The 288358-nt window shown below is 42.7% G+C and overlaps 1 pseudogene; it reads left to right on the top strand.

The window, feature by feature from the left end:
* Nucleotides 1–26814: 26814 nt before the first annotated feature.
* LOC126459428 (5S ribosomal RNA) lies at nucleotides 26815–26932 on the top strand (annotated as a pseudogene).
* Nucleotides 26933–288358: the final 261426 nt, after the last annotated feature.

Raw genomic sequence — 288358 nt, 5'->3', positions numbered from 1 at the left:
CCGTGTACGGTACGGAGGCGTATATAAGACTTCGATTAACAGCCTGTCGTTAGATCTCAGCGGGACTCATCAGCAGAAGCAGCATTCTCCTGAGGATGGTTGGATAGCCGAAATACCGAATCAAGTTGATTTTAGGATCCGGCTTCAAACCCGAAGGGCCTTCATCGACAATTTTCATTTTTAACCATTTAAATTAAATTGCCGATCTTATTACCACCTCACGATCTGACTCATCAAATTGTAGGTCTTACTACATCATTCAAGATTGCATCATCTGCGAAAAGTATGAGGTTACTGGAAATATTGCCTCCCAATTAAAGTAAACTCCGTCGGAAAGGTCTCGGGAAACCCAATCGCTACTGAACGACCGCCGTGTTATCCGAAGCCTATAGGCGTCACTGGATGCGAATGTCATGTAGTGAGCACACCGCCCTCCCGGCCGTTGTCAGTTTGGTGACCATAGGTTCTAGATACCGCCTACAGGAAAATTAAAGAGACCTTTGGAGATAAGAGAACGACTTGTATGAATATCAAGAGCTCAGATGGAAACCCAGTGCTAAGCAAAGAAGGGAAAGCAGAAAGGTGGAAGGAGTATATAGAGGGTCTATACAAGGGCGATGTACTTGAGGACAATATTATGGAAATGGAAGAGGATGTAGATGAAGATGAAATGGGAGATACGATACTGCGTGAAGAGTTTGACAGAGCACTGAAAGACCTGAGTCGAAACAAGGCCCCCGGAGTAGACAATATTCCATTGGAACTACTGACGGCCGTGGGAGAGCCAGTCCTGACAAAACTCTACCATCTGGTGAGCAAGATGTATGAAACAGGCGAAATACCCTCAGACTTCAAGAAGAATATAATAATTCCAATCCCAAAGAAAGCAGGTGTTGACAGATGTGAAAATTACCGAACTATCAGCTTAATAAGTCACAGCTGCAAAATACTAACACGAATTCTTTACAGACGAATGGAAAAACTAGTAGAAGCCAACCTCGGGGAAGATCAGTTTGGATTCCGTAGAAACACTGGAACACGTGAGGCAATACTGACCTTACGACTTATCTTAGAAGAAAGATTAAGGAAAGGCAAACCTACGTTTCTAGCATTTGTAGACTTAGAGAAAGCTTTTGACAATGTTGACTGGAATACTCTCTTTCAAATTCTAAAGGTGGCAGGGGTAAAATACAGGGAGCGAAAGGCTATTTACAATTTGTACAGAAACCAGATGGCAGTTATAAGAGTCGAGGGACATGAAAGGGAAGCAGTGGTTGGGAAGGGAGTAAGACAGGGTTGTAGCCTCTCCCCGATGTTGTTCAATCTGTATATTGAGCAAGCAGTAAAGGAAACAAAAGAAAAATTCGGAGTAGGTATTAAAATTCATGGAGAAGAAATAAAAACTTTGAGGTTCGCCGATGACATTGTAATTCTGTCAGAGACAGCAAAGGACTTGGAAGAGCAGTTGAATGGAATGGACAGTGTCTTGAAAGGAGGATATAAGATGAACATCAACAAAAGCAAAACAAGGATAATGGAATGTAGTCTAATTAAGTCGGGTGATGCTGAGGGAATTAGATTAGGAAATGAGGCACTTAAAGTAGTAAAGGAGTTTTGCTATTTGGGGAGCAAAATAACTGATGATGGTCGAAGTAGAGAGGATATAAAATGTAGACTGGCAATGGCAAGGAAAGCGTTTCTGAAGAAGAGAAATTTGTTAACATCCAGTATTGATTTAAGTGTCAGGAAGTCATTTCTGAAAGTATTCGTATGGAGTGTAGCCATGTATGGAAGTGAAACATGGACGATAAATAGTTTAGACAAGAAGAGAATAGAAGCTTTCGAAATGTGGTGCTACAGAAGAATGCTGAAGATTAGATGGGTAGATCATGTAACTAATGAGGAAGTATTGAATAGGATTGGGGAGAAGAGAAGTTTGTGGCACAACTTGACCAGAAGAAGGGATCGGTTGGTAGGGCATGTTCTGAGGCATCAAGGGATCACCAATTTAGTATTGGAGGGCAGCGTGGAGGGTAAAAATCGTAGAGGGAGACCACGAGATGAATACACTAAGCAGATTCAGAAGGATGTAGGTTGCAGTACGTACTGGGAGATGAAAAAGCTTGCACAGGATAGAGTAGCATGGAGAGCTGCATCAAACCAGTCTCAGGACTGAAGACCACAACAACAACAGGTTCTACTTCATAATGAAGCAGCTCCTCCATTTGCCTAACAAGGCTTGAGTGCACCTCTATTGCCGACGACGCTCGGCAGACCGGACGGTCACCCATCCAAGCTTGACGGACGGGAAGCAGTGTTACCACTGCGGCACGGCCGTTGGCAAATATTGCTTCCTTTGTCTTTAATACACAACATGAAGAGCAAGGGTGGTAATGCAATTGCTTGGAATACACCTGACTTTACTGTTTTATCTGTTGATGACTCTCCATCCAAGATAATGTGCTACCAAGAAATCCTCAATCCAGTCACAAATTTCACTTGGTATCCCGTACTTTCGATACTACTGGAGGGAGGCAGTTTAGTGAAAATTTCCTAGCCTATAGAAACAGCATGTGTGGCACCTTGCCGGCTGCTATGGCCGAGCGGTTCTAGGCGCTTCGGTCCGGAACCGCGCGTCTGCTACGGTCGCAGGTTCGAGTCCTGCCTCGGGAATTGCTGCGTGTGATGTCCTTAGGTTAGTTAGGTTTAAGCAGTTCTAAGTTCTAGGGGACTGATGACCTCAGATGTTAAGTCCCATAATGCTCAGAGTCATTTGAACCATTTTCTGTGGTACCTTGCTGTGAAGCAGAAACACCCCAATGGACAGATACTTCCGATGACTTGTGGTGACAGCCCCTCATCCGTCACCTCGTCAAGTGATTTCGATAGTATTCTTTCTGACGGTCAGTCCCTTATGGCGTAATTTGTTAACACTGAGTCAAGGCAGTAAAAAAATTGTTCAAATGGCTCTGAGCACTATGGGACTTAACTTCTAAGGTCATCAGTCCCCTAGAACATAGAACTAATTAAACCTAACTAACCTAAGGACTTCACACACATCCATGCCCGAGGCAGGATTCAAACCTGCGACCGTAGCGGTCGGGCGGTTCCAGACTGTAGCGCCTAGAACCGCTCGGCCACCCCGGCCGGCGTCAAGGCAATCCCAAAATACACTCGGCATTACCTTGTCCAATGAAGGTTGGTCTTTGCCTTTTTCATCAGAATCCACGTGTTTCCACTGCTTTCTTTTCTCCTTTGTCTAGCAGTTATTGTGATAAATATGACAGTCGCCCATGGTGATTTGGTGGCTAAAGAAGTCACCTGGATTGTCGTGGTACAGATGCAACCTTTCTGCTTTTTGAAGCCTAGTCATATTCAGAATGTGGTGCAAGGTGTTGGAAACATCCGTCATCGATTTTTGCCCTTTTTCTATCACCTTGATTGGGAATGCCCCACAAATCGGTATACTACACGATACGACCTTCTGGCCAAATGGAAATACACAATGAGGCCCCTTTCAAAGTCAGGTGCTGATAACGCTGTCTCATACTAGTGTGTGACTTCCCCTTATCCTTCACAGTGATCACGCAACGCCTGACACGCTTATGCCTTTTACATAGGGTGATTCAGCTGCCCCTACCGATGGTTTTTATGCCACGTACTACGCCTTAAAATTATAGGCAAGAGTTTCATGTTCTCTATCTCGAAACGTGCAAACTTTTAGTCTTAAAGATAAAATGAATGGGAACTTTTTGTAGGAAATATAATATAGTGAAAGTTTGCATTGGGAAGCATTTTCGCTGGAGGCTACGGTTTTCGATTTATTCAAGAAAAACACGTTTGATGGTCACTTTTGTACGTTCTTGAATTTCGAATACTACAGCCTCTTGTGAAAATGTATCCCAGTACAAAACCTACCTACTTAAATTTCCTACAAAAAGGTCTTGTTCATTTTTTCTGTAGGAGTGACATAGCGGCCAAGAGAGTATGAAAAACTTGGATGTAGTTTTTGAAGGTATTGCGGGTTCCATAAGACCCATAGGCAGGGACAGCTGGTATGGGCAGCTGCCTCACCATGTATAACATACTAGACATGGTAAGAACACTAAACAAAAACAATGCTAATGCACTCTGACCTCTGTATCTATATGTTTCAGAGAATTCTAGGTCTAATCATTTAAATACCTGTCGATGTTTATACTGACATCCAGTTTCTTCGTCAAGCAATGCGATAGTATGAATAGTTCAGGTACATCTGGTGGATATACCCTACGTCATTTAATTCAGTACATGTACTGCACTATCTGCAGTGGAGTAAAATTTCTTGTGTAATAAAATGAAGTGCAAGTCAGACTTTTGTAAAATATTCCACCTGTCATGGGTGATCAAGCAATTGCGTCGCCCACGTCCCACCAAGTGACCTAGTTTACTAAGCTGTCTACATTACTCTGAAGTATAAAAGGAATCATCGCTTCAGTTAATAATTTGCGAAATTGCTATTATATTGTGGTGTCGGTTCTTTACACCTCTTACAGGAATCATGCGAGATGCTGCGAGCAGTGGGGAAAATGGACAGAGGGACACTACGGAAATCGTTCTCGGATAGCCGAAGCTATTAGGAGACAGCTCGTGTAAAGCTGGAAATCGAGGTTTGAGTCCGTATGCAGCACAGTTTACAATTGTCGCAACTGAATTATTTCAGTGCACTCATGTGGCTGAGGTCGGTGTTCCTCTTTCATCATACATGCGAAACTGTACCAACGTAATGACTCTTTCAGTTCTCAGCCGAGGATGTTGTGTTTTGAATCTTATCGGCAGATTACAACTGTGTACCGGATCGGGTTTCGGATTCAGAACCTAGAGTTTCACAAGCCAGATTGAGCTGCGCAGCCACGGATGAAGACTCTCTCTTGCACTGCCAGTTCTAACAGTACTTTTTCTTTCTTACCAAACTCGACAGAAGCTCTCCTCCGTACCTCACTGGAATAACACTACTGCAAAAATGTATATCACTGAGAAATGAATGGCTTAGCCATAGCCTTAATTTCAGAATACATTTTTAAGATGCTTCAGAAGAGATCAGGACTTAAACTGACAATCACTAGAACGAACACCAGCATGAGAAGAATAAATTTCTAATCAGTAACCTATTGCAATTAAGGCTATACTTCGGTTTTCGACCCGTCGGTGAAGAGGTCATTTGAGACGCAGAACGAGCTCGGATTAACGAAGGATGAGAGTGGAAGTCAGTCACATCCTTCGAAGGAACCATCTCGACTTTTCTAAGTTTAGAAAATTCACGAAAAACCTAAATATCGTTGACCATGCGGCATTTGATCAATTGTCCTATTCCCGTCTGGATCGGTGATTTTCTCCGCTCGAAGACCGGTGTTGTGTTCCCAGAATGAAATTTTCACACTGCAGCGAAGTGTGCGCTGATATAAAACTTTTCTGGCAGATTAAAACTGTGTGCCGGACCGAGACTCGAACTCGGGAACTTTTCCTTTCACGGGCGATTGCTCTACAATTTGAGCTACCCAAGCACGACTTCCGCCAGTACCTCGTCTCCTACCTTCCAAACTTCACAGACGCCGAAAAAAAAAAAAAAAAAAAAGGGAGGTCAGTGTCCCACCACCACACCACTGTGAAAAATCGTGGTCGTGATCTGCTATCGTCTTTGGGTCAATATTCTACTGATGCAAAGATTACAGCGTCTAATCAAACGGTCCATATCCGCTTCTAGTGCTGTATCGCCGCTGTTACGTGACCTCGGCCGCGAAAGCTGATAGACTTTGTTCCGAAACCAGGTGAATAATGTGCAGTAGCACCAGAAACTCCAATAAGGCTATCGTTGGCACCTGCTTGCAGCCATGCGGAGGCAGCCGGCCGCTACCGGCTGGGCAGCTACGTACAGCTAGCGCACCTCCACACGTGGCCGCTGTTGATCCAGCCAGCTATTCGTGGGCCGCGCGCAGTTTAGCACCGATTGGGCGTAAACAGTGTGCTCTCAAATAAATACGCAGATCTGCGGCCGCCAGTCAGCGGGCGAACTTTCGCAGCGACCCGCCGGCTGTGCCCTTGACGCCCCGGCTCCCTTCAGCAGCCTTGTTATGTATCCCAATTCCGCGTCACTGCCAGTAGTTAAAACCGCTATATCAAGAAGACGGTAGCAATAAGCGTCAAATTGGCGTGAAGTGTGCGTAGTGCTTGGACATGCAGATGGTTGACATTTCACAGCAATTGTAAAAAGAAGGAATTAGGAACGCCGTCTACGTCTCTATATAAAAAAGGAAATGTCCTAACATTGCCCAGTCCTAACCCAAAAAGACAGAAAATTGACATTTGTAGGAGGTATTGATCTTATGTTGTAGACATCGTTTCTACATCTACATCTACATACATATTCCGCAATCCACCATACGGTGCGTGGCGGAGGGTACCTCGTACCACAACTAGCATCTTCTCTCCCTGTTCCATTCCCAAACAGAACGAGGGAAAAATGACTGCCTATATGCCTCTGTACGAGCCCTAATCTCTCTTATCTTATCTTTGCGGTCTTTGCGCGAAATGTAAGTTGGCGGCAGTAAAATTGTACTGCAGTCAGCCTCAAATGCTGGTTCTCTAAATTTCCTCAGTAGCGATTCACGATAAGAACGCCACCTTTCCTCTAGAGTACCTGAAGCATTTCCATAACACTCGCGTGATGATCAAACCTACCAGTAACAAATCTAGCAGCCCGCCTCTGAATTGCTTCTACATCCTCCCTCAATCCGACCTGGTAGGGATCCCAAATGCTCGAGCAGTACTCAAGAATAGGTCATACTAATGTTTTATAAGCGGTCTCCTTCACAGATGAACCACATCTTCCCAAAATTCTACCAACGAACCGAAGACGACTATCCGCCTTCCCCATAACTGCCATTACATGCTTGTCCCACTTCATATCGCTGTACAATGTTACGCCAAAATATTTAATCGACGTGACTGTGTCAAGCGCTACACTACTAATGGAGTATTCAAACGTTACAGGATTCTTTTTCCTATTCGTCTGCATTAATTTACATTTATCTATATTTAAAGTTTACTGCCATTCTTTACACCAATCACAAATCCTGTCCAAGTCATCTTGTATCCTTCTACAGTCACTCAACGGCGACACCTTCCCGTACACCACAGCATCATCAGCAAACAGCCGCACGTTGCTATCCACCCTAACCAAAAGATCATTTATCTAGATAGAAAGTAACAGTGGACCTACCACACTTCCCCGGGACACTCCAGATGATACCCTCACCTCCGATGAACACTCACCATCGAGGACAACGTACTGGGTTCTATTACTTAATAAGTTTAAGATGGGACTATTAGAAATTCCATTCCTAAGGAGGTGAAATAAGTGACGAGAGGCTATTTGGATTTACTGGGTGTTTCAGTAAGAACGAGGAAAAATTTAACAGGAACACTGAACAATTTGAGGTACGGAATTTGGGGTCGGAGAAACCAGCTTGAGGAGATAATAAGAATAAATTGACATTAATGTGTACTTTTTTATTTAAGTTAGCTACAGTTAACTGCAGATACCATCACTGACACAATGAACTTACCATTTGTGCTGTTTCTTACAAAATGTGCTGAAACTGACAACCATCAACCTCAAGCATGACATCGGCGAACAAGATTCTTACGCACACTGAAAAACATCCCTGGAGTGATTCGAATCACATCACAGGCAGCTACAGTTCTGGTAACTAATTCAATCTCCGTATCCACTGGGGTCTCGTATACAAGTGACTGTAGATACCCTGATAGGAAATAATTAAGTGGACTCAAGTCAGGTGACCTCGCAGGCCATGGAATAATACTCCCATTCCAACGACCAGGAAACACTGTACTGCTCCATCGTACTGTACTGTACGCTTCTGAACAGCACTGAGTAATGAACTAGTCTGTCGTTGATTCATAGCAAGTAAATACGATACAACAGAGCCACCTTACGAACAAGTAAAGTAACCAAAATCTGCATCACGACTTCCTGGTAAGAGGCTCGTCCTCCTTGTTTCCTCGCAGGAAATACAGTTCACTGTAAATCAGCGGTATAGTACGGGTAAACTTGTACAAATGTTAGTTGTAAATAATCTGGGAAATAGTAAGGCTAGACAAAGTGGTAGACAAGTTTACTTCCATATCTCATTAAGCCTGCTTCTCCGACTACAGGTTCCCTATCCCAAATTGTTCAGTGAAGCATTCTCTATGTCCTGTTACATTTTTGCGCGCTCTTACAGAGACACCCCCTATGCTGCTATTAACGTAATTTTGAAAGTAGAGCCGGCCGGAATGGCCGAGCGGTTCTAGGCGCTACAGTCTGGGACCGCGCGACCGCTACGGTCGCAGGTTGGATTCCTGCCTCGGGCATGGATGTGTGTGATGTCCTTAGGTTAGTTAGGTTTAAGTAGTTCTAAGTTCTAGGGGACCGATGACCACAGCAGTTAAGTCCCATAGTGCTCAGAGCCATTTGAACCATTTTTTTTTTTTGAAAGTAGAACTACAAAAACTAGTATTATTTGGTTTCTCAGTCAGAAGTAAAAAAGCACGTTTTTCAGTACTTTGGGACATTCAACTACCAAATGAGTTTAATAGTGGATGAAAGCCTTTTTTTCAAATAAATCTTTGTCAAAGAACTACTAAAGCATTTTTTAAGCTACACCTATGAAAAGTGGTGTTTATCTTCTCGGTTAGAAGTAAATGAAATATGCGTTTCAGTATTTTTTGGAAATTCAACCACTAAGACAACGAAATAGGGCAAGAAAACAGTTATGAAAATATTTCGTTGTGTTAAAACATTTTTAAGGCTTAATGTATGAAAACAGGTATTTTATTTCTTGGTTAAAAATAAGAAAATGCGTTATGGAATGAAAGTTTCTATGGACATATCAACATGAGAACTCAAATGGCAGCAACCAGAATCGCTTTTTGGTCAGAAGTACCTTCGGAACAGACCATGTTTCTATGGACTTAATTTGCGAGAGTAGTGCAGACCAAACAGTCTATGCGGGTGAAGCAGCGGGCGCTGAGATCCCCTACCGCTGTCGTTTCATGCAAATCGCAATGTTACAGGCCTATCTGGCCTTATAAAACCACGGTCAGTGTTTTCATATTCTCTCGCTCGCTACGTGGAAACTATTAGTCCCACAGAAAAAAATTAACTGGACCTTTTGTAGGAAATTTCATGTGGAATTTTGTACTGGGATGCGTTTTCGCTGGTAGCCACGGCTTTCGAGTTGCTCAAGAACGACGTACAGAAGTGACCGTCAAGCGCACCTGCAGCCTCACACTCATCCCTCACCAGTCATCACGATTTCTAGTATGTTGTTCGTGGTACTCCCTCCAACCACTGTATAAAATTTTCCGACTACACGAATTATTCAGATGTTCGACCTCTTTTGGTCTCTGTTGATTGGACTATTACGCCACCAACACAGTCGACTACTACGGTAACATTATCAATTTAAGCGTGCCAGTGAAGCTAATGAAAGAAAAACGACTTTTGTAAACGTTACACTAAAACTGATTACGTTGTAAATTCGATCAAAAAGTTGTTAGAGACACATTACTTCCGTAGCAGAATGTCTGACGAATACAGCGATGGAATTGTTTATTTTATGGATTTTATGGTGTTAAAATTCACAAAATTGATTGGTAAAATTTACACAAACGTCAATTTTACAATGTGTAAGTGCTCGGTCAAGCCGGTGGCATAATAACATAGCTCAATGAAAACCATAGAAGGTCGAACGTGGGAAATAATTCGTACCGTCACAAAGTTTTGTACAGTGGCAGGACTAACGTGCTATGAAACGCTCGAGGAGTCCTGACCGATGGGGACTTAGTGTGAGATTGGGGATGCATTTGAAGTTCACTTTAGTACGTTTTCCTTGAATAACTCGAAAACTACTGCCTCTATCGCAAACTTATCCTGGTACAAAATTTAACTACATTAAATTTCCTACAAAAAAGTACTGCACTTTTTTTCTTTAGGGCTAACAATTTATGTCTAGCCAGGGAGGGAATATGATAATCTCTCGCGTGGATTTTGAAGGTCGCATATAACATTGCGGGTTGCGTAAAACGACTGTGGTATGGGCAGCTGAATGATCCTGCATAAACAAACATTAGGTATTTGTTTTCTCTTTCAGAAATAGCATTCGAGTGTTGGTGGGAGTGAAATCCTTTTTTTAAACGTATTTTTTATCAGCGATCAGAGCTGGGTGGGCTACAATAGAATTTTCCTCTTTTCAGCCGAATATCCCTCTAGGACGGGAATGGGAACGTGGTGTTCCCATTTGTGAATGGTTAGGGGGAAACCCCCAGTTCCGGCATTCACCTGATAACCAAGGCTGACCTCAGGAAAACCGGGAGGTCGGAACTACTTTAATTTATCTCTGGGGCAATGAAAATTGTGTGTGTGTGTGTGTGTGTGTGTGTGTGTGTGTGTGTGTGTGTGTGTATGTGTATGTGTGGTTATGACCGTTCGTGTTATGACTCGTGTAAGAAGGAGAACTACTGCGTGTACGACATTGGCAGAATCGTGGCTTATAAGTCTGCTGTTTACCGTTCAGCGGTATCGCTGCCTGCATTCATCACGGTCCTATGACTGTTAACGTGAATATGGAATGGAGGTGTTCAGGATCGTCATATCAACGCCTTGGAGAAACAACCCCACACGACTAATTCTTGACAGAGGTAACGTTTGTTCACTAAAAAACTGAAACAGCTTCTTAGGAAACTAAAACTCTAATAGCTACTTTTTCAGATGGATTTACTTTTATCTGGCGAACCGGCTCTTACTTTTCGGATATGTTTCTTATCTCAGTTACGGTTTCTTTTAAGGGGCTTCTTCAGTGGACACACACAAACGCACGCACTCACGTACAAGCGCGCACAGATACATACACACACACGTACACACACAAGCATGCTAGCAAAACGTAACTTGTCTTCTACTGTTTTGCAGTATGTGCTGGGAATGAGCGTCGCTTCATCCCTCTTCACCGCGATGTGGATGTGACGCTGCTTTGATCATTTGCATTCCTCTGTCGCTGTTGGGTATGGTCTCGAATGAGGCTGTTGTCTCTTTGTGAAGGTATCGATCTCTACACTCATCAGTACATTATGTCAAATATAGTATACGTTACTATTGCTGTTATATGTATTGGAAGGAAAGAGAAACGAACCCACAACCTGAATGAACGACTAGATACAGGAGTAATTTCCACACCTCTGGAGGTCTTTCAAGGAAAAAGAAAAAACGTATCAGTTCCACCAACTTGTTTTCGGTCTTTCCGTTTCTCCCGTTTCCAAAGTACCGTTGTGCAGGATTAGTAGCGAGGCCCTTTCACAGAGCCTTTTGTTTTGTTTGGCCCAGCAGGGGGAAAACAACAGCTTTTCTGCTGTGTTTGGCAGCTCCTGCGGGTCGATAGCCAATACTCCTTCCACCGGGAGCCCCGTCCGCCGTACCGTAATTTCCCTCGTTTGCGACCCCGTGCCTCCGAACATAGACAGAATACATCGCGGAGGCTTTGACAATTTCGAGGCTAGTTTAAACCGCTCTCCACAGCTCCCACGCTGGTGCGCGAAACTTTCTTCCCGAACGCTGAATGGACAGCCAATTGCTATTCAGATGTCGCTACTAACTCACAGACAACTCAAGTTTTTCTTTTTTCCGCCATACTGTGCTTCTTCCATTTTTGTCGAAACAAGTTGGGACAGAATTTATATTACATATTTTATAAGGTAGAAGGAGTTAAATTTTCTACGATTTCCTAAAAAAAGGCGAAACTAATTTCTGTTTATTTATTTTGTAACTAAATATTAGTGAAATAGTGTAAATATTGAGGAAGGAATGCAAGATAAACAACTATATAGCAAGAGGCAGTAGCTGTATTGAACGGAGCAGCTTTGATTCTAATTTTTCTCTTCTCTTTTGTTTTGATGGAAACAAGTTATAGCAATTTTGTGGTAAGCTGAAATTAAAGTTCAAACAAGTGAGCCCTCGGTCACAAGTTTTAGTCTTATTAACCAGGTTTCAACACTTCTAAGAGTGCCTTCATCAGAATTTAATTGTTTAAAGTGGCCTATAACATAATTACAAGTTTATGGTAAAAGAAAATTTTTATATAAAGGTGTAAGTAAATGGAAATGCCGTGTGGCTAGGGCCTCCCATCGGGTAGACCGTTCGCCTAGTGCAAGCCTTTCGAGTTGACGCCACGTCGGCGACTTGCGTGTCGATGGGGATAAAAGGATGATGATAAGGACAATACAGCACCCAGTCACTGAGCGGAGATAATCCCCGACCAAACTGGGAATCGAACCCAGGCCGTTAAGTATGACATTCCGTCGCGCCGTCCACTCAGCTACCAGGGGTGGACAAGGTGTAAGTACTGACTAACAATACAAGACAGAGACAGTACTTAGATGTCAAGTATAAAATAAATAACAGGCGAGAAGGGCTTTAGTTACAATTTTTTTTAAAAAACCTGTGGCTTTACAGATATGAGCAGCCCATAGTGGCTCGCCTTCATACATTCTGGCCTGTTATTTATTTTAAACGTGACGTGTTAAGTACTGTCTCTGTCTTGTATTGTTAGTCAGTACTTAAATTTTTGTATAAAAATTTTCTTTTCCCATAAATTTGTAATTATGTTATACGCCACTTTAAACATTTCAATTCTGATGAAGGCACTCTTAGAAGTGTTGAGACCTGGTTAATAAGACTAAAAATAGTGACAGAGGGCTCATTTGTTTCACCTTTAATTTATAAACGGTCAATAAATCAGGCAGCCATGTTTAAAACTTTGCAGTTTTGTGGTAGTTTATTGATATATCCTGTCTACAGAAATAGTCCCTAACAGCTGTTTTTCGTTCATTATTTATACATTGAATCAGTTGACGTGATTTATTATTTTCCATCGGAATGTACTCTACGAATCGCCACGATTTAATCGTTACTCTAAAGGCATAGAAGGCAGTATGTACAGCTTTCTTACACTCTGTATACTTCCTTTGGTTTCCCTTAATATGGAACCTTCCAGGATCCTCGCCTGCTCTTTTGGAGTCTACAGAAAATTTCGTGTGCCAGCCGCGGTGGCCGAGTGGTTCTAGGCGCTTCAGTTCGGAACCGCGCGACTGCTACGGTCGCAGTTTCGAATCCTGCCTCGGCATGGATTTGTGAGATGTCCTTAGGTTGGTTCGGTTTAAGTAGTTCTGAGTTCTAGGGGACTGATGACGTCAGATGTTAAGTCCCATAGTACTCAGAGCCAACTTTCGTGCTATAGGTTTTTTTTTTTACTCATCAATCAGTCTTCTAATTGATTTGATGCGGCCCACCAGAAATTCCTCTCCTGTGCTAACCTCTTCATGTCAGAGCAGCACTTGCAACGTACATCCTCAATTATTTGCTGAATGTATTCTAATCTCTGCCTTCCTCTACAGTTTTTACCTTTTCCAGCTCCCCCTACTACCATGGAAATTATTCCATGATGTCTCAACAAATGTCCTATCACCCTGTCCCTTCTTAAGTTAGTGTTTTCCTTATATTCCTTTCTTCTCCGATTCTGCACAGAACCTCCTTATTCCTTACCTTAACAGTCCACCTAATTTTCAGCATTCTTCTTTAGCACCACACATCAAATGCTTCGGTTCTCTTCTTTTCCGGCTTTCCCACAGTCCATGCCTCACTATCATAAAACGCTCTGTTCCAAACGTAGATTCTCAGAAATTTCTAGCTCTAGTTAAGGCCTAAGTCTTATACTAGTATAGTTCTCTGCGCCTGGAATGCCCTTTTTGCCAGTGCTAGCCTGCTTTTTATGTCCTTTCTCCGTCCTTCAGGAGTCACTTTGCTGTGTAGGTAGCAGAATTCCTTAACTTCATCTGCTTTTTTATCACCAATTATGATGATAAATTTTTCTCTATTCTCATTTATCCTACTCCTCATTACTTTCGTCTTTCTTCGATTTAGTCTCACTCCATATTCTGTACCCGTTAGATCGTTCAGTCTATTTCGAAGATTTTGTAATTTTTCTCTTTAACTGAGGATATCAATGTCATCAGCGAATCTTACGAGTGGTACCCTTTCAAACCGAATTTAATTCCGCTCCTGAACATTTTTTTTTCTTTTGTTTCGTTATTGCTTCATCTTGAACAGCAGGGGCGGAAGACTACTTGCCTGTCTTACAGTCTTTCTAATCTGAGCTCTTCGTTCTTAGTCTTCTACTTTTACTGTTCCCTCTTTTCTCTTGTACATATTGTATAGTACCCGTCTTTACCTATAGCTTACCCGTACTTTTCTCGGGATTTCGAACATCTTGCACCATTTGACACTGTCGAACGCTTTTTGGAGATCGACAAATCCTTTGAAGGTGTCTTGGTTTCCCTTCCGGCTTGCATCCATTATGTATCATAACTAATAGCAAATACTGACTTAGGTGAATGTATGCCACAATAGAAACAAACATTTTCGAGCAGTCGTTGGTGATTGCGAATGTATGGTTACGAGTCTACAATGATTTCACAATGATCTATTGCGTTAGTCAGTGCAGATGTATTTGAAATGTATACTTTTCCATTAATTCAATTTTATCCCTGATCTGTGGTAATAACGAATAAAATACCGTTTCAGCATGTTAGTGTTACAATTTTTGTAACTTCATAACTATTAAAGGTGATGTTCTACGTGTCTTCGCATTTGTGGTAGTTTGTTGTTTAGAATTTACAAAACTATGCCCTAACAGCTGTTTTTCGTTGTTTATTTATCCACCGAATTGTTTGATGTCGCTTACCGTTTTCCTTTGGGATGCACTCTGCCGATCGGCCACGAATTATTCATTACACTAAAGGCACTATAGTGCTTACTACAAAAGCTGTTGAATCACGAAAAAGGAACAAGAAAAATATATGTATAACTATTTCACTGCCTTTTCCGGAGTTAGCTGTGTGCAGAAAGAAATAATTGAGCAGGGAATGTTCCTCGCTTTACAACAAATTTCTATGTTTCTTTTCTGTCTGGGGTCAGCTCGTATGTTTTACGGTTGAGAAACTGGACCACTGAGTTGTGCACTTGTATGCTTTCCACTTGTCAACTTCTACCAGCTGATCCGGTGGAGGGAGTGGCTGACGGAATTCACAACCAGCTGTAAAGAAGGCCGTGTCCTTGACGTCCGTTTACCTGGTACTTTAGGCGTTCTTAACGAATGTATTTTGCCACTTATTTTATATATGATTTCTTATCATTTACGTCTTACGTATTTACGTGTCTGGTTCTCACTTTTGAGCGTAGTATCTCAGGATATGACCACGCCTGGGCATTTATTATGTACGTTTATCATTGTTCTTCCAAACAATCTGATGTCCCACACAGGTGAAATGGTATCGTTTTTGAATCAATAAAGAGAATTGTGCAACGTAGGCTTTTCTTTAATATTAATGAAAATATAATGTTGCTATGATCTAGGGTTAGAATCCCTGATTAATCAAAAAGTTATAGGTCACGGGTCCGAAACCCACCACCGCCTAAATTTTAATTAATAATCAGTATTGTCGGCTGAAGACTTCCGGCACAAGAAGTCACCCTCATTCTGTCAACGACCCTGTATAAGAGAGCGGAGGAGCGCACAGAGTTTCAGGGCACTCCACTGTCCTTGGGGAGGAAAACTACCCTAAGGACGGAAGAATCAGCTATGACCAGCGCTATGAGGATGCAGAGGGTAACGGAAACCATTGCTTTGAAGACACATAACAGGACATGTAGCCTGTAATTGAAAAGTGTCATGATGATCTCTCCACTGGCGAAAGATTCCGGAATAGTCCTCCATTCGGATCTCCGGGAGGAGACTGCCAAGGGGGAGGTGACCATGAGGAAAAGATTGAATAACCAACGAAAGGATAATGTTCTACGAGTCGGGGTGTGAAATTTCAGAAGCTTTAACGTGGTAGGGAAGCTAGAAAATCTGAAAAGGTAAATGCAAAGGCACGCTCTAGATAATATTGCGACTGGTGAAGTGAAATGGAAAGACGACAGTGTTCTCTTTATCTGTACCAGATAAGTAAAAGGTAATATCAACGGCAGCAGCAAAAGGTATAATTGGAGTAGGGTTCGTTATGAATAGGAAGGTAGCCCCCCCATGAACCATGGACGTTGCCGTCAGTGGGGAGGACTGGGGGAGGCTTGCGTGCCTCAGCGACACAGATAGCCGTAACGTAGGGCAACCACAACGGAGGCGTACCTGTTGTGAGGCCCGACAAATATGTGGTTCCTGAAGTGGGGCAGCAGACTATTCAGTAGCTACAGGGGCAACAGTCTGGAAGATTCACGGATCTGGTCTGGTAACATCATTCAAACAGGCTTTGCTGTGCTGATATTGCGAATGGCTGAAAGCAAGAGGAAACTACAGCCGCAATTTTTGTCGAGGGAATGCACCTTTACTGTATGATTAATTGACGAGTGAGACAGGGTAGTAGCCCACCCCCAATGTAATTCAGTCTGTATACTGAGCAAGCGGTAAAGGAATCGAAAGAAAAATTTGGATTGAGAAATGAAATCCAGGGAGAAGAAACCAAAACTTTGCAGTTTGCTGACGACGTTGTAATTCTGCGAGACAGAAAAGGACTTGGAAGAGCAGCTGGACGGAATGGACAATGTCTTGAAAGGAAGACAGAGGATGAATATCAACAAAAGCAAAAAGAGGATAATAAATGTAGTCGAATTAAATCAGGTGATCCTATGGGAATTAGGTTAAGAAATGAGACATTTAAAGTAGTAGATGAGTTTTGCTATTTGGGGAGTAAAATAACTGATAGTGGTCGAAGTCGAGTAGATATAAAATGTAGACTGACTAGGTTCTTAAGAAGAGAAATTTGTTAGCATCAAGTATAGATTTAAGTGCTACGAAGTCTTTTCTGAAAGTATTTGTATGGAGTGTAGCCATGTATGGCAGTGAAACATGGACGATAAACAGTGTAGTCAAGAAGAGAATAGAAACTTTCGGAATGTGATGCTACAGAAGAATGCTGAAGATTAGATAGGTAGATCACGTAACTAATGAAGAAGTACTGAACATAACTGGGGAGAAGAGGAATTTGTGCCACAACTTGACTTGAAGAATGGATCGGTTAGTAGGACACGTTCTGAGACATCAAGGGATCACCAATTTCGTATTGGAGGGAAGCGTAGAGGGAGGCCAGGAGATGAATACACGAAGCAGATTCAGAAGGATGTAGGTTGAAGTAGTTACTCAGAGATGAAGAGGCTTGCACAGGATAGAATAGCTTGGAGAGCTGCATCAAACCAGTCTCTGGACTGAAGGCCACAACAACAACAACAGGAAGGTGTTACTGTGTACAGTTTCTTGATATGGTTGTTCTTATCAGAATCGACAACAAACCAACATCGATAACGGTAGTTCAGGTATACATGTCGACGTCGCAAGCTGAAGATGAAGGAAGAGAGATAAAGAGATAGTATATGAGGGTACTGAAAAGTTAATACAGTACGCACGTACGTAATACAGTACAATACGTAAAGGGAAACGAAAATCTAATAGTCATTGGGGACTGGAATGCAGTTTTAGGGGAAGGACTAGAAGAAAAGCTCACGGAAGAACATGGGCTTGGGACATTCCATGAGAGAGGAGAAAGAATAATTGAATTCTTCAGTAAATTTCAGCTAGTAATAGCTAATACCCTGCGCGATAAAGCAATAGGAATAGCTCAGTAGGCAATATAGCTGAAGAGGAATGGATATCTCTAAAAAGGTATATCACAGAAGATGGAAAGGAAAACGTTGGTTCAGAGAAGGTAACTGTGAAGAAACCATGGGTAACAGAAGAAATATTTCAGCTGGTTCATGAAAGAAGTAAGTAAAAAAGTTCAAGGAAATTCAGGAATACAGAAATAAAAGTCGTTGGGGAATGAAATAAATAGGAAGTGCAGGGAAGTTAAGACGAAATGGCTGTATGAAATATGTGAAGAAATCGAAAAAGAAATGAATGTCGGAGGTTATAGGAAAGTCAAAATAACCTTCGGTGAAAGTAAAAGCAAGGGTGGCAGCATTAAGAGTGGAATGGGAATTCCACTGTTAAATGCAGAGGAGAGAGCATATAAGTGGAAAGAGTACATTGAAGGCCTCTATGACGGTGAAGATTTTGTCTTATATCATAGAAGAAGAAACAGGTGTCGAATTAGAATAAGTCTGGGATTAAGTATTAAATGAGAATTTAAGAGAGCTCTGGAGGACTTAAGATCAAATAAGGCGGAAGGGATAGATAACATTCCTTTAGAATTTCTAAAATCATTGGGGGATATGGCAACGAAACGACTGTTCACGTTGGTGTCCAGGATGTATCACTTTGGCGACATACCATCTGAATTTCGGAAAAATGTCGTTCATACAATTCCGAAGACTACAAGAGATGACAAGTGCGAGAATTATCGCATGATCAGCATAACAATTCATGCATTCAGGTTGCTGACAAGAATAATATACAAAAGAATGGAAAAGAAAATTGCGGATGTTTTAGATGACGATCAGTTTGGCTTTAGGAAAGGTAAAGGCACCAGAGAGGCAACTCTGACGTTTCGGTTGCTAACGGAAGTAAGATCAAGGATTTGTCGACCTGGAAAAAGCATTGGACAATGTAAAATTATGCAGGATGTTTGAAATTCCGGACAAGGAAAAGGTACAGCATTATAGGGCATCTGTTAAGACATCATGGAATGACTTCATTGGTAGTAGAGGGAACTGTACAGGGTAAAAACTGTAGAGGAAGACAAAGACTGGAATACATCCAGAAAATAAGTGAGGACGTTGGTTACAAGTGATACTCTGATATGAGGAGGTTGGCACAGGAGAGGGATTCGTGGCGGGCGCATCATACAAGTCAGCAGGATTTTGTTTCTGTCCTTTTCCAGACGTTCCTTACAACTTACCAGTTTGGACATTGGAAAATGATTCAAATACCTGACTAGTTGGTGCTACTTCCAAATGTTGAAAATTAGCTTTGTGGACTGATAAGATAAAGAAAAAAAAACATCATCCGTTATGTCAAACCTTTAAGCAGGGAACTGCATGGTGAGCAGAAGTTTCACAACCAGTCATCGGTGATGCAAGTGCTCTTAAAAGAAGACATGAATCCTGGATTATGGAATACTAGAAGAAAATCATTTCTTGTTTCACATTGTTTCCAGCTTCCGGCCGAGTTTACGTCCCGTGAGTGAAATATGGCGGAGATTATATGAGATATGGGCAGCAGTAACATCGTATTTCAAGGGCCCTGTGTGTACTGTCCAAGATCTCATTACTGCCAAGCATTCTGTGACCATTTTGGGTGATCAGGTTCATCCCATGGTACAATGTTTGTTCCCTAATAGTGATGATGTTTTCCAAAACGACATCATCCCTATTCACGCAGCTCGCATAGTCCAGGACTGGTTTTGTGAGCACGAGGATGAATTGTAACGTCTCCCTGGCCATCACTGTCACCAGATCTCAATACTTTTGAACTTCCATCGTGTACTTTGGAGAAGGGTGTGCGTTATCGCCATCCACCTCCATCATCGTTGCTTGAAAGTACCATTATTTTGTAGGAAGAACGGTATTAAATTTCTTTGAAAACCAGACAGGAGCAGTATTTATCCATTTTGAGACGACTGGAAGCTGTTTTGAATGTCAACCGTTTTCCTACCTGTATTGGACTTGATACTGCCTTGCGGGTTGCATGTATCCATGTTTTGTCGGACCCCTGTGTATATTACGATTAATATAAAAAGACAAAACTATTTGGAGTTAAAACTAATGTAATTCAAAATAGCGTTTAATTCTAGTATGAAGAAATTGTTACGTACATACGTTGTCCTCGATAGTGAGTGTTCATCGGAGGTGAGGGTATCTGGAGTGCCCCATGGAAGTGTGGTAGGTCCACTGTTGTTTTCTATCTACATAAATGATCTTTTGGATAGGGTGGATAGCAATGTGCGGCTGTTTGCTGATGATGCTGTGGCATATGGGAAGGTGTCGTCGTTGAGTGACTGTAGGAGGATACAAGATGACTTGGACAGGATTTGTGATTGGTGTAAGGAATGGCAGCTAACTCTAAATATAGATAAATGTAAATTAATGCAGATGAATAGGAAAAAGAATCCTGTAATGTTTGAATACTCCATTAGTAGTGTAGCGCTTGACACAGTCACGTCGATTAAATATTTGGGCGTAACATTGAGGAGCGATATGAAGTGGGACAAGCATGTAATGGCAGTTGTGGGGAAGACGGATAGTCCGGTTCATTGGTAGAATTTTGGGAAGATGTGGTTCATCTGTAAAGGAGACCGCTTATAAAACACTAATACGACCTATTTTTGAGTACTGCTCGAGCGTTTGGGATCCCTATCAGGTCGGATTGAGGGAGGACATAGTAGCAATTCAGAGGCGGGCTGCTAGATTTGTTACTGGTAGGTTTTATCATCACGCGAGTGTTACGGAAATGCTTCAGGAACTCAGTTGGGAATCTCTAGAGGAAAGGAGGCGTTCTTTTCATGAATCGCTACAGAGGAAATTTAGAGAACCAGCATTTGAGGCTGACTGCAGTACAATTTTACTGCTGGCAACTTACATGTCGCCGAAAGACTACGAAGATAAGAAAAGAGAGATTAGGGCTCGTACAGAGACATATAGGCAGTCATTTTTCTGTCGTTCTGTTTGGGAGTGGAACAGGGAGAGAAGATGCTAGTTGTGGTACGAGGTACCCTCCGCCACGCACCGTATGGTGGATTCCGGGGTATGTATGTAGATGTAGATATTAACACTAATGGCCAATAAAACTGCGACACCAAGAAGAAATGCAGATGATAAACGGGTATTCATTGGACAAATATATTATACTAGAACTGACATGTGATTACATTTTCACGCAATTTGGGTGCATAAATCCTGAGAAATCAGTACCCAGAACAACCGCCTCTGGCCGTAATAACGGCCTTGATACACCTGGGCAATGAGTCAAACAGAGCTTGGATGGCGTGTACAGGTACAGTTGCCTATGCAGCTTCAACACGATACCACAGTTCATCAAGAGTAGTGACTTTCGTATTGTGACGAGCCAGTTTATCGGCTACCATTGACCAGACTTTTTCAATTTGTGAGAGATTTGGAGAATGTTACAGCTGCCCAGGGCAGCAGTCGAACATTTTCTGTATCTAGAAAGGCCCGTACAGGACCTGCAACTTGCGGTCGTGGATTATCCTGCTGAAATGTAGGGTTTCTCAGGGATCGAATGAAGGGTAGAGCCACGGGTCGTAACACATATAAAATGTACCGTCCACTGTTCAAAGTGCCGTCAATGCGAAGAAGAGGTGACCGATACGTGTAACCAATGGCACTTCATCCCATCGAGCCTGGTGTTACGCCAGTAGGGCGATGAGGAATACACGCTTCCAATGTGCGTTCACCGCCATATCGCCATACGCGGATGCGACCATCATGATGTTGTAAACAGAACCTGGATTCATCCGAAAAAGTGACGTTTTGCATTCGTGCACCCAGGTTCGTCGTTGAGTACACCATCGCAGCCGCTATTGTCTGTGATGCAGCGTCAAGGGTAACCGCAGCCATGGTCTCCGAGCTGATAGTCCATATTGCTGCAAACGTCGTCGAACTGTTCGTGCAGATGGTTGTTGTCTTGCAAACGTCCCCATCTGTTGACTCAGGGATCGAGACGTGGCTGCACGATCCGTCAGAGCCATGCGGATGTGATGCCTGTCATCTCGACTGCTAGTGATACGAGGCCGTTCGGATCCAGCACGGCGTTTCGTGTTACCCTCCTGAACCCACCGATTCCATATTCTGCTAACAGTCATTGGATCTCGACCAACGCGAGCAGCAATGTCGCGATACAATAAACCGCAATCACGATAGGCTACAATCCGACATTTATCAAAGTCGAAAACGTGATGGTACGCATTTCTCCTCCTTCCACGAGGCATCATAACAACGTTTCACCAGGCAACGCCGGTCAACTGCTGTTTGTGTATGAGAAATCGGTTGCAAAACTTTCATCATGTCAGCACGTTGTATGTGTCACCACCGGCGCCAACGTTGTGTGAATGCTCTGAAAAGCTCATCATTTGCATATCACAGCATCTTCTACCTGTCGGTTATATTTAGCATCTGTAGCACGTCATCTTCGTGATGTAGCAATTTTAATGGCCAGTAGTGTATTTCGTTTTTGTGACTTCACATCCGTTAAACTGGAAAGGTATGGAATGCCTATATTGGATGGTCGGGAACAGTCTGTTTGTAATGGTATTGTAGGTTAGGTTATGCCGAGGAAGGATTGTTAAGAAAAAAACGTGTACACGTTGAGCCGTTTTTGAGTTATTAGCAGTGAAGTCAACGAATCTGATCGATGCGCCCAAATTCAAGCAGCGCGCCGCAGGCGGTAACGCCAAACGTGTCCTTTTGGTTTCCTCAAACCGAACAAACGTAGCTTTTGTTCACTTAGCTTACATTTATCAATTCCGCAAAAGTCACATTTTAGCAGATAATGAGCATTTCAAGGGGTGATAACTCTCAAGGACCCACAGTCGTCTCTCCGTTACCGCATTTTTGCCCGTCAGGTACTTGAATTTGTGCGTGCACGACCTGATTGGCGAACTTCACTGCTAAGTAACTCCGAAACGGCGCAAAGTATAGAATTTTTTTCTTAACTGTTATATCTCAGCAGAACCTCCACTGCGTTCTTACTAGTTTGCTTTTCAGATTGTTTCTGACTTTCCTGCATACAGATTTCTAAATTGTGCTAGGAGGCAATTCTTAGTTGATGTTGAGGTGGATCGTTAGGCGCAAGTACTTCGTTTTTGTGATTACCTTCCAAGGATTGGTTGCCAATACCGTAAAAATATGGCCGCTGGTTGTCGTTATTGTGAAATCTGACTGTGAGATGTGTTTACATAATAGATGTAAGCATGTTTCGACTTATGATTTAGTACATGGAACAGAGTGCCTAGAGCAAAGGTAGCCTGCCACCAAACTCACTGCAGCTAGCTTAAGGAGAGTAAAAATGGCGTATGTCACTAATGTTAAATGTGTCAAATTCACTATCCATTTGCTCAAGAACTATTTCGTGCAACGTAATGAAACTTTTGCGAATTGCTTGTACATACTTAGTGTACTTACTCTTCTAGTTTGGTTGTAGTATGTAGCCGGCCAGTGTGGCCGAGCGGTTCTATACGCTTCAGTGTGGAACCGCGCGACCGCAGGTTCGAATCCTGCCTCGGGCATGGATGTGTGTGGTGTCCTTAGGTTAGTTAGGTTGAGTAGTTCTAAGTTCTAGGGGACTGATGACCTCAGATGTTAAGTCCCATAGTGCTCAGAGCCATTTGAATCATTTGTAGTATGTATTTTAGGAGCGACGACAGATTTTTTTCTGTCCTATCTTTCCTTTATATATTTTCCTGTTTTATATGCATTTTACTGGGTGTATACAGGCAATCTCTACCATTCTAGAGGTGTAGTATTACAAGGCTATTATAAATTAACTTGAAGAAATCAAGAGTCTATCTTCTATCGTTCCTTTGAAAACGGGCCTTTTGTCTGAAAAAATTCAGTTTTTCAGAAACTGCAATTACAAATTGATTTAGATCCAGACTCACATTTTAACAGAAACAACAGTTAAGTCGCTGAGGTCTTCATCATCTTCTGCATTATCTGTATGCATCCTCTGCCTCCAAAGATCTTGCCTCTTTAGATATGTTTCGGTCTTGTAGTTTAGCTATGTCGACTCTTTCCTTGTCCAGTTCCTCCAGCATGGTTAATGTATTCCAATAAGTATTCACTCCCAGCTCGAAGGATTTCAGTCTACCATTATTAGCAACATTAAATGTGATGACAGTTTCACACACACCACATCTCAATGAATGTAACCCCACGAGTACATTTTTAAGCACTCGTATTTTTATTGTTCAATGACTCATTCACAGCCGTCCGGAGTGGCCGCGCGGTTTGAGGCGACGTGTCACGGACTGCGCGGCCCCTTCCGCCGAGGTCATGTGTGTGTGTGTGTGTGTGTGTGTGTGTGTGTGTGTGTGTGTGTGTTGTTCTTAGCATAAGTTACTTTAAGTCGTGTGTAAGTCTAGGGACCGATAACGTAAGCAGTTTGGTCCCTTACGAATTCACACACATTTGAAAATTTTTTACTCATTCAAATTTTGTGTTTTCCCTGTCAGACATTTGTTGCATAGATCCAGATTTTCCAAATCTCTGTGAACTGTATCAGCCTCAGGTAAAGAATTCTTGTGGGATTAAGTTTTTTTAAATACTTACACCATTCGCCTGAATGAAGGTTGCGAATCAGCTTGTCATCTACTGATATTTTATGGAAAAATTTGCCGACATCGCCTTTTTTTTACCATATAGGTTATTTTCGTTGCTTCTTTTGGCTTGCCCATAGTATTCTGATAGGTGTTGTTTAGCAGGCGACTCCTAATAGCCTTGTGTCAGCTTCTGCTTACACCAAGAATAACGCATGCACAACGTAATGAAAAATCACAACTGTTATGCCAGTCATACTAACTTATACAGCAAGGTTTCCATTAGACTTTAAATCATACCACAGCCTTCTAGACCTTAGGAGTCTTGAGATATTAATTTTTAAGAGCAATGGTTTAAGATTCTAAAAAGTCCCACATACCTAATTAAATTAAATTAGATCAAATTAACTTACAGTCAAAGAAATTTAATAAATTGTATATCATATTAATCAGCAAATTACAAATAATGTTTCTGCGTAAGACAAGAAAGAAAATTGAACTTTTTCAACAAAAGGACCATTTAATTCGTCAACGATTGTCGACGTAATCCTGAAGATGAATTTTATCGGTTAGAATGAGTCCTCAGAATTTAATTTTTATTGACCTTCTAACAACCCTACCACAACAAAGGTCAAAATTAATTAATGCTTGTGGTATTGCTCACGCTGCTAAATACTGCATTTTCGGGCAACAACAAAGTTATTATGTGGCAGGTGTCATTAGAGCACAGTTAATAAAGTCATTTCATGTAATAATAAATAAACTAGCCACTCATCTTTTCGTGTTTCCCACGCTGGTCTCGTTGTAAAATCGTGGCTCAATCGTCAAAAATCTAGGTGGTGATGATTCCAAGCTCGGATGCAAAGAGGCCTAGGTTTTATTCTGCTATATTCAAAAGTTTTATAGATGTGTTTCACAAATTATTCTTGAAGATTAAACCTTTGAAAGTTAGCACAATGGTGATGTAAAAAATAATCAGCACTCTGAATGTAAGTTACACTACCTTTTTATTGCTTTTGTTGTAATATCGCGTAACACACAAAACATCACTTCACAATACAAAACATACTTGAAAATATCTTCCTCACTGTTAAAGTTCACATTTTATAAGCTGACTTCAGTATGCGTCTTCCCCACATGACGTCCAAGACTTGACCTTCTCAAGGTCCGATTCTCTAACAAAAAAAACTGCTTACGCGCCCAAAAATCAAGAGTTACAAGTACGTCAAAGATGATAGTGACAAAAGAAAGAATACACATAAGAATAATATCATTGCAACATAAACATATCGATGTATCAAAGTACCTCTACATTAATGAAATCAAATCTGAATGTTGTCTCAGAAACATGTTAACTACTTTACAGAAACACAGTAGAATATTGATGGTATCGAGAGGTTCAGGTGAGGTGCCGTAATGGTTGCGTAATTCAAGTACCATTACAACCTCGAGTTTAGAAAACGGTAAACACTGTTTGAAGAGAAAATTTGAGCTAGATATAGTAAGCAGTACCAGTAACAAGAAGAAAAAGAAAACTTAGCTGTAGGCTTTTGCTTCTCACGTTGCATACCAATCAGATGAGGAAGGGAAGAGCTAGTAAGTGCAAGTGGTGAGAGCGTGTACCGGGCGGGCTGAAGCAGCAGTCAGCGGCTGCGAGGCCGGCACAACCTGTTGGCGAGCGCGCCGCGCGGCAAGAGCGTGATCAATAGCCCGGCGGGTCGCAGGCGACGCACGCCCGAGGAGAGACCGCGTGTCGCCGTGTAGGGCGGGCGGCCGACGCCTCCGGCTCAGGGGAAGTCGCAGCAAAGGTGCCGTCACCGAGCCGACTGCTGGTGGCTCGCGTGACCACTGCGTTACCCACTCTACATCTAGTTCAATAAGTAATGCAGTACATTTTTTCCTCGTCTAATTTCAGTTGAAAAAATGCAGAATTTGTTGTGGGGCACCGTGGAATATTCCCGCTTCAGCCTCTACAGTTTCATTAAGTTCCGATAGCTGGCAGCGCTGTACAAAGTAGCGTCTGTAACGGAGGATCGTTCCAATGAGAGATCCGTCATTATATTTTGGGTGAAACCAAAGCATCTTAGATATTCATAAACGCTTGCAGAATGTCTACGGAGACTTGGCAGTAAGAAAAAAGCACGGTGAGTCGTTGGGCAGGGCATCTTCGTTATTGCAACAAGTTAGTTCAGACCCGTCCGATGACCTGCGTGTCGGCCGGCTGCAGACTGCTGTGATTCCTGCATTGTTGGAACGACGTACACACTCATTCGAGGAGGTCGACGGATCATAGACACCCCGCTGCTCACCTGGACAAATCTGTCGGTAATGCTGACCCATTCGTCCACCTGTTGGGGTACTTAAAGGTGTGTACCCGCTTAGTTCTTCTCACCTAAAAGAATATCAGCGAAGAGAACGGAGGATCATCTCTCCGAAATTGCTTTCCCTTTGTGAGACTGATGGGGCAACGGCCTTGCCGCAGTGGATACACCGGTTCCCGTGAGATCACCGAAGTTAAGCGCTGTCGGGCGTGGTCTGCACTTGGATGGGTGACCATCCGGGCCGCCATGCGCTGTTGCCATTTTTCGGGGTGCACTCAGCCTCGTGATGGCAATTGAGGAGCTACTCGACCGAATAGTAGCGGGTTCGGTCAAGAATACTATCGTAACGACCGGGAGAGCAGTGTGCTTACCCCACGCCCCTCCTATCCGCATCCTCCACTGAGGATGACATGGAGGTCGGATGGTCCCGGTAGGCCACTAGTGGCTTGACGACGGAGTCCTTTTTTTGTGTGGCTAATGGTGGCAATTTTTTGTCGAAGATTTTCACAGGCGATGAAACATGGGTTCATTGCTTCTAACGTAAAACAAAACTGCAGCCTGGATCTCGCATCTTTCATGTGTTTGGCCCAATGAAGGATGCATTTGCAGGAAGAGGTTATTGATGATGCAGCAAGACGTTGGCTCCGACGTCGACCAGCAGAGTGGTATCGTGGGGGCACACAGACCCTACCAGCGAGGTGGAATAAGGCCGTCGCATTGAACGGAGATTATTTTGTAAAATAAGGTTTCGTAACCAAAAGAGTGGGACATACTGTGGCGTATTGCACTCCTGAATGAAGCCAACCTGCTTTCAGAAAAAAATTGCTGCATTACTTATTTAACGCACATTATACTTACTCTGTAAAACCACTGCCAACTGCATAGCACAGGGAACTTAGAATCGTACTACGTGTTGCTTCGTTGGCTAGTAGTAGTGTATTCATTATGGGCGCCACACACTGGAACAGTATACTAAGATGGGATGCGCACGTGATAGAGTGGCTGAATTTCCTGGTTACCCTGTCAGCTGCTTTGCCTACGACTGAGCCTATGTGATTATTCCATTTCATATTGTTATAAATCGCTGTATCGAGGTATTTATATGAGTTGACTGATTTCATCTGTGATTCATTGACATAGCAATCGTTAAGATATTACTCTTCTGTGTTTTGTGGATTGTTTTACCTTTTTGTACATTTAAAGCAAGATGCTTGCCTTTAGCACTATTTAGATACTTTATGAAGATCTGCTTGGATATTTGAGCAGCTCTGTTCAGAGATTACATATAATAGTATCACGTGCAGTCTGAGGTCACTATTAATGTCATCTTCGAAAGAACTAATATACAATATGACTGGCAATGGGGTTAGTAAACTTCCCTATATCACGCGTGAAGGTACTTCTACATTTCTCGCTGACTTTACAGCAAATATAATGTGCTGAGTCCACACTACCAAAAATTTTTCAATCCAATCACAAATTTTTTTCGATACCCCATGCACTCGTACTTTTGTTAATTAGTTTCGGTATTGTACCGACGCCAAGCTTACTGCATCCACCCATTTTTTTATGCATAGCTTTCAGTATGTCATGTGAGATAACCGCTGCTGGGTTTCGCATGGCTGACGATTTCATAAATATGCTGACTGACATTACAAGATCATTCTGTTCGAAATACCTAATTATTTTTGACCTGCGAATATGATCTAAGATCTTTGCAACAGAGAGACTTCAGTAAGATTAGACGGTAGCATTGTGCATTTCTCCTGCTAACATTATTGTACACAGATGTAATCCACGCTCTCTTCGAATCATAGGCCTAGCTTCATGTTCAAGGGACCTTTGATGCATTAAATTTTGAAAGGGAGCTAACTCGGATGCAAATTTTGTGTGAAATCTGATAGGGCAACCCTTCCATCGGGTCCTACATCTTTTTATAATTTCTGCGATTTCAGGTGTCACTAATATCTACAGGGTGTGGACAGAAATATAAAGACACGACAAACATAACAGATTGTCGTACCTAATACGGTGTAGGAAACCAATTAGCAATCAATACAGCTCCCAGTCGTCCCAGAGTGGATAAATGCAGGTCCTGCATGGTTTTTAATGAAATCTTATACCATTCTTCATACAAAATAGTGACAGACTGACGAGCGGGGCATTCAGTTCTGCAATAATTTTGTCCTCTCATTTTTCATCACAGTCCTCTTCAATGACCGTTTGTCACGATCACTCAACAGACACTTTCACCCTCGTTGTGACTTAGCGGATGATATTTCTTCGGTTTCCTTGTGTGTGGTATAAAAGTTCGATGCAATGCTCAAGTAACACCAAACCATTTCGGCCACTTTTGTTACGAAAGTACCCTCTATACGGGAACCAACCATTTCCCCGCGTTCGACTTCACTTAGCTCCGACATAAATGTACTCACTACTACACAGAACACTGTTCTGCCGCGACTGACATTTGCAACATACACTCCTGGAAATTGAAATAAGAACACCGTGAATTCATTGTCCGCGGAAGGGGAAACTTTATTGACACATTCCTGGGGTCAGATACATCACATGATCACACTGACAGAACCACAGGCACATAGACACAGGCAACAGAGCATGCACAATGTCGGCACTAGTACAGTGTATATCCACCTTTCGCAGCAATGCAGGCTGCTATTCTCCCATGGAGATGATCGTAGAGATGCTGGATGTAGTCCTGTGGAACGGCTTGCCATGCCATTTCCACCTGGCGCCTCAGTTGGACCAGCGTTCGTGCTGGACGTGCAGACCGCGTGAGACGACGCTTCATCCAGTCCCAAACATGCTCAATGGGGGACAGATCCGGAGATCTTGCTGGCCTGGGTAGTTGACTTACACCTTCTAGAGCACGTTGGGTGGCACGGGATACATGCGGACGTGCATTGTCCTGTTGGAACAGCAAGTTCCCTTGCCGGTCTAGGAATGGTAGAACGATGGGTTCGATGACGGTTTGGATGTACCGTGCACTATTCAGTGTCCCCTCGACGATCACCAGTGGTGTACGGCCAGTGTAGGAGATCGCTCCCCACACCATGATGCCGGGTGTTGGCCCTGTGTGCCTCGGTCGTATGCAGTCCTGATTGTGGCGCTCACCTGCACGGCGCCAAACACGCATACGACCATCATTGGCACCAAGGCAGAAGCGACTCTCATCGCTGAAGACGACACGTCTCCATTCGTCCCTCCATTCACGCCTGTCGCGACACCACTGGAGGCGGGCTGCACGATGTTGGGGCGTGAGCGGAAGACGGCCTAACGGTGTGCGGGACCGTAGCCCAGCTTCATGGAGACAGTTGCGAATGGTCCCCGCCGATACCCCAGGAGCAACAGTGTCCCTAATTTGCTGGGAAGTGGCGGTGCGGTCCCCTACGGCACTGCGTAGGATCCTACGGTCTTGGCGTGCATCCGTGCGTCGCTGCGGTCCGGTCCCAGGTCGACGGGCACGTGCACCTTCCGCCGACCACTGGCGACAACATCGATGTACTGTGGAGACCTCACGCCCCACGTGTTGAGCAATTCGGCGGTACGTCCACCCGGCCTCCCGCATGCCCACTATACGCCCTCGCTCAAAGTCCGTCAACTGCACATACGGTTCACGTCCACGCTGTCGCGGCATGCTACCAATGTTAAAGACTGCGATGGAGCTCCGTATGCCGTAACTGGCTGACACTGACGGCGGCGGTGCACAAATGCTGCGCAGCTAGCGCCATTCGACGGCCAACACCGCGGTTCCTGGTGTGTCCGCTGTGCCGTGCGTGTGATCATTGCTTGTACAGCCCTCTCGCAGTGTCCGGAGCAAGTATGGTGGGTCTGACACACCGGTGTCAATGTGTTCTTTTTTCCATTTCCAGGAGTGTATTTAGAACATAGCACAGTACCGTTTGTAGTAAAATACAGTAGCACATTATGCAGGCTTGGTTGGCATATGCGTTTATGTTCAAGCATGCATTTCTCGGTGTGTTTCCATATATTTGACCAATTTCTGTACATCACCCGTCTATGCATTGTACCTCCCTGTAAGCGAAAATTTTAAGAAAAAGTACATGTGTCTTTTATTTTGGTGCTATTAGCTTCAGTTCGTCTTTCATACATGATTATCTCGATGCTAGTTTTAGTGCCACTGATAGTCTTTACGTCTGACGAGGATTTGGTTTAGTACGGCTCTTTCGATAAGTTTGTGCTACAGTAGTCACTGCTCTTTTTCGCAGTGAAAAGCGTTTCATTCAGTAGGTCTCTACCATGGACCTCTGCTTCCTTGTAACCGTATTAAGCATTACTGATGTTTCTATAGTAGTTCCTCTGCACTGACTGTATACAGTGGACGGTCCTTCCTATTATGAACTTTTCTACTAGGTGTTATTCTATCCAGTGCCTGGCCAACTATTCCTATAACTCTTTAAGGTGTTCTTTTAATTTTGAGCCTCAGTTCCTCTACATGCTCCGGCCGAGAGGTAAATGTTTACTTCCACTTTGAAACGCGACAAAGCTGTCGCTTTATCTAGCTTACTCCAGATGTAAATCGTTCTATTTCTTATTCATTTACTTCACTAGATTCTGGTTTGTTCTTAAGTGTGATGTCTTATGTATAAAATTTTTTCTTCGGACTGAACACACTTGTCACACTTCCACGATCAGAGTGATCTCGGTTTCAGAAACGGCGTTGTCGCACGTGGAGGATCATTTTCCGTTAAATGTTCGGGTGCAATGTGTGTCTATGCCTGTTTTATACAAAATGAGACCGAACTTCAACGACAAAATTACATTAGCTTTTCAGGAAAATTTTCTTAATTTTCATTATAGTGGTCGCTGGTGGTTCGGTACTGACTAATTGCATTTCATTAGGTTTATTATCCCCATTTATCTTCATATCTGTATTTCAATGAAAATATCTGCACGACAGTGCTAATGTTGACGCTATGCGTCGTGTGTGTGTAGCTTGGAAAATATCTTGTTTCATTCAGACACGGTATTTGCTGATGACAACAGTAATGCTCTCTTTACTCTTTCGCCTTCAACCTTGCATTCAATACCGTTAGGATATGTCTCGTGTTTGCTTTTTCCGGCAAAGTTAATTGTACGTTAACGGCAGTACATAGTAATTTGTAGAGTTGGCCGATATGCACTTCGTGTTTGCATTCACTCAATGCATTAGAAAAGCGGCAAGAGGAAGCAAAGCTGTGTTTTGTGTTCTACAGTTTGGTGATTTCATTTCACAGCCTTTTTCACAAGCGTGGATGTTTTCTGTGAAACAGAGGAAATGTGGCTGACAAACCGAATAAATCAGAATTACACTTCTGCTCTGTAAAGAGCTATAGGAGACAACAGATCTCTCACATGCAGCCGGCCATTGTGGCCGAGCGGTTCTAGGCGGTCAGTCCGGAACCGCGCGACTGCTACGGTCGCAGGTTCGAATCCTGCCTCGGGCATGGATGTGTGTGATGTCCTTAGGTTAGTTAGGTTTAAGTACTTCTAAGTTCTAGAGGACTGATGACCACACATGTTAAGTCCCATAGTGCTCAGAGTCTTTATAACCATTTTTTCTTATATGCAAAAATTCAGAAAATATTCCTGAACAACCTTGGAAATTTTGTCGGTGCAGTTCTGCTTCACGGCGTATGTAAAGCAATAACGTATATAGGATTTGAAATAGAATTGTAGATTCTTTGTCTGCCGTCCTTCCGTACTCTGTCGAACAAAACGTTGTTACACGCCAGGAAACCAAAAAACTTAACATGAGGAAACAAGATAAAACTCTGCGTCTCCTAAAATTTCCAATGTACGACTGCGTTATTTCCTTCTATCTCTAAACAACGGGGACACTACAGAAGAAAAAGTAAATCCATGGTATCAACCCTCCTAAAATCAATGAAACGACTGCGTTTAGAAATGCCATGAGTTGGCGTTCAACGTCATCGGTTTCGCAGTTCGTTCTGCTGTGTTTTGTGGGATATATTTTTAGATGGAAGTTAGTAGAGGAATTTAAGGGCCAGAAACAATGCAGAACTCGCGACCTCTCGTGGTGCAAGGGGCGAAGTGCGCTTTCGCCGCCGTCAGACTCGGCGTATCGGCTAAAAGCAACCGCACTTCCACGTAGCTGGCCCAGCCGCCGCTCCTGCAGAAGCTGTCGGATGGGCTGCCGGATCAAAATGCATCCAGCAGTTCCGCCAGTTCCAACCTGCAGCCCATCAATACTGAAGAAATATTTTGCAGTGCGGAGATTTTGTTTTCGCACTGAATGTAGGCTCATTGCAGTCTCGTAACGAGACCCTACTCGTCAAAAAATACTTAGGGTGAAATTAACTTTGGACACAATTAGTTCAGCACAAGTAGCGCAAAACATTACCATACTGCTGGAGGAAAAACTGCTAGAAGTGGTGGTTTTTTACAAACCTATATGAATAAAAATTAAATACTCTTCGTTGGTAAGCGCATCATTTGAGAACGGCTGAATCGACTTCGTTAATTTATTTAATGTTCGTAATAGTCCGACTACGGTTTTCAGGGAATGAAAAAGTGAAAAAATTGGCTGAAAAATTGAAAAATTCTGGAAAAGCTGAAAGTGCATCTTTCTATGGGATTTTTGTGTGAACCCAAGACCATAACTCACGATTCTGTCGATGGATATGTGCAATTCCTTTTTTCCTCGTTTGTTCTGTTCCTGGGAAAGTTTTCAATAAACATTTCGGGACAACTACGAAGGAAAGTTGGAAAATTCGGCAAACTGCAAAAATAATGATTTTTCAATGCACCCTCGACCATATTTGACAATAGGAACGATATAAATGCATGATTTTTTTTTCGTTTTATGCGTTATTCTTCCGGAATAGAAATAAATCAACTGAATGTTTTCAGTTCAGAAAATAAATGCGGAAGATCTGGAGAAAAATCTGAAAAAAAACTCATGCCAGCCTAAATTAAAATAAAATTAAATTTGTTTTTATTTTTATGTTGTTTCGCGAAATTTATTCAGTTTTTTATTTTCAGTTGAACTATGATTATGTTGTAAGTTCATCGCAGTCGTTTCATGAAATTAATTAGGTTCTGTCGTTTCATCTGAAATAAATTTAGAGATTTATCTACGAAATATTGTGTTTTGAAGGGAGTCAAACAGATTTATTTAAATATGGTCAGGACAATGTTATTGTGTCAAATCGAATAAAACATTCTCGGAAAAAAAGTCAAAGATGTGGATAACACGTGGTTTCTACGATTTGTTTTTCTGGTCTCTAGTGCATATTTCTAGCGATTACAGGGCTTGCCATGGTCAACAATGTGAAACAGCGATTTTAATTCTCACTGTAGCCTTTGTTTGTCTATATCGTGAGTATATAAAATTATATGATCAGTTTCGGATGTGCAAGTAAGTATTTTCAGATTTTAAAACATCGTTACAGAGTTTAAAGCGTCACATGTTGTATAATTAAGTACTGAGTTGTTAAAATAATGTTTTATGACCTGAAGATGACTGCTAGCACAATCTAAACCGGTTACTTTACAAATGTGTGATCTTGACAAATAAAGGTTACGTCTACCGATTTCATTGGCTGCAGACGAACGGGGATAGATATTCACCTCACGAAGAAAAGACGTCACGTTTTGTGCGCGATTGCGTCATTCAGCCAGCAATACCATGAAACGTTAATTTACTTTTAGAGCTACTGCTGCGCTTTAAGCACTAAGTGAAGGAACGTTGGAGAAATTAAAGCAAATGTAGCTTAAGAAATTGGAGATAGCAAGACTGTTAGAGAAGATGAGCTCCTGTAGATGCCGAGTGAGTGAGTCTATCAGTGACTCATTTGGTCTATAGCAGTTGGTCTCACATTAATATGACAATTTGTCTCTCTCTCTGTTTCGTTTTTATCCATCCCTAAGGCAGACCTTGTTGCCATTATTTAGCAGTATTATGTCATTTTCATGGCCGGATCCCTTTCTTGTTACCAGAGTTGTCAATTAACTAAGAAAGGCAAGTCGTGTGTGCAATTTGTCTGTGATTCGTGTGAATTTCGCTCTTTGTGTTATATAAAACACTGAAAAAGAAAAGAAAGTTATTCGAATGGGACGTAAATCGGTATATATGATTATATGATGTAGAAGTGCAGAAAAACAGATGATTACAATTTCTGGAAAATTTGAATGATTTATTCTAGAGAAAGTGCTTTACAGACTGAGCAAATCAATAACACGTTGGTTCACCTCTGGCCTCGCGATTTGTAAAGCTTTTTATCTTGAATAAATCATTAAACTTTTATGAAACTGTAATAATTTGTTTGCCTCTACATGTACATCTCATCTATCGTTTTGCGTCAGATTTGGATACTTCCTTCGTCACGCTTCGTCCTTTTTTTATTGTCTTAGAGTGTATGTTAACATTTTGTGTATCGTAATCTTGTGGGGCGCAGATTGTGGACCAGCCCAGCATTTGCGTAAACGGTAGTGGCCAGCTGCCTACAAAAACACTCAGGCTGCCGGTGTATCAGGTACGCGGGTTAGGCGCACCTCCCTGTGTCGTAAGTTAGCGTATGGTGTGTTAAGCTGTACGAGCAGGTTCCGAAATGATTATTGTTTTTTGAGGTAAAAGTAAAAATTGGTCAATCGTTACTAACTCACGAAATAACAATTTTTAAAAAATAAAATGATCATCTTTATTATCACTGTTTTGTTAAATTATTTAGTAAATAAGTAATAAGTTATTACCTACAATTTTCAGATGCGGACGTTACCAACTAACGCGAAGCAGAGGAAATCATGGGTGTAGAAACGAATGTATGAACGACGTTCGCTTGTAGTCAACGATGGCCACTAAACATGCCTCTAAATTTCGTTATTCGGCGAAATTCCCTTGATGCTCGACGTAAACAATGAAACTTACTTAGAAAAGAAAAGATCAGCACTATTCATCAAAAATAAATTCTGTTTTATGAGTCCTGATTTGCCTTCGTGGTCCTTGCTCGACATGTACTTTGCTGGCAGTACAATCGTTCTGCAGTCTGTCACAAATACCACTTCTCTAAACTTCCTCAGTAGTGCGTCGCCACGAGAAGAACGTCTTCTCCCTTCACGGATTCCCATTAGAGGTCGCGAATCGTTTCCGTAACATTCACTAGTTAATAGCCGGTAACAGTGCCTGTGGGAATTGCTTCTAAGTCTTCCTTTAATACGACCTGGTGGTGAACCAAAATACTCGTATATTCGTCAATAAAGGATCGCAGAATTGCTTTGTATAATGTTTATTTCATAGATGAGCTGCCATTTCCTTGAATTCTCTCAACAGACCGAACCGATCGTTCGACTTCCCTACAACCGACATTACGCGCTCATTTCATTTCATATAACTTTGCGGCACATACTTAATCCACATCACTGTGCCAAGAAGCACACCAATAATATTGTATTCGAAAATTACAAGTGTGTTATTTCTACTAATTTTCATTAACTCAAATCTTTTCATAGCATGAACTAACTGCCTTTTGTCACACCATACAAAAATTCTGTCCAAATCATCCTGTTTCCCCTTATAGCCACTCAAGGTCGACACTTTCCCGTAAACTAAAACATTATCAACCAACAGTCGCAGATTGATGCTCACCGTATCCGCCAAATCATTTATGTACGTAGAGAACTAGAACGGTCATTTACACTTTCCTGGGGTACTGCTATCTACGATCATTTGAAATGTAACTCACGGCCTTCACATATGGCTTCCACATAGCCATGGGTAGATGCAATCACGTGGTTTCGGTGTTTCTAGACTACCGATTCAGTAGTGCACGGATTACGAGGTTCACACTTTTTACGTTAAATTATTGAGAGACGAAGTGTTGCAAATTATTCTGAAGAGACAATATCCGCGTACACAAAGACAATTTCAGCCTGTATCAGGAAAGTGTGATAGTTTCACTAGCGTCAGTATATCCACTGCAGTATATACTTACAAGTTTTAAGTTTGAGACAGTTGAAAACAACTTTTGGATGGACATAAATAGAAATAAACAAAAGAATAAAACTATCCTGCAGTGTGTTTTTTAATTGTTATTTGATCCCTATAGATCCCTATGGACGAGGGGTCTAGGCATAGGCACATACGAAAAACAATAAATTAAAAGGTGAGATATTTGCAAATGATTTTAAAATTAATAAATGGATGTATTTAATGAATGGTTTTGTATAAAATAAATTAGACTTCCTTTGGTTTTTAAAATTAAGTCAGGATGATACTAATAGAGAGAATAAAGTTATTTACAATAATTTAAAACACGTCGCAGAGAAGATGATCTGAATAAATGACGCACTACGCTTTGAGTTAAAGTTGAAGGACTTATATTGGCAAAACGTTGTCACTTTATAACTTATCTGATGTCTTCACCACACTTTTTGTTATTTCCAGATCACCTTAGGCGTCTCGACCTTCAGTCATTTTCAAAGGCTATAAAATACAGCACAAAGTTGGTATCAGGAGAAGGAAAATATGTTACATTTTACCATTGATTAGAGACATAGTGTTTTGAGTAGAATATGGCTTTCTAGCTTACCAGTGTTACGTCAATCATATAAAACACTTCATTACATACATTGCAACTCGCCAACACTTTGATTCGCGGGACAAGTGCAAATTGCTTCCAAAGGACAAATTGGAATCCAAGGGAATAAGCCGTTCTTTTCGCGGCAAAGCACTACTGAGGAAGTTTGGAGAAGCAGCACTTTCCACAGACTGCATTTCCGTCGTTATATTGTATAAAACAATTTACATGGAAAACACTTTACAGTTTTTTGCAAAAGGTATTTCTTTACAAAACAGAACTTGTGAGTGGTCGAAAATAATATACGGAAAGAGCACTCTGAGCGGCGCTAGGGCGCAGAAGCCCAACTGTCTGTTAACAAAAAAAAATTTCTGTGACAACTTACAGCGAATAAATTACTGAAATCGGAAAAAGTTCATAAATATTATTTTGTAAATACGAAGTATACAAATATCATCTGAGGAATGTAGCAGTCACTTATGAGGGACAGAAGGCGACCATGCATTGCTATTTAGGCCAATGGAGGCAAATACATGTATACAGAAAATACTATATGGCAACCATCGCAGATTGCCTTATCGACACTCCTTAACCCCCCCTCCCCCCCCAAAGAACATCAGTTTAAATAATGCACCATCCAAAATACTATCATGTAAAAACTAGTACAATATTACAGTTAGTGGTACATTAGCAATTGATGTTAAGAAGAATTCCGATCACATCTGGTAAAACTGTAGTATTCTAAAACACGACCGGTTTCTCGGCTTTAAGCCGCATAATCACGTGAACAACATCATAGGCGTACCCATCGCTCGTAGTCAAAAGTTACTACTCAGAGAATATCGACAATGTGATGGCGAGCGACACATAATGAAGAAGTACCCCATTCATTAAAATTTGCCTGCATCAGTATGGGAGCAGGGCAACTCGGTGCAGGGCAAGGCAAAAGTGGCCCGCATGAATGACAAAGAGAGACATGTGCTGCCTCACATAGCTTGCTGTCTTTTACTTATTGTACAAGTTACAATTTCTGTCCAAGAATATTGTAGCTAATGGTACATCGGCAATTGTGCTATCTTACATAACTTGTTCCTTTTACTTATAAGTTCTCCAGAAATCAAAGCTTTCAGAGGAGAAAAAAGGTATTTAATAAGGTAGGAGGGTGTGGGTACAAATATAGGGGCCTGTAGGTAGAACGGATGTTGTGGAAACGGGACGGGAGTAATGGCTTGGAGTGTGGATGTGACAATAATATGGAAGGAAGAACGGGTAAAGAAAGATAGAGATGGAAGTGGAAAAGACATAGAAAGAGACAGGGAGAGGCAGAACGGCAGGTGGTCTAGGTAGTATGGAATTGTATTTCGTAGGACAGTAAATAATGGGACAGATTTCATTGTATGAGAGAGCGTGATGGCTGAAATTTTGTTGGAAAAGAATTTGGAGTGTGTGTAGGTGTATCGTTGGTTGAATAGGTCCGTATAAGTACTGGAGCTTACCACGATTGGAAATTACTAAGGAGACAATAGGATTCTTGGAGTCAAGGTTGCAAACTGTGTAGGTTGTTCGGACAGGTTCATTGCGAATGAGAGGAGCGAATTTGATGACCTGATAAATGACATATTAAGGAAGTAAACGGACGCTGAAAGCGTGGCGGAGTGCACAGAGTTCAAGGATTTCGAGGCTCTAATAGAACTTAGGTGGAGCAGAAATCCATGTAAGATTTTCTTATGAGTGAGTAGATCAGGTCAAGGTTTTGTAAGTGTAGAGGACAGCAGTGTAATTCGAAAGTTCGGTGGATTAATAATAGTTTTCGTCTACAGAGGACATTCTATTCTATGATTATGAAGTGGGGTTTCTATATTAGTTGCCAGTCGTGTGTTAGTCCCAATTATTTTAGCATGTTTGTAGGTCAGGATCATTATAGATGGTCAGATATAAGTCATACAAGGTGACGAAGGTTTAGTGTGTAATTGTTGCCAGGGCTTTGGAAGGTTTATCTTCAGGAGACATTGGTTACACCAGGATGCAAACCCCTTAGGATAGATTTGAACTGCTCAAGACAGATAAGGAATGCCTGCACTGGTTTTGGGAAATAAAATACGGTTTTAAACAGTAAGAGGAAAGAAAGATTAGAGTTTAATGTAATGCTGACTACGTGCCATCAGAGACAGAGCAGGAACTCGGATCATGGAAGAATAGGAAAACAATTTGATCATGTCCTATTTCAAAGAGACAACCCAGACATTTGCTTTGTGTGCTTTAGAAAAACATGGAAAACCGAAAATCTGGATGGTTTGACAGGGGTTTGAACCGTTGTCCTCAAGAATGCTAGTCCAGGTTGCTAAACCCTGCGACACTGCACTCAGTGCTTGGGAACCACTGACTCAGGGAGAGCACATCCGTGGAAACGTTTGGTGTTTCAGTGCTGGAGTTAGTGAGAACTAAAGTTGAACTACTGGGGCTGTGCTGGCGTCCACAAGTCTCGTGACATGGTGGCGTGACGCAGGCCGGCTGTCGTGTAGCGACCCCTACCGGTGCCGGGTGCTGCTGCCCGCGCGACAGCAACCTGTTGTGGAGCGGGCCACCGCGCTGCCCCTGCCGTATGTCGACCGCTGCGTGACCGGCTCTCCCCGTGCTGCGTGCCGTGTGCGGCGAGCGTGCGCGTTCGTGCGTGGGCGGGCGGGCGCGATCAATAGCGTGACCGCGGAGCGCACAGCCGTGCCGGTGCCGGCAGCTCCGACTGCCGTGTCCGTGTCCGTGTCCTCACCACCGGCCGCGTTGTCCCTACCGGCGGCACGCGAAACGAGCCGATAAGGCCGCAGTTATTATCAATGTTCTGCCCTGCTTTCGTTAATTACCGTCATTCATTCATACTCGCGTCGCGAACATCCGCTACCACTGATGTCGATCTTACTCCGCTCTACAGTGGTAGCCGAGGTGAAACAAATTTTGCAACTGCGAGAAGTGTACAGTGTCCAAGTTCCGTCAGGACTGTGGCTGTGAAAACTAAGTCATTATGTTCACAATATCACTGTATTTATTCGATATAGTGCTGCCCTATCTATAACACTTTACTATCAGAAAGACATTTTATATTACTGGACAAATTATCAAACCCAGTGTGCCATTCAGATACTTGCTGGTCATTTACATTGGCCTAAGCTTTACATTGAAAACTAAGCCAGCAAGTATCCATCCACTGAAACTAATCATGTTTTAATATTTTTTGTGGGATCTGGAATTTAAAAACCTCTCTCACACCGGCCTGATTTAGCTTCACTGATCAGGATAGAAAAAACATGCGTATATTAAGGGAATTTTCATTCACAAAGCAGGCTTATCACATTCACACAGTTCAATACTGTTCTATTCTGATTAAATTGAGCTTAACGTAAATTCCATAAGGCAGTGAAGCAATTTCGAAACTCGGTGCGACGAAAATTGTCAGTCGATCTCCTGAAAACATTTGTAATAATTATTAACTTTCGGTGATCACATGGGGGAAGACCAGAGATCTGCTGAGAAGACCGTGATAGCCCATTTATTGAAAGTAATGAACTGGATATCTTGAGTGTACAAAACGGCAGGTTCGTCCAGTGTAAATCAAACGTTCCCCACTGATCCCGTGCAACACAGCGTAGTAAGCAGACACTGTCAATAATAATCAGTTAAATAATACGCCAACATACTTACTTTAGTTTAGTTCATGTATTAAATTCCTTCTCATACCGAATCTCATCACGATGGCGACTAGCTCAACAATACATACATATACATCTTCCTTCTTTCACAGCTAATCGCAAGATCTGAATCATTCTTTTCATAAGAGAAAACATAGATAGCAGAGAAGCTATTCCATGGAGTAAATGCACGCTCCAAGGAATAATAGGGCTAGGAACTACTTTGCACTGATAATCATCGTACATTAAAGTTTAGAAAGCGGTAAGACAAGAAGAGATATTTCGAGATATGTACTGAGTTATATCATTTATAAAATTTCTGAAAATATCGCGAGAGACCGCTGCAAGAGACATTACAATGTCACGCAAATTGACTCATTCCATATCAGTCCCCTAAAAAAGAATCATTCAAGTGATCTATGGAGCATGTAACTAACTAACTAACTAATTATACGTTGCAGGAATCTATCCATGGTGGTTTTATCTCCGTTACAATACTCCAGCTCATTCTGCACATGACAAAGCCACATGGCGTCTATTCTATAGGCTACAGATATCAAATTTTACCTCCGCCTTGCATTCTCCTGTCATGGCATCACGTGCCTTCTTCTTCTTTGCTCAGATCAAGAATCCGTTAGTGCCAGGCATTTCCTCAGTGAAGACAAATTGATTTTCGAGGTGTAAAGTTTTCTCTGGAGCCAAAATGCAGACTTCAATAACTATGACCGCTGCCAAGTCATCCATCGTTAGGAAAAATGTGTCACGTTACAGAACCAATACGTGGAGAAGGATTAATACCACCATCACGTTTCATGGTTGCAGCTTTGTTTCATTGCGATGATAACTTTATGATTCCACAGGCTGTCTCAGCACTGATTACTTGTTTTACTTAAAACTTATTTCATTAGCGAATACATATATTGTGAACATGTACTTAAAATGCTTAACGTTGTAAAGGTACCTGCAAGGTAACTCAGGTGGGCACCACATTCCATTCCTACGGCCCGCTTTTATGCATCTAATAGAGCTAAGAAATGAGCTACTCCAGAAAATTACTTCAGAAGACAACTATACAAAATTTTTTAGAAGATTGATCCATTTGTTTCCAAGCCTAGCAACTACATGAAGAATAAAAGTAACTGAACATAACTGTTGGCCAGTTCAGAAATATGTTTCTTCCAGTTCCAGTTTTCATCGATATGTACACCCAAAATTTTGACAGTCTACTACGTTCGTCGATTTCCGTTTATGTTCTGCATCGATAGCAGCGGATCGTCATATCATATGCAAGTATCGAAAGCCGAGACATGGCATACGACGATAAAAATGGTCTCGTTCCTTGTGGTAGTGACATTCTCTCTGAGCCAGAATCAAGTAATGTTGTGAGCTTAAGAGGAGATGTGTATAAGACTACGACATAACGAATTGGAACGAGGCATATGGACGTTTGGATTGGGCCAGGAAGCGTGCATGGATAGTAAAAACCTTCAAGGCGTCCACTAGAAACAATTGGGAAATCTGAGCTTGAGTCCTGGTCTGGCACATACTTTCGTATGCCGCAATAAGGTAATTGATCTATACCCATTGCAGCTGATCTTATGAAATTCGCGTTTAGCGAATAATTTGGAAGGAACATAGTTTGTTTCCTCAAAATTGAGAGAGGTGCCATTTTCAGAGACAAATTTAATATTTATTTTGAAAAATGTCAAATGGCTCTGAGCACTATGGGACTTAACATCTCAGGTCATCAGTCTTGAAAAATATCATTAACAATTACTTCTGTTGCTTTTTCTGTAAAGGAATTTATTACAGCTTTAGTAATGTTTGCAAAAAGTATAAATTATGGTTGTTGAATGTTAGGTGGAAGGTAATTCACATATATAAGGCACAGGAGTGGACCCAAAATTGAGCCCTATGGAAATCTCCTCGTGATTTCTTATCATGTGCTAAAATTTAATCTGATTGTAAAATTCAGCACAACTTCTTACTTTCAGCTTGCTAAGTATGATTCAAATCTGTTGTTTCTAAAGCTATCAATTTCGTAAAAGTGTAGCATGATCTATAGAACCAGACACTTTCGATTGATCACAAAAACAGCAACGGGCATCATCTTAACAACCTACTGTAACTTCAAAAGGAGATTTCCAGAATGTTCCTGTGACGGTTAGTCACTTACAAGAATAATCTGTTATCATCCAATCATGACAATTCAGAAGAAAGTTGGTCAGGTTAACTTTCTCCTGTGCTGAGTGGATCTTCATCTCTTTCGGCAGTTGTAAATTACATATTTTCACTGATTGTGCTGCTCTACTGTCCTAGTTCTTCAGTCGTTCAAACCTCTTCCACCAGCTGACAGCGTCTGTGCCACCAAACCATTATGTCGTATGATGTTGCAATGTTGCTATGCACTTCCACCATCTCAGCATGGATCGTTGCAGCGTTGTTGCCCTTCAAACGCAGAAACTTACGTTAATGATTGCCTGCAACCATTATTTTCAACGCGTTCGTCCAATACACAACATTCACGATGTGCTTGATATTTCACATTGACACACTATGTTCTTCATTACTATTATTGCCAGTCGTTGGACTAGAAAACAAATTATTTAATAAAATGGAACTCTTACAGCCGTCCTTACGATGTTATTTATTATGCGGCTACCAGTTTCGGTGCTTCAGTACACCATCTTCAGACCTTAGCTGACGCTGAGGGGACTAGCTTCAATCATATACATAATTCTTCAGTGGCCAATATCTATGAACTGGTTTACGCAAACCACCTGCAACAGTGATGCTGTGTCTGCAGCCATCAACTACCAACTCAATAGCTGATGGTTGGAGAGACAGCATCGTTGTTACAGGTAGTCTGCAAAAACCAGTTTATAGATGTTGGCCATTGATGAATCGTGTATACAAGATTGTAGTTAACCCCTGAGCGTCAGTTGACGCTCGAACATGGCGTATTGAAGCACAGAAACTGGTATCCACATAAAAAATAACATCGTAAGGACGGCTGTAGGCGTTAAATTTTATTTTATTACATAAGTGCATGGCCGAGCCGGCTGCGGTGGTATAGCGGTTCTAGGCGCTCAGTCCGGAACCGCGCGACTGCTACGGTCGCAGGTTCGAATCCTGCCTCGGGCATGGATGTGTGTGATGTCCTTAGGTTGGTTAGGTTTAAGTACTTCTAAGTTCTAGGGGACTGATGACCACAGATGTTAAGTCCCATAGTGCTCAGAGCCATTTGAACCATTTTGTATGGCCGAACTTCCTCAAACCTCCAATCAGAAGTAAGACACAGAAAACAAATTGTCGAGATGCAAGCCGTGTTTCGACTGACTTGTCTTGTACTAGTAGTTACGAGGTATCTGATAAGGAAATATACTGGATCATAAGATATAGCACGTTTATGTCTCTTCAGGATACTGAGGAAGCTGACACTGAGGTTGAAATTGTAGAATAAACATATACGTTGGGCAGAGAGCGAGTGAAAGAGAGAGGGAGAGAGGGAGAGGGGGAGAGAGGGAGAGGGGGAGAGAGGGAGAGAGGGTAGGCGGGATGTTCAAAATGATTTAGGGATTTACAGCAACTTACATTACAAAATAACTGAGAAATAAATGTGATTTGAGAACGTACTGACTAGAGTAAAGGCATATAAAGGGTAGTCAAATGAAAACAAGACAGTTGAAAAAACATTAATTTTTTTATTCTAAAAGTAATCGGCACAATTTTTAATACATTTATCCCACTGTGAGACCAGACAATCAATGCCTTCAGCGGAAAAAAAAAAGTTTGCGCTTGCCTCCGGAGCTATGCCAAAGCGCGCACTTCATCATCCAAAGGAAGTCGACGGACACGGACGCCTTTCTTCACGGCTCCAAAGACAGAAGTCGTATAGAGAGATCGGGGCTGTATGGAGGATGTGTAAAGGTGTTCCAGCGAACTTCTGCACCGTAGTCGATCGACCTTGGCGACATGTGAGCGGGAATTTTGTTGCCAAGTTTCTTTTGACTATGCTGCAGAAGTTTCGCTGGGAAACTCTTAAACATCCTCCATACAGTCCCGATCTCTCCCCAAGCGCTTTCCACATTTTTGGAGACCTGGAGAAAGACCTTGCGGCCCTCGGTTCGCTTCAAACGAAGAGATGCACGCCTGGGTACAATCCGTAGGCCACCGAAAACATTCTTTTCTAAAGCCACTGACCTTGTCTCACAGTAGGGATAAATGTATTGTTATTACATTTTAAACAATGAAGAGTTTACTTAATTTTTTTCCATGTCTCATTTTCAGTTGACTGCCCCTTCTCGATTCAGACCAGCAGCAGTCCTAAAATATATTCTTGTGGAGCACCAGATATTACTTCTTATCTACTGGATGATTTCATGTCTATTACTAGAAACAGTGACCTTTCTAGAAAGAAGTCACGATTCCAGTCGCACAGCTGCTACGATACTGTACATGTACGCAAGTTAATTAGGAGTAGCTTGTGAGGAACTGTGTAAAAAGCCTTCTGGAAATCTAGAAGGGTGGACTCAATTTGAGATTTCCGGTCGATAGCACTCGCTACTTCGCGAGAATAAAGCGCCGGTTACGTTTCACAAGAATGATATTTTCTGAATCCGTACTAGTTATGTCAATAGACCGTATTCTGTAAAGTAATAAACCAGTAAAGATAGCATTACACCAATGCATAGTAAAAATCTGGAATGAAGAGAAATTACCAGAAAATTGGACTACTGCTATAATACATCCATTACATAAGAAAGGAGAAAAATCAAATCCAGACAACTATAGAGGAATTTCCCTTTTGGACTGCACGTATAAGATCATGTCAAGAATACTATACAACCGCTGTAAAGATCAATTAGAACTGGAACTGGGAGAATATCAAGGAGGATTTAGATCCTGGAGAAGCTGCCCAGAACAGATATTCACCTTGAAGTTAGTTATGGATGTCTACAAAAGAAGGCAAAAACAACTAGTCATAACCTTTGCAGATTTCAAAAAGGCGTATGATTGCATCCATAGATCTTCAATGATGAAAATATTAAGAAATTTTGGAATTCATCCTAAATTAATAAAAATGATACAGTTAACCTTAGCAAACACCAAATCCAAAGTAAAATTTAGAGGAGAAATATCTGAACCATTTACGATTAAAACAGGGTTGAGACAGGGAGATTGTTTATCACTATTGCTATTCAATTGTGCTCTTGAATATGTAATGAGAGAATGGTACAAGGAAAATCCTATGAATATTAAAATTGGAACTAAGAAAGATAAAATAAACCTAAATTGCTTGGGATTTGCTGATGACCTAGCATTACTAGCTAATAATATTCAGGAAGCCACGAAACAAATAACAAGCTTACAAAATATAGCACAAAAATTAGGACTCCAGATGGTAACGGATCCACTTGAAATAGATCACATCACAGTGAACAATAGGGAAATTAAAATAGTGAAACAATTTGTTAAATACCTGGGTGAAATTATAACACACAAAATGGACGAGAAACCTGCATGGCGAGCAAGAACTAATAAAATGATAAAAGCTCAAAAACTAACATGTCTACGTACAATAAAAAATGTCTATCAATTAAAACAAAATTAAAACATTACAAGACGGTGGTTCAACCAGAGGTTACATACGGAAGTGAAACTCTTTTTAAAGTCACCCAGAAAAACAGAATTGACAAAATTTTAAAAGTAGAGAGAAGAATTGCTAGAGCATGCATAAATAAGAAATATCAAAAAGCTGGGCAATGGCGGATAGTTCCAAATGAAGTGGTATACAGAGAACTGGAGCCCATCACTGATACTATACGAAAGAAAAGGATCTCTTTTTGTGGTCACATTCTGAGGACACCAGAAACCAGATTATCAAGGAAAATTATTGAGAAACTCTGGAATTTGAAACAACAAGAGGATGACTTAAGGAAATAAGAGAGGATATGGAAGAACTGGAAATAACTCTGGATGATTTGCAGAACAAAACGCCAAATTTAAAGAAGTTGAGGGACACAGAAATAAGATTTAAACCAAAAATTGATAAACGACATACAATGAGAAGGGTATTTACAGATAAGGAACGACGAAAAGCATCGGAACGAATGAAGAGATACTGGGCCACTCGGAAGGGGAAAATACCAAAGAAGAGGACCAGAAATGATTGACTGAAGTGGTCCAATGAGGCCGTAAAAGCAGAAGAAGAAGAAGACCGTATTCTTCGAAGTTTTTTTATGATAGTGGGACACAGTAAATGTTCTTAAATCCTATTAGATGTAAAGGATGCAGATGTAGAAGTACAGCTGGACGTGTGAAACGCCCAGTCTCTTTGCGATTTCGACGCCGCCAACTGTGTCAGGGCGCCGGCGTCGTCCTTCGCCCCTGGCGTCGTAGGGTAGGGGCATTGGCCGGCGGCGGTGGCGGCGGCGGCGGCGCGTCCGGAATGGGTCACTAGCTCGCAGGACACGGCGGCGGCGGTGGTTATCGATTGCAGAGCGGCACGGCCCACGGCTGGCTGACATGCGCCGTGTCCAGCCGGATGTCACGCAACACAAACGCCAGCCGCTGGGTGCCACACTCGCCAGGATGACGGAGGGTCGCTGCAGCCGCGGCACCAGCCGTAATCCACTGCTCGCAAGCTGAGGGGCGACACAGGTGTAAATCAGCAGAAAGTTTGTTGGGAAAAAACGGCGTCTCTCCACATTTTTTAATTTACCATCAGAATAACGGGGCGTTGCTCATGTACTAGACGTATTCGGAAAGTAAGGTCCGATTAGGCGCGAAATGGAAAGCACTGTGAAAATCCGATGGAACTTTGAACAAATGTGTTGGCAGTGCGTGTCGAGTGCTTCACGTCGCTCTTTTCGGTTCAGAGCGCCACGTGATCACACAGAAATGCTTAAAACAACAGCGTCTCCCGTCAGGTATGGTGGATCTGGTGAGCGATTTCGCCTGAAGTTATGCAGCCCACATAACATAAATGTCATGCGTTTTTATCTTCAAGACACTTTTCCGCATTCTGGAGGGGCAATGAAGACGTGCCTGTAGCTTTTTCAAAGGGAAGTGTGTGATCATCCGCAAGAGAACCCTTAACTGGCTCCTTACGTTGTTCATCTCTGCTCCCATGAACCGCTGGGTACGGAGACAACATTTTGGCACAAACATCGAAAGGCAGACCAGCGTAGAATACTGGTGGAAAGCACAGGCGGCTGCTTTCTGTGACGAGGGTACTGGAAAGTTTGTACAACGGCAAGACAAATGTCTAAGTAGGAGTGGCGACTATTTAGAGAGATAGCCGGAAAGTTTGACTAACTGTGACTGTGGGGAATAAAAGATTTTTCATTTTCACTATGGTTTCAATTTCGCAACCGATCGACCTTACTTTCGGAGCAGCCCTCGTATTTATTTACAGCTGTGCGTCCACACATGTACCACACAGCGTCTGACCTTGTGTTTAATATTTACGACGTCATATATCCTGAACTATTTGTCGTTCGAAGATACTGTAGGTACAGTCAGTGGCATTTGTGGATACTGTCTGCGAAATGTATTGTGAACAGAGTTGGTAACAAAGAAGTAATAAACTTAACCGTCATACACGATACGGAAGTTTTTTACGGATCTCTTTGTTTATGACGTGATATCTACTGGCCTACATGTCATATAACGATATAATTTTGCAGTTACATCATGTATTGTATGTGTATACTGTCTACAAAATGTATCGCGAGTGCAGCTAGTAGTAAAGAAGTAATAAATGTTATGCCTCATGTGGCACTTTTACTGCATGAAGACCCGAAAAGTAATAAGCAATAAACTTTTTCCTTTCGTCACTTTATGGGGGCCGTCAGCGACAGAAAATTCTTGATTATTTGAAATTACTTGTAAAATTTCTTACAGGTCGTTAAGAAGTCTCATTCTGAAATAATGGATGATAAAATCTGGGAATTCACGTGACGCGAGCTATGACTCTTTTTCACTTCCACCCCTACCCCTTTGACAGATAGCTGGCTGTTACCGCCATAGTGACTGTAGCCTGAAAGTGAGGTGTACATGGCACAATTTTGATGAAATCTGTCCAATGGCTTAGCAGATGTGGAACATGCAAACACACTCAAACACACATTCACAAATACACGTACACATTAACAAATACACACACACACACACACACACACACACACACACACACACATACATTCCTTTTTGTAGTACGTATGGATTTTTCTTTTACCGCAGTTTTGAAGTAAGTTTGAACTGTAGCGTGCTTTTGAATACGACTCCCAATATCATTGGAATGGCGCTATCATTCGAACATACGTGTAACTTGACAGGGACTGATTTAAAAAAAGTTGTACAGTTAACCCTTCATAGAGCAAAAATTTCATTTTAAAAGGAGCACTGAAATGCAATTTGTTGAATTACTTATCGTACCCAGACAGAAAAAAAAAATTAAGATTTGAAAAATTTGGTAGTACTGGCTATTACATATTTTTTTCCTTGGTAAAATATCAACCACAATCAATTCCGCAGAAGTGCTGTTTTTGAGGTTGACAGATCAACCACTTTGTGGAAATGGTTTTTAATTAAAATAGCAGTAAACAGAAGAAACGAAAGCTTTATTTGTTGTTATCTATCGTTACTCCACTTGCACATCAAATGTTTACAGATTATACACACAGTAAATTACAAATCAAATGTGTTCTGTTACCTTGTTCAGCTACATTTGAACTAGTGCATGCTGTCTTACAACGTTGAGGTTTTCTTCGTGTGTTGCAACACTCACACCTCCTTGATGTACCTGCTATATGTACACATCAAGTCACATTGCTAAACTACATCACTTGGAATCCTGTTGCTCTTTTCGGAAATGTTGACCTATTAATTATTATTTTTAGGCTGGGTGTTGGTTTCATTTTCCATTTTGAGCACAACTCTCGAATTAGCTCTTGACCAGAAATTTCTTAAATTTAAATGTGAAAGAGGCTTAGTATTCCAGGCATGAACGCTGGTCCCCTTATAAAGTACTTATTCATTTATGGTTGCAACATCAATGAAGTATCAGAAATTTTCCATCCAACTAAACCTAGAGAAGAATGCAAATTCACAGGAACTCTAGGACCAAATAGTAGGAAAAATTTTGGAATGTAACATGAACTTGGATTCATTCCCTGTTTATAAAACTTCAGCTGATATGGAATAACTACAGGAATATTAGAAATTTCGAAATCTGATTCTGAACTAGAAATATTTTCAAATACTTCATCACTAAGTGACTGAACTTTATCAGAACCCGTCACTAGAACATCCTTTGCATCTGAGACTCCTCCATACTCACAATTATAGCCGATGTCGTCAAACATATATCCCAAGAGAAGCTGTTTCTTTTCAGAAGGGTTCAAACCTGATTCAACCCACGGCATTATGGCCTAAACTGTAAAAAAGTACTATTTATATTACGATACTGCAACTGTTGTACAAGTACGTAAAAATACGATCCAGAAGCAAGATTGCAAAATTAAACTAATTAATGAGTGTAATACTATAACTTTTAAACTGTCTGCTAAAAAGTCAAGTAAATACTGAGGTACCATAATTACATGCAATAACTTCTGCAGATGTGTTTGTTTGCAACGTAAATACTACAATAAATATGCGGGGAATTAATATTATGTGCGTATTATTGCCAACACGAAACGGAAGATCGCTTTTCACGGTAATTTTCGAAGGTACAGAGAAAGTGCAGGCAGATTATTGTTAACATATCTACATTACACTATAATATCACGATAAATCGATTTAATTCTGTAATGTAAAGACTTATAAGGAAACTTCGACGCAGTCCGTGTACTGAAAATTTCTACTTCGGATTCCTGTGTTTTATGCAGCTAACTACTGATAAAATGTTGACCTTGCTATACTAACGTGCGAGTTAGCTTCTGGAGGACTGCCTATAACATCTGAGTGCACAGCTACATTGTATAAATTATTTGATAAAAGTGTCAAGTAGATGCTAAGGAACCACAATTACACAATATAACTTGTGAGGGAGTATTTTTTACAACCGAAATATTACGTAAACTTGAGGAAAATTGAGACTATTTACGCCTTGCACACGTGAGACAAAAAATTCATTTCGCTGCTGTTTTCACTAGATACAAAAAAACTGTCAACGTATTTATATTACACTATAAAATCATAATAAATTACTAAATTTTGTAAATGTTAAAACTTACAAGCTAAATTACGACGCAATCCGTGCATTGAAAGCTGAGACTGCTTGTGGTTACTTTGTCGACCAGAAAGTACAATGAGTGCTAACATCTGTTGACGAAACAATGTAAGCTTATTGTGGTTTCTTTGTTGACCACAGATTTTTCCTATGCGGTAGCTAAAAGTGACAGGGTCGTTTTCAGGCAACAGATTACGGAAATTTTTAACTTAAAATACCGAGCCCAAACCTATGAAGGGTTAAGAAAACAACTTTTACATATATAATAACATAAAAATATATCAGTGAAGTTAAGTAATTTATACCCTTTTGCAGTGTAAGCTACCTGTGATTACGTATGAAATATGATATTACTGAGATGCCATCCACGACTGCGTGGACACATTCTTTTTCTTTCGATGAAGTTTTTCGTATCGTATCAGCACACTTGCACATTTAGTTCCGAAATGATACCTGAATCTCAGTCTTAAGCATTGGAAGTGATCAAGTTTGTTAGTGTACACACGAGATTTCAAACACCCCCAATAGAAAAAAAATCGCGGGGGACAAATGGCAAGATAAGGGTCCCAATACACGTTAAGAAGGGGACCCCTCTCGTAACAAGCCCATTAGTGTAATCGATGCATGACAGGTCGCTCTATATTGTTGAAACTAAACCTCTCCAGCATTCTCACGATGCAGCTGAAAGCACAGAAACTCTAATATACTCCGGTAGCGGTCACCCTCCCCTGTTAACCTGTTCCCGGTGCCATGTTCGAAAAGGTACGGCCGAGTTACACCCTAAGCCCAAATGCCACAGTCATTCATTGTGGATCTAGTGGCATCTCCGTATTTACTCGAGGGTTTGCTGTGCTCAAATCATGAGGTTCAGCTTATTCACAATCCATTCAATAGAAAATGCTCGTCACCAGTGAAAATTACGTTCCTGATGAAAACTTTGTCTTTTTTAGTTTCGTAAGCACACAATGAACTAAATATCGGCGATTTTCGTGATCGTTTGGTTTCATTTCTCGCCTCACTCGGATTTCATAGGTCCAAGGATGCAGATAGTTTTCCAGAAATAGTTGGATGATTTCTGGAAATATCAAATACTCGTGAAAGTCGGGGAATGGATTTCACCGGAATTATAGCAAAATTATCACTTACGATCGCGATGTTCTCCTCAGAAAGGCTAACCAGAGGAAGCCCCAAGTTTGTGTGTCCACAATGAAAACGGTTTTATCTGTGTGGCAATCAGTCTCATCGCAGACGACTTATTCGGAGCATTATGTAGTCCAAACCTGACATGGAGTTACGGAAATATCTCTGCCCAACATTAACATCAATTGTAATATGTTTTCACGACGATAACAGGCTGTTCCGTCGTGTAATATTCCATTAATAACCACCAAAAAAGCGTTCAGTGCTGTCAGCTTAGTGGAACAAAAATGGCGGAAATTTCAGAATTTGCGTTCCTTATTGAACACTGTTTATTTTTTCTTGGAATCGGGTTCCAATAAGGTGCTTTTCTGTAGTGCAAACACTTGTCAGTCTCGAGCGAAAGCAAACCAAAACTAAGCCGCGATGGAGAGGGAGCGCTGTGGGGGGAACAGACTCCTCAGTGCTGCCACCATACATCAATGTTTTGTGCTCCAGTGAAACTAGAGCTGACAGAGGTAGTGATCGCTTATCCGAGAAAATCGAACTCGAACCCAGTGATGAACCTAGTATAGTCTCTTCGCTCATATGAAAATAAGAAAACATCGAGCAACGCACACAAATGCAGTCAGTTAGTAGCTATGGAAATAGCTTTTTAAGGTTGGCACTGCCGAAAATGAGATGTTACTGTCATGACGACTACCGCATGTCAAAACGCTCCCCACCTAAAGCTGCTACGTTAAAGCACTCGCGCAGTAACGGTACCGTCAACGTACACTATTGGCTATTAAAATTGCTACACCACGAAGATGACGTGCTACAGATGCGAAATTTAACCGACAGGAAGAAGATTCTGTGATAAGGAAATGATTAGCTTTTCAGAGCATTCACACAACTTTGGTGCCGGTGGCGACACCTACAACGTGCTGAATGAGGAAAGTTTCCAACCGATTTCTCATACACAAACAGCAGTTCACCGGCCTTTCCTGGTGAAACGTTATTGTGATGCCTCGTGTAAGGAGGAGAAATGCGTACCATCAAGTTTCCGACTTTGATAAAGGTCAGATTGCAGCCTATCGCGATTGCGGTTTATTGTATCGCGACATTGCTGCTCGCGTTGGTCGAGGTCCAATGACTGCTACCAGAATATGGAAGCGGTGGGTTCAGGAGGGAAATACGGAACGCCGTGCTGGATCCCAACGGTCTCGTATCACTAGTAATCGAGATGACAGGCATCTTATCCGCATGGCTGTAACGGATCATGCAGCCACGTCTCGATCCCTGAGTCGACAGATGGGGACGTTTGCAAGACAACAACCATCCGCACGAACAGTTCGACGACGTTTGCAGCAACATGGACTATCAGCTCGGAGACCGTGGCTGCAGTTACCCTTGACGCTGCATCACAGACAGTAGCGCGTGCTATGGTGTACTCAACGACGAACCTGGGTGCACGAATGGCAAAACGTCATTTTTTCAGATGAATCCAGGTTCTGTTTACAGCATCATGATGGTCGCATCCGTGTTTGGCGACATCGCGGTGAACGCACATTGGAAGCGTGTATTCGTCATCGCCATACTAACGTATCACGCGGCGTGATGGCATGGGGTGCTATTGGTTACAGGCCTCGGTCAGCTCTTGTTCGCATTGACGTCACTTTGAACTGTGGACGTTACATTTCAGATGTGTTACGACCCGTGGCTCTACCCTTCATTCGATCCCTGGGAAACCCTACATTTCAGCAGGATAATACACGACCGCATGTTGCTGGTCCTGTACGGGCCTTTCTGGATACAGAAAATGTTCGAATGCTGCCCTGGCCAGCACATTCTCCAGATCGCTCACCATCTGAAAACGCCTAGTAAATGGTGGCCGAGCAACTGGCTCGTCACAATACGCCAGTCACTATTCTTGGTGAACTGTGGTATCGTGTTGAAGCTGCACGGGTAGCTGTACCTGTACACGGCATCCAAGCTCTGTTTGACTCAATGCCCAGGCCTATCAAGGCCGTTATTACGACCAGAGGTGGTTGTTCTGGGTACTGTTTTCTCAGGATCTATGCACCCAAATTGTGTGAAAATGTAATCACATGTCAGTTCTAGTATAATATATTTGTGCAATGAATACCCGTTTATCATCTGCACTACTTCTTGGTGTAGCTATTTTAATGGCCAATAGTGTAGATAGTATGCCAACAGACTCACCGTTGTGGTCAAAGTTCTGCGACCAACATGACAGCGACCCGATGGTTCTCAGGGTCAATGTGGATACCCAGGCTAGCCTTGGCAGCTCCTCTCTACCCATACATGCCGTAATTACCATTTTAAGAAATACCGCAAAAGATGGGTCTGAGAATGAAATGATTATCTGCTGAATGATGTATCCGAAATTGACAGATAAGATGGTTTGGTCAGTAATCATCTCATAACTGGCACTGTATTGATAGATACAGATTGCAATTACACATACGATCGACTCCTAAATTGTGAGAGTACACGACAGACGTTGATCTCAGCAACCGCCTTGCCGGTATGTCTTAAAGAGACAACACTTGTCTCTTAGATTGTTTCCTTCTCCGTTTAAATGTGGAAAGCAACAAATTCAAAGACTGCCTACCCTCGTCAAGTATTTCAAGCCATATTTTAATTTTCATCACAAAATGTTGTTCAAAATATTTAAGCTGCGTGTCCAAGTCCGAGCTAAAATAACCTCGAACAGTTCTCGACGTTTGGAGATTGTTTTATCATTAAGAGGATCTAAACTACAAACGTAATACGATATAATATTTGTAACTGCTCTCTAACGTAACAAATGGGCACTAGTATATCTATTTCCTGCTGATCCCGTTGGAGTTAGGGCTGTGCCTGAACACGAGTCAAACTGGTGGAACAGTTAACGTCACATTTCAGGAAATCTCGGTTTCTGCTCGGCCTGCAGCCTGCAGCAGTGTTGGTTGTCTTAGCGTTTTTAATGTACAGTCGATTTTAATAATAAAAATAACTGTGAAACACGGACTGAAATTTCTTCTCGGGTGCAAATAATGCCTAACCATCGCAAATATACAAGACTGCAATTGTGATTCGGTTCAGTTGTCGGACTGTTGAGCTTCCCGTGATCTAGTGACGTCTAATGGTACTATCTCCAAAGACGTGTCTTGCTGCTGTAATTCATTCTGTCGATGAAAATTACGATCAGTTTGTCACGATAGATTTCGTTTGCTCGGCTTTCAATTAATGATTAATTGCCTTGATTGTTTCATCCGAACGTGGACGTGATGTTTTCAAACTAATTAAAATCTGGTAACCTTTTTATCTGTTATTGTAATATGTGAACAGAGATTGAATTGCTCCTTTCCTAATTACTTCATAACTCAATAACCCCTCTCATAAACAAACAAAGTATTATACGTTGTTCAATCAAGTATCTGCTAGAGTTTTTTGGAGGACAACATTTTCGTCTTTACCTGTTACCTATCAGCATAAATATTTATGTATCGATATGTACGGGTACTCTAAGAGAACTCGTATTGTAAATTTGTCCAAACATAATTGGAGTGTGGGCAACGGTAGGATTTAAGGCTGTATCCCCTGTGTTTAGCGAAACTTTGAAGAAGCTCGACACTCTATCGAACGCTGCGGCCTTACGGGAAATCTCGGGCGTTTTTGAAAGCAAGAATCATTTACCCAGCCATAGCCGGAGTGCAGCACTCTAGAGGCCAGGTACTCCACATTTCCACATCAACAACACTCTTCCAAATTTGCAAAATATCCTCTATTCCAAGTTTTAGTTACACAAATAATAAAAATTAATAATAGGTCACAATAAAACTACCAATACACTCATAATTTTTTTTAATAAAAGGCAGCACAGGTCTTAGCAATCGATCCCAAGCTATCGAAACAGCTTGGCTTGGCGTCATGTGTTTCAAACTTCAAAAGTACAGTGGAAATTTTTTGCTAATTTTCGGTAAAATTTTTAACAAGGAAAACCATTATGTAGACGCATTGGTTTCTAACATACAGGACATTTAATTCATGAAAACGTTATACACTGTAAAATTCTACGTAACTTTCTTAATACGCTAAATCTGATATAAGTGAAATAGGACATTCGAGAAAAAGTTACATGCAATTCCAATAATTGTGATATTTCGAAGCCGCTACACGTCTTAACACTACGCTGAGAACAGTGACATTGAACTGACGTAGCGTCTCGTATATCAAAGACATACTACACTCCTGGAAATTGAAATAAGAACACCGTGAATTCATTGTCCCAGGAAGGGGAAACTTTATTGACACATTCCTGGGGTCAGATACATCACATGATCACACTGACAGAACCACAGGCACATAGACACAGGCAACAGAGCATGCACAATGTCGGCACTAGTACAGTGTATATCCACCTTTCGCAGCAATGCAGGCTGCTATTCTCCCATGGAGACGATCGTAGAGATGCTGGATGTAGTCCTGTGGAACGGCTTGCCATGCCATTTCCACCTGGCGCCTCAGTTGGACCAGCGTTCGTGCTGGACGTGCAGACCGCGTGAGACGACGCTTCATCCAGTCCCAAACATGCTCAATGGGGGACAGATCCGGAGATCTTGCTGGCCAGGGTAGTTGACGTACACCTTCTAGAGCACGTTGGGTGGCACGGGATACATGCGGACGTGCATTATCCTGTTGGAACAGCAAGTTCCCTTGCCGGTCTAGGAATGGTAGAACGATGGGTTCGATGACGGTTTGGATGTACCGTGCACTATTCAGTGTCCCCTCGACGATCACCAGTGGTGTACGGCCAGTGTAGGAGATCGCTCCCCACACCATGATGCCGGGTGTTGGCCCTGTGTGCCTCGGTCGTATGCAGTCCTGATTGTGGCGCTCACCTGCATGGCGCCAAACACGCATGCGAACATCATTGGCACCAAGGCAGAAGCGACTCTCATCGCTGAAGACGACACGTCTCCATTCGTCCCTCCATTCACGCCTGTCGCGACACCACTGGAGGCGGGCTGCACGATGTTGGGGCGTGAGCGGAAGACGGCCTAACGGTGTGCGGGACCGTAGCCCAGCTTCATGGAGACGGTAGCGAATGGTCCTCGCCGATACCCCAGGAGCAACAGTGTCCCTAATTTGCTGGGAAGTGGCGGTGCGGTCCCCTACGGCACTGCGTAGGATCCTACGGTCTTGGCGTGCATCCGTGCGTCGCTGCGGCCCGGTCCCAGGTCGACGGGCACGTGCACCTTCCGCCGACCACTGGCGACAACATCGATGTACTGTGGAGACCTCACGCCCCACGTGTTGAGCAATTCGGCGGTACGTCCACCCGGCCTCCCGAATGCCCACTATACGCCCTCGCTCAAAGTCCGTCAACTGCACATACGGTTCAGGTCCACGCTGTCGCGGCATGCTACCAGTGTTAAAGACTGCGATGGAGCTCCGTATGCCACGGCAAACTGGCTGACACTGACGGCGGCGGTGCACAAATGCTGCGCAGCTAGCGCCATTCGACGGCCAACACCGCGGTTCCTGGTGTGTCCGCTGTGCCGTGCGTGTGATCATTGCTTGTACAGCCCTCTCGCAGTGTCCGGAGCAAGTATGGTGGGTCTGACACACCGGTGTCAATGTGTTCTTTTTTCCATTTCCAGGAGTGTATTTTCCTTTCGGAGTAGCATGCACCAGAGACTTCTTTACAATATTCTGTTATAGTCAATTTATTCGGTGTCTATAACTTTTTTCGATTTTTGAACATCTTTTTTCATATCCAGTCTACTGTGCAGCGTGGCACACTGAGCGTGGTTACATTGCTGCGAGGTACACGGACTGATGCGGCGCTGCTGGTTACTATGTCTCAGCGATGCGACCATAGAACGTCATTGGGTCCCCGCTGCCCCAGTTACATGTATTTCGAGCTGACTGTTGTTCGAAGTAATCTGGTTGATTATGTCGTCTCCGTTTCTCACCACAGTTACCAGCTAAGGTGTAGACTACAGTAACTGTTCCCTACCTTAATATTCCTTTGGTGGAATTTTGTTTGTGTCCTTGCAGATCTATTTTATAACGTCTGTAATTAAGATGTTGCCCAGTGCATAATGGTATTTTGCACCCATGAAACATTATTAATTTTAAGTTACTTGTTTTAATTTTTATAAAAGTTAAACTCTAAGTTTTGAGTAAGAAGGCTTGTTGGAATCTATGTTTTATTTGTCATTTGTAATATTTGATGTCTAACTAATCGATTCCGAATAACTGTAAAAATGTGTTACAATCGCCTAGTTTTGTGAGCTACCTTCTGCTCGATATGACGTATTTGTGTAGATTATTTAGTTTGGTAGTTACAATTGGAGGGAGAGTTAACGTTAGCTAGAATACAACTGAAACGCAAACAAAAACGTGCAATCCCTAACTGTAACTAACGCACGGGACTTTCCATATTTCCGATAGTGTGTAACATGCGCATAAACTTTCTGCAACAAACTTTTTCTAGCCTGCGTGTTCTGGAAGTATTATCACAACAGAAAACACAATTTAATAATGCGATATTAGGCTATCACCACGTTGGAAAATTAAATATCATCGAGAAACTCGCAAATACGTCAAGTACAGAAATTATTTACCCATACTGTAGTTGCAGCCTCATGATCTACAAATTCGAACTGGTACCTTATTTGGATATACGTGGTGGTAAAATTATGCTATTTCAAAGTACACTGTCTAATCCACATCTTACTCACGCATGCATAAGCATGTAATTGCAATTTTTTATCGCTGCTCGGACACCCGACATATTTGAAGAGAGTGATATTGCAGAACTGGCCAACACCTTGTCATGAAATGACTCTTTATTAACCACCGGCTTAGATCGAATTATATTCAGTTATTGCAAAAAGATGATCAGATGGTCGAAACCACCAGTTGATAAAATTTTATTTTCTCACCAGCTGTTACTGTTTTGAAATACAATTTTTGATTTGAAAAAAAAATGCCAAAAAAGTCTTCATTTGACTCCACATCTGTTTTCAGTCTTTATATTGAAGCTATTTACCAGTAGAACTTATTAATGACTTCGTAAGTACAACGAAACGTTTTACGTAAAGATATAATGAATATTTAAATACCTTGCATAACAGGAATGTAGGAGTTTCGACATGAAAAAACTTGAACTTTACGGACGTACAGTGAAAGAACAGAAAAAAGGAAAAGGTGAAGCAAAGTGAATGAGGAGTCGGTATACTATGGAAGACAGTACTGCCAAAGACGAGCTACTAAACACAGCCTTCCGAAATACCTTCACAAAATAAGACGAAGTAAATATTCCAGAATTCGAGTAACGTAGAAGTAAATATCCTCGGACTAGTGAAGCAACTGAAATCACTTCATAAAAGCAAGTCTTATGGTCCAGACTGTATACCAGTTAGGTTCCTTTCAGAGTATGCCGATGCATTAGCTCCGTATTTAACAGTCATATACAACCGTTCGCTCGACGAAAGATCCATACCCAAAGACTGGAAAGTTGCACAGGTCACACAAATATTCAAGAAAGATGGTAGGAGTAATCCACTTAATTAGAAGCCCATATCATTAACGTCGATATCCAGCAGGATTTTGGAACATATATTATGTTCGAACATTATGAACTACTTCGAAGAAAACGGTCGATTAACACACAGTCAACATGGGTTTAGAAAACACCGTTCTCGTGAAACACAACTAGCTCTTTATTCCTGAAGTGTTGCGTGCTATTCACAAGTGATTTCAGATCGATTCCGTATTTCTGGATTTCCGGAGGGCTTTTCACACTTTACCACACAAGTAAGTGAAATTGCGTGCTAATGGAATATTGTCTCAGTTGTGTGACTGGATTTGTGGCTTCATATCAGAGAGATCACAGTTTCGTAGTAATTGACGGAAAGTCATCGAGTAAATCAGAAGTGATTTCTGGCGCTACCCAATGTAGTGTTTTAGACCCTTTGCTGTTCCTTATCAACACAAACGATTTGGGAGACAATCGGGGCAGCCGTCTTAGGTTGTTTGCAGATGACGCTGTCGTTTATCGACTAATAAAGTCATCAGAAGATCAAACCAAATAGCAAAACGATTGAGAAAAGATATCTGAATGGTTCGAAAATTGGCAGTTGACCCTAAATAACGAAAAGTTTGAGGTCATCCATATGAGTGCTAAAAGGAATTATAGCGAATTATGGGAGAGAGTGTCACAGAATGGCGTTTGTCGTTGCGACGGAACCTTCTCAGGAAATTCCGATCATCGACTTTCTCCTCTGAATGCGAAAATATTTTTTTGACACCGACCTACATAGGGAGGAGTGATCACCACGATAAAATAAGGGAAATCAGAGCTCCTACAGAAAGATATAGGTGTTCGTTCTTTCCGAGATTAAATAATAGAGAACTGTGAAGCTGGTTCGATGAACCCTCTGCCAGGCACTTAAATGTGATTTGCAGAGTACCCATGCTGATGTAGATGTAGATGTTAACGCAACTAAAAATGGAGTAGATTTGAAAGTAATTTGGTCAAAAATTTCGTAGGGAAAATGGGTGTGTCACGATTAAGAAAACTGTCGTTTTGTTACATCAAAAGTATCGGGGTGCTTTAGGGGTAAGAGGAACGTTTTCCTCATTTACGGAAGCAACTCAAACAATATTCATAAAGTATCAACAGGACTCAAAGCCAATAGAGAGACATAATGTGAAACAAAGAATTTTACGAATGAAATGTTTACCAACCGGTAAACTATCACAGGGGTTAACTCAAGCCTATAACACATAGTACAAAGGGCCTGGAGTAAAGCGGATAACTCCGAATAGCAGTCTACATACAAAGGCGCTCACCAAACATGTCCATAAAGCGTACAGCAATCGCACCGTGCCCGTGATTTCCATGCCCGTAATTTCTGTAGATGCCAAATAATAGGCGAAGTGGCATGTCTGTCGCCTATCAAATCGGAGCGACGTGTTTATCGGGCATTTAGGTTACCAGAATAAAACACACACAGTTGCTCAAAACGATATTCAATTTCAGGAGTCGTTCGTAGCGTCCATCTCCCACATAACTGTCGGGACCTGTCCATGGATGGCGACTGTCCAGTTATTGGTGGTCAGCGATTTGAGGGCAAGCTTACTCGCATTGCCATTAAGTCGGTGCGGTAGCGATCCCCATGCCCGCTGGCGGGACACTCAGAAGGTGGGTGGTTGTTTCCGTACGCATGTAAAGAATACATTGCACTTTACATATCATACTAAAGCCGAGTACTTGCCAGTTAGGCTTCCCATTGCATTTTTCACGTTCGAGAGCAGTCAATTAGCAACCAATACAATTTTTTGTGAAAGTAGATCGGTTTTATTCGGGACTGCAATACACCGTATTATTCGCCACTATTTTGGTTACAAAGTATTCAATATAACCTCAGTTCAATGCGACGGTCTTACGCCACCATTCTGGGAGGTTCTGTATGCCCGCATGGTACCACTCTACTGGTCGACATTCTACATCTGCATCTACATTTATACTCCGCAAGCCACCCAACGGTGTGTGGAGGAGGGCACTTTACGTGCCACTGTCATTACCTCCCTTTCCTGTTCCAGTCGCGTATGGTTCCGGGGAAGAACGACTGCCGGAAAGCCTCTGTACGCGCTCGAATCTCTCTATCCTCTGGAGGTATAAGTAGGGGGAAGCAATATATTCGATACCTCATCCAGAAACGCAGCCTTTCGAAACCTGGAGAGCAAGCTACACCGCGATGCAGAGCGCCTCTCTTGCAGAGTCTGCCACTTGAGTTTGCTAAACTCCTCCGTAACTCTATCACGCTTACCAAATACCCCTGTGACGAAAGCGCCGCTCTTCTTTGGATCTTCTCTATCTCCTCTGTCAATCCGACCTGGTACGGATCCCACACTGATGAGCAATACTCAAGTATAGGTCGAACGAGTGTTTTGTAAGCGACCTACTTTGTTGATCGACTACATTTTCTAAGGACTCTCCCAATGAATCGCAACCTGGCACCCGCCTTACCAACAATTAATTTTATATGATCATTCCACTTCAAATCGTTCCGTACTCATACTTTCAGATATTTTACAAAAGTAACTGCTACCACTGTTTGTTTCGCTATCATATAATCATACAATAAAGAATCCTTCTATCTATGTATTCGCAATACATTATATTTGTTTATGTTAAGGGTCAGTTGCCACTCCCTGCACCAAGTGCCCATCTGCTGCAGACCTTCCTGATTTCGCTGCAATTTTCTAATACTGCAACTTCTCTGTATACTACAGCATCATCCGCGAAAAGCCGCATGGAACTTCCGACACTACCCACTAGGTCATTTATATATATTGTGAAAAGCATTGGTCCCATAACTTTCCCCTGTGCACGCCAGAGGTTACTTTAACGTCTGTAGACGTCTCTCCGTTGAGAACAACATGCTGTGTTCTGCTTGCTAAAAACTCTTCAATCCAGCCACACAGCTGGTCTGATACTCCGTAGGCTCTTACATTGTTTATCAATAACCAGTTACTGCTTCCCGTGGAGTGTATCCTTCGTTGGGCCAAACAGATGGAAGTCAGAAGGAGCGAGATCCAGATTTTAGGGCAGATAAGGAAGAACGGTCCAATGAGCTTTCCTTGAACTACTCTCGGGTGCTCAGATTTGCATGATTCCAGTTGTGCAGCGAGGTCTTTGATAGCGATTCGTCATTCACCTCGAGTGAGAGTGTCCGCACGAGTCAGTTGCGTATCAGTTGCGTACAGCTGGCAACCTCGCAGGAGATCGGATAGGTTTGCGTGACCTTTTTGAGATGGTCGCCCAACTACCCACCGAGCTTTTGTTCAGTGCCTGGTCTCTGTAGACATTCTGCAAGCCCCTATGAATACGAGTATCTGCGTTGTTCTTGTTTTTTTCCAAAAGAAACACAATGACAGCTCTCTGCTTAGAGCGCGCCTCCGTTAGAGGCGGCATTTTAGAGGCTGCGTAAAGCATCACCACCTATCGGAACTACTTAAAATCATAGGGCTGAAGAAGAAATATTCCACGATGTTCCACAATAAATTCCACACTTTTTAAGCCGAAATTGGTCAGAAAGAAGATATGTTTATTACTTATTGAACGCACCTTGTACACTACTGGCCATTAAAATTGCTACACCAAGAAGAAAAGCAGATGATAAAAGGGTATTCATTGAACAAATATATTATACTCGAACAGACTTGTGATTACATTTTCACGCATTTTGAGTGCATAGATCCTGAGAAATCAGTACCCAGAACAACCACCTCTTGCCGTAATAACGGCCTTGATACCCCTGGGAATTGAGTCAAACAGAGCTTGGATGGCGTGTACAGCTGCCCATGCAGCTTCAGCACGATACCACACTTCATCAAGAGTAGTGACGGTCGTATTGTGACGAGCCAGTTGCTCTGCCACCATTAACCAGACGTTTTCAATTGGTTAGATATCTGGAGAATGTGCTGGCCAGGGCAGCAGTCGAACATTTTCTGTATCCAGAGAGGCCCGTACAGGACCTGCAACATGCGGAAGTGCATTATATTGGTGAAATGTATGGCTCGCAGGGATGGAATGGAAGGTAGAGCCACGATCGTAACACAGTTGAAATGTAACGTACACTGTACAGAGTGCTGTCGATGCGAACAAGAGGTGACCGAGACCTGTAACCAAAGGCACCCCATACCATCACGCCGGGTGATACGCCAGTATGGCGATGACGAATACACGCTTCCAATGTGCGTTCACCGCGATATCGCCAAACACGTATGCGACCATCATGATGCTGTAAACAGAACCTGGATTCATCCGAAAAAAATGACGTTTTGCCATTAGTGCACCCAGTTTCGTCGTTAAGTAATCCATCGCAGGCGCTCCTGTCTATGATGGTGCGTCAAGGGTAGCCGCAGACATGGTCTCCTAGCTGATAGTCCATGCTGCTGCAAACGTCGTCGAACTGTTGGTGCAGATGGTTGTTGTCTTGCAAACGTCCCCATCTGTTGACTCAGGGATCGAGACGTGGCTGCACGATCCGTTACAGGCATGCGGATAAGATGCCTGTCATCTCGACTGCTTGGGATCCAGAACGGCGTTCCGTATTACCCTCCTGAACCCACCGATTCCATATTCTGCTAAGATTCATTGGATCTCGACCAACGCGAGCAGCAATGTCGCGATACCATAAACCTCAATCGCGATAGGCTACAATCCCACCTTTATCAAAGTTGGAAACGTGATGGTACGCATTTCTCCTCCTTACACGAGGCATCAAAACAACGTTTGACCAGGCAACGCCGGTCAACTCCTGTTTGTGTATGAGAAATCGGTTGGAAACTTTCCTCAAAGCACGTTGTAGGTGTCACCACCGGCGCCAACCTTGTGTGAATGCTCTGAAAAACTAATCGTTTGCATATTACAGCATCTTCTTCCTGTCGGTTACATTTCGCGTCTGTAGCACTTCATCCTCGTGGTGTAGGAATTTTAATGGCCATTAGCGTATTTTTGTTGAACTTAAGATGAACCAACACAGCCAATTCCATGCTACATGGTCGCCTATCCACAAATTGGCAAGTATTTCAAAGCATAAGTTTCACTGACAGTAACCACAACACACAGACAAGTGCAGCGATTTAGAACGCCTCTGTGCCTTAGATGAGAGACGGGCCGGTGTCACTTGGTGGTAGGGAAATGCGTTCCTCTTTAAGAGATGAATACGGCCCGTGATCGATATTTGGCCACAAAAGGCCGTAATCTGGGGACAGGACAGTGCGCCGCGCCGAGCCACGCACTGCACCCTTATCGCCGTGCTAAGAGGATTGCGGCCGGGCCTGCTGGCGAGAGGCGCAGCGTCACGGACGTGCTGCAGGCAGGGGCCAGCTCGCGGGGTCATCTGTCGATGCGGGCAACCGCCGCGACTGTTGATCCGCTGGTGGATCGCCTGCACCGCCTGCACCGCACGGAACAGATTCGGGCAGGCACTCCTTCACAGTCCACAGCGCATCCCGCGGTTGTGCCCGTTCTGTGTTTCAGCAGTACAAAGACTCGTGGTCGTGTAACCCGATATTGCGTCCAGCGTGCCACATAGAGTATGGTCGTCGGTAGAACATATTCAGCATACAGAAAAATGAAATACATTACTGACGATCAAAATTGCTACACCACGAAGATGACGTGCTACAGACGCGTAATTTAATCGACACGAAGAAGATCTTGTGATATACAAAGGATTAGCTTTTCAGATCATTCACACAACGTTGGCGCCGGTGGCGACACCTACAACCTGCTGACATGAGGAAAGTTTCCAACCGATTTCTCATACACAAACAGCAGTTGACTGGTGTTGCCTGGTGAAACGTTGTTGTGATGCCTCGTGTAAGGAGGGGAAATGCGTACCACCATGTTTCCGATTTTGATTGTGGCCTATCGCGATTGCGGCTTACCGTGTCGCGACATTTCTGCTCTCGTTGGTCAGATGCAATGACTGTTAGCAGAATATGGAATTGGTGGATTCAGGAGTGTAATACGAAACGCCGTGCTGGATCCCAACGGCCTCGTATCACTAGCAGTAGAGATGACAGGCATCTTATGGCTGTAATGGATCGTGCAGCCACGTCTCGATCCCTGAGTCAACAGATGGGGACGTTTGGAAGACAACAACCATCTGCACGAACAGTTCGACAACGTTTGCAGCAGCATGGACTATCAGTTCGGAGACCATGGCTGCGGTTACCACTGACGCTGCATCACAGACAGGAGTCCCTGCGATGGTGTACTTAACGACGAACCTGGGTGCACGAATGGCAAAACGGCATTTTTTCGGATGAATCCAGGTTCTGTTTACAGCATCATGTTGGTCGCATCCGTCTTTGGCGAAATCGCGGTTAATGCACATTGGAAGAGTTTATTCGTCATCGCCATACTAGGGTATCACCCGGCGTGATGGTATGGGTTGCCATTGGTTACACGTCTCGGTCACCTCTTGTTCGCATTGACGGCACTTTGAACAGTGGACGTTCATTTCAGATGTGTTACGACCCATGGCTGTACCCTTCATTCGATCCCTGCGAAACCCTACATTTCAGCCGGATAATGCGCAGCCGCATGTTGCAGGTCCTGCACGGGCCTTTCTGGATACAGAAAATGTTCGACTGCTGCCCTGGCCATCACATTCTCCCGATCTCTCACCAACTGAAAACGTCTGGTCAATGGAGGCCAAGCAAATGGCTCGTCACAATACGCCAGTCAGTACTCTTGATGAAGTGTGGTATCATGTTGAAGCTGCATGGACACCTGTACCTTTTTACGCCATCCAAGCTCTGTTTGACTCAATGCCCAGGTGTATCAAGGCCGTTATTACGGCCAGAGGTGGTTATTATGGGTACTGATTTCTCGGGATCTATGCACCCAAATTGCGTGAAAATGTAATCACATGTCAGTTCTAGTATAATATATTTGTCCAATGAATACCCGTTTATCATCTGCATTTCTTCTTGGTGTAGCAATTTTAATGGCCAGTAGAGTAGCTTTCGGAGAAATTAAACGACCCAAGTGCAAAAGGAATTCCACTGTTAGCAGATGGCTGCAAAAAGTATGTACATCTGCAACAGGAAGGAACTGCTTCAACATTTTCATCGCACAATCCTTATCTACATATATATCAGTACCCAACAAGCCACCTGACGGTGTGAGACGGTGGGTACTTGTTGCATCACCAGCTGACCACGTCTTTCCCTGTTCCAGTCGCGAATGACGCCTAGGAAGAATGACTCTCGGTATGTCTCGACATTAGCTCGAATTTATCGAACTTTCTCCCTGTACCCATTTCGCGAGACTATGTGGGAGGGAGTAACATGATGTTCGACATTTCTCGGAAAGTATTATTTTGAAATTTAAATAGTAAATCTTTCCATGATGCACAACGCCCGAGTTGTAGTGTCTGCACTGGAATTTTTTGATCATCTCTGTAACACTCTCGCGCAGAATAACCGACCCCGTGAGAAATAGCCACTATTCGTTGGATCTTTATCTCCTAGTCCTACCTAGCAAGGGTCACAGATTGATGAACATTACTGCAGAATCGGTCGAACAAGAGCCTTGTAAGACACTTCTTTCGTGGATTTTTACATTTCCTTTAGATTCTTCGTTGGAATCTTTGTGTGGCTTTTGATTTTCTGCTGTTTGTTTTATGTGGTCATTCCACTGGAGATCGCCCCAGATAGATTCTCCTAGAACTTCTACGGTACTTACTGTTTCCAACAATAGTGTAATTGTACAGTACTAGATTTCCTTTGCTGTGTGTGCGCAATATGTTACATTTATTTACGCTCTGGATCAACCGCCAATCCCCGCACTATTCATCAATGCTCTGCAAATTGTTAGGCCTATTGTGTTCTGGCGTTGCTGTCTTTTTGTAGACAACCACATCCTCAGCAAACAGCCTTAAGTAACTTCCGACGCATTCTACAACACCACTTATATATGTTGTAAACAGCAATAGCCCTATAATTCTTCTCCGGGGTACTCCCGAAATTACTTTTACATTTTATGTTGCTTTTGTCCCGTTAAGAGTTATGTGTTGAGCTCTGCCTGCAAGGAAGTCTTGAATCCAGTCGTAAATCCGGTCCGATACTCGGTAAGCTCGTTTTTTTTTTTTTTTTTCACTAAATGGCAGCGCGGGACATTGTGGAATACCTTGAAGAAAGTTGAGGGACATGGAGTAACCGTGAGCGTCGGTGTCTATAGCGGTATGCAAAAACAGAAAGAGCTGAGTTTCGGAAAATCTTTGTTTGCGGAATCCATGTAGATTTTTAATTTCAGTAGAAGGCAGCGGATGTGTAGCATTACTGTTACTCATTTTCTTTCTTATTCTATAAATGTAATTCGGGGGGAAAAATGATTGCCTGCATTACTGTTTACCACATTCTCATAACCCCTACGAGACATCTTCGACGGTGGCAGCATAACGGCCCCACAGCTTCTGTGTATCTACCCAACGGGTTTTCGCGAGAACTATGTCGCCTTTATTCCGCTACGATCTTAGCAGCGTCGATCGACATCTGTTGTCGTGTCTACTTCATAAGGATTACAAACACCAGAAGGAAAGATATGGTCACAAATGAATCGCATTTTGCCAAAAGGAACCTAAAAGTTCTTAGGATTCCATTTATCTTATCTACTTCTGATTTATTTCGTGTCAATTCTTAATATTACACCCAAATATTGTACGATGTGCAAATAAGCACAATATTACATTTAACCACATTTACAAGGTTTACCATTCATTACGTCAAGTAAAAATTTTGTTCACGTTATTTCCTGGAATTCCTATACACTTTAACATCGTCACGAATCAGTCTTATAGAGCTGCCGATCATGTGTGATAAATTATTTACGTATATCGAAAACATCAGAGTTCACACTACGTTTTCTGGATGCACACTCAATGTTACTTTTGTTCCTGTGGAATATTCACCTTGCAGAATAAAATATAACTCTATGCTAATATTATAGGAAACTAAATAGGTGTCGATTCAGAAGACATAGTGCATCCAGTATTAGAGCCGAAGTTTGACATTTAGAAGACTTGCGATCAATAAAAGGAGAAAGGACACATAACATTCACGATTATTCAGGTTAATGTGTAGTATCCGTGAGACTGGAGACACGCTTTAGGACATTCGGAGGGGTGTAAGCTAAACAATCTCGAACACAGAAAGAACAGATGAACCCTAAAACTATCGTACAGTCAGCATGTCAGGTCATACTACTACGTTGCAAACGACAATAATATACACAGAAATGGAAAACAAACCGAGGGTGAGGATCAGTTCGGCTTCAGGAAAGGTATACGTAGCAGAGCGGTTGCTCAGATGTTACACTTGATAATTAAGAAGTTTTCGTAAGTTTTATCGAACTTCAGAAAGGGGTTTTCTCACTCTCATTCTGTGTCGTCGATGGAAATATTTATCTAGTATTGAGAATGTACTAAACGTTACTCCTCAGACAACGACACTCATACCCGCCTGGAATATTTCAAATTTGTGAATTTCACTGATAGTCATACAACTGGATGCCGTTTGGATTGTGGGAACAAAGCATAACGCCAAGCATAAATTTGTACTTAGACTGTCAGTTCACGTCTACTTTTGTCTCACAGTTTCACAACTATCGTAGCTATAAACTAATGCGGATAATCAGTGATCCACAAGGATTCAAAAGAAAGTTGTTGGTGTATGTCTTTCACCTACAGTCAAAGCTTTTGATGTTGTGTTAGTGTTTTAGGCTATTCATCAATAAGTTCACATACACGTGCGATTGTCCACGAGTACAGGGTTTTACACTGGTAGTTAAACGTGGGTCAACTGAAAATGCAGCAGCCGATCTTGTGTGGAGTATCACACAGACGTATATTCTGTGTGTGTGTGTGTGTGTGTGTGTGTGTGTGTGTGTGTGTGTGTGTGTGTGTGTGTGTGTGTGTGAGAGAGAGAGAGAGAGAGAGAGAGAGAGACTCCCAAACGTCTTTCTTGCGTCTGTTAGCGTATATCTTATTCTCAACCCCAGCTTTCATAAACTGTATTTTCTTCGATATTAATTTTCTCGTCTACTACACGTGTTACCTCGTATAATAAGGTTCGGGGTGCTGCTAGCGGTATCAGCACGCTTTGTCAGTTGTGTCTCCAGAAGTCTTTACTGCGACCGTGTGTGACAGAGAGCGGAAACTGTAATTGCAGGCCCCAGTTAGGGTCTGTGTCTTTATTTTGTATTGTCAATAGAGATTGGAATACTTAGCTCTTCACCGGCTAGCTGTTGATCAGATTTTTAACTAAAGGAAAAGTGACAAGATAAATTATTTTGCATCAATAGAGATTTTTAGATGGATCAAAGCACATCACCAGATGGTCCTCTCAGACGAGTGAGATATTGTTCGCCGCAGCCTTGTTGGATTTTCGCAGGCGATAAACTTTGATTGGGTGCTGGCCAACGATATTTCTGATCGAAAAACATTGCCGAGATCGATGGCCTCGTACACAGGGTGCCAAGCTATACGCACAACCGAACGAAAGCAAATATTGAACTACAAGGCCTACTTTCCACAAATAAAGGATTTAAACTTCTGGCAGGGGAACATCAGACTATTTCTATAAGTTTATGTGACTCAGTATTGAAAGCTAATTCGTCTGTCTGTAGTGAGCACGTAACTTTTGTAAATTAAATGTACTGAAGATCTCCTTTACATCTGCGTTCTACTTGACCTGCATGGTGAAAAATGGCGCAGGAGTTTTACCTAACACCAGTACCGTAAATTCTAGTCAGGTGTGCAGTTTCTTTCAAATACATCTATTTCTGAAAGCCGTTTAGTGATATCAAACTAACATCAACAGAGCTCAATGTAAAATTATTTCAGACCAGTAATTGAAACGAGTACTAAATATTAAATGAGTTAAGTAACAAAGTTTCTATACCAGCTTCGTATTTCCATGCGTCGGACAACTCGTTCGGAGAATTTATTCCCATTTTCGGGTGGTATGGGAGATAACAAAATTTTTTCACAGACTGTTTGTGGGTGTTTTGTTCTGCTTCTCTTTCTTTGTAGTCGTCTTTTTATGCTGTCATGAATTATTTAACGTAAGTAAACACTGTGAATAATGTGGTGCCGGTATGTGAATTTCCGCGCGGTAAAGTAGACGCAATACCTTGAAAACATGCCGACTGCATGGAAAGAGAGGCACGACAACAAATGCACTCAGGTATTATGTTCCCACTGCACTCAAAAATGCGAATTAATTCATTACCTCTAAACATCTTGTCAATACATTTAGGATAAATAAAAGCTACGATCGATTAGTGTTAACAAAATACTCGCATTTGACTCGTACAAAATGCATTGCTATAAATTTCGAAATATCTTTAAAAGAGTCGTAATAGAAAGTTTTAGAATTGAAATTTCGTAATGTGTACTCATGAAGTGCAAGGTACTTACAGATAAGCTAATTGCGATAAAAATTTAGTATATGATAAGAACATAATAGCAGTAATTAAATTATGTCAGACTGATGGCCCTTCTATAAGATTTACAGGCGCAGCAGGAATATCCAGTACTCGGTGGGGCCATGTTCTATTGTGGATAGTTTCAATTACATTCCTCGAGCGCACTAGCTGAAGCGGAAGCAGGAATTTACACAGTGGCCAGTGGCACGGAGGAATCCGAACTACGTGCGTTTCCGCCGTGCTTACATTCGAAAAACGTGCTGTGGCACAGGCCAGGTACAGTCTAAAGGCTTGTGTAGGTTGTGATTGGATTGCCTTCAAGCTGATGTCAGTCAGCTGCTTCTCTAGACGGTCCTACTGCGCTACTCGTAACGCGTCATGTATTCATCCGAATTAAGAAGCAATGAACTGTGCAATACTCCTCACGCATTTGAATTTCTAGTGTGAAGTCCAGTATGGGAATGATAGTGTTAAAGGTTATGCAGTTGCCGCAACCTTATTTCCAACTGCAAGTCGTTACACTGCGATTGACAGCGGTTGCCGATGGGTCGAGAGAACAAATACTTATTACAGCCGTTTGATCTTGAGGTGACGCGTTCAGCCGTTTAACGACGTCCTTGACTTCTATCGCCGTCACTTTGCCAAAAAACCGCCTGGAAACTTATCTGCTGGGAGTTTCGGTATGTTTGGGACTTGCTTACGTACAGTTTTTAGTTACTTGACACGACACACTACAGAAATCATGGCCTGTCTTTCGTTTAACCAGGCATACTGCGTAATTTACATAACGTTCATTACGATGCATATGTTAAGAGTTATATAGAATACAGAAAAGAATTTTTGGAAATTACTGTAGTGTAGGAATAAAATACAGTTTATATTCGTTCATGAAAAGCACAACAATACAGATTCTAACTATAAGCACTAGCTCAAATGGTTAAAATGGCTCTGAGCACTATGGCACTTAACATCTGAGGTCATCAGTCCCCTAGAACTTAGAACTACTTAAACCTAACCAACCGAAGGACATCACACACATCTATGCCCGAGGCAGGATTCGAACCTGTGACTGTAGCGGTCATGCAGTTCCAGACTGAAGCGCCTAGAACCGCTCGGCCACAAAGGCCGGCCTTAAGCACTAGCAGCAGTGCACATGAGAAAAGGGAGGGAAAGAGGAATGTGATACAACATAATTAAGGAGGATAGGGGAATCGGAAACGACGTGACGAACAGAGGAATGGAAAGGGGAAAATGCTTAAAAGGCAGAAGATGGGAGCATTTGCTTTGCAGTTTCACAAGGGGAAAACTGGACATATACATTAGTTTTCAGGGAAACGTTAGGAGGTGGACAAAAGGAAGTGTTTCAGCCTTTTATTAAAAGCTCAGCGCATTCAGTCGTTTAGGGCAGACGGACACAGCTAGGGAAGTAGATAAGGGAGACTCTGAGTTTCCATTACGATGAGTTGACAGGTACTTATCTCTATTGCGAGGTACTTCGGTGCATGTGCACGTCAGTTGAAGAAGGTTGCAAAACAAGAAAACTCTTAGTGATTTGCAGTCCGGCTCCTGGCTCTCCATCTGTACGGTGAGATAATTAACAGAGAATCGATATTTAAATTGTACATTTAGGACGCTATGTAGGGCCGGCCGGTGTGGCCGAGCTGTTCTAGGTGCTTCAGCCTGGCACCGCGCGACCGCTACGGTCACCGGTTCGAATCCTGCCTCGGGCATGGATGTATGTGATGTCCTTAGGTTAATTAGGTTTAAGTAGTTCTAAGGGAGTGATGACCTTAGATGTTAAGTCCCATAGTGCTCAGAGCCATTTGAACCATTTGAACGCTATGTAGGAGTTACAGGAAGATCAGCTTCGTATGAGGAAAGGAGAAGGTAGTGCGGAAGTAATACCGACATTTTGCTTAGTAATGGAATGGCAATTGAAGAAAAGAGTAATCCTAACCCTTGACCTATAGGAGTTTTTCTCACATGAAAGCTGATGTTCACAGTTCTTAGAACGGTACGGTTACAGAATAGACAAACGAAGGTTGTACAATTCCTAAAAACATATGGACCAACTGGAAGTAATATAAGTAGAACGTAAAGAAAAACAAGAAGGTTGTGAGGTGGAGTAGCAGGGAATGACCCCTGTTGTTCAACGTGGACATGGAAGGAGCATTACAATATTATACTACTCGTATCATTCGGTAAATCTTTATCGAAAGTACCTTATCTTTTAGTACCTACCGTTTCATAAGCACTCATTATAAACCTCCAATTCTAAAGCTTTCAATTATGACTCCTGGTCTCCGAGCTGATAGTCCATGCTGCTGCAAACGTCATCGAACTGTTAGTGCAGATGGTTGTTGTCTTGCAAACGTCCCCATCTATTGACTCAGTGATCGAGACGTGGCTGCACGATCCGTTGCAACCATGCGGATAAGATGCCTGTCATCTCAACTGCTAGTCATACGATAAACCGCAGTCGCGATAGGCTACAATCCGATCTTTGTCAAAGTCGGATACGTGATGGTACGCATTTCTCCTCCTCACACGAGGCATCACAACAACGCTTCACCAGGCAACGCCGGTCAACTGCTGTTTGTGTATGAGAAATCGGTTGGAAACTTTCCTCCTGTCATCATGTTGTAGGTGTCGCCACCGGCGCCAACCTTGTGTGAATGCTCTGAAAAGCTAATCATTTGCATATCACAGTATCTTCTTCCTGTCGGTTAAATGTCTCGTCTATACCACGTCATCTTCGTGGTGTAACAATTTCAGTGGTCATTAGTGAATACTGTTACTGCATCGCAGATTACGTTGTAGCTATGAATATGAGCTACCCGCTTCCGTAGCCGAAGTCGCTAATTCACCTCTGCGCGTTGACATTCGAATCGGAGATAGGCCGGTTCGCTTCTGTGGGCCCCATCGGTGCTGTTCGTGAGCAGCAGGCTATGCACCGGCATTGGCTTGCACCGTCTCCTTCTCTTCATCCGTAATAACACAAATCCATCACCGAGCTGTACAAGCACTTATCACAGCTTATAATAAGATGCCTGATACTCAGCTCTTATTCAATATAAATTAAAAGCAGTCTTGATCGCATTAGCTATTCATTTGAAAATTGTGACCGTTTGAGTATGTTTTAGACCATCATCAGAGCATACTCCTCAATAAGGGTAAGTGTAGAGACCTTGAGATATCTAAGAAAGAATTGCAGATTAACTTTAAAAGTAACAACAAAAATTAACTGATGGTATACCCAAAGGCAGAGACAGTGACATAGAGATGGAACCGTATGTGCGGGACATGGATGTCAACTGCTGGATAGCGTGAAGAGGCTACAGACTGAGCAGAGGATGTCTTCCGCCTGACGTTAATAGTACATGCAATAGTAACCTCTATTGGCCATCTTCGAAGAATTATACTTTTCCGCTTATACTTTATATTACAATTACGTATCTACAGTATTTGTGTCACGCTTCTCTGCACATTGTTACTGACTTACTGACCAGGCGAAAGGCTGGGGAGGAGGGGGGAGGGTGCGGGGGGAGCCTCCTCTACCTCAGCTGTACCATCCCTCTTACGTTCGGTTCCTTCTTCTAGCCCAACTTTGCAAGTATCATTAACTCATTCATTAGATTAAAGTAGCAATTTAGACATCCTTCGAAGTTCCTAAATTTACTTTTATTCAAGAGTATGGTATGATGATGATCTAAAACAGACATAAACCTGCCAAAATTTTCAAATAAATGTTTTTGTGATCAAGACTACTTTTAATTTCAATTAAATCATAGCTGAATGTTCAAATGTTCAGATGTGTTTGAATTCCTAAGGAACCAAACTGCTTAGGTCATCGGTCCCTAGACTTACACACTAGTTAAACTAACTTACGCTAAGAACAACACACACACCCATGCCCGAGGGAGGACTCGAACCTCCGGCGGGAGGGCCCGCGCAATCCGTGACATGGCGCCCCAAACCACCCTGTCACTCCGCGCGGCAAATCGTAGCTGAGTATCAGGCATTGCCCAGGTATGTATTTATTTCAGTCTTCTTTTAGCCTATCTCTCTGTGCATGTCCTCTCCCCCCCCCTCTCTCTCTCTCTCTTCCCCTCTGCTCCTCACCCCCTCTTTATCCATCTGATCCTCCTCTGTCCAACTACTCCTCCCACTCTTCCTGCTCATCTCTTTCCCTCACCTCACTCTCCACCTCCTCATCTTTCATTCCTCTGTCTGTCTCCATTTATCTACTCTCTCTGTCCATTTCCCCTCTTCACTCTGGCCATATCCTCCACTCCTCTATGCCCATCTCGTCCTTCCCTCTCTTTGTCTTCTATCTGCTCCAAACTAATAGGAAGCTGGTATTTCTTACCTTACAGTATTTCTTTCCAGAATGTAACTACTACGTGTACCAAATATGGTAGCGAATTTCGCCCTGTAGTTTAGTTATCACGCGGATCAATGCTTAAGATGTCGTATCTCCTGTACTATATGTCGCATAATGATATAATTTCTCAGGTACATCCAGTCAATATGTGGCTACTATCTGAGAAATGTATAGGGAATAGAGTAAGTAATCAAGAATTAAAACAATTAAAACAATTAAAACTTCATGGATGATGTGGCGGTTTTTCATGCATCTCAGTATTTACCGTCATATATCTTGATCCATGTCTCGTATAGTGATATACTTTTGTTGGTACGTTCAGCTGCATATGTGAATACTGTCTGCGAAATGTGCGGCGGATACATTTAGTAGTAACGAAGTAATAAAGTAAAACGTAGCATTTTTACTGAATAAACAGCGATAAACGTCTTACTTTCATCATTTTGTAAGTGTTGCAAGCGATAAAACGTTTCTTAAGGATTTAAAATTATGTGTAAAGTTTGTTGAAAGTCACTAAGTGCTCTCTTTTCAAATACTGGATGAATACAGTATGGGTATTCGCTCGTCGTGGGCCACTCTGATTTTTCACCCCCACCCCAACCCCTCGGATAGGTAGGTCGTTCTTACCCTCACAGCAATTCTTTCCAGGCCGTAAGTGATATGTGTACTAAGTTTAATTGAAATCGAACAGTTTTTATAATACGTATCTATTATTTGCAGCTCTGCACATCACCGCTTTTGTCTCTTCCTTTTTTTTTGAGTCATCAGTTTTCTGATTGGCTTAATGCTACCCACCACAAATTCCTCTCCTGAGTCAACCTTTTATTCTCAGAATAGTACGTCATTCTACATCCTCACTTATTTGCTGGATGTATCCCAGTCTTCCTCTACAGTTTTGACCCTCTACAGCTCCTTCGGTAACATGGAAGTTATTCCATAATGTCTTAACAGATGTCCTATCACTCTGTCCCTTCTTCTCGTTAGTGTTTTCCAAATATTCTTTTCCTCGCAGATTCTGAGGAGAATCTCCCTACTCCTAACCTTATCAGTTCATCTACTTTTCAACATTCTTCTGTTGCATCACCACTAAAATGCTTCGATTATCTTTTGTTCCGGTTTCAACAGAGCCCGTGTCTCAATGCCATATAATGCTGTATTCCAGGTATTAATTATCAAAAATTTCTTCCTCATATTAAGGCCTATGTTTCATAATAGTTCACTTCTCTTGGCCAGGAATGCCCTTTTGGCCAGTGCTGGTATGCTTTTTATGTCCTCCTTGCTCCGTCCGTCATGGTTTATTTTTCTGCCTCGGGAGAATAATTTCTTAACTCATGTTTGCAATTATGATGTTGAGTGTGCATTTTGAACTTTTCGCGGCGCAATGAATTGTCCATTAAATTTCGGACTTGCAGCTGGGCAAATAAAATTTCTTCCACTGATATTTCGGCAGTGTATCATTCGGCCATCCTCAGAGCGAGCCGAAAGACTGACGACAAGGTGCCAAGCGCGGCCTTATATGCTCCACCGCGGCGGTACTGCGCAGGCGGGTCACAGACGCTGGTCGGCGGCAAAGAGATATGCTCACAGATGCCCCGTCTTTCCATGATAGTATCAGATTTATAATGGAAACAGAAAAAGAAGTATGCCTCCCCTTTTTGGATGCTATCGTTCGCTGTGAGATTGATGGCACATTAGGACATGCCGATATCGTAAACCAACACATACCAATCTAAACTACTGGCCATTAAAATTGCTACACCACGAACATGACGTGCTACAGACGCGAAATTTGGCCGACAGGAAGAAGATGCTGTGATATGCAGGTGATTAGCTTTGCAGAGCATTCACACAAGGTTGGCGCCGGTGGCGACACCTACAACGTGCTGACATGAGGAAACTTTCCAACCGATTTCTAATACACAAACAGCAGTTGACCGGCGTTACCTGGTGAAACGGTGTTGTGATGCCTCGTGTAAGGAGGAGAAATGCGTACCATCACGTTTCCGACTTTGATAAAGGTCGGATTGTAGGCTATCATGATTGCGGTTTAACGTTCGCGACATTGCTGCTCGCGTTGGTCGCGATCCAATGACTGTTAGCAGAATATGGAATCGGTGGGTTCAGGAGGGTAATACGGAACGCCGTGCTGGATCCCAACGGCCTCGTATTACTAGCAGTCGAGATGACAGGCATCTTATCCCCATGGTTGTAACGGATCGTGCAGCCACGTCTCGATCCCTGAGTCAACAGATCGGGACGTTTGCAAGACAACAACCATCTGCACCAACAGTTCGACGACGTTTTCAGCAGCATGGACTATTAGCTCGGAGACCATGGCTGCGGCTACCTTTAACGCTGCATCACACACAGGGGCGCCTGCGATGGTGTACTCAACGACGAACCTGTGTGCACGAATGGCAAAACGTCATTTTTTCGGGTAAATCCGGTTTCTGTTTACAGCATCATGATGGTCGCATCCGTGTTTGGCGTCATCACGGTGAACGCACATTGGAAGCGTGTATTCGTCATCGCCATACTGGGATATCACCAAGCGTGATGGTATCGGGTGCCATTGATTACACGTCTCGGTCACCTCCTGTTCGCATTGACGGCACTTTGCACAGTGGACGTCACATTTTAGATGTGTTGCGACCCGTGGCTCTACCCTTTATTCGATCCCAGCGAAACCCTACATTTCAGCAGGATAATACACGACCGCATGTTTCTGGTCCTGTACGGGCCTTTCTGGACACAGAAAATGTTCGACTGCTGCCCTGGCCAGCACATTATCATGATCTCTCAACAATTGAAAACGTCTGGTCAATGGTGGCCGTCAACTGGCTCGTCAATACGCCAGTCACTATTCTTCGTGAGCTGTGGTATCATGTTGTAGCTGCATGGGCAGCTGTACCTGTACACGGCATCCAAGCTCTGTTTGACTCAATGCCCATGCGTATCAAGGCCGTTATTACGGCCAGAGGTGGTTGTTATGGGTACCAATTTCTCAGGATCTATGCACCCAAATTGCGTGAAAATGTAACCACATGTCAGTTCTTGTATAATATATTTGTCCAATGAATACCATTTTATCATCTGCATTTCTTCTTGGTGTAGGAATTTTAATGGCCAGTAGGGTATAAATGCCAGTAGCGGCCATCACCCTTCCTTAAGACCTTAGTGCATCGGGCGCACTGTATAACCGATAAAGATAATTTGCAAGATGAGGTCATACATCTCAAAAGTAATTTTAAAGCGAATAGATTTTCTCCGCAACATATTCGTAGAGCATTCAATGTAAAACCTCGAATGCAGGTACGTGATGGGGAAGAAGATATTAAGTCCTTCAGATCAAGTGCGTTTCTGCCCTATGTGGGTGTTCTTTCCTCGAAGATAGGCGGTATTCTCGAGAAACGCTGTGTTAAGGTCATCTTCCGGCCACCCACGAAGACTGCAACTTGACTCGGCTCTGTAAAGGACGATTTATTGCTTTGTTAGGCGGGTGCGTATCAGGTTCCTTGTGAAACTTGTGAGAAGTCATACATAGTTCAAACAACACGCATGAGAGATGGGTAGAACATCGAAGATACACACGCTTATCACAGCCAGACAAGTCAGTAATAGCCGAACATTGTATTGACATAGGGCACTCAATGAACTACAGTGATGTGAAGATTTTAACATCCGCTGTTCCTTTTGGGATTCTGTCTTCAAGGATGCTATAGAGGTCGGATTAGCTAATAATTTAGTAAATAGAGATAATCGTTTTAATTTGGACAAAACATGCAATCCGTCTCTTGGGTAGTAATGATGAGGTTCCATACTCCGAGGAGCGTAGGGGACGATGCGGGAGACGCGCACCGACGTACTAGGCAAGGTTCTAGTGGAGGTAGTTTGCCATTGCCTTCCTCCGACGGTAATGAGGATGAATGATTAAGATGAAGACGACACAACAACACCCAGTCATCTCGAGGCAGGAAAAATCCCTGGCCCCGCCGGGAATCGAACCCGGGACCCCGTGGTCCAGAAGCGAAAACGCTACCGCGAGCTGCGGGGTTATAACACTCTAGAGAATTCGTCATTGTGTCGTTGCCGCCGAACATTCATCGATAAGCGAATCGAATGTCTGTACGCCTTCGCCACAGGCGGCACATGTGTAAGCGTATCTCTCTGCCACCGACTAGCCTCTGTGACCCGCATGCGCAGTACTTTCGTGGTGCAGCAAATAAGGCCGTGATTGGAACCTTGTCGTCAGCCTTGCGAATCACTCTGAGGGTGGTCGGACGATACGCGGCTGAAATATCAGTGGAAGAAATTTTATTTGCGCGGCTGCGTGTCGGAAATTTAATGGACTATGTTGTTAAGTTTGCCGGTGTTCTCATTTCTGCTATGTCTCATTACTTTCGTCTTTCTTCGATTTACTCTCATTCCAAAATCTGTTCTCAGTAGACTGTACATTCCATTCAACAGATCCTGTCATTCTTCTTCACTTTCACTGATGATAGCAATGTCGCGAGCGAATCTTAACATTATGATTACAAAATAATGACTTATCACAGTCATTCACATAGAACAGTATACAGTTGAAACTTCTTAAAAGGTCGGAGAAAGTCAACGGCAAATCACCTCCACGAGGACGCTGACAAGAACGGCGATGCCGGTTCAAAATGGCTCTGAGCACTATGGGACTTAACTTCTAAGGTCATCAGTCCCCTAGAACGTAGAACTACTTAAACCTAACTAACCTAAGGACATCACACACATCCATGCCCGAGGCAGGATTCGAACCTGCGACCGTAGCGGTCGCGCGGTTCCAGACTGCAGCGCCTAGAACCGCTCGGCCACCCCGGCCGGTGGCGATGCCGGACTTCTGCATCTGCTCACATACGCTGTTTCGAGAGTAGGGAACAAGTTTGACATTTTGGCCTAGAGATGAGAGACAGTAGCTAGAAAATCGACAGACAGTGTTACCTCCCATAGTCTTTCCGCGAAATGACCACGACGAGAAAAGTACAGAAACTAAAGTTCACACGGAGGTGCAGTCTTCCCATGCACCATTCGCGAATGGAACAGAGAAAAAAAAAATGGTTCAAATGGCTCTGAGCACTATGGGACTTAACATCTGTGGTCATCAGTCCCCTAGAGCTTAGAACTACTTAAACCGAACTAACCTAAGGACATCACACACATCCATGCCCGAGGCAGGATTCGAACCTGCGACCGCAGCATGGAACAGAGAATGGGTGAGGGGAAAGAAGATAGTGGGGCAAAAAGTACTCGGCGCTATACACGCTGACATAAAAAAAAGTGTTTTTCGTGCCAAGAAATAACGATCTTGGGTTCCTCGTTACTGAACAACGTGCCCTGTTTCGGAAAAAGAATTATTTTTGACGCGCTTTTCCGTTCTCGACAGAACATTACGCGTCAAGTGTGGAATCAGGTATCCATTGCTAGATGCGAAGTATAAGGGTTAGTAGGTACAGTAGCAGCTTTGGACTTAGTGTTCACTATGGGCTCCATTGTGTTGTCTGCGGATGTTGTGTGGAACTTCAGAGGCAGGGGAGCGTTGTTGGCGAATTTGGGCCGGGCGGCTGGAGAAGGGCCCACCGGCCGTATCTACTCTGCCTGGCGCGATGTCCACGGCCGAGTGCGCAGGCGCGGGGGCCCGCTCGCTATCGCGTTGCTAGCTAGCTAGCACGCCGGCAGCCGAGCGGCTCACGCCCCAGTTGCTGGGAATTAAGCTTCCAGCCCCGCCTCTGTCCAGGCGAGCGCAGCTGACCAGCCACCGCTGCCACTGCCTATTGCTGCTCCTTCTGTTCTAGCTTTATTTAATTTTCATATTAGAAAAGACACAAACTGCTATAGAGACATTAGTGTCAACTGTTCAATGAGCCACTTATTTGGAAAGATAATACGTGAAAAAATTAGACAAAACGTTGGCCACCATATTGGGGAAGATCAGAGCGCGTTTAAGCAGAACAGATCATGTGCAGATAACCTACATGGAGAAATTTATAGCCGGCCGAGGTGACCGAGCGGATCTAGGCGCTACAGTCTCGAACCGCGCGACCGCTACGGTCGCAGTTTCGAATCCTGCCTCGGGCATGGGTGAGTGTGATGTCCTTAGGTTAGTTAGGTTTAAGTAGTTCTAAGTTCTAGGGGTCTGATGACCTCAGAAGTTAAGTCCCAAAGTGCTCAGAGCAATTTGAACAATTTTTTAGAGAAATTTATAGCAGTAGGGAAGGAGCTACACATTTCCTTCGTAGATTTAGCAAAAGCTTACGATACAGTCCCTAGATCTAAGCTCTGGGAAGCTATGAAAGATATAGCTATGGATTATCACCTTTCACAAGCTATTGTTGGGGTTGGGTTGTTTTTGGAGGAAGAGACCAAATTGCTAGGTCATCGGTCTCATCGGTTTAGGGATGGACGGGGAAGTAAGTCGGCCGTGCCCTTTTAAGGGGATCATTCCGGCATTTGCCTGGAGCGATTTAGGAAAATCTCGGAAAACCTAAATCAGGATGGCTGGACGCGGGATTGAACCGTCGCCCTCCCGAATGCGAGTCCAGTATGCTAACCACTGCGCCACCTCGCTCGGTAATTATTATTGAAATGTGCAGAGATAATGTGGTACAGATTAAACGAGGTTCAAAGTTATCAGAACCTATTAATGTCACTAAAGGTTTGCGACAAGGTTGCAGTATGTCACCCACCTTGTTCAATTTATATGTAGGAGTGGCTGTCTGTAATTGGAAGAACAGCTGCAGAGGAATGGGAATGACTGGCAACGATGTACAGATATTTTCATTAAGCTTTGCTGACGACCAAGCTATTATAGCACAAGATGATTATGACTCTGAGTTCATGATACGACGTTTACGTCAGGAATACATCAGATGGGGACCACAAATGAGTCTAACAAAAACGGAGTATCTGGTGGTGAATAGTGATGCTAAATTTGAAATACACATCAATGACAAAGCAGTTATGAGACAGGTAGAGAAATTTAAATATCTCGGGGCACATATTGATAAAAACGGATTGGGCCATACAGAAGTAAAATATAGAATACAGCAGAGCAGAAAAGTGTTACGGTGTATGAATTCTTTTTTGTCGGGATAAGAATATTTCCTGCAACAAAAAGAAAAGAGTAGGTAAGATAATGGTTGAATCAGTGCTATGCCATGGATCAGAACAACGGATCTTCAATGTGGATCTCAAAAGAAGACTAATAACTGTATGCTCGGCTACGGCAGTAGTAGGATGTTTTTTTCTTTCTTTTTTTTGTACTGAAACAAAAATAAATCCTTACATACAATATAAAATAAAAATAAAAGAATTAAAAATGTTACCATTTCATTTTTATTTTTATTTTTTGGTTGTGCGCGCATTCATCGACATTGCATTGCACTGTGTTTGCTTGCCAGGTTGTGATCAGAAACTGATGATTTTTCAAGTTAGCTCAGTTTTAACGTATCGCTAGTGTCCATTCAGAAAGCTGTTGCACTCAGCGACTGTTATATTGACTTGTAAATTATTGATTTCAGCGATCAGGCGTCCTTTTTAAATTTTATTGTGCAGATCTAGATTTCGGATAGAAGCCAGCCATTCTCAATGCACTATTATTTTCGCTCAATGCATGTAATTCTCTGTTGAACTGTAGATGAAGCCCGGCCAACAGGAAATTACATGTGTTCAGCGAGAATAATAGTGCATTGAGAATGGCTAGCTTCTAGCTGAAATCTAGATCTGAACAATAAAATTTAATAAGGACGACTGATCGCTGCAATCTATAATTTACAAGTATCGCTAGAGTTTCTAACAACCCTACCACAACAAAGGTCAAAATTTATTAGTGATTGTGGTGTTGCTCACGCTGCTAAATACTGCATTTTCGGGCAACAACAAAGTATTGTGTGGCACGTATCATTAGAGCACAGTTAATAAAGTCATTTCATGTAATAATGAATAAACTAGGCACTCATCTTTTCGTGTTTCCCACGCAGGTCTCGTTGTAAAATCGTGGCTCAATCGTCGAAAATCTAGGTGATGATTATTCCAAGCTCGGATGCAAAGAGGCCTAAGTTTTATTCTGCTATATTCAAAAGTTTTATAGATGTGTTTCACAAACTATTCTTGAAGATTAAACCTTTGAAAGTTAGCACAATGGTGATGTAAAAAATAATCAGCACTCCGAATGTAAGTTACACTTCCTTTTTATTGCTTTTGTTGTAATATCGCGTAACACACAAAACATCACTTCACAATACAAAACATACTTGAAAATATCTTCCTCACTGTTAAAGTTGATATTTTATAAGCTGACTACAATATGTCTTTCAAACACGACGAACAAGACTTGACCCTCTCAAGGTCCGACTCTCTAACTAACAACTAACTACTTATCGCTTACGGGCCCAAAAATCAAGAGTTACAAGTACGTCAAAGATCATAGTGATAAAAGAAAGAATACACCATGGAGGTAAGAATAGAGGGAGACGCCGTGACGTCACAGCTGTGAAGCTATGTGAAGCCGAGGGTAGCCATTTCAATCCGACCAAAACATTGCTGCTGTAAGCTTGTGTGCATAGGCTTGTCGCTCGCTTTTGGAAGGATTTTGCGCTATTATGGTGACTTGTGTGGTGTTCGGATGTACGAATCGTTCTGATTGTGATGCGAAATCTAAGGGAATAACATTTCATATGTACGTTGTCTCGTTAAGTTTGATTTTACAACTTCATTGTGAATGAACGTGTGCTACATCGGTACTTGTACTATAGCGTGTTTTTCTCCTGTATGATTTTAGATTTCCTAAAAATGAAAGTCGGAAAGCTCTGTGGGAGAATGCCGTGAGGAGGAAGAATTGGCGTGCGTCTATATGGAGCACTATATGTTCTCAGCATTTCCGAGAAGAGGGCATAGACCGAACTTCCCTTTCAACAGTAAGGCTCCGAGAAAATGCTGTACCATCAGTTTTCCCTACACACCCAAAACATTTGCAAAAGGTATGTTAATTCAAAGAATTAAATTCTTAGTTTTAAAGTTCACGTTTCAGTATAATACGTACGTATCGTCGATAATCGAAGTGTTGAGGAACTCACTTTGTCTTCATCAGGTACCAAATTAAAAGCTAACACTGGCGTAAAGTATAGGCCTAAACAGGACACTGTGTAGATTTGCCATTCTATGTACCGTATTTCAGTAAATATTGGTGGTAATGAACAGTGTTTCCCAGTAGTGTAACGTAACTGAAATGTCCCAGTACGTATTACAAACAAGATGTATTTATGGGGCTTTGAAGGGAGGGTATAACTAACTTAGTTTTCAGTTTCTATTATTGAGTTTGTGATACACGTTTATTACTGAATTAACAAAATTTTATCGTGTACATTGAAGGCTAGCTATTCGTAATATTACATTAAATACTATTTTTAATCAGAAGAAACGCGGAATTTCGCCTTTATGAGATTTTATTTTAAACAAAAACTTTGAAACAACCAATCTGATGACGTTACATGCGTATATGGTGCAATTAGCGACTGTAATACACGCAGCGCTATAGCACACTGGCAATGTTTTGGTCAGAGTGTCATAGCAGCGAGCCACGCCCCCAAGGCTTCAAAACGTAGTACGGCTGGGATACGTAGCGCCATCTCCCCTTATTCTTACCTCCATGGAATACACATACGAATAATATCACTGCAATAGAAACACATCGATGTATCAAAGTACCTCTACATTAATTAAATCAAATCTGAATGTTGTCTCAGAAATATGTCAACTACTTTACAGAAACACAGTAGAATATTACTGGTATCGAGAGGTTCAGGTGAGCTGCCGTAATGGTTACGTAATTCAAGTACCATTACAAGTTCTACACAACAGTAGCAAACGGCACGGATGGACTGACCGGTGTAGATGCTCCCAAAATGAAGTCCGAAACGTGGCTACTGAAGATTAGTGTTTTGCAATCAGTCGCCTTTAATATGGAAACGTGTGGCAGAGGTCAATTACTGTAATTAATGACTGGTACGGGACACGGAGTGAATGTGCTTTCGATGTTTTCTTGTGTGTCTTTGCGAGAGGCTATTAGGGTAACGTACAGCGCCTGGTGATAATTGAAGGTGGCTGTTGCGACGTACCCCGACACACAGCCAGTCTCAGTCACAAAGGCACAGCGCTGACATGGCCGCCTGAACGCCATCGGCAGGCAAGTCACGCGCCTCCCTGCAAAGTGGCCGGCGCCGACCTCGGCGGTTCCATCTCACCGCCGAGTGTGCTGCGCCTCGCTCCGCCATTGCGACCTTCGCACCGCCCCGTGTCGCCCCTGCCCAACTGAACTCTCTCTCTCTCTCTCTCTCACTCCCCCCCCCCCCCCCCCCCCCACACACACACCTCGCTCTCCAACTTCGTTAATATAACTGCTGACATCAACCTGTTTCTTGCCATAGTTTGCAGCATTCCAACAACGTAAAATCATTTCTAGCCAAGTGATGATTGTACACTCAGATGACGTGTCATGGGATAGTGATTTGCACGTACAGAAATGGCGGAAGTATCGCTTAGGCCGGTATTACACTATCAAATACCTTTGTCAAATATCTTTGTCCAATATCTTTGTCAAAGGTATTTGATGGCGTAATAGGGAACTTTGTCAAATGTCGTCCAATATTTGATCAAATCTAGAGCCTCGCTGTAGATTTGATCAAAGAAGTCGCTTGTCTTCTGTTCACTGCAATGTGACATGTTACCACATGGAGCGCTAGCATCGCTGCATTCTGTCGTCAGTAGTGTTTTTATAAACATTGCCGAAAAATACAATTGGTGTGTGCAAACACTACAAAATTAATAGAGATGTATGAAGCTGATGAGGCGCTTTACAATGTGAGGCACGCTGAATACAAAAATAGATTACGAAGATTGGAGACCTGACTTAACCTAACATAACCTAACCCTCTCCTGTAGCAAGGAATCAGAGTTTTGCAGTGAGGCTGTCTTCTGCAGATGTAGCAGTTCTTAAGTGAATATTGTGCTTTGTAATATGAGAATACACTTCATTGAGCACACACAGAAATGTATGCTCCTCCATTCTTAATTAATTGATGTAAGACTTGACGTCCTCCACTATAAGCTCACGTAACAAGTTTTGTTGAACGCTTTTATCATGTCGTCGTAAAACCCACGGCTTCACCCAGGTGTGTTTCCTTTTTTTCCCCCGCTTCTCTTTCGCATGTGCACACAGTGCAATTGCGATACATGCAACTGCTGGGGTTAATAACAAGTTGTTGTTGTCAGCCATCTTGAACTTTGATGAAAAATATGATGACAGTGTAATACCCCTTCTAGCAGTACATCAAAAATCTTTGTCAAATATATTTGACGGAATATTTGATCACATCTTTGGTCAAATGTTTGACAAAGAAATTTGGTAGTGTAATACCGGCCTTACACAAGGTATAAAAGGCCAGTGGATTGGTTATGCTGTCATCTGTACTCAGGAGATTAATGTGAATTGGTTTGGAATGTGATTATGGCCGTACGACGTTATTATAACACTATTCCCTACTAATTGAACCTTTAGTTCTGTCACGGGAAAAGCTACGTATAACACTAACGGGCCGTGAAACAAGCTTATGCTACCCTCTGAGACGATTTCAAAGTTCGACCGTGCGTGTGTCTAATGGGAAAGGGTATCAGAGTTGTTGTTGTTGTTGTTGTGGTCTTCAGTCCTGAGACTGGTTTGATGCAGCTCTCCATGCTAATCTATCCTGTGCAAGCTTCTTCATCTCCCCGTACCTACTGCAACCTACATCCTTCTGAATCTGCTTAGTGTATTCATCTCTTGGTCTCCCACTACGATTTTTACCCTCCACGCTGCCCTCCAGTACTAAATTGGTGATCCCTTGATGCCTCAGAACATGTCATACCAACCGATCCTTTCTTCTACTCAAGTTGTGCCACAAACTCCTCTTCTCCCCAATTTTATTTAATACCTCCTCATTAGTTATGTGATCTACCCATCTAATCTTCAGCATTCTTCTGTAGCACTACATTTCGAAAGCTTCTATTCTCTTCTTGTCTAAACTATTTATCGTCCATGTTTCACTTCCATACATGGCTACACTCCACACAAATACTTTCAGAAACGACTTCCTGACATTTAAATCAATACTCGATATTAACAAATTTCTCTTCTTCAGAAACGCTTTCCTTGCCATTGCCAGTCTACATTTTATATCCTCTCTACTTCGACCTCGTAGCAAAACTCGTTTACTACTTTAAGTGTTTCATTTCCTAATCTAATTCCCCCAGCATCCCCCGACTTAATTCGACTACAGTCCATTATCCTCGTTTTGCTTTTGTTGATGTTCATCTTATATCCTCCTTTCAAGACACTATCCAATCCGTTCAACTGCTCTTCCAAGTCCTTTGCTGTCTCTGACATAATTACAATGTCATCAGCGATCCTCAAGGTTTTTATTTCTTCCCCATGGATTTTAATACCTACTCCGAACTTTTCTTTCGTTTCCTTTACTACTTGCTCAATATACAGATTGAATAGCATCGGGGAGAGGCTTCAACCCTGTCTCACTCCCTTCCCAACCATTGCTTTCCTTTCATGTCCCTCGACTCTTATAACTGCCATCTGCTTTCTGTACAAATTGTAAATAGCTTTTCGCTCCCTGTATTTTACCCCCGCCACCTTCAGAATTTGAAAAAGGGTATTCCAGTCAACATTGTCAAACGTTTTCTCTAAGTCTACAAATGCTAGAATATAATTTCGAATTTTGTAGAGTTTACAGTAAAACCAATCATGCCTTAACCTTGGGAGTTATCAAAAGTGGTAAAATTACAAGTGGGTGAAAAAAAAGGAACGGTCGCCAGCCAAATTAGGCACATTAATTTGGAAATATATATTTGAAAAAAAAATTGGATATTAGTTATTGAAGTTGTTTTTGTTGAGACTTCCCTTTGAATAGCAAACAGGATACAAACTGACACAGTGCACTCTGTACTGTATGTAGTAGAAGTTACCAATAACGCTCACATCAATAAATTATGGGAAGCAAAATTGCATCGAGGTCATACAAATGATGACCACAATCAAAATACTGAAACATCACTGCATGAAACGCAGAACTTATTTTGGACGTGACACGAATAACACAAATAAAGATGAATAATATCTAAAATACACTGTTTAAGCTCCTATGCATACAGCCGTTATCCTTAGTAACAGCAATAGTTCATTTTTTTCTCAATAGGAATACAATATGATGGGGACCCATAAACTGGTATAGTTTCACTAACCAACGTTCCTTGATTATTGCAAAAGTAAAAAACTATCTTTAAAAGCAAATCATTCACCTAAATTACTTTTCAAGGTAATGAAATACAACACTGGGCTTAATTAACTTCAAAAGGAACCATTCATGATGGATACCATAACTACACTATCTTTGAAAATGTGCATAACTTCACTTCTAACAGTGCCACCGCAAATCGGTTCATTAAAGATTTATGTCTACTTGTACTTTAATCACCTGTGAAGTAGGTATTCTTGGAAATAATATTTACACAACTTTTCACTATAACCCTACAAAAATATACTTTATAATAAACTAAGGTCACTTTGGCAAACGTCTATCCAACTTCACTTTTATGGTTTTTACCCATAAAATAATTAAGGTTTTCACTTTTCTATTGATTGATCTTTAATTATTTGTACTTAAACTTCCTACCTAAACAATTTCACTTGGAGTAGTCCATAAACATAGCGTCCAAATTTTACTCTTACTTTAACTTTTACTACTCTTTTTACTTTAGACAAAAAATCACTCTTAAAGACAAGAATGCCAGAATTGTTCATTTAAATCAGGATACTCGGTTTTAGTAGTACTTAGGTGAGGGCCCTGCGTAGGTTCGTGATCAGGATTGGAGTTATGGTTTCGAACGCGAATTGACGTTTTATGTGATTATTATTGAAACAACACACAGATTAACTGGTCCATCCCAGTATACATTACGTAACTGAATGTATGAAGTCTCTTAAGCAGTGGCGAAGATTAGTGTCTGGCGAAATGGTGGCTAACTGTGCTATCGACTCTTGATGTGCGAATGCTCTATAAAATCTATTCTTGGCGTCCGATTTTAAACGTATTAGAGCCATTCCATTATTCCGTGAATACGAAATAATAGCCAGATCTACATCCGAGGCAAATCGCTCCTAATGCAGCTTCCAATGTCCTCTCTTAGCACCGTCTAAATGTACCGTGCTAACACTTGCCATAGAGTGCGTGCTGTTCACACAAAGGAGCCGTTGAGTTCGACCGCCAAACCCACCTTTTACATCGCGTGATGCCACTTTCGTTGCGGAGGGACTTACCTACAGCGTTTACGTGTTACAAATACAAGTGCCCTAAGCATGAACCAGCGTTTAACAAACATATTTTTTTCATAAACATATTCATATTAGAATAATTTAAAATTTCAGCCGATTCTTTTGCTTTTTTCGTTTATACATAATACTAATTTTCTTGCCATACATCAAGGAGTTCAAACAACACAGAATGCACGCTTCATAAATTGCAGATACACAGTTACTTAAAATAAGCCTACTGCTAATCGATATAAGTGTTACAGTATTAACAAAATTTCAACGCGGAATGGTAGTTGTATCTAGACGCTTGGAACATTCCATTTCGGAAATCGTTAGGGGTTTCAATATTCTGAGATCCACAGTGTCAGGCATTAGCTCTCACCACGGACAACGAAGTGGCCGACAGCCATCACTTAACGGCCGCTAGAGACGGCGTTTTCGCGGAGTTTGTCAGTGCTAACAGACAAGCAACACTGGATTAAACAACACAACAGCAGAAATGAATGTGGAGTATGAAAAAAGTATCCTTTACGACAGTGCGGCGCTAATGGACAGCAGACGATCTACATCAGTCTCTTTGCTAACAGCAAGAAGTCGCCTGCAGCGCATCTGCCGGGATCGTGACCGTATCGGTTGGACCCTAGGCGGCTGTAAAACTGGCCCGATTTCAGTTGGTTGGAGCTGATAGTATGGTAGTATGGTTAGAGCCCACGAAACCATGGACCCAAGTGGTCAACAAGGTCTTCAATTCCCAATCAACAATAAACATCGTTCAAGGTCAGAGAGAGGGGGAGGAGTAGGAGGAGATGAACAAAGAGAAGTGGGAGGAGGAAATGGACAAAGATAGTGGGGAGAAAGAATCTAACAGAGAGAAAATGGGGGGGGGGGGGGGTTGAAGAATTTTGGATGTGTATCCAATTTCCATACATATTTAGCAATTATGAAGCATTCCCGGGTACGATAGTTATTTATAGATTTATATTCGATACATTACTCCAGTAGGTATATGAAACACGAGTGTATTTCAGTGTAACGATGTCTCAGAATTTCAAAGCAATCGGTGAAGAACTTTCGGAGATTTACGATTTTGAGCAAACGAGTATTTATTTTCATTTATATAGCTTTCATTCCCGTACGAAACTAGGTGATATTAAAATCCTATGACTGCCTCTCAAATATTTTTTGTTTATTTATCGCTTCTCTCATCATTACCGAGTTGGAGCGAAGTAATTTAAGAACAGGTCATACAGTTTCCTGAAGAGTGTATCCCCCATCGACACCAACAGAAATTTCAGCTACAACCGTCGACTTATTATCGAATTATTCATTTCATCTGTTTCTAACATTAAGTTATGTACGAGTATGAGGGTCAAACGTGGGCAAGAAGAGGCTGGTCGACTAGTTTTCAATAATCAAGCATCCTATGAAATTTCCGGAACTCGGCACAATTACAACAAGAGTTTGTGCAGTCTGTAATAACAATCGACTTCCAGAGCTTACTTCCAGCGGAATAGCGGTCCTCATTTAGCGGTTTCACGCAGTCTTAATGTCGTCTTGCTCCCACATTACATAGCCGCACGCACCTGATGCCCTTCCTTACCTTCCAGACTGGATAATGAATGAGACGTTGTTGCTATTAAACTTCAGTGCTGTCACATGGCGATCTTTTGTTTGGGCTACATACTTTTACTCTGAGACGTTCCTTCACGGCTTCAGCACTACGTGTTTCCACATCTATTTCCTAACGAAATATTGGCTTTGTAAAGATTAATAGTCTTGAATAGGATATTTTCAGGAACTTGTTCAACAGCCAACTGAAAGTAAATTATGATGGATTTTCTATGTTATTTATCGTTTATCGATTAGTTAAATAACTGAAAATATCAAATAGCATACTGATCGTATTATCGCAACTTGCAGTTTCTATTCAACAGTATTTAGGAGCCGCATTTCTCATAATGCCACAGAACTACGTGGTTAGTAGCATAAGGATTTTTTAGTAAATGAGCTGCTGTAAAGCTGAAATGCTATGAGGCACAATGTTTCCCAAAAACGTTTACGGCCACTGTTTATGTCTACGCAAACAAGAGTTTCGGATTTAAATTTAGACTGATTATACTAACATCAATATTTTGAATTCTATAAACGCGCAAATAAAATTTTAGCTATGAGGAATTTTCATTTCTCAGATGCTGTTTAGAGGGAAATATTTTGCCGATGCCCCTGAGTAACTTCTTTTCTGAAAGCAGGCGAGCGCTTTTCTTCGATAATGGACGGCGCGGGACGAAAAGAAGCGGCGCCCGGAGGCGAAGTAATCGAAAGAGCTGAGAAAAACCGATGCACGTTAGCGCGGAGGTTCTTTGCCGGCTCCAAAAGCACATTAAATGTGTTATATAGAGTCTGCAAGTGGCAGAACACTATCGCTCGTTTCAGCAAAGTGTTCCAGGTGACGTGAAATAAAAGTGAAGAAGGAAGTGCAGCAAAAAGGAAAGCATACTATTATGGTATTGGAAATAAAAATGAGAAATGCAGGAGGGATAAACAAATATAATTTATTCCTATGGGTAAATCTCGTTTAAAATGTAGTAGATGAGAGTGTACATGGAAGAATAAAGAACTGAACGCCTTACAAAACTCATTCGTTTCTGTTAACCTGCAACTTACTTTGCACGAGGAAATGAAAATTCATATCGCAGTTTGGATTCATCAAGCATACTTGTGCGGAAAATCAGGGATGGGATCCACTACCTGTAGAGATCTTGAGTGTTACAAGCAAGTTAGAGGCACTAGTATTAGCTATTATAATGTGTGTGGAAGAGTTTTCTAGTTTCTTGATATTTTTCTTCTGATTAAGAACTGCTTTCATCCCATATTCTGAATATTGTAGCATAGTGATCGTGTTTACCTTTCTCAGACAACCTTCCAACATGCAGTCCATAAGGAAAAATATTTTCATTTCCTGATCGTAAGACGTCACTGTAGTGTAAGCGTACTGCTAGGATACCATAAAACACAATAGACAAAGAAAGATACCAATCTTATTATATACCAACAGTTAATATTTGCGGCCATCTTTCCACAATTGCTACTTCAGTGATGTTTATGTTGTAGATAATGAAACATATTAGTAATTTTTTGCAAGTAAATTATTATTACTGTTTTCACCAGACATGTTCAGTGAACTACACAGAAATAGAAAAGACAATTGTTCGTTGCGAATGGACACATATAAGGCACAGAAATCATATAAGTGCAAAATAAAAATCCTGTACTTATAAATAACGTAAACATTACAAAAGGCTAAATGTGTCGCTTTGAAACACTACATATACCGTTATCATAGCAAAATACTTATAGTTAAATAATTATTGGATTTATTACCTTTTACGCGACTGAATATGTCTTAAACAAGTAGGTGAAATATTCGTTTTGTAAATTTAAAGGTCTCTTTCCTGGCTACAATATCTATTTACTCTGCGTACGCCTTTCGCCTTTTACATTACAGGCGTCTTCAGGCTATATTTTCTAGAATAATAAGGTTTCGTTTGTACACATGATCGTTACAGATTGGAAAATTTAGTCACAGTATACATGACGAAGGCAAGGGAGTCCCAATAAAGAAAGAGTTCATTCTACAAAATCGCCTCGTTCCACGTACTATAAATGTGAAGATCTTGCAAGGTTAAGTCAGAAGCATTTCACATCACTTAGCCAACGAAAGTCTGAATATAAACAATCTACAGAGCTTGATGCAAATATGTGCCGAACTTTCGTCACTGTGGTGGAAGTGCGCCCACTAACCTAAGACCAGATGAAGGCAAACGCAGGTTTTGGCAAGACAGCGAAGTAACTGTTAACTAACATAATTTACGTAAAAATTGAGGAGTGAGCCGTAGATATTGTATGTAAAAACAAAACTTTGTTATTCCAGAAAAAAAAGCTCACTGAGGATGCCTGTAATGCAAAAGGTGAAACTGTCTGGAGAACAAGTATTGTATCATAGTAAGAAAAGAGGCGTTTGAATTTACGAAACGCATATTTCACCTAGTTATATGAGTCATAATCAGTTGTCTACAAAGAAATAAAAGCTATAATTGTTTAACTGTAAGTGTTTTGTTGAGAGTTATATAGTGTTTCATAGAAGTGCAATTTGATTAGATTAATATTTACGTTATGTAGGGGATTATGATATAGCACTACTATGTATTCTAGCTTCTATGTGTGCTCATTGGCGCAAGTGTAAGCACGAGGAGAATTATCGCTAAGTAAACTGTGAACTACTGGACAAATTACTATAAAAAATTTAAAAAAACTTAAAATAAATACGTAAGTCACACACATACACACACAACTATAACAAGAGTACCGCGTATTATAATATTCCCATCCATTCTCCTCCGCCCAACATACCACTGCAATTCTACCCTCCACAGTTTTCATGCTTCTTCAGCTAACCCAGCAGATAGGGGCAGTATAGGACAGAGTATGGCCAAGTCTGCGAGGCTATGTGCAGTGACATGTAAAACTGTGACACGTAGTTGGCTGAAAACGTATATGGTATTTTATCTAGTGCTGGAAGACATACAAGTAAGTGCTGAAACACAGTAGTCTACTTGTATCAGTGAGAAGAAGGTGTCTGAATTTGTAAAACAAATGTTTATGCATGTTGTCTCCATGATGATGTTACAAACTTTCAGGGGTAACGGAGAAGGTTTGAGGTAAGCAGCCCTGGTCCAGAAACGGCCGAGTCTAAAGTTATAAAAAGAATCATTCTGATACCCTTGAAAGTGGAATACATATTCCAGTACTGTTGTTACCAAGATTGTAGGGAACACAATTTTCATAGGTGGTAGTATGGAACAAAAGAAAACAATTACTAGTAAAAAAAAAGCTCCAAAATACGTAACTTAAAAGCTATGGGTACTTGTTCATCTTCAGTAATAGGAACAACATCTTCTCTAATGCCAGCTCTTTCGTTTCCATGTTTTTGGAGGAGATAATATGAACCAAAAGAAGAAAAAACGTCCAATAAATATGGGCTCTAAAATGCATACCATAAGAGCTATTGGCACTTGCTCAGTAGAACAGATGCGTTTCACAGGGACGAAGGTGAACAAGCGATCGTGATTCTTCAGCTACATATTTTAGATCCCATGCCTACTAGAACTTTGTCTTTTAGTCCATGTTACCACCTCTGAGATCATATACGGCAGAACTGACAGATAACGTTACATCGGTATTTCTGAAATCATTGGGGAAGTGCCAACAAAATTGTTAAAGAATTACCGCATGGTCAGTTTAAAAGCTAATGGTTCCAATTTGCTGACAAGAATAACATAAAGCGGAATGGAAAAGAAAATTGAGCATGTGTTAGTTAGCTATCAGTGTGGCTTTAGGAAGAAAGCTAAAGACACCAGAGAGGCAGTACTAACGTTGCAAGAATTAAGGAAAATTAAGACATGTTCGTAGGATTTGTCGACTGGTCGACAATACCGCCTTGGAGGCGGTTAAGTGGAAGATGTCTCTCAGAGGTGGATAGTGACAGATAGTGACGCGAGACTGGACGCGCACGTAGTTTATGTATCAGCCGATACAGCACAATATTGGATAGGGGGATTGTGATTTTAGTTTCGATTGTGCCCACTAGAGCGCAATAAAGTAATACAATGTTTTTCATACTGCTCTAGTGTTTTCATAAAGTGTTATTATGTCTTTTTTTGTATGTAAAATGTTATAAATGTGTTTTAGCAGTATGAATGATGCGTGAGTGTGGTTTAAGGTTAATATTAAGATAATTGTTTAACGAGTTATGTAGCAGGATTTAGTATGGGAACATTTCGAAGAAGTATGAATATGGACAAAGGGGATTTATGTAGAATAGATTTGTAAAGTAAGTTTATGGTAAAGGGAAAGTTAATTCAGGTATAAATAAAAATAGTAAATAACTTTATGCATAAACAAAATTTCAGCATACTAGATAATTATGTCGGTAAAAAGCGCAGTCGTCAGGTTTACTATTTTACGATTGGTTATGGATGAAAAGCGCGGACTGACGCGGGAGAATGTTGTTTTGCTATTGGCTGTTCAGTAAACTGACCAATGGTAAAGCAATATTCTTCGCGCGCCTTTCTCTGCTGGTAGAGAAGACTTAGAATATTCTATAAAAGATTCGAAGCCTAGCCATGAAACAGATCGGACGTGTGTAGTAGTAGTTCCGATGGAAACGATAAGTTGCCGGATCTAGCAATGTTTCATACATCAAAAGTGTTGGAAAGTGACGACATAATAATTCCGATGTGTGTGTAGAAACTTCGGAATTTTGAAGTGAATTTTGTGACGAGAAAAGACATATATTACGCGTGGCGTATTGAGCAGGTCGGTGGCTAAAAACTGTGACTGCATTTGGTACCGACAGACTTAATATTTGGCGAGCATTGAAGCTGTGTTAAGACTAGCACGGGCTTGGCAGTGATACTTGTTCACCTAGGTTTCAGAGTATATTAATTGTGGACAAAATTTCCAACCTTTCATTTCTTCTGAAAACTTTATGCCGAAACGTAGATTAGTGACTTCAATTGCAGCCTGGTTCACGTGGAAGTACAGTAGGTTTCACTCGGCTTCCCTACTGATGATCCGCAGAGGCGATGTTCACAGGTAGGTGCAGGTCCGTCGTAAAGGGACGGAAAGAAACGCGCCGCCGCAGCCCCTACTGTTCAACCTATACATCGAAGAAGCAATGATGGAAATAAAAGAAAGGCTCAGGAGTGGAATTAAAATTCAAGGTGAAAGGCTATCAATGATACGATTCGCTGACGATATTGCTATCCTGAGTGAAAGTGAAGAAGAATTACGTGATCTGCTGAATGGAATGAACAGTCTACTGAGTACAGAATATGGATTGAGAGTAAATCGAAAAAAGACAAAAAACTGAGAAGTAGCAGAAATGAGAACAGCGAGAAACTGAACATCAGGATTGATGGTCACGAAGTAGATGAACTACCTAGGCAGCAAAATAACCAGTGATGTACAGAGCAAGGAGGACATCAAAAGCAGGAAAAAAAAGGGCATTCCTATCCAAGAGAAGTCTACTAGTATCAAACATAGGCCTTAATTTGAGAAAGAAATTTCTGAGAATGTACGTTGTGAGCACAGCATTGTATGATAGGGAAACATGGGTTGTGGGAAAATCCGGAACAGGAAAGAATCGAAGCATTTGAGATGTGGTCCTACAGACGAATGTTGAAAATTAGGTGGACCGATAAGATAAGGAATGAAGAGGTTCTGCGCAGAATCGGCGAGGAAAGCAAAACATAGAAAATTCATCTCTTAAGGCATCGGGGGAAAACTTCCGTGGTACTAGAGGGAGCTGTAGAAGGTAAAAATCGCAGAGGACGACAGAGTTTAGAATACAGCCAGCATCTAATTGATAAGGTAGGGTGCAATTGCAACTGTGAATTGAAAAGATTGGCACAGGAGGGGAATTTGTGGTGGACCACATCAAACCATCTTGAAGACCGACGAGTTATAGAGAAAAAAAAAGAATAAGAGCAACCTCTGAAGGTTCCTTAGCCTACAATCTTAGTAACTATAGTACCGGTACATGTATTCCATTGTAACTTCCGACTCGATTGCTTCTGGACCAAGTACCTTACTTCAAATTTGTAAATTTACCCTTCTTCATGATTGTAAAATCATCACGGAAACACTATATACAGGGTGTTACAAAAACGTACCGCCAAACTTTCAGGAAACATTCCTCACACACAAAGAAAGAAAATATGTTATGCGGACATGTGTCCGGAAACGCCTACTTTCCGTGTTAGAGCTCATTTTATTACTTCTCTTCAAATCACATTAATTATGGAATGGAAACACACAGCAACAGAACGTACCAGCTTGACTTCAAACACTTTGTTACAGGAAATGTTCAAAATGTCCTCCGTTAGCGAGGATACATGCATCCACCCTCCGTCGCATGGAATCCCTGATGTGCTTTGCAGCCCTGGAGAATGGCGTATTGTATCACAGCCGTCCACAATACGAGCACGAAGAGTTTCTACATTTGGTACCGGGATTGCGTAGACAAGAGCTTTCAAATGCCCCCATAAATGAAAGTCAAGAGGGTTGAGGTCAGGAGAGCGTGGAGGCCATGGAATTGGTCCGCCTCTACCAATCCATCGGTCACCGAATCTGTTGTTGAGAAGCGTACGAACACTTTGACTGAAATGTGCAGGAGCTCCAGCGTGCATGAACCACATGTTGTTTCGTAATTGTAAAGGCACATGTTCTAGCAGCACTGGTAGACTATCCCGTATGAAATCATATAACGTGCTCCATTGAGCGTAGGTGGAAGAACATGGGGCCCAATCAAGACATCACCAACAATGCCTGCCCAAACGTTCACAGAAAATCTGTGTTGATGACGTGGTTGCACAATTGCGTGCGGATTCTCGTCAGCCTACACATGTTGATTGTGAAAATTTACAATTTGATCACGTTGGAATGAAGCCTCATCCGTAAAGAGAATATCTGCACTGAAATGAGGATTGACACATTGTTGGATGAACCATTCGCAGAAGTGTACTCGTGGAGGCCAATCAGCTGCTGATAGTGCCTGCACACGCTGTACATGGTACGGAAACAACTGGTTCTCCCGTAGCATTCTCCATACAGTGACGTGGTCAACGTTACCTTGTACAGCAGCAACTTCTCTGACGCTGACATTAGGGTTATCGTCAACTGCACGAAGAACTGCCTCGTCCACTGCAGATGTCCTCGTCGTTCTAGGTCTTCCCCAGTCGCGAGTCATAGACTGGAATGTTCCGTGCTCCCTAAGACGCCGATCAATTGCTTCGAACATCTTCCTGTCGGGACACCTTCGTTCTGGAAATCTGTGTCGATACTAACGTACCGCGCAACGGCTATTGCCCCGTGCTAATCCATACATCAAATGGGCATCTGCCAACTCCGCATTTGTAAACATTGCACTGACTGCAAAACCACGTTCGTGATGAACACTAACCTGTTGATGCTACGTACTGATGTGCTTGATGCTAGTACTGTAGAGCAATGAGTCGCATGTCAACGCAAGCACCGAAGTCAACATTACCTTCCTTCAATTGGGGCAACTGGCGGTGAATCGAGGAAGTACAGTACATACTGACGAAACTAAAATGAGCTCTAACATGGAAACTAAGCGTTTCCGGACACATGTCCACATAACATCTTTTCTTTATCTGTGTGTGAGGAATGTTTCCTGAAAGTTTGGCCGTACCTTTTTGTAACACCCTGTATACACGTACTTGACTACAGCAACATACTTTTTAGGCGAGACATGTTTGGTAGCAAAACGTTTTAATTGCAAAAGACGGGGGTTGGGGGGAGGCAAGGTATTTACTCTTTTCTAAAAGTTAAGCATTATATAAGGGCTAATTTCGGTCACCGAGTTTGTCTCAGCAGTATTTTCAAATAATTGCCACTACTAGTTTCTCGCTATAAATTCATCTGTGAAAGGCGGCAGAGGGAGTCGCAGCGAATATTAGCGCCGCTAATTAATTACGTGTCTCTGAAACTGTTCCAACCGCCTGCCGTCTAAAGACCAGCACGTGCGCTCACAGAGAGGCGATGCGCTGCCCTTTGATTGCAGCACGGAGCGCAGGCACTGAGAGCGACCAGGGAGGCCACGTGCGCGACCTCTTCGATGCGCCCTCGAGATTGCGCTAACTGCGGCCCCGCTATTCCGAGACGCTCTTCGTCGAAGCAGCAGCAGCAGCAGCAGCAGCAAGGCCTCTCAAAGCTCTCACCAGCGGCCACGCATAAACGTGTTACTCTTTATCTCCCCCGGAAGCGCTCTCCCTTTCATCCCTGTAAGTGCTCCTCCTTGCCGCTGTCTTTTGAGGAGACGCGGGTTTCTGCGGCCGTCTCAGGGCCCACCTCTGTGGTAGACACTGAGAATGGTACCTGAGCAGAAGCTTACACAGTGCTATTTCTTAAAGGCTGTCGGAGTAAAATTCGATCAACTAAATATTCTGTCGCATTATTTCTGATAACCAGATTGCAATTTTCTAATCACCAATGGTAACGTTCGGTATGTTTTGTGTTTTTAACTCCCCCTATTATTACTAATCCAAATTAATTGTTCAGTAACATTTCGTAGCACATGTTAAGCAATACCTTGGGGTTATAGAAACAACGTCTTCGATTATCAAACGCTAGTCATCATGTACATCTACATCCATACTCACAAGGGAACCTCCCCATCGCACCCCCCTCAGATTTAGTTATAAGTTGGCACAGTGGATAGGCCTTGAAAAACTGAACACAGATCAATCGAGAAAACAGGAAGAAGTTGTGTGGAACTATGAAAAAAATAAGCAAAATGTACAAACTGAGTAGTCCATGTGCAAGATAGGAAACATCAAGGAGAAGGTGAGCTCAGGAGCGCCGTGATCCCGTGGTTAGCGTGAGCAGCTGCGGAACGAGAGGTCCTTGGTTCAAGTCTCCCCTCGAGTATAAAGTTTAATTTTTTGTTTTCAGACAATTATCAAATTTCAGGCACTCAACATAATCAACTTCGCTCTCCAAAATTCCAGGACATGTTCAGATTTGCTTGGACATATGCAGGATTTGACGGTCTACACACGGAAAAATTTGAAAACGTTAAAAACATATTTTTTGACAGAGCACAGGGAAAACTGTGCGACTGTGAAACTGTTGCATTGATTTGTTGAGGTTTATGTGACAAACTCTTATGTTTTCATCACTTTTTTGGGAGTGATTATCACATCCAGAAGAAAACCTAAATCGGGCAGGACAGAAGAATCTTTTAACCCATTCGCAAAGTGTACAAGTCAGGTGGCTCGACAACATATTCCTATCATGCGACGCACATGCCGTCACCAGTGTCGTATAGAATACATCAGACGTGTTTTCCTGTGGAGGAATCGGTTGACCTATGGCCTTGCGATCAAATGTTTTCGGTTCCCATTGGAGAGGCACGTCCTTTCGTCTACTAATCGCACGGTTTTGCGGTGCGGTCGAAAAATACAGACACTAAACTTATTACAGTGAACAGAGACGTCAATGAACGAACGGACAGATCATAACTTTGTAAAAATAAAGAAAGCAAACTTTTCACTCAAGTGAAAATTTGAACCAAAGACCTCTCGTTCGGCAGCTGCTCACGCTAACCACGGGACCACGGCGCTCCTGAGGTCACACTATCATTGATGTTGCCTATCGTGCGTGTGGACTACTCAGTTTGTATATTTTGCATATTTTTTCATAGTTCCACGCAACTTCTTCCTGTTTTCTCGATTGATCTGTGTTCAGTTTTTCAAGGCGTATCCACTGTGCCAACTTATAACTAAATCTGAGGGGGGTGCGATGGGGAGGTTCCCTTGTCAGCAAACCACCATACGGTAGTGCTATTCTGTTGCGAGGAAAAATGACAGTCAATATGCTTCTGTACGAGCCTTAATTTCTCTCACCTTGCCTTCGCGGTCTTTACGCCAAATGTGTCCGCCTGCATAGCTGGGTGGGAAGGTGGTCGCCTCACATGCAAGCGAGCACAGGTTCGATTTCCGGCCGGGTTGGAGATTTTCTCCTCTCGGGGACTGGGTGTTGTCCTCATCATCATTTCATCTTCATCACCGGCGCGCTAGACGCCCAATGTGACGTCGACTGAAATGAGACTTGCACTTGGCGGCTGAACTTCCTCGGATAGGGCCTCCCGACCATATGCTCATTTACGCCAAATGTACAGTGAAGATGCTAAAAGTGTGGTACTGCTAAAGACTGAATATCAGTCCTCATTCTATGAGTGCTGTAATTTATGACTGCAGCTATCTATCACCTTATTATGTCATGTCATTGTAAGCTAGCAATTTTTGTCACTGTTTTTGTGGAATAAAAAATAAAGCTGTCAAAGCGTAAAAAAAGTACTGTGGCGGCGGCAGAGTCGTTCTGCACTCTTCCGCAAATGACGCTTCTCCATTTTTTCACCTAAAAAACGACGTCTTTCCTCGAGGATTCCCATTCGCGTTCAAGAAAGATCTCTGCAATGCTCTCGTGTTGATCGAACCTAATGGTAACAGATCTAGCGGCACACCTCTTGATTGCTTCTATGTCTGGTTTTATTCGATCTGCTTGGGATTCGAAACACTCGACAGGTACTCAGAATGAGTCACACCAGTGTGCATCACAATTTGAGAAGAATAGTGTTATCTATACGTACAGCACTACAGAAAAATATTATTATCCACTATTAAAGCAGTCAGTTGCTCAGAAATAAATCCAGTATGCGACAACAAACATTTTTGATCATTTGGCCACTACCGTAAAATGTCCGATAGGTAGCAAAATAAGTTTTGAATCTGACCTAAAATCATTTCACCTCGAAGAAAATCTTTTATTCCATGGATGAATCTCTGTTTATAAACAGGTAATTTGAAAAACTAGTGTGTTAAGTGTGGTGACAAGCGGAGGACCATCAAATAATGTGTTCGTTGATGTTATCACTAATGATGTATACATATCCTGTAAATTGACTCGTTCCAAGTGTCATATTAGTTCAATTAAAAAATCATTCAAATTTTGTATGGAACATATAATTAACTAACTGACTATACGAGGCCTCCTTCATAGAAGAGATATAATTTCCTTGAATTCTCCCAGTAAATCGAAGTCGACCATTCGCTTTTCCAACTGCCGTACTCATGTGCTCGTTCCATTTCGTTTTGGAACGTTATGCTTGCATGGCTAATCGAAGTGTAAGCAGCACACCACTGATACTATATTCGAACATCAAGGCATTGTTTTTCCTATTCATCTGCATTAACTAACATATTTCTACATGTACAACAGGCTGTCAGTTTACACACTAAATAGAATTTCTAAGTAGTTCTGGAACCTCCTATAGTCACTCAATAACGATACTTAACATCACACTACAGCTTCATCATCACCAATCATCATCATCATCCTCGTTATCAGCAACATCAACAGCCATTCCAAGTTAACTGCCGGATGAAGGCTTTCGTTAAGCTTTTTCAATGCACTACCGTGTTCATCCACATCCATGTTGTTCCCATATCTATTCTTCCAACATTTGTTCATCTGTCGTTAGTTAAATCATCGTCTCGCTCTTTTCCTATCTCTTAGAATCCATCAAAGAACTTTCTTAGGCTACCTGCCACCTACTGACCCGGCCTCTTGCCTGATCATCTTCATTTCATTTTCATTGCGTCTTTCGCTCACGTTTGTTCCCTGATTCATTACTTTGTTTTACTTTCTCTGCAAGTAATTCCCAGCATGCATCTCTCCGTTATTTTCTGAACAAATTTCAGTTTTTGAATGATTTTGTTGGATTTAAAGTGTATGTTTCAATGTTGTCAGGCAAAACTTGTAATAAACATTGTAAACTTTTCTCTTTAGTCACTTCGGAAGTTTACTTTTGAAAACATTACTTCGTTTTGCAAAAACATTACAAGTTTTTTTACTTATTATTTGTTTTGCTGTCCATTTAGTCACTGCATTCGAGTGTACTGAATGTAAAATTTGATGAACTGGCGCTGTGAGTTCATTAAAAATAACGTACTTCTTTAAATAAAAATATAAACATGAATGATCTTGAAGTTACTAGTAGAGTGTAATGATCTTCAGCAACTGTAGTTGTATATACGGTATAATTAGGATCCAGGTGCATAAAAGATATTTTCCTTCTATATTTTCTTTTATGGAACTAGTTGCTGATTACTTCGATAGATTCAAAATATATACAGGGATGCGCTCAATGCATTCAGGCATTTGGATGCACGTTCTTAACACAATCAGAATTTACTCAAATACGTCAAAAGCGAAGGAGAAAAGTATCGAAGGGAAACAGTACATTGTTATAAAGTTTTATGTTGTTTCAATGTTCGAGATAACGTCTACGAAAACGGACATAGTATGATATAATTACCAAAATGCTGGACGAAATATAAGCCCACTGTTTCGATTTTAGAACTAATATCAGTTTCAAACCTATATTAGATAAAAGATTTTTGAAACTGAATGTGGTGGCGCTGGTGATATACACTCCTGGAAATGGAAAAAAGAACACATTGACACCGGTGTGTCAGACCCACCATACTTGCTCCGGACACTGCGAGAGGGCTGTACAAGCAATGATCACACGCATGGCACAGCGGACACACCAGGAACCGCGGTGTTGGCCGTCGAATGGCGCTAGCTGCGCAGCATTTGTGCACCGCCGCCGTCAGTGTCAGCCAGTTTGCCGTGGCATACGGAGCTCCATCGCAGTCTTTAACACTGGTAGCATGCCGCGACAGCGTGGACGTGAACCGTATGTGCAGTTGACGGACTTTGAGCGAGGGCGTATAGTGGGCATGCGGGAGGCCGGGTGGACGTACCGCCGAATTGCTCAACACGTGGGGCGTGAGGTCTCCACAGTACATCGATGTTGTCGCCAGTGGTCGGCGGAAGGTGCACGTGCCCGTCGACCTGGGACCGGACCGCAGCGACGCACGGATGCACGCCAAGACCGTAGGATCCTACGCAGTGCCGTAGGGGACCGCACCGCCACTTCCCAGCAAATTAGGGACACTGTTGCTCCTGGGGTATCGGCGAGGACCATTCGCAACCGTCTCCATGAAGCTGGGCTACGGTCCCGCACACCGTTAGGCCGTCTTCCGCTCACGTCCCAACATCGTGCAGCCCGCCTCCGGTGGTGTCGCGACAGGCGTGAATGGAGGGACGAATGGAGACGTGTCGTCTTCAGCGATGAGAGTCGCTTCTGCCTTGGTGCCAATGATGGTCGTATGCGTGTTTGGCGCCGTGCAGGTGAGCGCCACAATCAGGACTGCATACGACCGAGGCACACAGGGCCAACACCCGGCATCATGGTGGCCGTACACCACTGGTGATCGTCGAGGGGACACTGAATAGTGCACGGTACATCCAAACCGTCATCGAACCCATCGTTCTACCATTCCTAGACCGGCACGGGAACTTGCTGTTCCAACAGGACAATGCACGTCCGCATGTATCCCGTGCCACCCAACGTGCTCTAGAAGGTGTAAGTCAACTACCCTGGCCAGCAAGATCTCCGGTTGAGCATGTTTGGGACTGGATGAAGCGTCGTCTCACGCGGTCTGCACGTCCAGCACGAACGCTGGTCCAACTGAGGCGCCAGGTGGAAATGGCATGGCAAGCCGTTCCACAGGACTACATCCAGCATCTCTACGATCGTCTCCATGGGAGAACAGCAGCCTGCATTGCTGCGAAAGGTGGATATACACTGTACTAGTGCCGACATTGTGCATGCTCTGTTGCCCGTGTCTATGTGCCTGTGGTTCTGTCAGTGTGATCATGTGATGTATCTGACCCCAGGAATGTGTCAATAAAGTTTCCCCTTCCTGGGACAATGAATTCACGGTGTTCTTATTTCAATTTCCAGGAGTGTAGTTCAGTTTAGGCAGTCGTGTACATAAAAACAGAACAAACAAATATTTTCGAAAAATTACTTTGATACCTCAATAGCTGAAATCAGTTAGTGATATTTCCACTTTTTGTGGCCTAAATCCGGTCCTTCCCTGTAATTTAGCTCTAGAGAAAGTAGAATTCACTCACTCACAATCAAGCAAAAAATTATGGCCACTGCCAGTCGGGTGATCAAATACTGTCTTGCAGCGTCATGGGAATATGATGCTCTAAGGAAAGTGTATAAAATGAGCAGAGACAAAAACGGAATGATTCTAGCAGCTATACGTGCTGCAAATGGATGGGGGAATCCACCAACGTAAGCCACTTTTGCGAAGGACACATTCTTATGGCCCTGCGCCGGGGAACAAGTATCTAGTAGAGTGATCCCCAACCGTCGATAGGTACCTACCAGTAGCTCGCAGGGACATTTTCAGTACATCGCGCTAACGCTTGACTAACCTGGGCAGCTCCACTGACCTCACATCGCGCTCACGACAATGCATGTTTCTCCTGAGTATCCGCCATTGTCAGTCAACAATACTACACTGACGCTCATAAATTAAGGATAATTGCCGAATGTGGTGCCACACAACGTGGAAACACAAAATTGGGACTAATAGCATAGGCAAATAGGGAACACACACGACACAGATCTGTAAGTAAACGGTATTGGTGATAAGTTGAGAAAACCGTTCCGAAACACACGTGCTACAAAACTCCACTGTTTCCTGCGTATGTACCCCGACATCAATATGGGATACGATCACCATGCACAAGTACACAGGCCGCACAACGAGTTGGCATACTGTGGATCAGGTGGTCGAGCAGCTGCTGGGGTATAGCCTCCCATTCTTGCACCAGTGCCTGTCGGAGCTCCTTAGGTGTCGTCGGGGTTTGAAGACGTGCAGCGATACGTCGACCGAGAGCATCCCAGACGTGCTCGATGGGGCTTAGGTCTGGAGAACAGGAAGACCACTCCATTCCCCTGATATCTTCTGTTTCAAGGTACTCTCCACGATGGCAGTTCGGTGGGGCAGTGCGTTATCATCCATCAGGAGGAAGGTGGGACCCACTGCACCCCTGAAAAGGCGTATATACTGGTGCAAAATGACGCCCCGATACACCTGACCTGTTACAGTTCCTCTGTCAAACACGTGGAGGGGTGAACGTGCACCAATAATAATCCCACCCCACACCATCAAACCACGACCTCCATACAGGTCCCGTTCAAGGACATTAAGGGGTCGATATCTGGTTCCTGTTCACGACAGATGAAAACCCGGCGAGAACCACTGTTCAGACTACAACTGGACTCGTCCGTGAACATAACCTGGGACCACTGTTCCACTGACCCACGTACGGTGTTCTTGACACTAGGTTTTACGGGCTCTCCTGCGACCAGGGAAAGAGGAATGCGCCTTGCAGGTCTCCGGGCGAATAAACCATGTCTGTTCAGTCGTTTGTAGACTGTGTGTCTGGAGACAACTGTTCCAGTGGCTGCAGTAAGGTCCCGAGAGGCGAGCGATCTCAGGCGCTGCAATCATGGACTGTGCGGCTGGTCCCGGCGGAGGCTCGAGTCCTCCCTCGGGCATGGGTGTGTGTGTGTTTGTCTCTGTTTGACCAGCCTCCAGTCGCCATAGTATTCTACCCCTCATAACGTCATCAATATGTGTTCTTTGAGCCATTTTTAACTCATAGCCACCATTAGCACATCTGAAAACGTCTGCACACTTACTTGCTGCACTGTAGTCTGACGTGCACCAACACACCTCTGCGTATGTGGACTGCTGCCAGCGCCACTGTACGACGACCGCAGGTCAAATGCGCCGTATTGTCATAGCCTGAGGTGATTTAAGTCCGCAAACCGCCCTCCAGAGAGTTGTTTCACCATGTATCAGCATTATTCTTAATTTATGAGCATGAGTGTATAAGGGGCGTTCAGAAGGTAAGGCAACACGTTTTTTTTCTTAAAGCAGGTTGGTTTTATCCAGGATCTGAGAACACTATATTATTTGCCATTCTTTAGAATACAAAGCGCAATTTTTCTACGTAATCTTCGTTCAATGCGACGGCCTTACGCCACCTTACTGGTAGGGCCTTATGCCCGCATCCTTCACTGGGACAAACAGATGGAAGTCGTAAGGCGCGAGATCTGTTAGGTGACGAGGAACCAAGCTGGCACACACCTTTCAGTACCCCACGTGGTGGACGAGTGTGTCAACACAACCAACAGAGCCCTGAAGTTGTGTAGCGAGGTGTTTGCGATCCGTCGCTCACTTCGAATGAGGGTGTCTGCACATTTCAACATTGCAGGAGTCACAATCATATGCTGTCGGCCGGCAGGCTTGAGATGAGACAGGTTTGCATGACCTTATGACGATGATGAGTGTCGGGGAATGAAGACTCCTAAGCCATCTGTTGGTGTTCTGTTAAGTCTGTACATTGTGCTGCCCTCTGCAGTGGATATATTTTAACTATAACTATAAAATGGACGTGTGAAAATAAAGGTGTGTGTGTGAGCAGAAGTCTTACTGTGTCCTTGATTTCACTAGTGTGTAGCAACATTTTGGTGCCGAATGAAGACTCCTACGCCCTCCGTTGGTGTTCTGTTAAGTCTGTACATTGTGCTGCCCTCTGTAGCGGATATATTTTAACTATAACTGTAGAATGGACGTGTGAAAATAAAGGTGTGTGTGAGCAGAAGTTTTACTGTGTCCTTGATTTCACTAGTGTGTAGCAACAATGAGAGACGCTTCGCCCAACGAATTCAAATGGTTCAAATGGCTCTAAGCACTATGGGACTTAACATCTGAATGCAACAGTTTCACGGTCGCACAGTTTTCCCTGTGCTCCGTCAAAACATATGTTTTTAACGATTTTCAAATTTTTCAGTGTGTAGACCGTCAAATCCTGCATATGTCTAAGCAAATCAACATGTCCTGGAATTTCGGAGAGCGAAGTTGATTACGTGTGAGTGCCTGAACTTTGATAATTGACACACGATCACGTAAATAATACTGCTATGTGCTGCTGTGCAGCTTCGCAAAATAATTGTCTGAAAATAAAAAATTAAACTTTTCACTCGAGGGAAGACTTGAAGCAAGGACCGAGAGGTTCCGCAGCTGCTCACGCTAACCACGGGACCACGGCGCTCCTGGGCTCACACTATCCTTGATGTTGCCTATCTTGCGCATGGACTACTCAGTTTGTGTATTTTGCTTGTTTTTTTTATAGTTCCACACAACTTCTTCCTGTTTTCTCGATTGATATGTGTTCAGTTTTTCAAGGCCTATCCACTGTGGCAACTTATAACTAAATCTGAGGGGGGGGGGGGGGTGCGATGAGGAGGTTCAGCATTCTATTGCTCAGTACTTTCCACATTTTTATTACTTATTGTCCTGTAACGCCGCGCTGCAACGTGTATTATTTCGACAGCATTTATTTTTTAAACTAATCGGCCACAAACTGTTATTGTTTGTCCAATCTGTCGGCTTACAGGAGGTGCGATGAGCAACGAGAATTTGTTTTGCTACGAGCCACTATCTTCCGGCGGTGGGAGCAGGACAGAGCTGTCGTGACGACGGACTAGCACCGTTCCCCTCGGTTAAGAAGATTACTGGCTCCGAGGCTGTAAATGCGGCACGAGATGCTCCCAGCACACCCCATACAGCAAGGACTGGGGGAGGGGTGGCTGTGGGGTGGGGGATGAGGTAGCTAGGGGAGGAGGCTGAGACCAGAGCGCCAAGTCGCTGCCTCTGCCTCTACTGCTAATGGTACCAGCTTACTGCCTCTGCAGCGGCGGGGGTGGGGAGGGTGCAGTAACTGTTCTTTGCCATCCCGCCCCCGGTTCTGCCGTCGCCCCGCCTCCAACACGACTCGGACAAGCTCTTCCAGCGAACAGTTGTCTTCAAGTTGCCGCTCGGAACAAGAAAGATTCGGAACCCAAAGACAAAGGATAACAGAATCAAGATCTCTTGGTGGGGCAGTGATAGCGGACTTCCACAAAGGACCCTTCCGTCGGGAACAAAAACTTAATATCAACTCTGCCTTCATTTCTGAGCTGCTTCTAAACGCTGAGAAAGTTCCTGAAGTTTTCAGTTGTTTGAATTCGTTTGAGCCGTATATCGCCTTCAAAGCGTATCTGAGCCGTTTCTACGGACTATTCTCCAGGCGCACAACTTGGAAATCCTTCCTTTGTGTACATGTTCTTTTTACCAAGTTTTTTTTCCGTTTTGATCCGTTTATTATATTAGAAATGTCAACCTTTGCTACCACACTTATTAATTGATTTCATTGACGGGCCATTCTTAAGTAACAATTGTAACAACATAATTGCTAAAGAAGCAATACAGTTTTGGGGATACAGTCTGTTCTCAAATAATTCGTACATACATTGCTAAAAACCAGTTCGGTTTTAGGAATACTGTATGGTATTAAAAAATTTGGTAATATCCAAAGCTGATTTTGAAAAATTTATACCGCTTTCCATACGCTTCATGTAATATGCATAACGTACATTATTGATTTATTTTTAATTTTCGTTCCTTTTCCGACACTGCTGTGGAAACGCAAATCACGAGATCATTCTGCAAGGTATAATAGGAGATATTTTTCCCCTTTCTAATGTCCCGCTAGAGACTACATCTACCGATATAAGAACTCCAGAAGTAACGAAACGCTAATACTGGAAGTGAACCAAACGGATGTACGATGGCAAAGATCTAAAATATACAGAGCGTGGCACACCTGAGTCAAATAATTGGTACTGGTGCTCCTTTAAGATTTTTCTTAATAGCAATGTACGTTTTTGAATAGAGTAACAGGAATTTTACTTTCACCCCATACTAACATTTGAAAGCAGAATCAAAGGATATTGCGTGTGGCAAGCGTGGAGAAAAGTAGGACACGTTACCGACTTTTGTCAGAATGACAATTTTGCTAAAAGAAAAAGAAAGGCATAATAATTCCCGCAACTCTGTTAAGTGAAGTAAGTATTTCAGTTAATACTAAAGGATAGTTTCGAGCCTTAGCTCATCCTCCAACCGCGTATAATCAAAAAATACGGCAATGGGCTACGAAAACAGTTAATCTATAACATTTTTGTTTCTTCCAAAGAGTTTGTAGCAATGTACCGAGTTTTTCACTACATTACAAATAAAGCTTTACTACTTTAACTTCGCTGGTTAGCTATGAGTAAGCAGTATGATTTAAAATACGTAGGTTACTTCCAGGGAAGAGCAATGATATAGGGTAAACAATGGTCTAATAAGCGTTCCTATTATATCTACTCCAGAGGCGAAGCTCTTTAAAAAATATTTATCCAATTTTTTTGATAACAGCGCTCACATTCCAAGACGTGAGCATAACACAGTGACAAAATGAGCCGATTTATGACGACAGCGGAAAAGATCACAAATGTAGTTTGTCTCAAAAGACGATTATGTACCGAAGAAGAAACTCTCCAAGTCTTAATTACCATGTACGGTACTGGAATGACGTTGGCGATAACAGATTTCGTAAGTACGTGAGTTAAAAGACCATTGCAATGCTGGAATATTTTATCGGCCTTCCTTACACAGATTATTCATTACTATTGGACTAAAAATATGATTTCCGATTTTTTTTTCCTTTTGAAAATGCTAGAATATTTTCTCAGTCATGGTTATTCGCAAATATTTCTCATATATTCCTAAAATATCTTTTTTCTCGTTCGGTGTTCTTTGTTTGCATTTTATCATACAATACACGTGGCTTGTTTCTCGTACAAATCATGAAGTTAGGAGAAAAAAGTTTCCCCGATGGCAGCGCACAGCGTGAAGGGAACTGTGCGTCTTCTTGTTTGTGGAGAAACCACGGGCAACTAGGTCGCTCCGGCTTTCCTTTATGCCTCCATTTATTCTCGTGAGCCCATCGAACATACTTTACGGAGGGCTTAAATTCGATTAGTTCTAGTGAATTATATTTTGAATCTCTTGGCAAAGCACTGCAGCCGAGCGTTTAAAGGACTGCACGAGTTCAGGAACTTTAGTTAGATGGAAACAGATAGGTTCACTTACAGGCTAAAAGGTTCTTCACAACATTACCTATTACCTAATTATAACTGTCGATAAAGGTGGTTATTTCTTTAGGGATCCTCAATAAAATGTTTCTATGTCAACATTCGAAATTCAGTCGACTCAGAGGCGATTACTGGCAGAGCGATCACTCAGCTGGCTGAGAAAGGAAGCAGAGCTCTTTGAAAAGCAGTGCCGGAAAGTATTAAACTTAAAAACACTATAGAATTACATATTTCTGTTTAGCTTCCGGCTCTGAAATATAGCCTCGTCGAAACAGTCACATTTGACTCTAGTTTTAAACTGAAGCTTATGTTCAACCAAGAAGATACTCGATTTGAAGGTACATTGCTAAATTTATTTGTGTCGGAAGCTGTACAACCTAAGTGCGATAGTGCAGATTAACACCTGACACGTAGTTACATGAGTAATACAAAGAAGAACTAAATTTTCTTAGTTTATTTTACATTAAGTAAACTAGATAATCATTTATATCTAGGGTAGGAGGGGGGGGGGGGACATTGTGAATTCAAACAATCTCCCTCTCGGCGACAGGTATCTGTGAAAGAAATAATATGACTTTGCCTCAGAGCAAATTTTGAAATACTTGTCCTATATCATCCTACAGTACCATGCTTCTGTCAACAAAATGTACAAGTATGCACCACTGCGGTCGAACACAAAGTTTCAGTGCACCGCCTAGCAATACTATAGCTTCTTTCAATAGACAAAGTTCTATATTACGTATTCTATCCCATCAAGACTTGTGTAATAAAGGTTATATCAGTGGCGTAAGAACACAATTTCATATACCGGACAACATCAGAACTAATAGCACGCTTTACGAACGTACGTTTCAGACTCTGGTGAAATCAAATTGAGTCCACGTGGAATTGTAAACATAATTGTGGTGTATTTGCAAAAGTGGTAATCTATGTCAGCCTCTTGACTCACAGGCAAAGTTCAACATGCACATGGCGTTAGAGAGGGGCTATTGAAGGGAAACACTCAGGCTTTACTACGGCGTGCAGTGTTTAAGGACGAAAGTAACTCTCGCATTATGTGTCACTATCAAGTAACATGTCTGGATGAAATTTGCACTGTGTATAGAAAGAACTATAAATGTAAATGTCGTGTGACTAGGACCTCCCGTCGAGTAGACCGTTCGCCGGGTGCAAGTCTTTCGATTGGCGCCACTTCGGCGAATTGCGCGTCGATGGGGATGAAATGATGACGAATAGGACAGCACAACACCCAGTCTCTGTGCGGAGAAAATCTTCGACCCAGCCGGGAATCGAATCCTGTCCCTTAGGATTGACATTTTTCCGCTCTTACCACTCAGCTACCGTGGGTGGACGTAACAATAGAATGACATTGGTTAAAGTTCTTAAGTAGTTTTACTTGAGACCTAAGCTCACCAACACTAGGGTTCATCATTTTACAAGCTTTTCTGTCTTTCTCTTTATGTAAAAACGTAGAGTTGTCTACATTTTTTACGTAAGCATGAAAATTTTTAACTGCCACAGTATATTACAGAAGATAACAAAAAGAATTACTCAACGGGATGAGCAGAAATGACACTCTTATTCAAAGTCATTAATTACAGTGGAGTCACCGCGATTCATTACGATCCCCTAGGCATTATAATATGGCCGGGAAATGGTTCTTAACAGGATGTCTGATGACCATGGACTGCAGTGCTTGCTGTACAACGTGTTCTCATGCTGCACACAAGTTTGGTAAGCAGTTCTTGTGGTGGGATGTTCCATTTCTCCAGCAGCGCGGTTGACAGCTGCTGGATGGCCAATTATGCATGTGGTCGTGCTGCAATACGTACTCCCAATGCTTCCCATGTGCGATCCATGGTCCAGGCCAGTCCATTCGACGAAAATCCTCTCGTTCAAAGGCTTCCTCCATCTGCGCTGTTCGTAGGAGTCGCGCATTGTCACCCGCAAAAATGAAGTCAGGACAGAATGAAATCCTGACAAGACACTTGTCTACCGCGCTGGTGGACATATGGAACGCCCTACTACAAGGACTCCTCACCAACCCGTTGGTCAGCATGAGAGGATGTTGCTGGATACATTGCCTTCGCGGTTAACGCACACCCTATTATAAACACGTTCCGCCGTTTATAATGACCAGCGGACCTCCTTGAATCGCGATGACTTCAGTGATATTCTTGTCTTTTAACAGCAGCGCCTTTTCTGTTCGTCTCATTGCATATTTGTTTCAGTTACTTTCCGAACTATACCGTGTCAGTTTTTTTATGTACGGCCCAAGTTTTATCGAGGTATGTTATTAGGCAGTGACACATCACGCGAAAGCTATTTTCGTCCTATGTATTGCACAGCAGTGAAATTGTGTATTTTTTTCTTGGCTGATTTTGGTAGAAAAAAGGCGACACTTCTTGTTGGAGACCGTGGAATATTGTCGTGTACTGACGTAACTGGGTGAGGGAGAAAAGGGTTTACTGGTCAGTCTGCACTCCCGAGCGGTACAGAGCAGAAGGCAGAAGGACAATTCACAGTGGAGCCATTTGAGTGTTTTCTTTTGAGCCAAGACTGGTACAGGCATTTACTAGAAATGCAGGTGGTAAGACTTGGTGCGGAACTCGTGAAGACTCTTGGACAAACAGGGTTTTGAAAAAATGGTTCAAATGGCTCTGAGCACTATGGGACTTAACATCTGTGGTTATCAGTCCCCTAGAACTTAGAACTACTTAAACCTAACTAACCTAAGGACATCATACACGTCCATGCCCGAGGCAGGATTCGAACCTGCGACCGTAGCGGTCACGCGGTTCCAAACTGAAGCGCCTAGAACCGCACGGCCACACCGGCCGGCAGGGTTTTGAAATAGTTGTTTATTCCAGACAGGACTTACTAATACACTGGAGGCTAATTCTAGGATTAGAAAAAGAATGAATAACACTGTTACAACAGAAGTCAGTGCAGAAGTCCCAGGAGTGGATTCTAACCATAGTAGCAAACATTAGCAGCATCTTAAGGCAACAACTTTGTTTGCAAAACAAAACATACTGAATGTGACATTGTTCACTGAGGCACTCCAAGTGAGAGAGCAGACTTCTACATCTACATCTACATACATACTGCGCAGTCCACCATACGGTGCGTGGCGGAGGGTACCTCGTACCACAACTAGCATCTCCTCTCCCTCTTCCACTACCAAACAGAACGATGGAAAAATGACTGCCTATATACCTTAGTACGAGCCCTAATCTCTCTTATCTTATCTTTGTGGTCTTTCCGCCAAATGTAAGTTGGCGGCAGTAAAATTGTACTGCAGTCAGTCTCAAGTGCTGATTCTCTAAATAACCTCAGTAGCGATTCCCGAAAAGAACACCTCCTTTCCTCTAGAGACTCCCACCCGAGTTCCTGAAGCATTTCCGTAACACTCGCGTGATGATCAAACCCACCATTAACAAATATAGCATCGCGCCTCTGAATTGCTTCTATGTCCTCCCTCAATCCGACCTGATAGTGATCCCGAACGCTCGAGCAGTACTCAAGAATAGGTCGTATTAGTGTTTTATAAGTGGTCTCCTTTACAGATGAACCACATCTTCCCAAAATTCTACCAATGAACCGAAGACGACTATCCGCCTTCCCCACAACTACCATTACATGCTTGTCCCACTTCATATCGCTCTGCAGTGTTGCGCCCAAATATTTAATCGACGTGACTGTGTCAAGCGCTACACTACTAATGCTGTATTCAGACATTATAGGATTCCTTTTCCTATTCATCTGCATTAATTTACATTTATCTATATTTAGAGTTACCTGCCGTTATTTACACCAATCACAAGTCCTGTCCAAGTCATCTTGTATCCTCCTACAGTCACTCAACGACGACACCTTCCCGTATACCACAGCATCATCAGCAAACAGCCGCACATTGCTATCCACCCTATCCAAAAGATCATTTATGTAGATAGAAAACAACAGTGGACCTACGACACTTCCCTGGGGCACTCCAGATGATACCCTCACCTCCGATGAACACTCACCAGCGAGGACAACGTACTGGGTTCTATTACTTAAGAAGTCTTCGTCCCACTCACGTACTTGGGAACCCATCCCATTTGCTCGTTCCTTAGTTAGGAGTCTGCGGAGCTGGACCGAGGCTGGAGTCGACGGACGCGGATTCGGCTCCCAGATCATCTGACTGAGAACTCCGCCAAAATGCGGAATCTAGGGGTTCTAAAGAGTCGTGTGGGGGCCACCCAGCCAATCCCGCAGGTCTCTTACAGGCGCCTGCCAATCACGGTTTAGTTAGGTCCCCTCTACTGCTCCTAGGGCGGGGATGTTGATGCAGTTGCACTAGCTAAGTCCGTATTTGGTATCAACATTGTTCAGATGAAAGCTAAACGTAACTGCTCTGCCAAATAAGGCTTGAAACGTTATTCTTATACGTCATTTAGCCCCGCCCCTCGGGCTCCCCGGAGTAGTGACTGCTAGGTCAACAGTTTTTTGGCCTTTTCACTCTATTTTTAACCCTTGTGAGCCTATTGACGTTGCTGTTCTCAGGGCTGGTATCAAGTTGGATTTATACGCTAATACGTGCCTGTTGGTTACAAAGTTCTACGGTGGTAACCTACCACAGCGTCTAGAAGACATATTAAGTTGCATGTTAATTCCTTGAAGAGTAACTAGCGCCCTGGGCCCGCGTCTGGGGGCGTCTGCATTTTCGCAAGGCTCTCCCCTTACGGTTTACTTCATGTAACGATAGCTCTCCTAGTGTCGTCTGCCCTCAGCATTGTCTCTGCTTCCACGCCTTGGAGCGCCTGTCCTCTTTTCTCACAGCTTCAAGATAACACTACAGTAGCAAGGAATAATCAGTGTATTACAATATTTCCGCTTCTGTCCCTATAGTTTCATGAAGCTTCGATAGGTGCCCGCGCTATACGTAGCATTCAAAGTGGCGTCTATAACGGAGGCGCGGAGCTGTCATTGAATTTCTTTTTGCGGAAAACCAGAGCATCACAGATATTCATAGGCGCTTGCAGAATACCTACGGTGACCTGGCTGTGTACAAAGTAACGATGAGTCATCATCGCATCTGTCATCGCGTCCGTCATCATCGCAAGAAGGCCCGATCTCCCGCGTGCCGGCCGCCTGCACGCAGCTGTCTCCAGCAACGCTGGAACGTGCGGACACTCTCATTCGATGTGATCGTCGGATCACAATCAACAGCTGCCTGCGCAACTGGGCGTCTCTGTTGGTAGTTGGGGTACTCAAAGTTGTGTGCCCGCCAGTTTCCTCGTCGCCTGCAAACGACCATAAAGACCAACTAAGACCATTTGTGCGGAATTGCTATCGCGTTACGAGGCTGAACGTGATAATTCTCTGTCGACCATCGTGACAGAAGATGAAATATGGAACCGTTAGAGAGGTACCATGGTGGCATACGCGCTCTCCCAATAAAATGGAGTAAGGCAGTCGCATTGGAAAGAGATTGTATGAAGGAAGGGGTCTGTAGCCAAAACCAACCTACTTCCGGGAAAAAAATGTTGCATTACTTATTAAACGCCCCTGCTACAAACTATGCAAGTGGTAAACTAATTTTTCTTCAGGAGTTTATACATAATAATGATGGTACAGCCGATCGTTCAGGCGTTGTTGTTGTTGTGGTCTACAGTCCTGAGACTGGCTTGTTGCAGCTCTCCATGCTATTCTATCCTGTGCAAGCTTCTTCATCTCCCACTACCTACTGCAGCCTACATCCTTCTGAATATGCTTAGTGTATTCATGTCTTGGTTTCCCTCTACGATTTTTACCCTCCATTCTGCCCTCAAATACTAAATTGGTGATCCCTTGATGCCTCAGAACATGTCCTACCGACCGATCCCTTCTTCTAGTCAAGTTATGCCACAAACTCCTCTTCTCCCCAATTTTATTCAAAACCTCCTCATTAGTTACGTGATCTACCCATCTAATCTTCAGCATTCTTCTGTAGCACCACATTTCGAAAGCTTGTATTATCTTCCAGTCCAAACTACTTATCGTCCATGTTTCACTTCCATACATGGCTACGCTCCATGCAAATACTTTCAGCAACGACTTCCTGACACTTAAATCTATACTCGATGTTAACAAATTTCTCTTCTTCAAAAACGCTTTCCTTGCCATTGCCAGTTTACATTTGATATCCTCTCTACTTCGACCATCATCAGTTATTTTGCTCCACAAATAGCAAAAATCCTTTACTACTTTAAGTGTCTCATTTCCTAATCTAATTCCCTCAGCATCACCCGAGTTAACTCGACTACATTCCATTATCGTCGTTTTGCTTTTGTTGATGTTCATCTCATATCCTCCTTTCATGACAGTGTCCATTACGTTCAACTGCTCTTCCAAGTCCTTTGCTGTCTCTGACAGAATTACAATGTCATCGGCGAATCTTAAAGTTTTTATTTCTTCTCGTTCACGTGTACGCTTACTTGGCAGTGGAACGTCTGCGTCCTTCTGAGCTACCCGGCTCACAGGGATTGTGTGCTAGGCCAGCGGATCGCGTGGCGCCGGAGAGCCCTGTAGGTCCACGATAGGCAGCCGCTATCAGGTGTCTCACGCGGACGGTGGTAAATCTGGCCTGCGAAACCGGAGAGGCGAGGAGCGCAGCAGCAGCAGCCCGCCTCGGCGCATGGCACGGAGGGGGTGGCTTAAACGCCAGCCAGTCGCCGCCAGCCGTGTCCGATAATTGAATTCGAAACAGACTTGGCGCGCGCGAAAACCTGGCCGGCAGCGAATAGAATAAATAGCGCCGAGCGGGGAGGCGTAATCGCGGCCGACCGCCGTGTTGATTCTCTGGAGTGAAAGCAAACACGGCGGCCGCAAGCGAAACATCCGCCGAGCACGCTGCCAATCATCACACCTTTCTGCAGTCGGCCGCCGAACTTTCCGGACCGCGGTCTACTGGGGAGCGGGGCCAGTCGCTTAACGAGCTCTCCTTAAACTCGACGGTTGCGTCCTTAATGTAATTACTTACTGAAAACTATGTTACGCTCGTAAACGGTTTTACTTGAGCGTGTAACACAACATACTTGATCCGGGCAATTATCTATTACTCTCTGTCTACGTCACTAGTATCAGACTTTCAGCTTGCCACAGTTTCTGCAGCCTCGTTTCGAATTTCAGTAAGCAATTTTCATGATCATCAAGTCATAAACTTGACACTCTTCAATTTATTCTGTATTAATTTTTTGTGTCATCACCACTGAAATTGGCAACCCATGATTCACTCCCATGTGTCAATCGTTCTCAGAGTGGCCCTTATACCCAACGTCTTTACTTTTTATCCGTATTCTGATCTACGTAATCTCCAGCTATTTGGGTTTTCTGCGGCTCTACTATTGTGGAAGCCATTTCTTGATGTATACATATCCATCATCCTGTCCTTTCAGTATTGTTATCGAAGTATTCCTGTACACTTATTACTCGTAAATTATTGCAGTCCGTTATAACAGATAATTTCAAGGACGAACCTTGTTTCATCCTCATCTGCCGAGAAAATCTTCAAGGGGATGTAGCTGTTCCACCAGCACTCCCCCCCCCCCCCTCCCCCCCACCATCACCCACTTTTTTTTCTTTTGAACTTTTCAGATGTTATAATCAGACGAAACTACAATCGTCCGTCCAAAACTGTGGGTTCTTTAATTGCTCTGGGAGATGCCTCATCTGAACTACTGCAAATGAAATATTAGTTCACTTTATTATGTGAATGATACAAATATTACTTAATCGGATATCATCGTTTGCCACAGGAGTGCTAGATAATTTTCAGTTGCCGTTGACTATTAAAGCATCACTTCATGCACTAATTAACACACTATTCTCTTGAAGTATAACATTCAACATCACAAAGGAACATTTCCATCTGACTTTTGAATAACATTTTAATCCTACTCGACCATGTTAGTTGCTTCAACTGAGGTCGCGAACTGGACACAGCGACTCCATGCTCAGCTGTATATTGACCTCCGTGTGAGGGCACTGCTGTGCTGAGAGAGAGGGAGTATCTTCTTCAGCCTCTCCCATTCATCGTAGTGTATTGCAGCGAGATATCGCTCTGGTATCGATGTGCGCTATCGACTTCGGTGTGACGCCGCTATCTTTGGACGCTAATGAGGAAGATATTTCTTTCCTCAAAGATTCCGTAGAGAACCCCCTCATTTCTTATATTACTGCACCACTTTTTATCGTATTTTTGGGTCTCTACATCTCAAACGCTTCGATTCTCTTCTTTTCCCACTTTCCTGAAGTCCAACTTCCACTTCTATAGAGTGTTGTGCCTCAGACCTACACCTTCAGGACTATGTTTACCACACTGAGGCCTGGCAGACTTCTCTTGGCGAGGAACACTCCCTTTGCTGTGTTCACAGCTCTCCCCCTGCCTTGCTTAATGCTCAGTCTACATCCTATGCTCAGTGGACAAAGAACTACTATCGATAATAAGCAATTTGGACTTAGTATCATTTTTCAAAACAATAAAAATTATTGTCAATAGCAGCAACAGAATAGACAATGTGACGAAGAACTTTGGTGAGAACAGACTCAAGAGATTCGCTAAAATCAAATACTAGCTGTGAAATGGAGAATAGTCCTCTGATCTCCTTATACACACAATTATGGAAGACCAGAAATTCCGAATACTGTACTTCCACACTATTTACAGTCCTATAAAGTTATTTCCCTACTTCCTCAGTGTTTTTGCTTCTGAGTTATGATATGTTAGCGAATTATGATACCTTTTTATATAACAGTATTGAACTATTGTATTACGCAAAGCCAAATCGATTGTTTCAAGAATGACTCATTCATAAATCCTGCGCGTGTGCTGATTTGGAACTTACTTGCAAATTAAAACTGTATGCCAGACCGGGACTCGAACTAGATACACGATCTTTTGCATGAGGTTTAACATTTCACCGACGATAATGCTGTTGTACTCAGGCTACTTACTTTATCAGACAGGTTTTATCAAGTTATTCGTCTGCCATGATTTGGAGAAAAAGCGAAGAAGCTCTTTCAGCAAGGCCAAAAGGAGATTTCATTGTCAACACTCTCAAGTACGCTTCCAGTTTTGTACCGATCTCGCCACCTCACTCGTTAGTTTACATCGAGAACAAAGAGAAGCTGCATTTAATAAGTATCCGTCTTTTATTACTGGATTTTCCGCCTATATCCTGCAGCACAAGACTGAAATATCAGTAAAATACCTTTGTTAAAACGAGGACCAAAATAAGTAAAGATGTGTTGATGAGATGAACACATGTTTCACAAGCCAAATACTTCGAAATTAATATTCGTCAGAAAAAGAGTGAACATAGAAGCCATTCTCAAGCATTACACATGTATAAAAGGACGAATACGAAACTTTGTTCCAAATTGGATCTCAAATGTTTACTAAAGGTGTATATAAAATACAGTCAATGCAAGTAAAGGGTTACAGCAAAGAAGCATACAAAATCTGCCTTTATCGGGTGACTTACCCCAGAAACCATGCTTCACGTTGTAATAGACTGTCGACTTTTTGGCGCTTGGTGACTGATGAAACATGTATAACAGAATCAAATGCTTGTGAAAGACGCTGCAACTAAAAATCTTTTAAGTACCGGGTGCTTATTTCCCGAGTACAGCAGTGCGGGCTGTATATGCCACAGTACGCTGAAAGATCGTAGGTATGTTCATTAATCGGTGCGCTCGCGAAGTATGTTGAAAATAGTTCGAGTTCCTACCACCAGGTGGAAATGTGACGCTGTAGGCAGTCAAAATGTGGTGTGGGTACAGGAAAAGTGGAGAAACGGCCTAACACGTAAAGAGATGGTTATGGCTCGTTTATTATGATATGATCAAGAGTTACAACATGAGTCCAGCATGGTCTGCCGACTCAGCAACATGCTACACCTGTAACAGGGCACGGTCAACAGATGTTCGCAGTATACCCGGGGATGTAATCAGAACGATTTGTTGTATGCTATCTTTCACATCAAGAAGAGTCCCTGATACGCCCGAACTTTCAGATATCCCCGTAACCAGAAATCACATGGATTTAGGTCTGGGGATGTGGAAGGGCACACTTTTGAAATTGCTGTCATCACTGAAGGTTTCCCGCAGCAAATGTTTTCGCTTGTCAAGCGACATGTGATACCACACCATCTTGAAACTACTGATGCGGACACAGTTGCGTTCTTGTAAAGATGAAACACGTGTTGCACAAGGAGAACCTCATAACGCGCTGATGACATTGTACACCCAATATATCCGCGATATTTCATCTCCTCGAAGAAAAACAGACCGAGGATGAAGGAGCTTTTGAAACCACACCATACAGTCACATATGCTAAGTGCAGTGGACGTTCCTGCACAACACGTGACGGAGTAGAACGCCATATGCGACAGTTCTGTGCATTCCGTCCAAAGATTATTACCAGGCAATACATCATTCATTTCCATGTTGCCAAAAAACGAAGGGGAGTCACGGAGTCAAAGCTTCTCTTCAGGTTTCATTTGGTGCACATTCTGGTGTACATCTTGTAGCGAGAGCAGTGTAAAATGCACCGCAAAATCTTTTGAAATGTTGACCAAGGGAAAGACAATTTCCGTAACACAGCTCGAGCACTGAGTGCAGAATTTCAGGCGTGTGCTGCATTGTCGGCTGTAGATACAGCAAATTCGTCAACAACTTCCGTGGGAATGAGCCGTCTCCTTCTCTCTGCTGCGCCACCTAATTCGCCTTTTCTTCAGATTTCATGGTCATATTATTTAGCCCATTTATTGACACGGGTCCTCTTCACAGCTACTAGTGTCGGCATTGCAGCAATGCTAATCTGATAGAACAACTTGACAGTAGCTCATGGTCTTTCTTCCCAATAGCTATTGCATCTCGTATGAAACCCTTCACGCCAACAGTCACCTCACAAAAGCATCTGACGGCATACTGACGTCAAAACAGGATTTCACATAGTGGTCGCTTATAACGCCATATTTTCACCCGTCGGCAGAATGTGGAAATGTTTTCAGCATACTCCGCGAGCGAACCAATTAATGACCATACCTACGATGTTTCAGCGTCCTGCAATGTATACAGCCTGCACTGCAGCTCTCCGAACACCGTAAGTTTAATTATAACCACCCAGTATTTGGAAGGTCCCTTCAATTTGAAGTAGTATTCATAAGTGACTCGAAAATGGTTGCTTGACCGAATCTGAGCTTACCAGACTATATACTAGTCACCCTCTTAAAGAAGCACACTAATCGGACTAATCGCTTTCAAATGGTTCAAATGGCTCTGAGCACTATGGGATTTAACTGCTGTGGTCATCAGTCCCCTAGGACTTATAACTACTTAAACCTAACTAACCTAAGGACATCACACACATCCATGCCCGAGGCAGGATTCGAACCTGCGACCGCAGCGGTCACGCGGTTCCAGACTGTAGCGCCTAGAACCGCTCGGCCACTCCGGCTAATCGCTTTGATGCCCTGTTACCAAGCGGTCATATGGCCTTCCGACACTGAAGGAAGTCACGGCAGTTAAGTGAAGTATATGTTCCACGTACTTCGAAATTTTCTACTGGGATACGTTTTCGCTGTTATTCAAGAACCACGCGCTTGAAGGTCACTTTTGTACGTTTCTCTTGAATAATGTGAAAACTGAATCTCAAGAGGAAATGTATCCCAGTACACAATTTAACTACACAAAGTTTCCCCACAGAAAGCTTAGTTAATTATTTTCTGTAGGACTGGCAGTCTGCGTGCAGCGAACGAGAGAATCTGAGAACTAGCGCTTGGTATCTATGAAATCCATAGATATTGGCAGCTGAATTACCCTGTAGAGACTGTGACAGGCATAATTTCATCTGGAATGGTTATCGGAGGATGAAGTAACTTTACCTTGCTTCAGCTCTCTTTACGTGCAATGAAAGCAGTTGCCTCTATGAGTTTTAGAATTGCTGTGCCCCAGGAACGTTAATGTTTAGCGAAGGAGAGGGGAGGGACGGGAGGCGTTTGAAAGCGCGGCAGTGTGTGTCGCTGCTGGGGCTGGTAATGCATTTACTGTAACGGGCCGGGAATCCGGCGCATTTCCCCCCAGCGTCTGCTACGCCATCCGCTGCCGCTGCCGATGCTCGAGCCGCCAGCTTTTCCGGGGAGATTTATGTGCCCCGGGCCGCACGTGGAGTCCCCTTAGATTATTTACGAGCTTATTCGCTTTGTGCACGGGCAATTTAACTGGATAAACTGATACATTTTCTGAAGGGTTTATACGCCCGCCGGTAAGGCCGTTTCTCCGAGAATACCGTATTTCACCGGTCGTAGACGGCTGTTGTAACGTGTCCATTGCTGCTGTTATTTGCTCACTGCATTACTCGCTGAACTGTGTAGTTCTGTTGCTTTAAGCACAGCTGTTTGCTTAAAGATTTAGTTTCTCTCCCGTCTTCTAAAGATAATATTTCGCGTTCGTTACCACCACACCATCTACGTTTTAACTTAACTCAAAGATATTACACACCAATTCTCTGCTCCTGTGGTTCGCCTCTCGAAGAAGCTGACCTGCACTCTGCACACAATGAAATGCCCTGCTGCGTTTAGGAATAAATTGAAATACTTTCTCCTGTCATCCTCGTAACTGGTCCCGAAAAGTTAATGCGTATGACCAGTTTTCTGCTATGGACCAGCTTTCCCCTATTTCAAACAATAAAGAAAATGCTCATATCTTCTACCATTTATACATTTTTGCTCTTTTCGTTTCTCACTCAGTAACGTCACCTTCTCTTATGTCCATTGTTCCTGCCCTTCACAGTTAAAACAACCTCTCTGCAACTTGTTGTACTAAAAAATGGTTCAAATGGCTCTGAGCACTATGGGACTTATCTTCTGAGGTCATCAGTCCCCTAGAACGTAGAACTACTTAAACCTAACTAACCTAAGGACATCACACACATCCATGCCCGAGGCAGGATTCGAACCTGCAACCATAACGGTCTCGCGGTTCCAGACTGGAGCGCCTAGAACCGCTCGGCCACTCTGGCCGTCTGTTGTACTCATAAACGAATGTAAATTATGTTTATTTTTCTTTCTTTCTGCACTTTAGTAATTGCTAAATCTTTTATGATGTTGTACAGTAGATGTAACTTATGCATATCCTAATGGTTCAAATGGTTCAAATGGCTCTGAGAACTATGCGACTTAACTTCTGAGGTCATCAGTCGCCTAGAACTTAGAACTAATTAAACTTATCTAACCTAAGGACATCACACACATCCATGCCCGAGGCAGGATTCGAACCTGCGACCGTAGCGGTCGCTCGGTCCCAGACTGTAGCGCCCAGAACCACACGGCCACTCCGGCCGGCATATCGTAATGAATGAAGTGGAAAATATGTACTCCTGGTTAGATGTGAGAGAGGGTCAGATAACCCTAATCTTACCAGATTAAATAAATAAATAAGTAAATGAATGTCAATGCTTCAGTGCAGTGTGTGTGTGTGTGTGTGTGTGTGGAGGGGGGGGGGGGGGGGGGGGGGCTCAGCGACGCGGTTTACGTTCCATACAACAAAATAGTCAACTTCTTACGCGTTACTCCTTAAAGTTGTCTAAGGAGATTTTTTGCGAAATAAACTGCATCATTTCCAATCGTTTTATCAGTTCAGATTTGCAAAACTGCATGTGATGCTGACGTTTTTATAATAATTACCATTGATAGAATTAATGCAATTTCTACGTCGAAGACTGAAAAAATTACAACAATTAGGAAAAATTGAAGAGAGAAAGATAATCGTGCCGATCTTTCAGGATCTCGATAATTGACATTTCACGAATATCCTCCATATTCGTCCATATTCCGAAGTCATTTTGCTTCCAAGGAGGTAGAGTTCTTGAGTTAGTGTACTTCGTGGTCCCAAATTTTAGTGTTAAGTTAATCGCAAATTTCTGCTACACCTCAATACTTTCGCTGTACTTTGGTCTACTCTCAATAGTTGCTCTATACTCAACCAAATTAATTCAATTCCAGACGTTATGTACTGCTTCCTCACTTTCACAGAGGATACTGAGCTAGGTGGCGCAGTGGTCAGTACATTGGACTTGCATTCGGGAGGACGACGGTTCAATCCCGCGTCCAGCCATCCTGATTTAGGTTTCCGTAATTTCTCTAAATCGCTCCAGGCAAATGCTGGAATGGTTTATTTGAAAGGGCACGGCCGACTTCCTTCCCTGTCCTTCCCTAATACGATGAGACCGATGAACCCGCTGTCTGGTCTCCTCCCCGACACAACCCACAGAGGATAGCAATATCATCAGAGATTCTTGGTAATATCTCGTCAGCGTGAGTGTTAATCTCACTTTTGAAAATTTATTTCAAGTCCTTCATTTTTGTTTCGTTTTCAGATTGAACGGTAAAAGGAACAGACTAAATCCCTACCTTACCCATCTGTAGGGTCCACTGCCTCGGTCGGTAAAATCGGAACCCTGAAGGGATCGCTTTGTTGTTCACCTCTTTGTCCGATTGTTAAAGACCCTTTTTCTACGGCACGGGTAGACGTATCAAGCTGAACTGTATGTCACATACTGAGGTCTGTGGTCCCTTAACTGTGTAAAAAATTGAAGCTTCTAAGGCAATACAGTCAAACAAATGTGCCCATTTGTGTCACATATTTTGATACTTCCAAACAGAACGAGGGTAAAATGACTGCCTATATGCCTCTGTACGCGCCCTAATCTCTCTTATCTTATCTTTGTGGTCTTTCCGCGAAATGTAAGTTGGCGACAGTAAAATTGTACTGCAGTCAGCCTCAAACGCTGGTTCTCTAAATTTCCTCAGTAGCGATTCACGAAAATAACGCCTCCTTTCCTCCAGAGACTCCCGCCCGAGTTCCTGAAGCATTTCCATAACACTCTCGTGATGATCAAACCTACCAGTAACAAATCAAGCAGCTCGCCTCTGAATTGCTTCTATGTCCTCCCTCAATCCGAACTGATAGGGATCCCAAACGCTCGAGCAGTACTCAAGAATAGGTCGTATTAGTGTTTTATAAGCGGTCTCCTTTACAGATGAACCACATCTTCCCAAAATTCTACCAATGAACCGAAGACGACTATCCGCCTTCCCCGCAACTGCCATTACAGGCTTGTCTCACATCATATCACTCTGCGATGTTACGCCCAAATATTTAATCGGCGTGACTGTGTCAAGCGCTACACTGTTAATGGAGTATTCAGATATTACAGGATTCTTTTTCCTATTCATCTGCATTAATTTACATTTATCTATATTTAGAGCTGGCTGCCATTCTTTGCACCAATTACAAATCCTGTCCAAGTCATCTTGATCCTCCTACAGTCACTCAACGACGACACCTTCCCGTACACCACAGCATCATCAGCAAACAACCGCACATTGATATCCACCCTATCCAAAAGATCATTTATGTTGATAGAAAACAACAGCGGAACTACCACACTTTCCTGGGGCACTCGCCGGCCGGAATGGCCAAGCGGTTCTAGGCGCCACAGTCTGGAACCGCGCGACCGCTACGGTCGCAAGTTCGAATCCTGCCTCGGGCATGGATGTATGTGATGTCCTTATGTTAGTTAGGTTTAAATAGTTCTAAGTCCTAGGGGACTGATGACCACAGCAGTTAAGTCCCATAGTGCTCAGAGCCATTTGAACCATTTTGAACCTGGGGCACTCCAGATGATACCCTCACCTCCGATGAACACTCACCATCGAGGACAATGTACTGGGTTCTATTACTTAAGAAGTATTATAACGCCCAAATAGCAACTTTCGTCTATTACTTCAGCAACCCATTTATTCTCTCTGCATCACCAGTTCTGGTCCGAATATTCTCTCTCATCATTGTTTTATTGTTCTTATTGTTTATCTTGTAACCCTTTCTCAAGACACTATACATTCCGTTCAACTGCTCTTGCGGATTCTTTGCCGCCTCTGGCAAAACTGTAATGTTATAGCCAAAAACGTGAAAGTTTTTAGTTTCGAACCGGAATAGGACGAAGGAATAGCAGATTTGGGCTCGGCACACGGCGTGCCTGTGAGTGTCGAGGCGAGGCGCCCTCCTTGGTCAGGGTGCTGGGCCGGCTGGACGTGTGTCACGGGGCGTGCGTGCTAACAACCTATTGATTCAGTTAGCACGCGCGCGACCGCAGCGCCGCGCGGCCGGGACCCGCACTAGGGCGGGCCGTGCGCACGCCCGTGCTGTGGCACGCGACGTCACCAGCTCCACGGCGCAGTCCCCCGTCCCCCGACCGTCGCCCCAACTCCACAGCTGCCCACTTGCTCTTGTATGGGATGTTCTTCATTAACATCTCCTTTTATTTACCCCTTGCTTAATGAACTGTCCCTCCTAGCTACCCGCTGCATTTTCCTCGCACTCGCTTCGCCCTGCACACATTTTCTTTTTGTGTTGGGGGGCCATTTTCGGCTGCCTCCTGTAAACACATGGAGTGCGCCACAGAATGCATCACTACAACCTGCTTTTCCTTTGTTTCTGTAAAGCATATATTTAGAGCACATCGCTAGGGGAACGATTGGTAGTGATGCACGACCGTTCTGCATTTCAGCGGTTTACTGTTCGTTCGGAAGTAATTTATTTACTAGTGGGACAACATCGATGACAGTGCGACTTTGAATGAGGCTCAATGTTTGAAGCGACTGCTCACAATAAACAAAATCATAAAGTTAGTCTCCACATCATGCTAGCTTTAGGACTGGTCTTAGTTTCGCGAGGAAGATTGTCAGTAAGTTTCTTCAAATATGTCATATGCAGCTGAAAGCCACTGATTGACGATTGGATCACGTAAAGTTACTAATAGACTTGTGACATCGTCAGCGTGAGGGCGATCTGTACAATAAAATTATTTATTCATATGTTCATACTTCTAAGCTTAGATTGGTAGATCACATAATTAATGAGGAGGTATTGAATAGAATTGTGGAGAAGAGGAGTTTGTGGCACAACTTGACTAGAAGAAGGGATCGGTTGGTAGGACATGGTCTGAGGCATCAAGGGATCACCAATTTACTATTGGAGGGCAGCGTGGAGGGAAAAATCGAAGAGGGAGACCAAGAGATGAATACACTAAGCAGATTCAGAAGGATGTAGGGTGCAGTACGTACTGGGAGATGAAGCAGCTTGCACAGGATAGGGTAGCATGGAGAGCTGCATCAAACCAGTCTCAGGAATGAAGACCACAACAACAACAACAACATGTTCGTACTTACTCATATTATGTTACTGCGCCAATTCTCTGTTGCTATCTTCAAATCTAAGGTTGCATCATTACACAATATTGTCCCTCAGTACAATAAGTTTTTGCAATACAGTGTATATATCCATGTTGGTGTCGTGAGCTGTACTATAAGTCGGAATGTCAGTTTTCAAACAATCCGCCACTCCGACTTCTAGTGTAGTTCACGATACCAATATGGATATATACTCCACAACACAACACACTGTACTGAAGAAGAAGATTGTGTAATGAAGTCAACAAAGATCCGAAGATGTCAACAGAAAATCGCCGAAGCTGTCAATCTGCATACATAAATGATTTTAGCGACCTTGGCAACTGAAAATTTATTCAGTCTTGATAAAGTTACTAAAATGCAAGAATGTCGATTGTTAATTTTTCATCCGCTGCTACACATAATCCCAAAGATTTTCTATGGACGTAGTGATTAGCACACTGGACTCGCATTCGGGACGACGACGATTCAATTCCGCATCCGGCCATTCTGATTTTGGGTTTCCGTGACTTACCTAAATCACTTCAGGTAAATGCCGGGATGGTTCCTTTGACAGGGCACGGCCGACTTCCTTCCCTAATCCGATGAGACCAGCTTGGTCTCTTCACCCAAATCAACCATCAATCCATTTTCTATGGGATTAGGATCCTATGGTTTTGTGGGCTAGTCTCGGTGCAACCAAATTGCTTGCCTACGGAGTATCGACGCACTTGTGAGACTAGATTCATGATTTCCTGTCAAAAAGGTCACAGTTGGTAGTAATAGACGGCAAGCCATTGAGTAAAACAGAAGTAATATGTGGTGTTCCCCAAGGAAGTGTTGTAGGCCCTCTATTGTTCCTGATGATCTATATTAACGACATAGGAGACAATATTAGTAGCCGTCTTAGATTATTTGCAGATGATGCTGTCATTTACCGTCTTTTAAAGTCATAAGATGATCAAAACGACTTGCAAAATGATTTAGATAGGATATCTGTATGGTGCGAGAAGTGGCAACTGACCCTGAATAGAAAAAATTGTGAAGTTATTCACATGAGTACTAAAAGAAATCCGCTAAATTTCGATTACGCGATAAGTCATACAAATCTGAAGGCTGTAAATTCAAGTAAATAATTAGGGATTACGATTACAAATAACCTAAATTGGAACGATCACATGGATAATGTTATGGGTAGAGCAAACCAAAGACTGCTATTCACTGGCAGAACACTTAGAAGGTGCAACACGTCTACTACACCACGCTTGTCCGCCCTATTCTGGAGTATTGCTGTGCGGTGTGGGATCCGCATCAGGTGGGACTGACGGATGACATCGAAAAAGCACAAAAAAGGGCAGCTCGTTTTGTACTATCGCGAAATAGGGGAGATAGTAGTGTCACAGACATGATACTTGAATTGCGGTGGCAATCATTAAAACAAAGGCGTTTTTCGTTGCGACGGGATCTTCTCATAAAATTTCAATCACCAGTTTTCTTCTTCGACTGCGAAAACATTCTGTTGGCACCCACCCACATAGGGAGAAATGATAATCGCGATAAGAGAAATCAGGGCTCGCACAGAAAAATTTAAGTGCTCGTTTTTTCCGCGTGCCGTTGGAGAGTGGAACGGTAGAGAGACAGCTTGAAGGTGGTTCATTGAATCCTCTGCCAGATACTTTATTGTGAATAGCAGAGTAATCACATAGATGTAGATGTAGAAAGATTGGTAGATAAAAACTTTGTTTCATTACCTTTCTCACACACTTTGTAGATTCACTAAAGCAATGATAATTGCAATTTACTAGAATTTTGCACCTGAAGCAACGAGGACGGGAAGGTAGTTCAGCGTGTTTTTACGAACCATTGTTGCGATCTTATTTGGCAACAATTCCCCGCCGCAGCACTCTTCACTCCTCGTCTGCGACTGCCAGTGCCCTTTCTCTCTGTCGTTTATATACTTATTGCATTGTAAGGCCTCCTTATAATTAAGTCAGATGTTTACGTCAAATACTCTCTTTCCATGGATTAGAGTGCGTAATTCATACCTACATTAGAGTGTAGCAGTGTTACGGCAGTGTAGCGTGCCAGGACTATAACTACAGGGATGGGAGTCGGCGCACTTCATAGAAAACAGTGCTGTGTGGGCACCGTGTCTACCTTACGAAGGTATATACAGCCATACATCGTTGTACCAGTGACTATTTGGGAAACATGGATTTGAGCTGCACCCAGACGAAATAAGCAGGTGAACTTTGAAGACATTCTCGGAGTGCACATACATAACTTTGATACTGACATTTTCTACCAGAGCCGTACAGTGTTCTCACACTTAATCAGGCACACTATATGGTAAGAGTTAAGGCATTTAAACCGAATTTACATAAAACAGTGTTGTCTTCCAGGGGAAAACCACTGGAAGTCCTAACGGGTATGTCCTCTTGATGCTATTCATCGAAATCCACAAATCCAACTACCCAGATTTAGAGTAATTTCTGCTGATCGCCGTGGTGACAAACATAACGAGATGTACGTGAAGTATAAGAAGCTTGGGCGCTAAGGAAACGAATTTATTGGCCATTATTCTCTCCCTCCTGTTAGCTTCGGAAGATATTTTAATGTTACCTATTTTTCAGCTAACTTACCTAATTGATCACTCTTATTAATATCAGTACATGGTCGTAATGTCAAAGAAACCATTTATAGTATTGACTTACCACTTTAAATTTTGAAAGAATCTATAAACGAGAGCATCTTTTACACACAGTATGCAATAAGTCACTCCTAAATGGTTACATAGTGCCTACACAGTGACCCAGATAACGCTTATAAAATTAGTATTCGAAGGCGCAAAAATTGCATTGTAAATTGGCCGCTAATCAACAGCACCACTTCCTACCTGTTTTTCCTTCTTGTTGTGGAATTCCGTTTGGGCGACTACAGAACACACAGTTCAGATATAGACGAGCACTTACCGTTAAACAATCCACATGGAAGTATAATGATGCTAATGATTTTGAAGGAGTCTTTAATTTGAAAGCTAGACTGCCACGATCTGATTCAAGTAGTCCACTTTAATTTTGAAAATTAATAATAGCTTTGTGGAAAAAAGCGTAACGTCTTACTGTGATGGAAAACTATTGTGTATTTTTTCAAAGAATAGAAACTGTAATTACTGTGTTTTGCAGTAAAACAAAAGCTGTGTTAACTGAAATTTTTGTAAGCTTTAAAGTTTACATTCAGTCTGAATGTAAGAAACTATTTAAGCAAAGCATCTACTTCTGAAGCTAACAACATTTGTGATCATCATCAATTAATTTCACCTGTCCGCTACAAACTACTACCACTATTCTTGTGTAAGTAAAGTTAACAGCCATTTAATTACTAGTAAATTTTTTTTAACATTGTTGCTATAACAACGATGTTACATTTATTTCTGATGTGTGATTATAATCATTTAATTATTTCCCGGTGGTGTCCAAGTTCAGCCAGTGAATTTAGCAACATCATATTGTTTGTTTGTTATTTAATAATGTTTGCATTCCTTGAATTAGTGAAGTTCGGTGGCAGGAGGAACAAGACTTCAGGTCAGGGTTATACACTCAAAATCAAATAGGGGTAAAGCAGGAGTAGGTTTAATAATGAATAGGAAAATAGGAATGTGGGTAAGCTACTACAAACAGCATAGTGTACGCATTATTGTGGCCAAGATAGATACGAAGCCCACACCTATTACAGTGGTACAAGTTTATGTGCCAACTAGCTCTCCAGATGACGAAGAAATTGAAGAAATGTATGATGAACTAAAAGAAATTATTCAGATAGTGAAGGGAGACGAAAATTTAAGTCATGGGTGACTGGAATTCGAGTGTAGGAACGGGAGAGAAGGAAACTTAGTAGGTGAATATGGATTGGGGCTAAGAAATGAAAGAGGAAGCCGCCTGGTAGAATTTTGCACAGAGCACAACATAATCATAGCTAACACTTGGTTTAAGAACCATGAAAGAAGGTTGTGTACATGGAAGAACCCTGGAGATACTAAAAGGTATCAGATACATTATATAATCGTAAGACAGGGATTTAGGAACCAGGTTTTAAATTGTAAGACATTTCCAGGGGCAGATGTGGACTCTGACCACAATCTATTGGTTATGACCTGTAGATTAAAACTGAAGAAACTGCAAAAAGGTGGGAATTTAAGGAGATGGGACCTGGATAAATTGAAAGAACCAGAGGTTGTACAGAGTTTCACGGAGAGCATAAGGGAACAATCGACAGGAATGGGGGAAAGAAATACAGTAGCAGAAGAATGGGTAGCTTTGAGGGATGAAGTAGTGAAGGCAGCAGAGGATCAAGTAGGTAAAAAGACGAGGGCTAGTAGAAATCCTTGGGTAACAGAAGAAATATTGAATTTAATTGATGAAAGGAGAAAATATAAAAATGCAGTAAATGAAGCAGGCAAAAAGGAATACAAACGTCTCAAAAATGAGATCGACAGGAAGTGCAAAATGGCTAAGCAGGGATGGCTAGAGGACAAATGTAAGGATGTAGAGGCTTATCTCACTAGGGGTAAGATAGATACTGCCTACAGGAAAATTATAGAGACCTTTGGAGATAAGAGAACGACTTTTATGAGTATCAAGAGCTCAGATGGAAACCCAGTTCTAAGCAAAGACGGGAAAGCAGAAAGGTGGAAGGAGTATATAGAGGGTCTATACAAGGGCGATGTACTTGAGGACAATATTATGGAAATGGAAGAGGATGTAGATGAAGATGAAATGAGAGATACGATACTGCGTGAAGAGTTTGACAGAGCACTGAAAGACCTGAGTCGAAACAAGGCCCCCGGAGTAGACAACAACATTCCATTGGAACTACTGACGGCCCTGGGAGAGCCAGTCCTGACAAAACTCTACCATCTGGTGAGCAAGATGTATGAAACAGGCGAAGTAACCTCAGAGTTCAAGAAGAATATAATAATTCCAATCCCAAAGAAAGCAGGTGTTGACCGATGTGAAAATTACCGAACTATCAGTTTAATAAGTCACAGGTGCAAAATACTAACACGAATTCTTTACAGACGAATGGAAAAACTGGTAGAAGCCAACCTCGGGGAAGATCAGTTTGAATTCCGTAGAAACACTGGAACACGTGAGGCAATACTGACCTTACGACTTATCTTAGAAGAAAGATTAAGGAAAGGCAAACCTACGTATCTAGCATTTGTAGACTTAGAGAAAGCTTTTGACAATGTTGACTGGAATACTCTCTTTCAAATTCTAAAGGTGGCGGGGGTAAAATACAGGGAGCGAAAGGATATTTACAATTTGTACAGAAACCAGATGGCAGTTATAAGAGTCGAGGGACATGAAAGGGAAGCAGTGGTTGGGAAGGGAGTGAGACAGGGTTGTAGCCTCTCCCCGATGTTGTTCAATCTGTATATTGAGCAAGCGGTAAAGGAAACAATAGAAAAATTCGGAGTAGGCATTAAAATCCATGGAGAAGAAATAAAAACTTTGAGGTTCGCCGATGACATTGTAATTCTGTCAGAGACAGCAAAGGACTTGGAAGAGCAGTTGAATGGAATGGAGAGTGTCTTGAAAGGAGGATATGAGATGAACATCAACAAAAGCAAAACGAGGATAATGGAATGCAGTCGAATTAAGTCGAGTGATGCTGAGGGAATTAGATTAGGAAATGAGACACTTAAAGTAGTAAAGGAGTTTTGCTATTTGGGGAGCAAAATAACTGATGATGGTCGAAGTAGAGAAGATATAAAGTGTAGACTGGCAATGGCAAGGAAAGCGTTTCTGAAGAAGAGAAATTTGTTAACATCGAGTATAGATTTAAGTGTCAGGAAGTCATTTCTGAAAGTATTTGTATGGAGTGTAGCCATGTATGGAAGTGAAACATGGACGATAAATAGTTTTGACAAGAAGAGAATAGAAGCTTTCGAAATGTGGTGCTACAGAAGAAAGCTGAAGATTAGATGGGTAGATCACATAACTAATGAGGAAGTATTGAATAGGATTGGGGAGAAGAGAAGTTTGTGGCACAACTTGACCAGAAGAAGGGATCGGTTGGTAGGACATGTTCTGAGGCATCAAGGGATCACCAATTTAGTATTGGAGGGCAGCGTGGAGGGTAAAAATCGTAGAGGGAGACCAAGAGATGAATACACTAAGCAGATTCAGAAGGATGTAGGTTGCCGTAGGTACTGGGAGATGAAGAAGCTTGCACAGGATAGAGTAGCATGGAGAGCTGCATCAAACCAGTCTCAGGACTGAAGATCACAACAACAACATTGCATTCATTACTGCTTCTAGAAGCAGTCCTATTGTGATGAAAATAGCTCAATGGGAAAAAGTCACTGTCCCTATTATATAGTTTTACTAAGTAATTAACTACTGTATTTGCTGACTAAATATTTATTCTGTACCTTTCTAGTTCAAAACAATATCATTGTCTTGCTGGTTGACTGAAGACCTTTTGTATTTGCATGAAAGCATGTTACAATAATGACACTGATAACGCACACTGTTGCTTCAATGTGGAACAGTATTAATAATCACTTCTTGTAAAGTTAATTAAGCAATCAGTCAAGCTCTTTACATATATACACACTTAATAAAAGTGGAAGGACTGTCTGTGTATTGATAGTCATTAACAAACAGAATATCAGGACGGTTTATGTTGTTCAAACTTCTAAATAAGATTTTCTCCCACCTTGTCACAAAGATGCTGGAGTCCAAGGTTTCTGTTAATCTTGCGTTTTGCATTCGTGAGACGATATTTCCATAGAAACTTTCATCTACTACCATATATATCTTTATATCTAACCGAGAAGAAAAATACCAGGTTTCATAGAATTAGCTGTCAAAATTTTTTAACATACAGAAATTTTTTAAAAAATTTTCGTTCCCTGTTTCATTCTATTAGGAGTTGCATTTCCAAAAGCTCAGTGAAATACTTATTCTTTTTTTCTAAGACAGAAGCCAAATACAAATTTTCACAGATTTAGCATTATAAAAGCTTTAATAATGAAATAATTTCATAAAACATTTCATTCCGTTTTTCACTCCCTTAGTGGGATTGAATTTCCAAACACACTGAAACACTTGTATTTTATCTCTATCTGAGAAGTCATATTGCAATTTTCATAGATGTTGATCTAAAAACGCTTTAGTAGTTCTTTAATAATGGTTTATTCAAAAAACGTACTCCGATTATTTTACCATCTTAGTGGTTGAATTTCCAAAAATGCTGAAACACATTTTCTTACTGCTCACTTAGAAAGCAAATACCAATTTTTGTAGTTATAGCTTCAGAACTACCTTAATAGCGACGTATTTTCAAAACACCTTTCATACCTTATTTCGCCCTCATAGCAGAGGAATTTCGACCAATCCTTTCTAAAATATGCCTAAAGTATAAGATCCAAACCCTCTTAAATTTCATGTTTCTTTCCTTAGCTGTTTGTGCTGGGCGATGATAAACCAGTACATGAGTCTGGCCCTGTTTCACTTTTATCTATAGAGATTACAGAATCTCCAAGCACCAGACCCAGTAGAGGTTACTGGTGAATGTAAGATGATAGCACACTACACTAATGACTGCAAAAGCATACAGAAAATGTTACGGAAATGATGAGCTCTCGGTATGAGGTATAACGTGGAGTGTCATCCAGTTTAGCACTAACTATTTAATAATATTACTAAAAACCAATTTAGGCGTCAGTACTGCGTATTTCAGTTAGATTCATCTTTGTTCTTGAACCGAATGAGTCATTGGATCGTGATGTTTTTTTCTTTTGATAGACATTTCTAATATACCCGATGAATGTACTTTCATCCGAGAAATTTTGTCTAATGAGAGGTGAAAATTGATACAGTGTACAGTGTTTCATCACCACCGCTCCAGTGTGTGGTAAGAAGTGAAGACACCTGCTTATTATGGGTATATGTTCGGTTTGATGGCTTCCTTTGCGGTTTCCAGGAGATGCAAGCTGTGTGTCAACAATACTGCTACTCATTTTCTTGAAGCCACTGTGACAATGAACAATGGACTGAGGATCGACGGTCTACAGACAATAAAGGTTTACACTTAATACAAGACAGTCTGAGTGACATCTGACGAAGGATTTTTTTCTGTTTTGTTACTTTATAACTGTATTGCGCACACTGTTGGGAGAGGAAAGAGGGTAAAATTCCGTGTTGTTATGTAGAAAACTCACAAATATTTTACGTGTATCTACGTTACTCTAGAAAATACTCTGCTGTGAACTTTCTGTGGTAGTATATGCCGTTCCATCTTTCTTAGTCTCCCAGCAGCCCTTTCAGCTATTGGTAGACGCACGAGATACCTCACATGCCTGGGGGTAATTACCCTACCGCGCTCCCAGCTGCCACAGGAATTCCCTCTCCTTGGGTTTTCCCATTACCCCTCTTCCACTTTATTTCTCGAGCGCACGTTGGACCGTGCCTCATAATTACGCAGTCTTCCTCTGAACATAATTTCTACTTACGCTCTTTTTGCCGTGGATTCGTGAGAAGAAAGACCGAGGCTCGGGCAGAATTCAGAAGACGAGGGAGAAAAGACGAGAAGCGTGTGGCCATGATGTTCAGCATCCAGGGGAATCCACTGTATCTGCTTCAGTGAAACGTCTTCTTTCATATCTCTCAGTATAGCCAAACACGGAGGATATAAAGACAAGAGCTTGAATTTGCCACTGATCTTCTATCGTATGTGGTTCTTTCCATTTAGTGCAGACTGAGTGCATTGAGTAAAACACATCAGTGGCAGTGTGTTGCCAAGACAGAACTGAACCGGATAATGTTTCATTAACTTTGAGATAAGCAACGAAGCTTACGTCATTCGTCCCAGTTGCAGGTGATTTAAGCTGGATGCCTGTCTTAAAGTTAATGAAGTATTTTCTGGTCAGTTTTCCTGTGATAACACTGTGTTTCATGATAGCCATAGTGATTATTCTTGGAACAACTGAGACAGTGAAACAAATGGGAAATACAACAACAGTAACGGGTAGTTTGGTTGCATATGACATGTCTATGAAGTGACTTTCACTGTTACACCAGCACATGTAACATAGACGAATACGCGTTTCTGGCGCATGGATATCACAATGAAGGTCCTTCACTAACCAGCTGAGTCCTGACAGTGAATTTTCACTTCAAGATGTAAGAGAAAGCAGTATAATACCTTACTCTTAAGCTTTTTTGTTAAATATTACTTATTTTCGGAACTTAAATCAAATGTTGAAGCGTCTTCCTTTGTCAAGCAACAATTCTCTACAAGTTTTTGATTTGATATCTCGAATATTAAATCTATTTATAGTTCAACAGTTATTTTACAGAAATGTTTCCCTTCACGGAATTGTCCCAAGGGTTTGGGTAACAACAGGAGCTATGAGAGGTAATATAATGTCATACAGAGAACAGCAAAAAACTGAATACAAACAAAGCTATTGAACAAATTAGTACTTCAGGGTTTATTTTAAACATCAAAAAGTGAAACGTAACTACTTTTTGAACATCGAATGGCGAACAAAAAATTTTAAATTTCCTTTTATAGGAAAATTAAAACATGAACAAAATGGACTGAGGTTTTCTCGGTAGACAGTTAGGGCGATAATATAAACGTCAGTAGTCAGAAACATACTTTTCAGCAGTATCACATCCACTAGACTAGTAACGGCCCCATCCACTACGAAACACACACCTTTACGACTGTTCTGTTATCTCCAAACTCTCCACATAGTTGGCAAACGGAATCGTTGCCAGCAAATGTTGTCACCTATCTCATTGTTTAGTAAACTCTAATTAATACATATATAGAATCATGTCGAGCTGTTAGCTAGCTGTCTGCGTACAATGAAAAAGTTTTCAGAGTAGGAATCAAGTAAATTGTGACCTACATAGTGAATCGAGAACTACATAATAGATCTAACATACATACAAGTCACACAACCTACACTCTCTTAAACGTGTAACTACTGACGCAAACCCGCGGTTTCGTAAGCCTAAGGTCGACTTTAAATTGTAATAACAAATGGTTCAAATGGCTCTGAGCAATATGGGATGTAATAACAGCAAGTGATCACGGTGAAAATTACGTGTAGTTCGAAGAGACACAGCACGAGTGTCTACCTGCATATCTGGTGTTCTTATAACGGTCAAATTATTGTCGAAACTTAATTGGGTATTGTAAAATGTTTGCACGAAGGTTGAAGATCCCATACAGTTTCTTACATCTTACCAGAATTATGACATACAAAAGTCAAGAGCTTAAAAATACGAGGTAATTTGTAAAGTAGCTACTAATATCAAAAGAAATTAGACGAATTTTATGTATTGTTTTGCTTTTCTATTGCTGCGTTCTGCTATATTTGCAAAAGTCAAATGCATTTTGGGAAGTTGGGAGTACTTCAGCGTCGCATACCTCAAAGTTCTGAAAACACGGTTGCCCGGAACGGGTTCTATTACGAAGTTGGCACTCTTGTTTCCTCGCGCCATCGGCGAATAATTTGCAGCCCTCCCTATATTGGCTTCCACTTTAGTAGGAGAGTATCCTTATCGGAGCCTTTGAAGACACAGTGAGGAGAGATGGTAGTACTTATCTTAAGTTTAAATTGAACGGACTATGAGAACACGTAAAGAGAGGAAAGCAGACTGAGCGCTACCTTGTTCTTTTGAAGTGGTAGCAGACAAATGGTACGCAGTTCGTTTATGCTCTCATGAGTGTCAAAAATGCCTACAGTGCGTGCTCGGACTGTCTAATCATTGCTTCATATTTTTTCTCTCTTTACAGCTAGACTGTCATAGCCCGTATAATTTTCTCTTTTGTAGGAACGGAGAAATTTGCTCTTTCCTACAGTGCTGAAGAGTGATAGCTCCTTACACAAACGTTTGAAACATTCTGCTACTTACTTGCAATAACTACTGTCTTCTGTGCTAGTTTCGAATTCGCTGATTTCTATCTAGTGGAATACTCCAGAAGTATAGAGGAAGGTTGAATAATATCGGACACATAAGCGTTTCTGAAATTATATATATATTTTTTGTGGTTGTCATACAATGAAGGTTTTCACGACCGGATGTTTCAGCTGCCGAGAATTCTTCCGGGTTGTATGGCCGTGGTCCATGGAACTCTTGTGGTTGTGTTGGAACATTCACACTAAACAATTCTATGACACATTACGTAGTAGAATTATACAACTCAGTTAGTAGATTTTTGTTTATATTTTTGCCATCCTTTCCGTTCCATTTGGAGGGCAGTACTGGATATGAAATTATAGAGCGAAAAAGTAGTTTTTGCTAGGAGAAGGCCTTAAATGGATGTAAATGCTTATAAACATTAAACTACAGTAAGTACCAGCTGTACATCTTAGGACTATGATTCTATATCAGGAGAAAGTTGACTGAAATAAGCAAAACTTCATACAAAGCTACTATGATAAAGTTTTGAACAGAACGGGTTACATCAACATAATGGTTTAACCTTTAGTGAAACATTTATCGTACGTGTACTAAAGACTGATTTAGCTCTATAAGGGCGCAGTTACTATCATAGGGCCAACCCTTACAAATGTTGTATCGAATTTAGTCGAAAGTTTGACTGATGCAATATGGTTTTCTGTCCATTATTAAATGTTCTCGCAGAACACCTTTTTTTTTCTAAAACAGGCTTCATGGTACCTTTTCCTCTACAGCTTTAAGTGTACCCTCTCACGAAGTTCTTGGAACTGAATAGTTCTCTCTCGATTCCCTGATTGTTATTTCAAGAAGTTTGACGTTTTTTCCATAACTATCTTCTTGTTATTTTCAGCCAATTTACGACCTGACTCCCCCTTATTTGACTGGTAATGAAAAAAAAGGAAAAATGTGAGATTTTAATGAATCTGTTTTTCTCAGTAGAACTTGAAAATTCCTTTGTCCATTACAACCCGAACATACCACTGTAACAGTTTTACATTCCCATTGTTATGACTTGGACTAGATATTGCCACTGTCCACAACACAGATACTAAATCAGTTATATCTTAAGGTATAAGAAAAATATAATATTACTTACCTGTAAACGAAACACAACACTTCCAAGTAAAATACATCCAACAAAAACAAACAAGGAACAGATTACTTGTGCCACTGCTGAACGCACTGTAGCCTTGATTAAAAGACCGGAGACGCGTTCTGCACCTCCATAGTTCGTACTGTAGTGGCGCTACATGAGCCTCCACAAATGCTAAGATTTAGAAAAGCTCTGGAGCAATACAATTCGCTGTTCGATATTGCTCTGTCTTCCCTAAGGTCGCATTGTACAGGTTGTATTACATTAGTCCTCCTGTCTTACGGAGAGGGGACAGAAAGGTTGGTCAGTACGTTCCAGGTCTACATCGAATTAGGATACAAGATTTAGTTAAAAACATATCATCGTAATCTTTCTCAATATGCATCCCTCTCTCGATACATAATTACAGCATCGGTCGTTGAGGCTGTGGAACAACTCGACGAAAGCTTCGACTGGAATGCTGTTCAGAAACGACGTCACATTCCTCAAACTGCTTCCGTTTGAGGGGAGATTCGCGTCTGGTGTCAGCATAACGTCTGGTGGGGCAAAATTGTGCTTTTCAAAAAATCTCACGTACATGAAGGCCACTATAAACAGACGCATTGTCGTGCGGAGTCTAATATTTCGGAACGGATAGAAAGAATTCTTGCGAAGGAATTTGAGAATTCCATTACAGAACGTCCGTACCATAGTCTTGAAAGAGAGGAAGAATTCTAGATGTGTAACGTCTCGAAAAAGGAAAAAAAAACAAGTACGGTCTTCACATTTCTTGGTAGCCATAGTGGCTATTCTAGGCAAAACCGAGACAGTAAACAAATGTAAAACTTAATAATAAAATCCATCTACTGGGTCTGAATAACGTTTCCACTTCTTCAATCTGCCTTTCGAGACATAGCTTCATCATCAGAGCTGCGGTGTTTACAGAAAGACCTTTCTTGCGATATTACATACAACAGTAAAGAGCTGCATTCGAAGCTATGCTAATAGTTTTAACAGAAACCTTTATGTATTCTTCTTTAATCCTATGCATCCACTCCCACATCTTTTGCAAATTGCAATTAAAATGCACTGTAGCTACTACAGATAGGAGAAAGCCTGGAATAACGGTCACCATAAGGGTGGAATTAATCTAGAAATCACAGGTTTTACTGTCATACCATTCTCCAATCAAATTGTAGTTGTCAGCATCATATTTCTAGAAACTGGGAGACTGGTTGCAGAGTTTTGAAAATCATGCCGTCCTTACTGCCTTTATTGCTCTCTCCGTCTCACATGGATCGCATAACTGCCTGTATCTTTGGCGCTTACCGTTGTAAGGAAACTATAACGTTTTATTATTTAATAATGCTTATTCTTTATCTTTATTATAGTAACTAATTTACTTACTAATTATTATTAGGACTATTATTATTATTTATTTTGATTCATAGTGTACTATAGTTACTTTATGTATTTGTACATATAAATAACATCAAATTCTGAAGGAAAGAAAAATTCGTGATGGCTGGGTGTTGTGTGATGTCCTTAGGTTAGTTAGGTTTAAGTAGTTCTAAGTTCTAGGGGACTGATGACCATAGATGCTAAGTCCCATAGTGCTCAGAGCCATTTGAACCATTGAAAGAAAAGTATTAGTTCAGGTCGAGTATATCGGCCACAGCAGAGGGTATATCGTCCAGGGGCTGGCCACTGCGTCCGCCTAAACGCCATTTCAGAAAAGTTGTTGTCAGTTGAAAACATGCCGGCCGCTGTGGCCGAGAGGTTTTAGGCGCTTCAGTCCGGAACCGCGCTGCTGCTACGGTCACAGGATCGAATCCTGGCTCGGGCATGGATGTGTGTGATGTCTCTAGGTTAGCTAGGTTTAAGTAGTTCTAAGTCTAGGGGACTGATGACCTCAGATGTTAAGTCCCATAGTGCTTAGAGCTATTTGAACCATCAGTTGAAATCATTCTCTGATTTAGTATTAGACTACATAGGAATTTGTCGCCATTTAACCATTACTTCAGTTATGTTAGGAAAATGTAACTTGTAATGTAAATCTGTCATAATAACTTGATATGAGCGTTTCAAATCAATGCAAGACAAGGCGATGTCCTGGTTCCCTCAAATGACAGTGCCGAATTGAGTAGTTTTCGAGTGAAACCTTTATGAAGTTGCCGTGAGATGTCAACACTGTACAGGTGCACAAATTCAAATGACCGTCCTGGCTGAATTCTCCACTACATCTGCCCTTACTCTAAGCGTTACCGACATGTTAACATCAGAATGAAGATCCTTCAGAAACATATAATGCACTGCCGAGGAACCTAAGCTTCGCTATATACGCTGGATAAACAAAGACGCTGTTTAAGAGATTGTAGACGGGGTTTACTGTCATGTTTTCCACGGCCTTCGCCCTTAATGTCGACGAATGCAGTGTCTACAGCCCGCCTTCAGTTGGCCACCATTCCTCCATCTTGTTCCTTTGTCGACAGGTCGTATCCAAAGCACCAGGTTCCATCCTCCACTACGATGTCAAAATGGTCTATCTCTATAAATTTCTGTGCCATCTGCACGTGCTCCACATTACAACTGATCTTAAAGAGTAATGCGCAGCAAACTACGCACGCATCTTTCTCACGGATAAAAATGGTCATTTCATAACTTCGACCGGTTACAGGCCTGCTGTCAGGATGATCGTGTTTTATGGTCTCGGCATCTTAAAAAAGAAAAAAAACCGAAAACGTTGCCTCAAATCAGACAATCATACTTATTCGCTTGTTGCACCATTCTACATGTTTCAGTCAAGGTTTTACCACTTTTGAAAAACAGTTTCAGTGCTTAGCTCCATTTTTAAGCAGTTACCAAGAACAAACACACACAATCGTAGATATGCTGTACTGATAACCGGTCGGTCCATGTTGTGAGAAGAAATGGTAATCTCAATTGATATCGATCACATTTAGAGTATTAGTGCTACTGGTTTGTCGTGCAAAAATTCGGTCCCGTAATCTCTTGAACCGTATTTGTTTCCATCTGAAACACATGCGTCTATACTCGTGAAGCCACATTACTGTGAGTGGCGGATGGTACTTTGTGTAACAGTGTCAGCTCCCCCATTTCCCGTTCTAGTCGCGAACGGTTCGTTAGACGAACGATTACTGGTGAGCTTCTGTGTGGGCTCGAATCTCTCTAATTCTATCGTAATGGTCTTTTAGTGAGATATTCATAGTAGGGAGCAATATATTGGTCGACTCTCCTATGAATGTACGCTATCGGAAGTTTAACAGTAAACCACGCCGAGATGCAGAACGCGTCTCTGGCAGTCTGCCCCTGGAGTTGGTTGAAGGTCTCAGCGACGTTTTGGAGCTCAGTAAAAAAACCTGTAACGAAACGTGCCGCTCTTCTTTGATTTCCTTCATTTCCTCTGTCAATTCTATCTGGTACGAATCCCAGACTGACGAGCAGCATTCATGTATTGGTCGAACGCAGGGTTTGTAAGCTACTTACTTCACTGATGGATCACATTTCCTGAGGATTCTTCCAATGAACCTCTGTGTGGCATCTGCCTTACTTGCAATTAATTTTATGTGGTCGTTTCACTGCAAATCACTCCGTACGCATACTCCTAGGTATTTTGTGGAAGTAACAGCTTCCACTGATTGTTCGCCTCTCCCGTAATCATACAATAATGGGTTCTTCTGTCCATGTATACGAAATACCTTGCATTTGCTTATATTGCTTATGTTAAGGACCAGTTGCCAATCCAAGCACCAAGCGTTGTTTCTCTGCAGGTCCTCCCACATAAACAACACTATAATCCGCGGAAAACCCCTTTTAACTTCTGATGTCATGTACTAGGTCATGTATACATATTGTGAAAAGTAATGGTCATAAAACAGTCCCTTGGGGTACGCCAGAAATTACTTTTACTTCCCAAGACTCTTCGCATTCCAAAAAACATGCTGCGTTCTGTTTGCTAGAAACTGTTCAATCCAGTCACACATCTGGTCTGATATTTTGTTCATTAGGTGGCAGGGCGGGGCTGTACGGAAGTCAAGGAACATAGCCTCTACCTGTGCGCCAGTATGTACTGCTTTCTAGATCTCGTGGAGGAACAGAGCGAGCTGGGTTTCATAAGCTTGTTGTTTTCGGAACCCATGTTGATTCATACAGAGGACATTAACCGACTATTAGGAAGACCTGGCACTGAATCACAAGGAAATATAGCGTTTATACTTGGCACCACCTGAGATTTGATTTCTTTCGTAAGGCAGAAGTATCGCTTAAATAACTATAGTTACTAAGACTGTTATCTACGAAAGACAGTAATCCTATTCTCGCAGCAATTTGGATTTGTCAGTAAGTTTAAGAACATCGTACGCTCTGCTGCAAGGGAAAGGTCATCTAGCGGGATTTAACACCATACTGTGGCTAGGAGATTCTTTTTCTTCTTCTTGTCCTTCTTCTTTTTTTTTTGAGTCATCAGTCTTGTGACTGGTTCGATGCGGCTCGCCGCGTATTCCTCTCCTGTGCCAACGTTTTCATCTCGTCTTGGAGTAGCACTTGAAACCCAAGTCTTCAGTTAGTTACTGCATGCATACCAGTCTCTGTGCTCCTCTTCAGTTATTACCCTCAGCAGTTCGCTGTGGTACCATGGAAGTTATTCCGTGATGTCTTAATAGATGTCCTACCAGTCTGTCTCTTCGCCCTGTTAGTGTTTTCCACATGTTCATTTCCTTCGGAGAACCTCTTCATTCCTTACCTTATCAGTCCACTTAATTTTCACCATTCTTCTTTAGCACCACATCTCAGATGTTTCGATTCTTTTCTGTTCCGGTTTTCTCACAGTCCATTCTCAATTCTATACAATGCTGTGCTCCAAACGTACATTCTCATAAATTTCTTCCTTCAATTAAGACCTGTGTTTGATAGCAGTATTCTCTTGTCCAGGTATGCTCTTTTTGACAGTGCTAGTTCACTTTTTAAGTCCTCTTTGCTCCTTCCGTCATGAATTATTTTGCGGACTAGGAGGAGAATTCCTTCACTTCACCTACTTCGTTATCACCAGACCTCATAAATTTTTCGCTATTCTTATTTCTGCTGTTTCTCATCACTTTCGTCTTTCTTCGATTTATTCTCAGCCGTATTCTGTAGTCATTAGACTGTTCATTTCATTCAGCAGATCCTGTAATTCATCTTCACTTTCACTGACGCTAGCAATGTCATCAGCGAATCTTATCATTGATATCCTTTCACCTTGAATTTGAATTACGCTCTTGAACATTTCTTTTATTTGTGTCATTGCATCTTCCACGAACAGGTTGAGCAGTAGGGGTGAAAGGCTGAATCCTTGACTTACACCTTTCTTGATCCGAGCACTTCGTTCTTGGTCTTCCATTCTTATTGTTTCCTCTTGGCTCTCATACACATTGTAGATTAACCGTCTTTCCCTATAGCTTACCCCTACTTTTCTCAGAATTTCGAACACCTTGCACCATTTTACATGGTCGAATGCTTTTTCCAGGTCGACAGGTCCTATGAACTTTTCTTGATTTTTGTTTAATCTTCCATTCATTATAAACCGCAATTTCAGAATGCCTCTCTGGTGCCGTTACCTTTCCTAAAGCCAAAGTGGACAGTTTATCTCTCGGGATATGTTAAAGGAGTTCCACCAAATATTCAGAGTGGATTGAGGAACCGGCAGAGTGAAGTATGCGATAGGTTCGCGATGACGGTATTGTCTGGCCCAGTTGCTATGATAGACTCCGTGATTGCGAATTGTTTCCAGAAGAGCGAGCTTGGGAATATTCCATGCGCCGGTGTCTCGAAAAGATAAACTTCTGTTTCCAAATGCGCTCCAGTTATTCTTCTACTGTACGTATGTAAACTGAAGTTGCATTCTAGGGGAAGTGGAGGTCTGCGTTTTCTACCGTATTCACATGAATTTCAGATTGATCGCTGCGTTACGTAAAGAAGGGGAGAGCTACCTCGCTCGAGAGCTGGTTGCATAACGCAGCGCAGAGCGAACAGGGAGTTGCGCGCCTGCGAGATGCCGCCCGCCTTACATAAGGCTCCCGAGGTCACGCAGGCAGCGGTACATACACAAGTAAAACGTCGCCCAACCCATAACAAGAGTTACTGTGTTGTTTGTACTACGAAAACTAAAGCGGGGGAAAATCGATCCACTGCATCAAGTAATTATGTGTTTCGATCAGTGTGTTTTGACACTGTAGGTAGAAAAACCTCTAAAACAAATTTACGAGTTGATAAATCACACGTCTCTCCGTGTTTCAGAAATCAGCATCACCACATATGTGTGGGTTGTTTCCACATACATTAATATTCCTAAGACGACGAACCCGTATTTGCCATTATTTTCACAAGCCGTTATCGACAAGGAAAACATCGAAGTGTCAATAATTTGGCGCTGGATGGGTCCACCCTACATGTAATTATTAAACTTTAGTTTCCGCTTACTGTCGTAAGTTTATTTTTTATTTATTTTGATTGCTGTTTCAAGTACTACCTCTAACCATCACGTCTCAAATAATTTTTTTTTTTTTTCTTTATTGTATTTCAATTCCCCATCGGGGCGGGCTGGCAGCAGCATATGCGCTGCTCTTCAGCCGAAAGACATAGAACAAAACAATAGAAGACATTTAAAAACAGCAAAGGAGAGAAGAAGGCGAACATAGATATAAAAAAGGGAGAACATCATGGAAGGCAATATACAAAAAAAAAAAAACGGGGTGACTGTAAAATGGAGATAAAAAAAAAACTGTTTAAAAGTAGCACACACAAAAAGCCACACACTGCGACGATTAAAAGAACACAAGGCACAGTATGACTGGAGCATAAAGGTGTTGACGGATGGCATAGCACACAACGTAACACTGACGGCGAACCTCAAGGCAGTACACAATTAAAATCGCACCTCTGGACGCACACGAGAAACAGCACGAAACACAACACTGACGTGGCACACTGATGATGATCAATACAGAGGATCTGCCAGGTTCAAGGAGAGGAGGGAGACCTGAAGAAGGGAGGGAGGGGAAGAGATGGGGGAGGGGAATGGGGGGCGCTCGGAAGAGGGCCAGGTAGGGAGGGATGTGGGAAGGAGAGAGGCAAGTAGGGGGTGCAGGGTCTCAGGGGAGGGGGGGATGGAGGAAAATCCGCTCTGGGAGAAGGAGGAAAGAGGAGAAGGGCGCCCTGGGGAGGGGGGGGGGGGGGAACAAGGCCGGGTTTTAGTTGGAAGGAAGGGTATATGTCACGGCGAAGTTCGTCATCCGGGAGGGGGAGGCGTTGGAAATTGCCCTGATGAAGGAGATGGAGGGTGTGGAGGTGGAGAGAGGGAGGGATACAGCGATAGAGGCGCGGCAATGGGCGAGGGGTGGAGAGGAAGGAGGAAACCAGATGGTGGGGGGGATCAACCCTGCAAACAATGTAAAGGATGCGGAGATGTTGGAGGAACAAGAGGAGGTGGGGGAAGGGGATCAGTTCATACAGGAGCCGTGTGGGGGAAGGAAGGCGGATACGGAAGGCAAGGCGGAGCGCATGGCGTTCAAGGATTTGGAGAGCCTTGTAAAAGCGGGTGGGGGCGGAGATCCAGGCGACGCTGGCATAACAGAGGATAGGACGGATGAGGGATTTGTAGGTGTGGAGGATGGTAGAAGGTAGAAGGATGCAATCCCCATGTCCGGCCGGACAGGAGTTTCAGCAGGCGGAGGCGGGAATGGGCTTTCTGCTGGATGGTCAGGAGATGAGGGGTCCAGGTGAGGTGTCGGTCAAGGGTGAGGCCAAGGTATTTCAGGGTGGGGGTGAGTTGGATAGGACGACCATAAAGGGTGAGGTAGAAATCTTGGAGGCGAAAGGAGCGAGTGGTACGGCCTATGATGATTGCCTGGGTTTTGGAGGGGTTGAGACGGAGGAGCCACTGGTTACACCAAGTGGTGAACTGGTTAAGGTGGGTTTGGAGGGTACGTTGAGACCGTTGAAGGGTAGGATAGAGAGCCAGGAAGGGGGTGTCATCAGCATATTGGAGAAGGTGAACTGGTGGGGGTGGCTTGGGCATATCAGCTGTATACAAGAGATAAAGGAGAGGGGAGAGGACAGAACCCTGGGGGACGCCAGCCGTGGGATAAAAGATACGGGAGTTGGTGTTGTGGAGGGTGACATAGGAAGGACGGTGCGAGAGGAAGGAAGCGACCAGACGGACAAAATTGATAGGCAGGGCGTAGGTTTGCAGTTTAAAGAGGAGACCGGGATGCCATACACGGTCATAGGCATTTTGGAGGTCAAGGGAAACAAAAATGGCGGAGCGACGGGAGTTGAGCTGGAGGGACAGAAGGTGAACAAGGTTGAGGAGTTGGTCGTCAGCAGAGAAGGAGGGTCGGAAGTCACACTGGGTAAGGGGAGGAGGTGGTGTTGAGCAAGGTGCCGATGGATAGGGTGGGAGAGGATGGATTCAAGGACCTTACTGAAGACGGAGGTGAGGCAGATGGGACGATAGGAAGAGGCGGCAGAAGGGGGTTTGTAGGGTTTGAGGAAGAGGAGGACACGGGAGGTCTTCCACAGGTCAGGGTAGAAGCCAGTAGAGAGGATGACATTATAGAGATGGGCGAGGACAGTTAGGAAGGAATAGGGGCTTTCTCGAAGGTGACGATAGGTGACACAGTCGTGACCAGGGGCCGTGTTGCGTTTGGACTGGAGGAGAAGTTTAATGTCTTGTGCTGTGATGGGAGTGTTGACGTCGGAGGGGGGCAACTGCCCCAAGTACTGGAGACTAGGAGCAAGTGGAGCGACTGAGGTATCAGCACGTTCCATGACGGTGGGGAAAAGAGAATAATCAAAGTGGGGATCATCGGGGATGGAGAAGACCTCGGAAAGGTGGGAAGCGAAGTGGTTGGCCTTACTGAGGTTGTCTGGAAGGGGGCGATCGTTATGGAGAAGGGGGTAGTGGGGAGCGGAAAGGGAACCAGTAAGACGATGGAACGCAGACCAGTACTTGGAGGAGTTGATAGGGAGGGTGGCATTGAGTCGGGTGCAGGTCTGGCGCCAGTCCCGGCGTTTCGTTGCTGTAATAAGGTTCCGTACGTGTCGCTGTATTTGCCGGTGGCGTTGGAGTGTATCCCTGTCACGAGTGCGGAGGAAGGAGCGATAGAGGCGGCGGGATTCACGGAGGAGGAGGATCTCAAATAATATACACACAGGCATAAATACAGCCATTAGGTGAAACATCAAGCGAGTACGAACGGTGTCCAAGGCGCACCAACGAAAGGCGACACCTTTTTGCAATGGCTTGGTCGGCGTGAGAGCATTTCTGAGAAGCTTAGACTCAAGTGGCAGTCCCTAAACACCGATGTACTTAATATACACATGATATCTCATATCGGGTGTTGTGATTACCTAATGACTTGGAGATCACTTTAAGGTGAAATGGTATGAATTTAAGGTGAAATAATACCAATGATAAAATTCGCTGATAACACTGGTGTCGTCAGTAACAGTAAAGAAGGAATATAGGATATATTGAACTGAATTAACGGTATAGCAAATCGAAGAATGGCGAAACTAATGAGAAGCATCAGAAATGAGATCATTGAGAAACTTAACATCAGAATTGGTGCTCACGAAGTAGATGAAGGTAAGGAGTTTTGCTACCTAGATAGCAACTCATAACGGAGGGGACAAGGAGGACACAGAAAGCAGACTAGCGCTTGCAAAAAGGGCATTCCCGACCAAGACAAGTCTACTAGTATCAAACAGTGTACTTTATTCGAGGAAGAAATTTCTGAGAATGTAGGTTTGGACCACACCATTGTACGGCAATGACACATCGACTACGAGAAAATCGCAACAGATGAGAATCGAAGCATTTGGGATGTGATGCTACGGAAAAATTATGAAAATAAGACGGGCTGATAAGACAAGGCAAGGAATGAGAAAGTTCACTGCACAATCGGCGAGCAAAGAAGTAAATGGAAAACACTGACAAAAAGACGGGACTGGATGACAGAACATCTGTTAAGACATCAGGCAGTAACTTCAATGGTACTACAAACAGCTACAGAGAGTAAAAACTGTGGAGGATGATAGAGCTTGGAATACATCCAACAAATAATTGAGAACGTAGTTTGCAAGTGCTACTCTGCGATGAAAATGTTAGCACAGAAGAGAAATTCGTGGCCGCCCGCCTCAAACTGGTCAGAAGACCGTTCGTACTAGCTTGATATTTAAAATGTTGGTTGTGTTTGTACCTGTGCGGCATTTGTAGTTGAAACTTCTGCCTGATGATTAGTAATACTCGAAACTGCAATTGAAATAAATAACAAATGAATTATTTGGGAGTTGTATGTCAGAACAACCATGTTTCATTAACAAATTCAGTTGATAGCCGACCTTAAAATAAATATGTGTAAAGTATTTCCCATAAGTAGCTGAAGAGCTCCACTACTGTTCGATTAAACAGTTTGTGATAAAACATGGGAACAGCAACAACTGGAAGATACACACAAGCAATCACGCAGGACGAGCTGAAGTACAGGATGTCCCAAAAGTCACTTAACATTCGAAAATTGAATACTTCATGTAATAAAATAGGCAGAGAGGTAAAAGTTGATACACATGCTTGAAATAAAACGGGGTTTTATTGAAACAATTAAAAATACACAAAACGGTACTGGATGTGATATAAAAACGATAATTAACGTAACAGTTGATTTTTTTCAAAGACGATGTTCTTTATAACATATGAACAAATGGTCGGCCGTCACTTATCTACAATACCTGTAGTCTAGGAACAATGCTGTGAACAACATTATTCAGCGCATCATAGGTATGGTGAGAAGTTGTCATCGGATGATGAAGTTTCGCATCCTCAATGAGGTCGGGCGATCGCGGTAGACTTGAGACGCCGAGTAATCCTACAACCGGTAATGACACGGACTGAGGTCTGGGGATCTGGGAGGCAAAGCACGACGGTAACGGCGGCTCAGCACGCGATTCTCACCAAACGATGTGCCCACGACGTCTCTGTCGCTTGTTGGAAAATGGGGTGAAACGCCATTTTGCATAAAAGTCGTACCTCCCAGCAAGTGTTTGTCAGCCAAGTTGGAGATAAAGTGATTTTGTAACATATCAGCATACCTCTCATCTGTGTCATTGACAGTTTGAGAAGCATCGCTCCGCACTTCCTCGAAGAAAAAGGGTCCGATCACGGTTGATGTGGTAAATCCACATCACACCGTGACTTTTTTTTCATACAGTGGGATATCCGTGACATTTCTAAGATTTTTCGGTAGCACAAATTATGCAGCTGCGGGTGTTGACAGACCCTCGAATATTGAAATGGACCTTCGTCGGTTCACAGCACTTTAGGCAATCAACCGTCATCGTCACTCATTTTTTTAAGTGCCCAATACAATAACGCTCTCCGCTTCACAAAATCGCTGGCTAACAGTTCATGATAACGCTGAATTTTGTACGAATATCTTTGGAGCGTAAGCTATAGTGCTCTCCAGACAGGAGTGGCAATGGTTCAAATGGTTCAAATGGCTCTGAGCACTATGGGTCATCAGTCCCCTGGAACTTAGAACTACTTAAACCTAACTAAGCTTAGGACATCACACACATCCATGCCCGAGACAGGATTCGAACCTGCGACCGTAGCAGTCGCGCGGTTCCAGACTGAAGCACCTAGAACCGCCAGCCAGCCAGCAGTGGTAGTGCATGGAATGCCGGTGCGACGTGCGACTTAACGAGCGGTGACTCCACCATGCGGAGATGAACCCCCTAAAGTCTTCGTTTCTTCCTGAGCTGTTCGAGAAGCAGTAGCACATGTGTTTGATCGCCCGCTATGGGCCCCATCGTCTAAACAATATGTCACGTCGAACATCGTAATCAGTTTCTTCACAGCAAAAGTTGTCACAGGACCTTTCCCTCTTCGACCATCGTCTTGCATCGATAGGAGCGTAAAGCCGTAGTAATGAATTCTACATTCTGATAGTAAGGCATAAATAACAGTGGATTTTCTGGGAAATTCAACATGCCGCGATTTCTGGTGCATCTGACACCCTTTCTCACTACAGCTCACGATTCTCATGCGGCGTCACTAACTTGTTGGTGTCCACCGCCATCTTTCTGCCAGCGCACTCGCTAAAACTTCACATTATTTCAGGGTAGTGTATTATGTTTTACCTCTCTACCTACATTATTCTGCCAATTAGCGCATTTTTTTATGTTAACTAGCCTTTGGATCCTCTGTACAATGACCATATAAAACAAATTGTAGGAAAAGCAAATGTTAGGCTATATCCATCCGCAAAGGAGGTAGCTTACAAAATACTCGTTCGAACGATTCTTGAAAACTTCTGATCAGTCGGAGCTATTATCATATTGGATTAACAGTATGAATAGAGAACATGCAAAAGCGGCACCTTTCGTCGCGGAATCACGTACTAAGCGTGAGACCGTCACGAAGATGGTCTCAACAAACGCCAATAGCAAACGCTACGAGACAGACTTCTGTATCTGAGCGGTTTATTGTTGAAATTCAGGGTGAATGCGTTCCAAGAACGTCCGGAAAACATAATACTTCCACCCACATGTCTCACCATATGAGTCCGACTGAAAATAAGAGAACTTAATCTCATAAGGAGGTTCGTCGAGAGCCTTTCTTCCCACGCACCATTAGTGAATGGAACAGGGTTGGGTGAGAATGGTGGTGGTACGAAAAGTACTCTCCCTCACACACCACGAGGTGGGAGTAACGATGTAGATGTATTATAGCTTTTATTTAATTCTAATGTGGCTCTAAAAACAGACTTTACGTAAGTCGCAATACGTATTATTAATAAAACTGAAGAGGGAAGTACTTTGTTCGATGTTCGGGTCTGTCTGAGGCCGACGAAAACTAGTTTTCCCCTTTCAGGATAAGCGGATGATACGCGCACTAAATGGCGTAACTGCTCCTGCAAGGACATTAGGGGAGGGGACGGGAAGGAAAAAATGAGTTCGTTGAAGGGCGTTTGGGAAGGGGACGGGAAGGGGACGGGAAGGTAGAAACGGGTGCGAGTACCAGGCTTAAGGAATGTGTTAAATATGAAATAAGAGAGCAGAAATGTCTATACCGGAGCGAATTTTATGATAGAGATGGGGTACAACTCTGTGAACATTTCTCGATTTTATTCATTTCTTTCATGAAGTACCGTTGATCGGTAAGCGTAGTGGATAAATTAATGACATATAGGAGATATCACGACAATACCACGTAAAAGTACCTCTAACCTTAATGTGTCAGTTCGGCGAGGAAGAATTTCTTCAGGAATGCCATATCCAGTGACAATTAGTTCTCTTAGAACTAAACAGACCAGGGAAGTGTGAGTAGATCTCGCGCTCTGAGGGGTCCGTGCAAACTTAGATATGTGTAAACATAGTTCATCTATAAGTTTTGATGACTGAGTTTACGAATATAAAAGTATTTGACATAAATGGCTGCATTCTTTGACTGCATTGACTCATAAACTTAAATTTTTAAACTGCCAAGACCTTAGTGTGCGATATGAACTGAAACACCCCACCTGTTGCTTGTCCGGTTTTTGCGTGTGTTCGCCCCTGACAAACAACTTACAGAGAAATTGGGAGTGGAACTGTATCCAAAAATGGATAACGCTAGATTTAAATGTGGCCTTGTCACCCCTAATTAATCTGCGGTGGTAGTGTTGACGATAAATCAAACCTGTTTTTACTTCCAAACGTGAACGATCACGAACACTTATGGTGTTCAATGACATCAGACACATACACAAAAATAAAATAAAGCAAAAGGGTGAATTCAGGATCAACTACTGAAAGTAAAGGCTCTACTGAATCACAATAATTATATTATAACCTTCAGATGAATGCTGACTAAAACACAATGGACAATTTACAAATTATCCTCCTAACTGGCATTGGCAGTAACTGTGTTAAAATCGGTCCAAAACGCGATCTCTTATAACATATATAGGAAGAACCACTACACTCCAAAGTACCGTGGAAACCTCTGTGGAAACAGCTATTGCACGTGATCCAATTGTTTAACATTACTCCTAACACAGGCCGAAGCGGGAGCTATCTCTCCGTAATATTCCCGTTGTAGCGGCGGTATCCGACGGCGACGGCGCGGCCGTGCGGTCGGCGTGTGGCGTCTCGGAAAGTACAATCCTACAGTGTTCGGACAACAGACTGCTGTCCGTAAACTTCTCTAATTGCGACAATGTTTCCGTCAGCAATGAGCTGGCGTGGCTAACGTCCTCTCAGAACGAAAGACCAAGAGGGGAGACGACTTGGCTATCGTTCTCTCAGTACGAGAGCCCAGAACGGAAGACCTCTACCGAGAGTCCAGCAAGATCGCTCTTCACCTATGTTCTCTCACCTCAACTTTTACCGAGCGAATCACATTACTAGAAGCTCTCAACGTACCCAGTTTGCCCGTGCCGACCAATGTACGGCCTGGGAGTAGAACTCGTTTCCACAATTCTTTTATTTCTAGGCCGGCCGCGGTGGTCTAGCGGTTCTAGGCGCTCAGTCCGGAACCGCGCGACTACTGCGGTCGCAGGTTCAAATCCTGCCTCGGGCATGGATGTGTGTGATGTCTTTAGGTTAGTTAGGTTTAAGTAGTTCTAAGTTCTAGGGGACTGATGACCACAGATGTTAAGTCCCATAGTGCTCAGAGCCATTTTTTTTATTTCTACAAAATTTCACAAGTAAACTCTGCCCTCGCCGGTTGGGAAGAACCACAGCTGTGGGCAATAACACGTTTACTGGAAGTTTCCTCCCAAGAGACCACTCGAGATTTTCCCAGCAAGATTCCCCGTCGTAGCGAACACAGATTCTTGCATTGAAATGTCGTGTGGCTAGGGCCTCCCGTCGGGTAGACCGTTCGCCTGGTGCAGGTCTTTCGATTTGACGCCACTTGGGCGACCTGCGCGTCGATGGGGATGAAATGATGATGATTAGGACAACACAACACCCAGTCCCTGAGCGGAGAAAATCTCCGACCCAGCCGGGAATCGAACCCGGGACCTTAGGATTGACATTCCGTCACGCTGACCACTCAGCTACCGGGGCCGGACATTCTTGCATTGAAAGTTTGTTATTTAGAACTCCTGGCCTGCCGCACTTGAGTTACCTGAAGGCGTAAAATTAGTGGGACATAGGCGAGAGCTGACACAGGGAAGCCCGTCCAGCTATCCACTGCTCTATTTTGGTAAACACTTGGAACACCTGCAGCTGGCATCCTTCAGAGGTTGGTGGCCGCTGTGACCTCTCTAAACGGATTACAGAAATCCCCCAGTTCACTATTCATATCGTCAGACTGTGGCCTTCGGCGGCTAGGCGGGGACACAGCCGAGCTCTGTCTCGCGTACTGCCTTTCTGGAAAATCTTATAATCACAAAATCTCGGAATTCTCGCGTGCCGATGCGTTTCCAGATAGACTTCCTACACCGTAATTTAGAGTATTACTCCAACAAAACCTAAAGTGTCACGTTAAATGGTCTCATGTAAGGTGCAAGGCCGTTGCCACCTTACAGAACTTCAATTTGATCCTTCACCCGTTCCTGAGCGAAATGAGTCTTAATAGACGGACAGACAGACGGGCGACTAAATGATCCTACAGTGGTTCCGTCTTTACCGACGGAGGTATGGAATCCTAAAACTTGTGTGCATATATTCTGCTACGTCTAACCCGCTGTTACCAATAGTACCAGATATTTGCATGGTGGTATGATCAAGTGCCTTATCGGGCCAATCCAAGTGTGGTAAGACTGCTAAGGAAACTATAGGAGAAGACCTTTGCAAACAGGTATTTTTCCTCGAAAGAGGGAGTGCGCTCGCAGCATATTCATAATAAAGATGCAGAAGAAAGGGCAAGACCTGATCACTGAGAATGTTGAAAAAACATCCTGGTTCAAGTTCAGGGTAACGTAATGAGTGCGCGCAAGTCATGGTACGAAAAATCCTCCAAAACATTAAGGAACCACCTCAGACCTAAACTACAACCTGCTCGCAGCGTGAGTTAAACACCACTATGGGCCAACTATGCACTCGGCGGCTTGATCATTTGAAAAAAGACAAAATCATGCCGCTAAACGCCATCAGCAGCTGGTGTCCACTTTCTGTGTTTTTTAGGTTTTTTGGCCCATTATAGACGTGCAGCTTAGTTCGCCATTGCGAGCAATGACTTTTTTGAGAGATACCCGACAGCAAATATTAATTGCATCCAGCTCCCTTAGAAATTTTCGGTCGGAAACTGGTGTAGATGGACTTGCATTTACTGATAGCAGCAATTCCTGTAGAGTTTGAAATCTATTGTAATTAGCGAGGTGTGACATCTCTGCTCCCTGTTGTTTGGGATCTTCTTGTGGCCATTGTACTTACGTCGTATTACAAGGCTGCGAGTGGAGTTGTAAAACTACCGAAGGGTACTGCAGACTGTCTTAAGTAAGTGACGAATACAGTAGTTCGTCTAATAGCACTTTTCAGTTAATGTTGTACTCATGTCGCCTCTACGTTAGGTATGTGGCATACCTGTCGGGTGTTGCCTTTTCACGATCGCTTTCGTTGCGTATACGATCAATTTCCTACTAGATTATCCTAGAAACTGGAAGCTGTGAAGTGTCTAGAAACTGAGTGAGGATATATAAACGGCTGCATAATGTACAGAACATTTTTGTTCTATATAGTTATTTTCCAATCAGTTACTTAAAAATAAGCAGTATTTATAATAAAATTGAACTTGCTGTTGTCTAATTCAAGTTTTATTTTAAAATTGTTGATCTGTAACGTGAAACAGAGCGCTAGTGTAGTAAAAGTAAAGAGGAAAAAAAAAACAGGTTTATCATACGATGGTCAAACATTGCTTCAAAACTTCATTGAACTTATACAAAACATGTTTCTGTTAGTCAAAAACAACTTTCACATTTATCTATAATAAAGGAAACTCTTGCGTTTGATATGGTGAAGAAAGCAACAATAAGTACATAGGATTTTTTGGTTGTGGGTATAAACTGTAATCTGGGTACATAAAAGTGTAGAAGGTATGCGAAAAACTATTTTATATTAGTTAGAAAATGCAGTTTATATTGTGTAATGATATCAAGTACGTAACGGGCTAGCACTGAATTATGTGCGGTTCTAATTATGTTCAAAACAAACAACCAAACAAACAAAAAAAGCAAAGGGAAAGAGTCGGCTCCCAGTTTCTCTCTTACACATTCATTATTTTTCCCTACCAAAGCTACCGATTCTGCCTGTAATCCTACCATTTACTACGTCATTTATGTAGTGCACGAAAACTACCGAATTGTAGTTTGGCTAGAGGGTAACTCTAGCTGCAAGTGATACACATACCAATTAGATACAATGATCAGTCCATACTGAAACAGCCGCGAAGCGGGCAACCATATTAATTATGTGGTCACGTCTCCACATTGGTTGTGGTGATTCATACAACCGAGTGGCACATACTCAGTCGTCAGTGCCCTGTTTCACCTCAGCAGTGTGGAGTGTAGGATCTCATGACTTCCTGCTACCACTTCCACATCAACGCTGTGTCTGCAAGGTAACCCGTGTGCTCTTGCAACAGGACGGTTAGAATTTTATCCCGTGAGCTCATATGCTGACGATTTTCACTCAATTGAACGATGGATAAGTTGAATAATGGTTATCACGAAAGGTTATTCACGGAATGCCCTCTAGAAAATTGACCCGCGCTGTAGTGTTACTGACCCAGAGTGGCTCAACACTTGGGAGGACGTGACGTCACGCTATATCCGGCCCGCGGCGCACGCTAGCGACACCTGTTGATGCGGCCTCTTAATAAAATCCACTGGCGTGGAACGTCCGCCGCTCACTCCACGAATAGCGGGCGACATCACACGCGGACAGATCTGGGCTGCGGGGGAAACATCCGCGATTTACTCCTGTCACTCATATATTTGCTTGCGTGCTGTCCCCCTGGACGTATACTTCCATAATTTATGGTAACAGACCGCAAAGTAATATCACTGCCATGTGGATGTTTACTTGCTACAGTCACTGAAAACATTTTTAAGTTTAACCTGAAAGGTTCCTTCACCTCAAGCAAGAAGTTCTAAAAAATGAATAGCCTTCCCAAACATTGTCATTGTATCTGAACCTGCCAAATACGACTGCAAGTAACATTTTCAATTAATTGTAGTTAAATCGTTCAGCAAGTACTGACTCCAAGAAAAATCCGTTTCTCTACCTCTTATTTTCCCAGGTTTTACCTAATCGAATCTCTGCTCATCCCATAATTTATAAACTCCTTGACACGCTGAATGTCTTACCTTCTGCGTTCAGCTGCGCTCACGAGCAAATCACTCCAACTAATCAACTTCCCGTACTCCTTCTCTACCTAGATCACCTCCACATTCGTTCATCAACAGAAAAATCAATCACCTGATATTTCGTCAAAAATGTCAAAAGTTCTGCAAACAATATTTTGAAGATGTTTGCTTAAGCTCATCATATTGTCCAAAATGTGTGTGCAATCGTATGGGAATTAACTGCTATGGTCATCAGTCCCTAAGCTTACACACTACGTAACCTAAATTATCCTAAGGACAAACTCACACGCCCATACCCGAGGGAGGACTCGATCCCCCACCGGGATCAGCCGCACAGTCCATGACTGCAGCGCCCTAGATCGCTCGGCTAATCCCGCGCGGCCGCTCATCATATTCTATGAATGGTCAACTTTTGCTTGGCACATTATGACGCAGCCAGTGATCAAGATTCATGAAATGAGTCATTAATAATGATTGTAAAATGTAAACCAATATAGCCAAAATATTGTTCTGAGAACTTTTGACTGCAACAGATTTTATTATTCCAAGTGTACTTCCGGTTGCTGTTGTCTAAAATTGTAAACACGAGTGAAATCCCGCCATACACTCACTAAGACGGACATTGCACATCTTTATAGACTCTTTCACACTTCCCTGGACCTCGTCCATTGTTTGCTGTAGTAATTTCGGCAACCTATCGCCTCCCAATTATCAAATCCCTCCTTACGTATACACTATGTATTATTAAAACTTGCCGGCCGCGGTGGCCATGCGGTTCTAGGCGCTTCAGTCCGGAACCGCGTGACTGCTACGGTCGCAGGTTCGAATCCTGCCTCGGGCATGGTTGTGTGTGATGTCCTTAGGTTAGTTAGGTTTAAGTAGTTCTAAGTTCTAGGGGACTGATGACCTCAGATGTTAAGTCCCATAGTGCTCAGAGCCATTTGAACCAATTTTTTTATTAAAGCTTGGTTAACGTTGTTTCAAATGTTAGGTACTTGAGGAGAATATGGGAACAGACCAATGCAGCTGTGACGGTAAAGGTCGATAGCAATAAAAATTCCCATCCGACGAGGTGTCTGATAGTGCTCCTGTGATTATTTGCATTTGCAAAATGGTGCAAAGACAGGCAAATTGCTTTCGATGTCCAGAAATATAGAGCCTTGTTCTTTAAAAACCGAAGGCAAACATTTAAACCACCCCTACAACATCAGTGAGTCCAGCTGGAATGGATCAGTTCATACAAACACCTGGATGTAACACTTTGTAGCGATATTAAATGTAACGATCACATAGGCTCTTTTGTAGGTAGAGCCGGCGGTCGACTTAGAATCATTGGTAGGATGTTGGGAAATGCTGTTAATCTACAAAGGACATCGCTTACAAAAATCTCTAGCGACACATCCTAGAATGTTACTCAAGTGTGTGGGACGTGTACCAGACAGGAGTAAAGGATACTGAACGTATGTAAAGGAGAGCGGTAGAAATGGTCTGAGGTTCCTGTCCTTCATGGAAAGGCGTAATACAGATGCTGAAAAACCTGAACTGACACATGCTTGAATTTACACGATAACTATTCTACAAAAATGTCTACGCCTCCTCGTATTAAATTGGGATTACATGCAAATTTCTATCCTGAATATGCCCTGAATTGAAATACCTTCTCATATTTTTGGTTTAGACCCATGAACTCATATAGCAACGCTATATGACTGAGCCGTTAAGAAAATGTGACAAAGGAACAGGAACGTCGTACAGTGTACTAATAATGGACATAACTACATAGGCATACGTTAAAGAACTGCGTTAATAAGCTTTTTTCTTTAATTGTGAAATCTGAGAATGCATGGCGTAGAATAATCAGGCCTCGTATCAAGCGCTGAACTGTCTTACCTTCTGTTCTGTAAAAGAATACAGAGAAAAAGATGGAGCTTATTGCCCACTCTCTATTCAGGAAAATTATTATGTTTACAAAAGACAAAATTCGGTTTATGTGGAACTGCTTGATATCGACTGCCAAGAGCAGTTTGGCCGTGAAGGATCATTATTTCAAAATAAAGGCAAGAAGTTGTGAATGACCTTTAGAACGCCTGAGTAGAAATCAAATAATTGCATTTAAAGTATGATTTAACTCCCATGCGACACACAATATACGTGCACATATCGCGTGGTACAAAAGCGACAACAAGTGAAACATTCGTCCAAAAGGAAATGTGTATATCTTAGAAAATATTAAGAGATTTTGTACGAGCTTTAAAAATCACCCGCTTTACAAAGCCACGAGCGTATCATCTCTGCAAAAGAAAGCACTCACTAAAGTTCTGAAAAATACTGTGGATATCACCAATCCAAGAACCCATTACGAAGCAGGAAATAGGTACAGATTATACAGCACGATGTCTGCAAGTAAGTAGCAGACTTCGGCTTCAACTGTACTCAAATATTATACAATTAGAAAGCAACTTACCGTACTTGCGCTATCAAGCCGCAGCGTCCAGCTAAACTCTACACGACTATTGCTTTGTCTATTCAAACACACCGCTGTGTAGCCGGCCTGCACGTTCCTTCAGCTGCATGGAACCTCCATGAATCTCCTCCTGCCCATCGACCGAAAATGTCTCAGACATGCTTTCAGAGACGGATAGCTCGGTACAGAACTTGTGTTTGCAGAATGTCTGTGATTTAACGATTTAAGAACACGGGAAAAATCTTAAGTACTAAAAGTTGTGAATGTGAGAGCTAATTTTCAGACGTACATAAGTTTCACCGAGGAATCTATAAATACAGAGCGTTCCATATATATCTTGATCAAAGCAACTTTTAGCCCAGAAGAAAAAACTTCAACAATATTTTGTATAAGTACTAGGGGATATTAATCAGGATGAATCCATTTAATGTTGTTCTTTCCGAAGATAGGAACAACAATACGCCTTTTTTTAAATAATACTCAGTATTTCTATATGTTTTATACGGTTGTGCGTCCCGTGTCTCCAAGACCTGCTCAAAAATCATACCACAGTATTCAGGCAAACATGCGGTTAGTAAAAACGTAACCCAGAACTGACTTTGTTTCTCTTGTATGAACACAGAGTTCAGGTACCCTCGGCATTTGCTAGAGCTGACAGTAAAGAAATTGAAACTAATAAAATGCACACTGGTCATTCGGTGAACCGTGTTCCGTTGAAGGTATGTGCCAGTAAAATGTACACCAATTAAGAGAAAGCATAAATGCTATTCATCTACGAAGAACGTAAGTTAGCAGAATAGTAAGTACAATAGGGTTTCTTTATTTACAGAAGAGATGCCTCACTATAGTACTTTGAAACAATTGCTGTGTACAGCAAAGGCAGTCGTTGATTAAAAGCTGCATGATTACTCTACAGAGAGTATCCACCTTCCCAGTGGATGTTTTCTCGTCTTCTTCTGGCGTTTCAAGATACGGAACTTTTCAACCCAAGGCAACGAAATCGTCGTAGTATTCACACACACATGGTACTCACACAAACACTGAGCTGAAGACAGTTGATCGAATCACCGGCGTGCACTTTTCTTGTGTTTCCAGTTGTTTAGTGTCAACTTTAGCAAGTGGAAGAGTCAATTTTGCATTGCGTTTTTAATAAGGTAATGTTTTAGTGGCTCTCACAATGTGACACGTTTTTGAAGAGATCTTGGAGAGAGGAAATGAATTACCGAATAAAAAGTAAAGGATAGCATTTACAAAAGAAGTAATACTATTCACATCTGATTGATGAACAAAGGCACAATAAAAGAAATCCTGCTGGTTAATGTCCTACAGATGCTTAAGACAGAAAGCTTCCAAGTTGTAACAGGATTACGCCAAGGAGATGGGCTATCACCTGTCCTCTCCAACCTGGCACTTGAGAAGTTAATGCGGGATTTCAACAAAGAAAACATCAAGGGCATTCAAATTAGTAATGAACACATTACATATCTGGCCTATGCAGACGACATTGCACTATTAGCATGCACACAAGAAGATCTGAAGAGAAGTATCCAGACCTTGGAGTTATTGGCAGCTAGGATCGGTCTACAAATTAGCTCTGAAAAGACAGAGTATATGACCATAGGAAGAAAGATCCAGAACCCTCAAGATTTAATTGTGAACAACACCAGGTATAAACATATGAAAGAGTTCAAATACCTTGGATCATTTTTTACAGAAGTAACATCAACTGAAGCAGAGATAAAAGCACGACTGCAGGCGGGAAACAGATACTATCACTCTCTAGACCCTATATTAAAATGTAGAAGTGTCTCGCAACAACTAAAGCTACGATTGTATAAGACATTAATAATGCCAGTAGTACTTTGTGGTTCTCAAACCTGGAGCACTCGAAAACAAGACCTTAAGCGACTGCTAACATTTGAAAGGAAAGTCCTCAGGAAAATATTTGGACCAGTCAGAAATCAGACTACTGGAGAATGGAGAAGACGCCATAACACTGAATTAGAAGAGCTGTACAAGGAGCCTAACATCTTGGGAGTGATGAGAAGCAAAAGACTGCAATGGGCTGGACATGTTGTTAGAATGGAGGCAACAAGATGGCCCAAAATCACAATGGACTGGATCCCGTCAGGCAGCAGACCAGTGGGAAGACCTAGAAAGAGGTGGATCGATGGAGTGAGAGAAGAGCTGTTGCAGCTGGGAGTCACGGAAAACTGGAGACAGATAGCAGAAGACAGAGACGGATGGAGAGCTCTAACTGTGGTGGCGCGCGGTCCTCTGGGCCTGATCGCGTGAAGAAGAAGAAGACAGATGCTTAAGTAACATTTGCACGATATATTTTTATTTCGCGTATGTAGAAAAAGTTATTTGGGATCCGCATGGATCACGAACAGACAGTTAGACATACTACAACGAACATCGAAGCGTTTAACCATCATTATTTCTTCACTCCAGGCGTGAATAGAACGCGAAGAAGCCATGATAAGTGGCACAATGTGAAGTACCGTCTGTGATTCATTTCACAGTGGTTTTCAGAGTGAAATACTCGTTCTCGCCTCTCGTCATATGAGGGTACGTCGAGAATCACTACTCGGGCTGAATCTGCTCTTAGCACGCGACTCCACTCCTCGTTGGTCCAGCCCCTATGCTCTGGGCACTCTCTCAAATGATACCACCGAAGCGAGGGTGCCAACGAAACACAACATACCCATCTGGCAAAGCGACAGTCCCTATGCTGTCACCGTGGCGCTGTGGAGGGCGAGACTGCGTGCGTTGCAGTCCTATTACGTGTGATGGCAACTACACCTGCAGGTCATCGTTAGTCCCTTCTCCCTTGCTGCATGAAGCAGTGGTGATCTGCTGCTGTAGTTCACTATGATAGACCACATCCTGTCCTTCGGGCTGTACTTCGGAACTCTCCCTACGCATGGAAGCAATGCGGCGAGCAGTACCAAACTTCTGGACTAGACTCATCATACCTCGTCTTTCCCGATGATTCTTCCCCGTGTGAAGTCATACAAATGTCCCCGGGGCATGTTGTAATGAAGAACACCAGCACAGTGGATCCTAAGGGCTCCCTGAATGACATACGGTGTGCTTTCCCATTTCTTCGACTGCCGCATATTGTGGGGCCAGACCCTTTTGTGCTGTCGTCATTATGACCACACTCCCTCAGGGGTCCAACATTCTGTGCACGACTGGCTCCTCTGGTAACATTGTATGCGTTGTATGTTAACCGGGGACCTAAAAACGTCGGAAAGGCTCCGTCCCCGCCGCAGCCGCGGTGGTCCACAACCCCACGACGACTACCGCAGTCCACTTCACCCCCCCCCCCCCGCCGCCCACACCGAACCCTGGGTTACTGTGCGGTTCGGCCCCCGGTGGACCCCCCAGGGAACGTCTCACACCAGACGAGTGCAACCCCTATGTTTGCGTGGTGTACCCGTACATGGAGAACTTGTTTGCGCAGCAATTGCCGACATAGTGTAACTGATGCGGAATAAGCGGTACCAGCCCGCATTCGCCGAGGCAGATGGAAAACCGCCTAAAAACCATCCACAGACTGACCGGTTCACCGGACCTGGACACAAATCCGCCGGGCGGATTCGTGCCGGGGACTAGGTGCTTCTTCCCGCCCAGAAAGCCGTGCGTTAGACCGCACGGCCAACCGGGTGGGCGTCTGGTAACATACTCCGACACTTTTGTCCATTTGCAACGAGTAGTTAACGTGTTATGTTAGTTTATGTAGCTCATCTGCAGGTCTTGCAGATCAATATACAGGCTGATTCAGCTGCTTATATCGTTGGGTTTTACGCAACCAGCAACGCCTTCAAATACCATGTGCAAATTTTTCATATTCTCTTGCTCACTATGCCCAAACTATTAGTCCTACAGAAAAAATGAATGAAATATTTTTTGAAGGAAATTTAATGCAGTTAACGCGTTTATACTCGAAAACCGTGGCTTCCAACGAAAACATAGCTCTCTATAAAATTTTACCACACTGAATTTCGTACAAAAAGATACCATTCATTTTTTTCTGAAGGACTAATAGTTTGCGCATAGCGAGTGAGAGAATATGAAAATCTCATGTGTAGTTTTGAAAGTGTTGCAGTTTGCATAAAGGCGATCGGTAGGGGCAGCTGAATCAAAACGTGTCTATTCCAGACGTTAGTACGGAAGTGGAGTAGTCCCAGGAGTCTTCGAGGATTGCAGCTTCATCCGCATCTGGTGGTGGCAACTGGAGTACGTTAACATCCGGCGGTCCCAGCTGTTGGACTGTCACCAAGCTGCCTGGTGGCGAACAGATTGTGCCGTCGCCGATTGTGCAGCCGGTGACGGAGCCTTGGAGTCTACCAACAGGCGCAGCTCCACTGGCAAACTACTGCTCCTCCCAAGCAGGCCTTTCATCAGCCTATGTCTACACATCCAGTCTCCGTCACTGGAGTCGCTAACGCACGATTGTGCGTTGCTCTGTTCGGAGGTAGCTAGTTCAAATCCAAGCGGTGGAAGAAATTTTTAGCTCCAGTGCTTGGCTGGCGAAATGGCGGTATCAACTTCTACACCCGACACTGCGCCAATATACTGCCTGTTAAGTTTCTTGAGCAGGTTACGTAAGCAGGAAACGATGCAAGAGTTACACTTTTATTGCTCTCTCTAGAAGCACGAAGTGCAAACTTAGGCGAAACAACTGTCAGTAATGTCACAGTTTATACTTGATGAAAAGGGGATCTTTCGGTCAGCCTAGAAACATACCTGTAACATTTAAATGCTGAATCGTGCTTACTGTGTCACCCTGTACATAGACACGATGACAAAATAGTATTTCCCCCACTACAAACTTCATTCATCTTTGCCGCACAAGTGCGACTACGTCTTTTTATTGAACAAGTTGATGATCGAGACGCATCGGTGTAACACTCTTTCAAGTCCTAACAAAGTTTCCAACAGGATGAGCGCCGCTATAACATTGTTCACTGATTAAGCTGTTGTTTACAGCGAGTATCTTCGCTGGACAGTCGTAAGAATATGCAGAAAAAACTTCACAAAATTGCCACCTGGTGCAATCCATGATAACGCTCTTTAAATGTGTACAAATGTAAGACAATGTTTATAAAAACAGAAAGAATCTAAAAATCAACGATCGCAAGATTGGCATCGACCATCGTGAGTACGTCGCGTCAAACAGGTTTTTATGGGTAATAGAAAGAAGCAATATAACGTAAAATCAGGGAAGCCGAATGGAAGATTGAAATTCATTGGAAGTGTTCTGGGAAACTACAGTTCACCTGTAAGGGAAATTGCTATCAATTCCGGAATGTTGTTCCAACGTTCGGAGTCATTACTGGGTTCATGTGACAACAGAAAAGAGATTTCATCGTGGCTGGTCGGTATAGCGCATAGGAAAGGGTAACAGAAATTGTCGTGGAACTTGAAAACATTGGTAAAAGTTCCACGTAATTCTTAGGAAAACCTGTTGAGCATTTTTAGAGGGCAGACTTTGCGACCACTCTGCTGCCATCTCCATTATCTCGTGTAGGGATCGTGAGAATAAGACGTGAGAGATTAGGAGGCGTACAGTGGCATGCAAACAGACTTTTTCTCTCACTCAGTACGAGAATGGGACACAAAGTCTCTGATATTAGTATAAAATGCCTTCCAACATAAACTGTACAGTTGATATAGATACTGAATTAATTTCCATGCAGTGATGACATCTGGCACGGTTCATGCTGAAAGAGACGTTAACTTCGTCATTCCCCATAGAACCTATGTGCCATCACTGGGATTGGTCCTTTCCATTCATTTGATCGATAACAACTGAAACAGAGCATTAGGCTGTACAAGAACTCAACACAACTGCCTACACGACACAAGCGGACACTTGACACTCCACAACAGGCTATGGAAAATCATCTCCTCTAGGACTTTGTCCAGGACAAACATGAGAAACTCCAGCATTTACCCATTTCCTGCCACTTAAAATGAAAAATTTCACAATGTTCTCATTTGTCAATTTCTGTCTCTCTCTCTCTCTCTCTCTCTCTCATTGTGTCCTAGCTTTACTCCATGTTACGGGCCACGCTGTTTGCATGATTTAACGAATTTTATTTCATTTTGTGACCAGATGTCATTCATGTCGCCATAGTTGTCAGTTAAACCTAAGGGACGTTAATCGTGTTGAGCTTCTGTCTATGAACCGTGTAAATTTGATTTTATATTTTTCCACTTAACCGTCTACGTATCGCTTTTTCTGAAACAAATATTTTGTACAAGCCCGGCATTCGCAAGTTATCGTGCAAAGCTATACAGACAGCTCATCACCCAATTTTATATGAACCTCAGAGACAATTATAAAACACTTTTTTTTGGAAATCTAACGTTTTTCTGTTTCCCGCTAAGCAGTTTCCCGTATAAGTAATTCCTTTATTAAAGATTTATGTTGACCAGAGAATGACCACTTGATCGGCACTATCCGTTAATGAAATCTATTATCCACGCAATAGGATTTTAGAGGTTATGTGATGACATTTTTCAAATAAAGCTATGAAATTGTTACTGTAATCAAGAAACAGGGATATGTTGAAACTGATCATTAGTATGTATTGTACTGTATTGTACTGTATTAAACTGGAGATTTAGAAACAACACCACAACAGGCCACAGCAGTCCACCCATCCCACCGCCGCCCCCCATCAAACCCATGGTTATTGTGGTGCTGTTCGACCGCCCAGTGGATTCCCTCCCCCCCCCCCCCCCTCCCCCTTGGAACTTCTCATACCAGATGAGTATAATCCCAAATTCAGAATGAGATTTTCACTCTGCAGCAGAGTATGTGCTGATATGAAACTTCCTGGCAGATTAAAACTGTGTGCCGGACCGAGACTCGAACTCTAGACCTTTGCCTTTCGCGGGCAAGTGCTCTACCAACTGAGCTACCCAAGCACGACTCATGCCCCCTCCTCACAGCTTTGCTTCTGCCAGTACCTCGTCTCCTACCTTCCAAATTTTACAGAAGCTCTCCTGGTTCGCAGTGCCACGTCGAATCACAAAGATCGAGCTTACATAATGTAATGAATACAATGAGATGGTTCAAATGGCTCTGAGCACTATGGGACTTAACATCTATGGTCATCAGTCCCCTAGAACTTAGAACTACTTAAACCTAACTAACCTAAGGACATCACACAACACCCAGCCATCACGAGGCAGAGAAAATCCCTGACCCCGCCGGGAATCGAACCCGAGAATCCGGGCGTGAGAAGCGAGAACGCTACCGCACGAATACAATGAGTTTATGACGCTTCCCGCCTGCTTCCATCTTGGTATTATGGTCCAGGCAAATTTCCACCACGTTACTTCTCCATACTGATGCTGTTGATAACGTAGCTCAGCTTCCAATTAATTATGATTTTTTTGTGGTTTTTCACGATTGGAACAAGGTTTCTGATTGGGAATCATTGAGGCGAGCAATGAACACTGGCATTTATTCATGATTAGGTTAGCAGAAAAACTAAGTATAACGTATTTACACACTTCTAACAACATGCCATTAACCGTCGTTACTCCAGTCACTACAGATAAGGAAATTAGCTGCCCAGAATTCTGCTAACAGACTCCACTATATTGACCCGACCATGTATCCCATTTCCGCGTAAACAGCCACTAACTTCTAACCCACAACTCACCACTGCTATTCAAATATTACTTTTAATCGCAGTTTGAACAACCTTCATAATAGATTGTATTAATTATCGCTGGTCACTAGACATGTAAATAATATTAAAATTCCGTTATAAGCTGGACCTGCAAGAGTATGTAAACCTCACAGACATAAATGAAGTGCTTTCAGTTGTTCGGGAAAATAGAAGGAAAACGTAGGTGACACTGAATGTATGAGGTGGTTCATGAGGCGTGCTCCAAGCTAGTTTCGAAACTGCGAGTGTTTTACATACAAATTTCAACATTTATCTGTGTCTCTGTAATCGAAGTCTATAAATCGCAGTTGTATGGTGGTGCTCTATTTGGAAATTGTTGGTTCGAATCCATTTGGGACTTACGAAGTAGCCGGCCGAAGTGGCCGTGCGGTTAAAGGCGCTGCAGTCTGGAACCGCAAGACCGCTACGGTCGCAGGTTCGAATCCTGCCTCGGGCATGGATGTTTGTGATGTTCTTAGGTTAGTTAGGTTTAACTAGTTCTAAGTTCTAGGGGACTAATGACCTCAGCAGTTGAGTCCCATAGTGCTCAGAGCCATTTGAACCATTTTTGAACTTACGAAGTCAAACAGATAATTGCTTTAAATTGCATTATAAACTGTCGCAGTTTCCAAACCACAGTCACCTAGCGACACAGTGAAGGGCGTTATAAATGATTCTTCGTGACACAGATAATTCTTTTAACTTATATGGCAAGACTGGTGAAGGTGAGTGCTCGCGATAAGCAGAAGATTCGCATTCGCATCCCAGTCTGGTTAGATTTTAGTTGCCGTGAGGTATTAATGTATAACTGTCATCCTTTCTATCTGTCGACATACGAAGCAACTAAAGTGTATGAATAAGTGGAATGACGTATCTCTTACAAACAGCCAATAGTCTTTGAAAGGAGATGTATAGGAACGGATGTTTTGAAAGACACATCTGTTTCATAATACCGCATCTTCTACACGAAAGGAATATAAACTTAGAATGGATTATAACTTACAAAAAGGACTACAAAGTTTTTATTTTCAAAACAACCAATCGATTATAATAGGGCGTGCACATACAACCATGGACTGGATTCAGGTTTCGATACTGTGGTACTCCTCTTGGTGAAAAATTGCATTTTCAGTGTGTTCTCACAATTATTTGATGGAGAAATGAGTGAGCGAACTAGCTTCAGCGGGAATCCCCTACCAGCAACCGCATCAACTGGAAAATTACAAATGGTGCCATGATAAACTTTCATATGCTATGGGTAAGTTAAAAATTACCTCAAGTTTCTAACTTCATTCACGGGGAAGGTCAAGTTCAGTGGCATCGGATGACTGTTTTAGAAACACCCTGTGGCTTGAATGTTGTTATAATTTACAATGAAACATAATTTCAACAGTTTCGGATATATCTCAGACTAACAGATAAGGTATCCTGGCACGTTCAATTACATATCACGTAGCGTTCGGTAATTTTCATCACTTAACAACGTGTGCTTGCTGTTTGTTTCTGTTATGGTTGGCTTCCCTCAGTCGTCGTCTTCCTGCTAACAGCAGAAACCAACATGAAATTCACCCGCACGTGCTACACACGACGAGGATTTTAATAGGAGTTGTCCCTTAGAAATTTGCAACCGAGTGGATCATGCAGGGAGATTTAAATAATGCGACGCCGTTAGAGCAGCCGTTTTAAGCACGGCGCTGATTCTGCTGTGTAAACTAATTAATAGCCCTCATTAGTGAGAGTAATGACGTGACCATCATGCAGTGCAATTAGGTTAACGGCGCCACATTACCCCTGCTCCGATAAAACTGTACGGATTCCACTGCTAACACTTCTGAAGGCTTTCGGAGGTTTCTGTCCCGCTGTTACTGCAGAATTGTGACTGACTGTGAGTGGTCAGAAGTAAGCTACCAGAAGTCGCCTGTTTCATTCGAGTAATTTCATCTCAGGACGCGATCGTCAGTTGATTTCTTAGCCTATTGCCCATCTCAACCTTTAGTAATGCTGGCATAGTCTTTGCAACAGTGCTGAATCTCCATTGCATTTGATCTGATTTGTGTATTAAAATTCGCCGAGGTAGTGTAATAATACGATGGACGAGGTTCCGGCTACGAACATTACTTGGCAGTGATAAGCTTACGACTCTTTGTTTCTTGCTGTTTACTGTGTGGGATGTTCTTCATTTGTTTCCATCACGTACTGTCTTTCGATGTCATTGCAAATAGTATGAAAAATGTTCTTAGAAATTCATGATAATGTTCACCAATAACGTTTGACCTCTATAGCCTGAAGTGCCCCACTCACAATTCAAGGTCACACAAATAGGAAATAAAGAGGTTGGGAAATGCGAGTTAAACTAGCAACCACTTCTTCTCGAGAGTAGCGGAAGAGAATACAAAGAAATACTATACAAAAATGCATCCAGGTACATCTTCGTTTCGGAGCGTCAAATAATATTGTTTTAATGAAGGAATATTCTCATTCGGTAACTGAGAATGCACTGTTATTAGCCCTAGTGGCCTGAAATTTAATCTGATACACCATGCGGGAGAACTTGATAGTTTGAAAAGTAGGGGAGGAGCACTGGCAGGTTACAGCAACGTGTTTGCCAGGAGTTCGTTTTTAAACCTCGGTCGAGCGTACAGTTTTAATGAATCACTACTTTTAAAAAGTTCTTTATTGCTCATGCGTCATGACGCACCCCACTGTATGCCACTTTTGTCGTCTAAAGAAAAATGATAAATGAGCAAAATTTATTATGACAAAAAGTTGCCGTGATAAAAATATTTTGGTTGTTTACCACAAAGCTGGAAATGTGACGCTGAAACAGTAACAGATATACAGGGTGATTCAAAAAGAATACCACAACTTTAAAAATGTGTATTTAATGAAAGAAACATAATATAACCTTCTGTTATACATCATTACAAAGAGTATTTAAAAAGGTTTTTTTTCACTCAAAAACAAGTTCAGAGATGTTCAATATGGCCCGCTCCAGACACTCGAGCAATATCAACCCGATACTCCAGCTCGTTCCACACTCTCTGTAGCATATCAGGCGTAACAGTTTGGATAGCTGCTGTTATTTCTCGTTTCAAATCATCAATGGTGGCTGGGAGAGGTGGCCGAAACACCATATCCTTAACATACCCCCATAAGAAAAAATCGCAGGGGGTAAGATCAGGGCTTCTTGGAGGCCAGTGATGAAGTGCTCTGTCACGGGCTGCCTGGCGGCCGATCCATCGCCTCGGGTAGTTGACGTTCAGGTAGTTACGGACAGATAAGTGCCAATGCGGTGGCGCTCCATCCTGCTGAAATATGAGTTGTTGTGCTTCTTGTTCGAGCTGAGGGAACAGCCAATTCTCTAACATCTCCAGAGAGTGTGGAACGAGTTGGAGTATCGGGTTGATATCGCTCGAGTGTCTGGAGGGGGCCATATTGAACATATCTGAACTTGTTTTTGAGTGAAAAAAAAACCTTTTTAAATACTCTTTGTAATGATGTATAACAGAAGGTTATATTATGTTTCTTTCATTAAATACACATTTTTAAAGTTGTGGTATTCTTTTTGAATTACCCTGTATACATTTCTGGGAATGTACGTTTGGGCGCAACACTGTGTGGTAGTGGATCATGGATTGTGTCAAAATCGGAAAAGATGGGACTCGTAGAGACTGAGGTACGGTTCTATAGAAGGATGTTGGGAATCAGATGGACTGGTAAAATAAGGAATGAAGAGATTATCCACATAAGCGACGACAAAAGGAACATACGGAAAACACAGACAAGAAGAAGAGCCAGGATGATAAGACATTTGTTAAGGCATCGGGGAATAAATTCCAAGGTACATGGGTAAGATGATGATTGAAGTGATCGCTGTAGCAAAATTTACAGATACCAGTATCTGAATGCTGGCACCTGTTTTGACCAGAACCGAGATGGAATCCTCCTACAAGTTGGTAAGGGCCTGAAGATGGCGTAGAAAACCGCCGAAACTGGTAGCCAAAAAAAAAAAAAAAAAAAAAAAAAAAAAAAATTGAAAACTTGACGGCTGAAAGGTGGTTTGAGCTCCTGACACAAATAAATAGTTCATATTGAACAGACACAAAAGAGGCAGCGCGGTAGCTAAGCTACTGGGTAGGGGAGAGTTATTCAAAACCGCTACCTGCCATACATCGTTTTCATGGATCGATTAACACACATTCCAGAATGGTTCCTGCGTAAAGTACATGGACGACCTCCTTCCTTTTCGAATGTGCGTTTGTGCTCCTTCTCTAACGATCTCGTTATCGACCAGACGGTAAAGCTAATCTTCAGTTTTTTAAATGCAGCGTTATCACGCATTTTTAGCTTTGTTCCTGTTCATGCTGTTGCTGTTGTTGTAATGTTCAATCTGAAGACCGGTTTGATGCAGCTCTCGTAGCTACTCTATCCTGTGCAAATTTCTTCAGATCCGAGTAATTACTACAATGTACATCCATTTGAATCAGCTTGCTGCATTAAGCCCTTTGTCTCTTCTTTTAGTCAAACCGTGCCTTAAATGTCGTGTTTAACCAATTCGATTCAGTAACTGCTCATTATTTAGTTTATCTACCCATCTAATATTTGGCACTCAAAACCTTCTGCTCTTTCCTTGCCTGAAGTGCTTATCGGCCACGTTTCGTTCCCGCACAAGGCTACACCCCAGACAAACACTGTCAAAAAATATTTCGTAACACATGTTAAATTTAACTTTTTCGGAAATGCTTTCAGTGCTACAACAAGCCTGTATTTTAAGTCAACTGCTTTATCCCTAAGCTTGGAGAAAACTTATTCTAATCCCGACAAATTATCAGTGGACTTGTAATTTGCAGACAGTTTAAAGCTGTATGCCAGTCCTGGATTCCAAACCGTTCGTTCCCTCTCACGGGCAGTGCTCTACCGACTGAATTTTTCAGGCATGTACAACTTGTCCTCACAGCTTCAAATCGGCCCGTACCTTTCTTCTGCTTTCCAAAGGCATGGTTACACCTTCACAACACGATTTGGTACACATAACCTTCTAGAAAGTATCGAAACATTACATTCTGCTAAAAAGTGAAAAATTCTTTCGTGAAAGAGTATTTTATGTAAATCTTCTTACTTTGTGTTTTGTACTGCCCTCTACCGTCATACGTGTATTATACACGAGAGTTATTCTAAAAATAAATAAATATGTTTCTCCAGCAATTTTGTTCAACTTTAAGGAAGAAAACTCATCTTACACGGTATTTTAGTTTGTTAACTATTTTTCTACGTAGACATTGTTAAAATTCAAACGATTATCTTAGCACTTAACATAGAAGTAGGTACCCTCGGTGTAGCAAAGCAGGTTAAATCACTTAGTAAAGGCAAGACCTCCGGTCCAGACTGTATACCAGTTAGGTTCCTTTCAGAGTATGCTGATGCAATAGCTCCATATTTAGCAATTATAAACCACTAGCTCACAGAAAGTTCCGTACCTAAAGACTAGAAAACCGATCAAGTCACACCAATACCCAAAAAGGGAAATAGGAGTAATCCGCTGAATTACAGGCCAATATCACTAACGTCGATTTGCAGTAGGGTTTTGGAACATATACTGTATTCGAACAGTAATGAGTGCTATTGACAGGGGATATCAAATTGATTCCATATTTTTAGAGTTCCAGAAGGCTTTCGACACCGTTCTTCACAAGCGTCTTGTAACCAAAATGTGTGATTATGGAATATTGCCTCAGTTGTGCGACTGGATTTCCTGAAAGGTCACAGTTCGTAGAAACTGACGGAAAGTCATCGAGTAAAACTGAAGTAATATCCGGCGTTCCCCAAGGAAGTGTTATAGGCCCTCTATTGTTCCTGATCTATATTAACGACATAGGAGACGTTCTGAATAGATCTCTTAGATTATTTGCAGATGATGCAGTCATTCATCGTCTTGTAAAGTCATGAGATGACCAAAACGAATTGCAAAATGATTTAGACAAGATATTTGTGTGGTGCGAAAAGTGGCAGTTGACTCTGAATAAAGAAAAGTGTGAAGTTATTCACATGAGTACGAAAAGAAATCCGCTAAATTTCGATTACCCAATAAGTCACACAAATCTGAAGGCTGTAAATTCAAATAAATACATAGGGATTACAATAACAAGTAACCTGCAATGGAACGATCACATAGATAATGTTGTGGGTAGAGCAAATCAAAGGCTGCGATTCATTGGCAGAACACTTAGAAGGTGCAGCACATCTACTAAAGAGACTGCTACACCACGCTTGTCCGCCCTATTCTGGAGCATTGTTATGCGGTGTGGGATCCGCATCAGGTGCGACTGACGGATGACATCGAAAAAGTTAAAAGAAGGGTAGCTCGTTTTGTATTATCGCGAAATAGGGGACATAGTATCACAGACATGAAACGTGAATTGGAGTCGCAATCATTGAAGCAAAGGTGTTTTTTGTTGCGACGGGATCTTCTCATAAAATTTCAATCACCAGTTTTCTCCTCCGATTGCGAAAACATTCTGTTGGTACCCACCTACATAGGGAGAAATGATAATCACGATAAAATAAGAGAAATCAGGGCTCGCACAGAAAAATTAAAGTGCTCGTTTTCCCCACGTGCCGTTCGAGAGTGGAAGGTGGTTCATTGAACCCTCTGCCAGATACTTAATTGTGAATAGCAGGGTAATCACGTAGATGCAGATGCAGCACTCAGCAAACTTCCCTATTCATTCTGAAAACTCAGTTGCTACGAAGTCGTTTAACCAGTCACAAACGTCCTCTTTGAAATGGTAATTAAATCAAGACCCTAAGCTGTCGAGAGGCGTTGATGAACAACAGCGGGGACAGTTGAAAATGTGTGCCCCGACCGGAACTCAAACCCTGGATCTCCTGTTTACATGGCAGACGTTCTATTCATCTGCACAGATGATAGTGCGACTGCAGAGATTTATCCCTTTCACGCTCACCGTGAGACCCACATTCCACACTTCATGTCCACACACTACATTCGTAGTACCCCTGCCCATTACACTCATTACTCGTGGCAGACAATCATACCGAGTCCCGTAAGAGTTCGGGCAATGCGTGTGCATTCTGCACAGAAGAAGAAGGTCAATGGCCTGCTAGGCTTAACTATATGAAGGTGGTATTTGTTCTTACGGACATGTCCATTTTCATAACGTCCTCTTTAGCTCACTATCATTTCTGTAGCGGTTTCCACGCATAAAAGTCCTTCAGTTTCAAAATAAAGATGACGATGACCTGGGACTAAGCCCGGGCTATAATGCGGATGTTCGCGAACTTACCACTTAAACTGCAGAAGCAAATCCTAGATAGCACAGCAGAATGCGGGCGAACACTATTGTAAGGAAACACACTGCGGCAGTCTATGAAGGATCTAACTATAGGCAGGAGCAGCTATGGTCGATCCTATAGTCATAAAGTCGACGAGTAGGACACACTTTCGATTCAAAAACACTATGTTCGTAACGTTTTGGTGCTCAGACTTTGTTTGGCCATTTTTGGTTCGTTGGGGACCGTGAGTGATACTGTTCCACCAACTGGCGCTTTGTTTCTGGACATTGATGCGTAGCGCAGGTTCCGTCACCACTAACCATGTTTCTCAGAAACATCTAGTCACCCTGACACTTGCCGCAATCGTTAATTTCATCACACATTTTAAAATTGCACAAATAAAAGTAGACGACAGTTCCTACGCGCTGTTAGCGTAATGCTGGTGCATTCGATTAGCAAGGTCTATGACGCAGCGGTTGGCAAACAATTATGGTGAAGCTTGTCAGATCAAAATGTTTTTCACTTTGGAATTATCCTCGTATATCAAAGGCTCAAATATTAGCTCAGTCACAGAAAATACACAGTTTATTGTGAAGCAAATATAGAAAGGTCTACTAATGTCACACGAGCAATAAAACATACGTTCTTGCGTGAAGACGGAATTTATTATTCACGACTTTTGTTAAATAATTGAAAAACAGTTTACAGTTAGGGGCCATTGTTTCAAAGTATTACGAATGAATAGAATTTAAATATCTCCAACATTTCGAGGCCCTGTCAGCAACTGTATAAATATTAATTTTAATTTTAATAATCAACAGCCTCAGTTGCACCGTTTACCTAGAATTTACCTAGGATTCAGTCGGGATAAGCCAACCTTCTTTAGAATAACAGTAACTACCGTTTGGCCACAGTGTACATCGTCAAGCTAAAACTACAAATCCATAAATTATCGTCAGACTGTAAAAACTTATCTGAAACTGCCTCTGCCCTACTTCGCGACCGCGATGGGGCAGCCACGAGTGCAGTACTGGAACTGACCGGAGCGTCATGAATCCTAGGCGGGCCTCATGACGCTACGGTCAGTTCCAGTACAGCATTCGTGGCTCCCGCATCGCGGTCACGAAGAGGGTCCGAGCCAGTTTCAGATAAGTTTTTACAGTCTGACGATAATTTATGGGTTTGTAGTTTTAGCTTGACGATGTCCACTATGGGAAAACAGTAGTTACTGTTATTCTGTAGAAGGTTGGGTTATCCCGACTGAAACCTAGGTAAATTCTAGGTAAACGGTGCAACTGAGGCTGTTGATTATTAAAATTAAAATTAGTGAGTAGAATCTTGAATAGTAGTTCATTAACAGAGCAATCAAAACCTGTAAAATAATATAAAGCAGTTCATAATGAACATAATTGAACTCTGTCTTTTCTAGAGTTTATTCTATCGAACGTGATACACTGTTTTAATTATTTGGTAAATTTCTTTGGTGGAATACCATTGCTTTCAAATGAAGTAATGCAAGTACGTGCGTATCGTCATTTCGTGATTCATGTAAACTTTGTCGTGTGTGTTTCAGCTGTTTTAGTACTGCATTTTCCGAGGCCAGCATTTGCCTAAAATCGCCCAAAAGCAACAGACTGACCAGAGTAATAGGCGAAAGGTCGTTATTTTGACTCACAGATTCGATACAGGTCTGCCCTATCTCTGCGTCTCGCAAACTCAGATAGATGTCGGAAATGATACGATTTCTACACTTGGCATTCCATTATCTTGTGTCCGCAACTCTACTTACTGTCTCCAAATGAACAACGCTTTAAGCTATGCGACCACGTAAACCAAAATACTCAGCAGAATTTTGTTACTCTGCCCAGGTAATAAAGGCCTGTGAGTAACGAGTACAAAAAATGGTTCAAATGCCTCTGACCACTATGGGACTTAACTGCTGAGGTCATCAGTCCCCTAGAACTTAGAACTACTTAAACCTAACTAACCTAAGGACATCACACACATCCACGCCCGAGACAGGATTCGAACCTGCGACCGTAGCGGTCGCGCGGTTCCAGACTGTAGCGCCTAGAACCGCTCGGCTACTCCGGCCGGCTAACGTGTACCACTGTCCGAAATAATGACATTGAGAAAAATAAATATACGGATACAAAAATGAAAAATATGCCATTTTCAATACGCTAATTGGATCCAGTCACACTGGGAACTTTTATCGATAGAAAATATCCGAGCTCCAGTTCTGCGAAAACACCGACAGAGAACACTATCCAAAACAAAATCGAACTGAAATAAAAAAAGTGAAAGCGGAACGGTGTGAAACAATTTCCACTTTAGGCTGGCTACGGAGCGCACAAAAGCTGGCGCCGGCGGCAAATGCGGCGCCCACAGTGCGGATTGATAGCCTCTTGCAGCGGAACGGCCACCAGTTTCCGATTTAAAAAATAAAACCGAGCGAAAATAAAACGGCCCGACTGGAGTGGCACACGCGTTCGGCAAGAGCACTCCCGACAGCGCGGCGCGGTATAAATTAACTAAGTTGTGGCCGCGCGACCAGGCAGCTAGCTTGCTAGGCGGGATATAATTTATCAGCGGCAGGAATTCCAGCCAGTTTGTCGCGTGGCGGGTGATTGATAGCGGCCGGAAGGGCTGCGGCGCCGGTGAGGCACGTCCGCGGCGCCGCGGGATTAGGCGGCGTAAACAATAGGGCAGCGCGGGGCAGGCGAGCGCGTAAATCAGCCGCCTAGTGGTGACGTCAGCAGGATCCGTCCAGGATGTGGCGGCGGTAGGTAGCCGGCGGTAGGCAGCTGTTGGTAGGCGGCTGCCGGTAGGTGGCTCGCGGTAGGCGCCGGGCGGAGTTCACGCGTCACCCTCAGGTTCTACTTCCGGTGTTATTGCCGCAGCCTTGGCAGGGGTCGTGGCTAAAGTTACAAAAGATTTACTGTACGCAGAGTAAGACAGGGGAACGGTAGCACATGCTACAACGATCTCCGCCAATTTCGCTTACCCGTTTTTTATGGTAATACTGCACTGACACATTCATTAATTCATTTGAAAAAAATGTTCAGATGTGTGTGAAATCTTATGGGACTTAACTGCTAAGGTCATCAGTCCCTAAGCTGACACACTACTTAACCTAAATTATCTTAAGAATAAACACATACACACCCATGCCTGAGGGAAGACTCGAACCTCCGCCGGAACCAGCCGCACAGATTAATTCGTTTATTGAGTTACTAATTTCCAAAATCGGTTTTCTCATTGTCCACAACAATCAAATTATCGATACTGACACCGAACGCCGTTTTACAAGTTGTAAGCTCTTATCTGACGAAGGCAGTAGCCGAAACGACATAATAAATAAAGATACATATTGGGTTGGTGTATAAGATAGCAGCTGTTTTCCATAAGTTTAATAAAGACAACAGATACACATAACTGAGATTTTAGTCGTCAATATGATGTTCTTCTTCACTATTTACAACAGTCTGCCAACGCTGGCGTGAATTTTCGATTTCGTGACTAGGAATCACGTGGTATTGAGGGAAAGCACTCACTGAGCCATGTTTGAAGCATATTTTCATCCTTAAAGGAAGTTCTTCCTGCAAGGTTGTTCGATAGAGTGCAGAAAAGATGAAAATTTGAGGGCTCAAGATCAGTTGAATAAAATGGATTCAGAATAACTTCCGAATGTAACACATGTATAGTGTTTTTTGTCAATCTAGAAGAATGTGGGCTGGTGCTATGGCTAGAGTAGCATCACTTCTGCTGTCTTCCTGGTCGTTGTTCTTGGACTGAGCCTGCAAGGCGTTTAGTTGTTAACAATAAATCTCAGCAGTGATGGTTACAGCATGGGTAAGCAATTCGGGGTACACTACACCATCGCTGCTCCACCGGAGGCATAGCATTATCTTTTGTGGGTGTGCTCTGGAGTTTGTAAGGGGAGTTGCTGCTTTGTTTGAGCTCTACCATTCCTTTCTCTTTCTTATGTCAGAATAAAGATATAAATTCTCGTCGGCAGTAACAATACAGGACAGGAATGGCCGGTGTTCATGATCCAGTTGATGATGAGCAAGCAGAAATACATTTATGGGCACCCACTGATTTTTGTGATTTTGGCTTAGGGCATGTGGTAGACATACACCCTATTTTTGAACTTTCTCAATTGCATGCAAATGTTGTGCGATGGTGGAATGATCACAGTTCATCATTTGTGCCAGTTCTCAAGTACACTAAAGTGGATCATTGTGGATTAATGCGTTTAAACGAACCTCAGCAAAGTCAAAAGGTCTTCCTGAATGTGGAGAGTTACTAATGTCAAAACGATTCTCCTTAAAAAGAATAAACTATTTTCTTGCCATGCTCTGTCCAATGGCATTATCCCCTTACATGACACAAATGTTTCTGGCTGCCTCTGCTGCTGTCACTCCTCTTTTTAAGTCAGGCAGATGTCGAAAATGGTACGATTTCTTCACTTGGCACTCCACTTTCTAGTGTCCACAGCTCCACTCACTATCTCCAAATGACAAAATGACAATATACAAACTCAAACAGCAACTGTGAACTACAAGATAAAAATGACAATAAATTAACCCATAGCAACCGTAATACCAACATGGGAATCAAAAAACGCTACGAACATATACACCAATGTAATATTAAGTCATCTAGACGGTTTTATCCACGACTTAGCTGTTGTGGCGGATCATGGTATCTAAAATCAATTTAGAAGCTGTAAATAATCGCCTCCTTAGAATAATGTTGATGAGCATTACGGAACATGAGTAGTACGTGATGAGTTGTGGTGTATTACCTGTAGCTAGAACTGTGACCATCCGACAGTTGCAGAAAAAAAAGTGGCTCTGAGCACTATAGGACTTAACTTCTGAGGTCATCGGTTCCAGACTGTAGCGCCTAGAACTGCTCGGCCATTCTGGCCGGCGGTTGCAGAAAAGAAAGAAATGGAACGTAAGGGACGGGGAAGGGGCCCTGATATGGGAAAATTTTGGGGAGGATGAGTTAAACGTGACAGAAGTTTGTAGAACTCGCATCGGCTGAGGATATAAAGCGTTTGTCGGCCAGTGAGGCTGAGCGGTTCTAGGCGCTTCAGTCTGGAACCGCGCGACCGCTACGGTCGCGGGTTCGAATCCTGCCTCGGGCATGAATGTATGTGATGTCCTTAGGTTAGTTAGGTTTAAGTAGTTCTAAGCTCTAGGGGACTGATGACCTCAGATGTTGAGTCCCATAGTGCTCAGTCATTTGAACCATTTTAGCCATTTGGCACATGAGAGGAACTCGTGGCAGGTGGTATCAGACCAACTGCATTTTTTTTTTTATGAGCGATCATGTCAGTTTCATAATCGCCAAATTCAGACACTCTAATATTAAGCTCACTGAAACGCCCACTGACACAATAAGCGGTGCTTTTTGAAAGAAGAAGTAAAAGGAATTTTAATGAAGGGCAACCAAATAAGTAGGACGCACATCAGCTAAGTAAAACTGTAGGAAATACAGATGACTGTAGGTTTGGCACATTCAGAGCAGACGATCCTACCGGAGGTAAATTGTTTGAGATAGTGTTTTTGTGGATTTCTAAGACTTTTTGCAGGTAACATTAAATTTGGATATTGATTATACACAGGCCTGTGGGACGCGAGCAAGACTGCAGTGAATCGGTAGGGACTGATCTTCCCCAACTGTAAAGCTAACACTCTGCCATCGCATCAGTTCAACGATTTACTCGCTAAAAGGGACGTAGAGTATGCGATTTCAGTCTTTCTCGGCGTATTCCACTCATGAATTCTTCTCAGGTTATCAGCCGAGTGGTGGCGTCGTCTTGTCGCAATGTTTCAATGAGTTTCGTACCCATCATCTTCGCCAGATGACCTCAGATATGAAGTCCCATAGTCCTCAGAACCATTTGCACATTTTTTTTTTTTTTTTTTTTTTTGAAACGTTGCGATAAGACGACTCCACCACTCGGCTGATAACCCAAGAAGAATTCATCAGGGACGTAGAGTTCCTCCAAAATTTTTGACTGTCGTTTGCTCAGAAGCGGTCGAATATCTATCGATAAACCTAGGTAGGTTTTCACTTAACCCTTTCCACTCTGGCCCGCACAATCGTGCGGGTTCGATTATAAATTTTTCGTGGTTCAGCTACATCACGTTTCTGCGTCACTCCAGACTGCAGCGATGGTGCGAGCTCCCGGCTTCCGTTTGGCAGCGGTTTTATTTCATATTGTGACCACCGGAGCGCAACAGATCATTTAAAACTTCAACGGCAAGACGAAGCCATACGTTACCGAGATAAATGCATTCTGTTTTCCTACATTTCATTAGTTTAAAGAAATTCCTGCATCATTGTAGACTGAGAATGTTTCACTCAAGGTGCGTAAGGTGTGTAGACACTTTTATGAATTGCTATTTGCATTTTATACATGTTTGAATGTTTCTGGTGACTTTTAACAAACTATCACTACGCGATTTTTTTCAGTATTTTACCTGATTCTACGCGTAATAACGTATGGTAGTTGGTACATATCTGATAACGTTTTAAGAAATTTTCTCTCAGGATGGATAGGGTTAAAAATGGCTCTGAGCACTATGCGACTTCACGTCTGAGGTCATCAGTCGCCTAGCACTTAGAACTAATTAAACCTAACTAACATATGGACATCACACACACCCATGCCCGAGGCAGGATTCGAACCTGCGACCGTAGCGGTCGCTCGGATCCAGACTGTAGCGCCTAGAACGGCACGGCCACTCCGGCCGGCACGTTTTCATTTACTTTGACCCACCTTCCACTGGGCGAAGTTTCTGCAAAGTCCGGTTATGGTACTTGCCGCGTTCTCCTCGTGAGTGCAGTAGACGGTCGACTTGTTCGTATGCTAGTTCTATCGACGACGTGGGCGTGCGCACGTGACACTTTAACTCCGAGTTGGGGATCTCAGCGCTCGTGCAGGAAGCACACCGTCTTCTGTAGGCTACGGAATTGCGATCCCTTCAGCGTTTTAACTTTACAGCCTCGTTTCTTTTTGAACGCCCCTTATAAGTTTGTTGGTAGTGGCCTACTTACAAGGGAACCTCCCCATCGCACCCCTCTCAGATTTAATTATAAGTTGGCACAGTGGGTAGGCCTTGAAAAACTGAACACAGATCAATCGAGAAAACAGGAAGAAGAAAAAAATAAGCAAAATATTCAAACTGAGTAGTCCACGTGAAACATAGCCAACATCAAGGAGACTGCGAGCTCAGGAGCGCCGTGGTCCAGTGGTTAGCGTGAGCAGCTGCGGAACGAGAGGTGCTTGGTTCATGTCTTCACTCGAATGAAAAGTTTAATTTTTTATATAATCAACTTCGCTCTCCAAAATTCCAGGGCATGTTCAGATTTGCTTGGACAAATGCGGGATTTGACGTCTACACGCGAAAAAATTTGAAAACGTTAAAAACATATGTTTTTACAGAGCACAGGGAAAACTGTGCGACTGTGAAACTGTTGTATTCATTTGTTGCAGTTTATGTGACAAACTCTTATGTTTTCATCACTTTCTTGGGAGTGATTATCACATCCACAAGAAAACCTAAATTGGGCAAGGTAGAAGAATCTTTGTACCCATTCGCCAGATGTACAAGTTAGGTGAGTCGACAACATATTCCTGTCATGTGACGCACATGCCGTCACCAATGTCGTATAGAATATATCAGACGTGTTTTCTGTGGAGGAATCGGTTGACCTATGACCTTGGGATCAAATGTTTTCGGTTCCCATTGGAGAGGCACGTCCTTTCGTCTGCTAATCGTACGGCTTTGCCGTGCGGTCGCAAAACACAGACACTAAACTTATTACAGTGAACAGAGACGTCAATGAACGAACGGATAGACCATAACTCTGCGAAAATAAAGAAAGTAAACTTTTCCCTCGGGGGAAGACTTGAGCCAAGGACCTCTCGTTCGGCAGCTGCTCACGCTAACCACTGGACCACGGCGCTCCTGAGCTCACAGTCTCCTTGATGTTGCCTATGTTGCGCGTGGACTACTCAGTTTGTATATTTTGCTTATTTTTTTCATAGTTCCACACAACTTCTTCCTGTTTTCTCGAATGATCTGTGTTCAGTTTTTCAACGCCTATCCACTGTGCCGACTTATAACTAAATCTGAGGGGGGTGCGATGGGGAGGTTCCCTTGTTAGCATCGTGAGCTTCAGCGTCTCGGCAGCGCTGACCTGAGCGGCAGGTGGAGGCCGTCGAGGTAGAGCTGGGAGTCGTCGTATCGAGCGCACGGCGGCAGGAAGCGCCTGTTGCTGATAGCGGCTGGGCGCTGCCGAGCCCCCATTAGCGCTCTCGGGCCTACTTATTCACGCGTCCGCCGGGGCGATGAATTCTTGCCCCGACTTGTCACGGCCAGATTGTGAGGCACTGCCGAGCTGGGCTGCCAGCCGCCTGTGGCGCGCTGTTTACCAATATTACTGTCGCCGCGCGGAGAATTACGCCTCGCCAGTAAACTAGATCCGCTGCTAAGACGCGCGAGATTAAGGCGACGTTGTCGGCGCAGTCTATCTCAATACGAGGAACCGCAAGGGGAATCAGGTCACCACGCAAATGGTACTCGTATATCACGTCCATTAAACAAAAATAGTTTCACCGCACTTGTCTCTCATTAGTAATGAGAGTGTCTGTGCATCATGGAGCTACAGAGTGGAGAAAGGAAAGACTAAAATAAAAAACTTTGAACATGGCTGTAAAGGTTCAGTGACCGTGTCAGAATTATATTGGAACAATTAAGCCCTCGGTCACAAATAGTCTTGATGCAACCCTTGTTCACAGTACGAGCAGCCGTTAGCGGCTCGCCATCTCACAACTATTCATGACGTCGCCTTTCCGACTTAGATCTTTTTTAATATGTGACTTGTAAGTACTGCATCTTTTCCAGTCAGTGCAAACTTTAATTTTATTAATGTATTATATACCTAATATGTTTTAGAACAGTTAGTCTAATTCTGAAGACGACGCTCATAGTTGCGTCGAAACCTGGTCAATTTTGACTTAATATTTGTGACCGAGGGCTTATTTGTTCTAAGATTAAAATATCCGAATGTAACAAAAACGGGGCTCCAGTTCCATTTTTAACACAGTGGGACACAGTCTGTACCCAAGCTCTCAATTACAATATTTACAAAGAAGAGGAAAGTGTTTTAATGTAGTAAACAACATGTTCTTCAAATTAAAAAAAAATCGGACAATAGCAGGTAGGACTAACGTTCTGAGCATTTTGTAGAAACTTAATTATGTATTGGATGGTAATAATAATAATAATAATAATAATTTCAAGGACTCACTACCATGGTACAAGTCTTCCTATTGGGCGCCACGTGGACGCCTTCTGTGCCCCCCAATTACTCCAGTTATTCAATGAGGAGAGGAGGACCTATGGTTTAACGTGGAATCAGAACCCAGTGTAGTTTCTTGCGACTCCTCACATTGCTGAAAGATGAAGGCTATGTTAGGTTAAAAAGAAGACTCAAATGCCTGTGGTTGACCCGAGATTTGATCCCTTGACCGCTCGGTTTCCGGCCATGTGCTTTGCAATTCGACCACCAGGCACTATATGGAATATGTATATGATCTATAAATTTTGATAAGTGGGTTTGCGACTATCAAAATATGTGCCACATATGGTATGCGAGTATCAAAATATGAGTCATATATTGTCTGATCTTTTGACTGCTTTGTGTTAGACGATTAAAATACTTGCACTGCCAAGGGTCGATAGATCTCAAATTTGACATTAATTTCAACTTGATGCTTCAATCCGTTGCTATAGAAAAGGAGTCAGCAGTTGGACATACAGAGAAACAGACAACAAATGACGAAAAAGTGTTTTACGTGATAACTACAGGGTGTTTCAAAAATGACCGGTATATTTGAAACGGCAATAAAAACTAAACGAGCAGCGATAGAAATACACCGTTTGTTGCAATATGCTTGGGACAACAGTACATTTTCAGGCGGACAAACTTTCGAAATTACAGTAGTTACAATTTTCAACAACAGATGGCGCTGCAAGTGATGTGAACGATATAGAAGACAACGCAGTCTGTGAGTGCGCCATTCTGTACGTCGTCTTTCTGCTGTAAGCGTGTGCTGTTCACAACGTGCAAGTGTGCTGTAGACAACATGGTTTATTCCTTAGAACAGAGGATTTTTCTGGTGTTGGAATTCCACCGCCTAGAACACAGTGTTGTTGCAACACGACGAAGTTTTCAATGGAGGTTTAATGTAACCAAAGGACCGAAAAGCGATACAATAAAGGATCTGTTTGAAAAATTTCAACGGACTGGGAACGTGACGGATGAACGTGCTGGAAAGGTAGGGCGACCGCGTACGGCAACCACAGAGGGCAACGCGCAGCTAGTGCAGCAGGTGATCCAACAGCGGCCTCGGGTTTCCGTTCGCCGTGTTGCAGCTGCGGTCCAAATGACGCCAACGTCCACGTATCGTCTCATGCGCCAGAGTTTACACCTCTATCCATACAAAATTCAAATGCGGCAACCCCTTAGCGCCGCTACCATTGCTGCACGAGAGACATTCGCTAACGATATAGTGCACAGGATTGATGACGGCGATATGCATGTGGGCAGCATTTGGTTTAATGACGAAGCTTATTTTTACCTGGACGGCTTCATCAATAAACAGAACTGGCGCATATGGGGAACCGAAAAGCCCCATGTTGCAGTCCCATCGTCCCTGCATCCTCAAAAAGTACTGGTCTGGGCCGCCATTTCTTCCAAAGGAATCATTGGCCCATTTTTCAGATCCGAAATGATTACTGCATCACGCTATCTGGACATTCTTCGTGAATTTGTGGCGGTACAAACTGCCTTAGACGACACTGCGAACACCTCGTGGTTTATGCAAGATGGTGCCCGGCCACATCGCACGGCCGACGTCTTTAATTTCCTGAATGAATGTTTCGATGATCGTGTGATTGCTTTGGGCTATCCGAAACATACAGGAGGCGGCGTGGATTGGCCTCCCTATTCGCCAGACATGAACCCCTGTGACTTCTTTCTGTGGGGACACTTGAAAGACCAGGTGTACCGCCAGAATCCAGAAACAATTGAACAGCTGAAGCAGTACATCTCATCTGCATGTGAAGCCATTCCGCCAGACACGTTGTCAAACGTTTCGGGTAATTTCATTCAGAGACTACGCCATATTATTGCTACTCATGGTGGATATGTGGAAAATATCGTACTATAGAGTTTCCCAGACCGCAGCGCCATCTGTTGTTGAAAATTGTAACTACTGTAATTTCGAAAGTTTGTCTGCCTGAAAATGTACTGTTGTCCCAAGCATATTGCAACAAACGGTGTATTTCTATCGCTGCTCGTTTAGTTTTTATTGCCGTTTCAAATATACCGGTCATTTTTGAAACACCCTGTACAAGTTGTACTTGAAACACTGCTACTTGCGAAATTTTATCTTTCAAGTTCAACAGGAACACAGTAAAGTTTTCGATGAGTGAGTTTGCGAGTGTCGAAAGATGCAACATAAATGACAGTTTCTTTTGACTGTGTTAACTTTTTACACCGCCAAGTGACTGTAGACCTTGAGACCTCTATCCGTTCCTGAGAAATAGGTTCTTTTTTTAGCGTGGAACAGACAGACGAACAAATAGACAGTGACGTGGACAAAAAAGTGATCCTATGAGAGTTCCATTTTTACCGAATGAGGTACGGAATTCTAAAAGAGATAAGTATGTACTTACACTGTGCAGGCAGTTCAAATTTCAACGCCATGAAAGACAGAAAGTAACTAATTTTTTTATTGTGCATATGCAGTGCAGTCGCAAGAATACATGATTAGATCTGTGTGTGAATTGCAGGTGTGAAGGGTGCAAAATTAATTATACAGGGCAGCGATCTCTGGCATCCATAGTGGCTCTAACTCGGATGTACACTGAGTCGAACTCGGCTTGGATGAAAGATACAGACATGTCATACCATGCTGCTTCAATACTACGGAAGAGTTTATCTGCCCTAGTGACTGGAGGGTAGTGGCATGACATTCTTCAGCAACCTAGGACCATGTTTTCAAATGGGTGAGAGGTGTGGGAAGCGCGCTGGCCAGGGCAGCAGTCTAAACACTCCCTGTACTGAGGTAGGCAAGGACAGTGTGCCGAATGCGAAGATTTGCGTTATCCTGTGGAACAGTAATGTCACGGAGACCTCTAGGACATCCACTAGCCAGCACACCGCAGAAATGTAGTGGACATTCGAACAAAAGGTGATCGTATAGTACAACACTTGTCGCTCGACACCAATATGCCAGGTGCTGGCCCCAAATAATGATGAAATCTGGCAACATTGATTGTCCACAAAGGCTCCAGACTGAGATAAGCCCATTGTGAAGCTATACGCAGAACAATGCATCACAAAAGAAGATGTGGTGCCACTCCTGTGTCCAGAGTTATCGCTGGGCGCTGTACTGTCAGCGGTTCTCTGTGTGCTGCATCATCAAGGGAATCGACAACAATAGTCGACATCCCTACAGCTTCTAGAGTTCCCGACATAGCCATACTGGCTTTCTAGACATTTTTCTTGCTTGAAACAGACCCATTTCCCGACTAAAGGTACATAATGTGACTGTACAGTATTGTGCGGTCGAGTGAATGAAAATCTGTCCTCTCAGGCGCTAGTCGCATGGGGTCGTTTAGATCCTCCACGCCGTCAGGTACGGCCCTCACGAACTCATATTAACTTGACAATAGTGGTATCCTGATTAAAATCAGCAGCAGTATCATGGAACGACAAACTGCAGGCTCAATTGGCCACAATCTTGAAGCTGTCGTGATGGTAGACGTTTCTCCTTCTTATACGAGGCATAATATAATCTTCCGATACACAACTAACATTCAAACGCTAACTTCTGAATGAGAAATCAGACGCATGGTATGTAAGGAAATGGCAATGATTTGCGTATCTAGTAATACTGCAATCTATGTAACTGTAGCGACTCTATGAGAATTCACACTAAACCTTGCCTTTTTATATGTTTCAGTTAGAACGGATTGCTATGACTTTTAGACAGAAAACCTCACATATGATGCCACTTTATCCATGGTGACTTCTAGGTGTTACCATTTTAATGATCAGTAGTATAATGTGGGTACATATACCACAAAAAGACGCAGATTACGCAATACAGTGAAGGTTAAAGGGTGTCATTTATGATTCATTGATGTTACTTTAAAGGATCTCGCTGGTGGTATGGATGGCTCGTAAGACACTGAGAGTGAAGTTAAAGAAGAGGACAGTGAGTGGAACAACTAAGAAGCAGGTGTTTCCAAAATGCTTTTACAAACTGTGAGGACAGCTTCCCTACTCCAAAACAATAAAAAAATCTCTAGTAAACCTGAACTCTAAAACGCATACCTGAATAGATAAGAGCACTTGTTCATCTTCGGCACTATGAAACAGATCTCTTCTGGTGCAAGGTTTGTCGATGTTTCGGGATGAGGTAGTAGGTACCGAAAGAAGAAAAAAGTATCCAGTAAACATGAGATCTAAGATGCATACCTGAAGACCTATGAGCAATTAGCAAATAGAAGAGATGTAATTCACAGTAGTGAAGAGGTACAAGTGCTCCTATCTCTTAAGGTGGGCATTTTAGATCCCATCTTTACTTCATATTTTTCTCTTGTTTTGGTCCGTACTAGTACTTCACAAAATACGGAAATCAGAGATCTTGTGGTAGAAGAGATGTGTTTCTCAGTATCAAAAATGAACAAATATTCATAGCTCATAGGTATAATTTTATAGCCCACATTACTAGAAATTTTTCTCTTGGTTTGGTTTTAGGAACCTGTCTCCAAAGTTTGTAAATGTATTTTTGGAACACTCTATACCCTCTGGGGTGAGGGATTAGATGGTAAGGGAATGTATGGTTTAGGTAAGTACCCTGAACTGGAGTCTATAAATGGAAATAATTTGGTGGGTGGCACAGGAGACTTATCGCCGACTCTTGAAGCCCAGAAATGTTATTATGCAATAGGTAGCTACGTTCGCATTCCGAGAATTATAACTCAAGTTGATTGTATGTGGATGCAACTATTCTAGTATTAAATTGGTGCCGTTGGGTTCCTTGTTGGCTACTTTCAAGGATTAAAGATGAACTAAAAGTTGTAACGCTTCCGTCGTTTCTGGTTAGGGAGTTGACAAACAAACCACGCCAGAGTCATCTTATAGTACTTCAGTATCGCTTCATACGGAAATTTAGCTTTAAAGTATGTGTTCACAATATGAGTTTCTGATTAAAGCTTAAAAACAGTATTCTCGTTTATTAAAACGTAGTACCGTTTCCCCGAACCGAACATCCAAAGCAAGATGCGCAGGAAGACAACATTTATAGCGCATATTAAACTACAAAACTAGGTTGAGGCTGATTCGAGGTCAGTAACGTTCTTAGATGCTCTTTCATCAGCAGGTCCTCTTTTACTATTTAATATACTTCGGTATTTATATGCCAAAGCAGCTATAATTATTGTCTTCCACTGAAATCGAATTCGAAGCTACAATTTTTTTTTTTTTTTTTGAATATTTTCCGGCAATAGATGTACTTAACATCCGAAATATATCACGCTGCGATAAGGCATGGTCTGTCCATCACTGAGTATGGTTTCACAACTGTTAGCAAAGTCAGGTAATTTATTCGCGGCCGAAGAGTAGATTGATTCCGGCATTTTGTTCCAGACGATGGTGCCTTCTGGATTTGAAACCGCTTTCATTCCAGATGGAAAGTCGTTCATATAAATTTTCGAACATAAATAAGTGAAAAGGCAGGTGATGATTTCATCTCTTCCACCACTATCGAATTAAAATGGCTGTAAAGAAAAAGTTCGAAGGTGCACATCTGGATCAGCGTATCAGATATGCGCGATGTTACAACTGATCCAGCCTCCGTAATGCGCCGAAGCCAAGTGTCTAAAACCAGCGTTGTGCATGTCTGACAACATGGTCCATCTGTTCGGGTGACTACTTTTTCTTCATAATATACACTAATAAAGACTGAACAGTCACAACAAGATTGTAAGCTCACCAAAGAAAATGGTTTTCTCTCCCTTAACAAAGAAAAGAGGTAGCGTTGAAGTGATGTGGATGTTGTGGTCTGGTACGAGGCCATCATGTGATCCTCCGTTGCTGAGATAAGTCATCGAAGTGATGTGGTGTGTGTGTACCAGATAGTTGTGCGGCATTATACTAACATGGTCTGACGTAGTGATGTGACAAAATGGACGTCCAAATGAGACACCCTGAATGAACTTGCTTAGTTTTTAGGTGGCGTACCACTCGCAGCCATGTAACATGGCGAATGAACAGTGGGCGGGAAATTATCCTGGTCGACAGGAACCGGAGACAAGTACCGCGCCTTCTCAAAGAGATTCGGTTACAAATCCGTCAGAAACTGCAGTTGTCAGTGAGTGCATGTCCACTTCAGTTGCCGGGCGAAGGAAACTGCATGCAGTAGACATTAGGGGACACATGGCTAGAAAAGGGCAAGTGCTCACAGTGGGACTTCAAGGTGCACATCTTCAGTGGGAGAAATAAAATAGCTGTGCGTAGCTGAGGGTGGAGGTGTGTAGTGTGGTCCAAGGAGTCACGATATCGACTGTTTTGAAATGGTGGCGTGTGTCGATGGCAACGATTGCCCAATGAGGTGTTTAATTCAGTGTGTGGAGGGTGTATTTCATGCCAAAGATGGATCTGTGATGTTTTGGGGATGTCTTGCGTGCCATGGCTTGGACGCACTCAGTCAGGTTACGGTGAACATGAACCACGATGTTTACTTCAGCACTGTAAACAAGAGTTGCCCTTATTTCTACATCCTGATGGTTAATATTCTGTGGACTCACCTGTGAGCCAGTATGACAACAGCTGCGCTTACAGGGCTGCACGCGCACATTCCTGGTTTCCTAGACATGTAGGTACTCTACCACGCATCGACTGGCCCACTGTATCATATGATCTTGAGCTCATAGAAAATGATTGATTCTATTTGGAGCAACAGCTGAAATGTAACAATCAACGTTCCCGAAATCTGGTAGCTTTGTGGTATCTAATCAGACTCATGGCTTCACCTTATGGCATATACGAAGAAGCATGGAGATTCTTTTATTCTCCGAATTGAGATCGTTAACAGTGCTGACGGTGGTGTAAACGGTATTAGTGTGATATCTGTCAGGGGTGACTAATTTTTCTTCCGGTGTACTTATTTTGAATGCTTCCTGGTTCTTATTCCACGTTTTTGCCACGATTAAATTCACAGTCGGAATCAGAGAACTGTATGGGGATATACCCTTCTCATTTGACAGTTGTTTTCGCTTGATAACTCATTTGGTCGGTTTACTGTGAGTGGTGCAGTGAGGTTAAAGTCTTCAGATCCTAACGTTCAATTAGAAACAGACAACAAAAGGAACGGAAAGAGAAAGAGAGAACCAGTGTTGGCTGTATGTATGCAGGTGAGGATATTTAGCCGCCAAATAATTCATGGTGTAACCTTCAGCTGTCCTTTATCTTGCACAGTTCGCTACTGGTTTCGGTCAAAGTCCATTTTCAAGCTTAGCTGGCATAAACGGCAAGAAAATTCAGGACATATTTTGAACAAAAGTAATTTGCCCTTTTGAGCCAACCATGGTACGTAAAATTCTTCACAATAATAACTGTGTACAATAGTTTTCGTCAAGAAGAAATTCGACAGCTAGTAACAAAGTAATAAAGACAGCTGAAGGTTTCGCCATGAATTTTAAAAGTGTTGGCTGGTCGCGACGGGAAGTACTGGAACATTGTGACGCAGTCGGAGGAAAGAGAGAGAAAGAGAGAGACTGAGAGAAAGAGAGAGAGAGAGAGAGAGAGAGAGAGGGAGACAGGGGGGAGGGAGGCAGAGAAGAGGCCTGCAGCAGACCTCGTAACTGAGAAGACGGAGTCCGCGGCGCGGGTCTCAAATATTCAACAGCCTGCAAAATGTTTTATTGAGGGCGTTACTGCGCCGCACCCTACCCTGCATTACACGCCCGGCATGCCAGTTACTCTGTCACTACGACCCCCTACTTGTGGTTTTATAGTCAGCCGGTTACATGCGCATTTACTGTTTTCGTGTGATATATATTTGATAGTTGTTCGAACGTCTACTAGTTCTGGAATGGAGCCTCTATTATGAACGCACCTTCCGAAGCTTCTACTGCACAGTAATTTAAAAAACTAACCACTGTTTTAATAAACCACTATGCTAATTATTTTCTTCTAAAATCTGATGTTCCAGCCCTCCATTCTACTATAATTTGGCCTAGCATCTTCTTCTCCACGTAAGACATGCACCCTCCATTTGTACTATTCCACTATAGTTAAGCCTTTGTTTCCTCTACTACTTGAATCCCACACTCTTACTTCCACTAACAAATTAGCTGCTCCCCGATACCTCCTGATGTATTCTGTCGTGCTGTAGTAAGTTGTGCCACAAACGTTTCTTCACAGCAATTCGGTGCAATACCTCTTCTTTGGTTACTTGATCTACCTGTACAATCTTGAACACTCTCCAGTAACAACACATTTCAGAAGTTCCTACTATCATTTAAGCTGTTTTATCCTCATTTCACTTGTCTATAGGGTTAAATTTCATGAAACTACTTTAAGAAAATTCGTAACATTAAATTTATATCAAATGTTGTGATATTATTCTTGCAATTGCATTTTACATCCACCTTATTTCGTCCATCGTCAGTTATTTTGCTGTCCTAATTCCAAAAATCATCTAATTTAATTCCCAAACTTAATTCTACTGCACTATATTACACTAGTTTTACCTTTATTTACCTTTCTCTTATAACCTTTTCCCACGACACTATTTGGTTCAACAAATCCTTTTGCAATATCAACAGCAAATCCCGAAGAACGCATTTCTTTTACTATACTAAACTTCTTTTCTAAATTTCACTCTTATTACTTCTATTGCTTGCTCAGTGTACAGACTGAATATCACGGAGGATCCACTGCAACGTAATTAGACTGTGACTCCCAACAATAAGATTATAAAGATAAAATAGTAGACATTTCTCGTGGACGACACTGTTATCTCTGTAACTGCATTCTGATTTTTACGATTACTTGATACAATTTTTTTTTTCAGTTACATCTACACTCCAAAAACTACCTTATGGTGCATTGCGAAGGGTGTTTTGTGCACCACTGTATCACACTCTCTCTCCTGCTGCAGTCGTGAATGGTGCTTGGAAGGAATGATTGTTGGTGAACTTTCATAAAAGCTCGTATCTCTCTAATTTTACCTTCATGGTCCTTTCGTGATATGTAAGTACGAGGCAGAAAATAATCGATTGAATTTTAACAACAAACCACATCGTGACTCTTGAAATTTTCCCGGCGTATCGAATATTCCACAAGATTTCGGGATTGCAGCCGGATCTCATCGACTTCTTTCCTTATCCGTGAAATTTATAAAATACCTTGCGAGTGTGGGAAAGCCTACATTGGTCAAACCACACGCACAGTACACGACCGCTGCGTTGAACATGAGCGCCACACTCGCCTTTTACAGCCCAGTAAGTCGGCCATAGCCGAACATTGTATTTCCACAGGACATACTATGGATTATTCGGCCACGAAAATCTTGGCCCCATCGAGATCCTTCTGGGATTCAGTTGTGAAGGAATCCGTGGAAATACGTTTGGTGGAAAATCTCATTAATCGTGATGGCGGCTTTTTATTGAATAAGGCGACAAGTAATTTTAATTTTAATATTGAAAATTTTGCATTTTATTGTTTTGGACACGTCTCCGTGCATGTTTTACTTTTTTCACGCATTCGTTGGCGCTCCGTAGATGCAGTAATATTGTAGAGGGCCTTGGAATCGACAGGTGGCGCGCATGCCACGGTAACTTGCGCCTGCGGCACTTTTACGTATAAATAGAGCGACTTGCACTAGCAATCTCCAGTGTCAAACACTCGCCTGAAGATGGCTGTAAGGTTGTCAGCCGAAATATCGTGGAAAGAAGTCGATGAGATCTGGCTGCAATCCCGAAATCTTGTGGAATAAACCACATCGTAATGCACATGTCTCTCTTGAACCGTCTGCCACTCGAGTTGAATGAGCATCTTCGTGATGCTTTCGCGATGTCTGAACAAAAATGCGAGAAATGCTCTACTCTTCGTTTCACCTTCTACATTTACATTGTCAATTGTAGCCGGTAAGGATCCATGACAGGCGAGCAACACACAAGTTTCAGTCGTAGGAGAGTTTTGTTGGATACAGCATTTTCCTACTAAAACGTGGCACAACGATACTGCCGTACTCAGCGATAAATCGTGGTTCTGCGCTACCCCGCATCACAATCGTCAGCGACCTGACGAGAGATTCCATTCTTCCATTATTGTGGAGAGGCACAGTGGTGTTACACTGGAATCGTCGCTTTGGGAGCCATTGGGTATGACTTCATTCAGATCACGGCTGGTAGCAATTGAAGGCATATCCTGCATTCTCAACAACGACTATGACCATCCGGGAATGTGCAGAACCGCAGCTCATCGTTGAACTCACTGTGACGCCATTCATCAGTAGTCCATGCTTCCTGGTCAGGCCACCACTCCAAACACAACTGTTTATGTTGTGGGCAGTCAATACATGTGACGATAATTCCCTAGTCCGGCTATTGCTAGTGTAGTATGATTACTCTGAGTCTAATATTCGTTCCTATGAGCAAATATCATTTAATCAAAACTGAGAAATTTACGAGATCCTGTTTCGTCTTGCGGATGAAGACTGCCACAAGCCTGAGAGTGGAGTAATCACAAATAAATTGTACAGAAATGCACTCCAGATAAAATCCAAACAGTCACTTAACGTTCATAACGTTGCTACCACTGGATCACGGGGTCCCGGGTTGGGGATTTTTCTCTACCAGGAACTGGGTGTGTCCTCATCATTTCATCATCATTATCATCATCATTTGTGACCGTGGCTAATTTGGATTGTGTAAAAACTGGAGTGCGTAAAAATTTGGACTTTTTGTGGGCGTTGATGACCGCGCAGCTGAGCGCCCCACACACCAAACATCAAACTTAACGAAACTTCCTGGCAGATTAAAACTGTGTGCCGGAACGAGACTCGAAGTCGGGACCTTTGCCTTTCGCGATCAAGTACTCTACCAACTGAGCTACCCAAATACGACTCACGGCTCCTCCTCACAGCTTCAGTTCTGCCAGTACCTCGTCCCCTACCTTCTAAACCTCACAGAAAGCTTCATGTTGGCTGAGTGCCAAACTGACCCTTCAAATATGCAAAAATGTGTCATTCAGAGAGGTTACTCAAAGATCTTATTTCGATCAGTCGAAGCTGAATATAGCAGAGAAATGCAAAGTATAGGAAGGATGATGTCACGATTTGCGAAGAGCAAAAATATATAGGGCAAGTGAAACTTCCAAACGAACTAGCAACTTTAAATTTGAACTTATTAGTAAACTCTAGAAATTAAGAAAGTGTCTATTATTTCTTATTTGGTTTTAAAATTTCCTTACTACGTTTTAGTTTGCCATGAATACCCTCATTTTCATACGATCTGTTACATAATTATTATTCAGGTTTCGTTCATTAACATTTGAAACTGTTAACAAATATAAAATTCAAATAAAACCGAAAGAAGTTGCTCCTAGCAAGGATAGAAGCAGCGACTTATCGTTTAAAAGACTGCAACGCTACGCACATAACCACCGGCGGCTTTGTTTAAAACAAACCACGAAATTTTCCTTACCTAACAGTGCTCGGAAATTTTAACAGTTTTTTCGAGTGTTTTTGACAATGTTCCAATCTTCCAATCCTGCATGTATTATATGAATTGAAGAGCTCCAGCCTTTGTGAATCGTATTGTGCAACATGGCAGTAACATGTAATCGCGAGAACTGAAAAGCTGTCTATTGACGAAAAGAATGTTATTTGATGATCAGATGGCCCTCCTCCTGACGCGTGCCTGCGAACAGTTAACGGGCCGCGGAGCGCAGCGAGCGCCTCGCCCCAAACATCAGAAGTCCTACTGAACGCCGTCCTCCCAAAGAGAACGGCAACTATTCGCCGCGCCAATACAAGTATCTCGGAGGGAAGCCTTCAGCAGTTTGGCGGGAAGGGCCGTTTAACGCGCAGCAGAGAAGCCTGCGTAGCAAATTACTCCGGAGCATTGGTGCAGACTGTCTCCTGGGCCCTGGTTGTAACGTAATTAATTTATAATTGTAAAGGCTGACGTTCAGTCCTTTGACATCACACGACACTTCAGTGTTTGTCGCCCGAAATGTGCCAGGTGAACTACCACAGGCGAAGTTACAACTTAGCCGTCAAACTGAATCCGAGTCGAGCGAAATGGACGAGAGACAACCTTGTAACTACTTGCGTATGGGAAACGCGTGAAACTTAAAAGGTAGTAAACGTAGGTTAATATCACGCAAGTGACATCACTACTGCACCATTAGTATGTATTGTCTATGAAGAGTCTTGTGTAGTAGGAGCAATACAAGCAACAAATACCTCAAAAAAATGCCTCTGAGCACTATGAGATTTAACAACTGAGGTCATTAGTCTTAGGTCATTAAAACTTAGAACTACTTAAACCTAACTAACCTAAGGACATCAGACACATTCATGCTCGAGGCAGGATTCGAACCTGCGAAAGTAGCGGTCGCGCGGTTTCAGACTGAAGCGCCTAGAACCGCTCGTTCACAACGGCCGGCGAAATACCTCACAGATTAAAATTTTTTTCTTTACACTTAAAAAGTTGTAACCAGTCACTCAGTGTAGAAGTATAAGAAGTTCTTGATTCACTAATACGCTTTCCTCCCTCGAAACACTGACGTGTTACTGGCTTGCATTCCACACGTACCTGAAGAAACGCTTCCATTTTCATTCGTTTAAGATTAAAACAAATTGTCCTACTAGAAAATCTCTCGTACAAGGAATAATCATACGATAAACATTACTTCTAATTTAAAAATTCAAGCAGTAAGATGTGTCGTATTCTAAATAGTGTTGATGAACGTACATGAAAGCGTAGTTATAAAATGTTCTCTACTGTAGATAAAAAACAAATACACAAAAAAATGAAAATACAGGAATTTTCAGGAGTAATGATCATGATGTGTCTCAGACATTAAATTTTAACTTTCTTCCTGTATCCTAAGAAACTGCTCCTACAAATGATGCAAGTAATCGTCTTCAGTAACATAGAACCTAAGCTGCAGTTCATCTACCAGCCTTTGAAGGCCAGAATATACACATCACAAGTACCAGTCGTGCTAACACTCAACATTTTTATATATCGCATGTAGAGTAGGAGCTATTTCCTGACGACGTGTGCTAAACTATTTCAGAGGAAAGTAATGCACAAACAAATGTTACAATGTTTGATGGTACTGCTCTCTGAATAAACTACGCCATAGTTTCCGAGTGCTGAGTTTGGTAATCGTTTATTGTGCAGTCATTGGCAAATCTGAATAATTAATTATCTTTACGACAGTACATTATTTATAAGATTTCCGAATACTAAAGGACTTTCAAGAAATTTTGTAAATTTTCACTGAAGCAAGGACGTAAGATACGCTGTCAATAATTCAGTAGTGGGTGACATTATAAGAAAGAGTAATCTTATGTCATCAATGAAATGACATAGGCAAATGTATTATACAGTAAATAAAGTAGGGATTAACTAGAACTTTGATTTTAGTATCACCCTACCACCGCATTCCTTAGATCTGAAAACCAGCTAATCCAGCCAGTCTACGTGGTAGTTTCCCCATGCACACAAAATCCTTAATTTTAAAGTCACTTATCACAGTACCAAAAAAAAAAAGATAAAAAGAAAGAAAAGAGACAGGAGCAGAACCAAAATTGGGCCGATCTTCGAACGTTTTAACTATGTGTCTTCTGTACTACAACTAAACTAAACTCTATCCGAACTAGCCTTGGAAGGCCCAACTGTACCGACCGGCCGCCGTGTCATCCTCAGACACAGACCACAGGCGTCACTGGATGCGGATATGGAGGGGCATGTGGTCAGCACATCGCTCTCCCGGCCGTATGTCAGCTTACGAGACCGGAGCTGCTACTTCTCAATCAAGTAGCTCCTCAGTTTGCCTCACAAGGGCTCAGTACAGCCCGCTTGCCAGCAGCGCTCGGCAGACCGGATGGTCATCTATCCAAGTGCTATCCCAGCCCGACAGCGCTTAACTTCTGTGAGACGCCAGGAACCGGTGTTACCACTGCGGCAGGGCCGTTGCCGTCTTCTGTACTAGGCATAAAATTAAAAAGTAACAGTACCAACACTGATCAGTTGGTGATGATTGCCTAATGGTTCTACACAACAGCTCTAGGCACTGGCTCCTTTGGAATCTTGTTCTTATGAAGATTATCATAATCGAAAGAAAATTAATTGCGGTTCTTTTTATTATGTACATCTGCTGAAGTTTCCACGTCCTTCCAAAAATGTTTCCTATATTGTTATTGAGAAACACCCTCACACGGTATCACATTTGTTGATTGTAACTGGTGAGACTTGCTTTGTTTTGCTGAAGTCCATCTGGAAACAAAAGGAATAAGAATAGAGTTGACATTTCCTCAGTGACTTAGTCGTTAAAAATAGTAGACATATTCCAACTGGAAATGGTTAGCTAACAATATTTGCTGGTGCTTCTGAAAGGAACTTTCCCGATTTGAGGAATCCGCCGAAAACCTGAAGCGAATGGCCCGAAAAGGATCTGAAACATCGTCCTTGCTAATGTGTGTCCCGTGTCTCACCATTGCGCCAAAACTTTTGGCGTGAAGACCGACTGGCACACTGTTTGTTCAACATTTTTTATCCACTTTTCATTTTCGTACTCTGAATTTCTCGTCGTCCCGATGAAAATATTTCGTGGTAATGTTCAGCAGGAATGCGGCATGCCATGCCAGTATCCGCGTCAGACAGCAGGTGTAGCCACATCGGAGGCCGCAGAGGAGCAACGCATGCGCTGGTGCGCCTCTCATTAACAACGTAACTTTAGCGCCTTGTTTTGTAAACGGGCACAAGGGAATGGCCTCGGATCTCACTGCGGAGAGAAGCGAGCGACTTAATTGCTTACACGTGGGCCCACTAACGGCCACGAATTCCTCTTTCTTGGCTGGCTTTAGTCTACACAGCGGCGAATATACAGTATGTACTGTAATAGCGAAAACAGAATCTAATGAAAATATCCGATAACAGATACAAAACCTTTCCAGTAAGCATCGGTCTTGAAGCGAGCTGTTTGCGAGGTGAGAGATGAACCGCCATGATTTCAATATGAAATATTCCGTAGTTGGTACAAAAGCATCTAAATAGCACTTTGGTTATCTCAGGATGATGCTCATCGAACTCTAGTAGCAGAAACTACAGGAGAGGCGTTGCGCATGATGGTGGAGTACTTTCACAGACACCAACCACATCACACAACATTTCAAGTCCTTTTTGAGCGTTTGTGTGATCATGGATCCTTTCAGACAGACGAATGTGCAGGGAGGTGGCGGACTGTGCGTATACCATATTTGGACGACTTGATTCTGCCTCTCGACCATTTCCGACTGTGTAGTCGTACAAAACCACTGTCTCGACTTGTTCCCGAAATGAATACCGGACCATTCTGTTGCTTACAGTCCGCTGCGTCAATCACACAGCCTGTGACGCACAGGGAACACACGGCTTGGTCAGAAGAACTTTCATTCGTTAGCGTCATCTACCGTGGCAACAATGCATTTCCCGACACATGTTTGTAGGACCTTTTTTCTTCAATGTCCAGGCAGGAATCCGTTCTACATCTACATCTACATCTACATGATTACTCTGCAATTCACATTTAAGTGCTTGGCAGAGGGTTCATCGAATCACAATCATACTATCTCTCTACCATTCCACTCCCGAACAGCGCGCGGGAAAAACGAACACCTAAACCTTTCTGTTCGAGCTGTGATTTCTCTTCTTTTATTTTGATGATCATTCCTACCTATGTTGGATGGGCTCAACAAAATATTTTCGCATTCGGAAGAGAAAGTTGGTGACTGAAATTTCGTAAATAGATCTCGCCGCGACGAAAAACGTCTTTGCTTTAATGACTTCCATCCCAACTCGCGTATCATATCTGCCACACTCTCTCCCCTATTAAGTGATAATACAAAACGAGCTGCCCTTTTTTGCATCCTTTCAATGTCCTCCGTCAATCCCACCTGGTAAGGATCCCACACCGCGCAGCAATATTCTAACAGAGGACGAACGAGTGTAGTGTAAGCTGTCTCTTTAGTGGACTTGTTGCATCTTCTAAGTGTCATGCCAATGAAACGCAACCTTTGGCTCGCCTTCCTCACAATATTATCTATGTGGTCTTTCCAACGGAAGTTGTTCGTAATTTTTACACCCAGGTACTTAGTTGAATTAACAGCCTTGATAATTGTACTATTTATCGAGTAATCGAATTCCAACGGATTTCTTTTGGAACTCATGTGGATCACCTCACACTTTTCGTTATTTAGCGTCAACTGTTCTAAATCGCTTTGCAACTGATACTGGTCTTCGGATGACCTTACTAGACGGTAAATTACAGCATCATCTGCGAACAACCTAAGAGAACTGCTCAGATTGTCACCCAGGTCATTTATATAGATCAGGAACAGCAGAGGTCCCAGGACGCTTCCCTGGGGAACACCTGATATCACTTCAGTTTTACTCGATGATTTGCCGTCTATTACTACGAACTGCGACCTACCTGACAGGAAATCACGAATCCAGTCGCACAACTGAGACGATACCCCGTAGGCGCGCAGCTTGATTAGAAGTCGCTTGTGAGGAACGGTGTCAAAAGCTTTCCGAAAATCTAGAAATACGGAATCAACTTGAGATCCCCTGTCAATAGCGGCCATTACTTCGTGCGAATAAACGATGTTTTCTGAAGCCATGCTGATTACGTATTAATAGATCGTTCCCTTCGATGTGATTCATAATGTTTGAATACAGTATATGTTCCTAAACCCTACTGCAAACCGACGTCAATGATATAGGTCTGTAGTTCGATGGATTACTCCTACTACCCTTCTTAAACACTGGTGCGACCTGCTCAATTTTCCAATCTGTAGGTACAGATGTATCGGTGAGCGAGCGGTTGTATTTGATTGCTAAGTAGGGAGCTATTGCATCAGCGTAATCTGAAAGGAACCTAATCGGTATACAATCTGGACCTGAAGACTTGTCCGTATCAAGCGATTTGAGTTGCTTCGCAACCCCTAATATATCTACCTCTAAGAAACTCATGCTAGAAGCTGTTCGTGTTTAAAATTCTGGAATATTCCATTCGTCTTCCCTGGTGAAAGAATTTCGAAAAACTGCTTTCAATAACTCCGCTTTAGCGGCACAGTCGTCGGTAACAGTGCCATCGGCACTGCGCAGCGAAGGTATTGACTGCGTCTTGCCGCTTGTTACTTTACATACGACCAGAATTTCTTGGGATTTTCTACCAAATTTCGAGACAATGTTTCGTTGTGGAACCTATTAAAGGCATCTCGCATTGAAGTCCGTGCCAAATTTCGCGCGTCTGTAAATTTTAGCCAATCTTCGGGATTTCGCTTTCTTCTTAACTTCGCATGCTTTTTCCGTTGCCTCTACAACAGCGTTCGGACCTGTTTTGTGTACCATGGGGGATCAGTTCCATCTCTTACCAGTTTATGAGGTATGAATCTCTCAGTTGCTGTTGCTACTATATTTATGAATTTGAGCCACATCTCGTCTACATTTGCATAGTCAGTTCGGAAGGAATGGAGATTGTCTCTTAGGAAGGCTTCTAGTGACACTTTATCCGCTTTTTTAAATAAAATTATTTTGCGTTTGTTTCTGGTGGATTTGGAAGAAATGGTATTGCGCCTAGCTACAACGACGTTGTGATCACTAATCCCTGTATCAGTCATGATGCTCTCTATTAGCTCTGGATTGTTTGTGGCTAAGAGGTCAAGTGTGTTTTCGCAACCATTTACAATTCACGTGGGTTCGCGGACTAACTGCTCGAAGTAATTTTCGGAGAAAGCATTTAGGACAATCTCGGAAGATGTTTTCTGCCTACAACCGGTTCTGAACAAGTATTTTTGCCAACATATCGAGGGAAGGTTGAAGTCCCCAGCAACCATAACCGTATGAGTGGGGTATTTATTTGTTACGAGACTCAAATTTTCTCTGAACTGTTCAGCAACTATATCATCGGAGTCTGGGGGTCGGTAGAAGAAGCCAATAATTAGCTTAGTTCGGCTGTTAAGTATAACCTCCACCCATACCAATTCGCACGGAGTGTCTACTTCGACTTCACTACAAGATAAACCACTACTGACAGACACAAACACTCCACCACCAATTCTGCCTAATCTAACTTTCCTGAACACCGTCTGAGACTTCGTAAAAATTTCTGCAGAACTTATTTCAGGCTTTAGCCATCTTTCTGTACCTATAACGATTTCAGCTTCTGTGCTTTCTATTAGCGCTTGAAGCTCAGGGATTTTCCCAGCACAGCTACAACAATTTACAACTACAATTCCGACTGTTCCTTGATCCAAGCACGTCACGTATTTGCCATGCACCCTTTGAGATTGCACCCCACCCCGTACTTTCCCGAGGCCTTCTAACCTAAAAAAACCGCCCAGTCCGCGCCACACAGCCTCCGCTACCCGTGTAGCCGCCAGCTGAGTGTAGTGAACTCCTGACCTATTCAGCGGAACCCGAAACCCCACCACCCTATGGCGCAAGTCAAGGAATCTGCAGCCAACACGGTCGCAAAACCGTCCTGCAGTTTGTCGGTTTTATTAATGTAAACCCTGTAGGTAAAGCGAACTGGAGATTCCGATTAACTGGAAGGGTAATGGGTAACTGCTGATTGTCCATGAACAGATCGTTTACAGAACACTTGTCCGACACTTGCTGGAAAACCGTAATAGTGTCGGATCGTTTCCTGATTAGGCTACCAGGGTACACTGATGCTGTACATATGGTCGTAGTATAATTTCACAAAAACCCATATGCTAGGAGGACCGTGGAATAGGCCTCTAGGCGTTATGGAGGGGACTTACTAGATAAAGGGATAAATTTCCGGCACTGTACCGTGTGAATGTAAAGACGTTTGAAGATCTGATTTCTTTCAAACACCCCACTTAGCGGTCCGGTAACAGTGAAAGCAGCACTGCCTGATCTGTGCGCTCTGCAGTAGTTGTTACACGTGTCGACACTGCTGTTCGCTGCACAAGTTGTACCTGCGACGCATACGTTCATACACAATGTCCACAATCTCTGGTGCGAGTCCATTGAGCACCACAGTCAACCCTTCCAGTTGCGAACGTTAACAGCTTCTCGTAGCCGTTGCTGTAGTCGGACAAAATGGTTTGTGATGGACTGAAGTGATCCGGTAAGGTTGTCAATATTTCTGATGTGCAACTCTGCCATTACGCGCCGAACGGTGATTTTGTAGGCTTTAAAGTAATCCGAGCTTTAAACTTATTTTATATCCGACGTTGTATTTCCGGACATGACTTCCTTATCAAATCTTCATCCAAAATATCTCCTCTGTAACCCGTAGAAGTCTGTAACATGAATTGTGAAACTCCCTGTATATGAATGGCTCATAATTATAGCCTGTCTCTAACAGTCCTTAATGGGGAACAGTTCTGAAGTGATCGCTGCCCCCATTCACGCGTGGGTGCCTAATTCCATTGTGCGATCCGGCCAAAGACAGCATGAGCTACCGGCATTTCCGGGTTCTTTCTCATTCTGCTCACAAACCTTCCCAATCTTGGTGCTAGGATTCATGTACGGGGTCTCGCGGCAGCAAACTTATCGAAGACCACATTATGCTTTGTGATTTAAGTAATAAATAATGTTTTAATAATGTTTTTACGAAAGTTGCTGACTGATTTTACTCAAATGACATAGCTTCAAACTTTAAAAAAGAGAACAAATAAAACAAGACAACTCACTCATTCTTTTACTGTCAAAAGTATCCCACCTACTTTTAACCTAGTATGCCAACAAGGACAGACAGTTCGTATTTTTTAAGTGCGCATGTTGATAAAAACTTAAACTGAAAGAAACCCGTCGCAGACCTGATAAAACATTTAGGTTCGATACATTTGCCATAATAATAATTAATATCAAATTTGTGGGAATAGAAGTCAGCGAGTTAACATATTCTGCATATTTTGATTCAGTAATGTCTTATAGGAAAGTGTTCTGGGTAAATCCTCACTTAGGCAAAGGTATTCATTTCACAAAAGTGGTAATTAGAATTATATGTCGGGTTCAAAAACATGCATCTTGCAAGTATCTTGTAAAGCAGCTGGGTATATTTACCATACCCTTACAGCATATTGGGTTACTTACGAAATTTCTTATCAACAATTCGAAAGAAACACAGACAATCACAAATATAACACAAGAGACAATAATGATCTGCATTATCCTTTAATAAATCTAACTTCGGCGTAGATAGGTATGAAATATGCAGCTGTAAAACTCTTTGAAATCTACACATGGAAACAAAATATCAGACAGGTATCAGAAGTGTGTTAAAATGTAGATTAAAGATGTCTCTCCGGAACAACTTTTTCTATAACATAGAGGATGCTTTAACAAAAACAGTCATTTCTACAGAAAGAAGCCTGTAAAAAGCCTGCATGGGGCCATATAAAACACTTTTAAAAATTACAAAAAATATAGTTACGTGGCTACATGGTGGCTTTTTGCAGGTTTCTTTCCTATTAAGGGGCTCCGGAAAGGCTCAAAATCATGAAAAGTTCAATTTTTACTTTTTTGCGTTTTCTGAATCTGCAGACTATTACCTTTTAATAGATATATAATTTATTCAATTCCGAAGACTACAACTATTTTTAAATTTTTTTTGAAATGTGTTCTACATGGGCGTGACCCACTGTGGCGCTGTTAAACTGCTGTCAAACGGTGTTATTATTAACGTCCGTGTTCATCAGGTACATTTTAGTGATGTGAGATAAAGTATGTGTTGTGGCTAACCTGTGATGGTTCAATATATATCGCTGGTGTGATTGTCGATTGTTTCATGTTTATTTACTCTGTCGTTATCTCGAAAATATTCGTAATTAATTCTGTTTCTTGAGTCTCTGTTTTGTTGAAGTATAATAATGAGTAAAAGTAAAGTTATTAGAAATCCTCTGAAGGCTTTTAAGAAAAGGAGAAATGTTGGAAAGCCAAAGGTATGTGTTATTACTGTAAACAATAAAGACGATAACCAAGTGAGTGAACCTAACCTCTCAAGTACACCTGCCCATAGCAGTCAAAGTGGGAAAGAAAATACTTCACAGAAGAAGCTTGGTTCAATGAGTGAAAACTATGAATGTTTTATGGGCGAATCGGATGTGAATGAAATATTTGATATGTCGGTTCTCAAAGGAATTTTTTCAAACTGTGTAAGATGTATTCATTGTAGTGAAGTTGGTCTGGAACTCTCCATAATAAAGCACGTAGGACTTGCTAGTGAAATACAACTGAAATGTGATAAGTGTTCATACATGACCACCTTTTGGAACAGTGTTGCAGTAACTGCAACTGAAGAAAATGGTAGCAAAATCTACGAACACAACGACGAGCGATGCTTGCTTTAGACAAGGAACGCCTTCGGGCTGCAGACAGGGCTGTAAAGAGTCTAGAAATACAAGCAAGAGTAAACAGGAGGAGGAACAAGAGGAAGCTGGAGGAGGAGTTTGCAGAGGATGAAGATAATCCATCCTATGGACCTGGAATGCACTAAAAAGTTAATCCAATCTTTGTCGCTCGATTCCCAAAACTTTTATTTTCTCATACTAATTACATGTTTTCTAAGGATCTTCCAAACATATTTGTTTCAAACTTTCAGTAAATGTTACACAGTACCTTCTGCATAATTTAACACAGCCTTTTTCCAAAAAACTGTATATTTTTGAATATATAAATCAAAAATTGCAAAAAAATGTTGTGAATTTTCATTACAATTGAAAAAAAATCATCTTTAATAACTGAATTAAAATTTTGTAAAATCCCTGTGTTAAGTTGTAGCCCATATTCCAATAAATAATCTGTAAAAAGTTCAACTTCCTGCCTCAAATACTTTGTGAGGAAAGATGTAATTTATAAGCGTTATTTTAACATTGCAAGTATAGGGCGTTCCGGAGCCGCTTAAAGAATCCTCTATGGTGTGGAAGGAGTTGTTATAAAGAAACATCTTCTTTGTTGGTTCTAGTGACACGTTCCACATCATAACGTCTATCGTGAATATGATCTAGGGAACACGTAAGTAACTGGTTCTTACTTAGTCGATGTAAGGTGACGCTACCACTTTTTATATACTTTGATGGTAGAAGTCTCGCACTAGCGATGTGCACATACACAGAAGACAGTAGTATCGCGTACAGTAGATACAATAGGGCGGTGTACTGGTGAAGCTGTCATTTGCACTGCCTGCAGCGCCTCGGTTGGACCCTAGACGACTGGAAAACTGTGGCCTTGTCAGATTAATCCCGATTTTAGTTGGTAACAGATGATGGCAGGATACGAGTCTCACGCAGACCCCACGAGGCTGTGGACCCAAGTTGTCAAGAAGGCTCTGAGCAAGCTAGAGATGGCTCCATGAAAAAAAATGGCTCTGAGCACTATGGGACTTAACATCTGAGGTCATAAGTCCCCTAGAAGTTAGAACTACTTAAACCTAACTAACGTAAGGACATCACACACATCCATGCCCGAGGCAGGATTCGAACCTGCGACCGTAGAAGTCGCGCGGTACCGGACTGCGCGCCTAGAACCGCTAGACCACCGCGGCCGGCGGCTCCATGAAGGTGTGGGCTGTGTTTACATGGTACAGACTGCGTCCTTTGGTCCAATTGAACCAATCATTGACCGCAAATGGTTATGTTCGGCTATTTGAAGACCATTTGCAGCCATTCACGGTCCTCATGTTCCCAAACGACGATGTAATTTTTATGAATGACAAAGAGCCAAGTCAGTGGGCCACATCTGCTTGGGAGAACATTCTGGACAATTCGAGAGAATTATTTGGCCGCCCAGATGGCCCAAAATGAACCCTATTGCACATTTATGGGACATAATCGGGAGGTCAGTTCGTGCACAAAATCCTGCATCAGCAGCACTTTCGCAATTACGGACGGCTATAGAGGCATCATGGCTAAGGATTTCTGCAGGGGGCTTCCAACGGCTTGTTGTGTCCACGCCACGTCGAGTTGGTGACCAGCGCCGACAAAAGAAGGTTCGACACGATGTTAGGAGATATCACGTGGCTTTTGTCACCTTAGTATAAACAGTTTAATAAGTCACAGCTGCAAAATACTAACACAAATCTTTATAGACGAATGAAAAAACTGGTAGAAGCCGACCTCGGGGAAGACCAGTTTGGATTCCGTAGAAATGTTGGAACACGTGAGGCAATAGTGACACTACGACTTATCTTAGAAAATAGATTAAGGAAAGGCAAACCTACGTTTCTAGCATTTGTAGACTTAGAGAAACCTTTTGAGAATATTTACTGGAATACTTTCTTTCAAATTCTAAAGGTGGCAAGGGTAAAACACAGGGAGCGAAAGGCTATTTACAATTTGTACAGAAACCAGATGGCAGTTATAAGAGTCGAGGAGCATTGAAGGGAAGCAGCGTTTGGGAAGGGAGTGAGACAGGATTGTAGTATTTGTATGGAGTGTAGCCATGTATGGAAGTGAAACATGGACGATAAATAATTTGGACAAGAAGAGAATAGAAACTTCCGAAATGTGGTGCTACAGAAGAATGCTGAAGATTAGATGGGTAGATCACGTAACTAATGAGGAGGTATTGAATAGAATTGGGGAGAAGAGGAGTTTGTAGCACAGCTTGACAAGAAGAAGGGACCGGTTGGTAAGACATGTTCTGAGGCATCAAGGGATCACAAATGTAGCATTCGAGGGCAGCGTGGAGGGTAAAAATCGTAGAGGGAGACCGAGAGATGAATACACTAAGCAGATTCAGAAGCATTTAGGTTGCAGTAAGTACTGGGAGGTGATGAAGCTTGCACAGGATAGAGTGGCATGGAGAGCTGCATCAAACCAGTCTCAGGACTGAAGACCACAACAACAACAACAGTATAAACAACCAATCTCGCCTACACGGACACCTTTCGTAGCATCATCAACCAAATTTAAGACAGAAAAAATGCTATAGAGTGCTGTGAAGAGCCGTACGATTTGTTTTTGCGCTCGCCTCAGATGCTCAAGTGAGTATGGGAGCAGCCACCAGCGACGGCGCGTGGCGTCGAACCCCGTCCCGGCGAGTCCCGGGACCCTGAGCAGCCGACCTGCGACCTTTGCCCGCGCTCGATACTCCTGCAGCGGACGCCGTTGCCCCTCGCGGCCGCCGCCGCCGCCAGCCTTTTTATGGGTAACGACCCGGAAATGACGAAAGCACCCCCTGGGGCCGAGTTTTCCCGATTACCGACGCAGACCCGCCTATCGATTGTGTAGCACCGGCCAGCGGAAGCCACTCTGTGCGAGCCGCACTCAAAGGCGATCGCTGCCGCCTCACTGCCCACCCGACCTCTCCGCAAAGCGAAGACGTTGCGACTCTGCCCGATCCTACGTCGACGCTCTATACGCAGCTGCTGACACTTCCCTTCAGCTGTCAGTTAACACGTAACTCCTCACTAACAGTCCTTGGGAAGTAACCGCTGATTCTACGTCCATGTCAACATCACTACTTTGCAAGTTGCCCTAGGATCTGTGGTAGAGGGTACTTCTGGTGCCTTGATGCAGTTGGGAATGGTGCACAGGAAGAACGATTATTTGTGTCCCTTCGTGTGAATCCTAATCCCTCTACTTCAACTTATAACATTATCATCTTATATCGTTACACCTTATTCATTCATTTTTGCCTTCGTTTAGTGACGTACTGGGAGTATTCGCCAGCAGGAATGTTTTGCGATTTTCTCACTCGGAAGGTGTTCTCCTAGTGCGATCTCCTGGTCCTCTTTGTCGGCAACAGGCGGTCACTGAATCTCGTTAGGAAGGGCAAAGATCCCGTGGGAGTTGGACAGTTTCCGCAGAGGTAAGACTGTGGCCTGCTTCGTGGTTTTGTCAGTAAGGCTCCTAGCGCTGAGAGGAAGGCGCCGAGTCTCCACTGCCTTCACCAGAGAATAACTTAACACGATATTTTTACTTATTCTAATCGACATCAAAGTGTGGTGTCACCGCCAGACACCACACGTGCTAGGTGGTAGCCTTTAAATCGGCCGCGGTCCGTTAGTATACGTCGGACCCGCGTGTCGCCACTGTCAGTGATTGCAGACCGAGCGCCGCCACACGGCAGAACTTGAGACTTCCTAGCACTCGCCCAGTTGTACAGCCGACTTTGCTAGCGATGGTTCACTGACAAATTACGCTGTCATTTGCCGAGACGATAGTTAGCATAGCCTTCAGCTACGTCATTTGCTACGACCTAGCAAGGCGCCATTATCAATTGCTATTTATCTTGTGATGCATGTACCGTCAGACCGATGTTCACCAATTATGGATTAAAGTTAAGTATTCCAACAGCTACGTATTTTATTTGCTAGACTCAAATCCTTTAACTATTCCAGACCTCACGCCAGCCTGCGTGAGCTTAAACGCGTGCCTTTCGGGTACCCGTCATTGTGGATTGGCTGTCTTGCCAGTCCACAACACAAAGGACAAGACAGTGACACGCCGTCCGACCAGCGTAGGAAGATCTCCTACTTTCGCTCCAAAATTTGGTGTACCGAGTCGAACTGAGTCGCTCCATCACCGTGCATGAGGCGAAGAAGCAGATCAATCGATAGTGCACTGCTCCATCCCAGTACTGAACTCCTGTTCGCTTAGGTCCCTTTTGCACTCCAAGTGTGGGAAGTTTCTGCAGCATTCACCTATTTTTTCGCGAAGTAAGTGGTATTCTCGTCCGTCACATTGGCAACAGCACTGAGTCGTCACCTCCACATAGAGTTTTTTTGAAAGTAGATAGTTATGGAGGGTGAGCTATGTCTCAAATTCATTCCATCGCCACTTGCCGTGAGGGCCACTCATGCCTGTTGCCTTTTGGAGCTCATGGGCACACGCGGTCACGTTCTCGCTTCCCGAGCACGGGGTCCCGCGTTCGATTCCCTGCTGGGTCAGGGATTTTCTCCTACCTCGAGATGACTGAATGTTTGTATGGTCCACGTCATTTTATTATCATTCATGAAAGTGACGAAATTGGACTGAGCGAAGGTTGAGAATTTGTACGGGCGCTGATAACCGTGCAGTTGAGCCCTCCACAAACTAAAACTTCATCATCGTCATCATGGGCACACTGTTTACCGATTTTGGGGAGATAAAAGCGTCACAACTGTGGTAGTGCGATCCACCTTCTGAGCAGCTGATTAGTCTCATATTTTGCCACGTTAAATGTATTGCTTAAATTGGTTACAATTAGTGTCGTTTTGTTGTAACATTAATTTCTCGAGCTGGCCAGATGATCAGTTCTGGTTACACTTTCTCCATACAATCTTCCCACAGATCTTTGATCTGAGCTTTAGAGAAAGTTATATGTTAATTTTTACTGTGATTTATGTCAGCCATTAAAACAAATAAATATCTGTTAATCTCAACAAAAAAAAAAGTTTCAAATGGCTCTGACCACTATGGGACTTAACATCTGAGGTCATCAGTCCCCTAGAACGTAGAACTACTTAAACCTAACTAACCTAAGGACATCACACACATCAATGCCCGAGGCAGGATTCGAACCTACGACCGTAGCGATCGCGCGGTTCCGGACTGAAGCGCCTAGAACCGCTCGGCCACCTCGGCCGGCTGTTAATCTCAGTCTTCATTTAAATTTTAAGATCCTTCACACTGTCCTAGGACTTTTCCCTGCTTAGAATACCCACCAATGATAAGTACATCTTCGTGCACACCTAAGCTTGTTGTACTACTGTGCTACAGTGACCCTGACCCAGTGATCAGTCATATTAAGAATTCAGAAAAAAGGATGAGGATTGCAGTCGCTCGTCTTGTATGAACAAAAATTTGCTTAATAACAAGCATTGCGAAGCCATCCTGTGCCAACCGTTCGAACGAATCAAACGTGGCTCCTGACTAGTAGAACTAACGCACCGTGTTACACCATCAACAAAACAAACTGTCTACACTTTTCTGTAGCAAATGGCTTTTGGCTCCGTAGTCGGGCAGTATCTTTCAGGGAACTCGATCATGTACTTTTTGTACAATATTCTACATATCTTCAAAACTTCGATTCATACGAGCCCCTCTTTCTAGGTGTTGAGATTTTCACAGTTAGTGTATGCGAATGCTCCTGTGATACTTTTGTGGCATACAATCGAAAATATTTCTGTGTATATGCAACACATTCTGCTTATGTATATCAAGAAACTGTCAACAGAGCAGGAGTCTTTGCTACAGTAATAAAATAAACCTACCAGATGATTCAGCCGACCCTACTGATAGGCTTTATGCAATCCGCAGCGCTTTCAGGTAGCACACGCAAAATTTTCATATTCTCACGCTCGCTACATGCAAACTGTTACTCCTACAGAAAAGAATGAATAGGACTTTTTGTAGGAAATGTAATAGAGCTGAATGTTGTACTGCTATACGTTTTCGCCACAGTCCATAGTTTTCGAATTATTCAAGAAACACTTAAGCGACCTCCAAAGTCGAAAATCGTGGCCTCTAAGGAAAAGTATACCACTACAAAATTTAGCTACATTATATTTCCTGCAAAAATATTCCATTCATTTTTTTTCTGTGGGCATCAGTTTGTGACTGAGAGAATACGAAAATCTCATGCGTGGTTTTTGAAGGCATTGGGGGATTCGTAAATGCGGTACTTTATGTAATAAGACTTCTGTAATCTGTCAGAAAGTCTAAATTTTGAATTTAATCCAGGACATTGACGGGTAGACTGGTGACCAGGAACTGTAGGACACAACCACCCCTACCCTTGCCGGCCAAATACTGACAGTAAAAGTTTTCCACCATCAGGATTAGAACCGGTTTACCTCTGAATCGAGCGCCAACGAACAGGTGTACGTTAGCAACCTCTGCTACGGAGGGGAGTTCTGTAACCTGTAACCTTGGATATTATCAGTTCTGTTTGTGCGTGGGTTGTTGTGCTCAGGAAGAGGCAAAAATCTCAACCTATCAATTGTTGCCCTTTTTATTTCAAAATTTCCGTGTAATAACTATAGCATGACCGCTTCTAAGGCTTGTGACTGGCAAATTTGTTCAATTTATGTGGTGTTAAATTAAAATTTTGTGCATTGATTGATTTAAGAAACAAGGTTTTTATTCTTAAAATGTCTTCTTCGTGGTATACAGACATATGGATAGTATATGAGACATACGTGTCTCTGACAGCCACTGAGCAAAGTGTGCGTGCTGGATAGGGAGCGAGTTGGCTGCATGTGTTCGCGGAACTTTTAGTCGAACCCATCGAAGGCGCTATTTCATGCAGCCTAAAGTGTTTATTATTAAACAACAGTTGCCCATGTTCTGACCACTTATATCAATGTTTAAATCGTCGTCTGTTTGGGAATTATTCGAAATGCTAAGTACAGTGTTGTTTAAACTTTTAATCTTTGCTTTCGCCTATGTTATTTGATAGCTGTTTTCACCAATAACCGTTCACCAGTAGAATATTACAGACTGTGAATTGACAGAATGTATGCAAAACGGCTTGATTCTCGCACAACCATGGGTTAAGAATATCTTGTTTATTACTTCTAATAAAAAGAATTTTAGCATAATATTAAACGCAAATTTGTCGTTGGTGACAACTGTACTCAGGGAATGTTTGCCTTTATAGGTGATCCATGATTAATTTAAAAGCCATTAACGCAGACACACACACACACACACACACACACACACACACACACACACACATACACGAGGGTTGGAACTTAAATAGTCAACCGATACGAGAGAGATACATGTTTATACCTATTACTGTCCTTCAAAGTAGTCACCACTGTTGTGTAGAACCCGTTGCCAGCGATGTGGAAGGCGTAGAATACCGTTAGCAGAGCCTGTTGTGTTGATGGTGCTAATGGAGACGTATAAACTTATGGTGATACTCGTGTACGACTGTGATGGTGTTATCCTAACGCATTACGTTCCTCCACGGCAGACCGTCAGTGCACAGTATTACTGATCGTTTTTGGAGCATCACCTGCGACCAGCTTTGCGAAAGAAGCAGCGACACTTTTTGCGCAACCCACGCATACTCCCAGCACTTAAGTTCTTGTGACTTTGATTTGATTCCGAAGATGAAGGAACCACTTCGTGTCATTCGCTTCAGAACTGTTCCAGAGATTCGACAGGCAGTAGACCGCTCCATTCGCACCATCAACAGACCAGGTTCTTGTAACGGTATACTACGCCTTCCACATCGCTGGCAACGGGCTCTACACAACGCTGGTGACTACTTTGTAGGACAGTACCAGGTAGAAACATGTAACTCTTTTGTATCGGTTGTGAATTAATAGTTGCCACTATACAAGAACAGGTAATTAACTACCATTAGATAACATGGTTTAACGAAAGAAACTTCCAAATTCAGCAAATAAGTATCAATATATATATATATATATATATATATATATATATATATATATACTCCTGGAAATGGGAAAAAGAACACATTGACACCGGTGTGTCAGACCCACTCTTTTGTATCGGTTGTGAATTAATAGTTGCCACTATACAAGAACAGGTAATTAACTACCATTAGATAACATGGTTTAACGAAAGAAACTTCCAAATTCAGCAAATAAGTATCAATTTATATATATATATATATATATATATATATATATATATATATATATATATATATACTCCTGGAAATGGGAAAAAGAACACATTGACACCGGTGTGTCAGACCCACCATACTTGCTCCGGACACTGCGAGAGGGCTGTACAAGCAATGATCACACGCACGGCACAGCGGACACACCAGGAACCGCGGTGTTGGCCGTCGAATGGCGCTAGCTGCGCAGCATTTGTGCACCGCCGCCGTCAGTGTCAGCCAGTTTGCCGTGGCATACGGAGCTCCATCGCAGTCTTTAACACTGGTAGCATGCCGCGACAGCGTGGACGTGAACCGTATGTGCAGATAACGGACTTTGAGCGAGGGCGTATAGTGGCCATGCGGGAGGCCGGGTGGACGTACCGCCGAATTGCTCAACACGTGGGGCGTGAGGTCTCCACAGTACATCGATTTTGTCGCCAGTGGTCGGCGGAAGGTGCACGTGCCCGTCGACCTGGGACCGGACCGCAGCGACGAACGGATGCACGCCAAGACCGTAGGATCCTACGCAGTGCCGTAGGGGACCGCACCGCCACTTCCCAGCAAATTAGGGACACTGTTGCTCCTGGGGTATCGGCGAGGACCATTCGCAACCGTCTCCATGAAGCTGGGCTACGGTCCCGCACACCGTTAGGCCGTCTTCCGCTCACGCCCCAACATCGTGCAGCCCTCCTCCAGTGGTGTCGCGACAGGCGTGAATGGAGGGACGAATGGAGACGTGTCGTCTTCAGCGATGAGAGTCGCTTCTGCCTTGGTGCCAATGATGGTCGTATGCGTGTTTGGCGCCGTGCAGGTGAGCACCACAATCAGGACTGCATACGACCGAGGCACACAGGGCCAACACCCGGCATCATGGTGTGGGGAGCGATCTCCTACACTGGCCGTACACCACTGGTGATCGTCGAGGGGACACTGAATAGTGCACGGTACATCCAAACCGTCATCGAACCCATCGTTCTACCATTCCTAGACCGGCAAGGGAACGTGCTGTTCCAACAGGACAATGCACGTCCGAATGTATCCCGTGCCACCCAACGTGCTCTAGAGGGTGTAAGTCAACTACCCTGACCAGCAAGATCTCCGGATCTGTCCCCCATTGAGCATGTTTGGGACTGGATGAAGCGTCGTCTCACGCGGTCTGCACGTCCAGCACGAACGCTGGTCCAACTGAGGCGCCAGGTGGAAATGGCATGGCAAGCCGTTCCACAGGACTACATCCAGCATCTGTACGATCGTCTCCATGGGAGAATAGCAGCCTGCATTGCTGCGAAAGGTGGATATACACTGTACTAGTGCCGACATTGTGCATGCTCTGTTGCCTGTGTCTATGTGCCTGTGGTTCTGTCAGTGTGATCATGTGATGTATCTGACCCCAGGAATGTGTCAATAAAGTTTCCCCTTCCTGGGACAATGAATTCACGGTGTTCTTATTTCAATTTCCAGGAGTGTATACACACACACACACACACACACACACACACACACACACACACGTTGGTGGTTGAATTGGTACTTTCGCTGAATTTGGAAGTTTATTTCGTTAAACTGGTACTTTTTCGCTGAATTTGGAAGTTTATTTCGTTAAACCATGTTATCTGATTGTAGTTTATTATTTGTTCTTGTACATATCATTCATTATTCGTCAATATGATCCGCTGGTGAAATATTTGGTGGACTGTGCTTTGATAAAGGCGTGGTGTTTTGGAAAAATAACATGACAGGTTTTTTTGTGTTCTAACACTGTGACATCAGTCTCTCTAGTATATTAGTATACCCATTCAGTAAACTCGTTCTATTCCGTCGTTACTTTCACTGTAATGACTTCTTTATCGCATGCCTAGCTATACGGTCATTATCTTTGTTAGCCATCGGCATCTCTAAACTTACAAAGGTAGTTCACTTGGAAAGGTTGGAAGAGGATATATTTGAAGCGCTTGTACGAAGTATGGTCGGAGGTTTGACCTCGGCCCTCTAGAACCTTAACAAGTCCTTTATCTCGTTCACTCTAGTGCAATTGTCGGTACTGCATTTCAACCTGTTCCAGACGTAGGCCATTAGTCACTCAATGGTTGAATTAACGATGTAAAACACTAATTCAAATTTTGATGTGGAGAATTCTTTGATCTACATTTCCTCCGCCAAAATCACTGCGTAATTTGTAAAGTACTGGTGTCTGAATTGTTATTAACATTATAAATTAAATAGTAGTTCAAATACAAGTCTATCACTCAAATAACTCTGTTTTCTTACATAATTGATACGTATGGTGAAAACATCGCAATGCAGCGGGAATCTTGGAACACGTCTCATCCGGAGAATTCAGGTATTTTTTTGTTTGTAGACTATTTTCTCTCCGAAAATCACGTTTCGCTAGACAAATGGCTATTTTGCTTTCAGACTCGACTGCTTTAGTGCGCTCGACGTCTCCGTACATTGCACGGTGTGAACGGCCAGCTGCGACCGCATACATCAGTCTGACTTCGGACGACATATCGATTGAGCTCTGATACTGAAATACACAGAAATCTAGCACAGCGTGAGAGGATGAGTCACTGTCAAATGCGGTATTCCTTCTGCTTCAAATCAAAAATGGCTCTGAGCACTATGGGACTTAACATCTGAGGTCATCAGTCCCCTAGAACTGAGAACTACTTAAACCCAACTAACCTAAGGACATCACACACATCCATGCCCGAGGCAGGATTCGAACCTGCGACCGTAGCAGTCACGCTGCTTCAAATCAAATTTAATGTTCGAAATGGTATCAATATACGTTTGCAATGAAGCTATCGCTGCCACAAAACGTTACATGAAATACAGTAGGCGAATAAGCAAATCCAACATACAAGCATCCAGATTCTTGTAAGTATATTCTCTCAAAGAATACTCACTGAAAGCAGAATTTAAGCAGAATTTAAAGCATCTTCACAAAACGGGCAACCGGCAGTTGATACTGAATAATTAGTATAATGGCCGGCAGGGGTGGCCCAGCGGTTCTAGGCGCTACGGTCTGGAATCGCGCGGCCGATACGGTAGCAGGTTGGAATCCCGCTTCGGACATGGATGTGTGTGATGTGCTTAGGTTAGTTATATTTAAGTAGTTCTAAGTTCTAGGGGACTGATGACCTCAGAAGTTAAGTCCCATAGTGCTCAGAGCCATTTGAATTAGTCGAAGGTTAAAGGTGGAGTTGAGGATATTGGATGTTATGTGTCCTATGTAAAGCTTCCTTTGTGCTGAAGATTGTTATGAGGTTGAACTGAAAGCCAGACAAAGGCTTAGACACAGCTAGGACACTTGCACTTTAGTCAACACGGCCCAACTCAACGCTTCCACATGCCAATTCGCTTTCCTTACAGATTACCGTCCAGTCGACGTCGTTACCACTAGAAACTTATCACTGATTCGAATGTGAAAAAAAAAAAGCAAGAAATTCTGTCACGGCTGTTTTAAGCAACTTGCCCGGAATTCTCTTCAAGTGATTTGGAACTCAAGATGGTCAAATGGAGATATGAATTTGCGCCATGTCACATCAAATTGATTCACATAGCTAATCTGGAAGTGTGATTGAGAAAAAAATTCTATTAATTTCTCCTAAGGAGTCAAAGGCAACTTGAACTGATAATTCTCCCGAAATCTGTTAATAACTGTGTGTCACGTAAGGACATCGGAAGGCATAATAAGAAACCTTTGAAAGTGTCTAACATGCCAGACTGCATTTCAATTCAACATCGCATAAGTATATTAAAAACTGTCTGTTGTATTGCTTTAAGTAGCCTGTTCTTATTTGCTTCCTATGCTTGTAACAAGCAAATTTTTGTAGCAGTTATAAAAACAGGGAATGTTTTTACTGTTTGTGGGAAGTCATAATGTAAAGAGAAATAAAATTTTCCTCTATGTTCCTCATTAATTACTAAAATCAACCGTAAATTGCATTTGTGGTTTGGTGCTGAGTAATTTGTAGCAATTCAAAGGCCATAATTGACATTATCGATGAGTGGCCCACTTCAGATCACCGAGAATCCTGGAGGGATTTTGTTTTTACCGACATTACAGTGGTTATTGTTTATAGCTGCATTAGGTGGAAGCTGCATATCGTTAGATACATAATTAAGACTAGTCCAGGTTCATTTTATTCAATTTCTATAATCCCGTTTAATTATTGAGTATGGTACTGGTAGTTATGCTTTTAAACATTGTCTGTTTTGTTATCACAGCGTGTTTCTATCCGTATTAGCTGACAACTTTAGCAATATGTTATCTTGGTGATTAATTTTCTCGAAGGTGATATTAGCTGCGATGACTGTACTTTGTAACACGGTCGGAATACTTTTGCTAATGGGGATTGTTCGTTGCAGGCGAATGGGATACTGAACGTGTGTTACAAGTAACAAAACGCAAACACACTTTGTACGGCTACTGTACAAGCAATATGTTACCTTGATGATTAATTTTCTCTAAGTTGATATTTGCTGCGATGACTGTACTTTCTTATACGGCCGAAATACTTTTACTAATGAGAGTTGTTCGTTGCAAAGTAACACGCAAACACGCGTTGTACGGCTACTATTCTTTCGCGTTTGCGTCTTTCAGAAAACGAAAATAAAATGAAAAAGAAAAGCGTCGTTAAAATTATAAATGTGATAAATCAAGACTGGCGGAGATATGATCAATGACTTACAATTAGGCGTAGCGTCATTTCATTTGCATCGCATTTAACAAATGACATGCCAGCAACAAGGTATTGTATTCGCACACACGTACTCAACATTATCATTAAGCATGCACAAAATTACAAAAATTCAGTATTCGTAAACAAAACAATAATGGAAGTATTTCGCAATATGACTGTGCTAAGAGGCTATACTGGTGCTCGTCAGATTCTACACGTTCACGCTGGCGCTGAGAATTGTGTTTCTTGCCAAGCGGCGGAGAGCATATTTATGCTTTCCTTCATATGGAAGTGCTGCTTTTTCTGTTGCACGCCTTGGGGCAGCGGTTGTATTCAAATGCCATAAGCTACTATTTTAATATTTGGCATGCGTCTATTCTTTTACAACAACGAGAGATTACATAAAATACTTTTACGCTACGTGCTTCACAGATTATGAGGTATCTCATTTATTCAGAAAACTCGGTCGCTGAAGGGTCACGCATAATTGTATTCACAGGTGTCCGTCGCACCCAGCTTATAGGTAATACAGCATACGTCACTGTGTTGCTGGTAGCATAACAGTTAGGGTAGAGTGTGAGCCACCTGTGGTACACACCGGCGGGCGACAGACTCTAGCGTTAGCCAACGTTGGTAACGCTACGTGAAATAAAAGTACTTATTCCTTGAAATGGATTTTACTGTCACTAGCTGTAATCGAACGCAAGAGAAATAACTCGAAAGTCTCTTTTACCTATTTGCAAAATTTATATGAAATACATTCACAGATTTCAAAGTTTAAGTCTTACAGTTTACCCATAGATACCTTAATATATTCCTGCTCAACTGACTTCACTTATAATTACGATCACATTCAGTGACCTTGCAGGAAGAGCATTCTTTTAAGAAAATAATATTGTAATCTGTTAGTTCGTAACGAGGTCCTTCATAATGATTTACACTTCGACATTGTATTTCGTACCTTTTGTATTCGTTAGACAGGTGTATTGTGTAAAATCGTAGATGTAACTAGGAATCAACCAGATAAACGAAAATATCGACATGCCAGTACATTTTTGTAACTGAATCATCTGCAAGCAAATCAAAATTCAGGCACGCAGACAGAGAAAGAGAGAGGAGAGAGAGAGGGAGGTGTGAGGGGGGGGGGGGGGGCTTTTACCTAACTGTAGCGCAATTCAGTGCTCTGTCGACACCAATAAGAGGTTTATGCTGGCACAGTGGCAGATCGCTCTCTACCAGCATTATCAATGCTCTGTAGATATTCGCAACCTATGTAATGAAGTGGCTTTTCCATAATATTAAGACATTAACGATCCAAGCCACCACGTTATTTTATCGTCCAGAGTAAAGCATACCACACATTTGCCACCGACTGCTGCCACTCACAGAATCTTTGACCGTCTAACTGACTGCATCTCTGCCCTGGATAGCGCGTAATAACAAAGCTGAGACAACGTAAGTCTCAACCAGGCAAAGTTCCCTCAAATGCTTGTAGAAATTTCAAAAATTGTTTTTCTGTTCACTCTAAATCTTCTATTAGTTATATTACAAATAAATATCAAATAAAACAGGCCTATTTCAACCACCAGATACTTCTGAGAAAGACTGGAAATTATTATTTACACAGATTACAAAAATGGTTCATATGGCTCTGAGCTCTATGGGACTTAACTTCTGAGGTCATCAGTCCCTTAGAACTTAGAACTACTTAAACCTAACTAACCTAAGGACATCACACACATCCATGCCCGAGGCAGGATTCGAACCTGTGACCGTAGCGGTCGCGCGGTTCCAGACTGTACGCCTAGAACCACTCGGCCACCCCAGACGGCCACAGATTACACATGACACTCACAGGTAGAACCTGAAAGCTAATTTGACTGTACGTCGGTACCTATACTAGGATGGTTCAAAAATAGTTTACGATAAATTGAGGAAGCAAGAAAATTTAATGTATATACAACTAATGAAGAATGACTGTATCGTTACGAAGTGGCAAGTTAAAAGTACCCGGATTCGAAATCTTACTTCTGCCTTTCACGGTTAGGAGTTCACCAGGCTCACTGACCGAGCAAGGCAGGGCCCCAAGTATTAATCCCGGTATGACGCAAAGTTTTAGTGTCCCATGCTGTTAACGAAACTTCTTTATAATTCTTGCTCTGAGTCAGCTGCCAATTTTTGTGTCGCTTTTTATTTTGAGCTATACCAGCTTTTTTCTTGGGTTGACAGTTCCTATTGCTGTTAATTTTTGAACGACTGCATGCTGTCATTAAACCTTAAATTTTGGTCTATTTTCGTATTACTGTGCAATTTAAGCATTAAGTCATTTTCAAGTATCGTGTATCGTTTTTTTAATAAAACAATCTTCAGTATATCCGTTTAGCTAAAGTTAAAAGCAGTGAATGAACAGAATATAAGCCATGGTAGATGTTTGACTAAATAATTTGTTAAGCTGTTTGATCATCAAAATATCTACGATGGGAAATACTGCTAATTCAGAGAAAGTTGTTGCTACAAAGAACTTGTACCAACGGTACTATGAGTGCCATCTGTACTAAGTGAGGGTAGAATTCTGGCCTCTGAGAAGGGAATGGTTCAATCCGACAAGTCTAAACCTGCCTACCTCGAATTTTTCACTCAGGTGTAGTACACCGAAAGACATGGTCTTTGCCCAGTAAGCTTAGCTGGTAGAAGGAAGGATAATTAGAGGTTAACGTCCCGCCGACAGCGCGGTCATTATAGACGGAGCACAAGCCTGGATTACGAAAGAAATTTTGCATTAAAGAATCATCCCTTCATTCGACTGGAGCGAAAAACCTTAATCTGGATGGTCGGGAGGGGTTTTGAACCATCGTCCTCACGAATTCGAACCTATTGCCCTAAACTCTGCGCCACTTCGCTCGGTAGGCAGCTGGAGTTCTACACCCTGTTCAGATAGAGATCACTGGGTACACAGCATGTTTACAAAATTTATGAACACATGTTATTTCATGTAGCGTAATTTTTGATCTGTTTAGTCACTGCTTTTAACATCAACTAAAAAATGATATTCTGAAGATCTTATACTGCTTTATAAAAAAAGAAAGAAAAGAAAAAAAGGTTACTTGAAAATGGCCTTATGTAGAAATTAATCTAATAATTAACAGCTACAAGCAGCGTGAAGTCATTAAAAAAATAACATTCCTTTCGTGTCTCCGAAGTCCAAATATCTACAGAACTAAATACTTGCGCCATATATGAACTTAGGATTTCGTTTCCATGTTTGGTTTGGTCGCTCTCGCACACGTATTAGCATGGCTGCGAGAGGACACAGCAGTAGGGACGTAAGGGGTGGTGGACGGAAAGGGGGGGGGGGGGAGGGCGGGGTTCGCCCAGAATCGTTTTAATTTCCTGGTTCGCCGTCACGAAACGTGGCAACCCCTGACCAGAATGCGCCGCTGGGCCGCTTATCTCTCGGGATTTACAGCAATATCGCTGCTTTTTCTTAATGGCTTGCGGCGCGATGACGTCCTAAATCCGGAATGTTTCGACATCGAAATGCGTCTGTCACAGGGGCAGTGTACGTGGCGCGAGTACAAACGGCTGACTGATGACTGCTTTACGAGTGCCACTGGCGGTGGCGCTTTCGCTGCAGCATCAAAATCAATTTCTAACTTTGACGGCCTCATTAAATCAACAGTGGATGGTAGTACCTCACTAATATTGGTATTATTTTGTTACTGTGGTGTTTTTGCCTTAATTGGAGAGGTAGGAAAACGTTTTTTCTTTCTTTCTACATATCTTGATTTAAACATTCTTTGAAAATATGTGAAAAACTGCATCATCTGTTAATGAAATGTGACTTGTGGGTACACTATTTTGCTAGTTTGTATATGGGGGAGGGTAGTGTACTTACAGTATAGTATACTCAAGAACTCATAATGTTGTTTGGCCTGTACTCCAGTCTCGAGGCCGATTTTAGAACCACACCAAGGAATGCCCGCTAGAGACCGCCATAGACAGTTTCCGTCCTTTTTCACAGTTTTTGTTGTTGCTAGACATGAGGATGTGGTTTTCCGAGCATTTGTAACTGTTTGGAATTCTACATATTTAAGTGTTATATAATATAGATAAGATGTTTGAAATCTACTGTTAACTCTTCAGTTACAGATTTTTATAGCAAGGAAAATTTCGAATATTTTTAAAACTGCACTGGTGACCAAACTAAAGCAGCAAATCGCTGTTTCACCTTTCAGTGTCTAATTCACGATATAACCTTACAGACTGTCAACAGATGTCCGTACGATCGTATTCTGCACGGGAGATGGCATTCCAGACAGCCTACAATCACGCCAACGATGACGTCATGGTACCCACCACACGGGGTAGTGTTTCCCGAGTAGACCCACATACACAAACGCTGTGTACACAAAGACGGTGGGGTATGACAAAACAAGACGTCTACCAGGCTCTCTGTGGTGGAGGAGCATAGGAAGAATGGAACCAGGACAGTCGCAAACTGATTTGGTCCGCTGTCTTAGTGTGAATCAGTCTGTTGGTTCTCGGATGTGCGGGTGTGGTGATAGTTTATAGAGACCAAAAATGTATCCCGAAGCCCAGGGCAGGACCAACCAGGCATGACTTCAGAAGGGAGGATCGTTATTTGGCTGTAAGGGCACAATGGTATCGCCTGAGCACTGCACGGCAACTGGCATCTGACTTCGAAGCATCTACTGGACTGTTGTGTCGAGGCAAATGGCGTACAGAAGGCTTCGGCGGCGTGGCCTTTATTTTCGGAAACCTGCTGTATGTGTAACTCTGAGGCGTCTCCACAGAAATGAGCGTCTAGAGTGGAATCATCAACATGCCACCTTGACGGTCGAACAGTGGACCAAAGTTCTTCTCACAGATGAGTCCAGATTTGGTCTGGAAAGTGATTCTCGGAGAATTCGCATCTGGAGGGAATGTGGAACATGATTTTGGAACCCAAACATTGTGGAAAGAGACCGATATCGAGGAGGGTCGCTGACGGTGTGGGCAGTGATTATGTTGACCCTCGAACAACTCTTCATTAAATTGTATACGGTTGAATCGCCAAGGTTTAAGTGCTGTCAGGTATCGTGACGAGGTCTTGGGACGTCATGTGTGGTTGTTGCGGGATGCTATGGGTCCAGACTTTGTACTGATAGACGAAGGTGGTCGAACTCTTAGAGCGTCACGCCAGCATTCACACCCACTCTCCTAGACTTGCGAGCAGCGCTGCAGGAAGAATGGGCGTCATTTCTTAAACACGAGATTGATGACATCATACACAGCATGCCCCGTCGTTGTCAGGCCTATATTGCTACCAGAGGTGGTAACACCACACACTGAGGGCATTTGCCGGAATGTGGGTGCAAATCCGTTAAGTTGGAAGAAACGAAGAACATTTTTGTCTACCGTTGCAGATGTTTACGTTCGGTATTCTTTACAGTATTTCTGTTTTACTATCATCTGTTTATACTGTTTCCAGTGAAAATAAAGGTAACTTTGCAAAATTTCCGTTTCCTGCTTTATTTTGAAATACAGTGTAGATAAATAACGTGTGGACTGTTAAGCTCTACTTCGTCGGTCGTGCATTATCGTATACCAGCCTTTATGGAACATGAGATATTTACAATGTAACTGAGTTTCAATATCAATGGCAAAATCACTATACACTACAGCTGTAAAAATTATTTATTTCCAAAAAGAAAAGTGAAATCCGGTTTTAGGAACTGTGTTCCATCTTCAGCTGCGCATTAAAATCAGAGTCCATGAAGAATGCTTAATTGAGATTAAAAAGTCTCTTTTTGAGACATAAATAATGTTTCCAACTATATCGGATTTTACCATTGCTGATTAATATTAACAATCTTGAATGTTCCGTTAAAAGAAACTGAATTCATTAACATCTTAACAATTTCACCGGATTTGAAAATGTAAATTTTTTGGTTTCCAGTAGCTTCAGTTTCATAACATATGTAGTTTGTAACTGGTTTCTGATAATTCATCTGCTTAATTTGTTTAAATAATTATTGGTGTGTAGCAGAGAAATAAATGGATACACTGAGGTGTCATAGGATACCAACTAATATCGTGTCGGATTTCCTTTTGCCCGGCGTAGTCCAGCAGTTCGACGTGGCATGGACTCAACAAATGGTTTCAAGTCCCCTGCAGAAAATCTGCCCCATGCTGCCTCTATAGCCATCCATAACTGCGAAAGTGTGTGCCGGTGCTGAATTTTGTGCACGAACTGACCTCTCGGTTATGTCGTATAAATGTTCGATGAGATTCATGTCGGCCGATCTGAACGGCCAGACCATCTGTTCAAATCGTCCAGAATGTCATGAAACCAGTGGCGAACAACTGTGGCGCAGTGACATGGCGCATTGACGAACATAACCATTCCCAGTCCATGATCCGTTCAGCGGGATCAGAGGACCCAGTCCACTCCATTCCATGGAGCATACGCCTCACTCGAACCCTGCCATCAACTCTTGCCAACTGAAATCGGGACTCACCTGATTATGTAAGGGTTTTTCAGCCGTATAGGCCAACCGATATGGTCACGAGACCAGGAGAGGCGCTCCAGGCAATGTCGTGCTCTTAGGAAAGGCAAATTTCGCCGCACTGTCGTAGCAGATACGTTCGTCGTACGCCCATCATTGATTTCTGTTGTTATTTCACGCAATGTTTCTTGTCTTTTAAAACTGACAACTCCACGCAAGCGCCATTGCTCTCGGTCGTTAAGTGAAGGCCGTCCCGGACTGCATTGTTATTGTCGTCATACTCTTGACACTAGTATCTCACAAGGGAACCTCCCCATCGCACCCCCTCAGAATTAGTTGGCACAGTGGATAGGCCTTGAAAAACTGAACGCAGATCACTCGAGAAAACAGGAAGAAGTTGTGTGGAACTATGAAAAACAAGCAAAATATACTAACTGAGTAGCCCATGCGCAACATAGGCAACATCAAGGAACCAGTGAGCTCAGCAGTGCCGTGGTCCCGTGGTTAGCGTGAGCAGCTGCGGAACGAGAGGTCCTTGGTTCAAGTCTTCCTCGAGTGAAAAATTTAGTTTTTTATTTTCAGACAATTATTTTGCGAAGCTGCACAGGTACACACAGCAGTATTCTTTACTTGATCGTGTGTCAATTATCAAAGTTCCGGCACTCACACATAATCAACTTCGCTCTCCAAAATTCCATGACATGTTCAGATTTGCTTGGACATACGCAGGATTTGACGGTCTACAAACGGAAAAACTTGAAAACGTTAAAAACATATGTTTTGACAGAGCACAGGGAAAACTGTGTGACTGTGAAACTGTTGCGTTCATTTGTTGCAGTTTATGTGACAAACTCTTATGTTTTCATCACTTTTTTGGGAGTGATTATCACATCCACAAGAAAACCTAAATCGGGCAAGGTAGAAGAATCTTTTTACCCATTCGCCAAGTGTACAAGTTAGGTGGGTCGACAACATATTCTTGTCATGTGACGCACATGCCGTCACCAGTGACTTATAGAATATATCCTGTGGAGGAATCGGTTCACCTATGACCTTGCAATCAAATGTTTTCGGTTCCCATTGGAGAGGCACATCCTTTCCTCTACTAATCGCACGGTTTTGCGGTGCGGTCGCAAAACACAGACACTAAACTTGTTACAGTGAACAGAGACGTCAATGAACGAACGGATAGATCATAACTTTGCGAAAATAAAGGAAGTAAAAGTTTCACTCGATGGAAGACTTGAACCAAGGACCTGTCGTTCCGCAGCTGCTCACGCTAACCACTGGACCACGGAGCTCGTGAGATCAGATTATCCTTGATTTGTCTATCTTTCACATGGACTACTCAGTTTGTATATTTTGCTTATTTTTTTCATACTTCCACATAACTTCTTCCTGCTTTCTCGATTGATTTGTGTTCAGTTTTTCAAGATCTATCCACTGTTCCAATTTATAATTAAATCTGAGGGGGGTGCGATGGGGAGGTTCCCTTGTCAGAATACTGAACTCCCTAACGATATCCGAAATGAAACGTCCCATGCGACTAGTTCTAACCACCAATCCTCTTTCGAAGTCTGTTAATTTCGGTCGTGCGGGCATTATCATGTTGGCAATCGTTTCACATGAATCACCTGAGTACAAACAGCAGCTCCGCCACTGCATTGCCCTTTTTATAAATTGTGTGCGCGATACTACCGCCTTGTGTATATGTGCTTGTTGCTGTCCTACGACTTTTGCATCTCAGTGTAGACAGACGACTAAGTACGTTATTGACAAGATTTTCTCCACTGCAACCTTTTTAAGTTTCAGTACCGTATTTGCTCGTAGTGGAACATGTTTTGAGATTTGGAAAAAGCTTAATTTTCCGTAGTAATTCTTGTAATTCCTGAAAAAGACTGCAGCACATAAAAATGATCATTTAAGCGTATTACAGAACTGGCGAGAGCAGAAAACCTGAAAAGTAATACAAGCTACAACATTCTCCCACACTCCAATTTTGCGTCCGTGAGTCCGGAAATATTCAAATTATGCATAGAATTAATTAATTAACATGTCGCCACATGTACGTAAAATCTTTTTTAAAGATCGTGTGAACTGAAAATTTAAATTAAATTCAAGATTAAAGCGACTAGCTCGTTAGGCGGTTTACGCTATCAGCTGTTTTATATTTAGGGGTACGGGTTACCTTGTTCCAGTTACCTTTTCATACTTTATTCATATCCTTTATCGTGCACATCCTTTCCGACTCTGCTTCCCTCCACCCCTTCTCTTCTCTCACCCACGCTACGCACTCTGGCCACCTTTCCTTTCTGTCGCCATATGTGCATGCTGCAGATATTGCATAATCCTAAAAGCATTGTTCATGAAAAGCTTAACTTACTTTTAAGGAATGACTGTGACTACATTGTGTCTGATTACATGTTGGACGCCATCAATGATTTAACTTACCTAAGCTTTACTGTATGATTAAATGATGATGGCGTCCTCTTGGGTAAAATATTCCGGAGGTAAAATAGTCCCCCATTCGGATCTCCGGGCGGGGACCACTCAAGAGAACGTCGTTATCAGGAGAAAGAAAACTGGCGTTCTACGGATCGGAGCTTGGAATGTCAGATCCCTTAATCGGGCAGGTAGGTTAGAAAATTTAAAAAGGGGAATGGATAGGTTGAAGTTAGATATAGTGGGAATTAGTGAAGTTCGGTGGCAGGAGGAACAAGACTTCTGGTCAGGGGACTACAGGGTTATAAACAAAAAATCAAATAGGGGTAATGCAGGAGTAGGTTTAATAATGAATAGGAAAATAGGAATGCGGGTAAGCTACTACAAACAGCATAGTGAACGCATTATTGTGGCCAAGATAGATACGAAGCCCACACCTACTACAGTAGTACAAGTTTATATGCCAACTAGCTCTGCAGATGACGAAGAAATTGAAGAAATGTATGATGAAATAAAAGAAATTATTAAGATTGTGAAGGGAGACGAAAATTTAACAGTCGTGGGTGACTGGAATTCGAGTGTAGGAAAAGGGAGAGAAGGAAACATAGTAGGTGAATATGGATTGGGGCTAAGAAATGAAAGAGGAAGCCGCCTGGTAGAATTTTGCACAGAGCACAACATAATCATAACTAACACTTGGTTTAAGAATCATGAAAGAAGGTTGTATACATGGAAGAACCCTAGAGATACTAAAAGGTATCAGATAGATTATATAATGGTAAGACAGAGATTTAGGAACCAGGTTTTAAATTGTAAGACATTTCCAGGGGCAGATGTGGACTCTGACCACAATCTATTGGTTATGACCTGTAGATTAAAACTGAAGAAACTGCAAAAAGGTGGGAATTTAAGGAGATGGGACCTGGATAAACTGGAAGAACCAGAGGTTGTACAGAGTTTCAGGGAGAGCATAAGGGAACAATTGACAGGAATGGGGGAAAGAAATACAGTAGAAGAAGAATGGGTAGCTTTGAGGGACGAAGTAGCGAAGGCAGCAGAGGATCAAGTAGGTAAAAAGACGAGGGCTAGTAGAAATCCTTGGGTAACAGAAGAAATATTGAATTTAATTGATGAAAGGAGAAAATACAAAAACGCAGTAAATGAAGCACGCAAAAAGGAATACAAACGTCTCAAAAATGAGATCGACAGAAAGTGCAAAATGGCTAAGCAGGGATGGTTAGAGGACAAATGTAAGGATGTAGAGGCCTATCTCACTAGGGGTGAGATAGATACTGCCTACAGGAAAATTAAAGTGACCTTTGGAGATAAGAGGACGACTTGTATGAATATCAAGAGCTCAGATGGAAACCCAGTTCTAAGCAAAGAAGGGAAAGCAGAAAGGTGGAAGGATTATATAGAGGGTCTATACAAGGGCGATGTACTTGAGGACAATATTATGGAAATGGAAGAGGATGTAAATGAAGATGAAATGGGAGATATGATACTGCGTGAAGAGTTTGACAGAGCACTGAAAGACCTGAGTCGAAACAAGGCCCCCGGAGTAGACAACATTCCATTGGAACTACTGACGGCCTTGGGAGAGCCAGTCCTGACAAAACTCTACCATCTGGTGAGCAAGATGTATGAAACAGGCGAAATACCCTCAGATTTCAAGAAGAATATAATAATTCCAATCCCAAAGAAAGCAGGTGTTGACAGATGTGAAAATTACCGAACTATCAGTTTAATAAGTCACAGCTGCAAAATACTAACACGAATTCTTTGCAGACGAATGGAAAAACTAGTAGAAGCCAACCTCGGGGAAGATCAGTTTGGATTCCGTAGAAACACTGGAACACGTGAGGCAATACTGACCTTACGACTTATCTTAGAAGAAAGATTAAGGAAAGGCAAACCTACGTTTCTAGCACTTGTAGACCTAGAGAAAGCTTTTGACAATGTTGACTGGAATACTCTCTTTCAAATTCTAAAGGTGGCGGAGGTAAAATACAGGGATCGAAAGGCTATTTACAATTCATACAGAAACCAGATAGCAGTTATAAGAGTCGAGGGACATGAAAGGGAAGCAGTGGTTGGGAAGGGAGTAAGACAGGGTTGTAGCCTCTCCCCGATGTTGTTCAATCTGTATATTGAGCAAGCAGTAAAGGAAACACAAGAAAAATTCGGAGTAGGTATTAAAATTCATGGAGAAGAAATAAAAACTTTGAGGTTCACCGATGACATTGTAATTCTGTCAGAGACAGCAAAGGACTTGGAAGAGCAGTTGAATGGAATGGACAGTGTCTTGAAAGGAGGATATAAGATGAACATCAACAAAAGCAAAACAAGGATAATGGAATGTAGTCTAATTAAGTCGGGTGATGCTGAGGGAATTAGATTAGGAAATGAGGCACTTAAAGTAGTAAAGGAGTTTTGCTATTTGGGGAGCAAAATAACTGATGATGGTCGAAGTAGGGAGGATATAAAATGTAGGCTGGCAATGGCAAGGAAAGCGTTTCTGAAGAAGAGAAATTTGTTAACATCCAGTATTGATTTAAGTGTCAGGAAGTCATTTCTGAAAGTATTCGTATGGAGTGTAGCCATGTATGGAAGTGAAACATGGACGATAAATAGTTTGGACAAGAAGAGAATAGAAGCTTTCGAAATGTGGTGCTACAGAAGAATGCTGAAGATTAGATGGGTAGATCACATAACTAACGAGGAAGTATTGAATAGGATTGGCGAGAAGAGACGTTTGTGGCACAACTTGACCAGAAGAAGGGATCGGTTGATAGGACATGTTCTGAGGCATCAAGGGATCACCAATTTAGTATTGGAGGGCAGCGTGGAGGGTAAAAATCGTAGAGGGAGACCAAAAGATGAATACACTAAGCAGATTCAGAAGGATGGCGGTTGCAGTAGGTACTCGGAGATGAAAAAGCTTGCACAGGATAGAGTAGCATGGAGAGCTGCATCAAACCAGTCTCAGGACTGAAGACCACAACAACAACAAAACGAAAAGTAACAGAACGGGGATAACGGACCACCTACTTATCCAATGCAGCAGCGATTCTGCTTTGCATGCATTCGATAGGCCCTTCGTAGGTTTTTCAGGTATATGACAGCAGATGTACACGCACACGTCACGTAATTTCCGTAAATAACTGCTCTGTGGTTTGTGGTCGCTGAGCTAGCACCCGACAGCGCCACAGTAGCGTTTCTCGGCTTCACATCATGGGAATTTAATGGTCAATATCACTTGGAGTCTATTGAAGATAGATGCTACTAGTCCTCGGAAGGCAGCCTGAAATGTTTTACGAAACGGCAGTGAGTGATGAATACAACTCCCTACATATACCCCCACAACAACCGTGAAGGTAATATTCAATTAACTGCAAAGCGTACAGAGGCATTAACCGCGCGGAGTGGCCGCGCGGTTTGAGGCGTCATGCGACGGATTTCGCGGTCCGTCCCACTGGAGTTTCGAGTCCTCCCTCTGTAAGTGCTCCTCTTAAGATATATTGGAAATGTTCGTTGATGATATTCGTGCTCCGACTAACTCGCGGTATTATTGTCTGATGAGGAACATTACACTAAAAAAATCTGTCCTGCCGCACTGTATTCACGCCGAGTGCGTATCAATGATACCGACCAGTTCAAATAGTTATATGCTCCCCGACATGTACGAGCACAGCTACCAGTAGTTGCACACCAGTGGCTATCCTTGTAGTAATTATGGCTACAGTCCATGTACGGCAATAGTTTCTCCCCTAAAGTTTTCAGTTTACGTAAGATTAATAGTTCGAGTCGGTACACAACTGTCTAACGCGGCAAAGAATATTTATGCATGCTGCGCTCTGCTATTAATCTATGTCGCCGCACAAATAAATATTTCATGCCGGCCGGAACGGCCGAGCTGTTCTAGGCGCTACAGTCTGGAACCGCGAAACCGCTACATCCGCAGGTTCGAATCCCGCCTCGGGCATGGATGTGTGTGATGTCACAAGGTTAGTTAGGTTAAGTAGTTCTAAGTTCTAGGAGACTGATGACCTCAGAAGTTAAGTCCTATACTGCTCAGAACCAATTGAACCATTTTTTTTTTAATATTTCATAAACACACAATATTAAATGGGTTGAAAGAAATGTCACATTGTAAATCCACTTTATGCTGGTTTATTCTATACTATTCACGTCCTATTATTGTATTAAGGAAGTAACTTCCCCTAAGCTGGGTGGAATTTGTTACCTTTCCGTCAAAGAGTTTGTAAGAAGATTCAGATTTCATTTGCTACTTTAAAGAAACTTCAGACCTTTCTCACAATTCAGTACGAATGTTCACTTCATATTTCGGTAAATTGCGAACAGTTTATTACTTTGGGGCAAAGTTCAGTCTTCCCTGGTGACCGAGCGGTTCTAGGCGCTACAGTCTGGAACCGCGCGACCGCTACCGTCGCAGGTTCGAATCCTGCCTAGGGCACGGATGTGTGTGATGTCCTTAGGTTAGTTAGGTTTAAGTAGTTCTACGTTCTAGGGGACTGAGGATCTCAGAAGTTAAGTCCCATAGTGGTCAGAGCCATTTGAACCATTTTCTTTCAGTCTTCCCTGTACGATAATCAATTTAAGACAAGTTCGGATCTTTTCCTCCCTTGGGTTTACGTAATGATATATTCAAGGTTACTGACCTACCTATTTCAAATTTAATGATTCCTGGCAGATCGCAAAATTTCCAAAAATACACAAAAACAATCTCGTCGCGCCTACGTACAAGAGCATACGTTGAGATACGTCCTGATCCAGCAAGCGCTAGCAGCACATAAACAGTGTATGACTTTTTTCTTTTGTATTACGCAGTGTCTTCAAAGAGTACTCACAAAGAGTATTCTTTCAGTTCACTCGTTCTATGCCGTGATCTATAAGTGCACTACTTTGGGATCTCCTATTATACTCCTGGAAATGGAAAAAAGAACACATTGACACCGGTGTGTCAGACCCACCATACTTGCTCCGGACACTGCGAGAGGGCTGTACAAGCAACGATCACACGCACGGCACAGCGGACACACCAGGAACCGCGGTGTTGGCCGTCGAATGGCGCTAGCTGAGCAGCATTTGTGCACCGCCGCCGTCAGTGTCAGCCAGTTTGCCGTGGCATACGGAGCTCCATCGCAGTCTTTAACACTGGTAGCATGCCGCGACAGCGTGGACGTGAACCGTATGTGCGGTTGACGGACTTTGAGCGAGGGCGTATAGTGGGCATGCGGGAGGCCGGGTGGACGTACCGCCGAATTGCTCAACACGTGGGGCGTGAGGCCTCCACAGTACATCGATGTTGTCGCCAGTGGTCGGCGGAAGGTGCACGTGCCCGTCGACCTGGGGCCGGACCGCAGCGACGCACGGATGCACGCCAAGACCGTAGGATCCTACGCAGTGCCGTAGGGGACCGCACCGCCACTTCCCAGCAAATTAGGGACACTGTTGCTCCTGGGGTATCGGCGAGGACCATTCGCAACCGTCTCCATGAAGCTGGGCTACGGTCCCGCACACCGTTAGGCCGTCTTCCGCTCACGCCCCAACATCGTGCAGCCCGCCTCCAGTGGTGTCGCGACAGGCGTGAATGGAGGGACGAATGGAGACGTGTCGTCTTCAGCGATGAGAGTCGCTTCTGCCTTGGTGCCAGTGATGGTCGTATGCGTGTTTGGCGCCGTGCAGGTGAGCGCCACAATCAGGACTGCATACGACCGAGGCACACAGGGCCAACACCCGGCATCATGGTGTGGGGAGCGATCTCCTACACTGCCCGTACACCACTGGTGATCATCGAGGGGACACTGAATAGTGCACGGTACATCCAAACCGTCATCGAACCCATCGTTCTACCATTCCTAGACCGGCAAGGGAACTTGCTGTTCCAACAGGACAATGCACGTCCGCATGTATCCCGTGCCACCCAACGTGCTCTAGAAGGTGTAAGTCAACTATCCTGGCCAGCAAGATCTCCGGATCTGTCCCCCATTGAGCATGTTTGGGACTGGATGAAGCGTCGTCTGCACGTCCAGCACGAACGCTGGTCCAACTGAGGCGCCAGGTGGAAATGGCATGGCAAGCCGTTCCACAGGACTACATCCAGCATCTCTACGATCGTCTCCATGGGAGAGTAGCAGCCTGCATTGCTGCGAAAGGTGGATATACCCTGTACTAGTGCCGACATTGTGCATGCTCTGTTGCCTGTGTCTATGTGCCTGTGGTTCTGTCAGTGTGATCATGTGATGTATCTGACCCCAGGAATGTGTCAATAAAGTTTCCCCTTCCTGGGACAATGAATTCACGGTGTTCTTATTTCAATTCCAGGAGTGTATTTTAATTTGAAACTAATGGATTCTATTTTTCTTTTCCTTTTCAAACATTAAGTCAGTTTATACTGGATTTCTTTTCTATGTACTTGCTACTATTCAAGTGATGCTATTCCAGTGGGACTTGAAATTTGGATCTTGGATTCTGGGACTTTTATTGGGTATCGGGTACTATTTTATATTTTCGATTTTGCATCCAAAGGAAGCGGCGTTACACCTCGCGCACTGGTGTGTGTGTTCTTTTTTTGTTCTTAGTATACGTTATTTTAAGTAGTGTGTAGGGACCGATGACCTCAGCAGTTTGGGCGCTTAGGAGTTCACACACATTTGAACATTTTACAGAGGCTTTAAAGCAATCATACTTCTCGCACTCCATACGCGAACGGTAAGAAATGTTAATACTGATATGTGAATGAGTCTCTGCCATGCACTACACAGTCTTTTGCACAATATAGACGTAGTGGTAGGTGTTGATGTAATTATAAACTAATTACTCTATAATGTGACACTTTCAATTTGTAATAATATATATCTTTTTATTTTCATAAAATTTACTGTGTTAGAAAATGGCTAGTTGATGTGAGATAGTTTTTAGAGAACTTAATTAGGAAACCACTGCCACACATTAAAATTAAAATAGGAACACGATTGTATGTGAATTATATTAATAAAAATTCTGAGGGTCACTTTTCCTAAGTTTTAGTTATTTCTCTGAGATAAAGAAAACATTGACAGGCGAAATGTTACTATTCTGTAAGAATGCTTTTCATTTACCATGTAATGTGTGATGCCTGTTGCTGGTATCAAAGAACTGGGAACTGACGGTGTGTGTATTGGTAGTGGGCAATATTGAAAAGGAAATCGATCATGTTTTCAGATAATCGTCCCGATATTAGCTTTAAGCGAAAACCTAAGTTTCGGTGGCCGTGCAGAGATCTGAAACGTCGTGCTCGTAAATGCGAGGTACCGTGATTTATCACTGCGCCACCTCTGTCAGATCCAGGCGGTCAGAGGCCCCCGTTAGTCTAATCACCGTGAGTTGGGTTGCTGTCCACGTCTCCAACCGATGAGCTGTTATTTACAGTTTATCACTGTTTATCGCCGTCATTGCGCCGGCATCCTAAAACAAACTAAACGTTTAATAGCAAAAAGCTAATGCAGCATTTCGGTCACGCTCTCTGGATCTGAAGTGTCGTGAAATACAAAATATCTAAATGAAAGAAAGCTACTTCTAGAACCGTTTTCTACTAAAACGGAAATAAAGTAACAAACGACAATACTATAAAAATGCAGTTACAATAAATTTGTGGGTAGCTACTTACTTTAGTTATTTTCTAATCTACTACAGAAGTCCAGAATGAGATTTTCACTCTGCAGCGGAGTGTGCGCTGATATGAAACTTCTTGGCAGATTAAAACTGGGTGCCGGACCGAAACTCGAACTTGAGACCATGAAACCTTCCCATCTCCTCTAATCTCTTTTGTTACGCAACCTTCCCTTCTACAATAACCTATGAAACCTTCCCTTAGGATTTCTACCTTTTGCTTAATAATAACTAATGAAATCTTCCCTTTGAAATTAATTCTCTTTCTCAATCTTCGCATACAAATTTAAATGCTGCTTATTAAAAGTTATTTTCTGATTATTTCGACGAAACATAGAATGTGTCGTCGTGTGGCCCTCAGTCGTTATCTGCAATAACCCAAAACTGTTCCTTACCTTTTTTACTGTTACTGGATCGCCATCTGACTGCTACGTCGAACTGCGACATGAATATACTTACTCTGTTTTACTATACTCTATTAGCTGCTGGTGGGCTGTCATAATAAGTGGTTGTATTTATTACCAAAGCTGACGTTATTCTTTAATTAATTTGACTGAAGTTACGTAATTCATAGTTAAACTTTTTCTTGACAACAATAAAATGTTGCAAAGTTTTGCGTTGACGGCTTTCGAGATGGATTATAATCAGTAATGCAATATTGCTGGCAAAAAGTAATTATATTCTGAATGAAATGATTTTACAAACGTTCAAATGACGTTTACGTTTAACAATAATCTTACAACTAGCATTGCGCAAACATACCTTCAGTAGTCTTGAGTTTCTCAAAAAATTAGTTCCTCTTATGGCAATAGTTAGCTGATGTCTCTGTACATCCGTTTATAATCTCTTGTAAATCATATCTGGTGGCTGGCAGACACACCGCTCCTCCCAGCCTCTCGCTTCAGACCTGCTACCGACTCGCTTCACTTCTCGCTTACTACTCACTTCCTACGGACGCTAAAGTGCGGTCTCTCCTGCCAACAATGCTTTCTGGTGCAGACAATCCCTGCTACCATTACAAAATGCATCAATGCGCGGTCTTTCCCGCCCTTTTCTTAAAATGTATCCATACGCCGTCTCTCCCGCCCTTTTTAAAATTATATCAATGTGCGGTCTCTCTTGCCAACAATACTTTGGTGCAGACATTCCCTGCTACCAAAATTATTTCCAACATGACAAATATTAATTATTCCTACTCAATCCTATTAATAAAATATAAACATCTTTCATAAATTGTGGTTTGACAATAGACAATAGAAATATACACGTCTTACTACCTTTGCCTTTCGCGGGCAAGTGCTCTACCAAGTCCCAAGTTCGAGTCTCGGACCGGCACACAGTTTTAATCTGAGTTTTACAACAGTAGTATTTATTCTACTATGTGATACGGTCGTATGGTTTTCGGTTCGTACTTCTGCGATGCAGACATGCGACCGAATCGACTTCTGGCGTCATTGCGCCTTTACGAAAACAATTGTTGTGTGGTCAGAGGTGACAGGCATGGATAGCAGCTTTACGCGCGCGCCGGTTGAGCCTGTGGTGCGACTGGTGTACTGGACGACAGAGGGCGTAGTAAGGCATGTAGCGAGAGCCGGGCGCATGCTAGGATGTGGACTGTAAGCGCGGGAAGTGCTACGGCGTCGTCCGAGTGATGGATCAGCGGCCCGCAGGATCCTGTTTAGTCGGCGAATGGCAGGGAACGCATCACATCGGAACTAATGCCTCGCACTCCTGATGACTATGGCGAGCGTCGGCATTGAGTTTGGAATCTGAAATGAGCCATACGCCTCGGCTGGAACAGTAATTCGTCCGCCTGTGATCGACTCCGGTCGCGTTCAGGGCGATCGTGTAAATCAAATTGTTCTCGGTCAGCAAGAATCGAGAACATTTGTCTTTTTCTTCTGGGACACATCACATTGGGCGTTGCGCCGAAGAGGGAGTTGGGCTTATCATTGCCTGTAGTGTCACGGAATTATACCCTGACAGTCTGCGAATTTCCATATATGCAAGATTAATCGGATGGGCTTCTGTTGTAGACTTTCCGGGCTATGGTAATCATGTTGAACTATGCGCATGATATTCTGGAGAAGTGATGTCAGCTTCAGGGCACTTCGTAACTGTGGGTACATGTTCTGAGGTTCCACTGGGCGAGCCGGCCGCGGTGGCCGACGGGTTCTAGGCGCTCCAGTCGGGAACCGCGCTGCTGCTACGGTCGCAGGTTCGAATCCTACCTCGGGCATGGATGTGGGTGATGTCCTTAGGTTAAAGTAATTCTAAGTCTAGGGGACTGATGACCTCAGATGTTGAGTCCCATAGTGCTCAGAGCCATTTGAACCATTTTTTTTTCCACTGGGCGACATTTGTATGTAAGGGTGTTAATTAATTTCTGTGATTACGAAGCTGTCAATCAACCACATCAAACTTTAACTGAATTGTTCCAAATCACCTCATGTTCAGCCGACCGCGGTGGCCACGTGGTTTAGGCGCTGCAGTCCGGAACCGCGCGACTGCTACGGTCGCAGGTTCGAATCCTGCCTCGGGCATGGATGCGTGTGATGTCCTTAGGTTAGTTAGGTTTAAGGAGCCATTTTTGAACCTCATTTTCAAGAGGCAGGGAGAGAGTAAAGTTGTTTGAGACTGACAGTGTTAATTTGTCGTTTAAAGAGTTTGTTCTTAGCCTGAGATTGTAGTAAAGGGAGCCCTGTACCAATGTGTCCGACACTGATGAAAGGTTGATGGTGTGCGGCTGCATTAGCACATGTTACGCTTTTCTGAATTGTGACTGAATTTTGTTATTCGTTTTTCTGGTAACTATCGTAACGTTGGTTTTATGACAACTGCATTGGTTGAACTGGCGTTAAGTAATTCACATATCAGTATCCCTATGGCTAGTTACGATGCACTAACGTGAAAGAGTTTCTGCACTTGAACTTAATTGATTTAGAAAGAATACCTTAGATGATTTTAAATTTTTGACGTTATTGTTTTTAATGTTCAAAGAAAAGCATACTTGTGGAATCTAGAACTTCAGTTATTGTTCTAAATACCGTGGATGATTATAATTTTTTAAAAGTTACTTGTTGTAATGTTTAAGGGAAGGGTAATTTTGGGCAATTTAGAATTTCAGCAATTACTTTTAAATATCTTGAAAGATCTTAAATTTTTGTTGAAAAGTTATTGATTCCGATATTTAAAGGAAAAAAGGGAAATTTGCGAAGTTTAGAATGATCCCGGCGGAGGTTCGAGTCCTCCCTCGGGCATGGATGTGTGTGTTTGTCCTTAGGATAATTTAGGTTAAGTAGTGTGTAAGCTTAGGGACTGATGACCTTAGCAGTTAAGTCCCATAAGATTACACACACATTTGAACTTTTTTTTTAAGTTTAGAACTTCAGTCAATATTAAAAAAACTGCATAATTTTAATACTTATAAAACTATAGGTTTTGATGTTTTAAGAAAGAGAAGGTATGAATTTTCTGTATACCTGTTAATGCCTTTTAAAGTAAGTAAATCAATAAATATTCTGATACTATGATCAGCCGCTCATCACACCAGAACCGTTGTGTTCTAGCTTGACCAGCTTAAAAGGTTACGTTTCCCTTTCGAATCCTTGAGAGAAGGTTCTACTACGTGTACAACAATAATCCCGCTCCTCTGTACTGAGGTATTAGCATTACCATTCTTTCTATGTTCACTCGCGAAATTAAGCATTCAGGTGGTATATACACTGTCTGACGAAAAAAGTGAAGTATCCAGAAGACATGATCAGATGTCAACGTAACTTCGTAGACGTACGCAGTCGGCGGAGGAGTAAATGAAGCTGCAACTCTCTATGACTGGTGGGACGGCCACCACAGTGCACTAGTGCCATGGGTCTTAGTGTTGTTGTCAGATCTGATAGTTTATATAGGGAACGAGAACAGCGTCAGATGTTGGCCTATCACTAAGAACAACGCAAATACGCGCGAACTAAGTAAGACAGCATCGTCACCACCAGACGGCGCTTGAAAGAGGTCTTCGGAGGCTGGCTGGTCGAATCCGGGCACTTTCGTGGTCAGAACGGGTTGACCGCAGTACTCGCCATCAACGTTCCAGTCGGCCACGTCTGGCCACCACTTAGACGACCGCCGTATTGGCCACCAAGCCCATCGTAACCCTTTAACATCTGAACCTGCCCTCGGAGAACAAGTAATGCACTCCCTGGAACACTCTGCGTCATCCCCCACCATTGGCGGAGACAATCAGCAGCTTGACTAGGTGAAACACGGCTAGGCGATCGCTCTAAAGGCGCGGTCACACGCGCTGGGAAAGTGACGCCTCACCTCGCGGCACAGTGCACTTTCTGCCGTGCCACTATACTTTCAAACATCCATAGAAAATACAAAATGGTTCAAATGGCTCTGAGCACTATGGGACTTAACATCTATGGTCATCAGTCCCCTAGAATTTAGAACTACTTAAACCTAACTAACCTAAGGACAGCACGCAACACCCAGCCATCACGATGCAGAGAAAATCCCTGACCCCGCCGGGAATCGAACCCGGGAACCCGGGCGTGGGAAGCGAGAACGCTACCGCACGACCACGAGATGCGGGCTAGAAAATACAAAAGAACGGCACTTTGAGAAATACAACATTCACGATCAAAAATAATGACAGGAAATAAAATAATCGAGCAAGTAAGTCATTTTGACTACCTGGGAACCGACTTTTTTTGGTAGTAATGAAGATAGTAAAAGAGCGAAATGTCAGGGTGTCTGTGGAAAAACGGCAAGTACATTTCACGAAAAGACAACTGAAGGAACGATACTGAAGTTCTGTAAAACAGCGGTCTCCCACTGCTACTTTATGAATCTGTGGTTTGGATAGGAAACATGGAATGCATAAGCTGACTATTGAGGTCAGAAATGAACTTCCTCAGACCAGTTAAGGGATTTTTACTAGAAGTTATTGGAAATGAGTTGAAATAATTGCAACAAAAGAAGAAAATCGATACATATAACCGAAAATGGAAAGAACATGAAAACAGAATGCGACAAAGAAGATAACATTATAAAGTATTTCATTCTATAATTAACGTGGTAAGGGGACGCTAGTCGGCGTAGGAAATAATGATGCTAAGAAACCGGAATACGTTAATCAACCCTAATCCTTCAATCTAGATGATGATGATGATGATATCCCGAGAAACTGCCTCTGTTGCTTCATTTTTATTCTTCAGAGGCCAGAAACAAAATAAAAATCTTTCGGTGAAAAAATGCATACAGAGGCCTACATATTAAGTTTTCAATAAACACCTTTTTAACTTCGTCCACATACTGAGTCCACAAACCGTAAATTCTTTTGCGTGTTTCGGCAACTGTCTCAATTTGCTGCAACATTTTCTGTTACGTCCCTATGTTTAATCTTATTCTTATAATCCAATAGTTTCGTGTCCCACTACACAGGAGAAAACCTGACTGAATAAATGAGTTGTTTGACCGGTCCACAGAGATTTGTCATTTTTCAGTACTGACATTTTCGTACCGGTATTAAAACCTTTACAGTTCGTGGCAATTACGGTCTAAGACATGGCTAGGTGATCGCTCTAAAGGTACGATCACACACACTAGGAAAGTGACGCCTCGCCTCGCGGCATAGTGCACTTTCTGCCGTGCCACTAAAACTGATTACGGTACTTAATCAGAAGTCGTTCGTCAAGTCCCAGGCGTACGTTTCTGCTAACGCCACAACTGCGTCTGGAGTGGTGCCGTGAAGGGGAAACCCGAACTGCTGAAGAATGGCGTCGCACTGTGGTCAGTGATGTGTCTGTTTCCTCCACTACGCCGGATGACCATCGTCGGCAACTATGGTGGTTACCCCGAGAGATATCCCTTTCTTTCCGTATTTTGGAGAGAGATAGCGGCGTCACTCCTCGCGATATGTTGTTGGGAGCCATCTTGTATGACTTCACGTCATGGCAGTTATTGACTTCTGCGCCCGCAACGATACGTCACGGTAGATATTGTATTACCTTTCATGCGACAGGGTCCTGGTGCCATTTTTCAACAGGACGATGTTAGTCCATAAACTGCACCGTGTACGTATCTACATACTTCCTCCCTGGTAATCAGGTGGTCCCACGGCCACCAATATCCACAAATGGCTCTGAGCTCTATGGGACTTAACTTCTGAGGTCATCAGTCCCCTAGAACTTAGAACTACTTAAACCTAACTAACCTAAGGACATCACACACATCCATGCCCGAGGCAGGATTCGAACCTGCGACCGTAGCGATCTCGCGGTTCCAGACTGTAGCGCCTAGAACCGCTCGGCCACTCCGGCCGGCCAAGATCCCCAGATCCGATCATCTCGGACGTAAACTCCGTTCCATTTCCAGTATCCGGGATCTCAAAACCAGTTGCTCGCCTCAGAATGGAATACAACGGCTGTGTGGCACCCTTCTCTACCGAATCACTGGATGCACCCCAGCCGCAGGAGGTGCAACGGCATACTGACAAGTGGGCTCACGCTGCCAAGTTCTTTAGAAATTTGGCTCGATATTTTAATCTCTGAAGTAACATCAAATACTCTCTCAACAATGGAAGTTTCATTTTGTTTCCTCCTTCCCTTTATCGTGATTAACTTTTTTTGTCTCGCAGTGCGTATTAGAATCTCATACGTTTGCGCTGTTAACCAGAACTGTATTGTTACTTACATGTTCCACAAAAAATTGGGACGATTTTTTATTGAAATGTTGTGCAACGAGTCAATTTACAGAATATGTACACATGTTTAGATTGACTTGATGTTTATGTCGTCTCCATTTAGAAGTTCCTAAATGACGGTCTTACCTAAATTTAACATTCGTTAACACATTATTTTTCAGTCTTACTAAATGAAGTTCTTCTTACAGCCTACCAGTTTTTGGTTAAAAATTCCTCTATGGAGTAGAAGAAATGATTTTCGGTTAGACTTAAATTTTACTACATTTTCTGTCAGAGATTTTATGTTATTGGCCTCGTGATCAAAGATTTTTGTTGACGTCATACTGAACTGCTTACAGAGCCGCTGAGGACAAAGCTCACTATTTCTTCAAGTGCTATAAGTGTGGACATCGCCATTCTTCTCAAATTGTGATTGATTATTTATGACAAATTTCATTAGCGAATATATGTATTATGTGAGTACAGTTAGAATATCACTCTTTGAAGATGTCTCAGGAGAAAACCGAATATAACTCTTACTGCTCGCTTTTGGCAATTAATAGGTTCTGAGTGATTAATTGCCCAGAAAAACATTCCAGAAGGCATTATTAACTGGAAATTTGTAAAGGAGACTGATTTGTTTATTTTAAAGACTATCAATTGTATGAAGAACAAAATGGAATGAACTTAATTGCTTTAGTACCTAAATAATATATTTATTGCTCTTCAAGTTTTTTTCCACCAGTATGTACTCACAATAATTTGGAACATTCTACCGTGTTTCTCACTACTCCGCATTTGATGCCTCAGTTGTCGGCTTTACTATTTGTTGTGCAGATCTGGATATATTGTGTTACCTCGAAATTAAAGGGGAGTCCATTTTCAGAGAAAAATTTAATAATTTTTTAAATGTATGTAACAATACCTTTTTTTGCTTTTTTCTAAAGGGATTTATAATAGCGTTGGTATACTCTGCAAAAAGTACCAATTCTGTTTGATCAATGTTATGTACACGGTCGTTAAGATATTACAGAATATTATTTTGGGGGGATGCACAGCCTGAACGAATTTTGAGAATTAAAATTTGGCCCAAGTAGGCCGTAATCTGTTTATCACCCGTGCAATTGGCCAATTACATCGCTTGGGTCTTTTTCAAGCACATATTTAAAGCTTTACGTGAAGCTTAAAATACACTACTGGCCATTATAAATTGCTACAGCAAGAAGAAATGCAGATGATAAATGGGTATACATTGTACAATTACAATATATTAGAACTGACGTATGATTACATTTTCACGCAATTTGGGCGCATAGATGCTGAGAAATCAGTACCTAGAACAACCACCTCTGGGCGTAATAACGGCCTTGATACGCCTGGGCATTGAGTCAAACAGAGCTTGAATGGCGTGTACAGGTACAGCTGCCCATGCAGCTTCAACACGATACCACAGTTCATCAAGAGTAGTGACTGGCGTATTGTGACGAGCCAGTTGCTCGGCCACCATTGACCAGACGTCTTCAATTGGTGAGAGATCTGGATAATGTACTGTCGAGGGCAGCAGTCGAACATTTTCTGTATCCAGAAAGGCCTGTACAGGACCTGCCACATGCGGTCGTGCATTATCCTGCTGAAATGTAGGGTTTCGCAGGGATCGAATGAAGGGTAGAGCCACGTGTCGTAACACATCCGAAATGTAATGTCCACTGTTCAAAGTGCCGTCAACGCGAACAAGAGGTGACCCAGACGTGTAACCAGTGGCACCCCAAACCATCACGCCGGGTAACACGCCAGTATGGCGATGACGAATACACGCTTCCAATGTGCGTTCACCGCGATGTCGCCAAACACGGATGCGACCATCATGATGCTGTAAACAGAACCTGGATTCATCCGAAAAAAATGACATTTTGCCATTCGTGCACCCAGGTTCGTCGTTGAGTACACCATCGCAGGCGCTCCTGTCTGTGATGCAGCGTCAAGGGTAACCGCAGACATGGTCTCCGAGGTGATAGACCATGCTGCTGCTAACGTCGTCGAACTGTTCGTGCAGATGGTTGTTGTCTTGCAAACGTCCCCATCTGCTGACTCAGGGATCGAGACGTGGCTGCACTTTCCGCTACAGCCACGCGGATAAGATGCCTGTCATCTCGACTGCTAGTGATACGAGGCCGTTGGGATCCAGCACGGCGTTCCGTATTACCCTCGTAAACCCACCGATTCCATATTCCGCTAACAGTCATTGGATCTCGACCAACGCCAGCAGCAATGTCGCGATAGGATAAACCGCAATCGCGATAGGCTACAATGCGACTTTTATAAGAGTCGGAAACGTGATGGTACGCATTTCTCCTCCATACACGAGGCATCACAAAAACGTTTCACCAGGCAACGCCGGTCAGCTGCTGTTTGTTTATGAGAAATCGGTTGGAAACTTTCCTCACGTCAGCACGTTGTATGTGTCGCCACCGGCGTCCACCTTGTGTGAATGCTCTGAGAAGCTAATCATTTGCATATCACATCATCTTCTTCCTGTCGGTTAAATTACGCGTCTGTAGCACGCCATCTTCGTGGTGTAGCAATTTTAAAGGCCAGTAGTGTATGTGCTCGAAACTGACCCAGAGTTGAAACGGTAATTTCAGGGATACTAAACACATCACCGCCTACTTTGACCATGTTTTCTTTCTCAAATGTCTTTGAATTATATAATAAATAGGAGTGGAGCCGGAATGAACCTCGTGAGACTCTCGTAGGGATTTATTCAAAGTCTGTAACGTTTTCTTTCCTCCCAAATTTGTTTTAGCACAATTTTTTGCATCCTTCTTACGAAGTACGATGCAAGCTAACTGTTAAGTTATTGTAAGAGAGACGGCCGAAGTGGCCGTGCGGTTCTAGGCACTGCAGTCTGGAACCGCGAGACCGCTACGGTGGCAGGTTCGAATCCTGCCTCGGGCACGGATGTGTGTGATGTCCTTAGGTTAGTTAGGTTTGAGTAGTTCGAAGTTGTAGGGGACTAATGACCTCATAAATTGAGTCCCATAGTGCTCAGAGCAATTTGAACCATTTTTTGCAAGAGAATAACATGATCCACACAATCAGACGTCTTGTACGGATCACAAAAGGTACCAACTGGTGATGGTGGTTTCGTCACACGAAAAAGCAAATAATCAGATGTGTTTCTTGCAAGAGAAGGATTCTCCTTTGTTGATGTCTACGAGCAAGAGGCCTCTGCTTACAGATGTGATACCAGCACGGAGTCTTAGTTGTTGCCTCGCCGGTGGTAACACTGGAGAGGCTGCCAGTTCGGAGCGGCGTCAAGTTTGAAACTCTTGGCTCGCCAGGGAGATGCGGCCGGAGGTGGTGGCGTCAGAGCAGGGGGGTGGGGGGGGGGGGGGGCTGGAGCGGGCGCGCCTTGGCGTCGCAGCCTCCTGCCACCTCCCGCAGCCTCCCGCCGCCGCCACTGCCCCTTTCACGGCCCCCTGAAAGGAAACTTATTTTCTTTTCAATCCGCGCCGCCGGGGTCAGAGCGCTAAACTCATTCCGCTAATGCCTCGTTACCTGCCGCGCCCGGGCGCCTCCGGCGTTCTTCGCTTTACAAAACTTGTCGCGCCGCGCCAGCAGCCATCGCGGAACGCCCACGCGGCCTCCCGACCGCCACGAAAGGCTGGGGGTGGCCCTCATAATGCTGATCCAGCCTCTTGCCTACAGCTCCACCTCACAGACTACCAAGCTCCTGCACGAAGCTGATTTCGTCTATCAAGAAAGCGCAACGATTTTGGCAACTCTCGGTAACTTCGAAATCTTTTAGAGAGGTCCGACATTTCCGGAGTAGTTCAAAAATGTATAATACTTTTACAATCAAGTTCATCTTAAGCGTTAGTGTTAGGTAGCTGCGTCACATCTTCCATCACATGCTAGGACACTACCCAGGTATTTAAATTTTTTAGTCTCTTTAATAAGATATCTGCCAATATCCTAGTTACTCCCTCTGCACCACAACATACACTATTGGCCATTAAAATTGCTACACCACGAAGATGACATGCAACAGACGCGAAATTTAACAAACATAAGAAGATGCTGTGATATGCATATGAGTAGCTTTTCAGAGTATTCACACAAGGTTGGCGCCGGCGGCGACACCTACAACGTGCTGACATGAGAAAAGTTTCCAACCGATTTCTCATACACAAACAGCAGTTGACCGGCTTTGCCTGGTGAAAAGTTTTCAAAATGGTTCAAAAGGCTCTGAGGTCATCAGTTCCCTAGAACTTAGAACTACTTAAACCTAACTAACATAAGGACATCACACACATCCATGCCCGAGGCAGGATTCGAACCTGCGACCGTAGCGGTCACGCGGCTCCAGACTGTAGCGCCCAGAACAGCACGGCCACTCCGGCGGGCTGAAACGTTGTTGTGATGCCTCGTGTAAGGAGAAGGAATGTTTACCATCACGTTTCAGCCTTTGACAAAGGTCGGATTGCAGCCTATCGCGATTGCGGTTTCTCGTATCGCGACATTGCAGCTCGCGTTGGTCGAGATCCGATGACTGTTAGCAGAATATGCAATCGGTGGCTTCAGGAGGTTACTACGGAACGCCGTGCTGGATCCCAACGACCTCGTATCACTAGCAGTCGAGATGACTGCCATCTTATCCGCATGGCTGTAGCGGATCGTGCAGCCACGTCTCGATCCCCGACTCAACAGATGGGGACGTTTGCAAGACAACAAACATCTGTACGAACAGTTCGACGACGCTTGCAGCAGCACGGACTATCAGCTCGGAGACCATGGTTGCGGTTACCCTTGACGCTGCATCACAGACGGGAGCGCTTGCGATGGTGTACTCAACGACGAACCTGGGTGCACGAATGGCAAAACGTCATTTTTTCGGATGATCCAGGTTCTGTTTACAGCATCATGATGGTCGCATCCGCGTTTGGCGACATCGCGGTGAACGCACATTGGAAGCGTGTATTCGTCATCGCCATACTGGCGTATCACCTGGCATGATGGTATGGGGTGCCATTGCTTACACGTCTCGGTCACCTCTTGTTCGCATTGACGGCACTTTTGAACAGTGGACGTTACATTCAAGATGTGTTACGACCCGCGGCTCTACCCTTCATTCGATCCCTGTGAAACCTTACATTTCAGCAGGATAATGCACGACCGCATGTTGCAGGTCCTGTACGGGCCTTTATGGATACAGAAAATGTTCGACTGCTACCCTGGCCAGCACGTTCTCCAGATCTCTCACCAATTGAAAACGTCTGGTCAATGGTGGCCGAGCAACTGGCTCGTCACAATACGCCAGTCACTACTCTTGATGAACTGTGGTATCGTGTTGAAGCTGCATAGGCAGCTGTACCTGTACACGCTATCCAAGCTCTGTTTGACTCAATGCCCAGGCGTATCAAAGCCGTTATTACGGCCAGAGGTGGTTGTTCTGGGACTGATTTCTCAGGATCTATGCACCCAAATTGCGTGAAAATGTAATCACATATCAGTTCTAGTATAATATATTTGTCCAATGAATACCCGTTTATCATCTGAATTTCTTCTTGGTGTCTCAATTTTAATGGCCAGTAGTGTATAATATTTTTACAATCAAGTTCATCTTAAGTGTTAGTGTTAGGTAGCTGTGTCACATCTTCCATGACGTGCTAGGACACTACCCAGGTATTACACTTTTTACTCTGTTTAATAAGATGTCTGGTATTATCCTAGTTACTTCCCTCTTCTCCACAACATAGATATTCCGTCTCCTCAAAATTCATTTTCAAACTCCACTTTTTCACTCTTCCAACAATTTCCTAAACGTGTAAGGTATATCTTCATCGTTTCCTGCATCGATGTGATCATCAGCAAACAAATGTGTGTAGATGCACTGGTTCCCTGCTCCAGTCTCCAGTCCCCATGCCTATGCACTTTCTACACTTTCCTTAAATTGCTCCGGGCAAATACTGGGATTGTTCCAGTGAGAGGGATGGACTGTTTCCTTCCCCATTCTTGCAACAATCCGAGGTTGTCCTCCATCCCCAATGACCTCGATGTCGACGCGACGTGAAACCCTAATGTTCCTTCCTTGAACTAGATCACAGCGCAGGTACGTGGAGTAACTCCACTTACTGGATTTGACGGTAACTTAATAGAAGTACAAGAAAAATTCACACCAGTCGTTCGTTCAAACGTTTGCCGTTGAAGGCTTGTCGAATACAATGTAGAACATGGAAGAGATGAGGTACATTGTACTGACACAAACCTTCAACTAGAGACGATTAACTGATTAACTCAACACTCGGTGTGCAAGCCAATAATGTGGCATTATAGAATGTGATATATTTGTATTTTCTCTTTATAGAGCTAACCGGTATCCTAAACATAATGACTTTTCGTTGTTAAGGACATTCTGTTAACCTAGTTGGAATATGCACAACAGCCGGTTTGTCTGTGGGCGCATGCGTACAAAATGTAAGCTTTCCTTTTGTCTAGACGATAAAATGACAAGATCATTAACAAAATAGTTTCTGTTCCGCTCAAGACAGATCGCAAGTTGTGGAAGTTAACGTCACGCAATGCTTATTCTAGGTTTTCAGTTTTCCCTAATTAAAGAAATGAAAGCAATATATATATTACCCAACTCCACTTCACTCTTACTTTCACGTCACGAACTGAAAATCGATTAATAAGCCAAATACGTAGGGATATTTCGTATTTTTTTTTACTTATCTTCGGAACGGAAGATTGTCTAGACATTTATGATTATCTTTCTGTTCGGTAGTGGGGGCTACTAAATTATTGTTGTACAGTATTGTTGTTGTTTTTGAAAATATTTTCTTTGCTTATCTGATTTTTACTTTCGTTTTACGTGTTTTACAAATGCTATTCTGACTTTATTACTTCCGTCATACCTAGGTCAAAGTTACGACTCAGTCATCAATAAACATTAGTGGAATGTTCACGAACAGAGTTGATGGCCTCAGGTGGAACAGAATGGGCAATAACAAAAAGCTGGTCAGTTCCTCGTGGTGACACGCTATTCTTCCATTACACGCAATGCTTCTCTCTAAAGCTCCTAACGATCGGCGGCTACAATAAACGGTAGTCTGAAACCCCGTGCTTGAACTGTCCTTGGTACATTTACATAAGAAACAGGACAAACCCGAGTCTGCTACATTCATTTCATATGGAACTGGCATCACCTCAGGATTTCAGCTGAGGAATCCAAAATATTCTTACCAAAAAAATTGGCAAGGTCGACTACGGACTTTCAGAGCAGTGTGCCTGTTTCCTTTCAATTCCGCATGTAGCCAGGCTTCACGCTTTCACATTGCGTCCACGAGCGACTATTTCAAGCCTCTGAGTTGAAGCTACATAGGTAACTATTTTAAAATATCATCACTTGGTACTTTTACCAAGTGTAAAAGTCTGTATTGTCCCATTTTGAGTAGTCGTAAAAAAACGTTATTGCTAATGCTTTCAGAAAGTAAATGCATATTTACTTTTTTCTTGAATGATGATACTTTTGTATTTCTTGATCCGACACGATATGGACGCTCCTTTTCATCCCTAAGACGTTCGACGGGCTGTTATTATGACAGTCTCGTCCAATAAACCCGACTGGCGTTTCTCGCGCCGCCGTGCAATCACCCTTGACTGTAGACGGGAGCGTTAAAATAACGAAAAATGTCCAGACAAGCCTTTTCTATAAGAATCTGTGTTCATTTCACCATCGACCAAATCAAATTGCCCGCATCATTACCAGTTGAAAAGCCCAAAACACCGAGCGAGGTGCCGCAGTGGTTAGCACACTGGATTCACATTTGGGAGGACGACGGTACAAAACCTGCGTCCAGCCATCCTGATTTAGGTTTTCCGTGATTTCCCCAAATCACTTCAGGCAAATGCCGGGATTATTCCTTTGAAAGGGCACGGCCCATTTTCCTTCCTCGTCCTTCCCTAATCCGATGGGACCGATGACCTCGCTGTTTGGTTCCCTCCCCCAAACCAGCTAACCAACCAACCTAGCCCCAAACCCACACATATTCTCAATTTCGTTGTCACCACAGAACAGTTGAATATCGTTCACCAAGTATTAGTTAGATACGCTAGCTCGATTGCCTTATCACATTCTGTGCCCTATCTCGGCATGGAACTTCCTTACAGAGCACCTAAGATCAATGACAAGCTAGGAAGGAATCGCCTGAAGCTCGACCTAAAGACGTCATGTTACCGTTTTCATGGAAGCGACTACATAAGGGGATATGAAAAGGAATTATGCCCCTGATCCCCATAGTCACACGAGGAAATTAATGATAGTAAATTTCCCGTTAGAAATCCTTTCTCAAGTGACAGAATGATGGGGATTACATAAACCCGCAACAGCTTAAAAATCAAGATACGAGGGACGCTCAATAAGTAACGCAACACATTTTTTTCTCTGCCAGTTTCGGTTGAAAAATTGTGGAATTTGTTATGGCACACAGTAGAAAATTCCCTTTTCAGTTCCTATAGTTTAAATTGGTGGCAGCCAAACGTAACCTTCAAAATGGCGTCTGTAAAGGTGGTGTGTTCCAGAGACCTGTCATTGAGTTTCTTCTGGCGTAAAACCAGACCATCGCAGATATTCATAAGCTCTTGCCGAATGTCTACGGAAACCTGACAGTGAACGAAAGCACGGTGAGTCGTTGGGTGACGTGTTGAGTGACGTGTTGCAACAAAGTCGCGCAAACCTTTCCGACCTCCCGCGTTCCGGCCGGCCGCATACACCTGTACCCTTGCCATGTTGGAACGTGCGGACAACCTCATTAGAAGTGCTCGATGGATCGCAATCAAACGTCTAGCTGCAGAACTGGACGTTTCTGTTAGTAGTGCTGACACAGTAACGCACCAATTGGGGTACTCGAAAGTGTTTGCCCGCTGGGTTCGTCGCAGCGTAGCAGAAAACATAAGCACCAACGAACGAGCATTTCTGCTGAATTGCTTGCGCGTTACGAGGGTGATAGTTACAAATTTTTGTCGTACATCCTCACAGGATCCAATATTGTGCATTAGGATGGTAGCATGCAGACATGCAGGTCTTCCCAGTTAGGTGGTGTAAGGGCGTCGCATTGAATGGGCATTACGTTGAAAAATATGGTTTTGTAGCCAAAAGAGTAGGGAATAATATAGTGTATTGGAATCATGAATAAACCCACCCTGCTTTCAGTAGAAAAGTGTTGCATAACTTATTGCATGTCCCTCGTACATCCAATTAACATTTACCTTTCATCCAGCTGTCTTGAGCAGTAGCATTCAGCATGTCATATGTGAAAAGTTGGAATTGTGTGTCACTTGATAGGGGCTGCTGGTTGGCAGTGAGCCTGTTCAAGGTACTTCACTGTGTCATTTTCGGTTTCTCTGTGATCTGCGAGTGCCTGAACACCAACTTTCGTACCACTAAAGGCCTTTAGATACGACCACAAGCTCTTCCGGTGTCGTAGAGCGCTTTTCCCGCCGTTCAACAAACTAAGATGACAGCAGTACCTTGTGTCGGAGTGATGGCAAAGCGTCACTGAGAAAAAAAATAGAATGAGTCTTTAGGCCGTTTCAGACTTCAGGCGCTGGAACTAATTAAACTTCCGGCGAGAGAGGAAAGTGGAGGTCGGAGGTGAGGCGGCCGACACTCGGACACCGCAACCCGCCCCCTCCCCACTCCGGTCACTGCTTTGTCGCTGGACGGCACTGCCCTCGCCCGGGGCCCCCGCTCAGGAGAAAAGAACACCGAAAGGCGAGCGCCCTGCGGTTTTTCCGATAGCGCCCTCCACGTCTTCACTCTTACACGGCTGACAGCGTCCCCACGGCCAGGTCGTTCCGCTGTACGGCGACGAAATGGCGGGGCGCCGTAAAAATGCGGCCGAAACACGTCGTAAAACACGTCACGCTCGGATTGCTGCGGTCTTCACACTAGTGGGTGACACTTTCATGGAACACTGTCAGGCGATGGGGGCCGACTGTGGATCACGCGTTTCTCGATGTTCCTCTTCTGAGTGCTCCAGAATAAGTGCGATTTGTACAGTTGTTCTTTTTGCCCTCATCTAGGCTCGGCCCTCAGAAATCCTTACTTTCCCTCTTCATTTTATTCGGAAAAATGTGAAAAGCAGCTCAACCAATTTTTAAAGTCACGTATATGTTAACCTGCTAAAGTAGAAACGTGCTATTAAAAACATTCTCAGTCGATACCAAAATTTCATTTATTATTCCTGACCCTTATTAACACTCGAAATAAAGATAATAATGTAATCTACTCAAATGGAACTATATCGATTTCAATAACATACATTTCTCGGTGATAGGCCAATGGAAGATGCACTCTTCCCCACAATTTTGGCAGCTTATCTAATGGTCGTAACATCGCGTGGAAAATGGAATCGGAACCGATACCGCAACTTTTGATTCCTTCAGCTGCTGCACACACATTTAATACCTTTGTTCGCCGCGTCAAAGAAAAAAAAAACTTTTGATCAAAGGTAATATTGTAGAGGAGCACTTGAGAAACTGTACACTCATTTTCGTTGATAAACAAGAAACTGAGGTGTCGAAAGTAAAAAGATAGTATGGGTTGGTATATATCCTTAGGCTCTCAATCTCTAACAGCTGTGTCTGAAATAAACTACACAGAATTTACAGCTACGTAACGGAAGGTCATTTATAAGGACTACGTCTCCAGCCTAGACCCACGGAAATGTCAAATCGTTGAATTTAATCTTCTGAAAGTTAATAATGCAACTAATCTTGTGTCGTATCCTTACTAAACTAACGAACTCTCCATTTTCTGCTTAGAAATAAAGCACTGGTGCTTTCTGTTAAAAAATTAAAGGAACAAATACATGAGATAACTTGGTCTTGTTTTAGCTATTGTCACTTCATGTTTCCACTTCATAATAACAATAGTGAACTGAAACAACTTTTGACGGGTTGAAATCATTCGTGGTTTTTTTACTCTAGTACAACCCAGTGTCTAGTCCACATACGGAGTCTCTACGCTCTCCCGACGGACCAATTCTGCTGTTGCTGCCTCGCTACAGTCAGCACAATTTCTACGCCTGGTTTTATTTCGGTGGATCTGCCACTTGTCACGTCTAGAGATCAATTCCGCTGTACACAGGGGTTCCTCGATAGTTTTGATCAGATATGGTGTATAATGGTTCCTTCTTGTATAGCATGCAGAAAACGAAAAGTGACTATCTAGTGCCGGCCGCGGTGGCCGTGCGGTTCTAGGCGCTGCAGTCCGGAACCGCGGGACTGCTACGGTCGCAGGTTCGAATCCTGCCTCGGGCATGAGTGTGTGTGATGTCCTTAGGTTAGTTAGGTTTAACTAGTTCTAAGTTCTAGGGGACTGATGACCTAAGATGTTAAGTCCCATAGTGCTCAGAGCCATTTTTTTGACCATCTAGTCTTTTTCAGACAAACGAAGAAACCGGATGCAGCAATAGCTACAGCGAAACAGTTGCTCAAAAATAGCATCCTATCCGAATAAATGCCATCATGAATCAAATTATCTTCCCCGAGACACTAAACTAAACATTACTGTCGCTGATGAGGGGGCGTGTATATGTCACATTCAGATAGTGCTGCACTATCTGACAAAATCAATTATCGTATTTACGGGTGTAAAACATTTCAACATTTCAATTATTCGTAGCAAATGAAAAGTTGTATTATAAACAAAACTTACAGCAGCGTATTGTGCCAGTATCAGAAAGAAATAACCGATATCACAGTAAGGAGGATGTAATCATATTAACAGGAACTGTATGAACATATTTGTGCCACGGAACACATGTAATCTTATTGAACAAAAAACAGTACAGCACAGCATCAGAGATTAGTGTCTTTTTTGTCGAATGCTAACAGCATTCCTATCAATGGGTCCGTCAAGAAATATCACTTACGAGTAAATCACACCGTTTTTTTCTGTAATTCCGGTTGTTAACGATGATAATACCGTATCATTTGTAATATAGACGTTCGTAATCACGCACATGATGTACACAAAGTATGAATCATCTAATCATGGAAAACTGTAAACCTTGTTCCAGTGTCCAATCACGGCATTTCCCCGAACTCACGAGGAGAACACGTCAAGTGTTCGGCCATAACCCGATTTTCCCGGAAACTTCACTCAGTGGAAGAGGAGCAGAAATAAACGAACGCGTGTCTGGGCTTATCCGCAGCTACTTGACTATTTCCAAGAAAACGACAGTAAAAATTTTCGAAGTAATTTAGATGCCTTTTACCGCGCAGTCAGCGCCGCTGAACTGGTCGCGACCATTCACTTTCGCGTCCCGTGTTTATTTTATTTTTTTCATTCCTCTACCCATGTCCGGGGAAGGTTAGTACATGAATATTTCCTATCATGTTAGAAGACATAAGGGCATTATATCAATTGTAAAATTACATCCGGATATCACAACAACTTTCATACATTAATTACATGATATATACGTGTGTATGGAGCTCGCAGGGATTTCAGTCTCTCTAAATTACCATATTCTTGTATTTCAATCTTCTTAATTCGTATATTTCATTATTATATTTACTCTTCAGGAAGATATTCTTCATTCTCTTGGATGATACCGATCGTAGATTTAATGCGTTGGAAATAATTTCGATGCAAGTTACGCAAACGGATCACTTTCACGAAAACTGTTGCTTGCAGTTGATTATGAATCAAGATACACTAGACGAATTCCACCGAATTCAATTTAAAATAATTTTTGTGTCGATCTATTGTTTTTCTTTTTTATATTTTTAAAGCGTTCACTAGACATAGACGAATAAGGACAACGTTATTTCGATATACATTGGAAACCATTCGATTAGTAATCTTCTGTAGATATAGATAAATAAATGAAAAATAAAAATGAAAGTCATAATCGGGTGTCGAACACAGGGTGCAAAAGCGTGAAACCACATCGCTAGCGCCGGCCGGAGTGCCCGAGCGGTTCTAGGCGCTACAGTCTGGAACCACGCGACCGCTACGGTCGCAGGTTCGAATCCTGCCTCGGGCATGGATGTGTGTGCTGTCCTTAGGTTAGTTAGGTTTAAGTAGTTCTAAGTTCTAGGGGACTGACGACCCGAGATGTTAAGTCCCATAGTGCTCAGAGCCATTTGAACATCGCTAGCCACTGTACCACCCTGTACCACCGCTTCAGGCGAACTATTTTCTATCGAAAAGGCACATCAAGTACATCTAAAATTTTTACCGTAGTCTTCTCAGAAACAGTCGAATATCTACGGATAAGACTAGACACGTGTTCGCTTATTTTGACCCCTCTTCCACTAAGGGGAGTTTTTCGGAAATCGGATTATGTCTCTTTCCGTGTTCTCCCCGTCACCTGAAAATATCGCTGGTTCAACGACGAGACACGTACGCGGCATACGTTGTAGAGCACAATTCGACACTGTCATATTTGAGGTAATGGGTTATGAACGGAGTATTTCAAAACACTCGGGCAGTTCTCCAGCATAGAACACTGCTGTCAGTTCCGTGGCGCCACACATTGCTGACTAATCTGATTTAATGTTTTGTATCAGTCTTCGGCGTCCGCGTATCGGATATAGTGGTTTGGCGCCTTGTCGGACAATGGCAGGCTAATTTAATTCGATTGAAACAAATGACGGCGAAACGTAAACAACCGTATAGCCTCTCCCGTTTTCATGGTACTCCCAACTCCGGACGTCACATTCTGGACCTTACAAGCGTCTCTTAAGACAGCAGAAGGGTCTCATATGTGATGAAGTTTTTTTCAGTGCATCGTTACAACTGCCAGAAATGTCCTAAACGCTGTCATTGCCGTATTGGAAAGCGTTCACAACGTTTTGCGCACCTCTGTGTATTTTACGCAGGACCCCGAGTTTGTCAGAGTTTTCATTGTAAACATTACACTGGCCTCGGTCGTTCGCAGGGACGGCCGTGACGTTAGCGTTGACGTTGCTGGCACCAGCTGTTGCTACGGAAACGAGGCGGGCCCGGTAGCTGACATTTCAGGCGCTGCGTAGTCCTTTGGGTCACGCATTCCCCTTCGCGTTTTGGGAGGGCATGTCCCGCAGAAGTCTATGAAATTACACATGTCACTTCTGTTACGCTCAACGAACACAATATAATACTCGCAAGTATATCTGTCTTCTACCCAAAGATTGATTTTTAACGTCTTCAGAGCACTACTAGTCGTCAGTCACTGTCGCTCTCCGTTCTTTGAACTGCTTTATGCAGCCACTTGTTGCGGTCCTACAGCTTAAAGTGTACTCCAAGTCACAATGCAACTTTATATTTTTATCACATAAAAATCGCTGGGTTATAAGCGATTAGTGGCAGACACGAATCTTAGGACAGGCTGAAGATCTAATCCCGTAGCTTCGCACTTGTGGTCTTAATATTATTTCCTTAGCAACTGAGCAACATGTATGGTATGGAAGTTTCAGTTATTACAAGTGAATAGGGTAAATCGAGGCACATGAAAAGTGTGGTGTGTATCGTTACATGTTTGTTCGAATGCTGAGAAAGAGTAACAGAAAAAAAGAAAGATCTTAATAACGTACTCTCGAAGAACACATCTTTCATATGGAGAGAACCGACTCATAACAGACCAAATACCAGAAATCAAGAAAAAAAACTACAATTTTTTCTCTCATTCGTACTGCCATACACTTCACAATGATTCGTAATCTAGAGATGTTTTCTGATGTTAAGTACAAATAATTCAAACAATTATTCAGTGCAATGCGCAGCTACGTAGCTGTAAACAACGAGTTAAAGGCAAACTAGGCAAAAATAAAAGTATTGAAGAGTAGTGACAGCATACATTTTGTAAAAATGAATGTGTGTGTGCGTGTGCGTGTGTGTGTGTGTGTGTGTGTGTGTGTGTGTGTGTGTGTCTTTTCCATGCCTGCTTCTAAGCCACTGGACCGATTTCAACCAAACTTGGTACACATGTACCTTATAGTCAGGCGAAAATAGCTGTGATGGCAAGAACTACGTACATATCAAAGGGGTCTATGTCAGGGTAAGACGTAGCATGGCCCGCGGTACGTGAATTCCCAGACCTTATTCATCCAATATTTGAGGATGAGAGCTCGTAGCTTAATTGCAACGAACTTTACACATAATTTCAAGCGTCTATGAATTTTTTTCACGCTGAAAACCCCAACAAAAAGATGAAAGAAAAATGTTTCTCACTTACTACTTTCCTGCTGTTCATACAGTAAAAGTACCACTTGAGGCATGGCACTATACTTTATAATTTGTTTAATAAACACTGTAAATTGCGACATATTTTACAGATAGTATTAGCATATACTACGGAAAGTAAATGCAAAATTATACCACTATACGACACGTAGTTGAAGAGATATGACGTCATAAACAGTGAGATGCGTGAAAAACTGCCGCATCATGCAAGATGTTTAAATTTATTACTTCTTTGTTTCTACATCTATTCGCAATATATATCGCAGGCGGTATCCGCATGTGCAGCTGAATGTACCTACAACATTATGTCATTGTACGACAAATAGTGCAGGAGATATGACGTCATAAACACTAAGCACAAGGCCACAAGCTGCGTGATACCGGTGTGGAAGCACAGTTATACATAAATACCTGTGCAATGTCATGTTTCTCCACTAGTAACCCTGTTGGCAAGAAAGCAATATTGTACTGTTGGCTGCGAAAATGACAAGTCACAATTAGATTGGCGCAAAAGAGCTCTAGTGACATCCAACGTTCATATGGCACAGGAGAAGAAGTTTTTTGAAACTGCGCGTCTGAAACGTAGTAACAAGGATCACTCACTAGGCCAAGGCATTTTAGTGTGGCTGCTGTTACTGCAGTAGGTATTCTGTTAACTGTGGGGACTCTGTGGGCACCTGATGATGCTTTCTGTCTGAAACATTCCTGCCCTATCGTCCTCGGAGAGAGGTCTCACTGGTGACCGCGACCAGAACCCGCGCGATGGCGTTGCGTCACGCAAACTATGTGACGTTTTGCTCCGAAGATTTACTCGGAACTGTTTGCTGGCGGACTATGTTAATCCTGTGCGCTGCTACAACATCCAAACCAGTCTAAAAAAGATTCGCCAACCTCTTTATGACCTACAAAAAAGGGTTAAACTTGTTAGTAGTCCAAATCATTAATGGCCTGTAGTTTACTCATTTGGAGCCGCAAGAGGCGGTCTGAGATAATACGTTAGAGAAGATAACCTTCTTTGGTACGATTGCTAATGGTAACCTTTATTCTCGGTTTAGGTAATCACTGTTACCATCTTCAGATCTGTCTATCGAACTCTGAAGATGGCAATACTGATTACCGAAATCAGTTATAGAGAATAAAAGTTATTATTAGCGAGCTTGGCAAGGAAGTTTATCTTCTCTAATGAATTATTGGCCTGTAACTACTTGATTGCATTCAGGAAGATTCCCAGATCTGGCCTCTGGATTGGAAAACGTTCGCTGCTAACAGTGGTGTGGAACTTGTGTGTCTAAATGTACCAAATATGTATCTCGTAAATGTAGCTGACTGTACGTGGTCTGAGTGTGTTAGTTAGTTATACGCTCCATAGATCATTTAACGATTCTTTTAACGAAATGATGTGGAACGATTCAGTTTGGAGGATATATACACAGGATTAGTGTTAACATTAATGAACACATTATTATTTTTAGTCCCACTCATACAACTACACTTAGATATGTTACTGGCTAGCAGTATTTAAGTAGAAATTGGTTAATTGAATAGAAGTAGTTGTTCAGGAGAAATAATTTTAAATGATATATCTAAACTTGCTTCGCCACTTGTCAAATATTTTACGTTGATGGACAAATGTTAAAAAAATTTTATTTTGCTTATTTAACTCCTCTGACAGGTTTAACAATGGGTAATAAAGGTCATTTTCCGTTTAGTGTTGTAGGCACGTACGTCACTGTTCTTCTCAAATTGTGATGGATTATTAGCTATGAATTTCATTAACAAGTATATGTATTGTTACGGCGTAGTTAAAATGCCTAGTTCCTTGAAAACGAACCTACTTGACGCTCGGTATTGTACGATCAGCCTTCCTAACTCATGAGTTCCCTCAGAAAATTATTCCATACGACATTACTGAGTGAAAATGTGCAAAATTCTACAGGAGGTTGATACGTTTGTTTGCAGCATTTGCAATTATACGAAGAGCAAAAGCAGCTAAACTTAATTGTTTGAGAAGCTCAGTACTATGCTTCTTCAAGTTTTCATCAATATGAACACCCAAAAATTTGACGTACTCTATCCTACTTACTGACTCCCGCTCAAGTTCTACATCAGCAGTTTGTATTACTATTTCTTGTACAAAACTGAATGTAGTGGGTCTTTCAAAATTTAGACCCACCTAATAATTCATTGGAAAATATCATTTAACAGCTTTTCTGTTGTTCCCCTCTAATGGGATTTATTATAACACTAGTATTGTCTGCAAAAAGAGTCAATTTTGCTGGTTAAATGTTACATGGAAGATCTTTCACATAGATAAGGAACAGGAGTGGACCCAAAATTGAGCCCTGTGGGGCTCACTATGTGATATTTTTCCCCAGGCACTAAAATTTTCTACTTTTCCGACATTGTCTAACTTATTCAGTATAACTTTATTGCATTCTGTTCGTCGAGTTTGATTCAAACCAGCTCTGGGTAAAGCCATCATTTTCATAAAACGAGTTTTCTGTGAGAGTATCATGATCTACTCAATCAAACGCCTTGGAACTATCTGAAGAAATAGCAACTGGCGATATTTTATTGTTCTGTAAATAGGACACATCCATAATGAAATTTAACACTGGCCTCAGCAGCGCTGTATTGGACAGTTTGCTTACAATTTAGTCGAGTGCCTTGTGAAGCAGCTAACCGGCGTGTTCATTGTGCCCGGCTACAAGACGTGGTGGTTTCCGAGGAGCGCGCCTAATAGAGGCGGGGGCCGGCTTTGAAGTGGCTGCAGGCTGGGGGCTGGATCACCAGGAAAGTCCCGAGCCGCTGAGCCAGAACAGGCGCGGCCGGCCTTGGCCAACTTGAAGGCTGGCGCAAATAACGGCCGCGCCAGCGAAAGCAAACAGCCCGGCCGATATAGCCGGCGAGCCGCCACTTAGCTTGCACCACTCGAAATACCCGCGCCAGTAGCATCTATCGCCGCCGGTGGCCACCGCCACAAACTGGCTGCCAAGCCGATAACATTTTTCATTTCTAACTATGCACCGAGGTTTATCCAATGGAATAAAAGTTTTTTTTTCAGTTTTCTGTGCCAACATTTCCGTCTCAGAGCAGCAATTGCAGGCTGAGTCCTCAATTACTTGCTGGATGTATCCCAATCTCTGCTTTTACCCTCTACAGCTGCCTCTAGTACTATAGAAGTTCATTCATGATGTCTTAACACATGTCCTATCATCCTGTCCCTTCTTCTTGTCAGTGTATTCCACATATTTCTTTCCTCGCCGATTCTGCAGAGAAACTCCTCTTTCTTACCTTATCAGTCCATCTAATTTTCAGTTTTCTTCTGTAGCACCACATCTAAAAGGATCCTATTCTCTTCTGTTGCGGTTTGCCCACAGCCCTTTTCTTACTATCAAACAATGCTGAATTCCAAACGTACGATCTCAAAAATTTCTTCCTCAAATTAGTAGCCTTTCCTTGGCCAGGAATGCTGTTTTTGCCAGTGCTAGTCTTCTTTTCATGTCCTTGCCCCGTCCTTCATGGCTTACTTTGCTGCCTAGGTAGCGCTTCCTTAACTTCATGTACTTTGTGATTCCCAATTCTAATGTTAAGACCCTCGCTTCTCTCTTTTCTGCTACCTCTCATAACTTTTGACTTTCTAGGATTTATTCTCAATCCATATTCTGTACCCATTAGACGTTTCATTCCATGCAACACTTCCTGTAATTCTTCTGCACTTTCAGCTAATCTTGGCATTGATATCCTTTCATCCTCAATTTTAATCCCATTCTTGAACCTTTATTTTCGTCATTGCTTCTCCGGTATATCGACTGAACAGTAGGGACGAAAGACTGAAACCTCGTCTTACAGCCTTGTTAATTCCGAGCACTTCTTTCTTTGTCTTGCACTTTTATTGTTCCTTCTTGATTCATGCACATTTTGTGTATGACCCATCTTTCGGTCTAGGTTAACCCTGTTTTTCTCAGAATTTCGAACATCTTGAAACATTTTACATTGCGAACGCTTTTTCCTGGTCGACAAATCCAATGAACATGTCTCGATTTTCATTCAGTCTTGCTTCCATTACCAATCGCAAAGTCAGAATTGCCTCTCTGGTACTTTTACTTTCCCTAAAGCCAAACTGATCGTCATCCAACAAATCCTCAATTTCCTTTTCCAATCCTCTGTATTTAGCCTTGTCCGTCTTGTATGCATGGGTTGTTATGCTGTTTGTGCGATAATTCTCTCACTTGTCTGCTTTTGCAGTCTGGACGGACGATGTATTTCCGAATGTCTGATGGTATATCACCAGCCTCACACATTCTACACACCAGCATGAATAGCCGTTTAGTTTCCACTTCCCCCAAGATATTGGAAAGTCCGATGGAATGTTATCTATCCGTTCTGCCCTGTCTTAAGTCGTCCACAGCCCTTTTAAATTCTGATTCTAATTCTGGATCCCCAGTCTCTTCCATGTCGATCCTTGTTTCTTCTTCTGTCATGTCATTAGCTAAGTCTTCCCACTTCATATAGGCCTTCAATGTACTGTTTCTGCCTGTTGTTATCTCCCTTACATTTTACAATGAAATTTCCATTGTACACTTAATGTTACCGCCCTCCCTTTTAATTGCACCGAAGGGGGTACTGTCAGATAAACACAACATTACACGAAAGAACTGAGCAGAAAGCAGAAGATGTAGTAGAACCTTAGGCTGAAGAAAATAATATGCAGAAGAATGGAAAGAAGTGTTTAGGATTTACCGTCCCGTACATTATATGTTTGTTAGTGACAGAGACGGAAGGGTCGCGGAAGGAAACATGCCGCGTCCTTTTCAAAGGCGCCACGCTGCATTTGCCGTAATTGATTTAGTTAAAGCTACGGAAATCGCAATTCTCAGATAGGGATTTTAACGGCTGTTCTCCCGCGTGCGAATGTTCAGTTTCAGTCATGAATACTCTCACCCAGTCAGTAGAAAGAGTGTAACATTTTCTCAGTTAATGATTACTATTTAGAGTACCCGCAATCATTATCACTGTAGTATTGCCTATTTTTTGAACAACTGAATAGCAATTTAGAATTTCTCAGTGTTAAAAAAATCGCATTAAGCGCTCTTTTGGCTTTGATAGAAAACCAACAACGACTGATGCTCTAATCTTAAATGAGTCATTCGATTGACAAGATTCAGACTGCTTTTCCTCGCTTAGTACACAGAGCTATCAGTGTCACAGTGAGCAAGCGGGATAAACATACGAAATTAAACATTATCGAAGAAACAGCGTTTACCAGTGCTTTTGTCCGTCCCCGGTAGCTGAGTGGTCAGCGTGACAGACTGTCGATCCTAAGGGCCCGGGTTCGATTCCCGGCTGGGTCGGAGATTTTCTCCGCTCAAGGACTGGGTGTTGTGTTGTCCTCATCATCATCATTTCATCCCCATCGACGCGCAGGTCGCCGAAGTGGCGTCAAATCGAAAGACCTGTACCAGGCGAACAGTGTACCCGACGGGAGGCCCTAGCCACACGACATTTCATTTCATTTCACCAGTGCTTTTAAAGAAAACGCCCATAACAAACTGGTGTGTAAGGACAAGAAGAAAATGAAGGTAGGAACGAGAGGATGAAAAAATAAAGGTAGACAATAAGCTGCTGTAGAGAACTGTCTCTCAAATGATAGAGAACATTCTTAAACATCTCGGCGTCAGAGTAGCATTTCATCGAACACTATCTTGTATGGCCTGAGTAATGATATCAGTAACAAGATGAGCAAATCTGCAATTTCGGCTGTATATAAAACAAAGTTTGCGACCTATGATGCAAAATATAGTAAACAGACAGGAGAAAAGTTTTAGGTAAGATGGAAGGAACACAAATATGTTCTGAGATTGAGGAAATGCAACAAGTTAACGTCCAGTCGACATCGAGGTCACTAGAGACGGAGCGCATGCTCTGATCGTTTCAAGGACGAGGAAGGCAGTGTCATTCTAAAGAAACCATCACGGAATCTGGGTGGAGCGATTTAGAGAAATCACAGAAAAACCTCAATCTGGATGGCCGGACGCGAGTTTGAACCGTCGGCGTCCCGAATGCGAGTGTGACAATCACTGTGCCACCTCGCTCGGTGCAGTCGAAGTCTTGCTGCACGTAGGAAAAGTATTTTCCGCCTAGTCGAGATGGTCACCCAATATTACACCCCTAGTTCTTCACTGTTTTGAGATATGGCATTGCAGTTGCAATTCCGACGAGAAGAATAGGAGGCAACTGTTCACGGAGGAGCAGTTGATCTCTGTCACAGTCATCACCTGCTACCTTTGGAGTACGTCTTTTTCTCATACAATATCCTACGAACCACAGATGAAGGGCAACAGCCGAATTCCATATTGCTATATTTCCAAAAAGCGTTTGACAAGGTGCCTGACTACAGACTATTAACGAAGGTACGAACGTATGGAATAATCTCCCAGGTATGTGAGTGGCTCGAAGACTTCTTAAATAACAGAACCCAGTATGTTGTCGACGATGGTGAGTCTTCATCAGAGGCAAGGGTGTCGTCAGGAGTGTTCCAGGGATGTCTGACAGAACCGTTGTTGTTCTCTTTACATGCAAATGATTTGGCGAACTGAGTAGGCACCTAGCTGCGGTTGTTTGCTGATGATTTGGTGTACGGTAAGGCGACTTAGGAGGGTATAAGATGGTTTAGTCAAAATTTGTACCTTGTGTGATAAAATCCAGGAAAATGTAAGTTAATGGGGATGAGTAGGAAAAAGAATCCCGTAACGTTCGAATACAGTATTAGTGATGTATTGCTTGACACAGCCACGTCGATTAAATGTCTAGGTGTGACGTTGAAAAGTGATATGAAATGGAACGAGTATGTAAGTATTGTAGCAGAGAAGGAGAATGGTCGACTTCGATTTATTGAGAGAATTTTGGGAAAGTGTGGTTCACCTGTACAGGAGACCGCGTATAGGATGCTATCCTTGAGTGTTTTGGATCCCCGCCAGGTCGGACTAAAGGGACACATCGAAGCATTTCCGATGAGGGCTGCTAGATTTGTTGTCGGTAGATTCTATAAACACTAAATTTTTACGGAGATGATTCCGGAATTGAAATGGGAATCCCTGGAGGGAAGACGACTTTCTTTCCGAGAAACAGTGCTGAGAAAATGTAGACAGCCGGCGTTTGGAATTTGGTAATTGGTGGGAGGTTCCTATGGGACCAAATGGCTGAGATCATCGGTCCCTAGGTCTACACATCACTTAAACTAACTTAAACTAAATTACGCTAAGGACAACACACACACACACATGCCCGAGGGAGGACTCGAACCCCCTACGGGGGAAGCAGCGCGAACCGTGGCAAGGCGCCCTAGTCCGCGCGGCGGCATTTGAAACTGACTGCAGAAGATTCCGTTGCCGCCGACGTACATTTCCCGTAAAAACCAGGAAGATAAGGAAATTTGGGTCTCGTACGGAGACATGTAGGAAAGGAAATGACTAGTAGTGGCCGGCCGCTGTGGCCAAGCTGTTCCAGCCGCTACAGCCTGGAACCGCGCGACAGCTACGGTCGCAGGTTCGAATCCTGCCTCGGGCATGGATGTGTGTGATGTCCTTAGGTTAGTTAGGTTTAAGTAGTTCTAAGTCTAGGGGACTGATGACCTCAGATGTTAAGTCCCAAAGTGCTCAGAGCCATTTGAACCATTTGACTAGTAGTGGTACAGGGTACCTCGACCACGAACCACACGGTACCTTGTGGATGATGTATGTGGAAGCAGAAGTGGACGGTCTGATGATGATCGAAAACAGGCTGAAACTGGTCACCATTTTTAAATGAATGAATATATATCCAATAAAAACTGCCTTTTAATTTTTATTAAATATTCGTTGTAGATCGCAGCTGTATCCGATTAAGATTACAAAAATAATAGCTGGTCACGGAATTACGAATTTATGTCGGGATACCAATATTACTTGAGACTTTTTCACGTTTAGGTTAAGTTCCAGGTTTTCAGCCCATCTTACCACTGCATAAATACGCGAGAGAGCAGCAAAATAGTTAGAATCGAAGGCATCGATGCCGTACTGAAACGCGTGTTCTTCATAAGTGAAAATAAACTGACGTAGAATGCCTTTCTTTGGACGTTGTTTGTACAGGTAAACATCGCTGTAAGTGAGAGACACTTGTGTCTTGAGTGCCAACATCTCGGTGCCAAACTGAGGTCGATAACGTCTGGTGTCCGCATTGTACAGTGCACTGTATGCAGATGTCGAATAAGCGATTCATGGCGCGCCGTGCTATTGGTGGGCCCCGGCGTGTATAAACAGGCCAGACGCTGCTACGGCTGCGTCCTCGTTGCGGGGCGGGGGCGGCCTTTGCGCCTGGCGGCAAGCCCCCCCCCCCCCCCCCCCCCCCCCTCACTCCGGCGACAGCGACAGCTGGCGACTCTGCTCTGCTGCGCTGTTCGCTGGACGCCTCTACCGTGCTCTGCCCGGCTTGGCCCGCCGCGCTATGAATATGCATCGCCAGCCGGGCGCCGAGCAGGCCCTAGCCGCCAGATGAGCGCCTTCTCACCCGACGGTTCTGTTACCATTTTTATTGAGCTCGGCTCCACTCCCTTTGTGTGTGCTGTTCGCCCTCTGTTCACCGTCCCACCGACACACCCAGCCGCGTTTCACTGCCAGAATATACAGAAATACTGACAATTGCCGATGGCCCAGCGACAATATCTGTAGTCGCAACAAAGTGAGAGCCATGAAATAGCTGTGATACTGGCAAACAGCAAGTGAAATGATGAGTCCAAACTGAAAATTGAGCTGTCGAGTTCTGTGCACTTTGAGAAAGCAACGTAAAGCAGAGTAGTGACGTACCTCAGTATATATAATTTTCGTCAAATAAATGGTCGTAGCTCCGTCACGAGCTGCATTGAGAAGTACCTTTTATTATTTCCTGTTGGTGACTAGTCTCGGACATCTGTCCCCATTTTCAAACAATCTGTATCGTGTGACAAATCAGCCGATAGCTTGTGTACAGACACTACCCCTGCAGTGATGATCAAAGCGGCACTATTGCCGACTTACAGCAGTAACTACACGACACAAGACGCACATTAGAGAGTTCTTTAATGTCCGTCCTATGTAGTGTGCATAGTGTAGCTAACCGGATACCTCTACAGGCTTCTAACAACTTTTCTTAGAATTTTAAACATTTTACACCATTTTACGTTGTTGAATATTTCTAGGTAGACTAATCCCAAGAAGCTGTTTTTATTTTTCTTATGTGAGTCTCTATTATAAAGCATCACGCCAGAACTGCCTCTTTGATGCCTTCACCTTTGCTAAAACCGGCCTCTTCACTAGATTACAAATAACTTTCTACTCCATTCTTCTGTATATTACTCTTGACAGCAACTTTGAGGAATTATCTGTCACCTGATTGTCGCATATACTTGCCTTTATAAAAAATCTACTCAAGAAACGGAGGCAGAACACACACATAAAACACCGTTAAAATTGGCAAGCTTTTGGAGCCAGTAGTTCCTTCTTCAGGCAAAAGGGTTGAAGGAGAAGAAGGAAGGGTGAAGGAAAAGGACTAGAGAGGTCTTGGAAGAGGGGTAGATTTCGGGAAAGTCACCCAGAACGGCGAGTCAGGGGAAACTTGCCATACGGGACTAGAAGGAAAGACTGATTGTTGGGGACTGCATCGGACGAGATTCGAAAACCTAAAAGCTTAAAGGTGGAAGACAGAGTAATATGCAGACGAAGATTACTGCTTAAACATCATGCATAAGTAAATAAGAGTGAAAAGATAAGTGCATTGTACGTAACAGAGCTGGAAGGGGGTAGGTGAAAAATAGACGGGGAAGACAATAAAGATGTAGAAAACTAAAACGGAGTGAAGCAAAGAGTAGTTACAGTGAAGAAATGCTGAGACGGAAGAAATTAACGTAAATTAAGCCAGGTGGGTGGCGAGAACCTAGGACATGCTATAGTGCTAGTCCTCAGCTGCGGAGTCCTGAGAAACTGGTGTCTGGGGAAGAACGCAGATGGCGCGTGTGGTGAAACCGGCGCCGAGGTCACGGATTTAATGTTGTAGAGCATGCTCTGCAACAGGATATTGCGAGATGCCAGCATTAGCATTAGGAAGAATGGGAACAGGGAGAGGGTGTATAGATTTTTTATCTATCCAATTACATAATTTTGTCAATAATTGTTTGTTTTCGTTGTTATATACTTGCCTTTGATACTTTCGGGATTATGAGAATTACATTCTTTGGGAAGTCGACAGTACGTCTCCAGTCTCAGATCATTTGCACTAGCTTGAGAAACCGTTTGGTTACCACTTCCCCCTAGAGATTTTAGAAACTTCAAAGAATGGTATCTATCTCTTCTGGTTTATTTGTTCGCCAGTCTTCCAAAGCAACTTCAAACGCTCTAATGCAGAGTCCCTATGTCTTCCAAATCGACACCCATTTACCCTCGTAGAGGCCGACAGCGTACTCTTTACACCTGCCCACTCTCTCCTCTGAGTTTAACAGAGAAATTAGCTATGGATTTTTATTTATTCATAGGTACTGATTCCTGATTCCCGTCAAACAATAGTCTTCTAGCATCAAACATAGACATTAATTTGGGGAAAAGGTTCTGAGAATTTGTATTTGGAGCATAGCATTGTATGATAATGAAACAGGGACCATGGGAAAATAGGAACAAAAGAGATTGGAATACGTCTAGCAAACAATTGATGATATACAATGACGAGCCAAAGAGACTGGTACACTTACCTCATACCGTGTAGGACCCTCGCGAGCACGGAGAAGTGCCACAACACCACGTGGCATGGACTCGACTAATGTCTGAAGTAGTTGACACCATGAAACCTGCAGGGCTGTCCATACATCCGTAAGAGTACGAGGAGGTGGAGATCCCTTCTGAACAGCACATTGTAAGACAACCCAGATATCCTCAATAATGTACATGTCTGTGGAGTTTGGTGGCCGTCGGAAGTGTTTAATATCAGAAGAGTGTTCCTGGACTCACTCTGTAGCAATTCTGGGCGTCTGGAGTGCCGCTTGCCCTGCTGGAATTGCCCAAGCCTGTCGGAATGCACAATGGACATGAATGGGTGCAGGTGATCAAACAGGATCCTTACGTACACGTCACTTGTCACAGTCGTAACTGGACGTATCTGGGGTCACATGTCATTTCAACCGCACACGTCCCACGCCATTACAGAGCCTTCACCAACTTGAAAAGTCCCCTGCTGACGTGCAGGGTCAATGGATTCATGAGGTTGTCCGTATACGTCCTTCCGCTCGATACAATTTGAAACGAGACTCGTCCGACCGGGTAACATGTTTCCATTTATCAACAGTCCAATGTCGGTGTCGAAGGACCAAGGCGAGGCATAAATCTATGTGTCGTGCAGTCATCAAGGATACACGGTTGGGCCTTCGGCTCCGAATGCCCGTATCGATGATGATTCGTTGAATAGTTCGCACGCTGACACTTGTTGATGGCCCAGCATTGAAATCCGCAGCAATTTTCGGAAGGGTTGCACTTCTGACATGCTTAACGATTCTCTTCAGTCGTCGTTGGTCCCATTCTTGTAGAATCTTTTTCCGGCAATGTGATGTTTTACCGGATTCCTGATATTCACAGTACACTCGTGAAATGGTCGTACGGGAAAATCTCCACTTCATCGCTACCTCGGAGATTCTGTGTCCCATCGCTCGCGTGCCGACTATAACAGCACGTTCAAACTCACTTACATCCTGATGACCTGCCATTGTAGTAGCAGTAACCAATCTAACAACTGCGCCAGACGTTTTCTTATATAGGCGTTGCCGACTGCAGCGCCGTATTCTGCCTGTTTACAAATGTCTGTATTTGAATACGGATGCCTATACCAGTTTCTTTGGCGCTTCAGTGCAGGTTGCAAATGCTACCAGTCAGACTAAAAAAAAAAAAAAAAAAAAAAAAAAAAAAAAAAAAAAAAAAAAAAAAAAAAAAAAAAAAAAAAAAGACTGTTTAGCTAGGGCATTAATAAACCGCTTCAGTTGTACAGTTGTATTAAGTCCTTTATCTTTAGATCAGTACCAGTTTCAGAGCACTAAGACCACATCTTCAGTTGAATATCTGCAAAACAATGAAACAAGAAGGATTAGCAACCCTTAGACTTCCACTGACATGACAATTTTCTAAATTTATTTTCATATTTGTACAAATTAAAAAAAAAATCTTTGAAAAGCTTTTCCATATGCATTTTAAAATATTTTTAGCGCTAATGTTTTAGATATGTGAGCAAAAATATTTTTAATATTCATATGTAAAAGTTTCTAAAAATTTGTTAAAATATTAAAATATTTTTAGAATATTGTCATATTAGTGGATGTTTCAAGGTTGTTATTCCTTCACGATTTATTACAATGCTGATTTTCGTCTGAAATGTGGCTTTTTGTGTCATGAAAACGAAAGTTATCCAAAAACTAAGAGCCGGTCGCGGTGGTCTAGCGGTTCTAGGCGCGCAGTCCGGAACCGCGCGATTGCTATGGTCGCAGGTTCGAATCCTGCCTCGGGCATGGATGTGTGTGATGTCCTTAGGTTAGTTAGGTTTAAGTAGTTCTAAGTTCTAGGGGACTGATGACCTGAGATGTTAAGTCCCATAGTGCTCAGAGCCATTTGAACCATTTGAACCAAAAACTAAGACCTCTGTACAGCTGAAGCTGTTTAACACCAAAGATGTTTACTCATGGCTGTGGGTGACCTACGTACGAGATTGTCTGCGTAAGGTACTGGTTACTGAGAATGCATTGTAAGATCCTGTAATCTGTTGTTACCGCGTTGACACCACAGGTTCAGTAGGGAACCAAGGGACTGTGTCCAGCCTATACTCTGCAACAACAGGTTTTGTTTTGGTCTCGTGAAAGAGCTCTTCTTTGTGCTGTGCTTCCTCTCGGAAGCAAAGCCTCTCGTGTAGGAAGACAACCTCAGAAGGGAAAAGGAGAGCGACGAATGCGGACGCGACAGAAAGAAACTAATCTACGGAACTCGGGCGTAAATGGATTTGCCTGGGGATACAGATGCCGGCGGTTTACTTCTTTTTTTCCCGGACTTTGCCGTCGGAGTGGGTCGCGCCAAAGCCGTCGCTGCGCCCGCCGCGGCGCGCCGCTCATCGATTGCTTGTCTCCGGTTGTCACAGGCCGCCCGTCTGCCGTCGAACAAATGGAAAACACGCGTCACTCGAATCACCGTCTCACTCCCACGCTGCCTCGCTTCCTCCGTTGGAACACAACTGAGTTGTCACCTGTGCTAGACAATTAAGGAGCTATTTTATCTACTCCTCAGTCACAATTTTAGGAAGGCAGTGGGCGACTGTGAAAAATGACCGTGCATCTACTGAAGGTTGGATACTGTTGGAACATATAAAATTTGGTGGTGATCCTCTGACTCGTGAAATAAGTGCGTTAATAAATAACATACGGGAAATTGTAAACAAGACTGAGGACTGCTAAACTGGAATAACATGCGCTGTATATAACAAAGGACAATAGCTTGTGAAAATTATAGAGGTATATCTTTGTTGAATACAGCCTACAAGATATTATGCGGGGTGCTGAATGAAAGGATAAAGAAGTACGCTGAAAATATCATCGGAGAATACCAATATGGTTTCCGGCCAAATATGGGCACTTGTGACCAGTTGTTTGTTTTTATGTATTCAGACTGAAGTTGAGAGCGAAAATTTGTACCAAGGCCGGACACCGAACCCAGGTCTCCTCCTTACTAGGCAGGTACCGTTTGCCACTAAGCCACCTTCACACAACAGTTCACATAACGGCACGCATTGCCTTGGCACGCTTCCCTCCTCAATCCAAATTCTCACTGCCGCCCCAGTCAGCTTTAAATTCCCCTCCACGCACGAACAGAATTGCCGAGGCTCTCCTTATTCTGGAATAGCACCTCAGCATCGAAGGTAAAAGGGGGATCCAGCCTGAAATCCATGTGCAGGTGCTTATACAAATGAAATGACACAATTTCAGAGACTTCACCGGTCTCGTACAGATATCAAGGAGAGATCGAGAAGGGAGGCGTGCCAGGGTAATCCATGCAGTTGTGTCGACCGCTGCGCAAAGGGGTTTACTGGCTAACGCACCTACCAAGCAAGCAGGTGACCAGGTTTTGATTTCCCGGCTCAGTACAATTTTTCACTCGCCACTTATATGTATGAGACCAATATAGTCTCTCAAATTGTGTAATTTCAGTTGTTTGTTATTTGACAATTAGTGGAGAAATTTTTTGAATTTTACATAGATCTCACCTTCATGTTTGTTTATTTCAAGCAAAGTTTTGATAGTGTTAACAGGCCAACATTGTATAATGTGCTAAAATAATTGGGCAGTCAACAATGAGGGACACAAAGGCAAAAACTAAAGTGAACAACAAAATGACCAAGAGCTTTAACTTTACAGATGAAGTGAAAAAGGGTGATGGTCTCTCTGCAGTCCTGTTCAGCTTAGCACTGCATACAAAAATAAAAAAGGGAAGAACAATAATGATGAAATATAGACAGATATGTGCCTATGCAGGTGACGCTGCAATTGTGCCAAGAGGTATAAACACCCATGAAGAAACGTACGAAATAATTGAAGCAGAAGGAGCGAAAACTGGAATTACGGTAGGCCGGCTGTTGTGGCCGAGCGGTTCTAGGCGCTTCAGTCTGGAACCGCGCGACCACTACGGTCACAGGTTCGAAACCTGTCTGGGGCATGGATGTGTGTGATGTCCTTAGGTTTTAGTAGTTCTAAGTTATAGGGGACTGATGGCCTCAGATGTTGAGTCCCATAGTGCTCAGAGCCATTTGAACCATTTGAATTACGGTAAGCGAAAACAAGGCCAAATACATGGTAATGTCCAAATCTTCTAAGGCAAGAACAGCAAATGACCTGGACACCTGCAATAAATGTCTTAAAGCTATCAGATGATTCCATTATTTAGGTGTCCTCTTAACCAGCGATAACAATGCACTGAAGAGCCAAAGAAACTCCCATATCACTCCAACTGCACACGCCCCACACCATTACAGAGCCTCCATCAGCTTGAACAGTACCCTGCTGACATGCTGGCCCATGGGTTCCTGAGGTTGTCTCCATACCCGTACACGTCCATCCGCTCGATACAATTTGAAACGGAACTCGTCCGACCAAGCAACATGTTTCCAGTCATCAGCAGTCGGTGTTGACGGGCCCAGGAGAGGCATAAAGCTTTGTGTCGTGCGGTCATGAAGGGTGTACGTGTGGACCTTCGGCTCCGAAAGCCCACATCGATAGTGTTTCGTTGGATGCTTCGCATGCTGACACTTGTTGATGGCCCACCACTGAAACCTGCAGCAATTTGCGGAAGGGCTGCACTTCTGTCACGTTGAACGACTCTCTTCACTCATCGTTGGTCCCGTTCTTGGAGGATCTTTTTCCGGCCGCAGCGATGTCGGAAATTTCATAGTTTACCGTATTCCTGATATTCGCGGTACACTCGTGAAATGGTCGCACGGGAAAATCCCCACTTCATCGATACCTCGGAGATGCTGTGTCCCATCTCTCGTGCGCCGACTATAACACCGCGTTCAAACTCACTTAAATGTTGATAAAGTGCCATTGTAGTAGCAGTAACCGGATCTGACAACTGCGCTAGACACATGTTGGCTTACATAGGCGTTGCCGACCACAGCGTCGTATTCTGCCTGTTTACATATCTCTTTACTTCAGTACGCATGCCTATACTAGTTTCTTTGGTGCTTCAGTGTAAGAAAATATATTAGAGAAAAGATAAAAGAAGGAAACAGAGCCTATTACCCGAACTTACAGATACTCAAGAATTCCCTAATTACTTAATCAACCAAGTGCAATTAGTGGTTACATATGGATCAGAAATGTGGATGATGACAGAGATAGAAGCAACTTAATGACATTTGAAAGGAAAATCTTTGAAAAATTTATGAGCCCATGAGAGAGGCAGTGTGTTGGAGAGATGGTACAACCATGAAATATAAGAGCTTATGTAGTGAAAATTGTTAAGTCTCAAAGAAAACGTTGGTTAGGACGAAAGATGGCGGGGTGCCTAAACGAACAATGAAGGAGATGTAATCCAACACAAGGAAGGGCCGACTGCATGGCTGGAGAATGTGTTGACTGACTCTACCTAGACGGAGGTCGGAGGATGAAAGAGAAAATCAGAGATGTGTGAAGGAAGACTGTTGAGGAGCCCAAAGCCCAGCAAGCGCTGAAAAGCCTAAGAATAAGAAGAAGGATGGTGAATTGGGGGAGGGGGATTAAGGAAGGCTGTACGCTCACCTTCTTTGCCGAGCTCGTTAGCTGTCGCTCGATTCGAAGCCACACAGTTCGAATTCTAATTATGAAATAAATTATCATCGCTGGTATTTAGCCAGCCATCGGAGACGATATGATGGCGTTTGACATGACAAATGTTTCTTTAATAATGCTACTAGTTGATCATTATTCTTTCAGTTTCTCTTCTCAGATGTGTAGTTAGCCTCTAATAAAATCACGTCTTCCGGTACTTACAGTTATCATTCAGCTTTGATCATGTACCGAGGACCAAAAGAAATTAACTCTAGAATTAAGGCAATCGTTTCTGAAATGGGAAAGAACCAACTATGATTGAAGTTACTGTAAAATTCTTTATATCCAGTGATCAAGGAAAAAAGAAAAAGAAAATATAATACTTCCGAAATTGACACAAAACACACCCACTTGAGTTAAAATTATTGCCCATATTGCCTCATAAACTGAAATTTTGTGGAAGTTCAGCCATCGACTCAGAAAGACTGATGTGTCAGAATTCAGAAATGTAATTAAACTCAGCTGTTATGCACGAACTGTCAGATTAAAAAAATGTTAGTGTTTTGGAAGAGACCTCCCTAACCTTTTAAAAGATTACAGTCAATTAGACGTAGAAGATAAGGGACGAATTCCTATGTTGGTGGCTCTTAAATAAATGCAACGTGTTCAGTGTGTGCATTTAAATCAACGTCAATACAGTTCGAGTGTGCATTTTTTTATTGACTGCGGCAAAATACACTTCTATCGCTTCATCGCCACAGAAGGTAACCCAAGTCGTTATGGAGAGTAATTAGAACAGGTCACTGACTGCCACTTTGCGTATTGCATCGCAATATGGCAATCACATCCTGAGAATAAATTTTCTTTTCTTTACGTCTATCGTCACAAACTTTTTGTCAACAGTTTACCGGTTTCGGTCTATAATGACTATCTTCAGACTGTTTCATAAAAACAATGTCCTAACTTGCTGCAGCCATAGTGGCATCGTCCAATGTTAAGCGCAAATTCAGCACCAGCATCGTCAAATACATATAAATAACAGCATATTGAAGAGTCATCTTGTCAGCAGCACTATTGTTGCTTTGAACAACACTACCGCGTTCTACATATTCGTACGTTTTAATTGTTCACTTTTACACTTACGGGGAATGTAGGCTAATGGCCAAACGGTAAACGTGAAAGGAAAATATCGTTTTCCATTTCGCACCCAGATTGAACTCAAAGAAATCTACAAGTTGCTGTTTACCAACATTATAACTGAATCCTGTATATTTTGAAACACATACGTCGTCGTAAACCCCGGCAGACGGACACGTTAGTAACGGCCAACACTTCGTTGGCAATACGGCCGGCCTACGAAACAAATGATGATAGGTAGCGGACGACGTAGCAATGTTATAGGCTATTTAAACATCATAAAATCGTTTATTGATATTCGTAGCCTAAAATATTGCTACATCTACCGCTACTTACCAGCAATTATTTCGTGGGCTTGCCGTTTTTCGTGATATTGACTTAGTTCTGACCCACATTGACGTTCCTGATGCTCAGAAATTCGTAGCTGTGAGTGTTGGTTGTGTAGATAACAATAACACTCAAGGGATTACTGCCTCGAGGTGTCGTCGCATACAAGACATTAATGCTATCTGAAAATGTGTGGTAATCCTCTACCTTCATTAGTGCATGTGTTTCTGTTGACAAACCATTTGGTATTGGTCCTAGACGCCGTTGGAAGTTAAGTCCTGATGATGTGATGTGTATCTGGATCGAAGGACGTGGAGAAATTGCTATATTTACTGTAATGGATGATTTTACAGTCTTTTCTTCTTCTTATTTTGCTACCGTCTTTATCCCGTACTGTGCGCAGGGTCGGCAGAGCTAAGTACGGGATTGGCATTGTTAATTTTAAGAGGTGGCCGGATGCCCTTCCTGCCGCCACCCCATACCCCCCGGGACGGAAGTAGTGTACCCCAGCTGTCTGCGTCTAGTGTAAAACGTGAAATAGTGTGAATGTGTTTCAGATGTCTGCGAGTCGTGTAAATGAGGCGAGACGTGGGGACCAGCCCAGTATTCACCTAGTACGATGTGGAAAACCGCCTAAAAACCACATCCAGGCTGGCCGGCACACCGGCCGTCGTCGTTAATCCGCCGGGCGGATTCGATCCGGGGCCGGCTCGCACACCCGAGTCCAGGAAGCAGTGCGTTAGCGCTCTCGGTTACCCTGAAGGGTACGGTGATTTTACAGTGTACACATCATTTTAAAAATAACGAGAGAGAACTGTAAAAAAGCGACCTTTTTTGACAATAAAATGAACCGATGATTTTCAAAGGGCACCAAATTAAATTTCGGTTTCGATATGTGAGCTGAAATTCATCATAAATTTCTGTCTTTGCTTACGCAATAGTGTAGTTTTCTGAAGTCGGATCAACCTTTTTGAAACGCCCTAGTTAGCTTTAATAATCGTCCCACAAAAAGCAATCGTTCCCGTATTTAAAATCCGTATTTGTAACATGGAGATGAAATCAACGTGAATCTGGGCGCCCTGCAGGGGCTGTTACTGCCGGAACCGGGCGCGGCCGCAGTACAGCAGCCGTAAAGGCGAGGAGGCGCTCCGCGGCTAATGGCTGCCGAGTGCTGCGAGATGTCAGCCGTACCGCCCCACATCTCTGCTCCAGGCTCCAGGCTCCAGGCTCCGGAATCCAGAGCCCAGGCTCCAGTGATTCCATTCTGCCGCCCAGAATGTGGCCGCCACTTCCCCTGGCAGCCCCGCGTTGTTCGCCGTTACCCTTTAAGCACCCGTTAAAGTTCTGCTACGTGGCTTCGGTGTTTAACGTCCCGTCAACATGAGGGTCATTAGAGGCGCAGCGTTATTGCTAACGTGGAATTGACCTTAACGCTTACGTAGCAGTTGTGTGGTATTCTCTACACTGACAGCGGTTACTTACCAGAAGAATTCTTACAATGTTTTCGCAGACCAGTTGTTCTTCGACTTTTAAAGCTAAGTAGGGTGTTTCGGGAACACTAACACACTATCAGAATACCAAATGTCCTACGTAAATGAAGGCAGAAACCTAGGGTGAATTTTGTGACTACACATTCACAAATTTTTTTCTGCATTATCGTGTTCCCTAGTTCAGTATCTCTGTCAGCGTCAAGAGAAGAAACGGAAGAAGGAAGAATGATTAGAGTGTACGCCCTGTCCACTACTAGCTCTTTAAAACCGTATTAGCAAAGGACTGCGAAGTAAGTCGACTTTGTCATTGTTTCTTTTTTGTAAGCGTCATCAAATGCACGACTTGGCACGAGAGGGTGTTTTATTGCACAATATCAGTCAATTCGTAACCGAGCCTTGAGAAGAAAACTTTCCCACGTGTTGGGGGGATTTAAATTATATGCTTCGGTCCCATCACTGAAGTTCCGTAAACCACTGGCTATTATGAATGAAAATTGTCTATCAGTGTTTGTTGCCTAAATCACTGTCAGAGTAATGTTTAATTCAATTATCTAGTTAAAAGTTCACTTTATTCTAGTAGGTAAAAGTCCTCCGTTCGAATTCTAATGCCGTGATATTTGAAGTCAGAATATCGTATTACTGCGTCATAATAGATCGCAATTATTCAATCTCAAAAACAATCTAAGCGCGCCTACATGTACGAGCATTCAAATATATGACCTGCTTCGGCTAACTCTCGTAACGTAGTGACAATGCATTGAATTATACTTAGTCATTACTCACGATCCCCAAAGAGTACTCACACTGAGTAATCTTTGGGATCGTTGTCTCTACTTTGCGAATGTTAATTTATGCTAATTTTGCGATTTATTATGATTTTGATTTTAATTTTACTGAAATTTAATCTTTCTTTCGTAGCTTGCTAAATTGTCAAGTCTTAGATTGCTGATTTTATTACTTGTTATTGTCTTAATAATAGTGATAAATGGAACTTCGTTCGCTTATTCACTTTTCTGGGAATTTGGGATTTCGGGGTAAATCTTTGTGGTATTGGGAGCTAATTTTTGATTTTTATTTCTGCTCCGAGGAAGTGGCATTCGCCTTCTCATAAGGGAAAGCGTAACTGAAATGAGGAATTGAAACCCGGTACTTCAGGATGTCGGTTCAGTTGTAAGATTAGTGTCATCGGTATTAGCGAAAAATCTGGGGAAACAGTAAAAAATGGAGCGTTAAAACTGCTGCAGACTACTGTAGGCTATCAGAAGTATGTGTAGACTACGGTAGGTTTCCCAGTAGCTTCAGTCAGTTAAGATCGTACCCACATTACCTGTGCATTAGATGTGTTGCATACCTGTCGGCCGTTACCTCGTTTCGATCGCTCTCTTTATGTATGATACCAGTGCCTTGTTAGAAACCGAAAGTAGTGAACCGTCCAGAAACTGAGTGAGGATATATAAAGGACCGCGTAATCTACAGAGCACTTTTGTTCTGCATAGTTATCCTCTGTCTGTTACTTGAAAATAAACTGTATTTATAGCAAAATTGAAACTGTCGTACTTAATTCAAGTTTTGTTCCGAAATCATTGATTTGTAACGTGAAAGAGACGGATATTGTAATAGATATAAAAATTTAAAAAATGCAGATTTATCATATACCGCTAGAAAACGCAGTCTCCCAAAAATGGTAAAATTAAAGAAAAGTAAAAGAAAAACATATCAGCATCGTCTCAACACATCATCGAGCGCATATGAGACATGTTTCTGTTTCTCATAAGCAACTTTCGCACTTACAGTAACAACAGGAAACTTCTTCCTTTTACCATGATGAAAAACGTTCTCTCTCTCGCTATTCGTTTAGTCGGTTCCGACTCTTCGTGACCCCATGAACCAAATCACGCCACTTTTTCCTGTCTTGAAAAACGTTCTACTGAGTAGAAAAAAAGAACAGCAATAGTACAGAACTTTTTATGTACGTTCATGTAAACTGCACTTGCAACAAAACTGGTTGCATTTGTTACATAAAAGCGCAGAAGACGTGTTCAACGCAGTTTTATTACTTATAAAATGAAACTTATATTTTATGTTGATACAGAATACACTATGGACTAACACTGAACGATGTTCGGTGCCATTATGTGCATAACAAATAAACAAACAGAAAGTAAAGGGAAGTCATCGGCTCCTAGTCTCTCTCACACACATTCATATATGTTTTTCTCCCTACCAATGCTACCAATACTACCGATAATCTTATGATTTACTGCGTCTTTCATGTACTGGACCAAAACGACTGAACAGTACTTTTGGTAGAGCGCAACTCTAGTAACAACCCTAAAATACTACTTGGGAGTACTTGTAACACTGGGTGCCTTTAAGAATCCCATTTCTTTACTGTTAATCCCCTTCCACTCTCCTCTTCATATTTTCCTCTGCCAAACACTTTCCCAGTAAGATGACCGTCCCCTCTATTATTTTACAAAACAATCGGAAACAAAAGTCCAGAGCAAGTTCATTCTCGTATCTTACATCTCTAGTTGTGCGCAACTAATAAACAGGTGAGAAGGAATGTCGTCCAATAACTGTTTCTTCTTGCTCCCCGTTGAATTTGAATTTTAGTGTGTTGAGAACATGGCTCCCTGAAAAGAATTAATACCTTATATCTAAGCGGTACCGTCGGATTTTCACTTTAAATCTGAACACTGTTGGTTTCTGTTTCTTCCATCTGTTATTTTATTTCACTTCAATTTATATTTACACATGACATTATCAGTCTCCACTCTGCTATAAATAATGATCAACTTCAACAGTCCACAACCCGTTAAAACCAAGAAAGGAAGGAGCAACTAGTTCACAAATTTATTCTATAAGAAGAACGAAAATACTACACGCAGCCTCAAGTCGGTGATATTACAAATTACGATTCTTTTCATTCAAGGAGATTAATACAAAATTACTTCCTTTATAATTATTACTCGGAATAAATTACAGCATGATATTAATAACTTCAAATGTGACTACAATTTCGAATTAAATTACGAATAACAAAAATAATAATTTTTTCTTCAAAAATAAATCTTATGTTAATTTCATACGTTATCTCTGTTTATAAAAATACAACATTAACTTATCAGATTTACAATAAATAAAAGTTTACGATTCTGATTCCGTGCCATGAATTTAATGCGAGCATCATATTCTCCAATACGTAACAACAGTAGTTGCACTGACCAGTTGCATTACAGCAGGCATTCCCTGAAAAGTAATTGAAAGCGGAATCTTTAAAAGTTTCCAGTTTTCGTGTGGTCGGAATTAGGCATCCGTACGACTTGTCAAACATGGCTGAACTACCGAAACATCTAATGAATTGCTGCATTTAGAACCCACTCGCTAGTTTTGTTAGATACTATACATCACTAAATATCACTAGTAAATGACCCTACAGTTTCAAACTAGTTACAATGCAGCTGTCACTGCATACGTTGTGGTTACAAAATATTCCATTCAAATGGAAGTTACTAAGAAAAAAGCAGGGGAAGCATCTAATGCGCTAGGCAGTAAGCAGGACAGTAGAATGAATTTAGCTAGTTTCTGCATCGGTAGCGCTGTCCAGGGAGAAAATATCTATGTATGTGGAATCAGCGTACCATGCGAAAATAGATGACCTTGCAGGAGAACACCGGCCTGCTATCGCCTCTAAAATCGAAAATTTCTTATTTTGTAACTTTTTTATTGCCGCACACTGTTTTATTATTTTGTGAATTCACCACACTGATAGCGCTGACCAAATGTTTTTGAATGATAACTGATTTATTTCAGTCATTATGGCGGTAGATTTCGCGTATTCTTGTCGCCTCATTACCTCCCGCGAATTCAGCTTTCGTGAGATCCCACATGAAGAAACTAAGATTTCCGAAACAGAATCCCTCACTTCGTGTGAGGGGTACAACGTCAGTGGAATAAGAGGAAAGACTGAAACCGCTTTTTCATCGATGAATCCTGGAAGAGGGGTGTAACATGGAAAGGCACTTACGAGAAGCGCGGAGAAACAATAGCTGGCTCCAGCCCGTTTATCGGCCTCGCTTTCACAACTTTTCCCTGAGCCCACCTTGGCGGTGCATGTCACAAAATTGCGTTGAAGCGGTAGTGCACAATCCAGAGGGAACCAAATGGTTCAAATGGCTCTGAGCTCTATGGGACTTAACATCTGAGGTCATCAGTCCCCTAGAACATAGAAATACTTAAACCTAACTATCCTAAGGACATCACACACATCCATGCCCGAGGCAGGATTCGAACCTGCGACCGCAGCGGTCACGTGGTTCCACAGAGGGAACCAGTTTGAATTCTATAGCTGCAACTGATGTTCTTCATCATTGTTTTACCAGCAATAGGTGAGGGCTGGACGAATTCGTGCTAGTAATAAACAAAATTTGCATTATTGTTCTGGATCAATGTCTAAATTTCAAGACAGTGTAATACGAGTGAGTAAATGGGACGCTTCGCTGTTGTGATCTGTCTCTAGGAGGAGGTTCAGATTGAGAATGATGGACTAAGAATGCTACTGGAGCCTGTTTAAGCAACCAGTCCTCCATTCACTTAATGGAATTTAATGCACCAAGCAAACAATAAATGAGAGTGACTTGACAGGCTTTTAAATCGCGAGCCTTCGGAATAGAAGTCCAATGTACGTAGCGTCTTCATCATCTGAATCGATGACCTCACTGAATATTTCTCCAATGAATATCATTCATACGACAGAATGGTTCACCCACTTTCATTTCAGTATAAATTTTACAAGAGAGATGGTAAATTGCTTGAGACATTAGAGAATGGTTCTAAACCCCGTCTATCCATCGTCGTTACTTTCTTTCTATAGTTCTCGTGAACGATTACATTTTTCGCCTGAAGATTCATTCAACACATATATAATCGGTCTTCATCAATATTGTAGTTAAAGTGTCGTAATAATACTGTCATAAGGACGTTAATATGTTCGTGTGTTAAACTTAAATGTTCCTACGGCTCTAGGTGTTCCGAAACAAGAAGAACAGAAAGTTTTAGACACTGAGCACAGGCGGAAGTGAATCGGTCAAATCTTTTCCAAAAGAACAGTCCCTAGATTTGCCTTAGGCGAGAGACAGGGAAACAACAGGAGACACGGGTGTCCTTGAGTGGATTTCAACTGCGTCCTCCTGAATGTCTTGCTACTGTGCCACCTCGCATAACGATACGAACGTGACAATTTACAGCGTTCCATTACGTAGAATATTTTTTCCATGAAGTCAGCGACCACTGTACCCGTAATATTGCAGAACTGAAGAATAAATTTCCACCGTGCAAGGGGTTGTGCGCTGAATTAAAACTTCTTGACTGATTAAAACTGTTTGCTGCATTGTTTCTCGGCAAGCTTCTCCTCTATATTTTCCATACTAAAGAATATATCCGGTATTTCCTGTCGTTACTTTCCGTTTAGATTGTCTGTTTTTCTTAGAAATGGGAGTAATAAAGAAAAGGTGTATCTCTTCGTGAAGTAAATTAAATGTAGCGTATCATGATAAAATTAAATCTCTATAAGTGTTAGACTTCCCGCTTTGTTTGCTGGTTGTCAAATAAAATGTCATTTCTTCACAGCGAATAAATTAAAATGTCTTTCCCTCCCACTAATACAAAAAACTGCTTATAGACCGGAAAAAATTAAAAGGAAAGGAAATATAAAGTCCTCTTGACTTGCTGAGTTGTATCGCTGCAGTTTCTTGTTACAAGCTTCGTGCACCTGATAAAAACATTAGAATAATGGAAACTGTGAATGATAACTCAGTCTCAGTGAAATGAAATATCGTATGGCATTGATAGCCTGGAGACTCCACCTGAGGAAGTGCGGCCACGGAGTTGCAAGTCTTTCCAGCTGTCGCCACACTGGGCGACTTGTATGTGGACGATGATGAAATCATCACAACACCTTGTCCCGAGAGGATAAAATGTCCAATCCCACCTGGAATCGAACACGGGACCGTTGAATGGCAGGCAGATGCGTTGTCCACATTCTTCCATCTCATTCTTTTTCATTTTCATTTTGTTCGTTCCATTTGGTTGGGGTGGACGTCGCATGAGATCCGTTCAAGTCCGTCGTTCATCACTTCGCTCAAGTTTATTTTTTTATGCTTTTCTATTACAGTGAGGAGCCAGCCGTCTGACCGAACGTGCTGGCACCACTCAGGTACGGGGGCGAACTAATTTCACTTGCCACTTTTATGTGTTTTTAAGTTGGGGTTTTGTAGACTTCAAAAAAGCATTTGACGATGTTGACTGGAATACTCTCTTTCAAATTCTGAAGGTGGCAGGTGTAAAATACAAGGAACGAAGGCTATTTGAAAGTTGTACAGAAACCAGATGGCAGTTATAAGAGTCGAAGGGCATGAAAGGGAAGCAGTGATTGAGAAGGGAATGAGACGGGGTTGTAGCCTATCTCCGATGTTCTTCAATCTATATATTGAGCAAGCAGTAAAGGATACAAAAGAAAAGATTGGAGTGGGAATTAAAATCCATGGAGAAGAAATAAAAACTTAGAGATTTGCCGAGGACATTGTAATTCTGTCAGAGACAGCAAAGCACCTGGAAGAGCAGTTGCGCGGAATGGACAGTGTCTTGAAAGGAGGCTATAAGACGAACGTCGACAAAAGCAAAACGAGGATAATGGAATGCAGTCGAATTAAATCAGGTGATGTTGAGGGAATTAGATTAGGAAATGAGACACTTAAAGTACTAATAAATTTTGGTATTTCGGAAGCAAAATAATTGATGATGGCCAAAGTAGAGAGGATATAAAATGTAGACTGGCTATGGCAATGAATACATTTCTGAAGAAGAGAAATTTGTTAACATCGAGTATAGATTTAAGTGTCAGGAAGCCTTTTCTGAAAGTATGTGTATGGAGTGTAGCCCTGTATGAAAATGAAACATGCACGATAAACAGAGTAGACAAGAAGAGAATAGAAGCTTTCTAAATGTGGTGCTACAGAATAATGCTGAAGATTAGATGGCTAGATCACGTAACTAATGAGGAGGTACTGAATACAATCTGAGAGAAGAGGAATTTGTGGGACAACTTGACTAGAAGAAGGGATCGGTTGGTGGTACACGTTCTGAGGCATCAAGGGATCGTAGATTTAGTATTGGAGCGAAGAGTGGGCTGTAAAAATCGCAGAGGGAGACCAAGAGATGAATACACTAAGCAGATTCAGAAGGATGTAGGTTGCAGTAGTTGTTCGGAGATGAAGACTCTTGCACAGGATAGAGTAGCATAGAGAGCTGTATCAAATCAGTCGCTGGACTGAAGTCCACACAGCAACAATATGTTGCGGTTTTCAGTTAGTTAAACCTTTTTGTATAGATTGAAAGTGACACTCTCTCATTTAAGAAACTGAATAAAAGTTTGTTTAGAACGTTAGGATTATCATCTGTATTTTTCTTTGTTTTTTCTTCTGCATTACTGCGTACGCGTGTGGTTTATATTCCGCCTCCAGTTTACGATTTGTTAATTTTGCCCATCTTTGTTGCCTTAGGTGGGCTTGGATACCTGGGTGTTATATTTCATTGTTTGTTATTACATACGATATGTAATTACAAAGTAAGCGTGTTAATGTTTCCACTATCACGCACTGAAAGACTTCACAGTCTATGTAAGTCAGTTTTCTGTTGATAGGTCACGTAGCACATCTGCGCATAGCTGCTTTGTCCATTTCCAAACGTCTGTAGTCTTCTAACATCCAACCACTCTGAGTGTGAGTCCCTCACACTGATGGTACTGAAATATGTCTTCTGCTGTAGGAGAGTCCTGTACCCTCGGTCAGTTGTTGGTAGCTATCAGGCATCTTCTCTGGTCCTGGTGGAAGACAGGCCGTGAGAGCGTTCAGTCAATCGTGCTTGGATGCCTCATTAGGCAAACGCACTAGCTCGCGTCCCACATTGGCGGGCAAGTTTCATTATTAATGAATACAGGGTGTTCCACAATTCCTATTACAGGGTTCTAGTGACACTAGAGGGGACTTAACGCATAAATTATTGATAAGGAACCAATGTACGAAAGCTTTATATTTTTCTTTGCACTTCTTGCAGCAGTACAGCTTGAGGATTCTACATCGTCACTTTACTCAGTCTTCTTTACTGGTACATTATATCGTGTTTACAGAGTAAGACGGTGTCTGAATGCACTAGTAAGCAGTCTTCGTGTGGTTACTGACGAATATCTACTAGAGAGTCGTCTCTACCTGCGAGGAGAATAATGCAGAGATTTACTGCGACCGTAAGAGGACCTAAAGCGTTTACTGCATGTTACGCGAGGTTAACCGCGCCGCCCTGCTCCAGAAGTGGTGCCGTAAGAAATCCAATATCGCGCGCGTCTTCTGCAAGTTTTACGACCCGCTGCCAGTCGGAGAGCGCGCCGCGCCGGTTTACGGGCGCGAAGGATCTGACAAGCGGCGCCGCCCGCTGATGGAGTGGTTAGTCTGTTGATGTAATTAACTATTGATCAGCACGCGATCGGCGCTCCGGAGCAGGTTAATTACCGCAAGGCCGCGGACGGCATCGGCGGCTCAATCTCCGACAGCGGGGCTGGCGTGCGCGACCTACCAGAAGGAGCTGCCGCTGGCTTCGATCCTTGTCTCACGAGGGCACTCCGCCTTCTGTGACACGGCGCCGCCTTAACTGCTCTCGCTACGAGGCTTCAGCTGTGGGGAGAAGTGAGGTAATGACATGGGGTACCTGAACAGCTTGGAGAGACTCGTACTATAGGCACAAGCGATGAAAATTTTAAATAAACAGTTTCAGCAGATTCTTATGTATTTGCATCTGCCAAATCCAGAAGTGAAGACAGAGACGTTCCCTCACCCACTTATTTTTATAATAGTAAAAAAAAGATGATTAAGAGAAATTTTTTTTTAAAATTTAATTGGGTCCCTACTTTCCATATTTGCTTCACACAATTTCTGTCTGTGACTTAAGGAAATTCAACAATGCTCAACAATGTACTTTTCCTCACAATAATTTCTTTCCCACCCAGGCCAAGGTTTGCCCCAACAACAGATAAGGAATAAGATCTGCCATGCTTAATTGCCAGGTGAGTAGAAGTTTCATTTAAGGACCGAAGCTAATCCTTTGTGTTCTTCGGCCGTGAATCGACAAGTGTAGTGTGAGCCAATATTGTGTTTTCTTAAAAATTGTGTTGTAGGAGGCGGCAACGGCTCCCATACAATGGTCTGTAGCGGGTGAAGACAAGTGGCGGCTTTTAAGTAGCCGTACAAAAGTTCCAGTTCCGACCCTGTTCAAAATGGTTCAAATGGCTCTGAGCACTATCGGACTTAACATCTCAGGTCATCAGTCCCCTAGAACTTAGAACTACTTAAACCTAACTAACCTAAGGACATCACACGCATCCATCCCCGAGGCAGGATTCGAACCTGTGTCCGTAGCGGTCACGCGGTTACAGACTGAAGCGCCCAGAACCGCTCGGCCACCAGCAGCCGGCTTCCGACCCTGTTAACAACCGGCATAATACCGATTTTTCAATCAGCATCTGACTACAGTATATTTCTTCCTTCCCTTGAGAGGTTGTGGGGGGGGGGGGGGGGGAGGGGGATGGGAGCGTCCCCCTTTCTTAAGCCCAGGAATGAGCGCTGTCGGAAGGAGGAACATATCTCGTGAATATGTGAACGACAAAAACAATTTATGTTACTTTTGCGGTGAATGTATCCTAAAAAGGTAGAGGCGAAATTTGATCGAATTAAAAGAGCTTACGAGTGTTACTTTGACAATGAAATAGACCATAATAAGTTTGGGGCTGCTACAGAACGTTGTCGTTCCAGATGTGTAACATTAGTAACTGGTTGGTTCAAGGGCTCTCTCCAGAGGGCTTTCTCTGCTTCTGTGACACGGCAGGAACCAAAGAATCCTTTTATAGGCGGCTACTTCTGCTTGACAAATATCTAGAATTAGTTCTAAGTCCAAACATACTGTTAAATAACTGTTTTTAGAATCAGTAATTCGACCAGTGCCTTGTGGACGAGACCTTCCCATTCCAACTCCACCAGACGTCAAAAATGTAACTGGTGATTGTGAAAATGTTGATGGCATTATTGAATTACAGCATCAGAGCGATCCAGATCTTGTGGGAGTA

Source organism: Schistocerca serialis, chromosome 2, assembly GCF_023864345.2.
Source record: "Schistocerca serialis cubense isolate TAMUIC-IGC-003099 chromosome 2, iqSchSeri2.2, whole genome shotgun sequence".
In the NCBI taxonomy this organism is placed as follows: Eukaryota; Metazoa; Arthropoda; class Insecta; order Orthoptera; family Acrididae; genus Schistocerca; species Schistocerca serialis.
The sequence above is the reverse complement of the archived record's forward strand: the minus strand, read 5'-3'. Positions and strand labels throughout refer to the sequence as shown.